This window comes from Sebastes fasciatus, chromosome 3 (assembly GCF_043250625.1).
Source record: "Sebastes fasciatus isolate fSebFas1 chromosome 3, fSebFas1.pri, whole genome shotgun sequence".
NCBI classification, from domain to species: Eukaryota; Metazoa; Chordata; class Actinopteri; order Perciformes; family Sebastidae; genus Sebastes; species Sebastes fasciatus.
The window spans coordinates 3,028,855-3,317,212 of record NC_133797.1 but is presented as its reverse complement, the minus strand read 5'-3'; the positions used below and the strand labels follow the sequence as shown (position 1 = coordinate 3,317,212).

The following is a 288,358-nucleotide window of genomic DNA, read 5'->3' as shown; positions in this document are numbered from 1 at the left end:
TCTAATAATAAATATATTCTTACATTTGCATAAAGCAGCATATTAGCTTACTCCCATGTTGATAAGAGGATTAAATACTTGACACATCTCCCTTTAAGGTACATTTTGAACAGATAAAAAATGTGATTAATTGTGATTGAATATTTTGATCGATTGACAGCCTTATTTTTAATAAATGGTTGATGATTTTTTGGGGAATTCAAACTTGTATTTCGGTGTTTGTCTAATCATGTTTGGGTGTCCACATACTTTGGGCCATATTTTTTGTGATAGTCTTTTTTTTATTGAGAAGGAAATCTCTTTTGTAACTTTCAAATTGACCCACTGTCTCTTTCACATTTTTTTTCACTCTCTCTCTCTCTCTCTCTCTGTCTCACACACACACCTTCGACTCCAGAAAGTGTGTCAAAGGCCGTGGGGTTGTGCTTTTATAACGCTCTATTTGGATTGATCTGTGGTAAGGCCATAAAGACCAGGGCCTTCTCTCTCTCTCTCTCTCCTCCTCCCAGACCTCAATACATTAGCCAGCTAATAAGCTGCACTACATCAGCGCGTGGCCCACTGAGGACCACTGGGATGGGCTCGTTTGTCCCTGTCAGCACACTGCGACTGGTCAGCAGGGATGTGTGTGTGCCTATAATAAAGAGAACGTGGGGAGTTTTTTGTGAGTTTTTATTTTTTTTGTCTGCCTTTTAATTATTTATTTCAGCTCAGTTAGACTGTTTTTGTGCCAAATGGTTAGTTTTAGTTTAGGTGTCATTTAATTTCAAATTATAGTTTATATTTTTGTTAGCAATTTTTAAAGGTACGTGCTTTAGTAGTTGTCTCTTTGTAGGACACTGATTTATATTCTTTTCAAACCCTTTTTTATTTTGCTTTTGTATGTAATCTATCATATGTAATGTATTGTCTCTTATCTGGTTTAATTGATTGATTGATTGATCGATCAATTGATGAATATATTCCTCAACAAATAAACAAGCAACAACAAAAGTTGGGACAACTTCTGTTTCGTAAAATTCATTCTTGTTTTATGCGGCACGTAAATTTAAAAACAATCTATTACTACTTTTATTCATAAAAAGAGTTTTCATTTAATTTCATTTAAATCAAGTCTTGTTAATATTTGGATGTATTCAGTTGACAAACATGCTAAATGCTAAACTGGACATTTAGTGTCACAACCTCTTCTACATCCATGGTCTGTGGTCTACTGGACCCTCTTCTACATCCATGGTCTGTGGTCTACTGGACCCTCTTCTACATCCATGGTCTGTGGTCTATTAGACCCTCTTCTACATCCATGATCTGTGGTCTATTGGACCCTCTTCTACATCCATGATCTGTGGTCTATTGGACCCTCTTCTACAGCCATGGTCTGTGGTCTATTGGACCCTGTTCTACATCCATGGTCTGTGGTCTCTTGGACCCTCTTCTATAGCCATGGTTTGTGGTCTATTGGACCCTCTTCTACATCCATGGTCTGTGGTCTATTGGACTCCATTTTGGATCCTTGACATGAAGAAATTGTTCTCAAAATCTGTGTGCTGGATTTTTTTTAACGTCTATTTATGTCCATCGCTCACTGTATGCTCATCAAAAAAAGTTTAATAAATAAGTAAGTAAGTAAGTAAATAGTTATAATAGTATGCATATTTATAATATTTTTTTATTGTTCAACACAGGCCATTTCGGTACAGACATTAAATATGACAATAGAATAGAAGTAATTTTGTTTTACGTTTGTACGGCGCTTTGTAGGCGGACGTTTTACTGGCGCTTGCAGTCCAAAATGGCGGCGGCGTAGTTCTGCTCCTGGCTGCTGACGTTGAAATGGAACAAATAATTGACTTTTACTTCTCAGCAATATATGTTCTTTGCCCCCGGTTTGTTATGCATGTTTTGTCTCAAAATGTGTAGTCTTCTGATGACATCATCAGGGGTATTTTTAAGAAAGCTCCCCAAGACCCACAGATAGACATTACAAAGCCATTTTTACAGGCTGCGGAGGACTCCTCATGACGAGGAGACTACTCTTTATGTGTATAATCGGCGGATTGCCCGTTTAAACTTAACCTACCATGGTAAGGTACAGTACATGAGGACTTTGAGAGTGTGTATGTTAGTAATTCTAATGTTTTGGAAGGTGTGAACGTGTGACAGAGCCCAAAATGAGACACTGGGTCCATTATATTTAACCGAATGGTTCCATTCAACCAGATATTCCCATGTGAAGTGACAACATCCTTCAGTTGGAAGATCCAAGTTTAACCTCAGTGTCAGTGAGTATCCACTATGCTTAAGCATCCTTGAGCAAGACTGCAAGTTTCGAGCTGACCTCTGACCTCCCTTTGGAGACTGCAAGCAAAAAGAAAATAACTTCCCTATAGAGATCAATAAGGAATTGTCTATAATTGCTGCCATTAAAGGGGTTTCTGTTGCCTTAAACGAGTGGGGATTTAGGGATTCTATCTTGGGGGATCCAGAACTGGTCGTACAGCGAGAAGATGGATCGTCCGCCATCATCAGTGAATTCACCATTTGGGGATCTATTGATCTTTACCTGGACTCCCTCGTGTCTCCAGCTACAGTGTGTCTCCTGCGCTTCAACTCCTCAGAGAAACGTCTCTTTCCTGCCGCCCTCCTCCTCTCCTCCTCTCCATTCACCCCCCACGAGATCCTCCTGTCCCTCTTCTCCTCCTCCTCTAATGACTTGGATCTGAGTTCAGTGTGTGTGGATTTATGGTTTCCGTATGTGTGTGTGTGTGTGTGTGTGTGTGTGTGTGTGTGTGTGTGTGTGTGTGTGTGTGTGTGTGTGTGTGTGTGTGTGTGTCAGAGGAGAGAGGAGATAGAGCATGCAGAAGGACAGAAACATGCAGCAGTTGGCATGCAGAGATAAAACAGAAAGGCACACAGTGATTAGCATGCACATAACATATTCATAATCATCCATTTACCCAAATATTTAGTTCAAAAAGGAGATGACTGTATGTGGATTAAAACCGGATGGAGTGACTGAAATCCAGTGAAAGTGAACATATGAGCGATAGCTAATGAGGACTGACCTGAGTCGTCCCCCGGGTCGTTCTGATTGGATAGACATGTAGCTGGTGCTACTGAGGCGGGAGGCACTGCTGGCACGGGAGAGGGCCGACGCATCGCTCATATCGCTGTCCGACGATCTGGCCGACATGTTGTCGCTGCTACGCCTCTGTTCTGCGTACATCTACGGGCAGAGAGGAAGGGGTCGGGGGGTGGCAGAGAAATGATGATTATGTGCACATTGAGGATAGAAAAATAGACATACAGTATATATCAGGGGTTCTCAGACGTTTAGGGGCCAGGGACCACTCACAGGGGAGAACATTTTCTAAGGACCCCCTCCTAATCATAACACTGATTAAGCATAATGCTTTCTACCAGCGGTACTCTTAGATACCATCGGAACTATTTGTATTCTGAAACTTCTAAAACCAAATACTTCAGACCTGTTTCATAGTTATTTCAATTTGAATCATGTTAAAATGAGATAATCCTTTATTTAGTCCCACAGCAGGGACATTTGCAATGTTACTGAATGTTAATACCACTGATATACCTTTAAAGGTCCCATATCCTGCTCATCTTCAGGTTCATACTTGTAGTCTGGGTTTCTACTAGAACATGTTTCCATGCTGTAATGTTCAAACAACACATTATTTTTCTCATACTGTCCGTCTGAATATACCTGTATTCATGCTCTATCAGGAACGCTCCATTTTAGTGCATTTCAATGGAATGGCAACGGAATTGCGTTGCTAGGCAACAGCTTGGGTCCATGTTTACTTCCTGTCAGCTGATGTCATTCACATACACTGCAACAGGAAATAAACTGGGACACATTTAGAATGTGTACGTTTAAAACTATGAAATTGTCAAAATATTTTTGACATCACAAATGTACATAAATCCTGACGTCTTGTTTCAAACGCAGTGTCTGAATACGGGCTGTGTGTATTTATCTGTGGATTGAGTGTTTTGATACTTTCACAGTATTTATATATCACCTAAACCTGCTTTATAATATAAAAGACATGAAAATCTCACTTTTTACAATATGGGACCTTTAAACAGAAGGTGATTTTATTCAAATTGCATTTGAACTGAACTTGACAGCATTTATAGTCCACATCTCAAGTAATAGATCTTAAAGCTTTCAGAAAATGAACAGTAGCTAGACTGACATAGTCCTAATAAATCCAGATATTTATAATTACCAGTCTAAAGCTGACTTTCAGTAAGTGCTTCAACTAAAAAATAATGAACTTATTGCTGTGTGTCACGATCATATCAGAGTTTCTATTGGCCCAAAGCTAACATGGGTGGGAGAAATGGACACAATATGTGTGTTTTATTGGTGCAAATGCAAATGCAAAAGCCCCATCTGAACTGTAGATATGCACTTTTTAACGATACATCACAGTTTTATAATTTCTAGCAAATTATTTTGTGGACCCCCTGACAGAGTGCCCCTGGGGTTCCCTGGTCCCCACTTTGAGAATCACTGGTATATATGATTTATCAAGTGCAGGATGGAGGAGGAGGAGGCGATCAGAAGAAAAGAAAACGCAGATGCTGACCTCCCGTTTGGTCTTGAGGTCCGTCTCAGGGTCGTGGGAGGCTGAAGGCCGGTAGGAATGTACTTTCACCTGCACCTGTCGGGCTCGCTCCTCTACTGCGAGGGCTGGAACAAAAAGAGACAATAGTCAAGACAGGACAAAGAGTAAGATGTAAAGAGTATGGACAGGGAGCATCCTGAGCATGCAGGATCTGGTTTCTGACACTAGATGGAGCATGATGAGCACTGATGGCCCTCAAGTGCCCTCATGATGGACGCTTTTAGGTTTACTTAGTTAGGGTCAGGAAAAGATCATGGTTTGGGTTCAAATAAGTATTTGTTATGTAAAAGAACTACATTTGTTACCAGTGCTCGAAGAGGGCCGGTACTCACCGGTACGCAGTACCGGCACATATTCATTTTACTCCTTGGCGTACCATGACTTTTTTTTGCGGCACTTCTCACAAGCTGCTGGTACTCTCCTCCGCCTCTCCATATCAGGTTCTCTGGGAGATTCATAATGGCAATTCATAACGGCGCAGCTCCAGAGTATTTGCGCCACGCCTCATAAGCAGTATGGACATAAAAACTATGTGGTGAGCACCTGGACGAGCAGAAACACGGCACAAGGGGGGGTGACAGCGAGGGTGCCGTAATTCATCAATACATTATTCAAATATGATAAATGGAACATTATTTAAAAGTTTTCTGAATCTGCTCTTTTAGGGCAAACATCTCCAGGAGAAATAAATGTTCAGACGAAGGCTGTGATGTGTGTAAATCATTACCCAATATCTGCTGGTATCTTTTATTCACTGTAGAAATTCAGAATGTGTCTCTGTATAATATATGTAGGAGCATCCTGACTGGGACACTGCTCCTAAAACCTGAATGATACCCTACTATACTGTAGGCTACAGATAACACAGGAAAGCACTATTAACACTAAACACATCACCTTAACCCTATAATGTTCCAGTTGGAATATTATTGGAGTATTATAGGCCTACTATACAAGAGACATAGCCCAAGTATAATAATATAGCAATAAAATCACAGCTGATTATGACTGACACAGTAAAACATGCTTAAAGAAATAATGAATAAATAGGAATAAGTTGAGTCCGTCCAATACACATGCCAACATGAATAGGAGGGTAGCCTACAGGCACTTATTTTTTCCCACTTCAAGCACTGATTGTTATGTAACTGGCGTTACTAAAGTATGTATGTTACGTTAACAAAAGTAGGTAAAATAAGTCAACGTTTCGCACGAGACACAAACAGCGGTCTCCTGGATGAAAGTCCTGTTTTTGTTTGACCCCATTGAATCATCCCTTCCGCCTCTCTATATTACGTCTGTTGCTCTGACTGTCTAATAATGACGTGGATGGGTTTACATTAGAGATAGCTGAAAGCCCGGTGCGTCTATTCCAAGCCCCCCAGGAAGTGCCCCCCCCGGTCGTTGACCCCAACTTTCGTAGTGACCAAACGGCGGTACTGCAACTTCCGCGTCCGTCACGTGATGCATTGGGCCCAAAAATACTTTTTCCCATAGACCTACATTGGGAAAGAGACGTCTGTAACTCAACAGATAATTTTTTTTGAGGTGAATCAACTTCCCAGTACGAACACTCTGATAGCCCTTATTTAAAAAATGCTGTCTTTAAAGTTGTAAAACGCACTTATAGCTGAATCCAGAGTTATATCCCTTCCTCCGTTCATGTGAGTGAGACCCAGACCGAGGCTGGAGCGCAAGCCGTGACGACAGCGTGACGTTAGGACCCCATGCCCAAGTCATGTGACCGAGTGTGCGCTACTCCACCAATCATCTCGGAAGCTACTCCGCCAAGATCAGGGTACTTTTCCAGACGGAAATTCATTCATTGGCGCATTTATAGTCGGGGTCCCGACTCCAATGCTGGATCCAGTTCTCTTAAAACATCCATGGTCTACGCTAAAGGGTGCGTCGGTATCAGACGCCGAGGGGCGCTGACCAAGCGTTGGTAGTTGACGAGTTGGGAGTGAGAACGGGTTGTTCTTCTGGATCGCTTCAGATGTTACTTAGAGCTCACAGCCTCATGAGCAGCAGTTGGTGGATTACTATTTTTTTATCTTTAGTTTTGCGTCTCAGGCTATAGGCCGCCCTACCCTAAACTGATCGGTGGCTGCATACACATAGCATGAAAGACACTACTCAGGAAAAAAGAAAACCTTTTGGCTAATGTTTTGGGGAAAGATTTAATTAAAAAAGAAAAAAGGTTAACAACCAATATGTGTGCTCTCTCCAGCACCAAACAAAAAAGCTGCAGCTCTCCAAATCTCCGGTGACTATGCTATATGCTATAGCTAGCTAGCTAACCACTGTCCCCAAACGGGGCTACTTGCAAGCTAACATTAGCTACCGGAATGTATGCTATTAGCCTGACGAGCTAACCGTAGGTTTCAGCTGAAAATTGCTGGCTTCAATCATATAAATCTGGCTGTAGCACTCGCTCTCTATCTTTCTCTCATATAATTTATATACACGTGTGTCAATTTATATGATTGAAGCCAGCAATCTTCAGCTGCAACATACAGTTAGCCCGTAGGTTAATAGCAAACATTTTATAAGCTAACGTTAGCTTGCAAGTAGCCCCAATCGGGACAGTGGTTGTTAGCTACAGCTTGCTAGCTATAGCGTACTCACCGGGGATTTCGTTGTCTTTAGATGAGAGATGGTGTCAGACTTCAGTCTATTAAAAGTCTTTTCAAAGTCATCTAGTGTACGGTATGGTAGGCATTATGACCATCTTACACTAAACGATCAAGGTCACGGGAGCGCGCCGTAACTCTAGCGAAACTCTCCTGATTTTATTCCGACATTGGAAATATGTCTGCGACAGTGAAATTGCTCGAAAAGTCGTTTGTTGTGAGGTCGACATAAAATGCAATTTCCAGTCACTACGATGTTGTGTGTACGATGTTATGTGCTATATGACCCATCACCCATGACTTTATTGCAACTTGTGAAAATCAAACTTACATCCTTGCGGACGACATACCTTGCTCTATACTGCTGCTTTTTGCAGGGAGCTGAGGCAGCTGCCGGCCCCTGCGACCTGATGAGGGAGTCCCCGTTGGAGAGGAGGGGCTGCCGTGAGGGTGTGTTCTGATAGAGAGGAACATAAAGAGGTAGGAGGAAGAGGTATAAAAACACATTATTATAACTCATCACTAATTGAAGTGAGGCCCAAAACTGAAGCACAGAGACGATAAACTGATGGCCAACATTAAAGGTCAAAGGTCATGTTAGGAGAGGAATGGATCGGAATCATCAGTAAAGGAGCAGGAGAAGTAAAGGACGTGGCACTGAGTGTGTTTACAGACGCACAGTATGCACAGTATCTCAGTATTTCTATATATCCCAGTTACTGTACCATTTATTAACTTTATGGTTCATTCTTGGAATCAACTTTAAAAAAATGTTGGCTTCTTGACTTATGCCATTTACATGTGATACTTGTGCATACAGGCAGTGTGACATTGAGGTAAATCAGCACACAGGGGAGTGGAGGACGTAGGGCCGGCTGTAGCATGCACCTGTCTAGCCGTGGCGAGTTTGGGCAGGACCCAGCCAAGACTGTCTGGCCAAAGGGCCTCAGCGGGCCCCCTCTCCCCCTACTGCCCCTCAGGATAGAGGTGGGCTGGATACGACTGGCATCAGCAAATAAAAAGAAATGAAATTATAAAACCTTATAAATAACAGCAAAATGAAATCAAATGAAAATAAGAACATATGTTACTCATTTTGGGCTCTGAGTGCAATGCTATTTAGACAGAGGTCCATAATGAAAGGAGGGTGCAGACAGCATAGACCAGGCATTATATATATATATATATATATATATATAGTAGTCAGGCCAGCTGTTTCATGTCATCATGACATGACAAATGTCCATTATTGGGGGGAGAAGGTATACCTGAAATCAAATCACAAATATTGGATGGTGACTTGTAGTGTTTATAGCTAATGTGTTTCTGCATGCTGTTGATTTTCATCTAACATTCAAGGCTACGTACTGCACAGGCCGTGATTTAGAAGAAAAAAACAAATCAATGTTCCCGCTTTGACAAGCAGTCACAGACTGCTCCAGAGAGCAGAGAAGAAGAGGTGGTGATGAGAAGAGATTAAATAAGGTCAGTGAATGAGTGAATAAATGAATAAATGAATGAATGAATGGTCTTACCTGTCCCCCTCCAGGCTTTTTTTGCTGCCCCTGTGACAGTTTGGACTTGAAGAATTGCTACACTGCCTGTTTCGGCAAACAGCAACCACAGAGAGAGAGAGAGGAAGAAAAAACAAAGACGATATGGAGAGTGACGACCCACAGAATGGCAAAATTGAGTATTGACTGATGTATTGGGTACGATGTAAAAAGGCTCAATCTGAGACTTTATGGTTTTGTTTTTTTGTGGTTTGTAAAAGCAATATAGCTGCACATTCCGTAAACTCTTTTTTTTTTTTCCACCAGCAACAGTGTTAGAGAAGAGAAAGCACGTTCAAGCCAGAGAAGTGGAGGAAATTGAGAACAGGCGCTCAGCAGAAAGGGCAGGTGCAGGGATTACACAGCCTTAGAGCACAAATATTTACAGGAAAAGACACAAGATCTGTGAAACGCTAACATTTCAGAATGGGCTCACGGCTACAGGATAGGCTTCGAGGGTACAAGCAAGGCAAGCAGAGCGGTATAGCGTAGTGCTTTAAGAGTTGGGGACAGCAGGAGGGGGGCAGGCCTGGTATACCTGTCTTCCTCAGGGGCCACATGTTCTACTAAGATCCTGGGGCTTGGGGGAGTCTTGTGGGGCAAAGAGTTGGAGCACCTATAGAGGGATGGAAGGGTGGGAGGGAGGAGCATCCCAATGTAGGAACACCGGACAGGTTGTTAGTGAGTAAAGGGACAGTCAATGATTTGAAACTATATTTTATGGCATAAGATCAGTCAAATGACTCAGCTTGACTCGACTCATTGTACATTTCATGTCATGTTAGAAATCTGAGCATTACAAGCACTTACTCCACGGAGCAACCCTGTCTCCTAATAATTATGTTCCCATACAACCAAACTGCATTTTCAATTACGTTTTGAGGGGAAACGTATTTTCTCCTGGATTACGGTCACAGTTTTAAACGAGTGGTGAACGTCGAGAATTGAAACAAAACTACTCGGTTCAATCTAGTAAAAGGTCATGGTTTGGGTTCAAATAAGTGTGTTTGTTACGGACTCAACTTAAAGGGACTATTTGTAACTTTCAGAAATGCTTCTTAACAGCGACACCTGTGGCCGTGAAATCAACGAAAGTCAGCGTCGGGCTCGCGCTTGCTCGCTCTAAATATACCTGAACGAGCATCACTCAAAACAGTGAGGCGACACACGTCAGCTAAAACCACAATGTCACTCTATATTTCAGCTGCTTGGCAGTAATGTTAGCTGACCAGACGAAGGTCTCTCCATGAACATGATTTAGATCTGATCCTAGTGTTGTCTTTTCCTGCCTAAGTGCAGGCTGATGCAGCGGGGCTCTGCAGCGTGTCTCCCTGCTCTCTCCTCCCGCAGCCGGAGAGAGCAGAGGAGACACCGGCACCCGGTCGGTAACGAGAGGGTAACGTTACTAGCTAAGGAGCTCCGTCACTTCACAAGACACGGGAAACCTCTGTTGGTCTAGAGGAGCTGCAGCAGTTATTTCTGCACAAACGTCCACTTGTGTGTCACTAGATATTCTCAGAGCTAAACTAACTCTTCTGCAGTGTGTAGTGAGCGCGCGTTCACGTCTAGAGGTGGAGCGAGCTGAGAACGCGCGCGCTCTCTGAGCGAAGGCAGGCAGGCAGAGTTGGAGAGGCAGCGGCCACACGCGAACGCGCATATGTGAGCGCGCATGTGTGACGACCCGCTACATTTATGCGCGTACAAAGTTACAAATAGTCCCTTTAAAGAGGACATAATATAAAAAAGTGAGATTTTCATGTTTTTTTATTGTAACGCAGGCTTAAGTCCTATATAAATACTGTGAAAGTATCAAAACGCTCAATCCACAGGGAAATATACACAGCCCGTATTCAGAAACTCTGAAATTGAAACAAGCTGTCAGAATTTCTGTCCATTTGTGATGTCACAAATATACAATATTTAGACCCTTTACCCAGTTTTAAATGTAAACATTCTAAATGTGTCCCAGTTTATTCCTGGTCACAGTGTATGTGAATGTCATCAACTGACAGGAAGTACACATGGACCCAAGCTGTTGCCTAGCAACGCAATTCTGTCGCAATTCTGTTGCAATTCCATTGAAATGCACTAAAACGGAGCGTTTAAGACAGAGGGTAAATACAGGCATATTCAGGCTGACAGTATGAGGAAAATAAAGTTTTTTTTTAACATTACAGCATGTAAACATGTTCTAGTAGAAACTCAAATTACAAGTATGAACCTGAAAATGAGCATGATATGGGACCTTTAAGTTACATAAGCGGTTTCACGTGGGACACAAACAGCAGTCTCCTGGGTGAAAGTCACGTGTTTGTTTGACTCATTCACCCCGACCTCCTCCTTATGCAGAATTTGATTAGAAACGTATTTGTGGTACGTAAAAAACAAACGTAATCCTTGACAAAGTATGTTTCCCTTGAAACCTAGTTGACAAGGCAGTTTCATTGTATGTGAACTAGGGCTGTCAATCAATATATACAGTATATATGATCGCGATTAATCGCAAATTATTAAAATTTTGTATCTGTTCAAAATGTACCTTAAAGTGAAATTTCTCAAGTATTTAATACTAAAATCTGATTGCTTTATGCAAATGTATGTATATATTTATTATTGGATATCAATTAACAACACAAAACAATGACAGATATTGTCCAGAAACCCTCATAGGTACTGCATTTAGCATAAAAAATATGCTGAAATCATAACATGGCAAACTGCAGCCCAACAGGCAACAACAGCTGTCAGTGTGTCAGTGTGCTGACTTGACTATGACTTGCCCCCAAACTGCATGTGATTATCATAAAGTGGGCATGTCTGTAAAGGGGAGACTCGTGGGTACCCATAGAACCCATTTACATTCACTGATCTTGAGGTTAGAGGTCAAGGGACCCCTTTGAAAATGGCCGTGCCAGGTTTTCCTCGTCAAAATTTCGCGGAACTTTGGAGCGTTATTTCGACAAGCTAGTAAGACACCAATTGGTCCCGATGGATTCTTTAGGTTTTTCTAGTTTCATATGTTGCCGGTATCTTCACTCTAGCTTTAAAACAGAGCCCTTAAACACGGCAAGTTACGTTAATGAGTAAAAGCAATTAGGGGTATTAAAACAAATTTGTTAACGTTGACAGCTGTAATTTGAACATAATTTTTAGGAGACCAGGCTGGTACAAAGGGGTATATATACTGAAACTTAACTTAGATAATGCTGTTTATCTATTAATTTTAAGGAATAATTTGAGACTTTGGCAAATACACTTGAGAGTTGTATGAGATATCAATAGGCAGGAAACGGTTAGGTTAGCTTAGCTTAGCATAAGAAACGAAAAAGGGCTAATCAGACCCAGATCTGTCTTTAGTTAACAAAATCGACCTATCAGCACTTCATAAACTCACAAATGAACACATTATATTAAATTAGTTTAATCCGTACAAATATCGAAGTGTATACATTTTTTTTGTAGCTTTGGACAGAGCCAGGCTAGCTGTTTCCCTCTGTTGCCAGTCTTTGTGCTAAGCTAAGCTAACTGGTTGTTGGCTGCAGCTTGATATTTAACATACAAACATGAGAGTGGTATTCATTTGTTTGCTCTATAACCTGGTCTGTCATTAGCTAGACTGCCTCTGCTAAGCATTCTGTGCAGAACACTATACTGAAATAAAAGATATTTTTAAAAATTCCAAATTCAAACAGCAGGTGGATGTTTTACTATGAATGCAATGGCAAATTCCTTTATGTATGACAGGGGACATATGATATGAACTGGCGTGAAGACATGCAGCATCCTGAACCCCCCAAATGTTGGATGATTCAATCATGCAGTCCAGAAAAACTGATCTCAGCAGAGTCTACGATCACTGGTTCTGTATTCATCTTTCAAATAAAATATCAGATTCTTGTGCAAATTAAATTCACTCGATTCATTCAAAACGTAATGTGTGTTCATGTTCTTTTTATACCTGTCTCTGTCAGGGGAGTGAAAGTTGCTGTCTGGTCTGAGACAAGTGGTGCTGGCACTCCTCACTCTGTCCAACGGCGGCTGCAGGTCGCTGCAATGCCACAACATGGCAGCAGAGAGAGAGAGAGAGAAAGAGAGATGAGAAAGAAATAGAGATGGAAGACGAGATGTACAAGGACAGAGGGTGCGAGCAGAGGTGTCGGGAAGAAGAGATTGTGAATAATGTGAGAGAACAAAAGGGTGATGAGTGGGAGGTAGATGGAAGAAGATGCAGAGGAAGTGAGAAAAAGAAGGATAATGTGAAGTAAAGTTTAGAAAAAGAGGAGATGGAGGGAGAGAGAATAAGGAAGGCCATCAGACAGTGCAGTGTAACATGTAATGGCTCTGATGCTGTATCTCCATTTATCATAGCCAGTCATTCCTCGCGGCCATACACTGTGAGACCGCTCAGATGGAAGGTTGGTGAGTTGCCATGGGAACCAGGTCTAAGTGGGAGAGGGGACTGCTTGTAAGTGTGTGTGCGGGGGTGAATGAGTGAAAGGAAAAGAGGCAGCCAGTGTTCACGTTTACTCGCCGCTACAAACGCTCACAGCTATATGTTTCGCCACGTCACGCTGCACCGTGACAACGGTTCCTTTTCAACAGATGGTTGGCTCCGTGTCATCGCATGACATTGCACATAATGTTTTCAGGCCAAATGCCTCACACGGATGGCAACAAGGGCTTAGGAGTTTGTTTAATGCTCTGCCAGGGCATGCTTAAGCCTCTCCTATGCGTTGTCACCCGGAAAAAGAAGAGGTCCATGGGTGGAGGGGGAGGGCGAGGGCGAGGGCGAGAGCGAGGGAGGAGACGGTGAGTGAAGTGGGTGTGATCTTACCTAACTGTGACCTCGTCAGTGAACCTGAGCACGCGGTGTGTAAGGATGCTACGAGGCATGGTGCAGACCCCTTCCTGCCTGTGGGGCGGCTTGCTCTTTAGGCATGCAGGGAGGGTGGAGCTGTGCGCCAGAGCCCCGCCCACAAGAGGCGGGGGGGGAAAAGACCCGCATGCAAAGGAAGGCAAAAGGAAAACAAAAATGACACATGCAACTGACAGAAATAAGCAGAGACAAGATAAGTGAAGGGGAAGAAGCATGAAACTACGCAGGCTTCTTGCAAATGATAACGAGAGACGAAGAATGCGACACTCACAGTTCAAAGTTCAGTAAGAAGGGAGTATTTTCAGACATTGGATAGCCTTACATTAGAAATGTGGCTACCGCGTGATGCTGGTGTTCACCGGGAACACCACAACGCAGCAAATCACTAAACGAACACATGAGATGAAGTGCATCCTCCTCCTGTCTGTGACCTCAGAAAGAGGAATTCATTATGTAATAGTGTAGAGATAGTTCCTCTTGCCCTCCCTGTGGATTGACCCCACACACATATATGGGGAGATTACATGTAATGCTGGTTATATAACACAATCTACAGATCTAAAGCTGTCGTGGCGGCACGTGGCAAAGGAAACCAAGCTACAGTAGATCTATAACATGTATAGGAGTGCTGTGAGAAGGATTAGAGCAGAACAGAGAGAAAGGGAGGAAACTGCTTGTACAGGAGGTCTGTTATATGACCGGGAATGAGGTAAAATATGACTGATGATTATGTGTTTTTTAATGCTCGTTCCAAGGTATGCATTAACATGCCAGGATCAACATCTGATCAATACGTTAAAGGACTATACTGGTGGTTTTGCATGTTTTAGCCCATTATCTGCAACTCACATATTCTTTACATTATGCTGACCATTTTCAAACCATTCCATACGTTTCTGACTCATTTTTATGGTACTACTTTGTCCTCAATTTCTCTTATTTGTGTATCTGATTAGCTTAAGTTGTTTGTACTTTTATATATCATCTGTATTGTCTATCTGTTAAGCTTCAAGTGCCTGTACTTATTGTATGTCTGTATTGTATTTTTATGTTCAGGACCCCAGGAAGACTAGAGACTAATAGAGAGCCTTAAATAAACAATAAACTAATATCCAGGCAGCCATTACTACGGGGTACTCCAGCAACTTAGTATTACATTTACATAAAGTTAGGGGCACTCGCAAGAGACATTTTTTCTTCTATGTTAAAATCGTTGCAGCAGAGGCTGAGATCTTCTAAACTTTAGTCCACTTCCCATAATGCTACTGCTACTATTTATACAAATAAACATTGTCCAAACACCATGCCCCTAGTTTGTACCTCTGGGTCTGAAATCTGAAGCCAATGTGGAGGTGCTTTAAACTTGCATTCTCTCTAACAGCCAGCAGGGGGCGACTCCACTTCTCTCTTGATTTGTTACCTCAGTAAACATTGTAAACATGAGTTTATGGTCTCAATCACTAGTTTCAAGTCTTCTTCAATACAGCATGATGTTCATTTAGTAAATTATGGTCCCATTTAGAGTCAGATAGACCATAAAGCAGGGGATGCTTTAGGGCGGGGCTACCTTGTGATTGACAGGTCACTACCACGCCGTTCTCCAATCTGGGAGTTGTCTCTTTTCGTTTTACAACTTTAACCCTTTCACAGATGGTGTTTTAAGTTCTTGAAAGTTAATTATAACATTTTGGTCGCCTAAAAATGTCTTATTCAGCGTCCAGTTGTACTTAACTCCACCCTCTCGTGTCACTTCTGGTTGCAAATAACCAAGATGGCGACGGCCAAAATACCAAACTCAAGGCCCAAAATGGCAGTCCACAAACCTATAGGTGACATCACGGTGACTAAATCCACTTCTTATATACATATACATATACATATACATATACATATACATCTATATTATTTACACATCCAGCAGTCACAGAGGCCAGAGGCATTGTGTTTTCGGGTTGTCTGTCCGTCCGTCTGTACGTGCGTACATAGGTCCTGTCCATTCTTGTGAATGCGATATCTCAGGAACGCCTTTAGCGAATTTCTTCATATTTGGCACAAACGTCCACTTGGACTCAAGGATGAACTGATTAGGTTTTGGTAGTCAAAGGTCACTGTGACCTCACAAAACACATTTTTGGCCATAACTCAAGAATTCATATCCTAATTATCAATACAGCATGATGTTCATTTAGTAAATGATGGTCCCATTTAGAGTCAGATAGACCATAAAGCAGGGGATGCTTTAGGGCGTGGCGACCTTGTGATTGTCGCCACGGTGTCGCTACCACGGTGAGATGCTACCACGGTGAGATGCTACCACGGTGAGATGCTACCACGGTGTGACGCTACCACAGTGTGACGCTACCACGGTGTCGCTTCTACCACGGTGAGACGCTACCACGGTGAGACGCTACCACGGTGTGACGCTACCACGGTGTGACGCTACCACGGTGTCGCTACTACCACGGTGTCGCTACCACGGCGTTGCTCAGCATTTGAATGTACTTTAAAACACCCTAAGGAGTCATCTATTAATTTTTTCTGCTGAGTAAATTTTGTTTTAAGCATGTTTTTTCGCCAGTCAAAATTAGCATCCCTATTAATATCACAGTTAAGATAAGATAAGATAAGATGAACCTTTATTAATCCCCGGAGGGAAATTCAGGTGTCAAAGCAGCAACATCAGCAAACAGAGTGAATCACCCCGCCAGGCCTCGCTTTTTCCCAGCTCCACCCCTTCGTCCAAATATGGTCACTTCTGGCTCCAAAAAAAACAACATGACCAAAATGCAGAACTTGAGGCTTTAAAACAGCAGTCCACAAGCCGATGGGTGACGTCACGGTAACCACGTCCACTTCTTATATACAGTCTATGTTTGTAACCCAGGCTTTCTGTTATAAATAATTTGTATTCTCCAAGTCCAAGCCAAGATAACCCTGCTGACATCATTTGGGGTTATTTTCTCAGATGTGACAAAAGCTCCTCTAGAGGCACAGCAGACATTACACTTTATAAGCTCTGTAGTAAATTCAAGTTGACATGAACAATTGCTGGAGTACCCCTTTAAACAAGACTAGTCTGCAGCCATGCTAGCAGTGTTATGAGGCTACTGAGGCAGAGTGGTGCTTTCAGCTAAAGGCTATCGTCAGCAACACGCTAACAATAACAATATTAATATGCTGATGTTTTGCAGGTATAATGTTTACTGTGTTCACCAGCACACTAGTATGCTAATTAGGACTAAAACCGAAGTACAGCTATGGCTGATGGGAATTAGTTTTTGCAGGTTTTTTGGTCATAAACCAAAGTTGGCCAAAGTAAAATCCATCTAATAGCCGTTGAGAGATTTCAACTGTCAACAAATGTCAACTTCATGGTGGAGCTGGAGGAACAGTCAGTAGAATTCATCCTCTGGGAACCATGGGGAACCCGGGAATCATGAATGTCTGTACTAAATGTACTGGAATCCATTTAAATGTTGCTCAGATATTTCAGTCTGGACCAAAGCGGTGGACTGACTGATTGACTGACGAGCCTGACTGGTAAACAGCTGCAGCAGAAAGGCAGTGGTGATCAGTGTGTTTCGATAATGTTTCCTTGTTGTTGCATTCTAGGTCGCTTGACATCCCAGACTTGAGATTCCTTATTAGCTTGCAGGTTTGCTTATTTGACAACATAGCTTATGAACACACTTTATTGGCACTCATCTATCAAAATCCAGATGTCTGCCATCTTGATTACTCCCTTGACTTATCATAAAGTGGGCATGTCTGTAAAGGGGAGACTCGTGGGTACCCATAGAACCCATTTTCATTCACTTATCTTGAGGTCAGAGGTCAAGGTACCCCTTTAAAAATGGCCATAATCGCCAAAATTTAACATAAGTTTGGAGCGTTATTTAACCTCCTTTGCGACATGGTGACATATGACATGGTTGGTACTGATGGATTCATTAGGTTTTCTAGTTTCATATGATGCCAGTATTTTTTGCAAATTACAACGAATTTGCGGTAACGTGTTATTATCGCGTTAACTTTGGCAGCCCTACTAAGAACTTCTTATGTGTTTTGGAGGATGGTCATCAGTGATGTAAAGTATATGTGACTTCTACATTTCTACAGCATGTGAGAGCACCAGTATGGTCCTTTACAGGATAATACATTGCATAATACAGAGGGGAAAAGCAACACATACCATTTAGTCAGCTAAAGCGGCACCATAACAAAGCTACGTGGCACACACGCAGCAAGCACAAGCAGCACAGTGGTCTGGGAGGCACATCATGGGCATTTATTGCATTGAGAGAGATCCCTGCTGCAACTAAATGACCCACCAACTCCACAAATGAGTCTGGGAAAGCTGGACAGGCACAGAGGAGGGTACGCAACACTGCCTTTCACGCTAAACGCTTACCTGTAAATGTCTTTATGGATACCGTTTACTAACAGGGGCATTTTGGGGGGTAGCGTGTTGCTGTATCTACCTATGCCCCTGGGTTGTACGAGTGGAGTTCATGAATCGTAAAGCAAGACAAGAAAACAAAAAGTGGGAAAAAATATACAACTGCTGTGAGTGAACACATCAAATGCAAAAAAAATAAAATATAATAATAAAAGAAATTAATCAAAAGAGCTTTGTCTTCTTTGAGGTCAGCCACTGAGCAGGTCTCTAATCCCCTCACACAGTGATCAGTGTGTCGTGTGTGTTTTTTTGAGACAGTTGTGGTGATAGACAATATTCAGACATGAATTTATGAGTGTGCTACTACTACTTGATCCTGATGTGACACTTTCAATTTTGTGTTCATGCGGTTGCAAAAAAAGCAGACAAACACTCTACAATATCTACAGTCCATTTAGGATAACCAACACTCTGTTTGCTTTGGAAATATCAACATTAAGTGTGTTAAGATGGAATGGTTAAAGTATAGTGAAGATGGAATGATGACAAAAATGACATATTTTATTAAAATAAAGCTGAATGGTGGTTGTTGTCGTTTTGCTTTTTTTTCAGTTTTTTTTTTACCTGTTTGTGTGCAGGCACTCGGCACTCCCGCCTCGGATAGACCTGTGCATCTCCAGGACCTCACTGTCATTGCCATGACGATGGGTGAACAAATGAGAAACAACCCGGGGAAAACACAACAGAAGAGGGATGGCAACTCAGACAGGCAAAGTGAATTTATGAATGAGAGAAACCAGGAAATCATAATTCTGAGATTTCAATTCAGTCTGCATTAATGTTGCAATGACTAGTTTCACACTGTTAGTAGTATTAGTAGTTGGCAATATATCATTACACACATTAATTAACCAAAACGTCCAACCTTTATAGAATAGAACTACATCTTAGCATGTTGAGGCTCCATAAGTACATTTTGGAGCTTTATTTCTGCACGATGAAGACCAGAGCTGCTGTCAAATCACTGCTGAGTGACCCACTAGGAGCACTGATCCAATGTGTGTGCATCTTGTTCTTTAAAGGGATAGTTTGGATTTTTCAAGTGGGATGTATGAGGTAGTTATATCCATACCTACAGTAGATGACGGTCGGCACGCCCCCAGTTTGTAGAAACAGGATAACTGGCAGGACAGGGCGTGCCGACCGCCATCTACTGTAGGTGATACACTGACTCTCATACAACCCCAGTTAAAAAAATGCGAACTATCTCTTTAACATAGTTTTTTACAATTAAAAAGTAAACTAAAACACACTGTCATAACCCCCCCCCCCCCCCCGCCTCCCTTCCCCCACACACACCCGTGATGATCCCCACAGTTCCCAACAACAGGTTACCTGTCCTCAGAGTACTCGTAGTCCGAGTCCCCGGAGCGTTGGTGCTCTAAGTGGGAGTCGTGGTAGCGGGATGGGGAGTGGGAGTGGTGGCGGTTCTGGTGGATCTCATCCAGACTCCTGAAAAAATCAAAAATATCAAGTGAATTTATGTTTTCTATTTAGGTATGATATGAATCTTGGTCCTTGGTTAATGATTCTGATGATTCAATACAGTATGTCCAATTTTGACACAATATGAATGAGAATAAGAATGCAATGTCAACGTGACAATACTGTTGGAATATCATACAGTAGCATACAGGCAACACACCATTACAACTGATCATAAATAACCATAAATTCAGCAACAAATAATTGGTCTTTATGCGGTAGTTCTCTGGTATTCTTCTGTAACAGAAATGTGGTTCCACTGTGCCTTTTTTTGCCACTGTTCATTCACCGTCAGCGAAACTCAGCACTTCCTGCAGAGGTACTTCAATTTAAAAGCATTCCAGTGGCTCAAAGGGCATGATCCCTCCCTTTGTAGGTAGGCTTTTAATTTGAAATATAATAGAAAGTGTTTACTTTCATTGATGGTAGCTTAACATGGAAAGGGGGAGCGATTGGAAATAATTAAAGGGACTGTTTGTAAGAATCAGAAATGTCTTGTTAACAGCGACACCTGTGGCCGTTAAGTCAACGAAAGTCAGCGTCCTGTTGCTCGCGCTTGTGCTCGCTCTACATAGACATGAACGAGCATCGCTCAACACAGTGAGGCGACACACGTCAACTAAAAGCACAATATCACTCTATATTTCAGCTGCTTGGCAGTAATGTTAGCTGACCAGACGAAGGTCTCTCCATGAATCAATGCTGATCCTAGTGTTGGCTTTTCCTGCTTCAGCCTCCCGACCGCGGCCGGAGGGAACAGGGGAGACACCGGCGTTTTGGTCGGACACGATAACGTTTCTCTCTGCGGAGCCCCGTCACTTCACAAGACACGGGAAACCTCTGTTGGTCTGGAGGAGCTGCAGCAGTTATTTCTGCACAAACGTCCACTGTACATTCACTAGATATTCTCAGAGCTAAACTCTTCTGCAGTGTGGAGTGTGCACGCATGAACGTGAGAGTAGAGCGAAAGAGTGAGAACGAGCGTGGTGTGTGAGTGAAGGCAGGCAGAGGAGGAGAGTACAGCAGAGACTCCAGTCCTGGAGACCAAAGCTACGGTCTCCCCCGCGTCCTCCGACCGCGGCCAACACTGTTTAACACGGTTTTGGTGCTTCCATGTAGTTTGTGTTGGAATCTGAGTCTGAACAGCGTAGCCACACGTGAGCGCACATGAGACACCGACCCGCAATGATTTATACGTGTAAGAAGTTACAAACAGTCCCTTTAAGAGGTATAACTGAAGCTAATCATGATAAACCCATTTCTGCACTATACTTACTTCACTTACTATACTTACGACTTACTATACTTACTATACTTACTATACTTCACTAATCAAATGCAGCAGAAGCAACACGTGTGATGTGTGTGATGTTGAGGAAGAAAGAAGGAAAGAAAGAGGTACTGATAGAAAAATTAATTCATCTACATTCTCTCCCGCTTCCATGCATGTACATCAAAGATGCATCCCAACGCATATGGTGACCCCAAATAGCCATGCTGGCTTTAGCCATTTTGGCTAGCTCCAGCTGGCAGAAGGGTTAATAACATCACGCCAACAGCCATAAACAGAAACATGTTTTACCTAATATTGATTTGGCCATAAAGTGGTGAGATTAAAGGCCTAAATAAATACATGTTAACAAGCTGCATCAATTCCATATTAGGGGGACACTGTATTATCAATGACTGATGCATACCACACAATAATCTGATTAAAACGATAGAATGTCAGATGTTTGGACATGTAATCTGGTATGCATAATTGAGACTCTACAGCAATGGCTGCAAACCCATTTTCCTTAAAGCCTCCCCTACTTGTATTTAAAAAAAATTACAAATCCTCAAACAAAATCCTCAATTTGATTAAAGTGATTCAGGGTATTACATGAGTTAGTCTTTATTTATTAAATCAACTTTCTTTAATGAATAGAACTCAAACGGTTTTGTCAACATAAATAAAGTGATGACGTCTTCATGGATTTGCCGAGCGATGATCTTTCTTTTGGTAACGACTTCATTCATTTACTATAATAGTGTAAGAGCCAAAAGAACGTTTTGGTTATTGTGGTTAAATAAATGTAACTTATGCTGCTGTTAGATTGCTGCTAGACGGTTAATACGGGTGAGGGCCTCCCTTTGTGTGCATCAAGAGAGGAGAGCCGCTGTGAAAAATTTTGCTTTTGAAAGGCTTAACGCCAACAAATATGGATTGAATATTTTGTTTGATTTTGCTAAGTATAAAAAAATATAAATCTTTTAAAATGGTTTTATATTCAGACATGGTATGAATTACCTAGGAAGTGTGTTTAAAATCTAGCCCGCGACGGTAGAATTTGACCAATCACAGTCATTTCATAGAGAGAGAGCGTTCCTATTGACTGTGCTCCGGTTGGTGGGCGGTGCTTGGTATTTCGTCGACTGATCTCAAAATGGCTGCCGGGTCACAGACCTTCTCATGTTACAGCTAAACCGTACACTACAAGATGTTTCTGAGAACATCTGAGGAGAGAAATAGGCATTACAGTAACAGAATATTGATTCATATTTGATCAGCGCTGCCTAGTTTGACCATTTGGTCGGAGTTCGCGATTGACAGCCGGCTCTCACGGACGGAAGTTGGACGGCAGACTCTAGATCAGCTCTTAATGCTTGTTTTCCTCCGGTCTGTGAAATCTTGCAAATGCCGTTAGGAGCATCGGAGGACACCTGAGGAAACATGACTTTCTTCAGATTACCTGTCTCATGCACTACTGTCAGGATATAGTGACCGTTTTATAAAAATCACTTTTTTTAATCATATTGCTCCATTGGGGGGGGGCTGGACCCCTGGTTAGGAACCACTGTCTATGAGTATATTCTCTGACACTGAGATCATTAAATAAATACCTGACAAAGCTAAACCCTACTGACTACCTTTTAGACACTGGCTGATGTTGGAGTATAGTCACCAGAGACAACACACACACTCCACTGACAGTTCACCGGGTCATTCATTGGCAGGTGTTGCTGACCTTTGCATGGGCACGTGTGCGGGCCGTGACCGAGCCCTGCAGGAGTCCTCTCTGTGAGGAGACACTGACCGGGAGCGGTGCTGGACGGCCCGTTGCTGCTCAGGCACAGCCAGCGTACTGCCCCGCTCCCTCTCCCTGGAGTTACGCTCTGCACCTACACACACACACAAAACAAAAAGCAGAATTCACACATACACACACACACACACATCCAAACAAAGGTGTTCGTCGATTGATGGAAACACACAGAAACACACACACATCCAGGCGTTAGTTGTGTGTCCTTTGATAAGGATGCACCAGTTGTCAGCATTGTGCTACTGACTACCACTACAGATGCCATTCTCTGACAGACTGTAGAACATCACATCAGGATGTTTTACAGACAAATGACCAGCTAGCAGACAGGTTAGCTAGCCATGTGAGCTAGCCCGAGTAGCTGACTGTTTCTGCCATGTCTCTGTCGGACCTGAGATCGGTCTCAGTTCTTGTTACGACCTGCATGGAGTGCCAGATGAGATGAGAGTTCAGACTTTTAACCCCTCGTGGATTTTAACCACCACTACAGCTACAAATAATAGGTCATATTTAATCCACAAAATAATACAGATTAGGGATGCTAATTTTGAAAATTGTCTTAACCGATAACCGACCCTCGTTAACCGATTATTAACCGTTAAACGAAAGGATTTGTGCCTCACATGCAGCGGTGTACCAACTGCAGGAGCACAACAGATATTGGTTGATGGGAGTCCCCAGTTCACCGTCCGGGAGCGTTAACTTAGCAGCTACGATGCTGCGTGTAGTGTCGCGGACATGCAGCCACTTTCCCAGTAAAAGTCTCCACCGCACATTTAGTTTAGTTTAGCAGGTTGTCAGCTGTGTGTCTGCCCGGCGTAACTTTAGCGAATGGCCAACAAACAGTGTGTTACGTTAGCAGCTCTAGCATTGCCGGAGGCTTCGTGTTTGCCGCCGCGCACGTAGTCTGAGTAACTTTAGTGAGTTTCCAACAGACCGTGTGTGTGTGTTGGTGGTGAGTGTGAGGTTGTTGGTGGCGTTCTAGCTGTGATCGTAGGTGTAGCAGTGTGTGTACACTTTATTTGTCGGTGAATAAATGCTACTAAACTACAACTCCTCCGCTCCGCTCAAGCGAGCCAGAGACCGGAGCCAACTTCCTGTATCCTGCAACTCCGGCTCCGCCTCTTAAGGTGGACCAGCTTTTCTCCTTAAAGTGACGAGACGCTCCTCTGCTCTGAGCCGCTCAGCTTTTGAGGTAATTATTAACATTTCTTTTAACCGTTTTGACCGATAGCGTTAATCGGTTAAAATGCTTAATGTCGGTTAACGGTTAAACGGTTAATTATGGACATCCCTAATACAGATAATACAACAAATGCATGAGATTAATATTTACTGTGCAGTAGGGCTGCATAACATATTTGTCATATCATCTATCATCATATTTATCAGTCGTCGCAATGTCAACTTGTGCTATAAACACATTGTGAAAGACTGCAATATTGCACTTTTTGAGTTAGTTCAAAGAGAGTGTCACTTTAAAATCAGTCTTTTGGTGTCAGTAGTGTTCTGTTCAATATTCAGTTTGTTCAATAAAAACATGTTGGAAATAATTTCCTTTCATTTTTTTAATTCAACAAGCAATTTGTTGTATTTTAGCAGAAAGCAGCAGAAAGGCAGAACTGTGTGTACTTCAATATAGCAATATCGTTATTGCGATTTTCAACGTTATCACATATTTTCCATATATCGTACAGCCCTTATTTACAGAACGTGTATCTGCTTCCTTTTTTTTGTGAAAAGAGGAAAATTAAGCAAATACTGAGGGCAGCAGAGAATGTTGATATTTTTTAAAAGGAAACTCAAACCTACCTTTTTAGTCTGGCTTTTAACTGAGCTTTATATATTTATTTATTGGTCTAATCATTTATTGTATTTTACCTTTTTAGTCTGGCTTTTAACTGAGCTTTATTTATTTATTTATTGGTCTAATTATTTATTGTATAACACCTTTTTAGTCTAGCCTTTAATTGAGGTTTATTCATTTATCTATTCACGTATTCCAGTCTGTTTTGCTTATTGTAATATGTTGGTAGAGTTTTTATTTCCTCACAGTAAATTGACGAGATTTACTGACTTTGTGTTAGTAGAGTGAGTAGATATACTGTACATACATCATAAGATATGAAATAGAGTTGCAAAGTGGGTTAGATGGGCAACATTGACAGAACATACAGTATGTGTTTTTTTTATCAAGAAAGTCAAGGTACAAGCCTGTGTACATAAAAACTACACCTCCCAAGATGCAATTTGGTAAGAAACATCTGTTCCCCAAGCTTAACATTCTGTAATGTCGATCAAGCAGAAGGTGTTTTTTAAAAACTACTAACAAATTCTGCAGCTTAAATGACCTCCCTTTTGGATTCTGGGTCAGTTGTGGATGAAATGAGCAACTACGGTGGGTTTTGTTCTGTATTTTGCAACAGCTCTGATTAACACCCTACGACTGGCTTCTTCTCCGTAGCAACTGTGACTGAGGCTCATTGGTATTGTAGTATTCAGAGCCATTTGCCATGGCTAACTAATGGAAAAACACCATTTCTCAGAAACAAATTTTTTTTATTAAAGTGACAGCCAGAACATAAACCTGCTTTATAGTATTAATACATCATTATATTTTTGTGTTGAGGAGCATTAAAGATATCGTTAAAGAGAAACAGGGAAAAAGGGGGAAAATACAGAACCAACATTTCCTCTCAATTCCCAACTCAACTGTGTATTTATCTGTTTAAAGGATCAGGTGTATCATAAATATATCAATTAAATGTGTCAATTAAATGTATAAATATTAGGACTGTCAAAGTTAACAGTTACCTGTTATGACTTGAGCATATGTTTTATGCTAAATGCAGTACCTTTGAGGGTTTCTGGACGATATTTGTCATTGTTTTGTGTTGTTAATTGATTTACAATAATAAATATATACATATATTTGCATTAAGCAGCAGATTTGCCCACTCTCATATTGATAAGAGTATTAAATACTTGACAAATCTCTCTCTAAGGTACATTTTAAACGGATAAAAAATGTCTGATGAATTTGGAATTAATCATGATTAACTATGGATAATCATGTGATATTTGAATCGACTGACAGCCCTATTACAATCTGAGCTCAGTGTTTGCATGAGAATAAAAATAAGCATAGTGACGTTCAAATAAGAGATCGTGTAACTCTCTCTAACTAACGCTCTCATTTCACTTTCTCATGTGGCAAACCATCTGGCATTTGGAAAATGATCATAAAAGGGTTTGAATATTTAAACCAGGTCCACGTTCATCTGACAGGAAACTAAGCCACGGCAGAAACAGTCAAACAACAAAGCAGTCGTAGTGATTCTACTGGCCAAAAATAACACAAATTCAGCTTCTACTGTACATTTTCAGTGTCCTTTCAGTGAAGTAGAAGAAGCATGCAGGAGAATGGCGGGAAACTCGGTGGAATGGCAGTGAACAAACTGTAGCTCTACAGTCTAACATGCACTCGGTGCTTCGGTGTTTCTACGGCCCAGCAGAAGAGGAGAAACTGCTCACTGCAGCCTCGGTGAAGTACGGTGCGCTGCTGAGCTGCAGCACTAAGAACGGCTGCACGCTACAACACTGCTATTCAAAAATCTGCAGTCCAGTAGCAATATGATGAATTGCAAAAGTTTTGCCTTTTCGCTGATACAGCAAAGATTAATTACTTTAATTTGGGTGCAATTTGTGCTAAAACACACAGCGGAGCCAAAAGGAGGCTGGAAGGTTTGAGAAACAGATGGAGCGAGGGATGCAAAGAAGCCGCTCTCTCACCCAGTGCTGGACGCCTACAGGCTAACACGAGGGAATGCTCAGTAACCATGCCCCCCACCCACCTTTAGTCACTACCATCATACCATCATCAAACTCTGTATCAATGATGCGATGAGACCCTGCACACACATACACAACACACACACATACAGGACAGGGTAAGGTTGAGAGTTGTCAGTCTCCCACACTGAGAGACACAAAAGAGAAAGCTCAGTAAAGGAAAAGGTTAGCGACCACGCACTCAGACGCACTGTAGGTTCACAAAACAGGGATTAAATCAGACATACACTCACACACATACTATATGTAAAAAACACTGTGTAGAACCACACATACTCTGTAGTTTCTTGCTGGGGCTGTCTCCATGGACGTGTCTGCGCGGGAGGTACGGGGACGGCTGGGGCAGAGGTATAGAGGACATGTCGTGTGTTTGGAGTTTATACCAATGAGGAATGTCGTCCAGCAGGGCCGTCTCCAACTCTATCAGGATCTGAGAGAGGACAGAGAGGGGAAAGGGTGGGAGAGGAGGGTGAGTGAGCGAGTTAGAGAAACAGTCGGGTGGATCCACTACAGTCATAGTTATAGTATAGTTATATAGTTTAGTTTAGCAGGTTGTCAGCTGTGTGTCTGCCCGCCATAACTTTAGCAAGTTTCCAACAGACTGTGTGTGTGTGTGTTGGCGGTGAGTTTCGGGTTGTTGGTGGCGTTCTAGCTGTGAACGTAGGTGTAGCAGTGTGTGTACAGTTTATTTGTCGGTGAACAAATGCTACGAAACTACAACTCATCCGCTCCGCTCAAGCGAGCTGGAGCTGTTCTTTTAATACAACCATGGAGAGACCGGAGCCAACTTCCTGTATCCTGCAACTCCGGGTCCGCCTCTTAAGGTGGGCTGTTAAGGTGGACCAGCTTTTCTCCTTAAAGTAACGAGCCACTCCTCTGAGCCGCTCAGCTTTTGAATGAATTATTAACATTTCTTTTAACCGTTTTAACCAATAGCGTTAATCAGTTAAAATGTTTAATATCGGTTAACAGTTAACGGTTAATTATTGACATCCCTAGTGTATTCTAAACTTACATTGTGTGACCGTCATTGTTACCTCTCCCATGGCTATATTGTTAAATCTAGTCAACATCTCAAGGTTTACAACTGTGTCAAATGCACTGGGGAACTGCCTGAAATAAATTTTCTATTTCATGTAAGGGTGAAGTCAGACAAAAGTGACATGGGGTTCTCTGGTGACCTGGAGGATTAAAGGAGCAGTGTGTAGAATTTAGGGGGATCTATTAGCGGACATGGAATATAATATTCATAACTATGTTTTCATTAGTGTATAATCTCCTGATACTGAGAATCGTTGTGTTTTTCAATAGCTTGGAATGAGTCCTTCATATCTACATAGAGAGCGGGTCCTCTTCACAGAGTCCACCATGTTGCTCCTCCATGTTTCTACAGCAGCCCAGAACGGACAAACCAAACTCTGGCTCTAGAGAGAGCCTTTCATGTTTTGATGTTACCTGAAGACCACCGTACACACGCTTGGAAAGGGAGGGCTGAGCGGAGGGGTATTACAATTGGTTGCAATCTGCAACCACACCACTAGATGCCGTTCTCTTTTGAGGGGTGATCATGTAGGCCTAATTGCAACAACAACCTTTTAGTGCATTTCAACGGAAATGTAATGGAATTGCATTGCTAGGCAACAGTTTGGGTCCATGTTTACTTTCTGTCAGCTGATGTCATTCACACACACTGCAATTGGAAATAAACTGGGACACATTTAGAATGTCTACGTTTAAAACCGTGTAATGATCTATATAATTGTATATTTGTGACATCACAAATGGACAGAAATCCTAACGGCTTGTTTCAAACACACAATTTCTGAATACGGGCTGTGTGTATTTCTCCGTATATTGAGTGTTTTGATAGTTTAACAGTATTTTACTTTAGCAGCAACAGCTCAATCTGCAAATGATTGCAGTATACCAACAGTATGTGGAAATAATATGCATCCCACCTCTCCCAGGAATTCACTCTCCTCCTCCTGGACTCTGGGCTGGTCCCACACCGTGATCTCTAGCATGCGTTCTCTGAAGTCCCGCCGGTGAACGTGGGAATATAGGAAGGTCTGGTTCCACTTGGGCTCAGCGCTCTTCTTCACTGTTTTAGTCCGCCGTTTACTCTTATCACTAACAAAGGCATGAGCACACAGTGTTTAGATTATAAGAGGAAAAGCATGTTTCTGAAAATGACTTTAAAAGACAGTATCCCTTTAAAATAATAAGGGTGGACGACATTAAACACATCGAAATTCTTCGTGTTGCAAATGAAAACTATGAGATTAAGCAGATAGATATTCCTCTGATTCTATTCCTTACGGCTGGTATGATGTCAAACAGGTAAGTGACTGATGGACTGTACTTGTGAGATGAACCTACAAAATAAAAAGAAATTAATACAATGACCTTACCTCCTATCAGGCAGGAAGTACATCTTGACATAGGGGTTCCGAGGTCGTCCATCTGGTCGGGGTGGCAGGTCTATGGCTTGAAGGACGTTGACGATCAGCTGATGTCCCACTTTGTCATACCACAGCTTCACCTGTAAAAATGTGTGAAGACCGTTAGCCTCTATACATATCTATATCCATTCACATGAACGACATACCTCTCTCACAGTCCAACACATTCACACTCCCAACTAAGAAGAAAATGAAAATGAAGAAGAAGAAGAAGAAGAGGAGTGTGGGGGCAGCAGTAGCTCAGTCCGTGGGGACTTGGCTTAGGAACTTGAGGGTCGCTGGTTGTATGTATATATGTAAGTATGGTGTGTGGACTGGTAGCTGGAGAAGTGCCAGTTTGCCTCCAGAGCACTGCCGGGTTGCTCTTGAGCAATGCACCAAACATCCTAAATACTGCTGACCCTGCCCTGTGACCCCTCCGAAAATGCATGTCTGTGGCGTGGTATCTAGAACTGCCTTGTGTGAATTTGCCTTGTGTTGATTGACAAATAAAGCTTGTTGTTCTTCTTCTTCTTCTTAAGTAAGTTGCCTTACTAATTTTTGGCAACAAAATTACTTAGATAAGGTTTAGGAAAAGATCATGATTTGGGATCCCAAAGCTTCGAGAAACAGACATGAGTACCGACACCGGAGCAAAGCAATACAGTGCTGTGGACGGGGACGGCAGAAAAATGTTTTTTAGCCACCTAAAAGAAAGGCTCACCTAAAAAAATAAAAATCGATATCCGTTCAAGTGTTCGCTTTATTTAGAATATTTTCACCGCTTTATCTTGCCATCAGACAGCCCGCTCCTGTTCCCATTCGGGGAACTGAACTGAAAGTGAAACTTATCTATGCTCTCTCCAAAGCCAGCGGGCTCAGAGGACAAAAACAGTATAGGTACGTTTCACTTTCAGTTCAGTTCGCCGTCAGAGATTACTCTAAATATAGCGTACACTTTTTAGGTGGGCTTTTCTTTTTAAGTCGTTAAAATAAGTTTTTCCACCGTTGACGCTAGAGGTGTACATGGAGCGTCATAGTTAAACGCGGTGGGGCGACTGACCAAGCTGCCATATCTGATGAGTTTGGGAGTGAGAATGGGTTGCTCAGTCCTGCTCAGATACTCACAGAGAGCTGTCCAGGCAGTACCAGAGGAAGGTCTCGGAGGGTCCCGGGGCTGGTAGGGGACATCACTGATATAGAGGGTCGGTCCATTTTTTGCGACTCAAAGGAACTGGAGCCTGCTGTTATAGAGAACAACAGTTGTTGTAAGAAATCAGAAGAAAAAGCACAATCAAATCCAAAACTTGAAATTAGAGCACACATAAATACACATGTATCTCTCTCCAGAAGCTACTTACAAAAGCAGTAAACAATGGTAATACCATATAAGCTGCACATACAAACACTTACTAGACTCTAGAGGAGGGTGGGATGACTCTGGGATTCTTGGGATGTCCCTGTAAAAAGCGAAAGAGAGTCAGTGAATTCTTCAACTTCAAATGTACAGAATAGAGTGCTGCAGGAATGAGTCCTAAAACCAGGAAATGAGTTCGCATTTTAGCTCTTCTGGTTCCCTCGTCTGGAAGTCAATGGGTTTTTAGTTAGATGCCTGAAATAGGGTCTGTGGTTAACACAAGCTGGAGAGATTTTAACGTTTTGTTCTATGATATAAAATACGTCAGTAAATATCCTACTCATGAATTTTGAAGCTTTTACGTGTCTTAAAAAGGCGGTTGCTAACAAGTGGCTAAATGAGACTACTAAACGTCATCACGCCGACTCGTCCGCCTTTACAGCCTCGTTGTGTATACTCGCGCTCATGCGACCGTAGTGCGTTTATAGCGTAACGTTAGTGTTTTACTTCTGGTGATTGCGTTCACACTTCAAAAATCATAAAGGTGGTGTTGATTTGTGGAGATTATCTTGCTGAACAAAACGTGTAAGTATCATAAATGTGCGTTTGCCACAAATCTTATTTTCTGCAATAATCCATAAAATCCCATTGGCTTTTTGTCGCAGGAACCAGGGCGATGCTAACTTCCTGGTTGGCCTACAGAAATACGCCATCCCTGCACCACTCTATATATACACATCAAGATACTTGCCATGTAAAGACACAGTCAGGACTTTACTGTACATTCATCTTTAGAAAATGAATGAGTGAAAGACTCATGTCAACAAACAGTTGCATGGTAGGAGAAGAGCGAGCAGTCAATCAAATACATGTTTACATGTTAAGCATGTTGGGTAGTAGAGGAAAAAATAACAGCTGGAAAAAGGAATTCATCTCTTGGATCTCAGGATTTCAGGGAAGGCATGAAGGGGAAGGGGCTCCACCCATTAAATCAACACTACTTACTGATATGCTCTATACACTTTTCTCAAGAAGTTTTTGGACATAATTCGGTGGATAGAGCTTTGAGATAAAGGAAGGAGACAGTGTCTGTCAATGCCATCACTCAAGTACTTTAATGACAATTATTACATATTGATGACGTTAATCTTACCCTATAGGTCTTGAAACAACTATTTCCACTTGTGGTTCAGCCTTGGATTCAAGGATAATGTTGTACACTTCTTTCTTAGTTGCTCCCAGCAACGACTTCCCATTCCACTGCAGCACCTCGTCACCTGGAACCAAGATGGCCGACATATACACAATGATGATCCAGCCTGAGGCTCATGTCGCAGTAAATTTGACTAGAAAAAGCCAGGTACTAACAGAGAATTGTACATCTTAAAGTCAAACTTAAAGGTCCCATATCATGCTTTTTTCCAGGTTCATACTTATATTTTGTGTTTCTACTAGAACATGTTTACATACTTTAATGTTCAAAAAAACCTTTATTTTCCTCATATTGTCTGCCTGAATATACCAGTATTTACCCTCTGTCTGAAACGCTCCGTTTTAGTGCATTTCAATGGAATTGCGTTGCTAGGCAACAGTTTGGGTCCATGTTTACTTCCTGTCAGCTGATGTCATTCCCACACACACTGCAATTGGAAATAAACTGCGACACATTTAGAATGTTTCTGTTTAAAACCGTGTAATGATCTATATAATTGTATATTTGTGACATCACAAATGGACAGAAATCCTAACGGCTTGTTTCAAACGCACAATTTCTGAATACGGCTGTGTGTATTTCTTCGTATATTGAGTGTATTGATAGTTTAACAGTATTTATAAAGCACTTAAACCTGCTTTATAATATAAAAGACATGAAAATCTCACTTTTTACAATATGGAACCTTTAATTCTGAATTCTCCTCACTTTTGGCGTGAAGAAAACTGTAGCCTAATGCTAATGCAGCTATTGTGCATGTTTTTCTGTTTTTGGAAATATTTGTGGGAATGAATAGCTTCGAGCCCGAATGGGTGCTTCTTTTCGCGGCGGTTGAGTGACATCTGAAAGCTGACGATGCTATCAACAGCACACTGCTGTCTGGAGAGTGTCATACGTTTTGTAACCTACAAACATTGATACAAGACACTTTTCCCCTTTTCCAACAAGACCATGTCGTGTTGGCTATCAATTGAAAGCAACTTAAGATATATCGCCTTTATAACATTCAACATTATTTCGTATTCGACTCGGAAAGTGCAAGCTAGCAAGCTAGGCTAAGGAGCTTCACTCAGAAAGTGGAGGCTAGTTAGCCTAGCTTGCTAACATTAGCACTGATTCCCACTACATTTTACTCTTCGTTCATGTCATTTCAAAACCTGCTGAGTCATCTGCAGCTCCTCTCTATGCGTCCCATATTACAAAAAGGAGGGTTGTATAGCTAGCGTAAGCTGTCTCTCTTTCATTGGCCTATACATCAGACCGGCACATAGCCTACGGGTACTTCGCAAAAAGTCAAGGCCGCACCCCCTTTTGGGGGAAAGAAAACCAAAGATCTCATAGACTGCTATGCAATTTCACGTGTTTGGATTGTAATTTTGACAAATTAATATGCATTCATCTCTTGTTAAACAAACGTTTGTTTTATACACATGTCTAATAATTATTTTGCGATCTTGCCTGAACATCTGCAATAAATTAAATTAAAGTTGTACAAATCAGTAAGTAACAATCAGTAACAGTGCTCAAATCACAGGTAGCCCTGCTGTAGGACTAAGAAATTGATAACAACAGCTGGCTAACTGCCTTTGTGTCTCTTCGAAAGTTACTATTTTTTTTTATTATTTCTATTACTATTTTTGGTGTCCACCCCCACACAGATATACATTTTAATTTCAGCTTGACTTTAAAAATCTGCCTCTCGATTCAAACATTATCAAACAGGTAAAGTAGGCTACAGTTGCTGCTGCATAGAAACAATATGTCCGCACCTGCTCGTAGGTGTCCCACAACATCTGCAAGGCTGCCTTTCTTGACTTTGGTGATGAAGGCCCCGAGTCTCCCCGTCTCCGTCATCTTCCCTCCTACCACCTGCACACGAAGGAGAGAAAGGAGAATGGATAGGAACAGAGGTTCATGTTAGCAATTCCCTGTTTTCTCTGCAGGATTCAGTAATTATTAGTATTCTACATAACTGTGTCGTGGAATACTCTTCACCTTTCATGATTGTTACCCAGTACTCCACACAGCTTTCACAGGGATTACAAAGCATCACCGTTTCCAGTTTGAACTCATCTAGCACTCAAACTGAAGTTAAAACAAACACTAGGTGTGATCCAGGTGTGAATGTTACTGCTTACTTTTAGGCCGAGGAGGGAGCCGGCCTCGCGGGGCATCGCCGACCTCTTGCTTAGCGTGATGCGTCCAATTAGGTGGTCGCCCTCTTTGGACGGCTGCCATGTAACTGGATGCTACAGGAGAAGTTATGAGGGGAGTGATGAGGCATTGTCATGCAAAGAAGGTAGGGAAAACAGAAATGTCCTTAAACGTTACTGTTTTGATTGATTTTCATTAATGCACTTAAGAATTTGAGTGTGCGTTTGCATGTGAGTTACTGTGAGTAATCCGGGTGGGAGCAGCACATTAATGCCCCGAATGTGTCACGTTTTGCTGAAACTTACATGCCACACTGTAGGATCTAGAGAATGACAGTCCCAGTCCCCTGCACAGAGAAAGAGAAAGAGAAAGAGGAGTTAGTTGGCCTCTGTCAGTACTCAGGAGAAATGTGTCTTTTATGTACAGTAAATGTACATATATTATACTTTACGGTTTCAGTTCCCGGTATGAGAGACTGGGGAAAAGATATGTTTCATATTAAAGGTCCCATTTTGTAAAAAGTGAGATTTTCATGTCATTTATATTAGAAATGTCACAAATATTAAATATTTAGACCATTACACGGTTTTAAACATAAACATTCTAAATGTGTCCCAGTTTATTTCCTCTTGCAGTGTATGTAAATAACATCAGCTGACAGGAAGTAAACATGGACCCAAGCTGTTGCCTAGCAACGCAATTCCATTGAAATACAGGGTAAATACAGGTATATTCAGGCAGACAGTATGAGGAACATACTGTAAACATGTTCTAATACACACACAAAATACAAGTATGAACCTGAAAATGAGCACGATATGGGACCTTTAAACAAATAGATATTTTGACACAGTTTGGGGCAGTGTTGTCAGGGCCTCCCTTTGTCAATGTCTTCCCATCCTTCTTATACATCCTTCCCTGATCCATCAGGGCTGGAGCTGGTATTTGGATCTCCACACTTTTACAGAAAAATACTCAACTGGACATTATGCTTCATGAAATGCTATGTATGATAAATGCTGCCATTGACTTGATATTAACCCCCTGAGACCCAGACCGACTTTACTGTCTTTCAGAGGCTGTAGCAGATTCAGTTTATGGCATTCATCAATCCTAGCTTCTCAGGAAAGAGGTTACATCACTTCTCAATCACTGCCAAAGACATCAAGAGCTCCCAGCAAGCATGCTGATGCTGCAGGAACCAATGCACGGGCATCGATCGCAGGGACGTCCCACACCAATACACATGGACGTACTGAGGAGAGATGCTGGACAGTGCTGGCTTTCCGATAGTTGTATTATCACTCTTTCCATCCACCACTATTGGTTTTGTGTTATCAGCCCTACTTGTATTAGTTATTACAGCTGCTAGACTGCTATTGTGGCTGCTTCTATATATCTCTCTCTCTATCTCTCTCTCTCTCACTCTCTCTCTATCTATCTATCCCCCCCAGCCGGTCTCGGCAGATGGCCGCCCGCCCTGCGCCCGGTTCTGCTCCAGGTTTCTTCCCAGTAATCGGGGAGTTTTTCCTGGCCACAGTGCGCTTGATTGATCCTGTTGGGTCTCTAAACTATGGTGTACGGTCATAGACCTGCTCTACATATAAAGCGTCTTGAGATAACTTCTGTTGTGATTTGACGCTATACAAAAATAAATTGATTTGATTTGATTTGATAACGCTCCAAGTTAGGGTCAATTTTGGGGAGGAAAAACTGGCATGGCCCATTTCAAAGGGGTCCCTTGACCTCTGACCTCCAGATATGTGAATGTAAATGGGTTCTATAGGTACCCACGAGTCTCCCCTTTACAGACATGCCCACTTTATGATAATCACATGCAGTTTTATGCATACAGTATAAATGTGTTATTTTCACCTATTGTAAAATGGTGTATTTCTATATTTCTGCATACTGGGGTCCCTAAACAGTCTTGGAATTACATAAATTGGATGTTGATGTTAGTCCCCATAGTAGCCATTTCATTGTAGTGAGACCATTTTTTAAAATTTGACCTCACTGTATAAAATGACCTGTGGTGACCTCTAGGATAATCACAGCCTCATGAAACTTTACAGCCACAAACTACAGACCTAGAGCATTCAGAGGATGGATGGATCAAACTAGAGACCTAGAGCATTCAGAGGATGGATGGATCAAACTAGAGACCTAGAGCATTCAGAGGATGGATGGATCAAACTAGAGACCTAGAGCATTCAGAGGATGGATGGATCAAACTACAGACCTAGAGCATTCAGAGGATGGATGGATCAAACTAGAGAACTAGAGCATTCAGAGGATGGATGGATCAAACTAGAGAACTAGAGCATTCAGAGGATGGATGGATCAAACTAGAGACCTAGAGCATTCAGAGGATGGATGGCTTTCCTAGCTAGATTGACAATAAGGGGGTTTCTGAGCAGTTGCGAGAACTGAGGGAGACCCTAGCTTTGGTCTCCAGGGCCGGAGTCTCTGCTGTACTCTGCTCCTCTGCTTGCCTTCACTCACACATCGCGCTCGTTCTCGCTATTTCGCTCCACTCTCACGTGCATGCGTGCACACTCCACACTGCAGAAGAGTTAGTTGAGCTCTGAGAATATCTAGTGAAAGTGGACAAAGTGGACGTTTGTGCAGAAATAACTGCTGCAGCTCCTCCAGACCAACAGAGGTTTCCTGTGTCGTGTTTCTTGAAGTGACTAGGCTCCGGAGCGAGTGACGTTATCGAAACTCCGATATCTCCCCTGTTCTCTCCGGCCGCGGTCGGGAGGCTGAGGCAGGAAAAGCCAACACTAGGATCAGCATTGATTCATGGAGAGACCTTCGTCTGGTTAGCTAACATTACTGCCAAGCAGCTGAAATATAGAGTGATATTGTGGTTTTAGCTGACGTGTGTCGCCTCACTGAAGGGCGAGCGTAAGCAACAGGACGCTGACTTTCGTTGACTTAATGGCCACAGGTGTCACTGTTAACAAGCAATTTCTGATTCTTACAAACAGTCCCTTTAAATAGAAAGAAAAAGAATCACAGAGATATAAATGTTATAAGATAGTGGTAGTGAGAAAAGCTGGCAAAAATGTCATCACTGAACCAGAGCAAAAAAAAAAGCTTCATTCATAATCAAACTGATTCACTGTGCCGGCCTGTCCAAAACTCCTGCCTGAGCCCGGCCAGGGACAAAGATACCAGTGACTGTCAGAGTATCCCAGCTCTCATTAACACGGACAGATGGTCGGCTCGAGTAGAAGAACAACTCACTGGCCCAGCGCCAGACCAGAGAAGCCTGCGAGATTTATGGCCACTTTTCCACCACAGGAATAAAACAACAGAAAGAGGGCTTCAGATGGGGATTTAAAAGACTTTGAGGAGCTTCAGTTTCAAGGTTTAAAGTCAAGGAAATGTTCGAGCCCGGCACAGAGCGAGATGAATGAGTCAATGGAAGTTTCTGGCAAAAGAGAGCAGGAGGGGATGGAACTTTCTGGAAAAAAATATGCATCACATGCACTGCTGTTTGTCAAAAAACATTTTAGTAATATTTAATGAGAATCAAATGAAAGAATGACTGCTCTGGAAATCAGAAAATCAGAAAAAAAAGTCTGAGTAGACATGACTCCAGTGCTGCTAATCTGAAATCTGAAAGTCCACGGAGAATGCTTGAGAGAGGATAAATGCTGACTCCACAGTTTGAACTGCTGAGTCGGGGTTTTTGGTTTTGGAGAGTGAACACGCTGGGCAGATTCCAAAATCTAGGCTGCTCTTCTAACTGATGCTACATCAAAGCATCAGCTCTTTGCAGGTATTAACGTAGTATTGTTCTTGATAAACAGTGTGTGTGTGTTTGTGTTTGTGTGTGTGTGTGTGTGTGTTTGTGCGCGTGTGTGTGTGTGTATCATAGAGCCTGTCCTCCTCTTTCGCTCCATCTGCATTTTTACAAGCTCAACAAAATCCCTCCAACATGATATATAAAAAATCTCTACATCACATGATCTTGAACTCCCATCAACCTGTTTCACGCTCGCTCCACCACATGGTCTCAGCAAGTATACCCACAGAACAGCATGTGCTAATTTGGTGTCATTATTTTGTACATCTTTAGTGTCATTTAACACAATTTACCAATTAAGTTTGGTTTATTTCAACCATGTGTGGTATATTCAACCTTATATCCTATCCACCTTATTCTTGGGGGCGTTACTGTAGAAATGACTAACTTCCGGTGAGGTGGCGGCAGTAGCATTGCGCTAGTTAGTCCAATAGGCTAACCACCAACTTCTTTTGAAAAGTAATTCACCTTCATTTTACAAAATCCTGCTTTATTTTTAACAGATATTTAACTAACTTTGAATTAGCATTTTCTAAAATATCCTTGCGGAGCTGTGGTACGGTGTTCTCTACATTTTACGCCCTTCAGCGCCACGCCAGGCACCACTCCTCTGTGGTTGAGAGCCAGACAAGCTTGTTTGTGTGCTCATTCTCCGGGGGAAATCAGTGCGCACCATTGATGTTAAAAATGCCACTTTCAAAGCATTTATTCAACAAAGGGTAATATATTTAACAACTTGTGATAGCATAATATTAATTTCATACAGACTACAGTACTGTGAGAAGCATAAATTAAGTTGAAATGTACATTTTCGCTGCTCTACTCATCTCCCCTCTCAAGCCGCTGTGGGCGCATGTTGCGCACCTCACAAACTGACTGAAATCTCACAGGAACAAATGGTGGAGGTCTCTGATTGGTCGGGAATGAAAGAGGGGGAAGTGAGGATGACATGCACATAAATGTTATGCACGATCTGGAAGTATTTATTCAGCGATCGGCGAAAAAATTTCATCTGTCCGGAACATAGTTAGTGTACAGAGTTAGTGTACGTTAGTTGGGCTATAAAGAGCAGCGGAGGAGAGACGTCGGATCCTTTAAAGGACCGACAGCAGAGCCAGGAGAACATCAGGTATGAGTTCATGTGTAGGGAGGACACAGCATTGTAGCGTTGGTTTAATGACAGACAGTTACTTTGACCATTTTCTGTACAGTTTGAAATGTAAGGAGTGCAGGGCAGCATTAGACTACAAATAGTTTAAGTACGGTTATCTGTGTAGAAAAAAACTAAACCGTGTTACAGTGGAAGTCCTGATCTGCCTCAGAGCTTCACCGTCTGTAGCAACAGAGTCAATAACGTAGCTAAATATGCTAGTGTAGGTTATCTGAGGCCGCTTCTTCTGGTCGTCCTCCATCCCTCCATAGTAGAAGGCAGAGCTATGATCACATTATCCTGTTTGAGCTGTGATAGGTGGTGTTCACACATGTTTTACTAGATTTATTAATACAATCACTCTAGGAGAGACGAATAGTGTAGCATCAACATAGAAAATGATTCAGTGACACGACACGACGGAAGTTACGGACAGAATTCACGCAAGGCATCATGGGGGCTAGGAATAAGGTGGATATGATGACCTTACCCTGACTATCAGACTAAAGTCCGTTTCACACATGCAGTCCATCCCTGAAATGTTCAGGAACATTTCCTGCATGGGCTCATGTGTGAGTGGGAGCAGGGATTGTTATTCAGGGAAATCTGTGCCGCCAATTTCCCACCTCAAGACCTCGTAACATTTCAGGACGAGCCCATAAAGGGTTACGTCCGTATGATGCATAGGCGCCGGAATAGGGAGGGACAACGACAACCCCCCCCCCACTTTCAGGTGTTATGGTCATAAAGTGGTATCATACAAGCCTGGGGATGGCGTAGCATGTTGGACCTTTATCCAATCCCAATCAACAATTGTGTTACCTAATCTAAATGAAATCAAGGTGATCTTATATCTAGGGATGCACCGATACTACTTTTTTCAGACTGAGTACAAGTACAAGTACTTACATTTGGGTACTCGCCGATACCGAGTACCGATACGAGTATTTCTCTGTGCCAAAAGACCCTCCGCGACCGGCTCTAGGTTGGCTTGGAAAGGCTCGGGGCGAAGGTGCTTCCTGGGGCCGTGGCCAAAGTGTCACCGGGGCAGACTGTCCTGAGTGCGCCCACATAAAAGGCGCCAGGGGGTCTGCGGCGATGTCTGCAACCCACCTGAAACACGGACCAAGGAGTCTAACGCATGCGCGAGTCAGAGGGTGCAAGCAAAACCCTGTAGCGCAATGAAAGTGAGGGCCGGCGCGCGCCAGCTGAGATGGGATCCCAGCCCCGATGGCTTCCTTTTTTGACTTCACATTTGCACTGATGCTCTACACTTTTGAAAAGACAGACGACAAATTCTCCAAAAAGTCAACAGGCCATGTTACAACATAGACAACTATACAGACATACTGCCTTGTGATTGAGCAGTGACTCGGTTCTCTCAACTGTAAAAGAAAAACTCCTTCCACATCACCGCTAATGCTCTCTGCACCAGCACATACAGTACAGTACAACAAGTTCATATATTCATGTTCATTCTCTGGGCACCTTTAAAGTAATTCTGGTAAATGTAGGAATATCTCATACACACATTCACAAACACACACACACTACACACAATAGTGGCTAAAGTGCACTGGGACGCAGTGTCATCCCAACAGCAGAATTCCTCTTCCATTTCCTCGGCACCATTATCACCTTGGTGTTCTTCTTTACACCAAGGAAGTAACCCAATTATATTGAATCACTCTCTGCTTCCATTTGACTTCAAACAGAGTCAAACCTGCTGCGTCATTAAAGCCACGGTGTCGGAGATGCACTCGTATATCCGGCGGGATGCAGTTTATTGGGCAGAATGGGAAACTACGATGCAAACACTGTTTACAATAATCCTGCTAAGAGGATTTTTGGTACATGTACATAACTGTTTCTGCATGAAAATGACATAACAACATCCTCTTATACATCATGTCTGCTTTGCTGAAGCTTTTAATCCGAGCTATGTGCACGCATATCCTTAATGCTTGTGCTCTGCATTAAACTTGTGTATTTTTTTTCTTGTCAAATATAGTTGACAGAATGTTTCACAGGTCTACATAAATCCATAATCCTCATTATGTTATGTAATGTCACACATATGAGTTACTATAGGTTGTTTTCAAGAAAACAAGAATTACCACCTTGCGGTTGTATGCCTCCGCCAACCAGTTTACATCCATTACATCCATCCAAATGTCATCACTTTTATCATTATCCTATTTTATACTATAGAAATGTGTGTGAAATTGTCATAATTAGGATATGAATTCTTGAGTTATGGCCAAAAATGTGTTTTGTGAGGTCACAGTGACCTTTGACTACCAAAACCTAATCAGTTCATCCTTGAGTCCAAGTGGACGTTTGTGCCAAATATGAAGAAATTCGCTAAAGGCGTTCCTGAGATATCGCATTCACAAGAATGGACAGGACCTATGTATGCACGTACAGACGGACGGACAGACAACCCGAAAACACAATGCCTCTGGCCTCTATGACTGCTGGATGTGTAAATAATAGATGTATGTGTATATGTATATGTATATGTATATGTATATAAGAAGTGGATTTAGTCACCGTGATGTCACCCATAGGTTTGTGGACTGCCATTTTAGGCCTTGAGTTTGGTATTTTGGCCGTCGACATCTTGGTTATTTGCAACCAGAAGTGACACGAGAGGGTGGAGTTAAGTACAACTGAACGCTGAATAAGACATTTTTAGGCGACCAAAATGTTATAATTAACTTTCATGAACTTAAAACACCATCTGTGAAAGGGTTAAAGTTGTAAAACGAAAAGAGACAACTCCCAGATTGGAGAACGGCGTGGTAGTGACCTGTCAATCACAAGGTAGCCCCGCCCTAAAGCATCCCCTGCTTTATGGTCTATCTGACTCTAAATGGGACCATAATTTACTAAATGAACATCATGCTGTATTGAAGAATACTTCAAACTAGTGATTGAGATCATAAACTCATGTTTACAATGTTTACTGAGGTAATAAATCAAGAGAGAAGTAGGCTCATTTTCTCATAGACTTCTATACAATCAGACTTCTTTTAGCAACCAGAGGAGTCGCCCCCTGCTGGCTGTTAGAAAGAATGCAGGTTTAAGGCACTTCAGCATTGGCGTCACTTTTCAGAACTGAAAAGTAAAGTAAAGGTAAATAAGCCACAGTTTCCTAACAAGCTCGTCATATCAACTTGAAAGGTCATATGTTAATAGCCAAGTTTCCAAATTCAGCATTAATTTTAAACAAATTTCCAGAAAACTCCACTACTGTTGAATATTAGGAGTTGGGCGCACTGAGATAAACAATTGGTGGCACTGATTCTCGAGTCTGGTGAAGCAGAAGAGGGCATATTGAGATTAAGTAATAAGTAAGATTAAGAGCCATTCAAAGAATGGGAAACAATGTGGAAAATGTGACGAACATGATGGCATTTATATTGGTTTCATGTATTAATTTGAGGAGGGTTGCAGTCTAACACAGATGCCTATCCTTTAATAGTGAGGCCCTCACACTTTAATTACGAGGCACTTTAATAGCAGGCGCATAACATGAGGTTGTTCATCACATCTCATAAACCCGCAGTAACACCCAGGCCATATTTTGACACCAGAGCCCCTCGCCAACACTGTCACAGCTAGACTTAATGTAATGTAATCAACTGACACCAACCCCAACGCAACAACGCAATGAAATGTCATTTCTTCTAAAAACAGAAAAAGAACACTTGACCCTGTGTCACCACCTCCCTTAACCTAATGCATCTATGTCAGGAAACATACTGCACATTATCCGGCAAAACTTGCTTCATGCCAATGATGAGAGTAGATCGCCATTTTGACTTTTAGCTGTCGCTATCTTGATTTTAGGCCGACGCCATCTTGTTTTTTTGCAACCAGAAGTGAGATGAGAGGGTGGAGTTAAGTACAACCAAATGGTGAAAAAGACATTTTTATATGACCAAAATGCTACAATTAACTTTCATGAACTGAAAACACACTGTGTAAGGGATAAAGTTGTTAGACGAAAACATCGACAACTCCAGACCGGACAACGCCGTGGTAGCAACTAGGGATGTTAATAATTAACCCTTTAACCGTTAACCGACATTAAGAATTTTAACAGATTAACGCTATCGGTTAAACGGTTAAAAGAAATATTGAAAAATAGTTAAAAAGCTGAATAAAACTCAGAGGAATGGCTTGTCACTTAAAGGAGAATATCTGGTCCTCCTTAACAGCCCACCTTAAGTGAGTCCAAACCAGAGTTACAGATACAGGAAGTTGGTTCAGGTCTTGAGGAGTTGTAGCATTTAGTCACACACTAATTAGTTCACACACTACTACAGCTACGTTCACAGCTGTAACGCCACCGACAATCCCCCACTCCCCACCTCCGCACACACACACGGTCTGTCAGACGCTTGCTAACCGTAGACCGGCAGACCGTATGTGTGTGACAACGGCAAACACGAAGCCAACAGCAATGCTACAGCTGTGAAAGTAGCACAAACACACACGGCCTGTTGGACACTCAGTAACGTTACACCCGGTTGACAGAGTAGCCGGGCAGACACACCGCTGACAACCTCACAGTTTAACTAAATAATGCGGTGGAGACTTGCTGGTACACTACGCGCAGCATCGTGGTTACTAACTCTCCCAGACGGGTGAACCGGGGACCCAGTTGTCTGTTTGGCACTATACACTGCAGTTGGTGATGAAGAATGGATGTAACATGTTTGTCCATCGGCTTTTCTTTGCAGCTGGGCGACTTGTTAGGCGCTAAAAATAGCACCGCTGCATGCGACGCACTAATCTTGACGGTTAATAATCGGTTAATTGTTAGCATAGTAGCAACCTGTCAATCGCAATGCAACAACATTCAATGAAATGTCATTTCTTCTAAAAACAGAAACGGAACACTTGTCCCTGTGTCACCACCTCACTTAACCTAATGCATTTATGTCAGGAAACATACTGCACATTATCCGGCAAAAAACTTGCTTCATGCCACTGATGAGAGTAAAAGGAGACATCCTGTTTTGAGGCCCAGCTAGCTAAAGAGTGTTTAAAACAGCTAATAATCCCAATCCACACCATCTACCCATTACCAGTCCCTGAGTTATAGTAATCTGGATTAAAACATCTGGAACAGGCCCCTTCTGTGACCGGTGAGAGAGATAAGCTGATAGAGCTACAGCTAACTCTACCTACTGCCTCTTGAACTTAGACGCTCTCCCGTGGCTTATAGCGCAGCCTAGCATCGCTTCTCTAACAGCTGCAAAATGCATAGGTATCGAGAGGCCGGCGGTTACCAGCATGCGGCGTGCAACCGCAGCCGGGCTTGATTTTAGCTGGTGGTCCACGGTTGGCTGGTGCAGCTGGTTGTTTGCGAAGCATTACATAGCATGCGAGCCACTGACCTAATTCCACAAATCTGCTGGCCTAAATCACAGGGACTCTCCAAATAAATGAGAGCTGTCCTGGGAGCAGCAGGGTTTAGCCACAGCACAGAGGTGTAGATGACACACAGGGATAGTAATTCACTGTATGATGGGTGGGCGCTTCATCCTATCACTTATCGTATAGTTTTACAGTCCGAAATTAGAATGTGCTGGTATTAGAGTAATCTTCCGAGCCAAAATATCTCTCTGTTTTTTTTTTTTGCACATTATCGTAATTCTACTACCGAGGCTATTTTAGATGCTAGGGCTCGGAAAATATGGCCGTGAACAGGAAAGACGCTGCGGTGGAAAAGAGCTTTATCATAGCATTCTTATTTTACATAGCTGTTTTAGGAGAATCGAATCTTTGCAACCATCTTTCACCTGAATAACAATTCTTTCCTAAGTTGAATGTTTATGATCATTCAATTGGGATCTTTCTATCTCTCAGAGTATTTAGCTGCAGGTCAATTAGCAGCTACAATTAGCCATCAAACCTGTGACTCTAATCCTGCCCACACTACACTGGGTGTACAGCTGTAGGTGATACAGGCGAGATCTGATAGTGCTTCTGATGAGAATACAAAATGTGCACAGATCAGAAATTTAGGGTTCGTTATGATTCAGGTGGACAGAATGAGGATTGTGTGTGCAGATTAAGGACGAGCACGTGAGTTAGGTGAGAGAAACAGCAGTGCATTATATAATGACTATAGCTAACTATAGGGAACCGTGTCTAATGTAAGGAAATGGATGGCAGCAGACAGTGCAAGGTATGCAAGTGCGGACAGATTTAGCTTCGTAAGCTAGTGGACCGAGCACATCTGTCTGACTGACCTTTCTCGCTGACGCTTTCCATGTCCACGTCCTCACAGCTGGTGTACTCGGGCGTGGAGCCGCCTTCCTCCTCTGAGCTGCTGATGGACATCTGCCTCTTGTTGACTCCGCGCTTGCTCTTGTATGACCGTGGAGGGGGCGGCCGCAAAGACTCCGACTGGTCCGAGCTCTGAGAGTCCTTCCTCAGCAGGTTATCCCCACCCTTGTCCCTTGGGGTCCGTGTTGTACCGGGCTCTAGGCGGCCTTTGTTCGGGCCCCAATCTGGAGGCACCGGTCCCCCAGGTTGGGGTCCTGATCTCACTCCACCCCCTGCAGGTGGAGCTCCCCCTCCAACCCCCACGGTCCTATCCACAGAGTAAGCTCGGTGGTTCTCCAAGAGGGCCTTGTGGTCTCCCTCCCCACCTCCACCCCTCCTGGCCAGACGGTTTTCAGGCACCTCCCCTCCTCCACCTCCCCCGTCACCAGGGCCCAGTCCGACCTCATTGATCGCCAGATCGCTGTGTCGTCGCTCGTGGCGGACCTTGGACACCTTAGCATGCATTCGCATCTCCTGCTCCTCCTTCTGTGGTTTCACTGGGTATCGTGCAAGGTTGGGATCGCTACGGTAACGATTCTGGAACTCCTCCTCACGGCGCTGGCGCTCCCTCTGCTCCTCATCCTCCGGGCGTCTCCGGTGTGTTTCTGAACGACCCAAGTTCCCTTCCCCGTCCTCGTAGTCCTGAGAATGGATCTTCTCCAGCCTCCGTCCGTCTCCTAAGCGTCTCTCTCCTCTTTCCCCGGGAACCACTCGCTCATCCAGGGATGACTGAGATGGCAGCTTCCCAGCAGGTCTCCGGCCGCTACCACGCCCCAAGCCTCCCTTACCATTTTGTTCATGGAGGGAAACTGGCCTTTTCCTACGTGAGAAGAAGAATCATTATACCAATGTTTCATACAGTCTACAGACAGACATAAACACAGGTGCATCTTTTCAGGTATTTGTAAAATGAAAAAAAAAGCTGAGAAGAGTTTTTTTGTACAGAAATATCCTGTGATAAGAACATTTCTTTCTACATGAGCAAAACCTTGGTCACATTTATACGAACAGATTAAACCCCTAAAACCCGCGGGATCATGGGAGTTCTTTTCAGTGGCCGTAGCAGATATGAAACTAGAAAACCTAAGGAATCCACTGGTACCAACCATGTCATGCTAGCTTCTCGGGAAAGAGGCTAAATAACACTCAAAGTTAGGCTAAATTTCGGCGAGGGCTCCCTTGACCTCTGACCTCCAGAAATGTGAATGAAAATGGGTTCTATGGGTACCCACGAGTCTCCCCTTTACAGACATGCCCACTTTATGATAATCACATGCAGTATAAATGTGTTATTTTCGCCTATTCTAAAAATGATGTGTTTTATTTTATATTTCTGCATACTGGGGTCCCTAAACAGTAGAATTACATAATTTGTGTATCACTGTAAAGCTGAGACTCTTGTGGATCCAATGAGCTCAATTGCATTTATATGTGATGATTTTAGTCCCCAAAGTAACCATGTCACTGTAGTGAGACCATTTTTTTTAATTTGACCTCACTGTATAAAATGACCTGTGGTGACCTCTAGGATAATCACAGCCTCATGAAACTTTACAGCCACAAACTAGAGACCTAGAGCATTCAGAGGATGGATGGATCAAACTAGAGACCTAGAGCATTCAGAGGATGGATAGATCAAACTAGAGACCTAGAGCATTCAGAGGATGGATAGATCAAACTAGAGACCTAGAGCATTCAGAGGATGGATGGCTTTCCTAGCTACATTAACAATAAGGGGGTTTCTGAGCAGTTTCTAGAACAGAAGTGCTCGCCATCCAATCGCCGAAAAATGCAATCCTTGCAGAAATCTCCAAATGTCAAAAGTTTTTGATCCCAAATCACAGCATGGCTTTTTCTATGGCTTTCCTCAAGGTCTTGGTGTCTTAATGTGGTATTTTGGAGGGATTATTGATCATTTTTATCAATTCTCGAATTGTAAAAAAAAAATTCAATTTAGCACCAAATCTGTGTAACAAATGGTATCAACCTGAACATTTCTGCAAGAACTCATGAGACATAAAGATCATGGGAGTGACCATCATACACCGATCAGCCATAACATTAAGACATGGCATGGGCACCCTGACCGGTCTGCGGCTACGCAGCCCCATACGCAACAAACTGCCATGCACTGTGTGTTCTGACGCCTTTCTATCGGAACCAGCATTAACTTTTTCAGCAGTTTGAGCTCCAGTAGCTCTTCTATTGGATGGGACAACACGGGCCAGCCTTCACTCCCCATGTGCATCAATGAGCCTCGGGTCTGACCCTGTTGCCGGTTGCCATCATAACGAGATAATACATTTTATTCACTTCATCTGTCAGTGGTCATAATGTTATGACTGATCAGTGTATACTTCCATCATAATGTTCTAAGACCTTATACACTTTTACAATTTCTTTTAATTCATTCATTCATTCGTGTTTATCAACCATGTTTTCTAAAATTATTCTTCAGGTTCCCAGCTTTCAAATGATGTACACTTCTATGTGACATTTACTATTGACCTGCTATCTCCCCCTAAAGACCCCCTGTACCCCTCTAAAAAAGACAAAAACGGGTCTATTGTGTGCCTCAGCGGTTTAAAACTTCTACTAACCATCAACTCTTACCTAACTCACCCACTGGATGAAAAAAAAGGGATTGAATCAAAGACCTCTCAAGACTAAAACCTGTGACCTAGCTTCTCCACTGGTTAAGCTGGAACAAACACAGATCTATTCTTCTTTTTTTAACCCAGGGATTAAAAAAACAACAGCAGCTTTAGACAGCAAGCAGTCCGAGCTTTCTGGGTTTTGAGAAAAAATATGGTTCCCATTGTCTAATTCTCCAATTCCAATCATGTTAATGAAAAAAAGGTACGGGTTGAACATGTAAATCATCCTCTAGTGCAGGGGTCAGCAACCTTTACTATCAAATGAGCCATTTTAGCCACAAAAAAAAAAGAAAAAATCTGTCTGGAGCCGCAAAATATTTGAGCATTGTGATGAAGGTAACACAGCTTATAGTTTAAGTATATAGTATATAAGTCTAATGCAGTGAAGGCCAAAGTGAAAATGTACTACAGAGTATTAAGGCCACGTTGAGGGAAAACAAATCTGAGATTTCGAGAATAAAGTCATAATATTACGAGAAAAAAGTCGTAATATTACGAGAATAAAGTCATAACTTTATGAGAAAAAAGTCATAATATAACAAGAATAAAGTCATAACTTTACAAGAAAAAAGTCGTAATATCACGAGAATAAAGTCAGAACTTTACGAGAAAAAAAGTTATAATATAGCGAGAATAAAGTCATAACATTATTAGAAAAAAAAGTCGTAATATAACTTGAATAAAGTCATAACCTTACGAGAAAAAAGTGGTAATATTACAAGAATAAAGTCATAACTTTACGAGAAAACAAATCGTAACATAACAAGAATAAAATCATAACTTTGCGAGAAAAAAGTTGTAATATTACGAGAATAAAGTCATGACTACGAGAAAAAAAGTCGAAATTTAAAAAGAATAAAGTCATAACTTCACGAGAAAAAAAGTCGTAATATAAAATGAATAAGGTCATAACTTTTATGAGAAAAAAAGTCATAATATAACAAGAATAAAGTCATAACTTTACGAGAAACAAAAGTAGTAATATAACGAGAATAAAGTCATAACCTTAGAGAAAAGAAATTGTAATATAACGGGAATAAAATTATAACTTTGCGAGAAAAAAATGGTAATAATACAAGAATAAAGTCATAACTTTATGAGAAAAAAAGAAAATAACACGTAAAATTACTACTTTATAATATCCATCCATCCATCTTCAACCGCTTATCCGGGATCGGGTCGCGGGGGGAACAGCTCCAGCAGGGGACCCCAAACTTCCCTTTCCCTTTCTCTGACTGGGGGATCCCGAGGCGTTCCCAGGCCAGAGTAGAGATATAATCTCTCCACCTAGTCCTGGGTCTTCCCGGTGGTCTCCTCCCAGCTGGTCGTGCCTGGAACACCTCCCAAGGGAGGCGCCCAGGAGGCATCCGTGCTAGATGCCCGAACCACCTCAACTGGCTCCTTTCGACGCAAAGGAGCAAGGACTCTACTCCGAGTCCCTCACGGATGACTGAGCTTCTTACCCTATCTCTAAGGGAGACGCCAGCCACCCTCCTGAGGAAACCCATTTCGGCCGCTTGCACCCGCGACCTCGTTCTTTCGGTCATGACCCAACCCTCATGACCATAGGTGAGAGTAGGAAGATTGAACGGTAGATCGAGAGCTTTGCCTTCCGGCTCAGCTCTCTTTTCGTCACAACGGTGCGGTAAAGCGAATGCAATACCGCCCCTGCTGCTCCGATTCTCCGACCAATCTCACGTTCCATCGTCCCCTCACTCGCGAACAAGACCCCGAAAACTCCTTCACTTGGGGTAAGGACTCATTCCCTACCCGGAGTAGGCAAACCACCGGTTTCCTGCTGCGAACCGATCCAGTGAGTGCTGGAGGTCGCAGACCGATGATGCCAACAGGACCACATCATCTGCAAAAAGCAGCGATGAGATCCTCAGCACACCGATCTGCAAACCCTCCTCCACCCGACTACGCCTCGATATCCTGTCCATGAATATCACGAACAGGATTGGTGACAAAGCGCAGCCCTGACTGAGGCCAACCCCCACCGGAAACGAGTCTGACTTATTGCCGAGGATCCGAACACAGCTCTCGCTTTGGGCGTACAGGGATTGGATGGCCCTGAGAAGTGCCCCCCTCACCCCATACTCCCGCAGCACCCCCCACAGTATCTCCCGGGGGACCCGGTCATATGCCTTCTCCAAGTCCACAAAACACATGTAGACTGGATGGGCATACTCCCAGGCCCCCTCCAGGATCCTTGCGAGAGTGAAAAGCTGGTCCGTTGTTCCACGGCCAGGACGGAATCCGCATTGTTCCTCTTCGATCTGAGGTTCGACTATCGGCCGAACCCTCCTTTCCAGCACCTTGGAGTAGACTTTACCAGGGAGGCTGAGCAGTGTGATACCCCTGTAATTGGCACACACTCTCTGGTCCCCCTTTTTGAAAAGGGGAACCACCACCCCGGTCTGCCACTCCTTAGGCACTGTCACCGACTTCCACGCGGTGTTGAAGAGACGTGTCATCCAAGACAGCCCCTCCCCACCCAGAGCCTTCAGCATTTCTGGGCGGATCTCATCAACCCCCGGGGCTTTGCCACTGTGGAGTTGTTTGACTACCTCAGTGACTTCCACCAGGGTAATTGATGATGGTCCCCCATCAGCTTCCAGCTCTGCCTCTACCATAGAGGGCGTATTGGTCGGATTCAGAAGTTCCTCAAAGTGCTCCTTCCACCGCCCGATTACCTCCTCAGTTGAGGTCAACAGTGTCCCATCCTTACTGTACACAGCTTGGATGGTTCCCCGTTTCCCCCTCCTAAGGTGCCGGATGGTTTTCCAGAAGCACTTTGGTGCCGACCGAAAGTCCTTCTCCATGGCTGCTCCGAACTCCTCCCACACCCGCTGCTTTGCCTCCGTCACGGCAGTGGCTGCTGCTCTTCGGGCCCGTCGGTACCCTGCAACTGCCTCCGGAGACCTCCGAGATAACATATCCCGGAAGGCCTCCTTCTTCAGTCGGACGGCTTCCCTGACCACCGGTGTCCACCACGGTGTTCGAGGGTTGCCGCCCCTTGAGGCACCTAAGACCTTAAAACCACAGCTCACCGCCGCAGCTTCAGCAATGGAAGCTTTGAACATCGTCCACTCGGGTTCAATGCCCCCAACCTCCACAGGGATGCCAGAAAAGCTCCACCGGAGGTGTGAGTTGAAGATCTCTTGGACAGGGGCCTCCTCCAGACGTTCCCAGTTCACCCTCACTACGCGTTTGGGCTTACCAGGTCTGTCCAGAGTCTTCCCCCACCCTCTGACCCAACTCACCACCAGATGGTGATCAGTTGACAGCTCCGCCCCTCTCTTCACCCGAGTGTCCAAAACATGCGGCCTCAGATCAGATGATACGATTACAAAATCGATCATCGACCTTCGGCCTAGGGTGCTCTGGTACCACGTACACTTATGAGCATCCTTATGTTCGAACATGGTGTTCGTTATGGACAATCCATGACTAGCACAGAAGTCCAACAACAAACGACCACTCGGGTTTAGATCAGGGAGGCCGTTCCTCCCAATCACGCCACTCCAGGTGTCTCCATCGTTGCCCACGTGCGCGTTGAAGTCTCCCAGGAGAACTATGGAGTCCCCTACTGGAGCCCCATACAGGACTCCATTCAGGGTCTCCAAGAAGGCCGAATACTCCGAACTGCTGTTTGGTGCATACGCACAAACAACAGTCAGAGTTTTCCCCCCCATAACCCGAAGGCGTAGGGAGGCGACCCTCTCGTCCACCGGGGTAAACTCCAACGTAGCGGCACTCAGCCGGGGATTTGTGAGTATCCCCACACCCGCCCGGCGCCTCACACCATGGGCAACTCCAGAGAAGAATAGAGTCCAACCCCTATCCAAGAGTACGGTTCCAGAACCGAGGCTGTGCGTAGAGGTAAGCCCTACCAGATCCAACTGATAGCGCTCCACCTCCCGCACAAGCTCCGGCTCCTTCCCCCACAGAGAGGTGACGTTCCACGTCCCCAGAGCCAGCCTCTGCCGCCCGGGTCCAGTCCGTCGAGGTCCCTGGCCTTCACTGCCACCCGTGTGGCAGCGCACCCGACCCAAGCGGTTCTTCCCGCAGGTGGTGAGCCCACAGGATGGAGAGGAGGGGGGTGCCACGTTCCTTTTTCGGGGTATCCCCGGCCGGGCTCCGTGGCAAGCCCGGCCACCAGACGCTCGTTGACGGGCCCTCCGTCTGGGCCTGGCTCCAGACGTGGGCCCCGGGCTTCCTCCGGGCCGGGTAACTCCTCCTCTGCCTCGTGTCGTCATTGGGTTTTTTGTGAACCATTCTTAGTCCGGCCCCTCACCTAAGACCAATTTGCCATGGGAGACCCTACCAGGAGCACGAGGCTCCAGACAACACAGCCCTCAGGGTCATAGGGACACACAAACCTCTCCACCACGTTAAGGTGATGGTTCCCGGAGAGGCTTTATAATATTATGACTTTATTCTCGAAATCTCAGATTTATTTTTTTTCCTCAATATGGCCCTCATACTTACCGCTGTACCATAGACCTCCAACAATGATTAATAAAAATGAAAATGTAAACGAAAAAAAGTTATTCATTTCCACTAATTTTTTTAAAAATCCACAGGGAGCCACTGGAGAGGGGCTCCGGAGCCGCAGGTTGCTTACCCCTGCTCTAGTGTCAGCTACTGCAGCATAAAGAGGAAATATACCACAGACGTTGTGTTCAGTGTGTGTATCATAATGCCTTACTTTTCTCTAGGTGGTTCACTTTGGGAGCGGGAACCTGGCATGTTGTCGGCACCCTTGGCAGCAGTTACACCAGCGGGCGGCTGTGTCCCGTCCGGCTGTGTCCCGTTGGCGTTGGTGCTGGAGGGCGGGGCTTGGGACCTGGAGCGGAGTAGCTTCCTGTCCCGTTGGGCCTCACCTCCAGTGGCTGGGTTGTTCAAGGAGCTGCCCAGGCTCCCAGGCCGCTCCCCTGACCCCGAAAACCATTCTCCTGATTTGGTGAGAATCTCCTGCTGTTTACGGCAGAGGTTGCATACCCACATTACCTACAAGGGGTTGAAAGGACAAACATGTTTGCATGCTGGATTCGGTAGCATTACAGGAGAACATTAAATAAATGGAATACCTAACCAAAAAAGTGGTTAGGCATGCCTGTGACTAGAGTTGTTCCGATACCGATACCAGTGTCAGAAATGCTTCCGAGACCGCCCCAAATTTGGTTTTAGCGAGTACGCCAGTTTATGCACCAACTCGATACCATAACTTATTAAACCAGAAAAAAATCAACTTGTTTAACTGTAAATCAGTTCTTCCTTACTGCTCCAAAACAGTGTGCTGTCTCCCTGGATGTATCATGGCTGCCTCTGGCAACTACTGTTTTACGCCTGGGACACACAGGGAACGTCAGGAGCGCGTGGCGTCTGCGTGGCGTGGTTGCTGCGTGATTCACGCATCGGGTGTTCACACCAGCTGCGTTTCAGATGCTTGTCTGCTGCTGCAGCTGCTGTTGTCAGACCTTTCTTTCTACATAGAGTTTGCCTTTTAATGGCCATTTCATTTCATTATAAATATAATTTATATTTATTTTAGACAGAGAAAGGTTAAGAAACGTGTGATAATTTATGAATAATAGTAATAATCGACAATTGAAATTCCGAACTATATTCATTCATGGAGCTCTCCAAGTCACTGCATGTTCTACAACACTGTCCGACACACATTTCAGAATAAAAGCCACGGGTCAACAAATGAAGGAATTCTATCCTCAGAAAAAATGCTTGAGGGCTTTTATTTTGAAATGAAAGCAGGAAGTGTTGATTTAAAAATAAGTCTTTACTTTTTTTCATCTCCGTAACATATTCTGAAACTGTAGTAATCTTGCTGGTATGATGTCAATATACAGTCAATAGATCACCTTCATTGTCCGTGACATATTCTACAGATGTGACGTGCGTGAAACGTGGTGAGACGTTCCTGGTGTGTTTCGAGCTTTAGAGCAGCATAAAAGAACTGATTGCAGCTAGTTTGTCAGGTAACGATAGCAAACAACAGCAGAGCGGTGCTAGTGGAAGTAGTAGTAGTAGTAGTGGTAGTCAGAGCGAGGAAAATGTCAGCAATGTGGCAATATTCCACAGTGGAAAATCCAACAAGTAGAACGTTGATATGTCCAGTATGTAAGGCTTCCGTTTAGAAGGGTGGCAGCACCCTAGTAGGGTGGGGGTTGTGAATGTGGGGAAGGAAAAAACAGTATCGGAACATCTCTACCTGTGACACAAAAATCTGCACAAACCACACAACACAGATTAATTTTATTGAACATATATATCATCGCACCAAACAATTACAGCATTGTTAACTTCATGTGAGCAGATTCAAGTTCTCCTAGACGTTAAAACGTCTTGTGCCCATCAACTTTCACCGTCACCTTTTACAGCGTCTTTTAGCTCACATGAATGTCAGTAAGCCACCTTTAAAGATCCCATATCGTGCTCATTTTCAGGTTCATACTTGTATTTTGTGTTTCTACTAAAACATGTTTACATGCTGTTATGTTCAAAAAATCCTTTACTTTCCTCATACTGTCTGCCTGAAGATACCTGTATTTACCCTCTGTCTGAAACACTCCGTTTTAGTGCATTTCAAGGGAATTGCAACAGAATTGCATTGCTAGGCAACAGTTTGGGTCCATGTTTACTTCCTGTCAGCTGATGTTATTTACATACACTGCAACAGGAAATAAACTGGGACACATTTAGAATGTTTATCTTTTAAACCGTGTAATGGTCTAAATATTGTATATTTGTGACATCACAAATAGACAGAAATCCTAACGGCTTGTTTCAAATGCACAATGTCTGAATACGGGCTGTGTGTGTTTCTCCGTATATTGAGCGTTTGATAGTCGATATTGATATTGATAGTTTAACAGTATTTATATAGCATTTAAACCTGCTTTATAATATAAAAGACATGAAAATCTAATTTTTTACAATATGGCACCTTTAAAAAAACGATATTCCTCCACATGCTTTCCTTTCCTTCCTTCGCTACAGCTAATCAAATATTAGAGAGCACTCAGACATGACAGACTGTGCTGTTTCAACATATCCATTATCTGTGAACACAGTGGAAGCTATTGTAAGTTCTGTACTGCTATTTAGAAAAACTGCAGAACCTCCCGAAGAGCTCAAGTTTCTCCTGCCCTGTGGTTGTATTGCTGTGAATCTTATGACTCTTATTGCATTGTAACCCATTAATAAAATGCATTATTTTTTTAGATCGCTCATGTTGGTGATTTAATAAAAACAATACACTTTACAGGGCTACAAAGAATACTGTAACATGGTAGAGGAGGAAGGGGAAATGAATTACTCTATATATGTATTGTTTTCATCCAAAAGGAGAATGAGTAAAGCCGTTCTAGTCGGTGCATCATCTTTGCACATGCAGGTATTTTCTGTTATTTAGACTCTAAAAATGCACCATAAGACTGATTTGCACAGCCAAGATAACATTCGATTGCTCTAAATCAAACCCTATAGACAACATCGAATACTCACACGTAGCCATGGCTACTGAATATCACCTCACTCCGACAGCACAAAAACAGGATTTATCTCCCTCCGCATTTATAATCCCAACGGTTTATTTTTCAGAGAACAAATCCAAAGTAAAGAGGAAACGCAGTCATCCCTTGTATTCCACTGCAGAACCTTGGCACAGGTTGAAAACAAAAAACGCCTCAGGGACCTCCGGGAACCCCAAAATGTTACTCCTTGACGGCCGCTGGTGTGGACTGTTAGCAGTCAGTTTAGCAGTTAGCAGTTAGCCTTCAGCGCGCCAAAGCACATTCATCATGGCCTGATTGAATCCTAGTTGGCGCATGTCCAGACTAATCTAAAGTAAATCAGCTGCCCGCACGGCCCACAGCTGTCGGGCAGCCGCCCAGCCACACACTACTCTCTCTCTCTGTCTTTCTCCACCTCTTTACCTCAGATGAGGGGCCACAGATTAGCAGTGGCCAATAATCCGTTCAGCCCCTCACCATTATTCAACTCCTCATCAGATGACAATACCAGCTCACGATTCACAACGTCTAACCCTCTCCTCCATCATCCCCCCGAGGGCAAACCTACACAGGTTAGAGATTAAGCCCAGAATCCCCCCCCCCCCTCTTCCTTCTTTCCCAGTGCATGATGGGATATTAGATACTTTATGTAGGCTACATTCAAATGTACAGAAACAACAATTGTCATACTCGCCAACATTGAGACTTCAAAAATAGGGAGGATTTCAAAATGAAAGAGGAGGTCTGGGGGTCCTCTATCAGAAAAATGTGAGTTTCAGAGACTGTTTCCTGCATTTTGGTGACTTTTAAAGGGAATAAAGATGGCAAAAAAAATATTAACTCTTGCAACAGCATTTTTAATCTTCAATTCTTTGAATTCTCAGGAAAGAAAACAGAATAATTCACCCCTCTGGCGTGAACGTGTATGAGTCTCTGGCATAAACTAATATTCATCAGTTTTTATTGGTTCATTCATTCATTTTTTGCCGTTGCTTGAGTATTTCTTCTCCCTCTCTCACTCACTGAAGGTCCTTTCAGACACAACGCGACAACGGCACCACTGCGCTCTGACACCCATTATTTCCTATTTCAAAGTGGACGTTTTAATAACGCAAATTTGTTTTAAAGCCACTCATTTCTTTAACACATTAACGCAACTTGCGATTGTTAAGGTTGTAGCGGGCTCAGATTTAAAGCTAGAGTGAAGATACTGGTATCACATGAAACTATAAAAAATCCATCGGTACCAACCATGTCATACCAGCTTGTCGCGAAGGAGGTTAAATAACGCTCCAAAGTTACGCTAATTCTTTGACGAGGAAAAACTGTCACGGCCATCTTCAAAGGGGTCCCTTGACCTCTGACCTCCAGATATGTGAATGTAAATGGGTTCTATGGGTACCCACGAGTCTCCCCTTTACAGACATGCCCACTTTATGATAATCACATGCAGTTTTGGGGGCAAGTCATAGTCAAGTCAGCACACTGACACACTGACAGCTGTTGTTGCCTGTTGGGCTGCAGTTTGCCATGTTATGATTTGAGCATATTGTTTTATGCTAAATGCAGTACCTGTGAGGGTTTCTGGACAATATCTGTCATTGTTTTGTGTTGTTAATTGATTTCCAATAATAAATATATACATACATTTGCATAAAGCAGCATATTTGCCCACTCCCATGTTGATAAGAGTATTAAATACTTGACAAATCTCCCTTTAAGGTACATTTTGAACAGATAAAAAATGTTGGATTAATTTGTGATTAATCGCGATTAAATATTTTAATCGATTGATAGCCCTAATTTTCAGCGGTTCAATCAGCACCCGGGCGGGCTGTGAGTAGATCTATAGGTTGCTTTGCTTCTCGCTTCCAACGAAGAAGAGTAAATGCCCTAATCCATGAGCTTAATCCCTGAATGAGAGCATCATATAGAAAAACACACATCATGGGACGAATGTGTTCTCAAACGGAAGAGAGACATTAAAAACACATCTCATCTTCTAATGGCACGCCTCCATGTGTTTGTTATGTGCTAGATGGGGGGGAGGGTAAACAATAAAGAAGTTATAGAACACACACGCACAGACACACACACACACACACACACACACGCACAGGATATAATACATATAATCCTTCACTGGAGTGATTGTGCTCTGGATAGCCTGAAAGATATTGTAGGGGGAATTAATTGTGTGTGAATGTGTGTGTGTGTGTGTGTGTGTGTGTGGGAATGTCAGTGTGCGTGTGTGTGTTTATGTCCATAAGATGCAAAAAGCCCCAACCTGTAGTGTGTGTGTGTGACACATGTATTTGTAGTAGTGCTTGCTGCCGGACCAGCCGAAGCGTGATGTCGGACCCTCGGCTAACCCGACCAATCGGCTCGCTGCATCCACAGGCAGCCCACTCTATAGTGTCACCCTGAGTTCATCTCTTCACTGTGGAGCGCGATGTGCTGTGGGATGATGTGTCTGCGTGTGTGTGGGTATGTGTACAGTATGTATATGTAGAACATTTCTGAAACCTTCTTGCCTAGAAGAGCGTGGCGTGGGCGACTGCCTGTAGGCGAGATATGTGTGTGTGTGTGTGTGTGTGTGTGTGTGTGTGTGTGGAGAATAAGCAGTGCCATCTCGCTCATGTAATAATGTCAACCTCCTTCTGCCTAAAAAATGTGCTTCTCCATGGTAACCAAATCACGGAGAGCCAGTGAGAGAAAGGGGGGACAAGTGTGTGTGTGTGTGTGTGTGTGTGTGTGTGCGTGTGTGTGTGTGCCTGTAAAACTGAGAAAGAGAGAAACAGAGAGAGTGCGTCAGGACTGAAGGATAATAACAGCAGAGAAAACAAAACAAAAAAACCTGCACGAATGCCATTTAGACTGTCTCGAGTTACCATTGTGTTTGCTTTCTGATATGAATCTGAGGATGGATTTCCTCTCCTTCCCTTTCCTCACCTTATTTCCTTTTCTCTCCCTTCCTTTCCTTGCCATTTATTTCCTTTCCTTCCCATTATTTTCTCTCCTTTCATTCCGCTACTCTCCTTTATTCCTTTCAATTCCTTTTATTTCTGTCAAAGTTAACGTGACAATAACGTGTTAACGTAAATTTGTTTTTTAATTTCTTTAACGTAAATTGATCTTTCGGAGGTTGTAGCGGGCTCTAGAGTGAAGCTCTGATACTGGCATCATTTGAAACTAGAAAACCTAATGAATCCATCGGTTCAAACCATGACATACAAGCTTGTCATGAAGGAGGTTAATTAATGCTCCAAACTTATGCTAAATTTTGGCGAGGAAAAAACTGTCATGGCCATTTTCAAAGGGGTCCCTTGACCTCTGACCTCCAGATCAGTGAATGTAAATGGGTTCTATGGGTACCCACGAGTCTCCCCTTTACAGACATGCCCACTTTATGATAATCACATTCAGTTTGGGGCAAGTCATAGTCAAGTCAGCACTCTGACACACTGACAGCTGTTGTTGCCTGTTGGGCTGCAGTTTGCCATGTTATGAATTGAGCATATTTTTTTTATGCTAAATGTATAATAAATGGATAATATTTGTCATTGTTTTGGGTTGTTAATTGATTTCCAATAATAAATATATACATACATTTACATAAAGCAGCATATTTGCCCAACTCCCATGTTGATAAGAGAATTAAATACATGACACAAATAAAAAAATGTGTGATTAATTTGTGATTAATCCAGATTAACTATTTGAATCAATTGACAGCCCTAGTTCCTTTCCTGTCCTTTGTTCCTGTCCTTTTGTTTCTTATCATTTCCTCCTCTCCCTTCCATTTCCTTTTTCTCTATACTCCATTCATTTCCTTTCATCTCTCCTCACCCTCTAGCTCAGCTGACACACCTGGCTGACTTGACAAATGAAGACACCACACACCTGTCACTCATGCTTCTCTATCCCACACTCCCTTCCCTTCATCTCCCGCCCCCCCGGCGCTGCTCCATCCATCTGCTGACAAAATGGTGAAGGCGTGTGTCTGCAGCTCTGCCAACAGCGGCAGCATTCAACAGCAGCTCGCGACGAGAACAGCATTCATTTAGGCCCCGAATTGTGTGAACATCAGCTTTTCCTTAAATGGGCAGAATAAATGGGAGCCTTGGGGGTGGGGAGGGGTGTGTTTGGCTTTCAGTCAGCGTGTGCAGTGACCCTGCCCTCAACACACACACACACACACACACACACACACACACACGACAGAATGACATATGAGGCAGTGCTGGGTGTAAACTGCCATCGTTCAGGGAATGGTAAATCCTGAATGGTGGGAAGAAAGACGACCGCAAAAGACATAATGCTCCATTTCCCCTAATAAGGTAGTAGATCAACTCTACGAGCAGGCCAAAAGCATTCAGCGGTGAGAAAGGCTGAAAGGAGAGCAGAGCTCAAGATCGCGGAGAAGACTCTCTCTTGCTGCCCTCAGTGCTCTACATTACCCAACAAGTCCTTCAAATTGAACAACAAATACTGTACGTATTTGTACGTATTCTGCCCTCTGAAGTGACACACATCTGACGCCCCTATGGAGAGGCGAAGTCCTGCCCCTTCCTGTGGACCACCATGGGACCTGATTTCGGAAAAAATATATACGGTAGTCGACGGTGCCGTGAATCACAATTTCTTTACTTGCAAAATGATCTTTAAACTGGCAAACATCATATATGTGATTCATGACGCAATTTAAACAGGATCAAAAAAGTCTTTGTCTCTTGCTGTTGACTAGCGTACATATTCATATCGACATAAGGTCCCATAGAGAGCCAAAGTCCCGTCCCGTGGACCCTCGGGAACCTTATTTTGCAAAAAAAATGAACGGTAGTCAACGGAGGGAGACAAATACTTTTTTTTTTAATTGTGCCATGAATCAAGTCAAGTCAATTTTATTTGGTAGCCCAAAATCACAAATCACAAATTTGCCTCGGGGGGCTTTACAATCTCTACAGGATACGACACCCTCTATCCTTTACAGTACGACCCTCTCATCAGATAAGGAAAAACATAACCAAAAAAAAACTTTTTAACAGCGAAAAAAAAACTCAGGAAGAGCAACAGAGGAGGGATCCCCCTTCCAGGATAGACAGTCTTGCAATAGATGTGTACAGAGTAACAACATAATGAAAATACAACATAGACAATCCATATGACAAAAAAGAATACATATAATGTGAACATATGTGAGAAGGTGGATCAGAGGTAGAGTCAGAGCAACACGACCTCCTCTCCACGGCAAACAGATAGAGCCAGAGCAACATGACCTCCTCTCCACACCAAACAAATAGAGCCCGAGCAACACGACCTCCTCTCCACGCCAAACAGATAGAGCCAGAGCAACACAACCTCCTCTCCACGCCAGACAGGTAGAGCCTGAGCAACACGACCTCCTCTCCACGCCAAACAGATAGAGCCAGAGCAACACAAGCTCCTCTCTACACAAGATAGGTAGAGCCAGAGCATTATGACCTCCTTTCCACGCCAAACAGATAGTGCCTGAGCAACATGACTTCCTCTCCATGCTAGATAGGTAGAGCCAGAGCAACACGACCTCCTCTCCATGCCAAACCGATAGAGCCAGAGCAACACAAGCTCCTCTCCATGCCAGATAGGTAGAGTCAGAGCAACACAACCTCCTCTCCACGCCAGACAGGTAGAGCCTGAGCAACACGACCTCCTCTCCACGCCAAACAGATAGAGCCAGAGCAACACAAGCTCCTCTCTACACAAGATAGGTAGAGCCAGAGCATTATGACCTCCTTTCCACGCCAAACAGATAGTGCCTGAGCAACATGACTTCCTCTCCATGCTAGATAGGTAGAGCCAGAGCAACACGACCTCCTCTCCATGCCAAACCGATAGAGCCAGAGCAACACAAGCTCCTCTCCATGCCAGATAGGTAGAGTCAGAGCAACACAACCTCCTCTCCACGCCAGACAGGTAGAGCCTGAGCAACACGACCTCCTCTCCACGCCAAACAGATAGAGCCAGAGCAACACAAGCTCCTCTCTACACAAGATAGGTAGAGCCAGAGCATTATGACCTCTTTTCCACGCCAAACGGATAGTGCCCGAGCAACATGACTTCCTCTCCATGCTAGATAGGTAGAGCCAGAGCAACACGACTTCCTCTCCATGCCAAATCGATAGAGCCAGAGCAACACAAGCTCCTCTCCATGCCAGATAGGTAGAGTTAGAGCAACACAACCTCCTCTCGATGCCAAACAGATAGTGCCCGAGCAACACAACCTCCTCTCCACGCTAGATAGGTAGAGCCAGAGCAACATGACCTCCTCTCCACGCTAGATAGGTAGAGCCCAAGCAACACGACCTCCTCTCCACACCAAACAGATAGAGCCAGAGCAACACAAGCTCCTCTCCACGCCAGATAGGTAGCCAGAGCAACACGACCTCCTCTCCATGCCAAATAGATAGTGCCCGAGCAACACGACCTCCTCTCCTAGCTAGATAGGTAGAGCCAGATCAACATGACCTCCTCTCCACGCTAGATAGGTAGAGCCAGAGAAACACGACCTCCTCTCCATGCCAGAAAGGTAGAGTCAGAGCAACACAACCTCCTCTCACATATGATGTTTGTCAATTTAAAATATAATTTGGCAAGTCAAGACTGTCTCCTCAAAACGGCATCTGCCGCTTTCCGTTAATTTATCTCCAGGAAGAAGAGACGGTAAAGAAGGGAGCAAACGGGAGAGACAGTCAGTGTGTTGTTTCGTATAATCCACTGCGTTGATTGCACCCAATCACTGCACACACAAATGCTGTTGTGAAAGAGCGTCCGGTGCTGGTGGACGGTGCAACACCGAAACGTCCCAAAACTGCATTTCAAACGGGTTTCATCTAAACCAGGTTGAAAATAGAAGCACTCTGGTTGCCATGGCACTGAATTACGTCTGACTATTGGCCACACCCCCATTCTCTGTTTGAGAAAGAACGTTAACCAAAAAACAGGAAGTAAAACTGTCTGGAGGGGGGCTTTAACAGCTAAACAGTACACTACAAGATGTTTCTGAAAACATTTTACGTGAGAAATAGGCATTACAGTTACAGAATATTGACTCATATTTGAGCAGCGCTGCCTAGTTTGACCATTTCGTCAGTTTGAGTTCAGGAACGCTCTCTCTCTGAAATGACCTGTGATTGGCCAAAGTCTCGCGTCACTAGATTTTTTTAAAAGGGTAAGAGAGTGATACCAGTTAAAAGGAGATGCTTTAGAATGGACGGATGAAGGGAACAAAGAGTGTTACAGAGGCTACTACAGATACAGTGGTGTATGAGAAGAGAGGAGTGGCGTGTGAGGAGGAGGAGGAGGAGGAGGAAAGAGCAGCGGGTTAGTCATCTAGTACTGAGAAACATGATTGAGATTACGCAGTGCATCCTCCCTTCCGGATAAAAGTGCAGTGTCAGCTTGATGCAGTAAGCTAGCAAAACTCAATATGGCTGTATAGGTGTAAATGTGAACGCACGTCTCTGTGTGTTGTGTGTTTCTGGTAAACTGTCGGCCATAAACTAATTATAACCACTCAGGGTACCAAATACTTACAAATAAAACGGCTGCAACCAGACTACTAAAACCCCCAAAGTAAACATGTACGTCATATATGAAAAATAATCTCAAAATACTTAGCACTAAGCTATAATGTGTGTTTCTAGTACTGTATGTATACTGTATTTTTGTCAAACTATAAAAGGGGTTCAGCACTGGGTTGCACCAGCTACAGTATGCGTGAGTTCAAACAAATCCTAGTTTTAACGTAGGTTAACTTAAGTCAGAGTTTATGAGCTACTAAGATTTTAATGTTGCATCAGCTGAAATAGTTACAAGGTAGGCTTAAGTTACGAGTTAAATCTTACACCTAGCCCCTAGTAGGTGTAAAGTCCTCCATAAAATATGAATAAAAAAACAAGACTTTCGCCCGGGAGACCGGTGTTCGTGTCCCATTTGAAACAAGAAGCCAAAGTTGATTTATTTGTCATGTAACTTCCGTACTTAAATTACAGCACCTCCAGTGTTATTTAAACCCAAACTGCGATCTTATCCTAAACCTAACTGAGTAGTTTAGTTAACTAAGGCTAACCAAGTTAATCCAGTCCTAAACCTAACTGAGTAGTTTAGTTAACTAAGGCTAACCAAGTCAATCCAGTCCTAAACCTAACTGAGTAGTTTAGTTGACTAAGCCTAACCAAGTCAATCCAGTTCTAAACCTAACTGAGTAGTTTAGTTGACTAAGCCTAACCAAGTCGATCTCTTCCTAAACCTAACTGAGTAGTTTTATTTTTAAAAGACTGGAGCAGAAATTGACATGTGTCACGTGTTGCTGGACATTCGTAGGAAAAAGCATGAAAATATTTTGTTGAAAATCGTGCTGAGCGTCATGAAAAGAATTCACATCTATATATACAAATCAAATAGATTACATTTTGTGACTATTTCACGAACTGCCGTGAGACTGTGTTGGTAATTCAGAGGGGATGCTACCTGGTCAAGAACAGGCTTTCAGGATCTCAAGCATTTCCTGAGAGGATTACTGAACATGAAAGCAGCAAGACAACGCAGTGAAATTGGGCAAACGTGGCTACCCGAATTGACAGTGCATACAAATTGAGCAGTATAACAGCAAGTTAAGGAGAACAGGTGTGTTCCCAGGTGGATTCTCCCGTGTTATGCCCGGCTCAGACTACGCGATATCAGCCCGATTATAGCCCGACGCGGCCGTCGTAGGGGATGGGGAACGATAAATGAGTGTCGTGTGCGAAAATCGATCCTCTTATCTCGTGTAGTGTGTCATAGCACACGACAACCGACGCCACGTCTGGGACGCCCCACGACACCCCGAGGAAAAGTCTAGCCTGTCAGAATTTTTCGTTTTGACACGCCTATTGTGACATCTCCAACAACGTGTTCCTTTGCGTTGACCGATCAGGTGCTCTCTCCAGCGCGCAGTCGCAGTCAGGTCACTTGGTAATAAACAAACATGGAGAAAAGGAGGAGGGATGCCGAGTTTGCTGCTGTCAGGTGGGACAACCAAACTGACTGAAGTATGGACAGCCCATACCGTCCTCTCTGTGCCACCCAGGAGCACATCCACAACCCTTTTTTCTTTCTTTTCTTTTTCTTTTCGCAACACCAGACCGCCAGCATCACACACAACGCTTCTGTCGCCATGATTGACAGTTGCTTCAACCCCCTCCCCGATGACGTCTGAACTCGCGCATGATCGTGGAATACGACGTGCCGTGATTGGTCGTGGTCAAACGTGTAGTCTTGCCTGTCACCTGACCAAGACACTGCAAGAGTTTACAGTGCTGTGATTGTTAGATCTGACATGGTGACCATAATCAAAGACAAAAATATCGTATAGTCTGATCCCGGCATTAAACTGTCATTTTCTGGTTTTGTGTGTAGTTGCACCACCATATTTTCCCCCTAAAAATGCAACTGCCTACAGGTGTATATCATAAGCAGCATATCAAAAGCCTGTATGAAGGACATGAGTCAACTTTTCCCTTTTCTATTCAGACTTATTTGCTGCCTTATCTGGATGCATAAGCACAGTCACACAATGAATCCTCTCTCTGACAATTCAAGGGCTCAGAGACATCCCAAACTAAAATTCACTGCCATTCTCTTCACCGTTCCTGACTTTGACAGGGCTCAGCAGTAACAACACTTTGGTGACATATTGCAGCGACCAAGCATTGAGGGGGAAGTGGACAAAGTGGAACATATACTATCTGGGCCCCTCCCGTCTCCCCATGGCAAGGCTGGTCTGGTCTCAAACACACAGGCAGGGAAAAGCATGCACAGGCATGAGTGTGCATTCATTACGCATTCAGATAAATGGTCTGTAGGTAGTGCTTTCTTATACGCATGCCATCTGAAATGCCAATCTCCCCGTCCCCCATTTTTGTCAAGGATTTGAACCAGTATCCGTTGGGCCCCCCCGTTCAGCACAGCCATGCCTACAGCCATAGGAAGAGGGGTCAGGATGGGTCAGAAGGGTCAGACGTCCTATATTATTATGGCTCATGCTCGCTCTGCCCGCCAGTTGATTTTCAGGGTCTGCATTCATTCTCAGAATTAGAGTACTGATGCAGGATCACCAGCCAGCTGCCCTGGGACCGCTTAACCGCAATGATCTGTGAGGCGAAAAACTGATAGTGGGGTCTGAATTCCTGTTCTGATACTGTGAATGAGCACAGACCCGAGTGTGAAGGGGAGACAATAGTAGTGACCCATGCAGCAAAATCCATCACCCAGCAGGCCTTACCCTGTCCTTCACTATGAGACACTTTGCAAGGGGAGGAGACAGACAACGGACACAGAGTTAGTCAGGGTTTACACTGGGGAGAAAATCCTCTGAGGACACAATAGCTCCACCCCACAAAGTACAGTTAATGCTCTGAGAAATCAAAGTTAACAAAAAACCATGACCTATCAGGGACTCGCTCTGTTCAGTTAAGTCAGTAATCCATAAGTGGATTTGTACACACACACTGGCTCCGTTCCAATCCGATAGCTCGCTCTCTTGCATCTGATATTGTTGGTTTTCAACCCTTTTTTTTCTTTCAGCTGGGAAATTGTAGGTCTGGCCAATATGGAAGAAACTAAAATTAGAAATATTCTCCATCACCGTTCCGGGGTATAGAAGTCAACATGCTGTAAAACAGACAAGAGAGATCTCAACTCCAGATTTGAACACAGCCAGCATTTTTTTTTAACCTTCAGTTGGCACAAACATCACATTCACAGCACAGAGAGAGAACACCAAAAAAAAAAGATGCTAACCACTTTGTCCTCCTTTGTGGCATGCAGTCCAGGTAGCAGTGAGTAGTGAGAGAAGTGACGGTGGAAGTCAGGAAAGGAGAAAGAAAGAATGAAAGAACATAAAAGATATAAGAAATAGAGGTGCAGAGAGGGTGAATTTGTGAAATGGGATATTGGACAGATTGTAGGAAAAGGAAAAAAAGGGGGAAAAGAGGGGAAAAGAGGACGTGGTGCAAACATTTGTTAATAACATTCTGCAGAATTGATACTTCATATTCAGTGAGAGAGTGTGAGGCGGTGGAGACAACAGTATGTGGATGTATGTGACCACTGACATGTTAGACTGTTAGCGACATGCATGACCCAGCTCGGCATGACCTTCATGACCTGTGACAGCATCAGGATGTGTCACAGTTCCTCAGCACGAAGAGGAAACTGGGACACCAGAAGCCACACGGAGCACATTCTTCCCCTAAACCTCTGTCTATATACACTCCCATAGAAATCTGTCCAGGTCTTTTTAAAATATAAATTAAATAAATAATAGTAATTATCATTTGATCCTCTTTGTTTTGACCTCAGGATATAAACTAATTAGTTCACGGAGGTTGTTGTTTTTACTTACTTCTTAATGAATGCTGTGAATGAATGTAAATACAGTGTGATGAATTAATACATTTATTATTTCCAATCCCTTTTTAATAATATAGTATGTTCATTATAATGTCAAGCAGGGGCAAAGCGCTGTGGCCTAATCGGTGTTTGGATGGCATTTGCACAGCATGTAGCTGGGATGCCTTCTGCAGGGCACTGTGCAGCACTACACAGCTCTGTCATTAGGAACTGATGAATTATTACAGTAAGCTGCTTAGAAACAAATAAGAGTGTATTGCCTAATATTTCTATCCCAAAATTTTGCGATTTTAAAAAATCCCTAAAGTGCTATATTTATATAATGATTTGTAACATGTCATGATAATTGATATTGAAGTGTCTTTCAAAACTTCATTATTTTCACTAAGTCTTTCATTGGAGTTCAGTCTATTCCAAATAAGGCTCTGTATGATTTCTGAGTTTGTGTTCAGAGCTTGTGGTTGCAATGTGGTCCCTTTCTAAACCTGTGAAAAACTTGTGATTTGTAACTATAGTTGTTGTGCACCGACCCAATATCACGCCAAAGCGTGTAACTGACCCGCCGGTCCACCAGAGGAAAGTGTGTCAGTGTCAAGTTTTGCCTCACAGAGACGTAAATATTACACATCTGTATTAACGTGCAGTACCAGCAGGGGGCAACAAAGCCACTCACTTAGGATTAGGCAACAAAACCCCTTAGTTAGGTTAAGGGAAAACGTCATGGTTGGGCTTAAAATAAGTACGTAAACTAAGTAAAACACGTTCGGAAATAACGTAACGTCAGTACGGAAAACACGCGACAAACATCACGTTACGTTTTAAAGGGACAGTATGTAAGTTTTTACACATATAAACGTTTTTTAATCGTTTTTTATTGCCAATGTGTGAACAGGTTGTAACCTAAGAAATGACACCTTCCGCTACTTTCTGTGTTTCCTCTATCAGCGTGTAGATGCTTTTAATGTGAAGAATGCGGGATGTTTTTTTCTGGGAAAATGTGACGTGATGTGACGTCATGCGCACTTGCGAGTACCTTTATTTTCAGCCAAAGGCCAACAAACGACCAGCCCCCACCACAACTCAGACTCCAACACAAACTCCACAGAAGCACGAAACAATGTGAAGCCCGTCTTGCAAAACAAGAATGTGACCGATGTCGGGGGGTTGAAAGATATAGTGATATTGTGGTTTTAGCTGCTAATATTGCTAATGTTAATCAACATGATGCCTGTCAATCACGTTCAGTCTCGTGTGTGTCGCCTCACTGTTTTGACCGATGCTCGCGAGCACAGGCACGAGCAACAGGACGCTGACTGACGTTGACTTAACGGATACAAGTGTCACTGTTAACAAGCTATTTCTGATTCTTCTACTTCGAGCCCCTTTAAAAGGCAAACTGCTAACTAGAGGAAAACACAGTGCGCTGCTGATGTGGGCTAGATGAGCACACTGTAGGCAGGAGAAGGTTTTTATGTAATGAAACAGAGCTCACCCTTTCCTAACCCTGTTATTCTGCTTGGCCGGCCTGGACGACCCGGGACAGAGGCAAGCACCGCCGAGACCAAAAGAGTTTCACTTCTGATGCATCCCTCCCACACAAATTATACACACACACACACACACACACACACACACACACACAACCTTGCACAAACGTACACAGAAAAGAAACGAAAGACAATTTTGTGTTCTCTTATCCCTTATAAGCAAGTGTAGAAATTCAGATCTGTTTTGGTTGCAGTGATGCAATAAATCATGCATGTAACTTTGATAAATAAAGTAGTTGCATTATCAGAAATCCTTGTAATAGGCTTTGATAAGTGTTGAAAGTAAACATACCATATGATTGAAATATTCTCTTACATTGTAATTCAATGTGAAACATAATTTTCACTATTTATAGTTACGTCCCCATGCAGGAGATAACAATGGAATTTAAGGGCGTTTTCCCACCTGTAGTTTGTTTGCTCTGGTCTGAATCAGGGACCAAATTGTTACAATGTTGCATGTTGCCTCGAGTTTGGTTTGTGTTCACACTGCAGCATTTACAAGCGGACCAAAAGTTTGGTGTGCAAAGAAACTGCTCTCTAATTGGTCAGAATTTCCATGCTGGAAAACTCCCGGAAGTAAACAAAAGAGAGCAGACTTCCAGAACGCAACAATGGAGGGACAACTACGAGGCTTGATCTTGGCTGTGGTCATCTTTTTTTTACCTCGTAACAATTTTTCACTCAAGGCAAGGATTTCAGTTTGTCGCGGTTGTGACTGGAAAACAATGTAGTGATGCACTGGAGTCGCTGAAGGCGCATATCAAGACGGACGGAGGAGGAGGCGTGCATTAACCCTCCTAAACTGTCACATGCTCATCGGCCGAAAATATTTTCAAAGATCCATCAGGTGTGCCCGTGGTCTTCAACACAGCCTGACGTTACACCTGTTTAGTACTGATGCGAATAGCGAAGGCAAGCGTAGGCTCTTTTGTAGTAATGATGTCTGGTGTCTGGTGTTGACGTGCACAGCACTGCTCACTACCGGAGCCGGTTTAAAGGTAATGAAAGGTATTGAATATGTTTTGTATTTGGTATAAACCCAGTTAATTTGACTGGACACACACATATCCATTGATTCATTGATTCATTATGTCAAAGTGGCAGACAAAAACACACTCACACATACACAAAAAAAAATCCAGTAAGACAGTAAATCTACTAGGCATATATTATTACACATGAAACAATGATTAACAGCAGAAGGTATTTTTCCGTAATCCTGCTGACAAACCTCCTTGTCGGAGGTAATGAATATACATTACATCTGCACTAAATCTCCCTTTCTTTTGAATGTGTTCAATTATTTAGGCCCCTGAAATAAATTCAAATTCCATATTAAAGGTCCCATATCATGCTCATTTTCAGGTTCATACTTGTATTTTTGGTTTCTACTAGAACATGTTTACATACTTTAATATTTAAAAAACACTTTATTTTCCTCATACTGTCTGCTTGAATATACCTGTATTTACCCCGTTTGAAAGGCTCCGTTTTAGTGCATTTCAAAGGAATTGCAATGGAATTATGTTGCTAGGCAACAGCTTGGGTCCATGTTTACTTCCTGTTAGCTGATGTCATTCACATACACTGCAACGGCAAATAAAACAGGACACATTTAGAATGTTTATGTTTAAAACTGTGAAATGGTCTTAATACTGTAGCTTTGTGACATCACAAAATGACAAAAATCCTAACGGCTTGTTTCAAACGCACAGTTTCTGAATACGGGCTGTGTGTATTTCTCTGTGGATTAAGAGTTTCGATACTTTCACAGTATTTATATATCACTTAAACCTGCTTTATAATATAAAAGACATAAATGTCACTTTTTATAATATGGGACCTTTAAAACACTTTATTATATAAAAAGGCCATATTGATTGATGTCATTTTGAGCACAAATTTTCCCCTTCAAATAAATCCTTTATTTTATTTGTTTTATTTATAGATTGCATTTGCATCATGCTATAGTCTCATCCCTGTATTTCCATGGAACAGCCTGTCTGCTGTGAGAGTAATATTAATGGCTTTACCAACAGGGATACTATCTTTATCCCTGTTCTCGTTGGTCTTTGAGTTCTACATACGTGTGGTGCCAGTGTGAGTTCAGGCCCAGCTGGGCTAGGCGGATCCTGAACAGATTGGGGACCAGCAGGCCAAGGATGGAGGGTCCATTGTGAGGTAACGTACCCAGGGAGGAGGTCCTCTCTCTTGGGTTGGAGCCCATAAAATGCTTGAATGGAATGTTTGGTTCATGCATGGACGACGCACTGATCCAACCTGGATCAAATGTATGGTTATAATTTGGTGATACGGTGTGGGTCTTTGTTTTATGATAGTGTGGCCTATAGAGCCTGTACCTAGAGGGAGCACTGCTCAGTGGATTCAGTGGATTGTGGGTTTAAATTAACATCATGCTTTGTTAGTTTGTTTTTCTTTTTAGGCATGCTATGTTTCCCAGAGAGGAAAGCCTACTGACTTTGGTGACTTTTAATCAAGTGCCACCAGCAGGTCAAACTGTTGACTTATCCAGTGACATATCTCTACAACATGGGTGTGTTGGACATTCATGTTTCCCATGGGATGATCTTAAATAACTTGGGTGATTTCTTAATTTTCCTTTTGCACCAAACCTTTGGTTTATGACCAAATACATGCAAAATGAATGACATTCCCATCAGTACTTTGTGTTTAAAGCTAATGAGCAAATCTTAGCTTGCTTACCTGCTAAACTAAAACTATTACCACTGTAAACATTATCCACTCAACATCAGAATGTTAGCATTTTCATTGTGAGCATGTTAGCTTGCTGACGTTAGCATTGAGCTCAGAGCAGCACTGTGCGTGAGTAGAGCTTCACAGCACCGGTAGCATGGCTGTGGACTCTTGTTAACTGTCTCTGCCACGCATGACTCTGTTATTTAATGAGCAGTACAGAATAATCAAACACTTACTGCCTGTTGGGTTAAATGATGGCTCAACTGTCTGTCTGTATCGTCCGTATGTTCCAAAACTCATATTTTCATAAATATGACACGGTAGAGTATGCAGTTTCCTTTTTGTCACTAGCGAGGTAAGATGTTTACATTTGCCATTTTAAACCACTGTCAACACACTGGCCATAGTTACCATCAAAAAAGTAAAAAAAAAAACTAATCTTGCGAGCAAGTAGCTGTGTTATGTTTTTTAATATTTTGGCTAAAAGAAAAAAAAAATCTCTATATTAATACATACTGTATAAGTTTGGAAAAGGGCTGTCAATCGATTAAAATATGTAATGGCGATTAATCGCAAATTAGTCGCACATTTTTATCTGTTCAGAATGTATCTTAAAGGGAGATTTGTCAGGTATTTAATACTCTTATCAAATTGGGAGTGGGGTAATATACTGCTTTATGCAAATATATGTATAATTAGCAACACAATATGAAGACAAATATTGTCCAGAAACCCTCGCAGGTACTGCATTTAGTATAAAGAAATATGCTCAAATCATAACATGGCAAACTGCAGCCCAACAGGCAACAACAGCTGTCAGTGTGTCAGTGTGCTGACTTGATTATGACTTGCCCCAAACTGCATGTGATTATCATAAAGTGGGCATGTCTGTAAAGAGGAGACTCGTGGGTACCCATAGAACCCATTTACATTCACTGATCTGGAGGTCAGAGGTCAAGGGACCCCTTTGAAAATAGCCATACCAGTTTTTCCTTGCCAAGTTTGGAGCGTTATTCAGTACTCCTTACCGACAAGCTAAAACTGAGCCCGCTACAACCGAAAAATCGCAAGTTGAGTTAAAGCTGAAGTAGGCGAGATTGGAGAAAATATGATTAAAAAAGTTATTTTTATAAAACGTTCACTATATCGTGACAGTAATACATGAGACAGGTAACCTGAAAAAAATCATGTTAGTCCGTGTCCTCCGGTGCACCTAACGGCATCTACAAGATTTCACAGACCGGAGGAAAACAAGCAGTCAGAGCTGATCTGGATCAGCTGTGCAGCTGCTGTCTATGAGAGTCGGCTGTCAATCACTACGACCAGCGGTCAAACTAGGCAACGCTGATCAAATATAAATCAATATTCTGTTACTGCAATGTCTATTTCTCTCCTCAGATGTTTCCAGAAACATCTTGTAGTGTACTGTTTAGCTGTAAAATGAGAACGTTTGTGACCCGGCAGCCATGTTGAGATCAGTTGAGGGAATACCAAGCACCACTCACATGACCAGAGCACAGCCATTAGGAACGCTCTCTCTCTCTGAAATGACCTGTGATTGGTCAAAGTCTCCCGTCACGGGCTAGATTTTCTAAAGCCTGAAAACAGAGCCATGAGGAGGAGCAGAAGTCTAGTTTTCTCTCAGAACACTTGAATTGCAATATGCTGAAAGGTTATTATGGAATTTTTGCCCATTGATGCCAAAAAATTGTTACCTAATGAAGCTTTAATGCGTTAAAACAAAGTTATTATCGCGTTAACTTTGACAGCCCTGGTTTGGAACAAACTGAGCAGAGAGCAAAAAGGACAACGATGTAAGCATTGTTAGAGACGTTTTTTGTCTATTTCTATATTTTTTGGGACATTTTGCTGTGAAACTGGGACGCTACTGGAATCCATTATAACCTAACTACAGATGCCGTCCTTCACTACAAACCTATCTGGACCGTGTGCCTCTCTTTTTCTCTCTTTGTTTCTTAAGAAGGTCAGCCCTGTCAATGTTCGACATGCTTGCTTGATGGCTGCGGTGCAGTCACAGGAGACACAGGACAACACAGATGCTGTTACGTTCAAGTGAGCTAAGGTGCTTCGATTCATAACCATTCCACAACACTTCAGCCTCAGACTTGAAATGAGCCCCTATGAGTGGTTGCCAAGCCATTCTTCCAATACACTTTGGTCTCATCAAAGTGTGACCAGGAAGTAACAAAGCAGACAGTAACAAACACAGAAGCAGAAGGAACAACTGTACATCAGCTACAGCAGGAATGAGGTGAGTGTGAGATGGAGACAGGGAAAGGCGGAAGAAGACACGGGTCAGGTTTCTCACATTGTTGGAGCGCAGAGAGACCCGCCCTCCACAGCGAGCGCAGAATTTGGTCTGGCAGTAGGAGCAGAGGTGGCCGCAGCCGTCGGCAAACTTGGTCTTGCGGCAGATACCGCAGGTGGGCGCGTCGTCCTTCAGCTGGGTCTGCTGACGCCGCGTCTCCGCCCCGATGCGACGCACCTCCTGTTTGTAGCTCTCAAACTGCTGGTGCAGTGTTCTGAGAGGAGACAAAAGTTGAAGATTGCTCATTAGTGGCACATCATGCATTCACAAAACTTTTTGTACTTGATGAACTTTACCCCTCCAGCGCTGTTCAGACAGAACCTTCCTGTCTCAATATCCTTACATTCATAAAAACAAAAACAGAGAAGGCCATGGTGGAATTTCTGAATAACTGAATAATTTTTAAAATAAATAAATCTAACAGGAACAAAAGCGATGCACATGTTTGAGAACAACATTTCAGTTCCAGCGAAATAACTGGCAATTAGAGCACCACTTGAAAGGTGCCTTTCAAAAAAAATCATACGCGCAATTAAATGAAACTTCAGTTCAGTTTTGCTCTCTGTGGCTCACAGCCCCCCCACCCCATCCCCTGCTTCCTGGGATGCCTATGATGGAAATAACCCGAGTGTGAATTGCAAATCAGGCCATGTGAAAACACCCACAATGTTGTCTCAACAGAACTGTCAAAGGAATAGTGCATTAGCATACCATGGCTCTCATATAGGGGACCCAGACAGGCACTTTAATTACCTCGCTGAGTGAGAGAGATAGAGAGGAAGGAGATGGCTTCATTCACAGCTTTGCAGCCAATTTGCCTATTTGTGGAAGCAGACAAACTTTAGTTAAGCCTCTGGCAGCACGCTGACTTTACGGTCGTGTCTGCGAGTTATTTGTCGAAAAGAAATTCATCAAGACAATGCAGTGCTCTGGCATTCACACTTTTGCACTTCTGCTGAGGTAAAAATGAGAAATTCGTACTAAAAAATACCCTAAAAAGAAAGTTGAATAAGTGGAAGGCCCACTGGTTAGCAGGCCACTGAACGCCTCCTGCACACTGATTAAACCTACAGTAGGCAGAATACTTTTGGCATCATTGGACAAAAATTCCATAATAACCTTTCAGCATATTTTAATTCAAGTGTTCTGAGAGATAACTAGACTTCTGCTCCTCCTCATGGCTCTGTTTTCAGGCTTTAGAAAATCTAGCCCGTGACTGGAGACTTTGGCCAATCACAGGTCATTTCATTGAGAGAGCGTTCCTATTGGCTGTTCATTCAATGGAGGCAGCTGTCAATCACTCGCGAACTCCGATCAATAGAATAAGAATATTGAATATAAAAGAATATTGATTCATATTTGACATATTTTTGATATATTCATGTTTGACCGTTTGATCAGAGTTTGTGAGTGATTCACAGCTGCTCAGACACGGCAGACTCCAGATCAGCTCTGATTGGTTGTTTTCCTCCGGTCTGTGAAATCTTGCAGATGCCATTAGGAGCACCGGAGGACACCGGAGGACACCGGAGGACACCAGAGGACAACGGAGGAACACGATTGTTTTCAGATTACCTGTCTAATGCACTACTGACAGGATATAGTGACCGTTTTATAAAAAATAACTTTTTTTAATCACATTTGTTCTATATCTACCCACTGCAGCTTTAATGTTTCGCTGAGAAAATCTGCAAAATTCCTAAAGTTTAGCAGTTGATTCATATATGATTAATCATTATCTTAAATCGCATGTTCCAAAATCCCAAACTAACATTCTAATACCCTTTTTTTGTCTCACCATCAGTCCAAAAAACCCAAAGACATTTGCTTTACACTGATATTAAACTAGAGCACCTGGATCTATTGAAAGCAGACATGTCCTCCCGTCTATAGTGCTCAGCTGCTGGGGAGGAAACATGAAGAAAGCATGACCCCTGATCTGTTGTCAGACGCTTTTGGTGGCGGAAAAAATCAAACGGATAACGGTCCTCCACCATGATCCATCAAAAGTCCAGGAACGATACTGCGTCTTTACAGAATACTTTAAAGTTGGGGGGAAAAAAAGTCTGTCTTGAAAAACAAGCTGTCTAAACATGCAATTCCCACAAAGTCTGGAGTCTCACTGAAAAAAAATCAGTCACATGTTGCCAAACAGAAACTTTCCAAGTCCAGGAAATGAGTTGACAGAAGCCAAATGTACATTCCTCTTCACTAGTGCCTTGTCTCTGTGTAGTGCTAGAGCAGAGACAGCAGACTGCCACCATACAGAGCTGGAACAGGGAGGGGACTGGCGGACTGGGACATATTTGGCCAATCAGCTGACTTTGTGACGTGGAATGTAGAATGAATTGTGGGAAAAAAATGTAATCGTGATTAATATTAACTGGAAAAATACACACTGATGTCAAGGTTAGAAAAAATAAATGTCTCGGCTGATACTTTGAATATTATCACGTCATATTAATTTTTCTCAAATATTTGGTATGTAATGTTTAAGTTCAAATGCTGAAGTTTTGTAATGCCTGAAGGGGACTTTATAAGTAAGGGATAATACGGCAAACCGGTCATTGTTGTGAAAGAATCCCCGCGGAGGGGTGGACTCTCATCGCCCTGAAGGGATTTCTTTCACAACAATGACACGGCTACTTACTAGAAAAAATCAATAATTAAAGGTCCTATATTGTAAAAAGTGAGATTTTCATGTCTTTTATATTATAAAGCAGGTCTAAGTGCTTTATAAATACTGTTAAACTATCAAAACGCTCTATATAAGGAGAAATACACACAGCTCGTATTCAGAAATTGGGCGCTTGAAACAAGCCGTTAGGATTTCTGTCCATTTGTGATGTCACAAATATACAATATTTAGACCATTACACGGTTTTAAACATAAACATTCTAAATGTGTCCCAGTTTATTTCCTGTTGCAGTGTATGTGAATAACATCAGCTGACAGGAAGTAAACATGGACCCAAACTGTTGTCTAGCAACGCAATTCCATTGAAATGCACTGAAACGGAGCGAGGGTGAATACAGGTATATTCAGGAAGACAGTATGAGAAAAATAATGGGTTTTTTTTAACATTAGAGCATTAAACATGTTCTAATGGAAACACAAAATACAAGTATGAACTTCAAAATAAGAACGATATGGGTTACGGTCCGCCAGAGTCCGGCATCAGAACTGCGCCCATTGCAACGGTCTGCTATACATAGCAACGTTCTGCAATACATAGCAACGGTCTGCTATAGAGAAATTACAGACCGTAGAACGCCAGAATCGAGTATTCAATACAGCCGTGTAATAACCAGCCGTAATAACCTAGGGGCTCAACATCAAAGCATCTGAGCTGTCTATAATGCAGATTTAGCATAAGTTAACATAAGGAAGATCATCACTGTAGCATGAGAGCAACATTTTATACCATTACACTAGGGCTGTCAATCAATTAAAATATTCAATTGCGATTAATCGTGATTGTCTATAGTTAATCGCGATTAATCTCAAATTAATCGCATATTTTTTATCTGTTCAAAATGTACCTTAAAGGGAGATTTGTCAAGTATTTAATACTCTTATCAACATGAGAGTGGACAAATATGCGGCTTTATGCAAATGTATGTATATATTTATTATTGGAAATCAATTAACAACACAAAACAATGAGAGATATTGTCCAGAAACCCTCACAGGTACTGCATTTAGCATAAAAATATGCTCAAATCATAACATGGCAAACTGCAGCCCAACAGGCAACAACAGCTGTCAGTGTGTCAGTGTGCTGACTTGACTATGACTTGCCCCCAAACTGCATGTGATTATCATAAAGTGGGCCTGTCTGTAAAGGGGAGATTCGTGGGTACACATAGAACCCATTTACATTCACATATCTGGAGTCAGAGGTCAAGGGACCCCTTTGAAAATGGCCATGCCAGGTTTTCCTCACCAAAATTGAGCTTTTTCTAAATAAAGTTTTGAATGTTATTTAGCCTCCTTCGCGACAAGCTAGTATTACGTTGTTTCCTTAATTTTTCTAGTTTCATATAATGCCTTAATCGCAAGTTGCGTTAATGCATTGAAGAAATTAGTGGCGTTAAAACAAATTTGCGTTAATGTGTTCGTATTGCCTTTGACAGCCCTACATTACACCCGTTCTGATCTCTTTGTTTTGGCTGTTCTTCACTGAGGAAGGTGAAGCTTTGAACAGATAATACTGTGATAAAGCATCCATTAGAATCCTGAATAACTGTATTTCTCCAGACAGACACAGATAAAGGTTGCAAGAGAATCTGAATTACATGTTTTATGTTTTCACTCAGAAAAGGCTTCAAGTAGGCTTTGCTTAAGCTAATAGTCATAAATAACCGGAGTTGACACAAACCTCACTACGTACTTAATTCAAATGGAAAAACAACACGACATCGCCACGGCAGCAACGTCATAAACATGACCTTTGACCCCAAGAAGCTATCTATCCTGCCAGTGGGTGTCCAGAGGGCTGAGCCAAGGCCCAGGCACCATGGGAACAGCTGTCAGAAACAGAGGGTGCACAGCCGGTTGTCATGGTAACATGGTGGCGTCAAGCACTGGGTGTCAGCGGGTGTCAGTGCACCAGCTGTTCCTGTTCTTAGAGCCACGGGTTTCATGCAGTATTTCTACCACTTCCACACATTCAGCAGACATGCACTGTTGAAGCTGCACGAGGTGACTTTTTGAATATGAAGGTGTTCTCAACCTAAATCCCAAAGATGCTCTGCAGCAGTGAGTCGGGTCTCAGCATCTTTGACAGAAAATGATCTGGATTTTAATGTCGGGTCTGGAAAAGTTCCTGTCCATTTGTGATGATGAAAAAAAATATCTCTTAAATGTTAACAAGTTAGAGCCATTCAGTGAAAACCGGACCACACAACGTTAGATCTTCTCATATAACTTTAAAAAATACTTGCATGATTGCTGCATAAACCATCCCACAACTCTTAACTACCAATATGGAAGCCTATTGTGGCTTTAAACCTGTATTAAAGTCCCATATCGTGCTCATTTTCAGGTTCATATTTGTATTTTGTGTTTCTAATAGAACATGTTTACATGCTTTAATGTTAAAAAAAAATCTTTATTTTCTTCATACTGTGCGTCTGAATATACCTGTATTCACCCTCTGTTTGAAACGCTCCGTTTTAGTGCATTTCAATGGAATTGCAACGGAATTGCAACAGAATTGCGTTGCCTGGCAACAGTCTGGGTCCATGTTTACTTCCTGTCAGCTGATATTATTCACATACACCGCAACAGGAAATAAACTGGGACACATTTAGAATGTTTACGTTTAAAACCGTGTAATGGTTTAAATGTTGTATATTTGTGACATCACAAATGGACAGAAATCCTAACGGCTTGTTTCAAACGCACAATTTCTGAATACGGGCTGTGTGTATTTCTCTGTATATTGAGCGCTTCGATACTTTCACAGTATTTATAAAGCACTTAAACCTGCTTTATAATGTAAAAGACATGAAAATCTCACTTTTTACAATATGGGACCTTTAATGTATGTGTTGCTCACCTGGGGGCAGCCCAACAAGCTGAAAACAAGCGTTACAAACCACTGAAAACAACAGTATACAGCTACAGTATTCACCAAACATGTGCAATCTCTCTCACACATACTGTTCACACACCAGCCAACATTTTAAATTCACACCCTATTAATAGACAATGTGACAGACAAGATTCATGCCGTCTGAGTCAGCACACAGTTCCCATATCCAATCATAATTTCTGCCTAAATGCATATCAGGAACACTACCTCTATGTTAATCTTAACCTTGACTAAGCAGGAGCTACATGAGTGAGCTACATCCATATGGTTGAAAACGTAATCTCTGTGAAGACACAGGGAAAGACGTCCTCTCAGGTAAGGACATACTGTCTGTGTTCACTCTACTGTGTCTTCATCGATTACAGGCCTGAGCCTGCTGCCTCCCAAGGGGTCAGTCACCATGCCTGGGATCACAGGGGGGTGAAGGAGCATTAAAATATTTTTTATATAAGTGGAGGTTTCTTCAGTCAGCCTGAGAATATTTGCATTGCTAGGGACTTGCCTAGAGAATTTCACAACACTACTAACAGGACTCAAAACCGAGTATCTGTCTGGACCGTGTACGGCCAGTCTGTGAATTTGTGGCTAAATTGTTATACAAATAGTCAGTGGTCATGTCTATAATGTTAAATCCAGCGGTACATGTCCACCAGGTCCGGCGAGGACACTAGAGGACGGGCTGCTCCACTCAACTGGCCATTTCAAGTGGTGACGTACCCCTTGTTGAATGTACCTGATTGGTCCCTGGTTTTCTGCTCGCCGTTTCAAACAGGAAACAACATGGCAGCCGGCTCGTAAACTTTCTGTTATTCCGTCTAAACAATCCACCAAAATCTATCTAGAAACAGACTATGCCACTGCTGAATCCGGTTTCATTGTGGAACTGCATCGCCTAGTTGGACAGCTTGGTCCGTGAGCCGTCACTCACTCAGTGACAGACTTTTGCGTTTGTAGGGCTGGTCCTCTGCGGTCCAGCCAAAAACAGGTTAATGTCGTTTCTTAATATTTGTTTTCTCCCCATAATTAAAGGGACTGTTTGTAACTTCTTACACGTATAAATCATTGCGGGTCGCTGTCGCATGCCTGCTCGCGTGTGGCTATGCTGTTCAGACTCAGACTCCAACACAAACTACACGGAAGCACCAAAACCTCTTGGTTGTATCTCGTGAAGCCCGTCTGTTAAACAGTGTTGGCCGCGGTCCGAGGACGCGGAGGAGTCACTAGCTTTGGTCTCCAGGGTCGGAGTCTCTGCTGTACTCTGCTACTCTGCCTAACTGCCTGTCTTCACTCACACACCGCGCTCATTCTCATTCTTTCGCTCCACTCTCACGTGCATGTACGCACACTACACACTGCAGAAGAGTTAGTTTAGCTCTGAGAATATCTAGTGACAGTGGACGTTTGTGCAGAAATAAATGCTGCAGCTCCTCCAGACCAAGTGAAGTGACGGGGCTCCGCAGCGAGAAACGTTATCGTCTCCGACCCAAACTCAGGTCTCTCCCCTGTTCCCTCCGGCCGCGGTCGGGAGGCTGAGACAGGAAAAGCACTAGGACAGGTAACATTACTGCCAAGCAGGTGAAATATAGAGTGATATTGTGGTTTTAGTTGATGTGTGTCGCCTAACTGTTTTGAGCGATGCTCATTCATGTCTATGTAGAGCGAGCACAAGCGCGAACAACAGGACGCTGACTTTCATTGACTTAACAACCACAGGTGTCGCTGTTAACAAGCAATTTCAGATTCTTACAAACAGTCCCTTTAGCAATGGGTTAAATTACTGTAATATGAAAGGGGTTGCTCATAGTGACAAACCCACAGGAAATGATCACCCAACCCTGCATTTCACCGTAGCTCTATTTAGCCTTTAATCCTGTTTTAGCTCATTGTATTTCCTAGTTCGCAACTCAGCTGTTTCTAACTTCAGAGGCAGCTGTTTTCAGTCAAAAGGTTCTGAAAACCCACTGTATGCCACCTGCCCAGCACCAACAGACAGACACAGTTAGCAACTTAGCCGAAGACCATAGTGAAGCATTTAGCGGCTAAAGCGCCAGATAATTTTTCTCAGGAGTTTGTGGAGATAGATAACTTTCAATAACTTTCAAATCCTCCACAGCCCTAAGTGTATCGTCTGTATTTAACACATTATGCTGTATAATAGGAAATGAGACACTGTGGCTTTGTTAGTAGCCAGCCTGTAGCTACTATCTCTCAACCTCCAACCGACAGTAAGCTAACCCCTGAGCTAACTGAGATAACCTGGGCTAACTGGGCAGAAACTCAAACAAACACCCAACTCCACACAAAACCCAGGTGATTTCTGGATGTACTGGTTGCTAGCTATAATAGAGTGCTCCAGGGATGAGGTATTTTTGTAGGCCAACCAGGAAGTTAGCATCGCCCTGGGTTCCCTCGACAAAAAGCCAATGGGATGTTTCCATTGGGTTTTGGATAATAGCAGAAAATAAGCTCTGTGGCAAACACATGTTTATTTTACTTAGGCCTATAAGTATTTTTCAGCAAGATAATCTCCACAAATGAATAACACTTTTATGATTTTTTAGGTGTAAATGCAGTCGCCAGAATTAAAAAGCTAACGTTAGGCTATAAACAAACTACACTACGGAGAGTATACACAACGAGGCTGTAAAGGAGGATGAGTTGGCGGGATGACGTTTAGTAGTCTCATTTTGCCACTTGTTAGCAACCGCCTTTTTTAAGACACATAAAGGCTTCAAAATTCACAAGTGGGATATTTATTGACGTATTTTATGCCGTAGAACAAAATGTTAAAATCTTTTAAGCTTGTGTTAACCACAGACCTTATTTCAGACATCTAATTAAACACCCATTCAACAAAACCCATAGACTTCCAGACGAGGGAACTGGAAGTGCTAAAATGCTAACTCATTTCCGGGTTTTAGGACTCATTCCTGTAGCACTCTATTCCATCCATAAGTAACACAATGAAAACAATTCATGAATATTTTGGTCATCGATACATTTTCTGTAATAACCATCTAAAAGCAAAAAATCTTGGACAAAATCTTATTAAATGTTGGTCCGTGGTGTAATTTGTGTCAGTTTAGGGGTCCTTGACGTGACGTCCTGAACCTATTGGCTCTACTGTAATGTGTTACTGTCTAACACTGTTAGCATGTAGCCGTGCTAGACAGTGACCAGGGGGGGTCCAAGTGGTGTGAACCGGCTGAACTGCGGCTGTCTCCTCTCTCTAGTTCAACGCCATGGGCCAGCAGGGACAGCTAAAGAGCCAGATGTGGGTTATTCCTGCTTAGGCCTTGTCAAAACAAGTGTGCAAATGAGAACGCATTTACATACACTCACACACTCACACACACACATAGGCAAATATAAACAATGACACAGACAGAAAACCCACATATACACATGTATGGCTTTGCCTTCGCCTTGGGCCTCGCATCCAGCTCAGCATGTCCAAGGACTCCCTCTCTCTCTCCCTTTCCCTCTCTTGTTCTCTTTATCTCTCCCTCTCGTGTCTCCAGTCTCTTCACCAGTCATTGGTGTGGAGTTGTTAATTAGCACCGCTATGAATACATTGCCCAAGGATGGGGAAGGTAGAAGGGAAAGCTGTGTTTGTGTATGTGTGGAAGGCAGTACTATTTCTGTCTCATCAGCTGATTCCTGGTGACGCCTCGTAGAAGACTCTTCCTCAGTCGGAGGGAACACAAGAAGTTCAGCCACTTTCAGACACGACGCAGAAGCGGCACTACTGCGCACTGAAACCCATTATTTTCAACAGCTCGTTCCACCCCACCACGGCTGCGCCGAGCAAAGTGCTCAAAGTTTGCGCTGTGAAGAATACCCGCTTGGCCAATAAACACGAGGCAGCCAGCCAGGCACAGAGGGCAAAATGGAGGAAAAAAATAATATTGTGTGTCTGAATTTCTTGAACTGTACAACACAAGTCTGTGCTCATATCGAGACCTCGGGAGGAAAGCCCTGTCTTGGAAGCACGTTTTCAATGACGTAGGCATATCAGCTGTGCTAGCGCATGTTTCTTAGTATGGGGAAATTGCATCTTTGCTGCCGGCAACAACAAAATGACTTTGTATGTAGGCCCATGCTGCGTTCCAGTCAGAACCAGAGGTCAGAATTCTCAGTTGAAATTTCCAACTTCTGACCTCCAAGTGTTCCAGGTGCATGACGCCAAACATAAACAAAAAACACTGCTGACCGTGACAGAATGATGTTTCTTTGGCAAGTGTACACACAAGTGAACTCTCAGCAGTGCAGCCTCTGAAACAGAGGAGGAAAAACGATGCACGAGGTAACAGACGCCATAATGCATTTTATTTTACAGCACTTTTATACTTGGAAAAGTATCATCAGTTGGTGACCCGGGAGCCATGTTGAGATCAGGTTAAGATGGCTTGAAGGAGCGCCAAGTACTGGTCAGATGACCGGACCACAGCCAATAGGAATGCTCTCTCTCTGAAATGACCTGTGATTAGTCAAAGTCTCCCGTCACGGGCTAGATGTTCTAAAGCCTGAAAACAGAGCCATGAGGAGGAGCAGAAGTCTAGTTTTCTCTCAGAACACTTGAATTACAATATGCTGAAAGGTTATTATGGAATTCTTGCCCAATGATGCCAAAAATATACTGCCTACTGCCACTTTAACACCAGAAGGGCTGTTACTTAGGTAAGAAAGATACGTGGCAAATAAATCAACTTGTGGTCTCACACAAGACACGAACACCGGTCCTGTGTTTTTTCCTGCTGACCATCACAAAAAAAATTTGAAATTAGTGTCTATGTACACGAATCAATACATTAAATTTCCCCTGGGGAACTCCCTCAAGGACCCCTAGTTGAGAACCACTGTCCTAAACTTTGACAGACCTGCGGTGCAGAGTTAAGGTTTCTAAACTATGATTGGACAATCACTGTTCAGGCCAGGGGCAGGGTTTAGCAAACAGTCAATTGACACCAATGGTTGTAACAACACAAACTGGCATTTTTCAGAGGTTTGGAGCTTTTAGTTGAAAGAACAAAACAAGCATGCTGGATCAATAGTCCCAGCACTCCATGACAGCACAATTGAGGGCGTTGAAGGAAAAAACGTCTCTGCTGCTTCTGATAGAGCTAGAGACCGGGAAGACGACAGACATGTTGACACACGCTGTGAGGGGGCAAGGAAAGGAGGAGTCAGGGGTGGAGGCAGAATGATCATAAGAGGTGAATGAAAGGGAGCGGGCCCATAGGGAGAAGACACCGCGGGGTTAAAAAAAAAAAAAGGAAACAGGAAGACAGGAGGAACAGGTGATTTATACACAATCCCAGAAGTCTACCCATCTCAGAGAGAGAGATGGGTAGACAAACGGTTGTCTGCAGGGAGGAGGGGGAGATGGAAGGAGAACAAGTGGAAAAGCAAAGGATGAACAAAGAGAGCCAAGACGGAAACAAGCGTGGGCCAGAGACCAGCGGAGGAGAGAAGCCGATGCATCCGGAGCGACTCTATAAATACCACTTGAGAAGAGGAGTGGATGATGGAAAGAGGATGGAGACAGGATGATGGAAAGAGGAAGGGGAGGAAGAAGAGGAGGAGAAGAGAAAGGAAAATAATAGATAGATCTGCTCAGGAACAGTTTATAAAGGCAGGAACATTAGTAAATTATTGGAGATGAAGAATACATTCCTGCTGGAGTGTGTGAAATGGAAAGAAAAGGAGGAAGAAGGGAAAGAGAGAGCAACAGATGGGTGCTTAACCAAATGCAAACATCTTCTTTGTTTTCTTGTTTGCCTGCCGTGATGTTATCCATGACGACTTTTACACATTTGGCTCCCTCCACTGTCAAAAGGCTATAAAATAGCACTAACGTCATAACGCTAGCAGAAATAAAGCACCCAGATGGCCGGTGTGTATCTATCTATAGGGCAGCAATTTCTCAAACAATCTGGTCAATCCTCCCTGGCTTGATAGGGTTTGATTCCCAGCTGTCATTCTTTCCAGGATCCAATGTCGCAGCCACATCTGACTGCTGCAGTCACATCCACCTGCTGGTTTAGTACATAGCTTCAGGGGAGCAGCGATAAGAAATCTAACCTGCTGTGTTCACTATCGTAGGAATCTAGACTTTATGGTGTCTAGAAGCTAGACTTCATGAAGTTCTGGGAGTAAAGTAACCCTTTTACCACCTAACAATCCCTTATTATACCTCCAGAACAACAGCCATATGCTACAAAATATTAAGAGTCATTGAGATTGACAGTAATAAATTCTTGTCGTGACTTGGCCGCGACACATGACAGACTACACGTCGGTCCCCTGTTCCGACAATACACACTCTCCCGGCACCGCCGTCTTAATATACGGCCTTACCGGGGCTCAAGCCCCCCCGGGGCCGACCATGTAAAGGGGCCCACGAGGCTCCAGGGGAAAAAGGTCAAAATATAATTCACAGGGAGAAGCGAAAGCGGGCGCACAACGGGATGTTCCATGCGCAAAGACGCAACGGCGGTTGTGTTTTTTACTCCGACTCAACCTAGATTGAATATCCTACTGCTAGCTCCGGCAGCAGTTGAAGGTCCGATGACATCCATCTGCATAATAAGTAGCCATGTGCTTCTGCTTATAGCTGTGTGCGTCTAGACTTTCTGTTGGGACGTCGTGAGGCGTCCCAGACGCAGCGTCGGTTGAGTGCACTATGACACACTACACAAGATAAAACAATCGATTGTCGTACACAACGCTCATTTATCGTTCAAGATCCTCTACGACGGCCGCGTCGGGCTATAATCGGGCTGATATCGTGTAGTCTGAAATGGGCATAAAAGTCTTTTGTTTGTTTGACCCATCCACGCCACCTCCCGCCCGCCCTGAACGGACTCTCATGCTATTAATACTACGCCACTTGCTCCGACCATTGAATAACGCCGCAGGTGGGTTTACATTGGAGTTAGTTGAGAGCCCGGTTCGTCACATACTGTTGCTGAAGAGCGCCTCTGTGCGTTGATTTCGGATCCTGAGGGGCACTTAACAAACGGTGGTATTTGACGAGTTGGGAGTGAGAACGGGTCGCCCGGTTTGGGGGTTTGAAAATACAGTCACAGCATGGTCACCCTTTGTGCATCACACTATTTATATTTCCATGGAATTCCAAATAACCTATTGGACATCTGTACAGAGAATGGGATCTTGACCAGGATTTAAAACAAATCAATGTAGGTTTCAAAATCGTCCGCACAACATGCATTTGTAATGATCGAGTCACTGACTGGTCTGTGCGGCTGAAGAGGTTAAATGAACAGACTTGATGTTGATGTCTTGTGTCAGATCAGTTCTGTCCTTCACTGAACAGACCGAGTCCTTCAGCTCCGTAGCTTTAGCCCGTCTTCAGCCTATAGCATCAGGCTACGCAGCCCCTCCCATAGCCAGTGCTTAGATGTTGATAACTCTTTATTGATGTTGTGAGTGTTTTACCAGTATTTGTGGAGCGGAGTGCTTTTTTGGCATGGACTCCTCCGTGTGTGTCTATCACTCTATCTCTCTCCTCCTACTATATTTATTTTTCGTTCTTTTCCATTTATATCCCTCTAACTCTTCCTCCATTTCCTTTATTTCTTTTCCTCTCATACCTCATACGTCTTATCTCATATCTTCGATTCTGTACATTGGATTCCACTCTGTCAAAGCCATGTAATAGATAAAACATGTTAAATGGATGTCATTTATATAGCGCCTTTCTAGTCTTCCGACCACTCAAAGCGCTTTACGCTACATGTCAACATTCACACACATTCTTACACTGATGGCAGACGCTGCCATGCAAGGTCTAATCTAAATACTCATTCACACCCCGATGGCTCAGCCTTCGCGAGCAGTTTGGAGTTAAGTATCTTGCCCAAGGACACTTCAACACGCGGACTGGAGGAGCCGGGGGTCAAACCGCCTATGTTACGATTAGTGGACAAACCGCTCTACCTCAGGGCCACGGCTGCCCTGTAGTCCCTCTTCCACATCACCATATATATACAACTCACTTTGCACTGTCCTCTTCTGTTCCTTTCTCTCTTAAATACCGAGACACATAAACACAAAGCCTCTGACCACACACAGCCTGCTGGGTGACGTAAGCCGTGAGTCTAGTTGTAGAGTAGTTGCGGAGTAATCATGTGCGACCTCTAATCCCCTCACTCTATCCCAGAAGCCTCGGCAAGCAGCCCACTCCTCCTCCGTTGCCCCCGTCCTTTTTCTTCTTCAGTTAATTTTTCAGCACTTCCCACCAACCTCCACAAAAAAGTGAGCTACGAATACAAAGAATTGTTGTGCTGGATTTATATTGTTGTGTGAGTTCCACTGCTAGCATTGTTGGAAATTGATTAAAAGAGTCAAATTGAAGGCTTTTAGGAGAACACAGCTGCTGTCACTATGAGCAACCAGGAGGCATTGGACTGAGAGTCAACAGTTCTGTTTGTGATGCCGACTGAATGATGTTTACTTTATAGTCATTAGGTTGCCCTAGCTAGAGCAACTAACGTTATATTTCAGCACCTAGACAGTGTCTTCAAAGAGTATAGAAGCAAAGAGATGAAACTCCCATGCTTTTTTGACAACAGCCGCTAGATGGCGCCGCGGTAGCGCTGCCGCCATTTTGGACTGAAAACACCAAAGAGTCTGTGACCATGGATGTATAAAGAGACGTCTGTAAATCAGAGGATAATTGTGTTTTTGAGGTAAATCAACTTCCCAGTAGGAACACTTAAATAGCCCTCATTTAAACCATTATGTCCTAAAAGTTGTAAAGTGAACCAACAGCTGAATCCAGAGTTATTTTCCTCGGCATAATGAACGTGCATCAGACCCACGGGACTGCACCGCCGGTTCTGCCGGCTTCCTGCTAGCTGTATGAGGCTGCAATAATGGATATATTGGCTGTAATTCATCACTTCTAATACACCCATGGGCTGTACGCTGTCAGCCTGTACCGTGGTGGATGTATTAACGTCTCTGTTCCCAAACAACCGGCTATCGGCCAGTAGCTAGTATTGCTAGTAGCATGACATCAACAGAATTTAATGGAGTTGTAGGCTATTTACTGACAAGGAGGGCAAAAGCACAGGACACAACCTCTTCTACATCCATGGTGTGTGGTCTATTGGACTCTCTTCTGCATCCATGGTCTGTGGTACTCTTCTACATCCATGGTCTGTGGTCTATTGGACCCTCTTCTACATCCATGGTCTGTAGTCTGTTGGACCCTCTTCTACATCCATGGTCTGTGGTACTCTTCTACATCCATGGTCTGTGGTCTATTGGACCCTCTTCTACATCCATGGTCTGTGGTCTACTGGACCCTCTTCTACATCCATGGTCTGTGGTCTATTGGACCCTCTTCTACATCCATGGTCTGTGGTCTACTGGACCCTCTTCTACATCCATGGTCTGTGGTCTACTGGACCCTCTTCTACATCCATGGTCTGTGGTCTATTGGACCCTCTTCTACATCCATGGTCTGTGGTCTATTGGACCCTCTTCTACATCCATGGTCTGTGGTCTACTGGACCTTCTTCTACATCCATGGTCTGTGGTCTATTGGACCCTCTTCTAAATCCATGGTCTGTGGTCTACTGGACCCTCTTCTACATCCATGGTCTGGTCTATTGGACCCTCTTCTACATCCATGGTCTGTGGTCTATTGGACCCTCTTCTACATCCATGGTCTGTGGTCTACTGGACCCTCTTCTACATCCATGGTCTGTGGTCTACTGGACCCTCTTCTACATCCATGGTCTGTGGTCTATTGGACCCTCTTCTACATCCATGGTCTGTGGTCTATTGGACCCTCTTCTAAATCCATGGTCTGTGGTCTATTGGACCCTCTCCTACATCCATGGTCTGTGGTCTACTGGACCCTCTTCTACATCCATGGTCTGTGGTCTATTGGACCCTCTTCTACATCCATGGTCTGGTCTATTGGACCCTCTTCTACATCCATGGTCTGTGGTCTATTGGACCCTCTTCTACATCCATGGTCTGTGGTCTACTGGACCCTCTTCTACATCCATGGTCTGTGGTCTACTGGACCCTCTTCTACATCCATGGTCTGTGGTCTATTGGACCCTCTTCTACATCCATGGTCTGTGGTCTATTGGACCCTCTTCTAAATCCATGGTCTGTGGTCTATTGGACCCTCTCCTACATCCATGGTCTGTGGTCTACTGGACCCTCTTCTACATCCATGGTCTGTGGTCTATTGGACCCTCTTCTAAATCCATGGTCTGTGGTCTACTGGACCCTCTTCTACATCCATGGTCTGTGGTCTATTGGACCCTCTTCTAAATCCATGGTCTGTGGTCTATTGGACCCTCTTCTACATCCATGGTCTGTGGTCTACTGGACCCTCTTCTACATCCATGGTCTGTGGTCTATTGGACCCTCTTCTAAATCCATGGTCTGTGGTCTACTGGACCCTCTTCTACATCCATGGTCTGTGGTCTATTGGACCCTCTTCTAAATCCATGGTCTGTGGTCTATTGGACCCTCTTCTAAATCCATGGTCTGTGGTCTATTGGACCCTCTTCTAAATCCATGGTCTGTGGTCTATTGGACCCTCTTCTACATCCATGGTCTGTGGTCTACTGGACCCTCTTCTACATCCATGGTCTGTGGTCTATTGGACCCTCTTCTAAATCCATGGTCTGTGGTCTACTGGACCCTCTTCTACATCCATGGTCTGTGGTCTATTGGACCCTCTTCTAAATCCATGGTCTGTGGTCTATTAGACCCTCTTCTACATCAATGGTCTGTGGTCTACTGGACCCTCTTCTACATCCATGGTCTGTGGTCTACTGGACCCTCTTCTACATCCATGGTCTGTGGTCTATTGGACCCTCTTCTAAATCCATGGTCTGTGGTCTATTGGACCCTCTTCTAAATCCATGGTCTGTGGTCTATTGGACCCTCTTCTAAATCCATGGTCTGTGGTCTATTGGACCCTCTTCTACATCCATGGTCTGTGGTCTATTGGACCCTCTTCTAAATCCATGGTCTGTGGTCTATTGGACCCTCTTCTAAATCCATGGTCTGTGGTCTATTGGACTCCATTCTGGATCCTTGACATGAAAAAGATTGAGATTATTCTCAAAATCTGTGTGCTGTATTAATTTTAACTTTTTTTTTAACCATTTATGTCCATCGATCACTTTATGCTCCTCTGGGAAGCAGCCGGGCTAAAAAGTTTAATAAATAAATAAGTAAGTGAATAGTGATGCATATTTATAATATTCCTATTCCTATATTCCTATTCCTATTCAACACAGGCCATTTCAGTAAAGACATTAATTATATATGACAATATAATAGAAATTATTTATTTATTTTATATTTATTCATTTTAATTTTGTATGGCTCTTTGTAGGCGGAGGTTTTACTGGCGTGGTAGTCGTTTTCAGTCCAAAATGGCGGAAGCGTAGCTCTGCTGCTGGGCGCTGACGAACGGCTTTCTTCACTTCTTACCAATATATGTTTTTTGATGTGTCTTAGCCCACTAACGTTGTTAGCAACGCTAGCTAAGCAGTGTTAACTTAAATGACGTTACTTGTTTCACCATGTTAGGCTAACGCGAGGCAGCTGAGAACTGCTACTAGAACCCTACTAGACATCGTTGTCAAAAGTAACGTTACATAGGAGGTAACGGTAAAAGTAATTGTACACCTCTTAGGACAGATTGCATTCAAACGTGCACGTATTGTAGGAAGACGCCACTGCACGGCATGATATCATACGCTATAAGGTACTATATGTGTAATAATGGTTCAGATGCTGATATTATATCATATTTTCTATCAAAAAGATGAAAGCTGCTCATCGACTAGGGAGCCAGAACACTAAAGCAGGGTTCAGTATTCTTCGGGCTTCTCTATTTGAGGAACCCAAACAGCCTGGCGGTGTTTGTATTGAGCTTTCTGAGAGAGCTGTGGTAGGAAACATGGTCCACATGAAGCAGCAGTTACTTTACAGGTGTGTCACAATCCCTCTCTTACTCACACACAGCACAATATTTTAGACACTATTCAACTCTTCATGACATATTATTTAACGTGATCCAAATAAGCATAGAGATATTTTTGACTGGTGTTACCTGAGGGTACAAATTTGAGTTTCATACAATGTTGTATCACTTCCTCTGACCACAAACACAGACAGAGATGGAAGGAGAGAGGGAGAGAGATGTAGAGAGCCTGGTCAGCCCGAGTAGAATGCATTTTCATTAAACTTTAATGCCGGGGAGGTCTGAGAGCACTAAAGAGGCTACTCACCGAGGCTCGCTCACGTCTCTCACTCTCTATACACTCGCTCAGAGTCCCACCCAGACACACCAACTCTTCCCAGCCTCTGTGAGTGAGAAAGGCCATGTCCTGGTTCTCTGTGACATATGTCTCTGCTGCTGAAGCTAATGATTAACCAAATCAGGACAGCTGTATAAACACACGAACGCAAGGCTGTTTCCCTAACTGCACAAGATAGTAAAAGACCAAAGATAGCACTGAGGTTTAAAGGGGCTAAATTCTATGTCCAGAGCATTAAAGCTGGAGTAGGCAAGTTGGAGCAAATTATGATTAAAAAAAGTTATTTTTATAAAACAGTCACTCTGTAAGGGATAATGTACAGCGAGCCGGTCATTGTTGTGAAAGAATCCCCGACAGGGCAATGCTGCACCCCGACGCGAAGCAGAGGCGTCTCTCATCAACCTGAAGGGGATTCTTTCACAACAATGACCCGCTAGCTGTACATTATCCCACTTATCACACAGCTACTTACTGAAGAAATCACTCATTTGAATCATAAACGGTCTGCCAGAGTCCGACATCAGAACTGCGCCCATAGCAACGACCTGTTATACATAGAAACGGTCTGCTATAAAGAAATAGCAGACCGCAGAATGCTGTGATTGACCAATCAGAATCGAGTATTCAACAACGCCATGTAATAAATATTTATACAGGGACCCCAGTATGCAGGCATATTCAAATACATGCATACAATACAATACAATACATGTTAATATCGGTGGAAATAACATTTATACTGCATAAAAAAAAACTGCATGGTTTTTGCCCCAAACTGCATGTGATTATCATAAAATGGGCATGTCTGTAAAGGGGAGACCAAGCCCATAGAAAGAGCACCGGTTGTTGATCCCAATTTTCGTAGTAGCCAAACGGCGTAACTACAACTTCCGTGTCCGTCACGTGATGCCATTGGGCTCAAAAAGACTTTTTCCCATAAACTCACATTGGGAAAGAGACGTCTGTAACTCAGATAAAAAATTTTTGAGGTAAATCAACTTCCCAGTATGAACACTTTAATAGTCCTTATTTAAATCATTAGGTCCTAAAAGTTGTCAAATGCACTGGTAGTCAAATCCAGAGTTATTTGTCTTCCTCCGTTCATGTGAGTGAGACCAAGACCGTGACAACAGCGCAAGCCGTGACAACAGCGCAAGCCGTGACAACAGCGCAAGCCGTGACGACGGCATGACATTGGGACCCCGTGACCGAGCGGACGCTACTGCGCATGTTCTATGGGCCCAATGGATGTGGAAGGTCCGGGTACTTTTCCAGACGGAAGTCGAGCCATTTTGCCATAATGCGCCACTGACCAGCTTTCATAGGAATGAACAGGGCCACACCTCCAGCGCTGTATCCAGTTCTCTTTATACATCCATGCATAGAACCCATTTTCATTCACATATCTTGAGGTCAAAGGTCAAGGGATCCCTTTGAAAATGGCCATGCCAGTTTTTTCCTTGCCAAAATTTGGCGCAACTTTGTAGCATTATTTATCCTCCTTCCCGACAGGCTAGTATGACATGGTTGATACCAATAGATTCCTTAGGCTTTCATATGATACCAGTGTCTTTGTCAGAGTGTTAAGGGGTTAGAGTTTTAATACAAATTGCATACTTTCATTTCCATGGGTGCTGAGATTTCTGGGTTTTTTCATCTCTCTTTCTGGCCCACATTTAAAGCAAGAGTGTACCCATGCATGCATGCATACACACCCACACCCACAAGTGCGCATGCATGCTGAGGTATACCCAAAACAGCTACAGTGAGTTTTTTTTCTTCTTTCTTTTTTTTTGAGATTTCATTTGACAACAAAAAACTGAGAAGCAAACACAAGATGCAGCTTTTTGAGACATGCAGCAAAGATGATAGGTGTGTAGACAAAGTCACAACAACACGCACACACACTGATGTCGCACAAACATAAATCATGTACACACAGCGCCCCCCCCCACCCCCCCACCCCCCCCCCCACCACCACCACCACCACCTCCCTCCTCCCCCCACACACACACACACACACCGGCTTCCATTCCTCCAGGTGTTGCAGACACACCCGACTGCTTTTGAGTTCTTTTAATTAAGAGCAAAGTGTGAAGATTCACGGAGCACAAGGATTCGCACTCTCTCCAGCTGTCTGGAAAAAGAGTGGAGGCTTGCAGGCTGCAAAGCAACAGGACAAACTGTACAGTGACAGAGGCATTCTGTCTTTGCAAGAGCGGTACAGTTTGTCATGCTTTGCAGCCTTGCAAGCTTTCATCTTTCACAGACGCTGAGAGAGACGCACACCATTGGTGTGTGCATTTGTGCTCTCTCATAAGACTAGCAGTCTGTCTCAACTACTGCATAGAAGCTGTGTGTGTGTGTGTGTGTGTGTGTGTGTGTGTGTTTGTGTGCCGAGTGCGGGGTATGTGTGGATTTTGAGTGTGTGAGAAAGAGTGCTTGTATGAGTGCATGTGTTCACCTATGTAAAATAGGAATGCTTTCTCATTTACATTAAAATTACATCAAATTCTTACACACACATTCACGCACACACAGATCTGCATTTCACACTGTAATTAGTGGAATTCAACAGTGGGCCAAAACTGAAAGAGGTTAACAAGAAAAAAAAGAGGTTCAGCACATCAACAGCAGCCAGTGAACTGAATATTTAAATATTTCAGGAACTGCTTCCAAGTGTGTGCTATTTTCAGACCTGATCCATAATTCAACATTAGCATTTTTCTTGCAGAAACCTTAAAACTCTTGCGTCTGTCAGGAAAATGTTTCTCTTTATCTCAGCTGAAAGTACCAAATCGGGCTTAGTTGGAATCTTTCTTTTTTTTTCACTCTAGAGACAAAATTTGGTGATTTGACATGATGCTAGCTGCTACTGTTTTAGCTAGCCACTGTGCAAACAAGTGAAAACTGTGCTAGCATGAAGAATGATATCTATTTTAAACAGGATAGGAAGATACATAACTACACAAAAGTGAGTGATATTGTATGAAACAAGATTAGACACAATAGACAGTTTGAGGCTGGTAAAAACAGATCTGCTACAACAGTAATAAGCATTAGTCAAGATTCTGCCTGAAATGTTATTTGAAGAGTTAACTTTTGCTGCTGTGGTACCATTTTGTTTGAGAAAACTGTTGAAACTCTCTGGCTCAAACAGTTCCACCCTGCTATGAATTAAACATGGTAAAATTCAAAATTCAGAGCATTAATATGGTCAACTATTTGCTATGTACAGATATAGAGGAGTAATGTCTACCTGAGCAGAGAATGAAGTTGCTCTCCCTCTGTGTGTGTTGTAATCAGAGCTTCCCTGTGCTTTGTTTACATAGCTAGCTAGCTATCTAGCTATGCTAATGGCCGCCCCTCTGCCCTGCTCTCATATGGCGGTTACCGCTGACAACGCCATCCCGACCCATGCCATCGCCACAGAAGCGTAATTCCCACCCTCCGGTAACACTACAGCAGGATAGCACCGTTAGCTCTGTCAGCACTGTCGCCATTGTTTGCACTGTTTGTGCTGTTAGCACCGTTAGCTGCACCGTTAACCAGCGTGGACAACTTTTTATTTGCAGAATCACCCTTCATTTTAGATGACCTATATCTTTATGCAATACATTTATAGTGCACACCATACTAGATAAAGACAAATTTTTTCGGTACTTTTTTTTCTAAAATTACAGTAACCAGACGTCCCGGTTTTTCCGGGACAGTCCTGTTTTTTTGGGGGACAGTCCCGGTTTCAAGCTGACGTGTCCCGAGTCCCGACACATATGTGTAAAACACTCAAATGTCCCGGTTTTTAACAGTCATTAACAAATTGCCCGGTTTTCACTACAATTAAAATAATAATATTATACTTCCATAGACGTTTATCATGTTCCACTCATTAATTAATTTGTGCGCATGAGATAACTATACAGAGAGCCAGCACAGCACACCACTGCAGTCTCTATAGAGAGTGATGTTGCGGTCAAGCCAACATTACGCACAGACGCAACAGATATCCGCTGGTTACTTTAAGTGTAGTTTTGATCCACAGAACCCCCCGTGCTTATGTGCGCATCAAACGTGTCGTTTTGATTAATTATTCTACACAGTTCCTTCTGTACATCAACAGGCATTTCGCTCCTCTTATAACTCCCACAGGACCGGCCGTTCAGTCTTTCACCCAGTGTCTCCATCCTGGACGAAATGTCGTCTGAGCTCCACAATTATAATTATAATAGCCTGAGACAAAACAAGTTGAAAAATGAAAAATAATGTACGTAGTCCGAGACAACAATACGTTTCCTCTGAGGGAAACTCTCTACAGGAGGCAAAGGATCCTGTTGAAGAGGAACAGCAGAGCTACGGCACAAGATCATTAAACTGTTCTGATTCAAAATAAATAAATAGTAAAAATAAATTAAATGCATTATGTTATTCTTTTAATAATGTGTCCTGCTACTGTGTACTGCGTTTACAGTTCCCAATGGTTCTACGAGCACAGAGGCAAAGGAAACCTGTCCAAGCTGCTTTGATTAATACAAAAATGTATTAAATAAATTATATGTTGTGGTTCTTCAATAATGAGTCCTGCTCCGTCGTGTCTAGTTTTATCATCTAGTTTCACATGCAACTACACATAAAAGACACTTGTATTTGATTTAAAGATGATGATGCTTCAGGACCGGGTGTTCCTTCGTCGTTGAGACAGTACGGGGTGGACTAACGTGTTATTAGCATGTTCACCTCACACACACTCCACACAGATCGATGTCCACTTTGTCTCGATGTGCGGAGGGCTCTTTACTTGCCATTGATTGACGGAGGGAGAGGAGCTGCCAGGCCTGTGCCGGAGAAAGGAATAATTATTGAGCTGATGTGAGAGGATAAACCGTGGCTCATCTTGGCTTAGTGGACACCTATACAGTAGAGGAGAGATGCTGCTGATACACTGCATGTCCTGCTCACTGAGCCAGGCAGCTGACAGGAGCTGTGCTCCCTCCTGAGACCAAGTTACTCTCATTTCTTTTATTGCTTCAAATTCTGGAAGGACTCACACACAGGACAGTGGTTTGTGCCAGCAACAATCAATAGATCAATCAGATCTAACTTTGAAAAAAACATCAGACCGGTCCGGGTTTCAGTCAGTGAAACTACCGAGTTGGTCAGATCATGTTCACATTTCCAGCATTGTATGAGTGATATAGAGGCGGAAATTACTTTGTTGATTTAAATCAAAGACTCGTAGTCACTGACTATGTAGTTCTCATTCCCAGGGCATCAAATACCGACGCTTTGTCACGGCCATCAGTTTTCGATACCACCACCTGCTGGTGTGGAAAAGTTATTTCATCTCACACAGGCACAGAACGTATGTGGTTGTTGGCCGTCGGCTGTAGTCTGTGTTCGAGTGCAACTTTTTGGCCGAGACAAAGGCGACGTTAAGCGACTCAACGGGTGGCCTTCGCCATTGCTAGTTCTTTGGTGTCGGCTTGGTGTGTCCCCAGCTTTAAGTTTCACTTTCATTTTACAATCAGCTGATCATTTGCGTGGTAGTGTCTAGAAGGGAACCCGCAAGTTGGGGAAATTCTCGCAAGATGGTTAAAGGGACTGTTTGTAAGAATCAGAAATTGCTTGTTAACAGCGACACCTGTGGCCGTTAAGTCAACGAAAGTCAGCGTCCTGTTGCTCGCGCTTGTGCTCGCTCTATATAGACATGAACGAGCATCACTCAAAACAGTAAGGTGACACACGTCAGCTAAAACCACAATATCACTCTATATTTCAGCTGCTTGGCAGTAATGTTAGCTGACCAGACTAAGGTTTCTCCATTAATCAGTGCTGATCCTAGTGTTGGCTTTTCCTGCCTCAGCCTCCCGACCGCGGCCGGAGGGAACAGAGGAGACACCGGAGTTTTGGTCGGAGACGATAACGTTTCTCTCTGCGAAGCCCCTTCACTTCACAAGACACGGGAAACCTCTGTTGGTCTGGAGGAGCTGCAGCAGTTATTTCTGCACAAACGTCCACTGAACATTCACTAGATATTCTCAGAGCTAAACTAACTCTTCTGCAGTGTGTAGTGTGCGCGCATGCACGTGAGAGTGGAGCGAGAACGAGCGCGGTGTGTGAGTGAAGGCAAGCAGGCAGAGAAGCAGAGTACAGCAGAGACTCCGGCCCTGGAGACCAAAGCTACAAGTCTGAGTCTGAACAGCGTAGCCACACGCGAGCATGCATGGGACATCGACCCGCAATGATTTATACGTGTAAGAAGTTACAAACAGTCCCTTTAAAGAAAATGTTTTATAGTTAAAATTTAAGGACATTATTTTTTAAAGATATCTGTAACAATATACATTTTAAAATAAAAGACTTAACTATAAAAGGTCATCTGTGCTATTTATTGAATGTCTAAAAGATGTAGATTAAACAGCTAAACTAAAACCTGGTGAAAATAAGTTGAAAAGTGAAAGTTTAGTAGATGTCTAAATTCATATAATATACGTTTATTGACCGTCTAATAAACATCTATGTAATCGTTGAAAAGACACTGAAACAACTTCTACTAGACTTTCACTTTTCAACCTTGAATAGCCGTAATCTAGACTAAACGTCTGCAGACAAACAGATGTATAATATACATCTATTAAATGTATTTTCAACATCAAATTGCTCAGTTGGCTATATTGTCCATGTTTGATAGATATCTGGCTCAATTCAGTTCAATTCAGCTTCAAACAACGCCCAAAGACAGTTGGTTCTGTGGTTAATGAACACATCGACACTGAAACTCGAAGGGCAAAGACTAAATGCACCATCACGCAATGTTAACGAAAAGTGAAAAAATTAATTGGTGTATCCGCCCTGTGATATTTTTTGAAGCTGTTTCTTTCTTCCTCTTTTTTTGGCCACTTACAGTATGGATAGCAAACCACGCTGACATATTATCATCTTATAATGTTGTTATAGCGAATGTGTCAGCAAACAGTTGCGTATTTACACATCCATTAGATACGGAACCTTTAGCTCTGTTTGGTCCACAAACGCTTGAGAACTCTTTAGACTCTTTAAATGCTCCACTATGTTCACTAGATAGTCGCTAACTTTGTCTGTCTGCCATTCGGTGCTGGGCAGGTAGTGTACTGTGGGTTTATAGAGATTTATTTTTTGCCTGAATGAATGATAACAGTAAAATTGTGGGCCTTAAAGCTGAAGTAAGCAGGATTGGAGCAAATATGATGAATGATATGAAAAGTTATTTTTATAAAACGGTCACTATATCCTGACAGTAGTGCATGAGACAGGTAATCTGAAAAAAATCAAGTTCCTCTGTGTCCTCCGGTGCTCCTAACGGCATCTGCAGGATTTCATAGACCGGAGAAAACAACCAATCAGAGCCGATCTGGAGTCTGCCGTCCAGCTGCCGTCTATGAGAGCCAGCTGTCAATCACTACGACCAGCGGTCAAACTACGCAGCACTGATTAAATATGAATCAATATTCTGTTACTGTAATGTCTATTTCTCTCCTCACATGTTTTCAGAAACATCTTGTAGTGTACTGTTTAGCTGTAAAATGAGACCCGGCAGCCATGTTGAGATTAGTTGAGGAAATACTAAGCACCGCTCATATGACCGGGGCACAGCCAATAGGAACGCTCTCTCTCTCTGAAATGACCTGTGATTGGTCAAAGTCTCCCGTCACAGGCTAGATTTTCTAGAGCCTGAAAACAGAGCCATGAGGAGCAGAAGTTTAGTTTTCTCTCAGAACACTTGAATTACAATGTGCTGAAAGGTTATTATGGAATTTTTGCCCAATGATGCCAAAAACATAGTTGCCTAACCATCTAGCGGTGTGGTTACAGATTGCAACCAACTGAATACCCCTCCGCTCACTCCTCCCTTTCCAAGACTGCGGTAACGTGAGCCGCCGAGTGCAAAACCGTGGTAATGCCGTTCGCCCCGCTCAGAGGTCATCCTTACCATAATAACATTGCTCAGGAGCAACGGAACCACGGTTTTACTCTCTGCGGCTCACGTTACCCCAGTTTCACAGGCGTGTCGGAGAACTATGGTGGCCTTCAGGTAACGTAAAAACACGAAAAGCCAGAGTTTGGTTTGTCCGTTCTGGGCAACACGGCAGAGTAACATGGTGGACTCCGTGAAGAGGACCCGCTCCCTATGTAGATATGAAAGGCTCATTCTAAGCAAACGAAAACTATTCTTTTATTGATAATTATTGACATAATTATCAATATTATATTATATTTCTGCTAATAGATCCCCCCGAAATGTTACACACTGTACCTCTAAAAACCAAAACAATGTACTATAGGATGCTAATACTGTCAGGTTTACTGAGATTAACAGGCTTGGACCCAAACACAGATAAGGATGAGGAGGCAGTAGGTAGAGCGCAAAAAATTGAATAACAGAAAAACTCAGGTAACAAGAATACAGCTGGTCCGGCAGACAGGAAACAAAAGTCAAACGTCAAAGCAAAGGCAATAAAACACTGGAAAAACTTTCTCAAAGGTGAAACTCAACACATGAGGAGCGACGACGACCTGTCAAAGAAACAGGGGACACACAGACTAAATCCACCAGGAGAGCAGGGTGATTGAACGCAGGTGGAACAAATCAGGGCGGGGCAGACAATCACAAAAGGCGGGGAAACAAACAAAGGCAGGAAGTAAAACCAGGACACAAGAGGAGTGAATTTATCAAAATAAAACAGGAAACAAACTACGATAAAAACCCAGGACCATGACAAATACGCTCCATACAGCTGAGAGGAACTTCAGAGTCAAGTGATAATTCACAGGGTTTAGCTGGAAAAAATGAGAAAGTTTGTGACCTGGCAGCCAGGATGAGATCAAGTTGAGGAAATACCAAGCACCGCCCACCAGCCGGAGCAAACTTTCTAATTTTACAGCTAAACAGTAAACTACAAGATGTTTCTGACAACATTTTACGCGAGAAATAGGCATTACAGTAACAGACTATTGATTCATATTTGATCAGCGCTGCCTAGTTTGACCATTTGATCAGAGTTTGCAAATGACTGACAGCTGCCTCCGTTGAATGAATAGCCAATAGGAACGCTCTCTCTCTGAAATGACCTGTGATTGGTAGGGGTGTGACGATTCACTCAGCTCACGATACGATACAAATACACGATATTGGGTTCACGATCTCGATACGATATAATAACAATAATTTTAACAAAACTTGAACGATGAAAAGATAGCCTTTTATTCAAAAGACATAAAATGCAAAACAATGCTGTTGTTTGCCTTATAGTTACATTTTTTATGGTATCGGTCCTGTCCTGTCCTCTGTCCTCCTGTCCTCTGTCCTCCATCAGTCAGTATCAATCCTTCCTCCTGTCCTCTGTCCTCCATCAGTCAGTAACAGTCCTTCCTCCTGTCCTCTGTCCTCCATCAGTCAGTATCAATCCTTCCCCCTGTCCTCTGTCCTCCATCAGTCAGTAACAGTCCTTCCTCCTGTCCTCTGTCCTCCATCAGTCTGTATCAGTCCTTCCCCCTGTCCCCTGTCCTCCATCAGTCAGTAACAGTCCTTCCTCCTGTCCTCTGCTGATGTCACTCACTGCTGCAGGTAACCAGCTGATCAGTTTACCAGTAAGATACATGACAAACTAACCCAACAGTTGGACTACACAGCCTACTGCCAGCTTTAGTTTCAGTCACAACTCAACTAAATAACTAACACGTGTTGACAGTTAGCTGTTAGCCGCCGAGCTAACGCTCTCTGCTTGAGTAAACAGCGGCGGAGGATGAGAGACTGCAGACAAAGCAGATTGAAGCGTTGCCTTCCTTCATGTTTAACCGTTTCATCGTGTTTATGCTTGTTGAACAGGTGTAATAACGTATCTTGGCTTTACACTTTCAAAGTTTTATTGCATTTACTAACAGCAACGGGCATAGCGTCAACTCGTCTCCACCGCGGCCTCTCTGATCAGCTGTTCACTGACTGCCCTGTGTGTGTTGATGTGTGTGGGCCTATGAAAGGAGGCTGGGTCACGGGCGGACATGGCTCTGGGGGTATGATGACACATGCTCAGTGTAACTGAAGATGCGGCCGTGCGTTGTGATTGGTTCAATTTCAGCGAGGGCAGACCAGATTTTACTATGCATGTGTTGTACTCTAAAGATATGACGCGTACTCAGCCTCCTTCTATAGGCCTTGAACAGCAGCAGGAAGAGGCTGCAGCTTTGCCTTAGCCCCGGAGCCCGTATGTACGCAGTACCTATTATGCCTTGATATCAGTTTTTTGTCTCGACGACGCATATCGTCACGTTTTTATATTGCGATATTTCGTGGCATAATATTTCGTCACACCCCTAGTGATTGGTCAAAGTCTCCCGTCAATCAATATTATGTTACTGTAATGCCTATTTCTCTCCTCAAATGTTTTCAGAAACATCTTGTAGTGTACTGTTTAGCTGTAAAATGAGAAAGTTTGTGATCCGGCATCCATGTTGAGATCAATTGAGGAAATACCAAGCACCGCCCACCAGCCGTAGCACAGCCAATAGGAACGCTCTCTCTCTCTGAAATGACCTGTGATTTGCCAAAGTCTCTCTTGCATGGGCTAGATTTTCTAAAGCCTGAAAACAGAGCCATGAGGAGGAGCAGAAGTCTAGTTTTCTCTCAGAACACTTGAATTAAAATATGCTGAAAGGTTATTATGGGATTTTTGCCCAATGATGCCAAAAACATTCTGCCTACTAACCATCATTTCAAATCCCACATCAAAAACAGAAGTCAAGCTGTTTCTCCATTGAAAGACTACTCTTGACCTTGGCCACCAGTTGACCTCTTGGTGGACAGTAGCAGCCATATCAGACAGTGGGCGGGAGGGGGCCTTCGCTGCCCTCTATATGCACCCTGTAGCCTGCAGCCTCAGGGAGCCCTGCTAAAGAGATTAGCATTGTGTGTGTGTGTGTGGGACCCCTTACAGAAGCCCTTCCCACTCTTTCTGTCTCCCCCTTTTTCTCTCTCTTTCCACCACTCTAATCCTTAAAACCTCTAAATCCTCCCTCCTGTCCCTCCTTCTGTGCCCTAGGTCCTGATTTCTTCTTCTGTCCATCTGGTGTGAAGGAACAAACACCAGCCAAACGGCACCTTGTATTGTGCCACGGATCAGAAAAGTATTAAAGACTCTGATATATGTTACTAAAAATAATACAGAAGCCAGATATGAGTTCCAGTAAATTCGATGAGTACTATTACTAACAGTGTTTCCTTGTACTTCAGCTCTGCCTCCATTAACCACACCCGCCACTCCAACCTTAAGGCCCTGTGTGTGTGTGTGTGTGTGTGTGTGTGTGTGTGTGTGTGTGTGTGTGTGTGTGTGTGTGTGCGTCCACCCCCGTCTGAAATGTCTACAACCTCTCTTGCTGAGCACATCAATATTTTACACATCATTTCTATATTTACATTTTGGAAACCTCAAAAGCTCCCAGGGGGTGGACGGGAACTTGGATTGTTGGGTTGCAGAGAAAAGATTTCCTGTTGTGCTCGGAGGAGGATTTTAACGTCACAGCATCAGAGAGGTCGGTCACTGCTGCGTTCAGCATTTCGCTCACTCCCCACAGCATGACAGCTCCCCCCTCCACTAACATCCTCTGGATTAGGAAGTCAATGGAGGTTTAGCAAGTCAATCGAGGGAGTCTCTGAAAGTCTATAGTGTATTAGACACGGACAAAGTGTTCGTTAGCGCTGTGAATCAGTGAAGGAGAGGCCAGGTGCTGACTCCTCCAGCAAATGATTAGCCCAGAACCAGGTGTTCTGGCTCAGCAACAGATCAGGACACTTCAGTTTTTTTCTCATGACAGATAAAGTCCAGTATCAGTATAACCTTATCACTGCCAGCTGCTCGGGTCTCAGGCGACGCTGCCAGCAGATTGGACAGTGCTGACCAGGTGAACAGTCTTGACGTAAGGTACAGAATGTTCTTTCGGAGGTGAGTTTTTTCACTGCTGGGGGGGGGGGGGAGCATCGCTGGCTGTTTTTTATGTCCAGTCTTCCAATGAAGATGAATTTCTTCTAGAAGTTTCATAGATCGGGAGATTGCTTTGAATTAAATTGCTTACAAGAAATATGGTGCCAAACAACATATTTTTGGCTGCATAGCAAAATGATACAGAAATGAATGAGGTTAATTATACACATTTCCTGGTATTTTTAGTGGCCTTTCTGGAATTTAGCCAGATAATCAGACTGAATTGCTATTTCATTTCACTTCATATACTCAGCCTTAGATTTCTGTTCAACACAGAAGCAAAGAACGTATGTTACTAAGGAGTGAAAATCAATTGATTGTTCCATTGCAACGTCAGCGCCCAGCAACAGAGTTATGTCTCCGCCATTTTGGACTGAAAGCGACTACCGGATGCCAGTAAAACGTCCGCCTACAGAGTGCTGTACAAAAGTAAAACAAAGTTATTTCTATTCTATTGTCATAATTAATGTCTCTACCGAAATGGCCTGTGTTGAACGATAGAAATGATTATAAATACGCATACTATTATAACTATTTACTTACTTACTTATTTATTTATTAAACTTTTTTGCCCGGTTGCTTCCCAGAGGAGCATACAGTGAGCGATGGACATTTATAGACGTTAAAAAAAAATCCAGCATTTTGAGAGCAATCTATTCATGTCAAGGATCCAGAATGGAGTCCAATAGACCACAGACCATGGATGTAAAAGAGGGTCCAGTAGACCACAGACCATGGGTGTAGAAGAGGGTCCACAAGACCACAGACCATGGATGTAGAAGAGGGTCCACAAGACCACAGACCATGGATGTAGAAGAGGGTCCAACAGACCACAAACCATGGATGTAGAAGAGGGTCCAACAGACCACAGACCATGGATGTAGAAGAGGTTGTATCCTGGTCTTTTGCCCTGCGTCTTAGTAAATAGCCAACAACTCCTAAAATTCCGTTGATGTCATGCTACTAGCAATACTAGCTACTGGCCGATAGCCGGTTGTTTGGGAACAGAGACGTTAATACATCCACCACGGTACAGGCTGACAGCGTACAGCCCATGGGTGTATTAGAAGATAATAAAAGTGATGAATTACAGCCAATATATCCATTATTACAGCCGCATACAGCTAGCAGGAAGCTGGCTGAACCAGATATGTTATATGAGCGCGCAGGACGGTGCAGTCCCGTGGGTCTGATGCACATTCATTATGCTGAGGAAAATAACTCTGGATTTAGTGAATTTTACAACTTTTAAGACCTAATGATTTAAATGAGGGCTATTTAAGTGTTCCTACTGTGAGGTTGATTTACCTAAAAAAAATGATCCTCTGATTTACAGACGTCTCTTTATACATCCATGGTCACAGACTCGTTGGCATTTTCAGTCCAAAAAGCACTGTTGCGAAAAAGCATCCGAATTTTGTCTCTTTGCTTCTATAATCTTTGATAGAGGCTGGGGTAGCGGTTGCTAGGAGCAGTTGGCATTTTCGCAGTTGGTGAACGCCCCGTAGGGAGGAGGGTGGGCCGGATGGGTGGGTGGGTCAAAAAACACAGGACTTTCAGCCAGGAGACCGGCATTTGTGTCCCGTGTGACACCACGAGTCAAAGCTGAATTTATTTATTTTTTTACCCGTAACTTCCGTACTTAAATTACAGCACTTCCGGAGTTATTTAAACCCAAACCGCGATCTTTTCCTAAGCCTAAGTAGTTTTATTTTGAAAAGACTGGAGCGGAAATTGACACGTACGCCACGTGTTGCTGGACATTTGTAGAAAAAAGCACGAAAAACACGTTGTTGAACGTCGTGCTGAGAAAATAAAGGGAAATTTGAGTCTATGTACAAGAATCAAATAGATTAAATTTCGTGATTTTTTTGCGAACTGCTGTGAGAGTGTGTTGCATCATCACATGAAGGTGTCCAAAATCAAACAAAATGGCCAAACTGTATCTAATTTCCTTCCCTCTTCTTCTATTGTCCCTACTTAGTAAATATTAGGGATGCACCGATACCGATACCAGTATCGGGTATCGGGTCCCATACTGTGCTCATGTACTCATACTCATACTCGCAAAACGGATCCGATATCACTTTACAGCAGTGTGACGTTAACCTCTCGTCACCATCTTTCAGGTCCTCACGCTCCACCTCCCCGACAGTGCGGGCGAGACGGGCCGGTGGTGCGACCACAGAGAAGTACTCGTATCGGTACTTGGTATCGGTGAGTACCCAAATGTAAGTACTTGTACTCGTACTCGGTCTGAAAAAAGTGGTATTGGTGCATCCCTAGTAAATATCATTACTGCTTCACTACTGCTCACTAAACTTCATCTGCATATTTCTATAAAACCCTATTTTCTCCTTTGTCCATGGTGTCCATGGTGTGCTGATCCCATCACTGGTTAGCCAGATGATGAAGCCATTATTGACTGAACCTGAACCTGTACCTCATGGAACATTAAATACATCACTTCCTCTCCCGATGCAGCTCTCACCCAGCTTCCCTTTAGGCTGCAGTCAGGAAATGAAAACAGCCATTAAGAGTCGGAGCAAGCCAGAGTGCAATGGGACCCTGCTGCACGCCTGCTACGGCAGCATGATGAAGCCGGAGACAGGGCCCTCACATGTTCCGGAGCAGGTGTTGGATCTGGTGTTGCCACTGCTTGTGGTGGAGACCCCTGAGGCATTAAACTGCAACGTAACCGACCCTTTGTATGAGGCAGCTGTAGCACACCCAGCCCTCCTGACAAACACTGTAATGTCTCTCTAACAGAACAGACAGTGAGTTTAAAGTGACCTATAGCTGTATCCTCTGTCATTTTCCCATGATGCTCCTTCAGTGGCTCACAGCTCATAGCCTCCATAGCATCCTTCTGCTTATTTCTACACCTCTGATTCTTAGTATTTGGCGATTGATCGCCATTTGATCAAAATGCAGAAGGTTTTCAAAGGTGCTACAATAATATATCCTGTCTCTTTTTCTCATCTGTATCGTGTCCGGTTCGGGGCTGCTATAAGATTCCCAACCACACCCCATCTTCCCTCTCCTCTCCGCCGAGGGGGAGCACACAATGACCGTACCGCCGCCTCACCGGCTCACCGCCGGCCATCTGTCGGGCTGGTGAAACGGTTTGTGTCGCTGCAGGCCTGCGAGCTATCATGTCATTGTTGTTCCCATTATTGTCAAGGCGATCTCTCGCTCTCGCTCTCGCTCTCTCTCTCTCTCTCTCTCTCTCTCTCCCGCACACACACACACACACACACACACACACACAGGCAGATTCACTCCGCGGTTGCAAAAAAATTGTACAGTGCTAAAGCCACTCCAGCCTGCGCGAGAGGTGTGCGTAAAAGAGTGGAATCAGAGCTCTGTTGGATGTGTGAGCTGAGGGGGGGGGGGGTGCAGCAGTCTCCATTGATGAAAACCAGGAGGTGAAAGATGGATGATGCTATGAATCACCCCCTCCCTCCCCCCCTCCACCTCCACCGTCACACCCCATCTCCCCCCCTCCCCTCCCCGGCCCTATCTACACCTGGAACACGTTTGACCCTGTTTCGGGTCATCTCCATTGACTCTGACTGTATTTATTGTTTTAATTGACGGATCGATTCCAGCAGCATCGATGCTCTCTGGCTGCCGGCTCCATCTCTGGTTCTCTGCTGATGCTCACTTGTTTTAGGAGCCCAGTCTGAGCTCTCACTGCTCTGCTCTGCCTTTATGTTGCTACATGTTTGGAAGCATACACCACAGACCTCTGAAACGGAGCTACAGTACCAGCGCATCGCCACCGGCTGGCCTGCTGGTTCCTGGCTGTGATGTGATGTGATGTGCTGGCTGTGTGGTGTTGAACCATTACGGACAGCTCGGATGTCCTTCTCTGCGCTATACGCGTTACAACTTCCACAGAAAAGGGAAAAAGAAATGTTGCCCCTTACTTTAGCATGGCTTGTTCTTTATCCTCCTCCTCCTTCTGCCGAGCCATCACACCCATGATGATCTTCCTCTCCTCCTCGGTGAGATGGCTGAGGTCCGGCAGATCCGGCATGGCTGGCGGCGCGGTGGGGGGGCGAGGGCCACCCTGGGGCCCCACCGAGGCGGACATCTTCTCCACCACCACCACACCTCCTCCTCCTTCTCCTCCTCCTCGGCGAGTCGTTTCGGCTGACAGCTTTCCCGGAGCGTTTCCGAGCCACACCTCACGACGCGGTCCGCGGGCAGAGCGGCGGCAGCGGCAACAGCAGCGGCAGCTCTGGAGAAGAGTGCGAGGAGCTGCTCATGGTCGCAGGCAGCCTCGGTTGTGCTTTTGTTTGTCCTCTCTGGGTGTTTCTTCTTCTCCCACCACGCTCCTCTCTTCTCCTCGTCGTCGTTCCCCCCCACCACCCCCCGCCGGCCCGCCTCTGCCCTCCACCACCCGGACTCACGGAGAGCCCATCTCCGGTTCTATCACACCGGGAGTTGAGTCGAGCTGAGGGGGGCCTGGATCAGTCGGGCTGGGCTGCTGTGGTGCCGTCGACAAGCTGGAGCTGGATGGTAGGATGGTAGGGCGGCATAGGCGGAGTCCGTGCTGCTGCTCTCTCTCTTTCTCTCTCTCTCTCTCTCTCTCTCTCTCTCTCTCTCACTCTCTCAGTCAATGGGAATGCAGCCCTCGTCGTTCCTCTCTGGGTTTTTTTGCGGAGGCGCGCTTACTCATGTGAGGATGGGGTCCTCACCATCATCACATGCAAACACAGCCTTTACTGTGGCTACACACACACACTTGAAGCTGTCCGTCCTCTAGGTTCTAGCCACTGGTCCATTTCAGCACCATGGACAGCAGCTCCTCTCTACAGCACCACGCACCACACACACACACACACACACACACACACACACACACACACACACACACACACATACATCTGGGTGTCTTTCTTTGGTTTTCCAGCTCTTCGAGCATCTGCAATCTTTTCAATGCATCCAACCAGAGTACAGGTAATCAGTTAATCCTCCATTTGGCACAACCCCGTTGCAGCTACAGCACATATAATAGCACAAGTCATGATCATTTTATTTTTGCAAATGTTTTTTTTCTCAATGCATTTTGCTTATGCCGCTTCAATAAACTCTTTGCTTATCACTTTTATTATATATTTTGTTATATATAATTAATATATGTTTAGACTAAGTCTATGTGTCTGTTCTGGCTGCAAGACAGACTTTCTCCCGGTTAAAGTTAAAACTGAAAAGTGTGTTTTGTGCCATAATAAAAAAAAGTATCTTATGTTATGCTACTTTATGTTGCACATTAATCAATATCAATGTTGGCAATGTAATGTTAGCCAAAAGGCAAGTTCTCTGTTTGTCCCTTTATCTTATCTGATATTCTCTTCTATTTATTTCTTTTCTTTCTGATAGGTTACCTCATTACTATTTTTTTCACACTGTGTGCCTTTTATTTATGTTATATTTTATTTATTTGAATATTATTATTTATGTGTTTATCAAATCCTACAGGGATAATGCATTGATCTGATGTCGTCCCTTTATCTTATCTTATTTTTTTCTATTTTTTTCTTAAAGTTTAACTCATTACTTTTTACTTTAATTCCACAATCACATATATATATATATATAGATAGATATAGATATAGATATGGTAATAATAATAATAATAATTATTATTATTATTATGTTAATATAATTATATATATATATATATAATACATATTATTATGTTAATATAATTATATATATATATAATACATATTATTATATTAATATATATATATATGTATATATATATAATACATATTATTATATTAATATATATATATATAATACATATTATTATATTAATATATATATATATATATATATATGAGAAGAAGAAGAAGAAGAAGGTATAGGTGTAGAGAGGAACTTTGGAGAAGTGTTTGTACTGTTGTCAGCTGATCTCAGAGAGGCTCCTGTCCAATAATAGCCTCAGTCAGAGTTGTGCTACTACAGCCCCCCCACTCCTCTCGGCTCGTTGTGCATTCACATCCAGACTCTCAGGTTCAACCGATCCGGAGCTGGCACCGGTTTCTCCCGGATGACGTAATGCCGGGTGAGATTGTGAGTCCATCCAGCAGATGGCATTAACCATTAACCCGTCTGCTGCTGCTGCCACCCAGCCTCCGTCACGTGACGTCACCGAGGAGGTGACTGTACCGCGGTGACGTCAACTTCCCGTGGTGCAGAATTTTGTCATCATTTCGTGTCGTGACTGGAGACCACCGGCTCCGAGTGACACAGTCGTGCCACAGCAGAAGAGCAGATCTTTGCTGCAGACTGCAGACTATAAATAAACCCTGAGAGGAGGACACAGAGTTCTGCTTCACTGGCTCTTTTCTTTACACTACAGGATGTGTTCAATCAGCTCCGTCAGCTCTAATAATGCCTACTATACTACTACTATATAGGACAACAGGCAGGCACCATGGTGAAATAGGAAATGCTATAGGTTAATGCATGAGAGGTGTTATGAAAGTGACTGGTTTTGACTGGTTTTAATGCAGCTGACGGGGGTGAAACCTCATGTTTCAAAACTTTCCCCACATCCATGTGTCTCCACAGTGAATGACAATGTCCTGCATGGACTTGAGTCAGACCAGCCCGTGATTTGTCATATAGCCGTTTCAGTGGGAAATAATTCACAGAAACACCTTGAAAGGCTGCAAATGAGTAGAGACTGTATTCCTCCCCGTGAGGGGAAAAAGAAAAAAGACAGATTTACCTTCAGCACAAATAGCCCACATTCTGAGTGCTGTCTCATTCTCTCAGAGGATACTGAGGAAATACAACAAATGCTCCTTGTTGTGCAAAACAAGGATGTAGGAAATAAATAAGAAGTGATGATTGTTAGTGCAGGTAGTTTTTGGTGAGAGAGCTCCTTGCTGGATATCTGTAGCTATGAAGCCCTCTATTAAAATCTACTTTAATGTTAATATCACACTGAAGTAAAAAGCTTTTTTGATTCAAACTGTTTTTTCAAACTTTCGTGGAATACTAAGCAAAGTTACTTTTTGGGGGAAAAAAACGATCAAATTGCAGGTTAACAGCATTCTCTGCAGAGCGAGGTAAAGTTAATTTACTATATTGTTAAAGTTAACACTTTTATAACGAATTAACACAAATTTGTTATAACGGCACTAATTTCTTTAACGCATCAATGTAATCGATCTTTCGGAGGTTGCAGCGGGCTCAGTTTTAAAGCTAGGCCAGGGGTCAGCAACCTTTACTATCAAAAGAGCCATTTTAGGCAAAAAAAAGGAAAAAATCTGTCTGGAGCCGCAAAACATTTGAGCATTGTGATGAAGGTAGTACAGTTTATAGTCTAAGTATATAGTATATAAATCTAATGCAGTGAGGGCCAAATGTGCAAATGTACTACGGAGTATTAGGGCCACATTGAAGGAAAAAACATCTGGGATTTACATAAAAAAGTAATATTACAAGAATAAAGTCATAACTTTACGAGAAAAGAAGAAAATAACACATAAAATTACTACTTTATAATATTATGACTTTATTCTCATAGTACTACGTCTTTTTCTCTTAAACTTCTGACTTTATTCTTGAAATCTCAGATTTTTTTTTTTTTCCTCAATGTGGCCCTAATACTACATTGTACCATAGAACTACAACAATGATAAATAAAAATGTAAACAAAAACAGTTATTCATTCCATTTTTTTAAATCCACTGGGAGCCACTGGAGAGGGGCTGAAGAGCCGCATGTGGCTCCGTAGCCGCTGGTTGCTGACCCCTGAGCTAGATCATGTCATACTAGCTTGTCATGAAGGAGGTTAAATAACGCTCCAAACTTACGCAAAATGTTCCTCCAGATATGTGAATGTAAATGGGTTCTATGGGTACCCACGAGTCTCCCCTTTACAGACATGCCCACTTTATGATAATCACATGCAGTTTGGGGCACGTCATAGTCAAGTCAGCACACTGACACACTGACAGCTGTTGTTGCCTGTTGGGCTGCAGTTTGCCATGTTATGATTTGAGCATATTTCTTTATACTAAATGCAGTACCTGTGAGAGTACAAAAAATGAATTCCATGCATTTATATCAGAAGTTCAAAAGCACCTGAATCTTGAATACTGTCACCAATACTTAATGTGAAATGATTCTCTGCTGTCTCTGACTATTAGAACTAGTTTCTATAATATTCAGTAACAATAGAAAATCTTTACATTCTGATCAGGAGGTAACTACACTGAAACAGGTGGTCATCTCCACAACCAAGACTTAAATAAAGTGAACATACCGACATCTAGTGGACAGATGAAAACACTGCATGCACATGGAGATAATAGAAACCTCTTCAGAACTGAGGAGTTGTTAAAGCTGAAGTGGGTAAAAATGCAGCAAATATGATTTAAAAAGGTTATTTTTATAAAACGGTCACTATATCCTGACAGTAGTGCATGAGACAGGTAATCTGAAAAAATGTTCCTCTGTGTCCTCCAGTGCTCCTAACGGCATTTGCAAGATTTCACAGACCGGAGGACCAGTCAGAGCTGATCTGAGGTCTGCTGTAGTCTATGAGAGCCGGCTCAGATCAAACGGTCAAACTAGGCAGAGCTGATCAAATATGAATCAATATTCTGTTACAGTAATGCCTATTTCTCTCCTCACATGTTTTCAGAAACATCTTGTAGTGCACGGTTTAGCTGTAAAATGAGAAAGTTTGTGACCCGGGAGCCATGTTGAGATCAGTTGAGGAAATACCAAGCACCGCCCACCAGCCGGAGCGCAGCCAATAGGAACACTCTCTCTCTGAAATGACCTGTGATTGGTCTAGAGAGATTTTCTAAAGCCTGAAAACAGAGCCATGAGGAGGAGCAGAAGTCTAGTTTTCTCTCAGAACACTTGAACTACAATATGCTGAAAGGTTATTATGGAATTTTTGCCCAATGATGCCAAAAACATTCTGCCTACTGAAGCTTTAAAGCTTTGGTTCATCAGTAGCCATTGTTGCCACAGGTGACAAATGGCAGGATGATGCTAAATGCTACAACATAGTGCAATAGTAGTCATAAAGTCTGCACACTGGTTCAGTGATGTCTGTTACAGAGCAATATCTAGCTTAAGTTTGCTAACATTAGCTAACATTTAGCAACCAAAAGCTTATGGTCATAGATAGCCTACCAGACCAAGTAAGGGACCTGTGTGAAAATTATTCAGATGGGAAGGGGGCTGAACTTTATGTTTGACTTTTTAAAAAGAAAAACCATCCCCAGGTTTATTAATATTTGGTCTGGATCCTGCTTGACATTGAAAAAAAAGTGCCCCTAACTAGCTTCTAGCTTCTTTAGACCGCTCCACACACAAGGCATGTTTTTCATGTAACTATTTTTATGTAACTCTTTTTTTTTTTAAATGGTGAAATATAATATACATTTGGGAAATGGAAAAAACTAAAAACTCTACGCTCCTTTTAGCAAAACAAAAAACTCTTCCCCTTTCCTAGTTCCGCTTTCTTCTAATAATTTAACAGTCCTGTATTCTTCTAAGTCTCAAATATTAATCGTTATTGCAAGATGGCACCGTGCTAGGTGGCAACCTGTTGCAGCAGCTCTCTCGGTGTGTGTTTCAATTTTTTGTCTTTTTTGTCATTTTATTTTTCGTGTTTTTCCAACTATTTGTTTCAGTGACAAAAATTGTATCTTGCACACTTTGTTCGCTGCACACTATTGTATGTTATTTATTCGGTTATTGTTATTCTATGTTCATATTTTATATTATCTAAGATACTTGTAGTAGTCTAGTATATATATATATATTATATAATATATACAGTATATTTACTGTGTATTTGCTGTTATGGTCCTAATTTGGGACCAATAATGTACATCTATCTATCTAAGTGTCAATTGAGATCATAAATTATAGCCTACTGTTCCAATTGTAAATATTCCTTTGAGTAAATTCAGCCATTGCAGCAAAGCCAACGATTCATAGAAAAGTGTTTAAGAGAGTATTACACAGAAAGATGTGGAACTAACTCTCACTGTGGGCTTTTAGACATATTTGCACAGAGCAGGAAGGTAAACAGATAATACTCTTCAAGTGTATTGGAACCACCTTATTAGCTTTTTTGTTATCCTCTATGAACAGAAATATAATCTCTACTTTTTTATAGCTTTTATATGTTTGGTGCAACAGGAGATGAATTAAGTGGAAAGCAGATATTTATTCTCTGCATAAAATTAAAAAAAAAATATGCAAAGATCCCTCTCATAGGTTTCCCACAAGGTTTATGGGAAGTGTGGTCTTAATTTATTGAAATACTACACATCACAGAGGCTGACAATAATTAGGACAATGGTCTTAATTTCTTTATGGCAATTGTACTCGGGCAACATTTAATTGACAGCAATATTTCACATAACATAAAATGCACAAATATTTTCTATTACCTTTCACACTGACACTTACCTCTCCCCCAAAATAAAAAATATACAAATTAGATCTTTTATCACTCCATGTATCCATTCAACCCAATGGCCAGAGAAGCAATGGCCTCAATTTTGCAAAAGAGCGTTTCCTTTGTGGGGCTCACACTGCCATCTAATGTGTACATTTGGTATTCCAGGAGTCAGGTTAGAGCAGTGGTTCCCAAACGTTTTCTCATCAAGGACCCCTAAACTGACACAAATTAGACCCCATTTGATAAGATTTTGTCCCAGGGTCCCCTGACAGGATTTTTTGCTTTTAGATGTTTTATTACAGAAAGTGTTTGAAACCCATGACATAAATATTCATACATTTGGTTATTGTGTAACTTATGAATGAAATTAAAGTGAAAATAAATTATTCCCCTTTTTGCTGGGGACCCCCTGGAACTCCTTTAAGGACCCCTGGGGGGTTCCCAGACCCCACTTTGAAAGTCACCGGGTTAGAGGACAGTCAGTGTAGTTGTTGTCAGTGGGTATTGAATAAATGGGGTGATACAGTATAAAACTAAGAAAGCACAGTATATAGTCTGGTTCTTTCTAATGCTTATACATTCTTCTTAGACATTTTATTGGTTTTGCTTATTTTTACATCAGAATAAATATTTTCTGACAATAAATCCAAATGTCAACTCAAATATTTGGAGAGAGAAATATACCCGATGGATTTCCGACCTGGGTGAAATAATAACAAAACATTTTCCTGGCTAATTTTAGTAGACTTCAGATGGGTGTGAGAAACAGGCAAGATAGAGCTAATTTCTTTTCTTCTAATGTATCATTTGACCCAGATCTGTTGGGATCCAGTCTCTCTACTTGGTGATAACCTCTGTGTCCACATCTTCAGAGCGGGACACCACTCTTCCATCAACAATCTCCTCGATCACCACCCTCGTCCTCTGGGTTATGACCGGTTTAGCTGCAGACAAAATCAAAACAAAGTTTAATTTGTGGTACATATACATTTTGTGGTCCATTTTTTTACAAGCAAAGAGCAAAAAAATACAGAGGTGATGTGAACTTACCTTTTTCTATGACTAGATTTCCCCTAGAAGACAGACAAAAAGTTACAATTAATACGATAAGATTATACAGTTGTTGAAAGAAAAGTTGGACATTTTGGGAATTAGCCTTGTTCCCTTTTCTTAATGAGATCTAGATGAGAAGACCGACACCCCCCTTATTTCTGTATGCCTGATATGATGCTTAGCTTGAGACAACACAGGTAAGAAATGCCTACCAGCCCCTCTAAAGCTCACTAATTAACACCTTTTAATAATAGGTTATTTAGTGAGCTTTAAATGTGCTGGATTTTGTCACCTTTGGACAGAGCCAGGCTAGCCAGTCTTTATGCTAAGCTAAGCTAACTGTCTCTGAGCTGTAAATACAAATATGAGGGTCTTACTCTCAATAAGGGGTATTTAATATGCCTGTCTTACTCGAGTCCCGCTACAGTTAAATCATGCATCATGCAAGTTGGACTTTTTGTGACAAACGTATCACTTACTCCTCTCCATCCAGCAGTCTTCTGTACTCGGCGATCTCCATCTCCAGCCTGGTCTTGATATCGAGCAGCACCTGGTATTCAGTGGCCTGCCTCTCGATGTCCCCCCTCATGTTTTTGAGATCCTCCTCCAGGTTGTTGACCGTGGACTGGAGCTGGCTCATCTGCTGGGAGTAGCGGCACTCGGTCTCTCCCAGCAGGTCCTCCAAGTTAGCTTTCTGCATGGGAGAAAAACACACACAAGGAGATAAGAGAGTTTACTGAGCGCCAATTACTTGTTTTCTAACCCCTCTTACCACTTAAGTTGCCTCAGGCGGGGAAAAAAAGTGGTTACAGACAGGTTACAGACAGGTTTACTGACTTACTGTCTATCTATAGTGTGTACAGTCAGACATGTTGTAAAATAGGCTACTGTGGTATGCACACGTCAGAGATGACAGACTTGATGTTGAGCAACGCAACAGGTCAAAGAGATTGACGTTGTATTGTGGGTAAAAGTGATGTGCATGAAATGTGTATTGCAGTATATGAATTACCAGGCTGAGCTGGGACCGCAGCTCAATCTGCAGGGCGTCCAGGGTCCTCTTGAGCTCATTGATCTCAGTTCGGGAGGTCTGGAGGGTCTCTGTGCTGGATGCCACCTGCTTGTTCAGTTCGTCAAACTGGAAGACATGAAATTGGACACGAAAATTGTCAAAACGCTATTTTGATATTTAGGACACGCCTTCGGTTAAATGCAGGAATGAGATGAGATGATATGAACATAATATATAGTCTCGTTCCCCTCACCTTGCCCTGGTGCCACGCCTCCATTTCGCGGCGGTTCTTGTCAGCGATGCCCTCATACTGACTTCTGATCTCTTGCATGGTCCTGGACATGTCAGCCTGAGGCTTGGCGTCCACCTCCACGTTGACACAGCTGGCAGAAACTTGGCCACGCATGGCCGCCATCTCCTACAGGCGGCACAACAGAGTCAAAGGTCAGGTTGAGGTCAAAGATAAAACACATGAAGCTTATGTTAGCAAGCGTTAGCAAACTTTAAATGGATAGTGTGATTGATATTACTAAGTCACTTCTCTAACTTTATCACTCTTTTTACTTGACCTGCTGTTTCACTACATTTTAGAATTTACCATTCTGTAGATTCCGCTTATGGCCACCAGTGGCTGCTGTTCAGCAAATGTTACAATGCAATGCAATATCAATGCAAAGGTGCTCTAAATTATTAACCCTGATTAGATGTATCTATGTATCTTTCACATTGATGATCATTTAGAAGAGCTTTTTTTAGCATCTAACATCTGAGACGTCTTGTTATCAGCGCCTTGGTACACAACCTGAAGGCACAGAAGACAATCCAAACCAGTTTTACCTGTTGTTTGTAATGGCAAAAGATAACATTGGGAGGCAAATATTTGACTAACCGTCTCAAGACAAACTATTTTAATTTTGCTTTTACCCTCTGCTCTCAAACTAGGAGGAATGGATCACTCATATTTCCTTAAATAAACTATCTTCACTCTGAACAAGATTCATGTTTTGTTATGTAGATCAGAGGATTAGACGTCTGAGCTCACTGGTGTGATGGTGTGATGCTATTCCGAACACTCACCTCTTCGTGGTTCTTCTTCAGGTAGACCAGCTCCTCCTTCAGGCCCTCCACCTGCATCTCCAGCTCGGACCGGGCCATGGTTAGGTCATCCAGAACCTTGCGCAGTCCGCCGATGTCCGCCTCCACCGACATGCGCAGTGCCATCTCGTTCTCAAACCTGTCCAGAAAAAAGGCACAGAGGTTCACGTTGCTGCACCCTCCCAATTGGTTGTTAACACCAACAACAAAAAAAAGACAAGATGAAGCTCCAACAAAACCAGTTCAACCAGTTGTGCCACTCCGTTGACCGTTACACCTCTGTGACAATATGTCCACATAGCCTGGAACTACTGAACAAACACGGTGTCGTGTTAAAAAATGCTGCAGGTTATTGCATCTGTCATGTTCCAGCCATCTGGCATTATAAACCATAGTAACGCTAATTAGGTTCTGATAACTTTAACCTTTTCCACTCACTTGATTCTGAAATCCTCTGCTGCCAGTCTGGCGTTGTCAATCTGCAGCATCAGCCTGGCATTGTCCTGTGTGGCAACACTGATCTAAAAAAGAAAAGAAGAGAAGCATTGTCAGTAGTTTCTCATCCACATATGCTGTAATACAACTGCAAAAGGTGTGTCAGCAATTCATTATCTAAAGTAGATTGAGGGCTGGCAGGGTTTTGTTGATCAGAGAAATTGTTTTCTTTACGCCTGACTTACATTCCCCTGTAATTGCTTTAAATGTGGATGGCATTTTACAATGATCACATTCGCTCATTACGTGTTAAAGGTCAGGAATAATTAGCTTTGGTTAATTAGCTTTGTTCTTTCTGACATCCAGTATGTCATATACTGTATGTTGTCCTGATATTTTATAATAACTGAGAATCATACTGGTGACTAGAATTTAATATGAGTCAACATACAGTAAGTTAACTCATTATGGTGAGAAAATATGAAATAAGAAATAAAATATTTTCTCTAAGGGGCTTTTATTCTAATCTGAGTCATCTGAGAATGAAGCTAAAACATATTTCAAATGAGGAAATTATTCATCATTATTGTGTGGTTGTTTAAGAGTAGTAGTATAATTATAACTAGTGTAAAGGTTTTGTTATTATTTAAGATTAGTTGAATCGAGAAACAACATATTAATTACAACAATGGTTTGGTGGTCTGTTTGGAGATGGAGAAAAGCACTAAACATCATTATTATTTATAGGTTATGGTTATGGTTATGGTATTAACATAATGTTACAGTAGTAGTAGCAGGAGGCAGCCTACCTTTCTGCGCAGGTCGTTGATGATGGCCTCGTACTTGCTGTAGTCCCTGACGGTGGGGGTCTGCTTCTCGTACCACTCCCGGATCTGAAGCTCCAGCTTGGCGTTGGCGGACTCCAGAGAGCGCACCTTGTCCAGGTAGTTGGCCAGACGGTCGTTGAGGTTCTGCATGGTGAACTTCTCGTTGCCCGACACAGCGAAATTGTTCCCGGCGAGTCCACCTCCGCCGCCTCCCATAGCAGATGCCAGGTCAAAGCCGGCTCCTAAGCTGTTGGAGGCGTAGGACACCCGGACACTTTGACCTCCTGCACCGCCATACACGCTCCGCGAGGAGCGCTTCGTCATGGGCAGAGAGGACATGGAAGAGGAGGAAAACCCGGAGCGATACATGTTCATGGAGACTGGTCTTCTGACTCAGGTGCAGCGTTCACTGAATTTTGTCAAAGCTCACTGGAGGAGACGGAGGAGGAGATGGTGCTGAGGTGGCCTGGAGGAGCGTTTTATAGCTTCCTCCCTGCAGGTGGGAGCGGCCACAGGTGCATACTGGGAAAGATGCTGCTACACAGGTGTGTCCACACAGGGCGTGGTGGGTTGGCATTCAGCTTACCTGCCCGATCTATAACGGCTGTCAGGACTCACAGGCGTGGGAGCTATTGTTCATTCAACTTGTCACTTTGAATTACACCAACTAAATCTGATCCTTTAATCTCACGTGGAAATATTGGATTAAGAAACTTTTGTATTTACTATTAAATCGCCTACCACGAACTAATCATAGATTATAAAGTTATTAGTGATGTATGTGATGAATCACACCAGCCCTACGACAAATCGGGCCAGGGGCGTAAAGTGGGGGGCAATAGCCACTTCCTCCCCCCCTTCTTCCAGCACCCTTTGAACTCAGACTTCATTTTTGATCTCAAATACACACCTGTAGAGTTTTGTGACACCAAATCAGGCCCAGGGTCCTGCCTCCAACATATCCAGTATCCACTTCTCTTTATACACACATGGCTATAGAGAGGTGAAGTCCCGCCCCTTCCGGTGGACCACAGTGGGACCTTATTTCGGAAAAAATTAAGAAATGTAGTCAACGGAGAGAGATAAATATTTTTTTGATCCCGTTTGAATTGCTCCATGAATCACACAGATGATGTTTGTCAGTTTAAAAGATAATTTTGCAAGTCAAGAAAGTCTCAGTTTGTAGTGAAACTGTTGAAGTATCAGACTGTGAAAATACGTAATTAGGAAGACGACACGTAAGTGACGTCTCTCTCTGAAGCTACGATGCCTGTGTGTTTCCTACTGGGATGAACTCACACCACCAACAGGTCTGATCCTTCTTTCTCTTCCCGGCTGATAAAAAGAGTTGCTGGATAAAACCGTAGGCGCAGTTTGAACTTTAAAAAAAAATAAATCTAGAGAGAATGTGATGTATACAACGCAGAGAGGTCTAGTGTATTGGGATGCGTGTAGCTTAGGGATGTCCATAATTAACCGTTATCCGACATTAAGCATTTTAACCGATTAACGCTATCGGTTAAAACGGTTAAAACACATGTTAATAATTAACTCAAAAGCTGAGTGGCTCAGAGGAGCGTCTCGTCACTTTAAGGAGAAAAGCTGGTCCACCTTAACATCCCACCTTAAGAGGCGGAGTTGCAGGATACAGGAAGTCGGCTCCGGTCTCTTGCTCGCTTGAGCGGAGCGGAGGAGTTGTAGTTTCGTAGCATTTATTCACTGAGAAATAAAGTGTACACACACTGCTACACCTACGATCACAGCTAGAACGCCACCAACAACCTCACACTCACCACCAACACACACACGGTCTGTTGGAAACTCACTAAAGTTACACAGACTACGTGTGCGACGGCGAACACGAAGCCTCCGGTAATGTTAGAGCTGCTAACGTAGCACAAATACACACAGTTTGTTGGCCACTCAGTAAAGTTAATCCGGGCAGACACACAGCTGACAACCTGCTACACTAAACTAAATGTGCGGTGGAGACTTTTACTGGGAAAGTGGCTGCATGTCCGTGACACTACACGCAGCATCGTAGCTGCTAAGTTAACGCTCCCGGACGGTGAACTGGGGACTCCCGTCAACCAATATCTGTTGTGCTCCTGCAGCTGGTACGAGGCACAAATCTTGTCGATTAACGGTTAATAATCGGTTAACGAGGGTCAGTTATCGGTGTAGAACATTTTTAAAAATGAGCATCCCTAGTGAAGCTACATATAAGCGTAGGTGAAAAAATCTGTTTGATTGCATTGTTTTCTACTGGAATGTCCGACTCCTAACTGGCCGCGAGCGACGAAGCGCTGCACAGCACAACGATTTGAGCTGAACTTTTGTCAGACGCCCTTTTTCTATTTATTCCTGTCGCTCGCTTTAAAAGCGCCGCAACGGATGAGGATCGGCTGATTGGTGAAGCTGATATGATACCTGTTAGCTGTAATGTATATCATTCCAGTAAATATCACAATATGAAACCTGTGTTTTCTGTTTAAAAAACAGAAACGTCAGAAGACGGCGAGTGTACTCGCCCATCTTTAAAGTGGTTACGTGTCCGGTCTGATCTTGATCACACAGCTGATGGTACGTGGTTTGTTTACATGGTGTAACAGAAGTGCATATTTAACAGAGAGTGTCCGATGTTATGAGGCTAAATAAAAAGACCACAAATCTTTCTTCTTATGTTGTTGGTCACTTATTCTGTCAAGAAGACACATCAAGGCCGATATTATTCATCATTATAATAAATTATAAGTTCTGCGTTATTATAAAAAAAAATATAAGATACATTTCTAGGGGGTTCAGTGAACCTATAGATAAAACACATCAGGGAAGACGTTTCATTAGTGTTTAGTCGTAGCTAAGTTAGCTAGTGTGTATTGTGAGTGACGAGAGATGTATTTCACTGAGCGGTTTCACACAAAACTAAATGATACCACTTTCTGTGCAGACTTTTTGTGTGTAGCTGGCTTGCCGGATTTGACTTGAAATATTATCAAATGGAATTTACGACGAGCGCGTCTCCTTGTCGTTAACATGTAACGTTATGTTTACTTTACACTCGATTAGCATGGAATCAGCTGCTTAGCAGTCAAACGTTAGGGTAATATTAATAACTGTGTTATAAAGTTAATGTTACTAAAAGTTACCTTTAAGCTAAGTTAGCGTCGCTAACATTAAAACAACGTCTGTTTAGCTAACAGGTCAATGCTGTGGAGCTAGCAATCAGCAATAACGTTGGTTGGGAACTCGGCTGGTAGCTAACGGTAAAGTTAGCTAGTTCACTAACTTTTTGTAATTTTAGTTGACCCACATATGTAAAAAAAATATATATCTCTTATTTACTCTATACTTATGTGTGGAAAGTGGTGCCATCCTCCCTGGTCTCTTTGCTCCTTTTGGTAAAGTAGGTGAACAGTTGATAACCAGTGGCTGCCCATAGGCTGCGATTGGAAACAATGCCCAGGTAAGATGGCGGACGATTATCCCATAAGTTATGACCTAATGTCGCATCTACTGTTTTATATCTGTGGAGGAGCTAAGTACAACCAAGCGCTGAATAAGACATTTTTAGGCAACCAAAATGTTACAATTAACTTTCCTGAACTAAAAACACACTGTGAAAGAGTTAAAGTTGTAAGATGAAAACACAGACAACACCCAGACCAGACAACGCCGTGGTAGCGACCTGTCAATCACAAGGTACCTGTCAACCATAATTTACTAAATGAACCTCATGCCGTATGCTATTGAAGAACACTTGAAACTAGTGATTGAGACCATAAACTCCTGTTTACAATGTTTACTGAGGTAATAAATCAAGTGCAACCAGACGAGACGCTCCGTGCTGGCTATTAGAAAGAATGCTAGTTTAAGGCACTTCCACATTGGCTTCACTTTTCAGACCCGGAGGTTGCTGTTTGTTTGGGGACCATGAATATCTGTACAAAATGCATTGGCAATATGATCAGTAGTTGTTGAGCTATTTCAGTCTGGGCCAAAGTGGTGGACCGACCGACTGACCGACTGACCAACATTGTCATCCCTGGAGCCTCAGAGCTCGTAAAAAAGTTGTTGTGAAAGGGCTGACCATTTAAACAGTGGACTACTAAGCAAATGTTAGCCTACTGAGCAAATGTTAGCTCAACAAATGTTTGCCAACTTAGCAAATGCTAGCCTCCTCGAAAAAGTATTTTAATAATAATTTAAATTTGAACCCTGTGAGCTATGTATCCTCTTTTACATTGTTTGACTTGGAAAAAAAGGAATGCATACATTAATTCTTTACTCACACATTCAAACATGCTGTATATATTCTCCACTTGCATGTAAAACGGTTTACACAACATGACCATGTGCTGCCTAGGGGCTTAAAGACTGGCCATGTAGCCTTTTTGTTTGGATTAAAATGACATGATCTTATTAGGTGTTGGCAAAATTCTCAGAGATCACATATTCAATCAAAACCACAGGGAGATGTGTTCTTCTATGTCTTGCAGAGCAGCTACTCTGAGCTTTTCTCATGCAGTACAGTGGCCTTGTGTACAATGGGTTTTTAAGATGGCCTTCCTGATAGCAAATCCATGTTTTCATTCATTCGCAATCACTTGTTGTGTGTTGACCGAAATGTGTTAAAGCTAAAGTCAAATGTCAGAACAGTACCGCTGATATTTGAGAACGCCTCTTCTCATATCAAAATAATGTGCAGTATCTCTCTTGTGTGCTATAATGAAATATTTAAACCCCTGATGAGACTTTCCTTTTCTTTTCAGCTCAAAATGCACTTTCTAACTAAACTCTTAACAAGGATTTGACTAAAAACATGAATAGTTTCCGTGCTTCTTCCGCAATCCCCTGTTACAGAAAGACAGAGGTCTACAATCCTTCTACAGATAATAAGCGTTTCATGCCATGTTGTGGTTTGATGATATCCAGGCAGCACTGTGTTGGCCTGTCTGTCAGCATGTTTTAATTCAAGGGACCTCAATTTGCAACAGGTGTATCACAGCAGCTATTCACAAAAACACAACAATGTTATCTGATTCCCCAGTGACAGATGCCCAAGACTGGGATGTACCAATACAGTACCAGTGATAGCGATACCAATAGACTTTATTTGATACCTTTTATCTTTTTTCACTTAATTCAATACCCATCATGAGTTGCATAAAATGTCACCACCACCAGCGCATTTATTTTTATCTGACGCCACAGGCGTGTAGTATAGTCATACTTTCGAACATTTTGGTGGCATCCCGCGCTCGACTTCACCACACCACAGACTGTATGAGTTGTAGCTGCTGCAGTAGTGGGCCAATCACACATCACAGTAAATTGAAGAAGGCTTGCGGTGATTGGCTGCGAGCAAAACCATAAATAGTCATTTTTTTCTAGATCTGGTTAAAAAAAAAAGGATCGTTTGCAGGTATCGTTTGACTGGAGAAGTGTCTATACTACTTGGTACTGGGTTATTGCGGCCGATACCTTGAAGGTATCGAGTACCGATACCCAGCCCTAACTGGGATCCAGGATGACTGACAATACAACAGTGTTTCGGTCAGTGGGCAGCTCCGGGGTCTGAGAAGTGAAGCCAATGCTGAAGTGCCTTAAACTTGCATTCTTTCTAACAGCCAGCAGGGGGCGACTCCTCTGGTTTCAAAAAGAAGTCTGGTCTATGAGGAAATGAGCCTACTTCTCACTTGATTTATGACCTCAGTAAACATTGTGAACATGAGTTTATGGTCTCAATCACTAGTTTCAAGTCTTTTTCAATACAGCATTATGTTCATTTAGTAAATTATGGTCCCATTTATAGTCAAATAGACCATAAAGCAGGGGATGCTTTATGGCGTGGCTACCTTGTGATTGACAGGTCGCTACCACGGCGTTGTCTTGTCTTGGAGTTGTCTGTTTTTTCGTCTTACAACTATAATTCTTTCACAGTGTGTTTTTAGTTCAGGAAAGTTAATTATAACCTTTTTGGTCACCTAAAAATGTCTTATTCAGCGTTCGGTTGTACTTAGCTCCACCCTCTCGTGTCACTTCTGGTTGCAAAAGACCAACATGGCGACGGCCAAAAACCAAGATGGCGACGGCCAAAACGTCGAACTCGAGGCTCCAAATCCGTAGTCCACAAACCAATGGGTGACGTCAGGGTGACTAAGTCTACTTCTTATACACAGTCTATGGGTTTGATGTTTGATTTCACATTACACTCAAAATGTTAAGAATCCCTCCCTTTCTGTCTGATACCAAGCTTGTAATGCCTACTGTGAAAAAAAACATGTTTTTAAGGTAAAAATTGATCTTGGCAGTAATAGTGGTATATTCCTGAATAAACAGGCCAACTATGAAGACCATATTATTCTACTTCCCATAGAAGCTGCCAAGCGGCCTTGTTTCAAATTCCGACAATCACTCTGAAACTGAATTGGCTCCAATTCCCATAAATCCCGTCCATATATCATTTAAATGATTTGTAATTACCAGTGTGAATATTGTGACATGTATCAATTAAAAGAGACAGGCAGGTGTCATAGAAGTAGTTGATGGGTGGATGAGCGGTTGCGGCTCTTTAATCAGGTGTTCTTTAGCTGCTTGTTTTTTTTCTTTTGCCAACTTTCTATTTGTGTGTGAGTAATTTAGAACACCACCAGTAAACCAGTCTTCCAAGGCAATGTTCACTCTGATGTAATAACAGTATTGAGCCAGCTTTCTCTCTAAGTATTTCTTAAGAACAGAGAAAAGCTCTGTAAATGCCCCGTAAGGCAAACAGAAAAGTCATCAGATATATAACAAATTTCCCCAGCAACACAGAGGCTTAAACTAATAGGAGTTTAAGATTAAAATGACAAAGACGATGAGTGTTAGACCAACACAAGATTTTAAACTATGGTGAGACTGTGTGATGAAACTAGTGTTCAACACAGGAGCTTAAAGCTGCTATATCAATATTTTCATATTAACAATGAATCAAATGACTACATGTAATTTGAGGGGGGTCGCTTGTAGTGCCTAACCCACATAGAATTACTGCACAGCTATTTTTACCCTTTATACCCCTCCTTTGGTGACTGTCCAAATTGCACCAAACTTCGGCGCTGAACATCCTTGGGTCCCCCCGCAATACACTCGCCAGGTGTGAAGTAGATCGGATGGACACCTCTCGAGATGTGTGAAGGACACACATTCATAGAGATGGGCTTTATAGTTCGATTTAGAGGTGAAAAATGAAAGATGAATTCAACAAGTTCAATGAACCCTGTGTCCTTACACTGTAATGTCAGACCTAAATTACTCAACTACGGGGAATATTTTCTTTGCTCATTTGGTTCATTCAAACAATATTTGATAATAAAAATGAATAACTCCTTTACTAATTCAACTATAGCTATAGAATAAGATCTCATACGTCATATCGTAAAAAAATCTGAATGCCTTGTTAGTGACATGGCGTTCTGACGTGGTAATTTGGTTTCATCACTTTGTCACGCTATCCCGCGCCTGCCGATTACAGATCAAACAAAGACGAGTCACTTTACCTAATCACCTTACCAGACATACCCACACCCCAACCACCAGACTCTCTGCTGACCCCACTAATCGCCGGGATAACATCAGTCAACACAAGTGCACGGCCCTGACTTGTTCGGCTGTTTGAAATATTTGCCCATCCTTGTTCTACATAACACTAAATGACAGCTAAGTGTGGCACTCCTATTGTAATTGTTTTGTGAAGCGAAAAAGTATGGTGTAACCCTGAGTTGTCGTAAATGTCAAACAGATTATGACAAGGATAATTGTTTTTCCAAGACATGTCGTGGTACTTCTTTTTAATGCAAACATTTCATGATACTGACTTCGATGTAATTGTCTTAGAGTTCCCTAAGGCTCTTAACCATAACCTCTTGTTGACACAAAATGGGTTTAATTTATTCTTTCTCACCTTAGGGGGTATAGGCAAACTTTGTTTTTCTTCTTTCTTTTTTTTCTCGCTGTGGCTCATTATTGGATGAGAACCAGATGGCACAAAGCAGCAAAAATTATGGCCGTTAATGACAAACTGTTTTCTAATGAATTCTGCGTGTTGTAATTTTCAACCGACTTTCCCAGTCAGTGAGTCAGGAGCCACCCTGCCTGGTTCATGCATGTGTGTCAGAAGAATCAAGCCGTTCCCTTCAGTTTCCGTCATTGTATATTGTAAAACACCTTCAAAGGTATTTCTTTCATGCCGCGTTTGTCTTCTAGACTATAAACTATGAAATGTATGGAATGATGTGCGTCTGGTAGTCTACTTAGACGGCAACCACTAATAACCCGCTGGCATTGAAGTCTGAGGTGTGGAGGGTTTGGTTGATACAATTAAAAGGGGAGAATTTCTTGGCTTAAAATGTGTACATTCTGGTTCTGATAAGCTAAGATAACAACGGGCCCACTGGTTCTATGAGTGTGTCTGTAGAGTTGTGGCTCAGGTACAAGTGATGAACAGCTCTTATCAGATTAAGTATCAAGGTTAATTTATTGTCATGCACAATAAATACAGGAAATGCAGCTGTAGTCCCTTTATGCTACACAAGAAAAACTAAATCAGTGGTGCTTTCCTGAAGTGCATTTTTGAATTTGTATCAGGAGGAATGTAAACAGCAGCAACAAAAACACCTGGGAAATTCTCTGGGCAGATAATATAGCCAGCATCTTAAAGGTCCCATATTGTAAAAAGTGAGTTTTTCCTGTCTTTTATATTATAAAGCAGATTTAAGTGCGATATAAATACTGTTAAACGTAAACATTCTTAACGTGTCCCAGTTTATTTTCTGTTGCAGTGTATGTGAATGACATCAGCTGACAGGAAGTAAACATGGACCTAAACTGTTGCCTAGCGACGCAATTCCATTGCAATCCCTTGAAATGTACTTAAATGGAGTGTTTCAGACAGTGGTAAGTACAGGTATATTCAGGCAGACAGTATGAGGAAAATAAAGTTGTTGTTTTTTAAATTACAGCATGTAAACATGTTCTAGTAGAAACACAAAATACAAGTATGAACCTGAAAATGAGCACAATATGGGTCCTTTAAATTCTGTTGATGTCATGCTACCAGCACTACTAGCTACTGGCCGATAGCCGGTTGTTTGGGAACAGAGACGTTAATACATCCACCACGGTACAGGCTTACAGCATACAGCTGGTGTATTAGAAGATAAAAAAAGTGATTAATTACAGCCAATATATCCATTATTACAGCCGCGTACAGCTAGCAGGAAGCTTTCAAAATAGCTAATGGTAAGTAGTCAATTAGTTAAAGGTCCCATATCATGCTCATTTTGAGGTTCATACTTGTATTTTGTGTTTCTACTCGAACATGTTTACATGCTGTAATGAAAAAACTTTATTTTCCTCATACTGTCTGCCTGAATATACCTGTATTTACCCTCTGTCTGAAATGCTCCGTTTTAGTGCATTTCAACGGAATTGTGTTGCTAGGCAACAGCTTGTGTCCATGTTTACTTCCTGTCAGCTGATGTTATTCATATGCACTGCAACAGGAAATAAACTGGGGACACATTTAGAATGTTTATGTTTAAAACCGTGTAATGGTCTAAATATTGTATATTTGTGACATCACCAATGGACAGAAATCCTGACGGCTTGTTTCAAACGCACAATTTCTGAAAACGAGTTGTGTGTATTCCTCAGTATATTGAGCATTTTGATAGTTTAACAGTATCTCACTTTTTACAATATGGGACTTTCAAGTCCTTTCTTTTAGCATGACTTCATTTTTTTACTGTTTACATCTTGTATACATTTAAATAGTTATGTTATTATGTCGCAAATTTGAATTTGACGTGAGATCTAGTGACTACTTGAGTAGACATTACGATTGAAAATGGTTGGCAACAGTGAGCTAGCCGTTAACTTTGTCTGTCCAGGCAGATAGCATACAGTGGGTTTATCATAGCTTTTTTGCTTCAAACAAATTAGGCTGATGAGAGCTGAGAGACTGAACCAAAATGGCAGAGTTGAGGGCCAGAAAACCAAAACAATGAGATGCTAAAACTGAGCCAACGGAAACAGTAGAGTTGGATTTCCTGTGGGTTTGTCACTACGAGCGACTTTTCCTTTTCCCTTTCACATTTGAGTAGTTGGTACAATGATTACAATGCTTCTTTTCAGTAGAAGCATAGATCACGAGTGCTTGAATGACTTGACAGGCATGTGGGTCACAGGTGTGACATGGTATTGTTAAGACCTACTGTTATTGCAGTCTTTTATAATACCTTTACACAGAAAGTAAAAGCACATGAAATATGCTTTAGCTGAACATAGCGTATAGTCTAGTAAAGAGTTTATGTGGGGATAATCCTTTCTGCGGTTTTGGATTTAAACCACAATACCTTCCACGCCAGAACTCAAGAGGTTTGCGTAATGATATCATGTACAGACAAAAACCTCCTGGCCTGGAGGTTGTTTTATAATTGTTATAGAGAACGGATCAAAGTGTAAAACGGATGTATCTTTTTTTTGTCTGTCAAACCCCTAAAAGGGTCCTTGTACAGAGAATGAGGGATCACATCAGAAAACGATCAAAGAGCTCCTAAGCGCCCACCCTTGCGGGGAAACAGAGGCAGAGGAATGTAAAGTCACAGAGGTCAGGTACATGAGGGAGCTTATAAAACTGTTCCGTGTTAAACTCGTAATCTGAGGCTGACTTGTTCTGTTCTCATCCTCCTGTAGGTAGTGTCCACCTCTGAAGCCTCCACCTCTGCTCCTGAAATTTGACTAACAAGTCACTACCTGCTTTTTCCCTGCAGTTACGTCATTCCCCTGGCCAAACACTCCTGCGAATATCGTGCGACAGAGAGAGATTTCTTGGATCGTCATGGGAGCAGCATGACAAAAAACAGGCTTGGTGGCATTACCTGTTTGCAGTCACAGCATCATTTGTCCCACACACTGAGAACAGAGCTACCTGCAACGCCCTGGCAGGTGCTGTTTTTCCAGGATTTTAACAAACAACATTATTAGTCATCGTCATCATCATCCCTGGTCTCTTGTCAACAGCCTTCCTAAGAGGGTGTGGGAGTGTGATGACGGTAAGTGTCCCAGCCGTCCTGTCTGGTATGGTTTGGTTAGTCAAAGTGCTTTTTGTGTGTGTGTGTGTGTGTGTGTGTGTGTGTGTGTGTGTGTGTGTGTGTGTGTGTGTGTGTGTGTGTGTGTGATAAAAGTCAAGGTTTACATACTTTAATGTTTAAAAAAACCTTTATTTTCCTCATACTGTCTGCTTGAATATACCTGTATTTACCCTCTGTCTGAAACGCTCCGTTTATCTACATTTCAATGGAATTGCAACGGAATTGCGTTGCTAGGCAACAGCTTGGGTCCATGTTAACTTCCTGTCAGCTGATGTCATTTACATACACTGCAACTGGAAATAAACTGGGACATATTTAGAATGTTTCTGTTTAAAACCGTGTAATGGTCTAAATATTGTATATTTGTGACATCACAAATGGACAGATATCCTGACGGCTTGTTTCAAACGCACAATTTCTAAATACGGGCTGTGTGTATTTCTCCGTATATTGAGCTTTTTGATAGTTTAACAGTATTTATATAGCACTTAAACCTGCTTTATAATATAAAAGACATGAAAATCTCACTTTTTACGATATGGGACCTTTAACATTTTTCTCTCCTCCCACACATTCACTGTGCTATAGTGTACATTTTCTCCCTCAATCAGAGGTGAAAACCACAACCCTGACAAACTGTCAACAAAACCACATGAGACAGTCAGCAGGCCGCTCGTCCTCCATCCATTCTCCACGTAAAGAATAAAAGTCTAGACAGAGACAATGTTTGTAGTTTTGTGGTTGTAGCAGACGGAAGTGCATGATCAGGTCTGTATTAATAATCCCCACATCCTCTTAGCAAGGCAGGTTTGTTTGCCATCTCTAAGTCATCTGAGCAGCAAATCCTCAGATACAGCAAAAATCTGTAGTGGCTCCTTGAAGATAAATTAGGCACACAGAAACACATTAGATAAGAAACATGTAAGATTCTCCAATAGTGAAACCCTGTATCAAGTACATTTAGATTCAGTTGAAAGCTAGGCTTGGTAATGTTCTTCAAAACATTTTGTTATATTTGTTGAAATTCTCATTGCATCCCAACAGCAATCAATAAATCAAATGCTCTGACAAAAGAAAAAAGAAAAAACAATTCAGTATCTGTGGCTGTCACAGGACTGTAATAAGTCCGCTCGACAGCTGTGAAAACTAACAACAGCCATGTTCGTTGTTCATAGTGATCATTTTGGGGGAGTGTCTTTGGAGGGAGGCCTGAAGGGACGGACTGTCAGTGTTGCCGACTTGGCGACTTTCTCTCTAGATTTAGAGAGTTCTGGAGCTATAGCTGCTAGCTACTTTCAATGCAAAAGAGTTGGCAACACTGGACTGGGTTTTTGCGTTGGATCGTTTTTAAATATTCTTGCTAGTTTTTCAACATTAACAACCCTAGCTTTAACCGTACCTTTCACACTTTGTAATGCGATCAAACCGTTAAAGTGAGGCTTTGTAAATTTTGAGAGAAAAACATATTGTATTTTTCTCCAAACATAATCAAAAGCTGAAAGCATAAGCAATACTACACAATATTGTTAAATTTTATGCTTTTATTTTTTGTTCTGCTTCAGTTTGTCTAGTAAGACCAGTAGCATACACAGTATGGTGGCTAATGTTAGCAAACTTCTAATGAAGATAGCTGTGACGCTGACAATACAGAGTTATTTTACTGACTTTACGACTCATTTCCCTAGTGTTAAGGCCCACTAGCTGAAACTGTGCACCAGTAAATCCACACAAATCTTTTGTGACGAGTTCAACTTCGGTGAACCATAGCTTTGTGCCGTTAGAAAACCTTCTTGCCAGTGACCTCTTGAGGTAGCCGAAGGATCCAAAATGGAGGAAGCTTTTATAGGAGTCACTGAGGCGCTGGGCAGCTTTGGGGATTGACGCTTCTGAGATCCATGTTTCCCTCTAGGGGCTCCAAGCCCTAGATATCTCGGGTAAATAGACAGGCAAGTTCCCAGGAAAGGGAACTGCTCAAAGTCCACGATGTCCGGATCTGAAAGGAGGCGAACTGGCTTGGGGGTCAGGAGCAGACAGGAAGCTAGCCGATTGGGCTGCTAGCTGGATGCTAGCGGGCCGAGGTGCAGACTGGAAAGTGCAGACAGGACGGGCTCTGGAACGGCCTGGCATGGTGGTAAAAATGGCCAAAGACACACTGGGTTTCTTCTCACGAAGCCTTGGAGTCTGGCGGACGCTTTGAGGACCTGCGGGGCCAGTCGGGTACCCAGGAAGGGGTTAGGGGCTGGTGCAGGCTCAGAACGGGCTGGCTGCAGACTAGGAAATCTGAGCCTAATTGACTGAGTGGCAGGTTGGTTATGAGCAGTCCGGAGTGCTGGCTTGGAGACGACAGGAGAGTCAACTGATCAGGTTTGCAGGAAACTGTTGAGCCTCTTGCGAACAACATCAAGGTGAGGAACGAAATGACTCACCCATGGCTACTCCTTGAAATATTGCTGCTGAAGAGAGAGATCTTGTCGAGGAAGGGATTCCGCTCTCGTGAGTGAGTGGAAATGGGAGTCCGATCAAACTCCATAACCGTTTGTGAAAAAAGGCTTTGCTCTGGTGGGTCCATATTTGGACAGTTCGTACTGTCACGTTTGAAGCAGGCAGGTGGACCCAAATGCAGAGAGGACAGACAGACTGGTGCAGTTCATTGGTTTATTACATATAAGGCTTACAGGCAAGGCCGGTTAACATCAGGCGGGTAGTTACCAAACAGGTAGCCGGTAACAAAACTCCAAATAGCAGTGTTGACGACGACGAGTTGACAAAGAACAAAGGAACTGGGCTGGTATATGGAGTGAATGACTGATTGGGCAAGTGAGAACCGGTGATCAGGAGATCAAGTGAGTGCAGGTCTAATGAGGGACAGGTGAAACTAAGCGGGGCGGGGCAGACATCCAAAACTGGCGGGAAAACAAGAAGGGTCTGGCTGCGACCCCTAGCACCTCACGCCTCGCCCACCTCACACCCGGTGGGCCTTGCGTGAGGTGCTACTGAGGTGCTACCAGCCACAGCTGGACTATATTGATGAAAACACAAGAAGGTAGGAAGTGAAGTGATCTGAAACGAGAGGTGAGTAACAAAATAAAACAGGAAACACTAAACATGAATGAATGAATGAATGAATGAAACAAGGAAAAACATGAAGCAGGGCAGATTATGACACATTCAACGTAATTATACCACAACCCTAGATTAACCAAACACACATTTTATCATAACACTTAAAATATTTTCAGCACAGTATTGATGTGTGAGGCGATGCTATCCGCTGGTTGTACAAGATAGCTCTGACTGTAAACATTGTATCCAAGGAAATATTGAAGTGCACATTCTAGTATTTAGAAGGTGCAACCTTTGACCATAGACTGTATAGAAGAAGTGGACGTAGTCGCCGTGACGTCATCCCTTGGTTTGTGGACTGCCTTTTTGAAGCCTTGAGTTCGGCATTTTGGTCGTCGCCATCTTGGTTTTTGGCAGTCGCCAGCTTCTATGGGAAGTAGAATAATATGGTCTTCATAGTTGGCCTGTTTATCCAGGAGTATACTACTATTGCTGCTAGGGATGTCCATAATTAACCGATTAACCGTTTAACCGTTAACCGACATTAAGCATTTTAACCGCATAACGCTATCGGTTTAAACGGTTAAAAGAAATGTTAATAATTAACTCAAAAGCTGAGTGGCTCAGAGGAGCGGCTCGTCACTTTAAGGAGAAAAGCTGGTCCACCTTAACAGCCCACCTTAAGAAGCGGAGCCAGAGTTGCAGGATACAGGAAGTTGGCTCCGGTCTCTGACTCGCTTGAGCGGAGCGGAGGAGTTGTAGTTTCGTAGCATTTATTCACCGACAAATAAACTGTCCACACACTGCTACACCTACGTTCACAGCTAGAACACCACCAACAACCTCACACTCACCACCAACACACACACACGGTCTGTTGGTAACTTGCTAAAGTTACACAGACTACGTGTGCGGCGGCGAACACGAAGCCTGCGGCAATGCTAGAGCTGCTAACGTAACAAATACACACACTTTGTTGGACACTCGCTAAAGTTATGCCGGGCAGACAAAATATGTCCATTCTGTCCATTTGTGATGTCACAACTATACAGTTATATAGATCACTACACGGTTTTAAACATAAACATTCTAAATGTGTCCCAGTTTATTTTTTGTTGCAGTGTATGTAAATAACATCAGCTGACAGGAAGTAAACATGGACCCAAGCTGTTGCCTAGCAACGCAATTCCATTGCAATTCCATTGCAATTCCGTTGAAATTAGCTAAAACGGAGTGTTTCAGACAGAGTAAATACAGGTATATTCGGGCAGACAGTACGAGGAAAATAAAAGATTTTTTGAACATTACAGCATGTAAACATGTTCTATTAGAAACACAAAATACACATATGTACCTGAAAATGAGCATGATATGGGACCTTTAAGGCACTTCAGCATTGGCTTCACTCCTCAGACCCCGGAGTTGCCCACTGCCTTTGACCCAGACAGACTCAAACACTCAGCTATTCTAAAATCAGCCAAGACTTCTATTGAGCAAGAAGTAACTCTGCACAAAGTGTGCATTACTTCACTTCAGAGCTGTGTATAGGGACACATTGATTATAGAACATGTACAGATAACCTCTTATTAAAGCACCACTCAAATACACACGTGCGCTCACACAGGTCCTGTCACTGTGTCTCCCTGAACATTCCCTCCACAGCTTGTGTCGCTGCCTGTTTGAAAGCGGCTCGGTAATCCTGGATCAGAGAGTACAAAGGGCCCCAGAGTGCTGGTGATGTAAGCACTGTGTCCAGTGCTTACCCCACTGCTCTCCCTTCTCCCACATGCTGCCTGGGGGGTGAGGTGGGACAGGGACGAACATCCCCGTCGTGGGTGAACCTGAAGACTACAGACTGACTGGTGATACTGGCAGGCTAACAGCAGTCTGTGTGCTCTGTCTCAGGGGTCTGCTGCTGATGACCTGGGACACAGTGGGAAGGAGAGAGTGTTGACCAGATCGCTGTACAGGAATGTGGCTAAGCTGTGGGGAGTGGTGGATCAGCCCAGTGTGACCAGGAGCACAAACTGAGGAACGTTTAACTACACTTACTGTGCTTTGTTCGTGGAAGGCCACGTTGCCATAAGTGAGTATCACTGGGTAAACATTTACCTAGTTCACGCCTCTGGCAGCTTGTGATCTGAAATGGGTGGTGATGTTTGCTGTTATAAACTTTGCATGACTGTGTATGCATTCTGCAAGAAACAGATGTCTGTCAATCGCGTGCTATCTGAATATTTCGGCCATCACAGGCACTATCGGCTGTGTCATTTCATGGAAATGTCAGCGTCTCGTTGTGTGTGCCTGTAAACGTTTTTGGTGTGCGCTCTCTAAGGCCTCCATGGACATGCTGCAGGACTCCAGTCACACCATGTGGGGTCTGAACGCCCGCTTGAAGGGCTTCCTGGAGCAGGTTAACAGGCTGCAGGAGACCAACCAGCGGCTGGAGGCTCAGATAGGCGACTGGGTCATCAGAAGCACCTCACGCTCCCGGGACTGGTCCCAGCAGGAACAGAATGTCAAGGAGCTCCGTGTCCAGGTCAGGACTCTGTTTGTTTGTACAGATTTTTAGCCATCAGGTCATCATTTGAAACATCACTTGGACTGTTAAAAAGTGTTGAAATTTTCACCCGCTGTTTTGCCAGACGAAGTTATGACAGTGTTGCAGATTTGATACAGTGCTATTTACACACAGGTGTAATGAGTATGCTCAGATTATGCTCCATTACATCAGCTCAAGGCCATGTTGGCTGGCAGACAGCAGGAGCAGGTGTGAGAGACTAGTGTTGCTGACTACTGCATGCAACAAGACTGGGTAAAGCGGCTTTCATTGATTAAAACAACTGTGTAACAACACTCATAATGTTGTTGTTGGAACGTGATCCAAGAGCTGACAGTGTATGGTGGCTAAACGTGGGTTCTTGGCTATGACAGTTGTAAATGGCTGTTGATTATTGATGAGTCTCATGTTTTTACTCCAGCTGGTCAGGAGAATCAGCAAACCCCTTTTTCTGCTTCAAAACCAGCTGAATAATGAAACTCATTTGTCATCAAGCTAAAAGAAACATGTCTTAGTTCTGTAAGAAATTCTGGAGAAACACTGTTTTGAGCCGAGAGCAATGAAATGCTTATTTGTGATGTTTAAAAATACTGTATATCAGTACTTTGAAGGATCTTTATTTTTAAAAAGCACTCAAAGTGTATATACTGTACCTGCATGAGGTGAGAGGTAACTCGTAACAAACTTGTTGCAGAGGATTAGAAGCAGATATGTGTGTCATTACGCCTGAGTCACAGCCAGAGACAAGCCGGTTGTCACACGAAAGAATGAGGAACTCTTTATTTTAATCAGACAAGAGAGACCAGGAAATAAAGTAAAGATAATGTCTTTTTGCATTTCAAACATTAAATCCACACCCAGCACCACTCCCAGATCCCCAGGATGTGTCTTAATCAAACCTAAAAAGAAAATGCAGATATCACTCATAAGAGAAATGGTAGACATATTAGCACTCTTATAGCCAAGTTGTCTCAGACAAATTTTATTTCCTACACTGAAGAGTCTTTTAAAACAACCGATTAGACTGTTGTCAGGCTATTAAATAGGTGTTATAAGCCCCGTAGATGTGGGTCAATAGGGGCCTACTACACCCACTAGTAGGTTTTATCATCTATTCATATGGCAGATCAGCGAAAGAAGGAATAAAAGAACACAACAGTGACCTTTAGTAATATGTAATAAATATATTTAGTAATGTAATATGCGGGATAATGTACAGCTAGCGGGTCATTGTTGTGAAAGAAACCCCGACAGGGCGATGCCACATGGTCTTGCATCGCTTTGCGTCGGGGTGCGGCATCGCCCTGTCGGGGTTTCTTTCACAACAATGACCCGCTAGCTGTACATTGTCCTTTATTTATTTGTTTGAGGAAGACCTACACCCACTAGAGCTTAGATGTCCCACATTGGCCAGCGTCCCACATTACGGCAACTCACCCTATGTGATGATAAAGTCTTGACAGAAAGTCTTTAGGGCTTCGACTCTACAGGGAGCAAGATGAATCTCCTCATGGAGTCCAGACAGCAGCAAGATGATTTGCTAACAATGTAGGTGTGTCACTGCTCTATTGTGGATAGATGTAACCAACTGATATCACGACTGACAGCAGGTATTTAGGAGTGAGCATGCGTGAGAGGAGTGAATGGCAGGATGTATGACTACAGGCCTAAGTATGCAAATGAATAGTCTTCCTGACTGAAATTCATTAGTTCAGAGGCCATTCCACTTTTATAGACCAATAACCCTAACCGGTGTGGTGAGCTCACATGACTCGACGTGATGGTTTTTAACTGCTTCCTTGTGTTAACCTCACTTTCTGCATGAGTAATCGTTACTAACAGACATTTGAATGACTCGTGTTTCTCGTCGCGTACGGCGTCACCCAGCTCGTCTCCAAAGCTTGGCTGGCTGACGTTCCCATGACGATGACAGGCACCAGAGCAAACTCTGCTAGTTTCATTGTTCAGAGATCCAGGGAGTGCTTTCATGTCAACATTACGGGATTACTTTGCTATTTATCTTCTCAAGAGCCGCTTTATATTATCGTATTTACAGCACAGACTGATGCTAGTAAGACATTAATTAGAGATCTTATCAGTGTGCTGATTCACTCATCTAGGGCTCAAAAATAGGGGCAGTGTAATGAAACATCTATATAATGATGAGTGTATGCTTATGATTTAAATGTTATGGAATATTCCATGTTATCTTAAGCTTCCCTCCGACATGGGCGTGTCTTGTTCTGAAAGTGTCATGTGTGCACTCATAAGAAAACAAAGGGAAGTAAGGGTGTGTTAACATCTCTTGTGTGTGTGTGTGTGTGTGTGTGTGTGTGTGTGTGTGTGTGTGTGTGTGTGTGTGTGTGATAAAAGTCAAGGAGCCTCCTTTTTGTACTTGGATTCCTCCACTGGAACTTAAGAATCCTGTTATTTACACAGCCTTTTAGCCTAAACAGTGAGAATTCAATGAAACTGAAAAGAATTGTACTTTTTTGGCCATTTTTACACAGGCAGTTTAGCCACTGCTAATGCTAAACACATAAATACAGTCATATGTTGGCTGTGTTGAAGATATTGGCTTTATTCCATGTAAAATATAATTTATATACAGTATGTACATACTGAGATATGAACACTGATTTGTTTTGAATGTTACTTGTTACATTTTCCACTTTGGTTTCCCCAACAATTCAAATTGTAATTGCCATCTTATTATGCTATAAACCACACGATTTATTACTACTGACTAGGGCTGTTAATCGATGAAAAGATTGAATCGCGATTAATCGCAGGATTTTCTATAGTTAATTGTTAATAATCGCAAATTAATCACACATTTTTCAAAATATACCTTAAAGGGAGATTTGTCAAGTATTTCATATCAAAATGGGAGTGGGCAAATGTGCTGCTTTATGCAAATGTTTATATATATTTATTATTGGAAATCAATTAACAACACAAAACAATGACAAATATTATCCAGAAATCCTCACAGATACTGCATTTAGCATAAAAAATATGCTCAAATCATAACATGGCAAACTGCAGCCCAACAGGCAACAACAGCTGTCAGTGTGTCAGTGTGCTGACTTGACTATGACTTGCCCCAAACTGCATGTGATTATCATAACGTGGGCATGTCTGTAAAGGGGAGACTCGTGGGTACCCATAGAACCCATTTTCATCCACATATCTGGAGGTCAGAGGTCAAGGGACCCCTTTGAAATTGGCCATGCCAGTTTTTCCTCGCTAAAATTAAGTGCAAGTTTGGAGCGTTATTTAGCCTCCTTCATGACGAGCTTGTATGACATGGTTTCATATGATACCAGGATCTTCAGTCTACCTTTATAAGCCCGCTACATCCTCCGAAAGATCGATTGCATTAATGCGTTAAAGAAATTAGTGGTGTTAAAACGCATTAATTTTAACAGCCCTACTAACTGTTACTTCAACTTGATTCTTTTATGAAAGATAAACAATTTGATTGAATGAAAATCTTGTGTATTCTTGATTGTGATTCCCCTTTTTCAAAAATATCTCAGCTAACTTGATTTTAATACAAAAGTTGTGGTTTGTGAAACACCTTTGAGCCATCATAGCTGTCTAGTGAGCGGAAGCATTTAGCGAGACTCAGTTTTCCCTGTTCAGATCAGATGAGGTTTAATGACGGAGTAATCCAATTAAACTTGTAGAGGGAGTCTCTGTATGTATGTTTGTCCATCGATTTTCTCGACCGCCGTTCATCCGATCGTCTTCACACTTGGCGGGTGTATTGCTCAGTACCCAAGGACGTGCAGCGTCAAGTGTGAGCTTTTGAGATCTACGGGACATATTTATTAGTAGTGCATTACGCACACACTGTGTAGTGTATTGAGAGGACTGAAGAAGAAGCAGAAGACAGTTTGCCTAAACCTAAAGAAATTGTAGTTTTTATGTCTTAACCTAAAGGAGTTGTAGTTTTGCCGAAACCTGTTTATTTGCCTAAACCTAAAGAAGTTGTAGTTTTGTTGCCTAAACCTTAAGTTCAAGTTTTGTTGCCTAAACCTAAAGTTGTAGCTTTGTTGCCTAAACTTAAAGTTGTAGTTTTGTTGCCTATAAAGAAGTTGTAGTTTTGCAACAGGGGGCCCCTATTAACTGTTACACCGCCGAAGAGCATGCTGGGTACAGCTCCCTTTCCGTTGATGTTCATTTGAGCTTTTGAACCCAAATGACGTGTATACTCTAGCATTGCTTGGGGATGCAACTATGTCATGGCGGGTGTATTGCTCAAGGAAGCTCAGTGTCGAGGGTGAAGAAGGGTGAAGACCTAGCAAACGGACCGAACGGGCCCGTTCTGAACGGGCACTGCACTAGTTCAAGATAAAAAAGGAAACCAAAAATTATGAATAACACTAAACAAATTTGTTGTGTAGCTAGCTCAAAGTTTTGATCCTCATTATATAAAGCGTGCAGGTTTTTTTTTTTATCAGTCTTACTGTGATTGGATTTGAAAATTCTAAACAGGAAATGTACTTTTGCCAATCACAGGTCATTTCAGAGAGAGAGAGAGCGTTCCTCGCAAACTCCGATCAAATAATCAAACTAGGCAGTAGGCAAAATGTTTCCAGATACATCTTGTATTGTACTGTTGAGCTGTAAAATGAGAAAGTTTGCTCCGGCTGGTGGGCGGTGCTTGGTATTTCCTCAACTGATCTCAACATGGCTGCTGAGTCTCAACTTTCTCATTTTACAGCTAAACAGTACACTACAAGATGATTCTGAAAACATTTGAGGAGAGAAATAGTCATTACAATAACAGAAAATTGATTCATATGTGATCAGCGCTGCCTAGTTTGACCGTTTGATCGGAGTTTGCGAGTGATTGACAGCTGCTCAGAGACGGCAGACTCCAGATCAGCTCTGATTGCTTGTTTTCTTCCGGTCTGTGAAATCTTGCAAATGCCGTTATAGGAGCACCGGAGGACACCGGAGGAACATGATTTTTTTTCATATTACCTGTCTCATGCACTTCTGTCAGGATAAAGTGACCGTTTTATAAAAATAACTTTTTAAATTATATTTGCTCCATTCTTGCCTACTGCTGCTTTAATTTATTATGTAGAGTTTAACACATAGGTGGCAGGAAAAAAATAACGCAGTTATAATAAGAAGGAACATGCTGTTTGAAATCAGTATCACAGTATCTGCATGCAGGACACACAGTTCAATGTATCAGTTATTGCTCATAAAATCATTTCATATTCAAAACCAAACAAAGTCTTTCACTTTTATGTTGTAGACCTCAGCCCAGACCACCTTCACCAACTTACATTTTCATAGAAAAAGCTGTAGAATTGTGTATTGTTTTGTACTGTTCTTGATCTAATCTTATGTTATTGTGTTTTTTTGTTGTTTTTGTCAGGTTGGTGACCTGCTGATGGAGAATGCCCAGCTGGCGTTACAGTCTGACAGCATGAAGTCCAGAGCTGCTACCATCCAGGCCAGGTCAGCTGTACTGTAGCTCCTCTCCCTCAATCAGTACAGCCTAGGGCTTATTGATAAGTATACCACGCATGATATCGCATCCCATAAGCACTCGTTCACACAGTTTATGTCCAAAGTGATCTGGTACAAAGGAGGAAAATACTGCTTTTTTTGTATGTTAATAGGTAACATAGGAGAAAATGTGGTATTATTATTACTGGCCTGTAAAAGCATCACAATATACGAAGCATAGGTGTAGAATAAACTACCAAACTCTTGCTGTTTTCATCCTGCCGCAATGCTTTTCCACTCGTCTGTTATCTAACTCAGGCCAGTTCCCGCTCCTGTGAGCCAACCTGCATACAAATCCAGGCCGGGCTTTGTGCCGCGTCGGCACTTTCACTTATGTATTGATGCAGAGTGACACCGAGCCCCCCCCCCCATCACCCTCAACATACACACACCATCCCTCCATGCTGTCTGTCAGCCATTAACCCCTGAAGGACAGTGACGACACGCTGCAGCTTGAAATAAACACACCTGTTCTATTTATAGCTCCACCTGATGTGTCTCCTGACTAGCCGAGTGTGACTGTGAGACTCTGGACTCTGTTAATGACACACTTTAATGATGTCAAGGTCTTTTTTCATCCTATGTACTTGTAGCTGTGATTTCTGCAACACCCTCCTTCACTGTCATGCACCAAAATGGGATCTTTCAGCTAAAAGCACAATCTTCAACCCCTTATTGGATACTCACTAGCTATCGTTAGAAACCCCCTTTTAAAGGTCCCACATCGTGCTAATTTTCAGGTTCATACTTGTAATTTGTGTTTCTACTAGAACATGTTTACATGCTGTAATGTTAAAAAAAAACTTTATTTTCCTCATACTGTCTGCCCGAATATACCTGTATTCACCCTCTGTCTGAAACGCTCCGTTTTAGTGCATTTCAAAAGAATTGCAACGGAAATTGTGTTGCTAGGCAACAGTTTGGGTCCATGTTTACTTCCTGTCAGCTGATGTCATTCACATACACTGCAACAGGAAACAAACTGGGACACATTTAGAATGTTTATGTTTAAAACCGTCAAATGGTCTAAATATTGTATATTTGTGACATCACAAATGGACAGAAATCCTGGCGGCTTGTTTCAAACGCACAATTTCTGAATACGGGCTGTGTGTATTTCTCCGTATATTGAGCAATTTGATAATTTAACAGTATTTATATAGCACTTAAACCTGCTTTATAATATAAAAGACATGAAAATCGCACTTTTTACAATATGGGACCTTTAAATGAAGTTAAACTAGGGCTGGGCAATATGGAGAAAATCAAATATCCCAATATTTTATGTATATATATATACATTTAACACCTCAATATCGATCTTGCGATGATATTATAGGGTTGACTACTGGGGTTTTTGCAAAATATTTACACAATGAGATTTTTGATAAATAATACGTGGGTAAAGGCAAATAATAGAACAGCTGGAATAGTCTGGTAAGTTCAGAAAATAACATTACTTTACTGTAATGCAGCCTTTAAAACCAGGAAACACTTATGCCATATTACGATATCCAAAATGTAAAACGATATCTAGTCTCATATCAGGATGTTGATATAATATTGATATATTGCCCAGCCCTAAGTTAAACTGGATATTTGGCAAGACTAAGGAATGTGTCAATACGTCTAAGCAGAAATAAAAACTTTCCACCTGACTTTGATCTGTTGCACTCTGTTTGAACCTTCACACCCTTTCTTCCCTGTGTTTATATGAGGTTTTTATGGAATTGATGTGTGTTAAATGATTAACAATAAACACAGAATGGGGCTAAATGAATAAACTTGGCTGTTGACATCCCATCGTAGGTGTGAGACGGAGGAGAAGAACACCAGGCATCTGGAGCAACAGGTGTCTCTGCTCAGGGAGTCAAAGAGGAAGGCGGATCAGAGCAGCACGACGCTGCAGGCAGACCTTCGCCGCTCCGTGACAGACCTGCAGGAGATGCACCACGAGTTTGAGGTCACTAAATGTGCTGCTTGCAATTTCATCTTTTTCTTTCTTTCTTTCCAACTCCAAAACTCTGTCTGCCTCTTTCACTGTGCACTGTGCGAGCCGGAGGGTGGGCGCTACACTTCGGCGATCCCGACCGACGGCGTCATTATAGCTGTAACCACTGTATGGGCGCAGTGTAGGCGCGGTGCGGGCGCGGTGATTAGCTAGCCAGTGGGGCACACGGAATTGCACTAAAAAGGCACGCACGACCAGCTCGGCTATGTTAACAAAACACAGAGAGGCTCGGATTACAACCATAAATGGTATCAAATATGGATGTAGTCTCTGTGACATCATCCGTAGGTTTCTGAAGAGCAAAAGTGAAGCTCAAAGTGGGCAGTTCCGGCCGTCGCCAGCTAGTGCTTTTCCTGCCTCAGCCTCCCGACCGTGGCGGGAGGGAACAGGGGAGACACCGGAGTTTTGGTCGGAGACGATAACGTTTCTCTCTGCGGAGCCCCGTCACTTCACAAGACACGGGAAACCTCTTTTGGTCTGGAGGAGCTGCAGCAGTTATTTCTGCACAAACGTCCACTGTACATTCACTAGATATTCTCAGAGCTAAACTAACTCTTCTGCAGTGTGTACTGTGCGCGCATGCACGTGAGGTGGAGCGGTGTGTGAGTGAAGGCAAGCAGGCAGATGAGCAGAGTACAGCAGAGACTCCGGTCCTGGAGACCAAAGCTACGGTCTCCCCCGCATCCTCCGACCGCGGCCAACACTGTTTAACAGACGGGCTTCACTAGATACAACCAAGAGGTTTTGGTGCTTCACTGGAGTTTGTGTTGGAGTCTGAGTCTGAACAGCGTAGCCACACGCGAGCGCACATGGGACACCGACCCAGATTGATTTATACGTGTAAGAAGTTACAAACAGTCCCTTTAAGTACAGCCTTTCGGAGCCTCTAGTGTGGCTGTTGACTCTTAGTCTTGCTACAGTCCTTTTTGAAAATGCAATGTTATGTGATCAGCTGATTGACCAGAAGCTAGAAGATCTGTGAGGATCTGTTTCGCCAGCCTGATATTGGTACTAAATTTGAGAATGAGGGAAAAGAGTTTGGAGATGCTGACCCTGACCAGGACAACTGGTTCTAAAAGAGAAGAGGAGGTGAAATGATAAACAGTGGTAGCATACTGTATTTACATGTGTAATTACCTATCTTTGTTATTACAAGTAAAGTTATAAGTAGCCCTGTTTCACTTTCACTTCCAACCCCGACATTATAGTCCAGTCGTGTGTGTGTGTGTGCACATTTGATTCCTGAGAGCTACGTTTCACAGCATCTAACGATTCCTCGTCTCTTTACTCTGACCTCATCCCCCCGCTCTTCCTCCTTTCCTACCTCCTCCACTTCATTTTCTCATTCCTGCTGACTAATGCTTCCCTCCCTCACTTCAAGTGTCTTTTCTTGCACACACACACACACACACATATGCACACATGTAGGGCTCAATAATCTCCTTTTGTCTCTTGCCTCTGCATTGCGTGGACTGTCTCACTCTCTAACCCCCCCACCCCCTCCCCACACACACACACACACACATCATCATCACTCTTGCCCTCCTTTGCATTCATTCACCTCTTCATCCACAAACATCTCCCTCTTTGTCTTGTTTTTCTCTTCTCACTCTTTACATCATTCACTCTCTTCTCACCCTTTCTCTCTGTCTCTCTCTGTCTCTCTATCTCTCTTCCCCTCCCTCCCCCTCTTGCTCCATCTGGTTGGTTGTTTGCAGGCAGCCCGGGCTCTGCAGCTGCAGCGGGTCGGCTCCTGCGATGCTCTGTTAGCGACGGCCGCAGCAGCAGCAGCAGCAGCAGGAGGAGGGGAGGAGGAGGATGGCACAGGGATGGAGCTCACCCAGCTCCTTGACCGAATCAGAGCGGCGCAGTGCAACCAGGCCAGACTTCCCGGCCTGGGCGAGAGACACCTCGGCCTGCTGGGTGCTGTGTCAAATCCACTTCCAGGCCCGGTCGGGCCCACTCGCTCTGGAGCAGCAGCAGCAGCATCCAGAACACACGGAGGAGTTCTCAGTGAGGTACGCATCTACTCCTACATCTTCACTTATCTTTCTATGCCTCTCTCATGTTGTCCTGGCCCACTGCCAGCCAGACACACCCTCAAGACCAACTCCAGGCTGTCCCAGAGGCAAGGCTGAGTGATGTTTATGCTTGGCTGGAGTTCAATGGTTAGCAGAGTGTTTGACTGTGGTGAAAGGCTGTAGGGTTAGGACTCACCATGCCTCTCTGCCTGTGTGTGTGTGTGTGTGTATGTGTGTATTTACCTTCTTGTGTATGTTTTTGCCTGATTGTTTCCTCACTCACTTCACCATTTTACTGGCACACACAATTACAGTATTGTGTTACAACAGCAGTTACTACTCTGAGTGAATGATCTTCGTTAAATATTCATGAGACAACCTGAGCATTCTCACGTATCTTGCAGATTTTCATCCGTTATCCAGTAATAGATTTTTTTTCATTTCAACGTAGGAGCTTTTCTGCTGTTGTTTTAGCCTGTAACTGTCCACCTTTCTGTTATTACGGGAAAAAGCGCAGTCTGGGGTGCTTTTTATGATCCCGGTGTTCCTGTGCCACGGCACAATGACTTTGATCTGACAGCAACAATAAAGTGCCTTCACCAAGAGGCTGCAAGCTACCGGAAGGTTTTATGTTGTTTACATCAGACCTCCTCTGTCTGCTACACAATGCTGCAGTCAAAAGCCTGCATGATGTCCATAATCATCATGGGTGACAGTAATATTGAAAAGAATGTCTTTCTGAGAAAAAGTGTTATACTGGCTATATTAACACAGGGGTTCTCAACCTTTTTGGGGCCAGGGACCCCTTAAAGGGGAGAACATTTTCCAAGGAACCCTTTATAATTCTAACACCGATTATGCTTACTAACATTTGTACTCTTAGTTTTCATTGGATCTATTTGTATTCTAAAACTTTTCTACCTAAATACTTCAGACCTGTTTGATAGTGATAAACAGAAACACATTTCAATTTGATTCGACCACTTTGTTTTGCCCTGATATTCTGGGTGCTTTGTAATCGGATGTCGCTTTAGTTTGGCCGGCTTCGTGGCTTTCTAGCTAGCTAGCTGGCTAATAAGCAGCAGCAGGAACGGTTCGTTGCTTCCTGAGGGAAGTGACAGATTCATGACAGATTGACGTGATGTGTCACAATCATATCAGAGTTTCTATTGGCCCAAAGCTAACGTGGGTGGGAGTAATGGACACAATATGCTTGTTTTATTGGTGCAAATGGTCCCCATCTGTAGATATGTACCTTTTTAATGATACAGCACAATCTTATAATTTATAGCAAATTATTTCGCTGACCCCCTGACAGAGTGCCACGGACCCCACTTTGAGAATCACTGTATTAACATGCAATCAGCTGGATATTAAACAGGCAAAACCTGCACTTCCTGAGAAGAGTTGCATTGTTTCCTTCATGAGTTGGCAAAGTTGGAATGCAAAACCCTGATGCAAGGCAAGGCAAGGTTTATTTACATAGCAGCAACAATGCAATTCAAAGTGCTCTACATAAAACATGAAAAGCATTGTGACAAAGTGCAAAAGAAATACACCACAAAGGATTCAACTACAATTAAAAACAGCCAGTAAAGAGCCAAGAGAATAAAAAAGGAGTTCAAATATAATGAGACTAAAAGAATAAAAGTGAATAATTATTTGATTTAATAAAAGGCAGCGGCAAAAGGAAAAGTCTTCAGCCTTGATTTAAAAGAAGTGAGAGTTGCTGCAGACCTGCAGTTTTTCTGGGAGTTTGTTCCAGATATATAGGGCATAAAAACTGAACGCTGCTTCTCCAGGTTTAGTTTTGCAGGCACCAACGCTACCAAAATGACATTACATCCATCATTATATTCCTGTATAAGTTTAAAGGTTTCATGTGGAGTTTTTTGGACCCAAACAAAAGTGATGTGTAAACACATTGTGTGCATCCTTCAATGTGTTGAATGCATTTCCTTCCTCATAAAACATTTGCAAAGCTGATTTGTTTGCATTCTTTACATCCACGTTTGCCAGCTTGTAGACTTCTTCCCTTTTGCCCTCGTTGGTGCATTGCTGTGTTTCTCAGCATGTTACCGATGCCTGTCAATCAGGTGAACTGTGTGAAACCACTGGCAGGACTGTATGTTACGTTGTGCATACTGCGCCTGAAGCATGTGCACATTACAAACAAAACAGGGGCCCACTGGTATAAACAGATCTATAGCACCACTGCTGGTCAAAATCTCCACAGAGTACCTTTAAATTTGCTCAGTTAGAATCTCTTTAATGGTTTATGATAGAAACTTAAAATTAGTAACAATATGTACAGATGTAGAGACACCAGTGATCTGTCAAAAGAAAAAAAACAATTAAGTACAATTTAAAGTTGATGTCATTTGTCATTTACATACATTGCAACTGGAAATAAACTGGGACACATTTAGAATGTTTACGTTTAAAGCTGAGTAATGGTCTAAATATTGTAGTTTGTGACATCACAAATGGACAGAAATCCTAACAGCTTGTTTCAAAGGCACCATTTCTGAATACGGGCTGTGTGTATTTCTCTGTGGATTGAGCGTTTTGATACTTTAACAGAATTTATACAGCACTTAAACCTGCTTTATAATATAAAAGACATGAAAATCTCACTTCTTACAATATGGGACCTTTAAAGATACACTGTGACAGGATCCATTCTGAATAATGAATACTTTAACTTTTGATACTTCTTTAATGCTAATACCTCTGTATTTTTTATATAAGTAAAACTTTGAATGCAGAACTTTTACATTGTGGTGTTGCTACTTTATAGGTGAGTTTAAGTTTAAAGTATCTCTTCTATCACTGCCTGAGAAAACAGATGGAATTATAATGCCCATGCCTTTGACATCCAACTTTATGCAACATAAGGAATCTTGTTGGCCAGTGTTATCAGTAATGAAGAGCTGATGTAGGATAATCTTGGCCTAAATTTGCTTGTCATATCATTTTCCGATTAATCAAAATATACTTTATGCATTGAAACAGAAAATGCGAATCGTTGGAGTAATATATTAAGCAGGGAATAGCTTACATAGCTTGAGTCAATCTTCTTCTGTTTTTACTGTCAAAATATTGTCATAACTTCACCGCTTCACTGCATTTGAACGGGGCGAGGACAGAGGGTGCGAAGCTCCTAACAGCTGTACAGTGTACACACGGCTTGTACAGCTGTGTGAACACGCAGGCCTAGGTGTCTGCTCCGCTGTATGTTTACCGAAACTGAAACACACACTACCAACAGCACCACCTGTGGCTGCTTCACCTCTGACTGTCCCCGTGCCAATGGGACAGAACTGTAACTCACAAGGTGTGTGTCTGTGCGTTAGCTGGTTGTACTGTACGTGCTTCTCATCAGGCCGTTTATCTATCAGTTCCAAGAATCCACATATCATCAGCTGCTGCACGTGAACACATTCAGTACACATTGATTTGGGCTAGAAAGACAGTTCCTCCATATTATCCCATGCTGTTGAAGTTAAAATGAGTGAGAGTGTGTGTGGTTGGGTGTATTTGGATGAGCTGGGGGCAGTGGTGGTGGTGTTGGGGTTCTCGTACCTCTTTTAATGTCTGATCCATGTCGCCTCACCCCAGGAAGAGGCAGCGTGGACGCAGGTGAGCCTCGGCGGCGCTGCCCTGAGGGAGGCCCGGGCCGAGCTAGCTGAGGCCAGGAGGCAGTGGCACTCTCTGCAGGTGGAGATTGAGACCCTACATGCCTTGGTAAGAAAACACACATCATTACGTATCACCGCGGCCAACTCCCCGACTATCACACTGACAACACTTCTTCCATGGCAAGTGGCAGAGTGTGTGTGTGTGTAGATTTTGTAGAAATGATAAGATTATAAGTTAAGAAAAACTGAATATTTACATATTAGAAGCATATAATACAGCATGAAACCATTAAAGGAGCTAAATTTGAAATTCAGCGCGTTAATCTAGCAGCTAACAACTATTGTCTATGTGCAATATAATCACTGTGCAATAGAATTTTTCCACTTGTGCAGTTTTGTTAATAGTCTGCTTATTGTCAATACTGTATATACTGTTCCTATTTTTTTATTTCCTTATATTTAAATTGTTCATATTTTGTTTCACTTTTGTTTTGCTTTTTTTTCCTGTGTTGGCTGATGCTTCTTGTTTTTTGCACTATCCCCTTTGCTGCTGTACACTGCAAATTCCCCCACTGTGGGACTAATAAAGGAATATCTTATCTTATCTTGTCTCTCCTAAAGATATAGAGGAGTAATGTCTACCTGAGCAGAGAATGAAGTCACTCTTCCTCTGTGTGTGTTGTAATCTGAGCTTGTCTGTGCTTTGTTTGCGTAGCCTGTCCAGCCGTGAATGCATTTTACATATGTGAGTCCCAGTGTGTGTCCCACGCTGACTAGCTAATCGCTGCCACTCTGCACTGCGCTCATATAGCAGTGATAACGGCGTCTTCTAAAGATGATCTTTCCAGATATTCCTGTGGGGTGAAGTATGTTAAGAGTGTTTTTTTACAACCCCCGATCAGCTCGGAAGTCCTGCACCGATTTCAAATCGTAAATATTAAACGTTCAATATTTACGATGGGATATCCTGTTGTGTGTGGGGAACCCCGAGGACAGAAGACGACGCAGTCACGTGGGAAAGAACGATAGCCAATTGAGAACCAAGCCGACTGAAGTGGAAGGACAATCACCGCCGTCATGGCAGCTGCGGCTAACACATGAGCTAATGCTAAACGTGAAGCATAAAGTAGTAGTAAGACGGAGCTCAGAAATGGAGGACCAACTTGTCGATTTGGGGCAAAAACACAAGTGTCTATTTAACATGTCTCCATGACTTCATCCATCCATCCTTTTTGGATGTACAAAGTAAAAACTAACATCGCTAATTCTTCATCTCCGTCGTCCCCCATGTTTGTTCACGTTTGATCATGAGAGATTTTGCGAGATTTCCCCTTTTTTTTAATTCGGGACTCTTGTTGTTCATGAATGAATCTGTTAGTATGTGGTGTGCTGTTTTGGCCAAACCGTTGCTCTCCACACACTACAGGATCAAAACTGTTAACATAACATAGCATGTCGTTATGTGTGGGCTCTCACATTTTCAAAACCTGTTAAGTTTTGAAAAATCTTTTAGTGTGGGCCAGCTGCTAGCTTTTAGCTGCTAGCTGCTAGCTTTTAGCTTTTAGCTGCTAGCTGCGGTTGTGTCTAGAAAGGAAGCCACAATTTGGGAAACTCTCACGAGATGGTTAAGGTTAGGGTAGGTTGTCGGGCAGCGCCTCTCTGAACAGTTTTTGCACGTTTGCGCAATTTGCGGGATACCTTCTAGACACTAGCCGGCTAAGCTGGCGCCATGTTGAGAGCGGTGTGGAGGAAATCCGTCAATCATAAATATGCTCTAAATTTCCAAAGCTTTTCATAAGATTTTAACTTTCAATCACTCCTGGTTCCTATTGATTCCTTGATTTACTATTTACTACCGTATGAAAATAATCTACAGAGACTTGAAACAAGATGAAACAAAACAAGATTTATTTATTTATTTATTTATTTATTTACTTACTTACTTACTTACTTACTTACTTATTTATTACCTCCGCCAAGGCCGAAGTCCTAAGAAGGAGGTTATGTTTTCACCGGCGTTGGTTTGTTGGTTTATTTGTTTGTTGGTTTGTCTGTTAACAGGATTACTCCAAAAGTCTGCGATGGATTTGAATTAATATTTTTGGAAGGGTGGGGTGTGGCACAATGAACAATCCATTAGATTTTGGTGGCGATCTGGATCATGATCCGGCTTCGGGAATTTTTTTAATAACTCCGTTCAGCCCGTGCATTAACAGCACAGGCTTTAAGACATGCGCAGTGTAACTGATGACGCGTTCATGACGCGACATACAGCTCATCTCAACATAAACAAAAACACATGTGGATGATGGCGCAAGCTGAACGGCGAGGGGGATGGGCAGGGAAGTACATGAAACCTGTCTTGGCGGGGTCTGCGCTTTCCGAGTGCACTTCTAGTTTATTTATTTATTGCTGGAGTTGGGTAGGACTGCAGTTGTGAGAGCAGGTACTGGAAAATAGCCTGCGATAATGTTTATGCAATTGGTGATCAGTTAAAATATGTAAAATCACCAGTACGGGCGCCTGGGTTAGCTCAGTTGTTAGAGCGGGCGTCCATGTATTAAGGCTTGGTCCTGACCGCGGCGGCCCGGGTTCGAATCCGGCCTGTGGCCCTTTCCGCATCCACTCTCTCTCTCCCCCCTTTCAAGACTCTATCCACTGTCCTGTCATAAAAAAAATGGAAAATGCCCCCCAAAAAAAAAAAAAAAATCACCAGTACGGTCTGTTAAAGGTGCAGTGTGTAGGATTTAGTGGCATCTAGCAGTGTGGTTGCAGATTGTGTAACCAACTGAATAACTGTCCGCTCACGCCTCCTTTTCCAAGACTGCTGTAACGTGAGCCGCCGAGTGCAAAACCGTGGTGACACCGTTCCCCCTCGCTCAGAGGACATCCATACCATAATAACACTACTTTAGGAGCAACGGAAGAAGCTGGCTGTACCACGATTTTGCTCTCTGTGGCTCGCATTTCCACAGTTTCACAAGCGTGTCGGAGAACTACGGTGGTCTTCAGGTCACGTAAAAGGTGAAAGTCTCTCTCTAGAGCCAGAGTTTGGTTTGTCCGTTCTGGGCTACTGTAGAAACATGGCAGAGCAACATGGCGGACTCTGTGAAGAGGACCCGTTCCAAGGGCTCATTCTAAGCTAACGAAAACACAACAATTCTTAGTTTCAGGTGATTATATACTAATGAAAACATAGTTATGAATACTATAGAACATTTCACAGTTGTAAACATAAACATTCCAAATGTGTCCCAGTTTATTTCCTGTTGCAGTGTATGTGAATGACATAAGCTGACAGGAAGTAAACATGGACCTAAGCTGTTGGCTAGTAACGCAATTCCGTTGCAATTCCCTTGAAATGCACTAAAACGGAGCGCGTAAATACAGGTATATTCAGGCAGACAGTATGAGGAAAATACAGGTTGATACCATTACCATTTTTGATAATAAATCCCCCCGAAATGCTACACACAGGCCCTTTAAAATTGATAATGTAATAACTGCATATAATGTGATTTAAAATATGATAAAAAAGAGTTAAGCGTCTAGCGCAATGTTAGTGGTTCTGTGAGGCTGTACTTAGCCACAGCTGTGCTTTTAGCTTAATGCCAACATATTGTAAGTATGCTAAAAACATGGCTTTATACACCTAAAACCATGGCAGTGTCCTTGTGGCTCAATCTGGGTTCAACTCTCAGCAGTAGGGCCTAGGGCTAACTATTAGACCATTTACAGTTGAAACGTAATTTGTTTCTACGTGCTTCTTTAGAGTCAAGGATAACTGTGTAGTCATTATCCTAATAACTCCTTGCTTTTCAGGAGAAAGGCCTGGAGAGCTCCCTGCAGAGCACCCAGCATCTGTACTCCAGCCAGCTGCAGGATCTTTCCCAGGTGATCACCGGGCTGGAGAGCGAGCTGGAGCAGGTGAGGAGCGGCCTGGCAACCCAACGCCAGCGCCACAGCCAGCTGCTCAACACCAAGATGAGGCTGGAGCGGGAGATCGGCACTTACCGACGTCTGCTGGAGCGCGAAGAGGGCAGGTGAGAGCAAGAGGCGGAGAAAGGAATGGGGACGTTAGAGGAAGCAGGAAGGAATCACTCAGTGGGAATTTTGTGGTTTCAGTGTGAACCAGGAAACTAATAGATACTTTGTAGTTGAAAAGGTTTTTCCCAGAACACTGGAGCAGCTTCATATTCACAAACTGAAAATATACATAATTATATAGCAAGTCTGCATCTAAAAATCTGACTCTACACACACCCTGACATGAATATGACAGAAACTGCTCCACTTAAAGGGACTGCTTGTAACTTCTTACACGTATAAATCATTGCGGGTCGGTGTCCCATGCGCGCTTGCGTGTGGCTACGCTGTTCAGACAAGACTCCAACACAAACTACACGGGAGCACCAAAACCTCTTGGTTGTATCTAGTGAAGCCCGTCTGTTAAACAGTGTTGGCCGCGGTCGGAGGACTCGGGGGAGACCGTAGCTTTGGTCTCCAGGGCCGAAGTCTCTGCTGTACTCTGCTCCTCTGCCTGCCTTCACTCACACGCTACGCTCCTTCTCGCTCTTTCGCTCCACTCTCACGTGCATGTGAGCACACTACACACTGCAGAAGAGTTAGTTTAGCTCTGAGAATATCTAGTGAATGTGCAGTGGACATTTGTGCAGAAATAACTGCTGCAGCTCCTCCAGACCAACAGAGGTTTCCCGTGTCTTGTGAAGTGACGGGGCTCCGCAGAGAGAAACGTTATCGTCTCCGACCAAAACTCCAGTGTCTCCCCTGTTCCCTCCGGCCGCGGTCGGGAGGTTGAGGCAGGAAAAGCCAACACTAGGATCAGAATTGATTCATGGAGAGACCTTCGTCTGGTCAGCTAACATTACTGCCAAGCAGCTGAAATATAGAGTGATATTGTGCTTTTAGCTGACGTGTGTCTCCTCACTGCTTTGAGCGATGCTCGTTCATGTCTATGTAGAGCGAGCACAAGCGCGAACAACAGGACGCTGACTTTCATTGACTTAACGGCCACAGGTGTCGCTGTTAACAAGACATTTCTGATTCTTACAAATAGTCCCTTTAAAATAAACTATTTTCTTAGTTGTTCCTTTATGTGGCTTTCAAACAGATAATTTCATGTGCTGGCATTTTCAGAAGATTCTGTTAGGGATTATGTAGAATCTCTCTGTATAGAAACTGAAAATCCACAATATGAATTGCAGGTTGAGACATACAGAGGCTGTAGAGTACAGCCAAGTGAAATAGTGACATGTAACAACAGCGATTGGAAATTGACCACAAATTCTAGTAATTTTATAAAAAGTACAAATGATGAGTGAAGATGACAACCTTTCTACCAGTGATTCAGAGCCTAACATGCAGCTCTGTCTTGAATCAGACAAGATGTCTTTGTCTGGTCTCATAACTTATTCCCTGCCAGCGTCAATCTGTTTTATTAGGAAATATTCTATTCTTTTGGCACGGCCTGTAATTATCATAGACATCTCGCATCCAGCTCCTTTGCAATTTAACACCTTGGCTGCATCAAACATGTGATTGTCATTTTATAGTTTGAGGAAAGTAATTTGCTTTTATGACTCTTGGTGGTTACAGACAGACTGGAGTGCTTCCTTCCACGTTTCTTTAGATGCTTTTCATTCGGGATATGACTTTGACTGATGTCACTGACGCAAGGGGAGACAGGACGTGGCATCTGAAATTTGCATTGTTTGTTCATATTTGGGAAGGGTGGCGACTTGAGTGGGCAGCAAGTACAGGCACAAAGGGCTGTGTGACCAAAACAAAAAGAGACGAGGGCAACCTCATACAGTGAAAACGACTCTCTCTCACTGAAGCATCTGCACACATAAAAGCTCAAAGGTTTGTGAGTTGGGAATGTCTGCAAATGAACCAAATGAAAGGCACAAAAGATACTGCTGAAAGGTCAGTGCACAATACTTTTATATAATCTTTTAACCATCCAGAGTCTTGTTCCGGCTGTGCAAAGAGAGCTCATATGTGAGAAGGAGAGAAGGAGGTAGAGAAGGAATAGAGGAGGGATGGATGAGAAGACCATTCGCAAAAGTCTGTCACTGAGTGACTGAGTGATTGAGTGATGAAGTTACACGATTGATCGGTCGAGTGTTGGAGTTTCCTCAGTGGCCGTGGCTCTTTCGTCCTTTATGCAAATTAACCCTTCCAGCTCACGAAACTTGGACCAAGCTGTGAAACTTGGACCAAGCTGTGAAACTAGACGATCTGGGGTGGCCTGACAACCGGTTTAAAATAAAAATAAAAAAAATGAAATGGGAAGGAGGAGGGGAAAGATAGGGGAAGAAAAAGAAAAAAAAATCCCTCTCCCAACACTGAACCCTCTCTCTCCTGTCAGGTCTGGGGGCTGTTCAGAATGGGCAGAAGGGGGACAGTAGACCCCTCTGACAGCCAGCCCCCTCCAAATACAAATAAAGAACAATTTATAAAGACAAAATATTATAACATACCACTGTCAGACCATGAGATACTATAAAACACCCCTGACACCAAAAATATTCATCCCTCCACCCCCTCTCTCTCTTTCCCGCCCTTTTCTTTCTCCTCTTTAAATACAAACAAACAAACACCCTACACCCCCCCCCCCCACCACACACACACTGCATACATGCAAACGCACACAACTGTACACACACACACACTAAACCTTACACAACAGACTGCCCTGCACTGTCAGTAACACCCCCCCCCCCTCCCTCCACCAACAGCCCTTATTCATTTCTCTCATTTTGTTCGTTTTGTTAGAATCACCCTGTCCCATTAATTCTGTCATGTCTCCCGATGTATTTTATTTATTCATTTTTCTCTTTTGTTTTGTTTCTGTTTGTCTTGTCAAATTTCACCTGTTTTGTTTTGCTTCACTAAGTAAAAGAAAGAAAGAAAAAAAACGACACGATCTAGTTCTAAACTGAAACCAGATTCAGCAGGGGCGTCGCCTATTTCTCACTTACAATGTTTTCAGAAGTAGATTTTGGTGGATTGTTTAGACGGAATAACAGAAAGTTTACCAGCAGGCCACCATGTTGTTTCCTGTTTGAACTGCGAGCAGAAAACCAGGGACCAATCAGGTGCATTCCACTTCACCGCTTGAACGGACATGTGGAGCAGCACGCCCCCTAGTGTCCACGCCGGACCTGGTGGACATATACCGCTGGATTTAACAATATAGACGTGACGACTGACAATTTGTGTAACACTTTAGCCACAAATTCACAGACTGAACGAACACGGGCCAGACAGATACTCCGAGTCTTGTTCACTTACACTCTTTCAGTTATCATCAAGGAGGTTAGCAATGAAGACAACTTCAATATATACCCAGCACACTGCAACACACAGATGTGATGGTATATTTTGTCCTCCTCTTCTCTGAATATTTCTGAAATCTAGGTCTGTCCGAATATTGTTTTCCCCCGCACGAACGTTCCACACGGGTGTGCGAGCATTCATAAGAACCGACAAAATCATTTTTAAAAAATTTGCAATCTGACGAAAATCCGTGCTTAGTGTGAAACAGCTTTAACTCTCTGCAAAGAAAGTGAATAAGCGTATTTTCCCCAAACATCCAACTGTCCCTTTAATCAAGCAATTAAAATGTAATCATGCACACATACAATCCACATGCCTTTTGGTTGTCATTACTCTCCACTCTGCCTGCAGGTACATGGGCCGAAATGGGCAACCAATGAGTCTGCGGCCCTGGAGGTCTTCCACGGAGGAGTCCAAAGAGAACAGGCTAGAGAACGGCTTCAGTGACCCTGCTGTTACTCCGGACGAACCAAAGTCTGAGCCCCTGCCTGAAATACCTCCACTCCTCCCAGCAGACAGTGGGCTAAAGAGAAGCATACTGCGTAGACAGCAAAGCCTTGTGATACTCACAGGTAACACACACACACACACACACACACACACATTCTCTTAATACAGTCATATCTTGTTATGATTTATCAGTAATGTCTTCTCACAGAGCCAGAAAAAGATAAAGACTTGCCACTCTCCACTGTGAAGACTCAGGAGATTCTTCAGGGCAATGTGGTGCGGGAGAGTGCTGTGGGTCACGGCACCATTGAGTAAGTATTGATCTTTTTGCCCCCCCATTGACCTGTAGTCAGCACCTTTGGTTCAGTCTGACGTGTAGGCATTTTTCGAGTAGTGAGCACTAACAGCATCACCGCCGAGGGCACGGTTATGCATTACCCAGATACAGTAAATGCCTTTCTGACTACGAAACAACATAGTTTCTTGCTTGCTTTAATGTCCTGAAGCCTTCACACCTCTCAGGCTTTCACTCAGTGAGTAATTAACGACTCAATCATCCACGTCATCCCCAGTCTGGCGACGTCTGGTCCAGCAGACTAGATGTACAGGCTCCCAAAGGAATTACCATTACACGTCGAACAAGTTACGAGTTATAAAACGTTTAGTCGGCTGCACAGGTTCCCATGAGTAATTCATCATGGTGCTGCATGGGAACTTTCCTCCTCTAATGGTTTGTGTTTGATGTGGAGATACCGCATGCCTGTTGCGAAGTCTTCAGGGCGTGGCACCTGTTATTGTTACACCAGACATGGGCGGAATTCTTTGGTCATGCTTCAAGTGTTACCAGACACATGCAGACACATCAAGTGTTACCACACACACACACACACACGCACACAAACATGTTATTTGGCATGTATAACGGCCAAAGAGAGCTACACACGTAAACAGTCACTTTGTTTGTGAGCAGCAGATCACAGTATAAGTCACTCTGTCACTTGATTGATACTTTACTAATATCAAGAGATTTCATTCATTAAATAAATAAATAAATAATAATAATAATAATACAAAATAAATAAATAAACAAAAAATAGAAATAAACAAATAACAACAATAATAATTATAATAATAATACTTCAGATCATTAAAAATAAACAAAATACAAAAGATCAGTGAGTGAAGGGGCGACTACGAAAAAGAATAGAAACAATGGAAGATATAATATTCATGGTAGAAAATGAATAGATGATTAGAAATAATGATAAAAAAAACTAAAATAATAATAAAAAGATGTATATTGTTGTTGTTGTTTATTATTGTTGTTAATTGATTTCCAGGAATAAATATATACATACATTTGCATAAAGCAGCATATTTGTTCACTCCCATGTTGATAAGACTATTAAATACTTGATAAATCTCCCTTTAAGGTACATTTTATGAGACAGATAAAAAAATGTGTGATTAATTTGCGATGAATCACAGTGAACTATGGAGAATCATGCGATTAATATCGATTTAAAAAATGAATCGTAATTAATCGCATGATTGTCCATTGACAGCCCTAAAATAAAGATATCATATTATTATTTTTCAGTCATTTTGAATTTAGTTTGGTGAAAATGGCAAAGGTCTCAGGTCCTGATCCTCAGTGAGTCTATTCAGTTCCAGACTGATTGCATGTTGTTACAAAGGGAGTGCACATCATGTTATATAGCTGTCATACCTGGTCACAATAAGGCAGCTGAAGTGTTCTCCCTTGCTGCCCTCTGGTGTTACTGTGCAACCAGTTGTATCGTGCATAAATGAATGAATGAAAGGATTTTTATTTCATTTATTTTTTTGTCCTACTGTACCATTGAAATAGCCCATCCCACATGGGATTACATGACACACAATAATACTATACATAAACACATTGACTTCCGGCAGTTGACATCCACTTTCAAAAGGAAAGACAAATAATTTCTTCATACCGCATACTATAAATGTTGCTGAACAAAACATGTTGGACTCATAAACAGAATAGAGACCTCAAACATAAAAAAACAACCACCTCTTGCATTCAAACCATTTTTATTCTTAGTGTCCATGCATTGTCTAACCTCTTTCCTATCAGGACAGAGAAGATTGACAAGGTGATAAAGCAGTGGGAGGGCTCCTTCTTCAGAGGGAATCCCAAGCTGCGGAAGAAGTCGGTGTCGCTGCGCTTCGACCTGCACATGGCTGCGGCCGACGAGGGGTGTGCCCAGACCAAACAGGACAGCCTCCCCGACGTGGAGGTGCGTCTGATCATGAAGAGATCTCGCAGCATCCCGGCTATCACTCAGTGACTCTTACCGGTTCGCCAGAGTCAAGTTTGAGGTTACACTGGTGATGTTACAGAATATAACAGCTGTGTCATTGACTTTTGGGATATTATACCAACCATTATCATCATGCTTAATATGTATTTTCAAAATCACAACATTTTATTGACCTTTGCATCACAACTGATGACTGATTCTCTCATCAAATCTGGATTCCCGCAGGATAAACATTACCCATCAGGCTTCTGTGCTGATCTAATGGGGCCATTTTTATAGTGTCAGAAAACCATCATCAAATATATCAGACCTACATCCATCACCTTACAGAGGATAACAGTTTGATCTGTAAACATATTTCTTCATCTTCACTCTAGATGAAGAAGAAGTGTCTCTCAGTACTGTCATTGTTTCAGTATGAGGGTCACTGGACAAGAGATTATGGCAATCATATGACTCTGCTTAACTACAGCATTTAATTAACACACAACATACAGGAGGCTGAGTGCACAGATAGATGGAGATAGATGGAGATAGATGGAGGCGAGTCACAGATAACTATGAGCTGCTGTGAACTATGTAAAGGTGGATTTCTTTTGTATTTTTTCTTTAAGAGACTGTGTGGAAATTATTGGGGGCGGGGGGGGGCAGAAAAGGATTATTTTTTTTTTTATTAGTAATTGAATGTTATCCCTCTAGTTAGCACTTAATTTGTCACTTTCCAATAACAGCTCCCACCTTCACTTTATTCTGCATCTAAACAGAAAGCAGCACTACAGTAAAGTAGAATGTGTAAAAAAAAAAATCTTACACAATCTTAAATTCTTTGTGCACTTTTTCTTATTAATAGCGAAAATAATTGTAACAATTCAATAGAGCTATATTACTTTAATATTTTGTGGGCAGGGTGTTGCAAGGGTCCAGTGAAAATATTAATAATTCTGAAGAAGGTCGTGCTTATTTAAAAAAAAAAATCCCCCCCATTCCCACCCTATTAATTTCCCTACAGTCCCTAAATGCTTGCACTGCACACACACACACACACAGCACTTAGAAGAACATCAGCACTGAGAGATATCCAGGTTGTGTGCACTTTGAGGGTATTTCGTCGATGCAGTTCATTCTCTTTGTGGAGAAAAAAAATCTTGCAACTCAGCTGATAATGTAGCTATATTTCATGATGCATTATCGCAAAAAAAACTAAAAAAAACAGCTCACTGTGATGTTAACAGCAGTGAGGCTCTCAACACTCACCGTGTGTCTCACAGAATTTAGATTCCCTGTCTTAACCAGAGGAGGGCAGTATTTGTAAATAGTTAACACTGCAGTGTATCTTCAATGCTCAACTCGGGTTGTGTATCTGTTACACCTTAGGTTAAGAGTTTTTATGCAAAATTTTGAGTTGGCACCAAAGATGTTAAAAATAAGAAAAAGGATCATTGTGCATTGTATTTGGGTGCCTCAGAATATATATTCTATTTAAAGATATTATCTATGCAGTTCTGTGCTTGGTTTTGCTTTGCTTCATGAAGCACACTTCATTTGGGGAGCTCTGTAACTTCAGAATGAAGCGTTATGCTTTTATCTAACAATTTATCATTTAAAATAAAATAAAAAAATGTGCAGACTGTTGTGTTTTCTGACCGACATTTATCATCACGATCTTAGTTTGATTTACTAGAAGACACAAAGCGATTAACCGCAATGTGTTCCTTTATGTTCACTTTGATGATGAGGTAAAGGAAAAGATAAAGCTGTTTTTCACACTTTCACACGTGCCGTCTCTCTCTCTCTCTCTCTCACGCACATGCACAAAGTGTAACAGTTCAACGTGTTTATTTTTCATAACAATTTGAAAAAACAATATGAATATACAGAGAAGAAATTGTTTACAGTGCAGTATAATAAATACATTCTGAACTATACAACTAGGGTATATATGCAAAGTTTCTGCTTTGAAATGAAAGGACATGACAATATTCAGTCAGTTCTTCTAGTCTATTACTAACAGAACCTTCAAAATCCCTCATCGCTATATTTAAAAGGATCGGCTAGTGCAGATTTACACCTCAGTTTACATCTGAATCATTCTAAATTAAGAAATAAGACAATCAAGTGCTTTACCATGCCCTAAGCTCTATGTCAGGTGTTGATTTCTAACACCTAACATTTTACATTGAAATTCTTTTTCATATTCATATATTAAGTATTACAAAAATATTGTTGAGTTTGTTTTAACATTTTTACAAACTGGTTAGAAATTATTTTTAACAGTAGCAGCGTGCCATTTAATTACAATCATATGTTCCTCGTCTGTTATGTTCTTGCTTGACAGCTGTTCAGTCTTGTATATCTTCATATATGCCGAAGTTACACCCGTCTTTTCAATATGACTTTAATCATGTGACCTCAAGGTATGAGTCTGGGTCGTCCTATAAGCACTTCTAAAGCAGATTTTGCTGCTGTTGTAATCCGGCAGATGCCGTAACTTGTCCAGTTTAACAATAGCAGTAGAGACTTACGATGACCACCATACTGGACAGGTTACTTGAGAAAAGTACAGTATAAGACAGACAGTGTAGGTAGGGGCATAAGAGCCCTTGCTGTATCATGTTATCATAGTCCCTCATAGTGTGTCTATGGCTTGGCTATGGCAGCCTGAATAACCTCGATGACTTTGTCGCAAGGCTGCAGGGGGTCATATTCTGCAAAGACGTGGCATACATTCTCCATGCCAGCCTCAATACCTTTCGCCACGAAGCCAAACATCCTGTTGGGACAAAGAAACAATAGATTAGATATAGATTTAATTAGTACAAAATTGAAGTTCAAAAAGAAGTGTTTTTAAATAGATGTATACATGATATGCATTACAGGTGAGCCTGAAACCTGGGAGGCTTTACTATGTATCCTCCCATGAGCAATATGTAGACTTTACAGTTAAATACAAAACACCATTCTGATTTTGTAAGCGATTAAAGTTCTAAATTACCTTGCACCAAAACTGCAACCTCTCATCCACCTGCAAGAGTAAAAAAGACAAAGTTTAAAATTAAAGAATGTGGTCTACTTTAATATTCTTGGTTAACATGAATGGAGCGTGTATCATTCTCAAAATGAATCCCTTTGATCTCATAACTTGTTACTGTATACTCACAGTCGATTGTCTGGATCTTCACCGCCGTAGCTGAGCAGGTGAGCAGGATAATGGCGTCTGAAGAAGAGCCTGTGAAGAAATGGCCGTTAGAAATGATCACGTCTTAACAAAATGTTGCACACAAACCACCGGGATTTCGTTGTGTACTGTGAGTAAAATCTCAGCCGCAGGATGACAGGATGTGTTTGTTCTTACTTCCTGTTAATATCTGTCAGCGTAACACCCTTCAGAGACGCCTTCAGGTTGACTATGGTTGGTGTGAAGGAACCCGGGGCCTTCTCAAATGTTGAGGACACCGCCTTCTTCACTGCACAAGGGCCCGTCAGCGTCTCAGTGGGGACAGCATTCAGGTAGATGAAATTGCAAGCTTTGTAAAAGGCAAACATTGAAATAGTTGATTAGAAATAGAGGTTGAAGGCACATGCACATCATTAAACATGTAGGGTAGTAAATTGAATCAAGTGAAGCTCAACCAAACTGTTGGTCAATTAACCTTTTTTCACTCTCATAGGTAAAATAGACATAAATAGCTCATATTAAATGGACTGTTTGTAAGAATCAGAAATGCTTGTTAACAGCGACACCTGTGGCCGTTAAGTCAACGAAAGTCAGCGTCGGCCTCATGCTTGTGCTCGCTCTACATAGACATGAACGAGCATCGGTCAAAACAGTGAGGCAACACACGTCAGCTAAAACCACAATATCACTCTATATTTCAGCTGCTTGGCAGTAATGTTAGCTGACCAGACGAAGGTCTCTCCATGAATCACTGCTGATCCTAGTGTTGGCTTCTCCTGCTTCAGCCTCCCGACCACGGTCGGAGGAAACAGGGAAGACACCGGCACCCGGTCGGAGACGATAACGTTTCTCTCTGTAGAGCCCCGTCAATTCACAAGACACGGAAAACCTCTGTTGGTCTGGAGGAGTTGCTGCATTTGTTTCTGCACAAACGTCCACTCACTCACTAGATATTCTCAGAGCTACGAAGTCTTCTGCAGTGTGGAGTGTGCACGCATTCACGTGAGTTGGAGCGAGCTGAGTGAAGGCAAGCAGGCAGGCAGAGGAGCAGAGTACAGCAGAGACTTCGGTCCTGGAGACCAAAGCTACGGTCTCCCCCGCGTCCTCCGACCGCGGCCAACACTGTTTAACAGACGGGCTTCACTAGATACAACCAAGAGGTTTTGGTGATTCCGTGTAGTTTGTGTTGGAGTCTGAGTCTGAACAGCGTAGCCACACGCAAGCACGCACATATGCGACCGCGCGCATGGTACACCGACCCGGATGATTTATACGTGTAAGAAGTTACAAACAGTCCCTTTAAATATGATTTGGCCCAAATTTATAGCATATTTATGCTGAAAGGAAACACAGTAACCTTCGACTCAAGCTGTCTTTTCTCAATGCAGTTCCAATGTACAGGTCTATTCTTATCTTATTCACAGCCAGTGTTTTAACTCATCATCATCACAGGTACAGCAGCACAGGTGTAAATAATGCCTCTAATTAGCTATAGCTCCGTTCCACTCAAGAGTCAAACACTCTATTATCACTGGCACAGCTAAATGAAACGCACACTTCCCTGTGCTAGTCCTGCTATGATAAGTCAACATGTCTGTGATGAGGGTCAATTAACGTTAGCTACCGTTAGCTACCCCTCTGAGGTTGTTGTTGTTGACTGGTCCAGAAAGCCAGCAAGGTGAAAACAGTGGTGAGAGTGAAACCTCCAGTCACCTGTCCTTAATCTATTTCCTCATTGTATTAGCTTCAAGACGACCTTACTTCAATTGACTTGTTATACTAAAGTGTAGCCAGCTCTCAGTGAGGACTTTGTGAGGACTTTGTGAGGAGTTGTAGAGTTCTAAAGCTAGCCGTTAGCTAATTAGCCTTCAACATTTAAACTAATTAGCTGACGTTAGCTAGCTAGCTAACTTAACCTCAGTTAGATATAGGTTCATTTAATGTAGTTTAACGCCTTAAATGCAAATGTCTCAAATGTTCATGATCCTGTTCCTTCTATAACCCCTCAGCCCTCTGACAGTAGTCATTGAGTCATTGATTCCATGGTTCTGCTGCTCCTTGCTGCTTTCTGCTCCTAGTGAAGTGTCACTTTATAAGCATTGCTTTAAGATAAGTGCTGGTAAACTTACACGCTGATAATGTAAACAATTCAGGTTTATATTCTTTATTATTGTTATTTTGTCCCACCTGTTTTACTCTTGTCCTCTGATGCTGGTTTGTAACTCGCTCTGTCTCCTGCTGCGCCCACATCTGTGGAGGCAAAGAACAGATCAGGTTTTCATTTCTCTCTCTCTCACTCTCTCACACACTGACACACACACACACACACACACACACACACACACACACACACAGATTAATGGCCTACCTTGGGAGTGGAGCAGTAATTTGCAGGGCAAAGCGTAGGCAGAAATAGTGTGCTGGTAGACCAGGGCAGAGAGACTACCTGCAAAGATAACAAGATCAGAGCTTTGGTTAAGTACAAGTAGCCTACTGCTGAGAAATTCACTGTCTTATTCTGACAAAATATCAGACAAAAATTAAAAAATGTAATTGACATTAAAGTTTAAATGACGAGATGGAGATTTTATGATCATTAGTGCAGTATAGTGGTACGGTTTGCTGTAGGGTTTTCTTGATGTGGATATTAATTTAGCTTTTTAAATGTATCTTAAAGGGGCTGGATGGAAGAATCAGAAATTGCTTGTTAACAGTGACACCTGTGGCCGTTAAGTCAACGACAGTCAGCGTCCTGTTGCTCGCGCTCGCACTACGTAGACACGAGCGAGCATCGGTCATAACAGTGAGACGACACATATGAGATTGAATGGGATTGACAGGCATCACGTTGATTAACGTTAGCAACATTAGCCAGCTAGTACATTGAACTGTTTGCTGTGGTAATTTGACTACTACAAAAGAAAATGGCGATTGTTGTTAGTTGTTATGGTGACAACGGAACCCACATCAATGTGGCCGTAAAGTGTGAGGTCGCAGCTCTCCAAGAAGAGAACGGACGCAGCTCCCAGGGACAGCCAGCTGGCTGGCTAGTTAGCCAGTTAGCTAGTTAGTTTGTCCCCAAGCGGAGGAACTGCTTAGACCCGGCACTGCCGCTGGCGGAACCAACCCAAGAGCTAACCAGCCAGCTGTCCGCTCCACCATGCTCCAATGCCACACTGCTTACAGAAAACGAGCCGAACAAAGTTGTCAGTCATCTGCCGACAGCGAGGTGCTTTCCTCCGCTGTGACATGACGTGTGGATGAAGCATGAAGTTATTCAATTTGACTCATTGACTTTTTCTATGTGCCTCGTAACATTACAACTCCACCGCTCATTTAGTCGTTGTTACTGCAAATCCACACCTCAGTGAGTCCACGACTTACCGCAAGTTGGTTTAGTTTATGCAGAAGTCAACGGTTGCTATGGCAACGGTACACATAAAAATGTCTGCCGCTCTGACCATCCTGCTACGTCGATTTGAATGGGAATGTCCGTTCCACTCCTATATTCTATTTCTAAGGTCCCTCCATGAATCGAAGGCCCGGCCGATGTTGATCCTAGTTTCCCCCCCGACGTTGCTCACTGCTCTTGTGCCAGACGGACTTCACTAGATATAACTTTGTTTTTTTTGTTCTTCCGTGGAGTTTGTGTTGGAGTCCGAGTGGTGGTGGGAGCTGGTCGTTTGTTGGCGTTAGCGGGCTCCATATCTAACTGAACGTTAGCTGAAAATAAAGGTACTCCCAAGCGCGCATGACGTTCCATCCGTTGGATTTTCCCGGAAAAAACGGCCAGCATTCTTCACATTAAAAGCAGTCTACAGACTGAAAGAGGAAATACAGAAATTCGCGGAAGGTCTCATTTCTTAGGTTAGGTTACAACCTGTTCACACATTGGCAATAATAAAAAAAAAAAAAAAACGATTAAAGAAACATTTATACGTGTAAAAATGTACACACACACAGTCTCTTTAATGCAATGGCCCACTCCAGGATCAATCTAGTTTTTAAAATCTTCATATTTTTGTCATGATATAAACACCGTAAGTGATATTGAAAGTAAGGTTGCAAGTTACTGTGTGGGTGTTTTACAGAGCCATCACAGCTACAGTCAGGATTCTTTGGAAGCAGATATGAAAGCCACAATACACCTTGATAACTGCTCTGTGGGTGTGAGAACACACCCTGTGGACTCACACTGAATCCCGAGCAAGAGCCACCCACTGCTGCCCGCCCACATCTTACAGTAAGAGGCCACACATCGCTGACTCAGTTCTGGTCATCATCATCATCAGCCAGACCAGGATGTGTGCTCATATTAAGGCGAGTGAATTTTAGAAGTGAGTTAAGAGGGAATCTCTTCTAGATCATGTGGTCTTGTTGTTGACCTTTACTTACCAAAGTATGGTTCCTGAGAAGAGCCTTTGATGCGTACACCCTTAGGTGATGATTCAATAAGGAAGTGTCTGACAACATCTGGACTGCTCTCTCCTGTTTTAATGAAAGGACAAATAAAGAATAAATAATGTAGTCAGTGGAGTTAATGTAAAAGTGATGGCACTGGCAGTTATTTCATATGGCTCATGACAGATTCCATTTTTTTTATTGATTTATATATATTATTTTTACTTTATATATCTGTAGTGTCCTGTGCCACATAATGCCCAGCCCATATGGACTTACAAGACACTAGACAACAACAAACGCCGAGATGATCACACAGCCAATCATAATGTACAGATCCACAAATTATAAAGAGAAGATTTCAAGAGATAAAGTTTCATAACAGGAATGTCCTATAATAGGATACCCTGTAACCTATTATAAAGGATACAGGGTGCTCTGTCTTAGCTGCTACGCATTTACTAAGAATCTCACCATAACAAAACCTCGTTAAAAAGCCAACTTGACATATTACCCTCAGATCACCAAAATAAATCAGGATTCTTTGACTGAATTTTTTTCAAAATAGCTGACTTCTGTCAGTTGCGGTACACGGGGCATTGAATTACAAAATGGAAACAACACCAAGATCACTTAAACACTGCTCTTCAGGAATGCCTTTATGTCTCTCAACTCCATCTGCCAGGATAAGGTAGCACATAAGGAGACATAAGATCTCCTTTCTTATGTCTCATATCATCTTGTTTGACTATATTTATTCTACACTGCAAATTGTTCCCCAAAATAACACTGATGTCGGAAAGAGAAACATTTACATCCCTGGACCAAGGTTTTGAGTCTGAACACTGAAATGGTCTCAGTGCCCAACACAGTCACATGTCTTTCATATCCTGCATTCCGAAAAAAGAATGTTTAAAAAATACAAATCTGCAAATGGAGTATAGGCCTCAAAATTGTTTCGTGAGTGAGGTCCATTTTTTCCCTCTTTGATTGCTTACAGTGCCGTAAACAGCTGGTTTTCTCTTGTGTTTACACAGCGTATACTGTGGGTGGAAAACATAACAGCACTGTCTCCTGCCTCGCCACAGATAGCTGGATGTCATCAGACATGCCCAGTCACATCAGCAGAGTTGGGTAAGTGATTCCCCGTGCCTTCCAGGTCTCTGCTATAGACACATGACGACAGCGGCACTGTGAGTTCTCATTCTCTCTGTGATTGTGGTAGCTGTGGCATTCATGACCTTCTCTTTCCTGTATCCGACCAAACACTGCTATGACTTTTATAAAAGCACGTGATTTAAAAGGAGTCATAAGGTCAGGTCGCAGCACTGACTAGTGAATGTTTACCTGGGTAGGCGGTAGCGATGGAGTTGGTGTCCGTTTGGTCCACCTTCATAGCCAGACCGAAACTGCCTCTGTAGGAGGTGCTGTCTCTCACCACAAATGCTCCTGCTTCCTTGTCCTTTACCAGGGCATCAGCTAGAATGAATGAAACATCACAGAAAATGCTTAGAGACAGTTGCAAATGTGTGTTTATTACTACGGTATCTATACTGCAAAAGAATCCTACATCCCTGAAGAAAAAAACACTAGATCCTGCAAGATAACTTCAGAGCTTGAGTAAAGCTATAATGTCTTCATATTTCTGGAGTGGTGTCGAGATTCTCACCTTCTGCTCTGTTAATATGTGGACGGAACCAGAACTTTGAAGTATCCATGACAAACTTCATTGAGGGCTGGCTGCCATTAAAACGGGCTTGGAAACCTTGGAAACAACCAATATGACAGTGGGGGTCAAATACTGTTGAACACATTGTAGCTGCAAGAAAAATAGACTACCATGACTAAATGCGACTCACCATGAGGAGAAACTGGCTTTGGGTTGGACACATTAAGCATGGTTTGTATCAAGTCAACCTCTGGTCCAGGAGACGGGATGTGCATATCTGGCTCTGGTACACCGTTGACTAACAGTACAGGAATATCGCTCAAAGACCTAGAGAGCAAAGTTGGACTGCTCTGCGCTCCTTTGCCGTGAAGCTCCTGATGTCCTCGTCTAAACAGCGGGGGCTTGTCTGGGCTGTGCACGTTATCAAACGGCGACATTCTGGACCTGTCACTGAAGGAGCCCGGACTGAAGGAGTCGGACGTGTGAGTGAGGATGGACTCTGGAGAGTCGATGTCTTCGCTGGTCAGGGACAGGTTGCTATGCAGGGGAGGAAGAAGATATATTGCAAATGTACAGATCAATACAGATGAATACACCCTCCTTTAATTTGTAACACTACAATGAAATGTTGTATCTGGGAATATGGTCATTTTCCAGTTTGGAGCTGTTATTACTGCCATGAAACTTTTGTTTGACTGCAAAATCACAAACAAGTCCACTAAGTCACGTAGTAAAGAGGGGTTCTCAAACTTTTCCATGCCAAAGCCCCCCAAATAGCATTAGCTCATGGCCCCCTTTTGCAAGATGTCTTTAAAACCCATTGACAAAACTACAGCAAAAAAAAAAGAAAAGAAAGAAAATTCTGAATATATTTCCTTACTTTGATTAATGCAATAATAACTGCATTTGTATTTCAAATCTTGAATCAGTCCATTAGATTCAGTATTTCTGTTTTCCATTTGAAGCATTATTTGCCAGTTTAGTTTATTTGTTTGTTTGTGTCTGTCCGTGAATCTCACTGTGTGTTAGTGTCTGCTCATCAGGTCTTCTCCTTCTCAACATTTTTTGGCGAGTTAGCACTAGATAGCAAGGAAGCTAGCTAGCTAGATTTCATCAGCAGAGCAGCTTCATGGAAGTCGCAGACCGTTACAGGTCAACACTGACAGCTTATGATGTGATGGATGTTGTTTTGATTGGCAGGCAATTAGAAAGATGGGCATGGAAAATAAGATTTCGATATGTTATATATTAGAAATTATATTTTCTGATAATAATAATAATAATTGTATGAATTTGATTTTAGTTTTGAAAAAATAATATTTTTTAGAATTTTCCCTCATCTTCTTTCCAATTTGCTGAGACCCCAATCACTTGCCTTGTAACCTGGCCCTGGTCAGCCTCTTAATACGGTACAGTTAAGGTTTTGAAGAATGTATACAAGTGACCGCATGTAAAAAGATGCATATTCTAGACTTGTTTAAAGGCGGTCCGCGCTTCGATTGTGAGTTTTACCTGCCGAGGATGTAGCTGGTGTCTGAGCATGTTGACATGGAGAGGAGCGAGACGGTGCTGTTTCTGTTGGACAAGCGCAGGCCTCCTTGGGAAGAGGTGACATCGGACTTCGATGAGTGATTCCGTCGGGGTACACTTCCACACGGCAGCGGAGGCAGGGAGGATGTCGGGGAGCTGGAGAACACCAGCGTGCCATGGGGACTGCAGCTGACACTGCTTTGTGTGGGGATGGGTATGCTGGGTGACACACATTGGACCACGGTGGGCAGGAAGCAGGGAGGACATCCTCGAGGGACCAACGTGCAGTGGGAGACATCTTCATCTGAGTCGTCTGAGATTGGAGAGGAAAAGTGTTAAAAAAAAAAAACACTGAAAAAGGATGATGGAATGTCTGAATGTGAAGCTGACGTACTCAGTGGAAAAACCCTGCGTGTTACTTGATAAATGATCATTTCTCAGATTTCATGCTTTGGTTTTCTGTTACACAAGGGCTTGGCCTCCGTATGCAAACACATAGTTGCCAAGTCTCCTGATAAAGACATTCATATTTCTCATGCAGGTACTTGCTTGCACAGCTCAGGCTGTTCCTTCCAAACTAAATGCTTTGAATAGTGCATTTCTGCCATTGCGATGAGACAAAATCACCTAGAGAAGTCCCAACTTGTTCTTGGGCTCTTGAGAATCTGCCTGCCTCACTGTGTTGACGGGAATTGAGTGAGTTTATGTCCTCAGGAATACACTGTAGCCTGTGGCCAGTGTGTGACAGGTGGCGTCTGCAACCAAAGTTACATAATGACTTATGTGGAAACAGAAACAGCAAAATGTGTCCGAGAACTAGAGGCAGGTGGCACTGTGGTGAGTGTTGTTTCAAGGGGAAACGCTGTATTTTTGCAACAATAGGAAAGAAGCACTCATCAACACAGTGCATGAATTTTCTCTTTTACTGTTTTGACGGATTAAATGAACCTTGCTTTGTCTGATTTCTCATCACTGTTTTCTTGATTTCCTTCAAACTTCTTTATCTCTACAACCAGGGTTGGAAATTAGCACCAGCCAAATGCTGGTAAAATATGCAAGCGGCTGCTATAGATCTGCTTCACTCACCAGCCAAAAAAACAATGGTAATCTATTGAGTGGCTGGTAGATTTTGTAATCCACCAGCCACAGTTGCAGGTGGACAATTTTTTTAAATTTCCAACACTGCCACAACACATAGCACTCTGCTTCATAAACGTACGACCAAACATCTTTCGAGAAAAGACGAGCAACAGGAAATCCATTTATATTCGTTGACTCTTGTGCACACTTTCTGATCAGAGCAGGTCTGAGTGAAGAGACCGCCGTACAAACCTCGCATGCGTCTACTTCAGTGAGCTTCTCTGTGTCTGTAGCCTAACGTGTGCAGGGTGTGGCACTAGTCTTGGCAGTAATGCCGGAACAGCTGAAGTGGTGCAATTACCCCATGATTAAACAAATTAAAAAAGGAGGGTACATTTCCAAAGTCCCAGGCTATGTGTACTATCTGTTCTATAAGGGTGACTGTGGTTTTACTGCGCTCTGCGTCAAACCTCTGCAGGCTGGAGGCTGTCATTTGTTGCACTTTGTTTGGCCTTGTTGATGTGTTAAAAAAAGAGTTTGAATAGTGTTGAAACAAAGGAAAGAGGCTTCACAGTTATGCTGTACCTGTAGGAGGGCTGATGCACAAGGGACTTTTGTTGACCTCAATGGGTTCAAATGTTGGATCCAGTTCCAGGATGAGCTGGTTGAGATTATCCAGGGAAACATCAAGATCTGGGCTGCCGGGCTCCGTGAGAGTGGGATGCTGATTGACTGTCTCCTGCGCCGCCGAGTCCAGGCGGATAGTTTGGCCGACTCTCAGAACGTGATTGGGTATCATTTGGGACATGCCTTTAGCTGTAGGCATCATGTTAGGAGAGCTCACAGTCTTCTGGGACAACTAGAGACAGAGATACAATGGAGAGAGATCAGTTACACTTACAGTCTTCACTGGAAGGACAGCCTTTTGTCCTCTTTGTAAAACAGACCCATAATCAGTTTTTTTCCCCAGATACTCATATTCATAGAACATTTAGCGCATTTTTGGCCACTAGACATAAACACATATCTCAAGTTTTTCATTGTTACCTTCTGTGATTAAAATTAAAATTAATGGCATTTGCATTTTCACAGCGCTGAAGGAAAACAACCAATCAGAGCCGAGGAGTCTCTAGCGCAGCTGTCAATCACTGCTCGCCAATTGCGCCTCAATGCACGGGCTTAGGAGGGGTTGAAGCTCACGAGACACAAGCTTCTAAAAATGCGGCTGGACGGGGTGGGGTGAGAACGAGGGCGCTGTAATGTATCGATACAATGTTCACGTCCTGCAAAATCAGTAACGTTACATAATATCGGCGGTGAGAGCGAATCATCTAGCAGTCGTTCTGTTAGAATGGCGGACGGAACTGTGTGTTGCCATGATAAACAATGATAAATAAATGTTAGGTAGATAGTGAATAAGTACCAGAAGACTGTTGCTGCCTGTGTTATAAATGTTCATTTTCTATACACTGTGTATCCATAACATGTGAGTGTTTTTCGCGGTATCCCATCGACCGTACGCACCGCTGTCATCGTCATCAGTTTATCGGCTACAAGCATTGGAAAATAAATCAATAACACAACAACAGTAGCTAGTCACATAGTCCTACTCATCACGTTATGTTTTGAACACACCTGATACACCTGATGCAACTCAGAAGCCCCTTACTGATGGATCAGAGCTGAGTATCTGCTGGTTCAGGTGTGTTAGAACAGAGAGCTGGAAAATGGGCAGGTACGGGGGGGGGTCTGGAGGTTTGGAGCTGGGAACCCAGTGTCTAGGCTATAGGCTACAATAAATATAATGAGGGAAACATTATTTTTAAAAAAATTCGGAATCTGCGTTATTGATTTACAGAATATGATTTTACATGACAAACGTTGCCAGAAGAATTAAATGTTCAGACAAAGGCTGTGATATGTTTAAATAATATAATATTTATTATAGCAAGTTTTGTTTTTAAGCTTTTTGGGTGTTATCTATAGTAATAATAATGGTCCAAAATGATGGAAAATTACATAGTTTTTGGTAAAAAACTGTCAGATTTTTTGGGGGGGAGGTCCCCCCAAACCCCCACCCCACATTTTTGCTGGTTCTTTGCCTGTGACGTTTGCCTTGTTTTAACTGAAAAGACTGATCTCGCTGTTTTGCCGCTGTGGCACAAAGGCCTATTTGGCTCAATAACCTGGCTTTGTCTTGACTTATTGTCGACGTATTGTCTTATAACGATGAGTTTCATATTCTGTTTACTGATCAGGAGGTTGCCGTGGCTTATTGTGAGGGGAGGGGAAGGCCTCCAAAACATCTGTAGGCTCGGGGCCTCAAGTAATATTAAGGCGACCCTGCTGCTCGCGAAACTCGTGAACTCCGGTCAAATTGCAAAACTCGGCAGCGCTGATCAAATGTGAGTCAATATTCTGTTACTGTAATGCCTATTTCTCTCCTCAAACATCCTGTAGTGTACTGTTTAGCTGTAAAATGAGAAAGTTTGTGACCCGGCTGCTGTGCTGAAAACAGTCGAGGCAAAACCAAGCACATATTTTTTCACACATCACCGGTCTCATGCACTACTATCAGGATATAGTGACCGTTTTATAAAAATATCATTATCAAATCAAATATTTGAAATGTATTTGCATATGCAGCCGCCAGATTTTTAATAAGAAATGTTCTTCAATAGATGATATAACTAAAGTTTTTTTTCTTTGCAATCACACAGTGTTGTTTTATATTTGGTTAGCTCATTCGCTGGACTAAAGCAATAAATAACTTGAAGTTAGTGAAGAAAATAAACAGTGCGTGTCACACAGTGCATAAGTGTGAACCTATAAGGCTTCCCACGCGTCTCCTCAATCCAGCCATAAAACCACTGGATGAATAATGGGTGGGCTGAGTAAATGGCTTACTTCAATGCTGATATCAGCATGAATAGCTGCTCAGGAAGGGTGTGTCATATGAGGGATGATCAGATCACACTGTGTCTCCCTCTCCGTGTTTCAGACAAGGAGTGGTGCTCAGTGAGTCACCCAGGTGACTGGTGGTTACCGGGACTACACTAGTGTTTTCCTACAACATTTTTGAAGTAGTCTACAGACAAAGCTCTGCTTTATTATCTTGGAAAATTTAGATCATTCAGAATGTTTTTTTGTAACTTTTGAGAAGCACCCACTCAGTTTCACAAAGCCTCACCGTGGTCAATAACATAGAAATACAATTTACATATGAGCTGAAATGCAACTTTGAACAAGTTATTGAGCAGTTTTTCATCTTAGGAAATGAAAGCTTACATGTTTGCTTTAACGTAGCTTTTTATATCCCTGATGAGACCTGCTGCAATAATAATAATAATAATAATAATAATAATAAAAAACACAGTTTAAAGACTACATTAATAATGGAGCAATCCAAGCATTATTGGTATAGGCTATATGTTCAAAACTGCTGACACATTGACAAATCATGCATATTTTACTGCAACTTATTATACTGTACATCTAAAGTTCAGGTAAAGAAAGGTCGTCTTACCTTATTTTCTTCTGGTCAAGATTCGACGGTTGTAATGGTGGTTTCCTCTCAGACTCTTCACTGTTTTACTTTGATATTTCATGTGTTGCATGCTTTTATTAATGATATCCCAACCCTTTTACCAGTGAGCCTATCAGCAGTGAGGATCACTAGTCCCTGCAGCTCCAGCTGATGATGTCATCTCAGCGGTGTAAAGTTTATGGCTGGAGGGGTGATTTTTTTTTTTTGGCAACACAGGGCTATGACTTAAACTGTTCTAAAGAAAGCGTATTGTAGCGTGTTGTACAGTAAGTGATGACTTTATAAACAGTTCTGATAAAGCGTGTCAGTCTGCTGTAGGTGTTTCTGCTTCCCCTTAACCGTAAAGGTGATCTCTGGATTTATGATGAAATGTAGTGTGTCAAAGACTGTAGAAAGTAAAGACTGAGCGTAGTTAGAGAATAGCTTGCTTAATCAAATAATTCAATTCAATTCAATTCAATTCAATTTATTTTTATATAGCATCAAATCATTACAGAAGTTATCTCAAGACGCTTTTTATATAGAGCAGGTCTTAGACCGTACGCTATAGTTTAGAGACCCAACAAGAGATCCCACCAAGAGCATTACAATGTGCTGTGGCCAGGAAAAACTCCCTAGTAGAAACCTAGAGCAGAACCGGGCTCTGGGTGGGAGGCCAGCTGCCTCGACCGGTTGGGTTTAGAGAGAGAGAGAAAGAGAGATAGAAAAGAGACGGGGAGAGAGAGGGGAAGAGATGTACAGAAACCACAATAATAGCACAGCAGCTGTAAGAACTAATACAAGTAAGACTAATAACAAAATCAATAGCAGTGGATGTAAAAGAGTGACAATACAACTATCTGAATTAATAGCTGTAATAATAATAGAAATATAACTAATAATAATAATAATAAAAAGGCTGATAATGACGGTAGTAGTGGGTGTCAGGCAGGCAGCAGATGCGGCAGCAGATGCAACCACGATCCAGGTGTAACCGCGATCCAGGTGCAACCACGATCCAGGTGTAACCCCGATCCAGGTGCAACCGCGATCCAGGTGTAACCGCGATCCAGGTGTAACCGCGATCCAGGTGCAACCGCGATCCAGGTGCAACCCCGATCCAGGTGCAACCCCGATCCAGGTGCAACCCCGATCCAGGTGCAACCGCGATCCAGGTGTAACCCTGATCCAGGTGTAATTGAGGATCCCGAAGTAACATTTTCCATTTCTTTTCTTTGAAGCAAACGTAAGCCTGTTTCTACTTTTAAAATAATATACCTCCCTTTATTTCCGCACACTTAGTGAATGATTGGGGACATTTTTAATATCTTTCGTCCATAAAATATGAACACAGTCAGAACTTCTGTCGTACCGCACAGCTCCTTAGCTTGTTCTGCTTGATAAATGTGTGTGTTTCTCTGAGTACTAGCTGATAATGTTCACGTTCATCCCACCAAAACATTACTTATTATTGTGATGATATCCCTTTTTTTTTCTGTTGAGCAATCTTGAACTACATCACTATGAAATTGCTTCAGAAAAAGTTGGCTGCAGGGAGCCTGGTGACTGGAAACTAACAATTATGTCTGGCATAGTTCAGTCAGCCGAATAGCACAGAGGCAGCTCTCCCAAGGTGTGTCTCCCATGACTCAGTTCCTCAAGGCTCAGTTCTTGTACCATTATAGGTTGGGGTACATTATCTGTGGCTCTGTCCTTTTGATATTGTAATGCTAACAGTACTTGACTATAAATGTTTACATTAGTATATTGCTGGAATCAGTCTATGAATTACTGAAAGCTTTCTTCAATCTCAACCAAACTGACAGACTTCAGAAATGATTTGCCACCACTTTGGTTTCCTGGCTATTAAAAGATGCCTTTATGAACCAAAGTTATTATGCCCGGCTGAGCTTTTACATATTCAGTCATTTTCAGGTAAGATGTATTTAAAAATCATATCCTTCTCGCAGTTGTGCCAAAATCCATACTTTGTATTTTAGCCTGTTTTAATATATTTTAAATGACAGTAATTAATCAGAGCAGGCTTCTACCGAACTTACCACGACTACACCAGCACCTCACCTCACTGCTGCAGAGTGTGACGTGCTGCGTAAAGATGCAAATTTATATTTTAAATCAAGAAACTAACTCAAATACAATTTCTGCAAAGTTCTGCTGGGAGATTACAATCTTAAACTCAATAATTCCTCTGGTCTGCACTTCCCAGTAGCCTGCTGTCTCTCAGTCATATTTAAGATTTAATCTGAAATTCTTCTCATCACATATAAGCCTTACATAATCAGGCTGCATCTTACATTTGTGACTTGCTGCTTCATTAAGCTCTCGGGTCCTTTTGAGTAATGTCTCCTGGCTATTAAGCACATTGGACATAGACTCAAGGTGACCATGTTGATGATGTCCTGGCTCTCAGGTTTTAAAATAGTTTCCTCACAGGGGTTTATGTCAGAAAAAAACAATATATCTTTGGTGTATTTTTATCCTCCTTAACCAATAGTGAACTATACGCTTGCTTGGTTACTTGCCTAGTTCCTCAAATTATACAGCGTATGGCTGTAGCAGTCTAGGAAAGTCAAAGTTGTGACTTGATCACAACTCTATAACTTGCTTTTCTTTTTACTTCTACTGTAAGTTTAATGTGAATATTGTGTATTGTAAGTTGTTTAAATCAACTTTAATTATTGCAGTATTCTAATGCTGCTAATGCTGTTCAGTGAATTTAATCTTATTTAATCATCTTACAATATTGCAAATAGCACAAAATACAGAAAAGAGACGGTGGTTTGTTCAGTTAGTTTAATGTACATGATTTGCTCCGATTTAAAAGCACCATAGAATTTTTTTTTTTTATTAACCGTGAATTTCTTGAAATACTGTACAGTGTAGCCAATACAAAAAAATAACCACAGCTTTGTTTGGTCTTAACTGACGAGAATAAACACTAAGAAAGAGACAAAAACAACAAAACTCCACAAGATTGTCACTGATATGATAAACTCTGCTATGTACATGGAACACATATATATTTTTTGATTTGAGACTTGTATCCTGATGTTTAACAGTCCGCTGTGTGATCTGCAGGTGTGAATAGGCGGTTGTCCGTTCCGAAACAGCTTTAAGGAGAGAATGTGGTGGTGGTCTCAGTGTCAGTGGCCGCGGAGCTCCTCCTCCTGCCGCAGGTATACTTGAAGAACCTCTCCTGGCTCATGCAACCCAAGTCCTTCAGGAGCTTCAGGAGGTCATTGCGAAACTTCACACCGATAAAGGCGTAGACGAAGGGGTTCAGGCAGCACCTCAGGAAGGCCACGCACTGGGTGACATCGGTGGCGTAGAGGATAATGTTGTCGTAGCTGCAGTCTATGCTTCCTCCTTTTGCTGTGACAACTGTGGCCCAAAATAAGACCAGATTATAAGGCACTTGGCAGACCAGGAAGACAGCTGCCACCGCGAGGATCACCTTGATGGCCTTATTGCGTTCAAAGCCACGAGCCTGGCAAAGTTTGTGGACAATGCCGCTGTAACAGACGCTCATGACCAGGAGCGGGAGGGCAAAAGCCAAAACAATCTGGCTCGCCTGGATGCTGACGCGGAGTTTGTCAGAATTGCTGGAGTAAGGGGTGCAGGTGCGGTTATTGATCGTGGTGTACTTCATTTCCGGTATGGAGAAGATCAGTGCCATCACCCAGATGGCGGCCGATGACACCTTGCTGAGAAACACTGCTTGGGAGCGGTAGCGGTGAGCGGAGACGGCCTTGGCGATGACAAAGTAGCGTTCCACACTGATGAAAGAGAGGATGAACATGCTGCTGTAGAAGCTGACCTTGTAAATGGTGTGCATGGCTTTACACACCACCACGCCCAGCACCCATTCTGTCATGGAGTTGGCGGCCCAAAAGGGGAGCGACAGAGCGAAGAGCAGGTCTGCGAAGGACAGGTTGAGCAGGTACACATCCGTCATGGTCTTGAGACGCTTGAAGTAGAAGAAGGTGAGGATGACCAGTAGGTTCCCTGCCAGCCCCAGGAAGCAGATGATGGAGTAGAAGGTAGGTATGAACCATTCGCGGAACTGGCGGTTGGAATCTTTCTCACAGAGCTCAGTATAGTCATCATAATCAAAACTGGAGTTGTTGTAGTCCGGGGAGTACATGTAGGTGGAGTTATAGTCCGGGTCGATAATGATGGTTATATTCTCATCATGTTGAGACAAGCAACACTGTAATCAAAGACAGATTAATTGATCAGATAAGTGAAGTAAAGCAAGCAACTATTGCATATATTAATCTGAAAAAAACAGCTTTTCAACCACTTCCTCAGAGGAAATGGTGTGTGTGTGTGGGTGGGGGGGGGGGGGGGGGGGGGGGGGGGGGTTGTGGTTAGTTACCTGCTGCCTGCTGTTTTCACCTCTAAGTGGATACAATTTGCTACATTGCTACAAAGTTTTGTTAACATCTTGTAATCTTTCATGTTTACCACTGTAATAAGTGGTGCTGCACTTGTGTTTTATTCTTACCTTAAAATTCATCAACCATATCAGCACCGCTGGCAGAAGGTTCGGGAGATCTGAGAAACAAACGGAGTGAATTTTTAGAAGAACAAGCACTGTACTAGTATGATTGCCAATATCTTTACAGTAATAAGCATAGCTCTGTGTAGACGATCATTATGTGTAATGTTAGAGAGTGATAGAACAATCAGTTAAAGGGGGACTACAATCGCATAACGTTAAGGGACTCGTTAGAGAATGATTTCCAAAAGGGTCAAAACTGAAGCAACGAAAGGCCGAAATATCCTGAATTTTGCTCCCTAGTATGAGTTAAACTCCAAAAATGCTGGATCCTACACTTCCCACAATTCAAGCAATAGCATCTTTTCATTAGACCCTATACCTGCCAGGGCTATTCAATGAAGGCTGAGACACGGTCTGTGCATCATATCATTGGGGTCCAACACATGCGCAGTAAAATCTGGTCTGCACTTGCCGAAAGGCTCAGTAGCTGGCACACGATCATAGGACATGACCTGGGGTTGTGTCAAATAAAGGGAAGGTGTCAATAGTAGCCTACTTCATGGTTGAGAATTACAATTCTGCAATTATTGAATAAAGATCTTTAATGAAACACCATAAAACAATGTTTTCTATTTCAAAACCTTCTGTTGTATGTCAGCCGCCATCCATTCGAGGGTACCCAGAAAGTTCTGTCAGGCCGAGCACACCCAAAGAGCACCTGAGCGGACACCATCCCTTTATTTCTAGTGCCGTCTGCTGTAACCCTCCAACATCGCAACTCCAGTTACATTGCCCATAGCTCCCAATGGGGTCAGTGTGTTAACAGGTTAGAGCAGCCATGCTCTCTTCTAGAGAATAGAGGTCTCGCCTATTTTTTACGCGAGCCGCGCACATTTCACAGCAACAACAGACAGTGAAAGTGATCTATTGACTGTATATTGACATCATACCAGCAAGATTACTACAGTTTCAATGTCTATCTGTACAATATGTTACGGAGATGAAAAAAAAGTAAAGACTTATTTTTAAATCAACACTTCCTGCTTTCATTTCAAAATAAAAGCCCTCAAGCGTTTTTTCTGTGGACAGAATTCCTTCATTTGTTAACACGAGGCTTTTATTCTTTTATTGTAGAACATGCAATGACTTGGAGAGCTCCATGAATGAATATAGTACGGAGTTTTAATTGTTGATTATTACTATTATTTACAAATTACCACACGTTTCTTAACCTTTCTCTGTCTAAAATAAATATATATATATATTTATAATGAAATGAAATGGCTATTATGAAAGGCAAACTCTATGTTAAAAGAAAGGGCTGACAGCAGCAGACAAGCAGCTGACACGAAGCTGAAACGCAGCTGGTGTGAACACCCGACGCGTGAATCTCACAGCCACCACACCATGCAGCCGCCACACCACGCAGTCGCCACGCGCTCCTGACGTTCCCTGTGTGTTTCGAGCGTCAGACTTCACATAGCTCTTCCAGAGCCACAGAGCACATTGTCCAACTGTTTTCACAGACTAGTCTAGACTAGACTGGAGTTCCCCTTTTAAATTATATTTTTTGTTTTGAATGTGTTTTCAGATACTGGTGACATTGCCGTGCTTATTGTTAGACGTAAGAGGCTTCCTGTGATAATGTGGTTTTTAGTCAGTTGTTTAGTTCCGTATTTTTATTAAAGCTCATAGTAGTTGTTAGTTATACAGTGCCAGCCATTGACACTGTTATGTAAGTTGCGATTTATTACACAATACAGACTGGACCAATAGTCAGGTAACTTGATATTAATAAAACTCCTATTTGTGCGTTTTTACAGAATGAATGTCACTAATTGCTGTTTTGCAAATGAGATGAGACAGAAATCTGTTTAAAGTAATTGTTTATTTAATTTCTAATAATTGTATGTTGGCAGTGACATTGGTTGGCAGATTTGGGCTACTCTAAAACTAATGTTGGCTGATAAATGACTACAGACGTACAGTTCTAACTGATTAAGACATACATGAAGTTAACCTCGCAAACATGTCTGTGTTGCCGCGTGGTGTGCAGACACCGGCGTGTATCTTTCAATCAGTCTGCACTTTAAAAAAAGCAACGATTACAGAAGCTGAAACAGTTCTAGTATTGACACCACTTTCAATCATTTTACACATTGCCATGTTAAATGTAGTTGACTGAACAGGTAATATACTATTATCACTGCTAGACACAATAACTAACACTGATTAAAACATGTATACAGCCTGATATTTTTACATACTTTTTATTGTTACTTGAGGTTATCTTTTTAAATACAATCATTTTGATGGTTTTTTTTCATATGCATTCATTCACATTCTTTTAACTATCTTAGTTAAACTCTGATAAGGTACTCACCGCTGACACAAGTCATGTTGGCTGAGAATAGTACGCTGCAGGTAAAGCAACTACACACAGATGAGCAGAACATCTGATGGTGGTTTCCCTTTTGTTGAAATGAAAAAAACAACTGCCTCACCGAAACTTTTTTCTCGTCAGCCCCCAAGTATCATGTGAGAAAACCACAGACTCCAACTCAAATGTGAACAAAAAAAAGGTTTATATTTTTTCAATTATTAAGATAAGATATTCCTTTGTTAGTCACTCAGTGGGGAAATGGGCATTGTACAACAGCAAAAAACATATAGTGCAAAAAACAAGAAGCATTAGCTAACACAGTAAAAAAAAAAAAAAAAGCAAAACAGAAGTGAAAAAAATATGAACAATTTAAATAGAAGAAAATATAAAAATAGGAACAGTATACAGTATTGACAATAAACAGACAGATTGGTACTACAATGAACTGTTTATTTAAATATGGAGATCGGATCAGTTCAAACTAAAATGGTGTCTATCATTGAAATAATATGGTGACTGACCACTGTGTCTCGAATGATGGAACAAGAACCACTTCCTGGTTCGTAGCTTCAAAGTCTGTGTTTTGAGAGGCAGAGTTACAAATATACTAAAATACAAAAATACCTACTATAACACAATATTTGGGTAAAATCAATTCTTAAAGACAAAGAAAAATCATTCACAAGTCTGTTTGAGTTATTCGTGAAGTTTGGTGAATTTGGTGGGTTTTCAGTTATTTAATATGACAAGCAACAACTCATGTTTCCATGAAAGGAAATACCTGAGAAGCAGCAGGGGGCTGAGGTGTAAAGCATTATCTGAATCTCATGCAAATTAGTTATTTCAGGGAAAACCAGTCGCTTTCTGTCAAATAGTGAAACTATGATTGCTCAAAGCCACACGCTGCAGTCTGATGCTTATCTGACAGCGTTCAGCAACCATTTTCCATCATATTATTATAATTATTGGTATATTTTAGCATCTGCCTTACTTATTGCCTGACCTGTCTTGCTTATAACACTTTTTTTTAATACCCCATTTTTCAAACATTTTTCAAACTTCATAACCCCAGTTAATAACCCAGCGTTTTTTCACATTAAACTCTGAAATTACAGTTGAGTTGGACCAAAGCACACTTGGTGATTGTTGGAAAGAGTAATGAGGACGGTTTAGGTGAGTTTTATTTTGTTTCTGTCCAGTTTGTATGAAGTGTTTTATGATTCTAGTTTTCTTAGGGGCTGATCACATCAAGACATGTTGCTACAGGTGCGGCCAAAACAACGCCTGTGGAGCAGGGCTGCGTGCACAACCGGGTGATCAAATGTGATTAATGGAAAAATGTGGTATTTTTGTATCATTGTACATGCAGTGTACAGTATTGTGGAGACGGAGTCTCACCTCATCTATCCCTGTACATAGTCAGAGCAGGCTCAGGTCCAGGGAATGGCTTGTGTGCCACAGGCCCGTCCACACCTGGTTCTTGGCTTCATTATTTTTTGAATTGCTGTATTTTTATCATTGTACATGCAGTGTACAGTATTGTGGGACAGTACTGCTGCCCAGGTGACAAGGCCTTGCAAAACTACTCCAAGATCTGCACAGACTTCTGCACACCTGTATCTCTGCGGTTGTGGTTTTCTAGCTTTCACTTGAGGCAGTGCTAACCACATGGTACAAAACGTGGCAAGTTGCAATGCATTTCATGCATTCAAACTACAGCACTATGAAATCTGATCGTAACACCATCTTATAGGAGGCTGAAACCTTAGAAAACATCACACATAAAGGTCATATCTCCTGTCAGGTCTAACTCACTCCTTTTAATGCTGAATTTTGTTACAAGGACAACAGAAATCTCGGGAGGATTGCTAGTTCTGAATTGAAAACAGGAAATCAGAACAATTCCCTCTCATCTTACCCACTTCCCTTACCTACACTGTGCAAAGAACAAACAGCTATGTGCAAGCACAGCACACTGTATGCAACAAAGAATGTTTGATACGAGCCCTCTGCATACCTGTTTACAGCCCACTTGTTTCTGATCATTTATGCACCATGTGTGCTTACAGTAATGTATTTTTAAGTATACTGTTAAAAGCACTTGTATACATTTTGTATGATGCATGTTTGTACTGTAAATGTACATTCATATGTATTTAAACTAAAAGATGACTAACCTTGCATCAAATGTTTTTTGAAAACAATTCAATTGAGAACTTGTTCAGGGTAGAAAAGTTTATTGGTATAAATATGCAAAAGGAAATTCATTTTAAGACTGCATGTTTATGACTGTTCTTCAAGCTGTTTCACGACATGAAAATCCATGTTTAAGCAAACCTCGTTACACCGTGTACACAATTACGGTACATTTAAAAGTTTTCTGCTGAAAATTGCGATATAGATCATAACACAGAAATGTTCTAAGCGTACTGCTTTTGATTTGATTGACAGCTAGCAAACTTCAGAACACTGGTGGTCAAGCATTGTACAGCATTGATGATCATGTGATATTTTCATGGAGAGACTTGGGACAACCGATACACAAGTATAATAAAAATGCTGATAATAAATAACAAAAATAACCACTACTGACTACAAACTCCTGAGACAATACTGTCACTGTAATACTGATACAGATAGTAAACAAGGAGGTGGTCGCCCAGCTCCGCTCTTTACAAGTATGCCAACTTATTTTTTAAAAATTGCATCATGCAAAAATAACAATAAAAGCAACAAGGACACTACAATGCAAAGGACAAAGTTCAATATAACACTAAATGATGTTTGTTTCATGTGACAGCTTTTTTCATATAGCCAGTCTTAATTAGCGGCGATCTGGGGTCTGCCAGACATAGTGCTAGAGATATGTATCAATGTGTGCTGAACAGGGCTTGTTTGGGGTCCTCCACATGGCAGTGAGGCCTGTGGAGGAAATGTAGTGCTTTCACCTGGGCAGCCATTGATTTTAGACAGGACCATCGCTTTGTCGGTTCCAAGTGTTTTTACATTTTTCATTTCTATATTTTTCAGCGCACGTCTGTGAGCCTTGGGGTTTTCAAACTCAACTAACGCATCATCTTTGCCTCAGGCGTGTTAAACATTGAGCCCATCTGAACGTTCTTCATGTGCTTCGACAAACTGAGATGATGCTGTGCAATATTATGTTATCAGAGAGTGATATCGATATATTTATTTAGTTCCCAGACAGTGAACTGTGCTGGACTCAGTGGGCTGCTCTTGCCCTGCTGGGCCCCTCTGATGGCTCACTAGTCGGGGCGTCTTCTGTCTGAGCAGAGGTGGTCTCTGAGCCTGTGTTACTGTCGCTGGTTCCCTCCTCCATGGCTCCCTCGGGGACGCTCTCCTTGTCCTCTGACGCCCCTTCCTCACTGCCTGGATGAGCCTTAAGCTCCTCTGAGGCTTTCGGCTTCCCTGAGTCAAAGAAGAATAAATTACACGGTGTTAAAAAACACAAGCGCCAGATTAGCACCAAAGCCATAAAGTAAAGGCCAGCAAGGCTCACCTGGTGTATCTACGGTGTTGGATTCCTTGTCCTCGCCTTCTTTGTTGCTACTTTCACTTAGAGAATTTTGCTGGGACTTGTTGCCATGTGTTGCACAAATGTGTTTTTCTTCCTCTGCTAAGACACAGGAGGGGGCATCCCTTGCACCTCTGTCTCCCGCATCCTTCTCACGTTCTGCCATCCGTTTGCGGGCTGCCTCTTCTGCTGCAGCGATCTCTGCAGAGATCTTCTCCATGTCCACTTCCACCTTCATACAGCACAGCTTTTAAAGTACAGGAAGGGGGGGATTTAATGTAGAAAAGTGAAAACAATTGCTGCACTCTTGATCATGCTCTACGTGCTCATTAGAACAATATTTTTTTCACCTTACAAAGGTGTTCAAGTATTCAGTATTGGTTGAACATGCATGTGCAGGTTGGACACAAAGTAACAAGTTACTTAATGCAACTGAATGAGTTCTGTTCATAACTACAACAAGGGTCATGTTTGAAAATGCTACTTGTCAGTGAAAGTCAGTGTAAGAAGCTCTGTGAAGGATAAATGGCGCCGCCTGTTGTGAACAGCGGACAGTGCATTCAACTGCAGAGTGCTGCATCTCATTTCAGAACAAAAAGTTATCATGGAGGCAACAAATTGTAAACGATCACAGCAGCAGCTGGTGGCTGCGAGGCGGCGGACGCAGACTGGCGCACAACCAGAGCTTGCACATTGTATAGTAAAACATGCAAAAGAAAGCTTTGTGTGTGAGTAAGCGATAACCGAGCTCGATGTAAAAGATGCAGTACCCTTTTGAGCTCGTTTGTGAACGACTCCGTGGCTTCGATGAATTTTCTTTTCTTGTCCTGGTGGCGGTCTTCAATCTGAAGCAACTCTGCCTCCAACTTTCTCTGTGACACAACACAACACAACACAACACAGGCAGCACATGGTTATTACATTATTAACCCATAAAAAAACAAATACACCAACATTTTTAAACGTGGGAAAAACCTGCTACAAATAGTTGATAGACACCTTTCCCGTTGCCGAGTTGGTAAACAGTAGAAAGCAGCCTGAGGGTAAAATGGTCTTCTTTTATATCTGTTTACTTATTCTGTCTCTTCAAACTCAGCGCAGACTAATTTGGAACGATGTTTGAGCGCTTCTTTGACGAAGACGGATGTAATTTGTGGCTTGATTGAAGCCACGGCGGAAATCAGTGTGTCCACCTGGGTGTGGTGTCCGTGGGCTGCTGCTCCCAGCTTTCAAACCGGAAACAATATGGAGGCTCGTTTGGAAACTTTCTTTTCTTATTTCACGAAAACAGTTCATTGAAATGTGTTTCTGAAAACATTTGAGGCGAGAAATAAGCCGTGCAGTTGCTGAATCTGCCTTTATTTTGGATCGACAATGTTTACTTTAAAAGATTCTCTGGAGTTTTGAGAGGCGGCGAGTCGCGTCGGACGCCCGTGATTTGCATAAAGTAGACTAGACCTCAGCTTAATGCAAATGAGGAACGGCCGCCGTGACGCTCCGTCTCTCAAATCGCGCCGCCACACTACCAGAATGCATTGCGCGGCTGCTTACATAGACAATGAATGAGAAGCGTGGAAAGGACGGATCCTGTGGACGCGTACCATCAGCCCGTGGACGGTTTGAGGCCGGTAACGGCCCCCGTCGCGCTGTCTGCCCGGGGAATTCAACTGGGCGGGTTAGGGATGGCTGCTCGGTGTGGGAGGATCCCCCCGCCGGGCGCATTTCGTCCGAGGCGTTTGGTCGGCTTGGAAAGGCTCGGGGTGAGGGTGGCTTGTGGCTTCGCGGCCGCGAGCTTTACAGCGCCCCCCCGCCCGGACAAAGTGTTTGCTTTTGTGGTCCTGTTAGTCTCAAAGACATTCGTGGCTCTGGTAGTCCATACTCTGACACTTTCTCTTTTTTAATTTTTTTTAAAAGACTATTAGTTTACAAAAAAGAATCAATATACGTAGGACATGGGACGGATTACAATCATAAAAATACAATACAAAACAAAAACAGTGATGAAAAGGCCTATAGTGAGGCTTGAACCCACGACACTGACAATTTATGTCTCATGCTCTATCGACTGAGCTAGCCGACATATCCTTTCAAAAACCCGGTTTGTGAAGACGGGTCGGGTCGTCTTAAGGATGGCTCCACTGCGTCATCAAGCCATGGTTTCAGCCCCGCCTAAAAAATCCTGAACACAAAACTGGCGAAAAACAGTTTAACGGTCTTACTCCACAATCCAGTACTCCAATGTTCACAGCCTTTGCAACATGTTTTCAGTCATTAGTTTCCAACATTTATAATGTGGTTAGAAACAAAACTCTGAATTTCCTTCACACGGCCTTTAAGACGAAAGAAAAGTTCTGTTATGTGAAGATCATACCTGGTGTACCATCAAAGACTGGACCTGGCGTTTGAGGACCTGCATGCGAGCAGTGGTAACAACTGAGCGTACATCTGGGACTACGCTCTCACTGAGGATCTCGCTGATCAGACGGTGGTTGCGTTGGAAACGAGCTGCAGCCGAGTGCTTTGTAGAAAACCCGTCGTCGTAATCTGAAGACATAAAAAAAACATCCGAGTTGTTACGATTATCTTAGAAAATAGATTTTCATACACCTGACAAAAGGCAAAGAGAAGAGATATGTTACAAAGACTGTCACCATCCACGAGTATGAGAGGCTTCGGCAAACTACGGCACACATGCTGCAAAACAAAATGATGCAAATACTTCTGTATCAAGACACTATAAACATGAGGGGGATATTGCTCAATATTTATACACAGTTAGAGTTAAGTATAGGTCATTGTTAGGCGAATGAGACAGGCAGTTAATTATAACTCAGTGGACAGTTTCAAGATGTAGTCTGCAATTTTCATTTGTCAGAAAAAGTTCTTCTTTGTCTTAAATGTATACTCCATTGCTATTTAAATACAGGATGATGGTGCAAGAAAGTAAAGACATTTAAGACAATAATCATACCTAGTTACTTTTTAGAAGAATTAAGTCCAGATGGATTCAAATAGGATCTTTTTATTATGTTTTTTTGCAAATTTATTCACAATAAAATGCAGAACTACAGTACTTTTAGAACCATCTTTGACAGTGATGTACAACTTCAGATCTGCCTACATTTGTGTTCATTTTAGTGAAAATATATTTGACAATCCCCTGCCGTTCTCCTTTGTTCAGGCTTTATTAGGATGTATGGAGAGAACTGTATCTGTATACAGCTGTTCTGAAGTCAGTTAAGATATTTTCAATAGAACAGAAAAAGACCCAATCAACGAGAACATTGTATGCAAAACAGATCTTTTTTTGCAAAACAAAAATAAAATTTGTGCCACTTTTCAGCACTCGTTCTTTAAATGTCCCATATTGTAGAAAGTGAGATTTCCATGTCTTTTATATTATAAAGCAGGTTTAAGTGATATATAAATACTGTGAAAGTATCAAAACACTCAATCCATGGAGAAATACCCACAGCCCATATTCAGAAACTGTGCGTTTGAAACAAGCCGTTAGGATTTCTGTCCATTTGTGATGTCACAAATCTACAATATTTAAATTATTTCACAGTTTTAAACGTTAACATACTAAATGTGTCCCAGTTTATTTCCTGTTGCAGTGTATGTGAATGACATCAGCTGACAGGATGTAAACAAGGACCCAGACTTGTTTCCTAGCAACGCAGTTCCGTTGAAATGTGCTAAAACGGAGTGTTTCAGACAGAGCATGAATACAGGTATATTCAGGCAGACAGTATGAGGAAAATAATGTGTTTTTTGAGCAATAAAGCATGTAAACTTGTTCTAGTAGAAACCCAAAATACAAACATGAACCTGAAAATGAGCATGATATGTCCCCTTTAAATGATAGCTTCGAAAATAAGGTTATGAATAATGTGAACGCTAGCATTAGCTGAGTCAACGTTAGCTGTGCTAAGTTTGGAAATAACTGAAGTCCGGTTGTAGGTATACTCCCGTGTTCTGCGAGGTCAAATTACTGTTTTTGTCAATGGCTTTGAAAAGAGCGATATAACAGCTTCAGTTACCTGTCGGAAAGAACAGTCTGACGGCGAGGTAAAGCGTCTGTTGGACGGGAGCAGCAGAAAAACTTATTTTAGCCACCTAAAAAAATCAATATCAGGTTAAGAATACGCTATATTTAGAATATTTTCACCGCTTTACTTCGCCATCAGACCGCCATTTTCAACGGGGGAACTGAAGCTGTTAATCGCTCTCTTCAAAGCCACCAGACTCCTTTTACAAAAACGGTCTTTTTACCTCGCAGAACAGGAGAGTTGCTGGTCTACTGCTGCGTCGATCGGTTTCTTTGTTATTGTGTGACTTTCAGATCTGAACTAACGTGACGTCCACAGCAGCACATAGCTTTGCATTCCGTGCCGGTACGCCTGTCTGCTTCTCCAAACCGGGAGCGTGCCGACCGCCATCTAAGTTACATTAGGTAATACCCTGACTATGCATAAGGATATATGTACATCTATGTAGCAACGTCATCATGCAGAAACCTATGTCAGGTCACATGGAAAAATGTTTTTAAATAGGCTTAGGAAAATAGCATTTTGTCACTAAAACATAAATACTATGACCAGATTTGAATACACAAGGAAGACCATTGGGAAGCTACAGAATGATATAAAAACCTAATAATAATAATAATGGACCTGGCTCTTAATTGATATTTTATTGCACAGCAATTAATTGATTGATATTAAATTGGATTTTTAAAGATTAACAGACCAAATGATTAAACCTTATCCTTCTATTATTGGATTTTAAAAATCTGTTGACTGGTACTGTTTTTTAAAAAACGGTAGCTGGTTTCACAAATACATTAAACAGTACAGTTTTTAGAAATTATGTCATTCTTTTCTCACTCTGCATATCTATTTACCAATTGGTTCCCCTTTTTATATTTCCAATTGCCAACACTGTTCAACACTATCATATACGAGACACTCCTTTTTGGCTTTGTTGTGGCAAAACTTTGCTAAACCTCTGTGTGATGCAACGAGAGCTCTCATCAGCTGAACTCATGGAACTTTCCAGAGAGCCGAAATGAATCTCGTCTGCCATGTTGAAAGTTTCAAAGGTGCTCACGTAGTTGGGCTAACACCACAACAGGAAACAGCCAAGTAATACATTCTTATGGTAGCGTGTCAGAATTAAATTCAGTAGAACTCCGTCTCACTAATGAGCAGAACTGGTATTTTTTCCCACATTTTTCAACAACACTAAGCACTCTGCGTGATTCATTTTGTTTCGGGTTATTTTACAATACAGATTTTAAGTGAAATATGGCACCTCCTGAATGCCAAATACTGTCCAGATTATATTACACCCATGACCAGCTTTCAACATATATAGTACATTTAGTATTGCTAGTAAGTTCTACTGCTGAAAACAACCACCATACGGACTTCTGACAACAGCGTACGATAGAGCCATCCTTTGCTTTTGATTTGATGTGTCTAACAGGCCCGTTATCTCTGAGCTGTTTTAATGCTGTTCAGAACAGATCAGGACTAACCGGTATACGGCAGCAGCTTAGGGTCGAATTTCTTTAAGACTGTATTTATTAATAAAGCACAATCTCTGAGTATGCAGGCACCCGGAGAGCTAAATCTTATTTAATCATTGACGTACGTGCAGTCTGTTGGGAACATAACCCACTGGGACACCAGCTCTGACGTTTTTATGGTCTGGGGTGTTTCTAAATAGCAGTTGGTTTTATCTGTAGTTTTCCTGTACATCATTATCTTCTACTGTAACCCAGCCTCATTTCCTTGAGGTGGGTGTAACTCAAACGTCTTCTTCTGGCTTGTGTATCTAACGTGTGTGTGTGTGTGTGTGTGTGTGTGTGTGTGTGTGTGTGTGTGTGTGTGTGTGTCAGTCTTTAAAACAACAGACAAAAGAATGTAAATTTTGCAATTATGTCTAAACCAATGCCAAGAATACCTACAAAATGTAAACCGTTGTGCAAAACAAAGACACATTTTCTTCCATTTTGCAGCTTAAAAAAGCAGAAATGGCATTTCTGGGAGGGGGAGATAACACAGTCTCTGGGTGTGCAGACTGGCAACTCTGTGTGGTCGTGCTACAGTAATTACAGCTCTGTCACAGTGCTCTAAACCTTGGGAGACAAAGCATTTAGCCGAGTGGCCTTACCATCTGGATCCTCCGCTGGCTGAATGCTCATGTAAGGCTCGCCCTTGTCCAGTCTGGACTGCCTCTGGCGGCTCTCCTCTTCCAGAGCTGCCTCGGCCCTGCTTTTTGCAGTGACGTAGGCCAGGTAGGCTGGCGAGTTGTGGTAGGCCTTCATGCTCTCATTATACTCAATCTACGGCGGAAAAGATGACAGGGAATGACGAGGAAACAGAGATGGAGAGCAGACACAACGTGGGCCCTCGTTTCTATCAACTACGACAAGATAAGGAAAGAGGTTTACTCAAGACTGTTAGAAAGGAAGGAATGATGACAAGAGGGACCCACAACTGTTGGAGACACATCTACTGGTCACCCATCAGAAACAACCCCGTAAACACCCCTTTGTAAAACAACCAACCTTCTCTGCTTCGTAGTCATTCAAATAATCCTGTTTCTCCTCATCAGTGAGGTCCCTCCACATGCCACCGATTATCTTCCCAATTTCCCATAGCTTCAGATCAGGATTGGAGGCTTTTACTTGATCCCAAACCTGGTGATGAGAACCAGACACGGGTGTGGGGTTGGGTTGGGTTGGAGGGGCTATAAGTGGTTATCTCTTTGCAAAGAGGTCACAAACCAGAGGAGGCCGTGTGCTTTAAGCTCCATCTCCAAGGTGATACATCCCACTATGTGACGTGGACAGTCCTAGCTTAATTTGGATTTCACACCTACCTCGATAAACAACTATAGAGAGCCGAAGTCCCGCCCCTTCTGCTGGACCCCGTGGGACCATATTTCGCGAAAAATATGAACGGTAGTCAACGGAGAGAGAAATAATTTTTTGATCCCGTCATGAATCACACATAAGATGTTTGTCAATTTAAAAGATCATTTCGCAAGTCAAGAAAGTCTCAGTTTGAGGTAGTATCATTTAGTTTTGTGTACGTCACCAACACTAGCTAGCTAGCTAACATAGCTATGACCACGCACAAATGTAACGTTATCTTCCCTGATGTGTTTTATCCAGCGACTCCTGAGGCCTGTACTACGAAGCGAGTTCAACCCAGGGTAACAAACGAGATCACGCTAAACGGTCCTACGACGCCGGTTATCAACTCGGTAAATCAACCCAGGGTTTCTCAGTCTGGTTACGAGCGCGCTCACATGAACCACATGTGACCAATCACAGACATGGGCAAGTCTACGGTCAGCAGAGCAGCAGATTTTACAAAGGAAGAGCATACTTTAACAGACAAATATGAAGAAGCTAAACACATAATCCAGACTAAAAGTAACTCAGTTGAAGCTGCCAAATGCAGGAAGGACAGCTGGCAAAAGAAAAACATTGCCGATGTATAAACGTGTAAATTTGCAGATTTATTAATTTAATGGAATACTTAAAAGTCAGATATAGTCGTGTAGATGGGGCAGTGATATTATAAACAGCCTTTAGAAGAGTAATGGATTAATAGACTACACTTTATTATATCCTTTGACAAAGTTGTGGCGTGTGTGAGTATTTCAGTCTTCTTTCAGCTGTCTCTGGCGGTGTGAAACGGACTTGGGAGCAAGTAAAAAAATAAATATAAAAACATAATTCAAAGCGGTTATCACCCACAGCATACAGCCAGCTGTCCTTCCTGCATTTGTCAGTTTAAACTGTGTTATTTTTAGTCTGGATTATGACTGTAACTTCTTCGTATTTGTGTAATATTGACATATGATCCGCGCATCGAGCTCTGATTGGTCAGTAGGGGGTTCTTTTATACGAGTTGATCTCTTATCTGGAACATAACCTGCTCTGGAGCAGGTTAGTTGTTCAGCATAAGTTACCATGGCGATTTACCCCGGTAAGAAGTGTTCGACCTTCGTAGGACGGAAAACCCTGAAGGGTTAACCCTGAAGTTACCTCGCTAACCGCAAATCCTGCTTCATAGTACAGGCCTGGGGTCTCATTTATAACCGTTGCGTACGCACAAAACGGGGCCGGAAATGTGCGTACGGCACTTCCCATGCAATAGTTGTGATCTATAAAAACAAACTTGACGGGAGAATGTGCGCACCGGTACGGAAACTTTGACCCGTGCGTACGCACATTATGGAGGCACCGAGGCAGGGGAAACTGGAGACTCAGATGAATTGAAGCCAGACTGTAGACATTAAATCTCATTATACGTATAATGATGCCTCTCACATTTAACGTCACTTCATACTTATATCCACTTTATCATAAACATTTAAAACAGCAGTGTTCTTTGTGCTAGTGATCCATAACTATTCCATAAGCACCTTACAAACGTAAAAGATCAACTCAAAACTCAAAGCAAATTCCGCTCAATATCTCATCAGCGCTGTCTCACCATCACGTTCCCTCCACCTCCAGAGCTCAGAGGAGATCGGGCCGGACTACCGCCACTTGCAGTCAGCTGTGGAGCAGCTGTTGAAATCATCATCATCGGTTGTAGAAATCCAAGATTATATCAATTAGCATTAAAGAATGGCAGAACAGAGTGCCAATAGTTTTAATAATATCGTCTAATAGAGTGCAGATATCACCAAGTACCATATTAATTTCCATAAAGTTGTTGTGTAAAATCGCTGCAGTGATGACATGACTTATTAATTTATTAGATAGGGACAGATACAGTATAAATAGACAAAATGAAAACAGCTATCCGATGCAACTATCAGACTGTCTCCAGTGCGCCACCGCGGTGCGCCACTCTGCCTCCTCCAGTCACCTCCACCCGGCACATCTTCACCAGTCACCTCCACCCAGCACATCTTCACCAGTATGGATTGTGTAAATTAACAAAGTGTGTAAATGAAGCCAGTGACAGCTCTCACTCAATCGTTTCTCTCCATATCCTCATTATCATCATCAGTCCTAATCATAATGCAGGACAAGTTCACCATATAACTTAAATAAATAAATAAATAGTGTACACCTGTCAAACTTCCTTTTTTCTAATAATATCCAGGTGGGGGATATTACTGACTGTCTTGATCACTTTAAGTGAATGGATCAGTCTGATTGCTGTAAAGATATAAACACAGCGGTGAGACTCGGAACATGCTGCATGGTGCTGGTGGATATACCGGCACTGTGAGGACTATGTGACGTGAATGAAAGAATGAGGAGGGAACGAGTCTTCAGAGACCTCCTCACCTACAAACAGCTTCATCTGTGTGTCAGAAAAACTCCTTTTCTTGGTCTTCCTCTCGGGAGTCGCCGTGATTCACCGTAAGGACCCACTGATCAACAACAGGCTCATTCACATGCAGAAACATTCATGAGGTGCTTTGCATCGACCATTTATGGTTGAAAGTGGGCATGTAGTGGGCGGAATATGAGGCGGATCCACATGCGCACATTTCCAGGTGGACTGTGATCTATAAAGGGAACATGTGTGCGTACGCACAGTTTTATAAGTCAGATTTTTTTTTGGCACACGCCATTTTCGGCTTTTGTGCGCACGTACATTTTTAGTATGGATCCTACGCACTGTTTTATAAATAAGACCCCTGATCTTTTTATCAGTTGGGAAGCAAACGAACAAGTAAGACCCGTTGCAGGTGTGAGTTCATCCCAGTAGGAAACACACAGGCATCGTAGCTTCAGAGAGAGAGACGTCACTTCCGCGACTTTTGGGTGTCTCGTCTTTCTAATTACGTATTTTCACAGTCTGATACTTCAACAGTTTTACGACAAACTGAGACTTTCTTGACTTGCAAAATTATCTTTTAAATTCATCTTTGTGATTCATGGCACAATTCAAACAGGGTCCAAAAAAATATTTGTCTCTCTCCGTTGACTACCTTTCATATTTTTTCCAAAATAAGGTCCCATGGCGGTCCACCGGAAGGGGCGAGACTTCGCCTCTATTAGTGTCTGAAACAAAATGTACATCTTACTTACTCTGAGCTGATAGAATATCTTCAAAGTAAAACATCCCTGTCTTCCAACAGAGCACATGATGTTGCAAAAGGCGGCATTACACACTGTGTACTTACCTTACGACTATATCTCATATATGGCATCAATGGCTTATCAGGTGGCTTGGGCGGCTTTGGGATATTTATTCCAGGGGAATTCTGGTAAAGAAAGAAAAAGATTCACCTTAAGGCACGGATGCTGTGGAGTTATCAGGCAACCATTTAAACACTAACACACTGACCTAGGCTGAGTACAGCTTATGAAACTACGTGCAGGTGCATGGTCGTGTAATTTGACATAAAACTATCCGAAAAATGAGAACCCAATACAAGATGCATCAAAGTCATTTCTTATCACTTCAATTAACTTGATTTAATTAATGACAGTTTGAGGCCATACACAAGTCAGGAACCCCACAGAGTACAATGGAATAGCGCTGACTGTGAAAGAAAAATACAAAAATCTCACTTAAGCTGAGATTTGCCCATAATGCTATTATCAGAGTCAGCCAACCACAGCTTGCATGCAGCGACTAAATTACTGCTCAGCAGCCAGAGCCATGCAGCGAGTCTGTAATACCATGGCAACACTGATGGCATGGGTTACTTTACATGGCTGTCAGAAATGCAGACTTTGAAAGGCAGGTGGTATTTGAATACACACAGATGGACTCTTAGCCAGCCTGCACTGTGATGAAGACAGCAGAGGGAGTTCAGAGAGACACGCATTTCAGATTCTTCCTCGGTAGTAGACTGAGTTCGCATACTGACTATTCTGCAGCATCTGCTCTTTGAACAGAGGAAATGCAAAAATATATCTAATCTCATTCGCTCTGAACAAAGCAAAGGTCGATCTTGTGAAAAGCTCCAATGTTATTGATGCTCGCAGATGTTTCTGCAGTGTCTTCCTTTGACTAAGCAAACTGACTGTTCAGTGTTGTGTTAAACTAGCTGTTGCAGATTATAATTTCTCCACTTGGGTCTGCATGACATTTTTGGACACCTTGTTTACGATATGTTAATATTCATACCGTTACCCGACTGTTGCTGCTTTGGCTCCCTCCCAGTCTGTAGTTGTTGTAGGCCAGATGGCTGTATGGGTTGTACCCCACAAACCCGGTAGTGTTGGCCGTTTGCTGATAGAAATAAATGAGACAGAAACATGAATGAGAAATGACATAAAAGAAGGAGGGAGGGGGGGAAACCCAAGATAAAATAATATTAAAGAAACCAATGAAAGAAGCTGGTAAAATGCAAAACAAAGAAACTTGCAGTCATGCTGAGGCTATAAAGAAATAATCTTTTCAGAAGCAGTGGTGTATCAGCACATCAGTCTGTCACTAACAGAGGTTGTGGATTCAACAAACAAAAAAAGCTGATCTCTTTGAAAAATATATTTTAAAGCATTTACTAAAATGAAGTCTCCAAACAGCAACATCAGCTTAACTTGGGATAGCCAGATAATATTTGGTGTTACACTTAGTTATGAACTCTTACTGTTGTAGGGGCGGGGGGAGGGGGAGGGGCATGGGTTGGTCTCTCTGTTGTGAAAGAAAAGGTCCAAATGAAACATCAGCATCAGTCCAGTGAAACAGCACATTATTTACAATTCTCCAACTTCATTCTTAACTAACCCTCCAGTGATTTATTTCTAATATAAAAATAAAACCATCAACAACAAATTAGACCTCAATCAATTCTCTGTTAATCATTACTACACTTTTGACATTTAAGTGTTATGATTGCATCACTTAACATGGATTTATGGAAACAGCAGGTCTGATGTATTTGAGATTTTAATATATGATATATCACCTACAAAGAGCTTCATATCACAACCAGCTAAAAACACTCCAGGAATCCTTACTTGACATGTCTGCAGTGAGGAGCAGGTATCAGTCTATTCCACTCATTGACTCTGTAAGAAACACATGTTAGAGCAGGACAGCATGGAACTGCTATAGATGAGATGAACTGGGAGGACAGGCTGGTTCATACATGGCACCAAACAAAGAGATGCCAGTGGATGCCAGTGGCTACCAGTGGCTACCAGTGGCTAGGCTACCAGTGGCTACCAGTGGCTAGGCTACCAGTGGCTACCAGTGGCTAGGCTACCAGTGGCTACCAGTGGCTAGGCTACCAGTGGCTACGCTACCAGTGGCTACCAGTGGCTAGGCTACCAGTGGCTACCAGTGGCTAGGCTACCAGTGGCTACCAGTGGCTAGGCTACCAGTGGCTACCAGTGGCTACCAGTGGCTACAGACGAGCTTAAGTTAGCTCCATGTCACTATGAACAGTGAGGAGTGTTGGATAGAACCTGCAGGCCATTTCATGTTAGCAGAAGACATGGTTATCAGTGACAGCGTTACTCTGTTTTAGGACGCACGAAATAACAAAGAAGTTGTGACTATGGTGACTATGTGGACATGGTGACATGGTGACGTGGTGACATGGTGAACTAGCCCTGGTCTGGTAGCTAGCTGGACTGACGCTCATCTGACTGCTAGCAAGCTAACGTTAGCATGTATCCATGCTAGCTAGCAGCTAGTGATGTAGCTACTGTAAAGTGTTGTTTCTCCTTAGCTAGGTTAGCTAGTCTGCAGCAGCAGACGCCAGCAGCACATCGAGCATTGGAGCATACATTAGTTGGCGTGCGTGATTTCATCTGTAGTTGTATAACAGATATTCGTCACTATGTCGTTAGCTCGGCTCATCATCAGCTTCATGAACGCTAGCTTGGTCTGGTTACGGAGCTGAGCTAACGTCAGCTAGCTACATGAGAAGGAACATGACATCTCTGACAGATCACTAGCATGCAACGTCAAGTCAGACCAACACATCTAGAGATCTACGGGTTCCCATAGATTCTGATGGTGACAAGCATGTATGTATGTATGTATAGCCTACTGAAGTGATGGCCAGAACACTCACCCTAAAACCTTTAGTCCCCACCACAGTGGTGGCTTTGACAGGGAAGGCTAACCCACCTAGCTCCTAGATACAGTCCCCACAATAAACCAATGAAACGGGGTCCACTCGGAAGATTCCTGCAGAATCTTCCAGAATTGCACCCCCCACCCTCTCCTCATTCCAGCTGTGCCTTGCCTCGATGCTGATGCTCATCGCCCTCAGCTGTCACTGCTGCAGCTCTCACAGTATTCATATGACAGCAGAAACATCTGTCTCCATTCAGAGAAAAGACCAGGTAACATTACAGAAACAGGATTTCACCCACATAGCTTTATTTCTAAGGTGCAGATGTGCATCATCATAAGACTTGTCAGAAAAATACTGTAGCATAATAATCCTGAGTTGGAAAGAAGCAAAAAGCTGATCATTGTTATCTTGACTGCAAAATACATCACATGTCAAAAAATGTGCCATGTCAGTGCAGATGCTCTGTACAGTTTACACCCATTTTTTTCTACAAGGTAATAGTCTCAGGCTATATAATATTTTTATATTTATTCATTATGTCTAAATATTACATCATGGAGGCTTCACAGGCCACTAAGCTTTTGAGAAAATCAAGGTTGCCCTATTCACTGCTCCCTTGTTGTGAGAACTGAAATACTTTGCATTCTTGTTCACATTGTTTGAGAGCCGCCCAGGTCAATAGTTGTAATAGTGTGTTCCCTAAAGATAACAATCCAAAGCCTGTAGGATTTAGCCTACATCTCTGTCCATTCAACCTGATTAGTGCTTGTTTTGGATTTGTTAATTGATTGTGTTCATTGTGACCCCGTTTCTGTCTGTTTACACTGCACACTTAAGAGCTTATTTTATTTCTGCTTGACCTGCATCCTGTATAATATGCATGCAGACACTGTTGTGATCTCACCTGCAGGTGTGGTTCTTTTCATTCACCAGGCAATGACCAGAAAGCTGTGCAGATGGGACGGGGGAGCGGATTCCACACGAGGCGCGGGCTGGACCTTGTTTAGCGTCGGACACCTGTGATGGAGTACATCTGGAGGTAGGGTGGAGGTCACATGCCTCCTGTATGCTACTGTGCAGGTTAAACACGGGCACTCGCACAGGGCCTCCCAGGCACAGCTGTGGGATTGTGGATGCCCAGGGGGCAGAACAGGGCCTGTGACATTTTGAATCAATCAAGGGAAAACCCATAAAGCTGTTCTTGTAATGCAGCATCAGATCCAGTTCTTAAGCCTGTAGAGCTCCCCAAAATAGACTCAGGCAGTGGAACTAAGCAGACTTGAAAGTTTACTCTGGTGGTGGATGGTGGAGGTATTTTTAGAAGCTGCAGCAGTCAGATTATTATGATGTATCATTCCAGAGGTATTCATTGGACAAATGCCTGGAGTATTATCATCAACCTGTCTATCAAACCAGCATTCACCATATGCTCAGGGAAACATACGGGACATTGTCCTGCTGACTTGGTTGGTCTCATAAATTCCTAAAAGTCCAATGAAAATGTTTCATTTTCTGCCTCTGGCTTTGAGGCAACAATTTCACCTTTGATGAAAGAAACCGTCAGACTGATAAGCTCAGAAGTAGTCTCACACGTGTCGATCATTGTAAACTTTGTTTTGAAGTACGCCCAGTTCACTATGTAGTCAAGCACCTGCAACCTTTTATCTAAAGGTTTGTTTCCTGTTTGATTTTTGCACAGTATCTGCAGTATAGCTGCTTTGCTGATTTGGAATTCAAAGATGGACAATGGTGTACTTCACTTACCTAACAAATCACATGTAAGCATTTAGAAATAGTCACGCCATTGCTTCCTCTAACAACACTACTGCTACCATTGCTGCTGGGTTTTTGAAGAAGATACCAACATTTGAGAGGTAAAAAAATGGAATAACAAAATATCCTCATATTTTTTTTTTTACATAAACATTACACAAACCAACATTTTGATCTCATTAAGATATTCAAGACATTTTGTGACCAAAATGTTTAGCTGAACGTTTAACAGTTGAAAAATGAATCTTATCAAACACTTAACCCAAACAGCAAATATATAGTACGTTTTATACATTGCACTGTGGCTTTTAAATTAGTGTCAGTAATAACTTAATACAAAAAAATAAAATAAGACTCAAATACCTAAAAAAGAAACTCTGAAACTCAGAACTATGACAAACTATAGTGAATGATAAATATTAGATTAAAGGGCCATGCTGCACCGCCATGTTTCAACAGTAGACCAGAATGGACAAACCAGTCTCTGTTAACTTTTCCTGCTTGGGCCAGAGTCGATAACATTACTCACTGCCATTGTCGCCGCCGCCGCCGCTGCCGCGCTCTCTCATTTCCTTCACCACTCACTTCCCACGTACACACTGTACGCACTGGCACTGCTCCAGATAGCTCTAGAGAGCGCCATTTGCCTTAGATAGATAGAATAGCCTGTCACCAGTGACAAATTCATCTTTATTTCCTAGTTAGTTCTTAATTATCTGTATTTTTTTGTATTTTGTCTATGTGATACAAGCTACTGTATTGGAAAACGTTTTCCGACCTTTATTTATGTCAGTACGACATTGGTCAAAACTGCCATTTCAAAACTATCTTTGAAAATATAGTCACAGCATGGCATTTCCTCACTTTCTGCATCATATTGGCCAGCATATAGTATATGCTGGTACCAATACATCAGGGATAAGCTAAAATCGTCCAATACTACTACGAATATTACTACTGCTATTAATTATGACAGCAACATCAACCAAATTGTGGTTTCTAAAGTGTTTTAATTGATGTATTACAATGCGTACATTTTCATCAGGTAAACATTTACAATGTAACTGATCATTTCATTGGTTGAAACTCTACATTTCAGTTCTTTGATCACTTCAGTGTTTTAGTATAACGGTCCTGTTCTGGACAAGATATACAAGACCTTAGCTGTTTCCAACCCCAGTCCATTTGGATGCATGCAAACATTACTTCATCTCTTCTACACATTAATACATAATATCAAAGGCAAACAGGAACAGTCTATTCTTGAGAAATGCAATTACAGTTCAGTACAGCAAGGTTAGAGTTCAAGCAACGTACTATAGCTTAAATATACAGTTTATGTAGTTAGAAGGCCTTTACAAAGTCAAAGCCAAAACCATTTGCCATCCCTCTCAAAAAGATTACAATTAACAAAGAAATGTGTTTAGTAACACTTCATTAGCTGATGAATGATAAGATAGGATTTTGCTGTGTGCATGCAGTTCACTAAATGATTATCGACGTCTCCAGATACTTTGCTTGTAGTCTTTGGAACGAGTTTTAGGATATTTGGTTTTGACAGTTTTAAGCTGCAGCAGTGATTCTCCACCCATACCATCTTCTGTCTATCTGGGTTTTGGTGAACTACCTTTGGATACGTTTCTTTCTTAAGTGACAAGCAAAAGTGGTCATCAGGTGGCAATACACTGTTTCCAGCAAATTGTGTATGTAGTGTTGTTAGCACCGGGAACCAAAAGCATTGGCTTCTGACTGACTGATATTATGTTTGACAGAATAACTAGGCCAAAACAGAGACAGGAAAATAAGTTAACTAAGATCATTTTTATTTGAATACTATATTATGTCTAACCAAAATTGGATGTGAAAATATTGAAAAGTCATTGTAAATTCTTTTATTCCAATTTCATAGTTTTGTAGCAAACTGATAGAAGACACTTAAAACACACCCTCCAAGTTTTTAAGTGTTCTAATATTAGAAGGATTATTTTCCAGAATTTCACTCACACACCTTCAGGAGGCACTGAAGACACTTCAGAGGAATCCTCAGTCTGATGATAAAGGACGACATTTTTCAGATTAATTTGGCCCATATCAACCATTCAACTGGAGGAGAGCAACTACTTTTCACACCGGAAGGTTACATGTTTTACTACTTTGCACAATAACCGAATGAGAGACACACCAAAATTAGAGGATTTTACTTTTCTCAGACTAGCTATTTAAGAAAATAGTTAGACCCAATTCAATATGGAAAAATGTGCAAAAATGCATACTTTTAAAGGGACTGTTTGTAACTTCTTACACGTATAAATCATTGCAAACTACACGGAAGCACCAAAACCGCAAAAGTTCTATCTAGTGAAACCCGTCTGTTAAACAGTGTTGGCCGCGGTCGGAGGACGCGGGGGAGACCGTAGCTTTGGTCTCCAGGACCGGAGTCTCTGCTGTACTCTGCTCCTCTGCTCCTCTGCTCCTCTGCCTGCTTGCCTTCACTCACACACCGCGCTCGTTCTCGCTCTTTCGCTCCACTCTCACGTGCATGTGAGCACACTCCACACTGCAGAAGAGTTAGTTTAGCTCTGAGAATATCTAGTGAATGTTCAGTGGACTTTTGTGCAGAAATAAATGCTGCAGCTCCTCCAGACCAACAGAGGTTTCCCGTGTCTTGTGAAGTGACGGGGCTCCGCAGAGAGAAACATTATCGTCTCCGACCAAAACTCCGGCGTCTCCCCTGTTCCCTTCGGCCGCGGTCGGGAGGCTGAGGCAGGAAAAGCCAACACTAGGATCAGCATTGATTCATGGAGAGACCTTCGTCTGGTCAGCTAACATTACTGCCAAGCAGCTGAAATATAGAGTGATATTGTGCTTTTAGCTGACGTTTGTCGCCTCACTGTTTTGAGCGATGCTCGTTCATGTCTATGTAGAGCGAGTGCGAGCACGAGCAACAGAACGCTGACTTTCGTTGACTTAACGGCCACAGGTGGCGCTGTTAACAAGCAATTTCTGATTCTTACAAACAGTCCCTTTAATAATAATGACAGTAATTGTTTTCATGGCACTTTTTAATTTCTGTGTGGAGCTGAATGGTCCTCCCTCCAGTGGGTTGTGCTCTAATAGTCCTACTGTATTTACAGTAAGACTTACCTGATGTTGAGGTCAAATCAGAGTGTGGAGACATAGAAAAAAGCCCCAAATCCTTTGTGTGGCAGTAGCTGTGAATATCTGTCTTGTCGTTATAAACTTTTTATTTATTAATTTTTTCTTTTCAACATATCTGATGTTACTGCACTGTAATGTCAACACAGTCTCACGGCAGTTCGTAAAACAGTCATGAAATTGTATCTATTTGATTCATGTACATAGACGACCTGTTTTTTCGTGACGCTCAGCACGACTTTCAACAACGTATTTTTCATGCGTTTTCCTACAAATGTCCAGCAACGCGTGATGCACGTGTCAATTTCCACTCCAGTCATTTCAAAATAAAACTACTTAGTTAGGTTCAGGAATAGATTGACCCGGTTAGGCTTAGGCAACAAAACTTCTTAGTTAGCGTTATGAAAAGATCGCGGTTTGGGTTAAAATAACTCTGGAAGTGCCGTAACTTAAGTACGGAAGTTACGTGACAAATACATCAACTTTGACTTGTGGTTTCACACGGGACACGAACATCGGTCTCCTGGGCGAAAGTCCTGTGTTTTTTGACCCAACCCATCGACCCTGACCTCCTCCCTATACGGCGTTCACTGCTCTCTGTACTTCCCAGTTCACAATTACGTGGATCACACAAATTGATTTTGTGCTGACCATCACGAAAAAAATGTGAAATTCGTGTCTATGTACACAAATCAATACATTACATTTCATGACTATTTCGCGAACTGCGGTGCGACCGGGCTGGTAATCTACACACCAACGATTTGTTACGTTGACATTTATGCTGCTGTGTGGAGACAGCAACACTAATAATGACCGTCCATCTACACAAGGTGAATTTGTGCTTGAGTCAATAATAACCAAAGTCTCCCATGGAACAGATAGAGCAGGCTGTCCATATCTGGTGGTGACAAACACCAGCATAAACCTGCTACTCTGCCCTGAACTCATAATGCGCACCACCAGTACAATCAAATTGCTTTAAGAATATTACCAGTCTTGCCTACTGTATCTAACATATTTGATGAGTAGCTATGTCACCTGCACTAGTATTACACTCCTTTAACTATTAGTGTGATGCCCTGCAGACAATATGAGAACTGAAAACTAGCGTTGACAGATTAACAGGAAATTCTGGTTTCCACATAATCATTAAGCTATCTTTACGGCTACACCTCCTCCATTCAAAGCTTCATGTTAGCTGGGAGTTGCTATGCTGCCAGGAGCTTAGTCATTAAAACTTATTACACTCTGCTTGTATATTTAAGACACATCACTGGCCAATGAAACAATCGGCCAGTTAGCTGCAGCGCCAATGTGGGATGTTACTTTTATATTTTAGCAATAACATTGAAAACACACATTGAAAGCGGCCTTCACCAATAGCTAGTGCAGATGGTCACACATTTAGTCGATCCTCACACTTGCTGATGCTAATTACTCCACATCCTGAAAATCCCAGTCGTCTGTTCCAATCCTAAACAATGCCCAAAAAAGTGCAGAAGCCATTTTTCTTTTGTATTTTGGCACAATCAGTATATAGCACCACCAAAGTTCTGCCAAGCAGTCTGCTTGGAGAGAAATCCTGTATGTTGAAGCATATTCATAAAAACATGAAAGTCACACTGGCATTTTAGCACCAGCTGGAGAAATAAGATTATCCTATCAGCAGTGTACAGAGTTTTTCCTGCCCCGCTATGCTGGCAGTCCCTCTGGACCGCGATGCTAGAGAGAGCTCTTCGGCGAAGAGAGGAAGCAGAGTTAGCCACGGGGGCGATGGAGCAAATCTATTCTGGCCTTTCAGAGATACAGTTGTTCAAACTAATCTCACTTTCCACTTTTGTGAAAAGCTATGGCTTATCATTTGGTAACGAAGGCAGGGGATTGTTGCATTCTTTTGTTTCCCGTTTCTTTTTTCAGCTGTGCTCATCCCATGATTTATTGCTACTCTTGTGTCGTCGCTGAACTAGACTTTGTGTTTGCAATCACATTTTGTGCTTTGTTTTGACCTTCTTACCAGATGGGTGGTTTTACGACATTAAGGACAGTAGAATAAGAGCCACATGTTACAACTAATTACACAAATTGTGTGAAAAACTAGTACACGAATCCTTTAATTGATAATCTATCTGGATTGTCCTGATGCAGTAATTCCAACTGATCTAGTACTCCAGAGAGAATAAAACAAATGCTAACAGCTCCTGTTGTATCTCAGGTCTGATTATCTGGTGGGGTTGATGCATTTTCTGACTTTTCAAGAATATTCTACTGAAGTTAGACTCGAGAAAACAACACATTTCGCTCTCTAACAAAGATCACAATTACAACTGTTCTCTGTGGAAGTTTTTTTTTCTGCCACCTGTAACTTTAAAGCGCATGTGTCTAAAGACTATCAGTCTTTAGTTCACATAGTAGAAACAATACACAACAAGTGCTCAAAAGACTCAGAGATCACATACTCTCACACACAGAAACAAAATAGCAAAAGAACTCAATTCAATGGTTTCCTTTTTGTTGCGCAGGCTCAAGTACCGTTGGCCTCAGGTGAAACGAGGCTTTAGAGCGAAGTCCTTTCCTCGTGTAGTTCTACTAATAAGCACCAGTAGAATTCAACTGGTCCTGCACCCCCACTGCCACTCCCACTCCTCAATCCCTCAGGGTAGCAGTCATTAACTGGTGGCAGTCTAGATCCCCTCGCAGCTCCAGTGGGCCCGGCAGCCTCATGCCCGTCTTCTGATCCACACACCAGCACTTTCCCCGCTGGCCGTCACGTGCAGGATGACACTGTGGCCAGAGAAGATATATAGAATATTCTAGTTACATATAACAAATTCTTCAACTACAGGTTCAAATATTAAAGCTGATCTGTTTATATGTTATTATTTATTACACGGCTGTGTTGAATACTTGATTCTGATTGGTCAATCACAGCGTTTTAAGGACTGTTATTTCTTTATAGCAGACCGTTGCTATGTATAGCAGACCGTTGCTATGTGTAGCAGACTGTTGCTATGTATAACAGACCGTTGCTATGTATAACAGACCGTTGCTATGTATAGCAGACCGTTGCTATGTATAACAGACCGTTGCTATGTATAGCAGACCGTTGATATGTATAGCAGACCGCTGCTATGCATAGCAGACCGTTGCTATGGGCGTAGTACTGATGTCGGACTCTGGCGGACCGTTTTTGTGTCAAAATATAGATTTTTTTCAGTAAATAGCCGTGTAATAAGCGGGATAATGTACAGCTAGCGGGTCGTTGTTGTGAAAAGAAACCCCTTCAGGGCGATGAGAGACGCCTCCGCTTCGCGTCGGGGTGCAGGTGCGGCATCGCCCTGTCGAGGATTCTTTCACAACAATGACCGGCTCGCTGTACATTATCCCTTACTTATTAACTAGGGCTGTCACAAGATTAAAATATTTAATTGTGATTATCACAAATTAATCAAACATCTTTTATCTGGTCAAAATGTACCTTAAGGACAAATATGCTACTTTATGCAAATGTATGTATATATTTTAGGGCTGTCCCGAATAAAGTTTTTTGGGCTTCGAAGCCTCGGTGAGAAATATTAGAAGGTAATTGAAGCTTTGGGACAGTGCCGCTGCCGCACTACTGTACACACAAGCACCGATACACATAACAAACAGCGATATCCCTCTGAAAATAACTCATAATAATTCATTTTGAATATGAATAATGAAAAATATGAAATTTAAAAATAACTAAAAATGAAGCTTTCGAATACTGATTTCGAGGTCAATTACCATGACAATAGTCAAAGCTTCGAAGCAATTGGGTAAGCCCTAATATATTTATTATTTGAAATCAATTAACAACATAAAACATAGACAAGATAACATAAGATATTCCTTTGTTAGTCCCACAGTGGCATCATATGAAATTAAAAAACCTAATGAATCCATCGGTACCAACCATGTCATACTAGCTGGTCGTGAAGAAGGCTAAATAATGCTCCAAACTTGTGCTAAATTTTGGCGAAGAAAAAACTGTCACGGCCATTTTCAAAGGCGTCCCTTGACCTCTGACCTCCAGATATGTGAATGTAAATGGGTTCTATGGGTACCCACGAGTCTCCCCTTTACAGACATGCCCACTTTATGATAATCACATGCAGTTTGGGGCAAGTCATAGTCAAGTCAGCACACTGACAGCTGTTGTTGCCTGTTGGGCTGCAGTTTGCCATGTTATGATTTGAGCATATTTTTTATGCTAAATGCAGTACCTGTGAGGGTTTCTGGACAATATCTGTCACTATTTTGTGTTGTTAATTGATTTACAATAATATACAGTATATACATATATATACATTTGCATAAAGCAGCATATTTGCCAACATGTTGAAAAGAGTATTACATACTTGACAAATCTCCTTGTAAGGTACATTTTGAACAGATAAAAAATGTGTGATTAATTTGCGATTAATCGTGATTAAATATTTTAATTGATTGACAGCCCTTATATATTTATTATTGGAAATCAATGAACAAAAGCATCACATAGCATCACACCGGAAAAGGGGCGAATATTTGCGTTAACTTTGAAATTATTAAAACATAATGAATTATTAAACATTAACAATGGATTAAAGTACCAAGTGTAATGTGAAAGTTGTTGCTCATAATGATAAACCCACAGACACTTATCACGCGACTCTGCAGTTCCCCCTAAGCTTCACTGGGCTTTATAGCATTTTTTTTAATTAATATTTTGGTTTTACTGCTCACCACTTTACGGTTTTGGTTCGCTCTCGCCGTTCTCATCAGCATATTTAAAATAAAAGCCCAGTACATGTCTGTCTGTCTGTCCAGCACCAACGTTGGCGACTAGCTGGTGAACACAGTGCAGCATTTGACAACCAAAGAGATATTTCCCTCAGCAGTTGGTGGAGAGCAAAACTGAGCTAAAATAGAGTGAATATCGGCCACGTGAACACAAACACGACTCCCATTGAATGCTAATGTCGCTCCGTCTCTGCTGGATGTGTAAAAAGTAGGGATGCTAATTTTGAAAAAATTTCTTAACCGATAACCGACCCTCGTTAACCGATTATTAACCGATAACCGGTGTACCAGCTGCAGGAGCACAACAGATATTGGTTGACGGGAGTGCCGCCCCCAAGAATCAATTAATGCAGGTTTTTATCAAACTGAGCACTAGGTAAGAGGTTACGGACTAGTTTGTTTATCTTGAAAGAGCAGTCAGTGCTCTGTTGGCGGGGCCATAATCCTCTAAGATGACATCAGACCTGCAGCTTTTAAGCTTTTAAAGATGTTTTCATTGTTTTCTGCATAAATGGTCAGAGTTTCTGCAGTGAGTTACAGTTTCAAAAAAGCCCCCAAGACCAGTTAACAATCTGAGAGCAACCCTGCCATGAAATGACTGCCAGTTGTCCCTCATGACCTGTGCTTTACTTCCCAATAGGGTTTATCACAGTGCAGTTTTAGTTAAACAGTAAACAGATGCCTGTGAATCTGAGCAGACAGAGATACTTTAACCATGTTACACAATCAACAGAACGCAAACTCTTGATGGCCGGTGCCTCAGCAGAGCTTTCCTTTTATCACTCACTCTGCGTCTGCTGCTTTGATTGCATATACAAGTCACAGCAGTCTTATCTGTGTTTTCATGTTCTCTGATTCACTCACTCTTATCTGCATAGTTGCCCAATCTTGCAAAGGTGGAGTAACAAAAAAGCAACTGCATCCAAAAGCTAATTGCATCCATCACAGCAATAAAGTGATTATTGTTAACGGTTTAGTGGAAACCATTTTACACACATACTCAACTCTTGATTCCTGAAAGAGAAATCACTTTTCATGTGAGCTTAGAAAAATAAGGATTTGGCATTACCAACGGCAGTCTGCTTGGAAACACTTTTGTGTTGATCTTGAACTAGTAAGAGACAATATTTCATCGGCTGCAGGCCTGTTTTGTGTTTTGGCCCGCAGATCGCTGATGCGGTTTGAAAGGAACTGTTTGAAGTATTAAGATAGGCATTTTTATTTGTATTGGCTTAATAATAGAGATTTACAGTTCACCAGTACACACGGCCAAATAGCGGTCTGCTCAGTAACTCAGTAAAGCTCATAACGAGCGTGTGCTTGAAATCACAGACCTGTTTGGCGTGGAAATCTCCGTTCTTGTCACAGTTGGGTATGGGGATCGTGAAGAGATCATCATGTGTGCGGCTATTTGACGCCAACCTGTCCAGCGCTCTCTGTAGCTCAGCACGACATGGAGCCTGCGGGAGAAATCAGTTTTCATTTGATGTTTATACACATCAGGAGAGTTCCAGATGTAGATATGTGTAGACATTTGCAATGGTGCAAGAAAAACTGCTGTGTATAAAGGAATGCCAAATTATTAGAGATGCCCCGATCATGTTTTTTGGCACCAATACGATTGCAGATCGTCGATGAGCCGTATCAGCCGATACATGGCCGAAACCAATCAGGTTTTTTTTTTTGTTTTGTTTTGTTATGGCAGCTGGTATACAAGGCTCCAGACTGTTCACCATCACCTCCCGAAAAATAATTTCAACCGTGCCGAAGTCAGTGTAAACTGTCAAAAATTCTAAATGTTATTACTCTGTTATTGTCATATATACTGGATAATAGCAAAAAATTGCACAATTCAAATGATTCTGAAAAAAATTATTGTACATTGACTTAAATATTTGCTATGATTGAAATAACTCATGGCATTAGTAGTTTTAATTATATATTATAAGCTGCTTATGTTAGTGTTCAGAAGTTAAACAGGTCAAAAGTCTCTCTCTGATATCTATATTGCAGTGAAAACATCTCCTTCAAACAACTTTATTTATTCAAGTTTCTCAAAAAAAACCTGAATTTTACAACATTACATTTGAACACAACATGATAACGTTAGAATTTGCTTTCGCCCTAATACTCATTTTGACTGAATATACCTTGAATGCATCTTAATATAACTCAATGGGACCTCCACTGTCGTTGCTGCACTGCCCACCAGCTGCTAACAGCTAACGTCAACTTGCTCTCCTCCTACCAATTATCTGTCTCACACACCTGTCTCCACGCCGCCGACATGTTTTGTTTTGTTTTAGTAGTGTGTCGCGCCTGAGCAACCGCATGCTGCAACTGGCAACTAGAAAGCATTGATGCCGATCTCCCGATTGCATATTTTACTGAATATCGGCTGACAGTCGGCAGTCGATCAATTGGGGCATCCCTCCAAATTATTATCTCTGGTTTTCAGAAGAAAATAATGAGAATGTTTACTGTAGGTAAAATCTAAAAATCAACCACCGTAAATTAAAGCTGCAGTTGGTAACTTTTATAAAAATAACTTTTTATCATATTTGCTCAAACTGTCACTATATCCTAACAGTAGCACATGAGACAGATAATCTGTGATAAATAGTGCTCCTAATGACATTTGCAAGATTCCACCGCGCCCGAAGGAAAACTACCAATGTCACTGTCAAACTAGTGAACTGTGAAAGAAACCCCTTCAGGGCATTGAGAGACCCCTCCGCTTCGCACCGCAGCATCATCCTGTCGGGGATTCTTTCACAACAATGACCGGCTCGTTGTACATTATCCCTTAGTTACGTAACAAACTTACCTATTTGAACCCAAACCATGATCTTTTCCTAAACCTAACCTAAGTAGTTTTGTTGCCTAAAGCTATCACAGGACAAACACAGGACTTTCATCGAGGAGACCACTGTCCATGTCTTGTGTGAAACCAAAACTTAATGTTGACTTATTTTAAGTTACGTAACTTACTTATGTAACGTACTTAATTTACGGGACGTATGTAACATAGTTGCGTCACGTACATGACGTAGTTAACATACGTTAAAAAGGGTGCTCTCGCGCGTTTTTCAGATCATGTGATCAGCATAAATATGTTTATTATTTTGAATTGTGATTTTGTTGCAAATTCACTTGTTTTGGTTGGGGGGGAATGTTTAGACAGAGGTATATAATTTATATGTAAAATATGCCTAGGTTAAAGGGACTATAAATATCTTCTATGATGAAGAATGTTGTTAATTGTTATTTTTCTATGTAAGTAATACGCCCAGGGGAGGGGCTATTGGTTTAAAAAGGGGGTCATCTTGGCCAGCTGAAGTCAGTCTGATCTTGAAGTGGTTACAGAGAAGGTAATACTCAGGAAGGTAACATATAGATTGCATTTTTGGATTGTTTTTGCCTGTTCTGAAAGAGAAGCATGGAGTTAATGAGGAACTCGATTTTCAGTACTATTTTATGTTTTGTACAGAGCTTATTTTCAATTTTTTCACTTTTTGTAAATATTAAGCACTAATTGCACTTTGGGAGGCCGGCATAATAAAAGGGATTAATACAAAGTTTTCCGACTACGCCAGTGTTTTTCATGTTGTACGGAGTTTTGAAATAGAACCCCGCGACAGTCGGCTGCATTGAATTCACAAGCCAACTAATGACGATGTGAATGCATCATTCTGACAGATTTCTGAATCAATCGGCACAGGCAATACCCGCGAAGTCTTTAAAAATTCTAAATGTGGGAGACTGTGGCATCGCTGTGCATTTAGACATTTCTGTGTTAAATGAAAGTACTAGAGTGTGGTAAAAACCAGCCTGTTACTGATTAATGGGGATGTTATGATCATGCTTTTGCCAATGTTTAAACAGCAAATTGCATGTTGATGTCAATGTGCACCTGTACTTTGTTTCGCAAGACCGCAATTAAATTTTATGGTCTGTAAATAACTAATTTCTCATTTACAACCTGACTGTTACGCTTGTGGCTTTGGAGCTGTAAAGCCTTAATGTAAAACACCTGCTGAGGGCTGAGGCATGTGCTGCAGAGGGGGATTGCCTGTGTTTGTCGTTTTCCGTGAAACTGATAAAGATGTCAAAAGATCGTTTCTCTCACCAGCGCCGCCTTGGTCTCCTCCCTGGCGGTGTTGCTTCTCTGATTTGTGGATTTTGGAGGGTGTCGGGCCAGGGTCTTCTGTATGCAGCGCTTGTCCTGTGGACTGCACCGGATATTGCTGTTGTTCGGGTGTTCAGGGATGATCTCATCCTGCCTCTCCATTGCTAAAGGACAAGGAAAAATCCTTCAGTTCAACAACAAAAAGGACATTGCACTGTCATGGACTATTACATAAACAGTTTGTCAAAAACATTTGCAGGGCTTTTGTTGTAGGATTGTCAGTGCAACATATGACATTTTAAAGGTCCCATATCGTGCTCATTTTCATGTTCATACTTGTAGTTTGTGTTTCTACTAGAACATGTTTACATGCTGTAATGTTAAAAACAAAACTTAATTTTCCTCATAATGTCTGCCTGAATATACCTGTATTTACTCTTTGTCTTAAACGCTCCGTTTTCCGTTTTAGTGCTTTTCAACGGAATTGCGTTGCCAGGCAACAGTTTGGGTCCATGTTTACTTCCTGTCAGCTGATGTTTTTTAAATACTGTACACTGCAACAGGAAGTAAACTGGGACACATTTAGAATGTTTATGTTTAAAATTGTTTAATGATTTAAAAATTGTATATTTGTGACATCACAAATGGACAGAAATCCTAATGGCTTGTTTCAAACACACAATTTCTTAATATGGGCTGTGTGTATTTCTCTGTATAGTGAGTGTTTTGAAAGTTTAACAGTATTTATATAGCACTTAAACCTGCTTTATAATATAAAAGACATGAAAATCTCCCTTTTTACAATATGGGACCTTTAATGATATGAGCATACTTAAGGGCAACATCCATTTATTTAATTATTCACTTTGGTGTCAGATATAGAGCGGGAGCTGTTCTACCTTTCCCCCTTGTCCTTCTACATAACATCCCATACAGCTGAACATGGTGAGATGTAGGCTAAAAATGAGGCCAGGTTAACCTCAAGGACACAGATCCGTGTTCCCGCTCTGGGAGGTAATCTCTACTTCGGTTCTCGCCCTGGTACTCAACTGCTGCACCGCGGCCATGCCACGAGCTCTGAGGCTTTTTTAAACGATGCCACCCCTGTTCTGCCACCCCCTCTGTACATTGTGGTCTGTGCCACATTCACCTTCGCATCCCTATGATCCTGCAGTTCTGCGGCCCTGCAGGCAGCCAGCTGCTTCCTCAGGAAATGCCCCCCCCCCCCTCCCTCTTCATCCTCCACCCCTCCACAACAACCTCAGTCTGTGCCAGATGGAGGTTGTTAGAAGGTATTTGCACTGTCACAAGTGGGCACAACTGTGTGTGAGCTGGTTGGGCGGCTGGGGGGCACAAGATGGGCAAAATGAGGGATAAAGGGTATGCGTGCCTTTCTGCGTGCACATGCATGCTGCTTTTCACCTGTGGCTTGTAAGACTTGGCAGAGTTTATGCTTTCTGCTCATAACCCATGGCATTTTACAGATTGGCACCAGAATCAAAGCACTGCGGTTTCACCATTTTGAAGCTGTTCTCCTGCTCTGATCATTGAACCAGATCTGAGCTCTGGTTAATATCTAAGGCCACTGCCAGGCATTCACTTAATTGCTGTTGGCAAAGAGACAATGAAGGTGGCTCAGTAGCCTCCTTAATCTTGTGCAATGTGCAGCCTTTTCTCAGGTCTACAATGCACGAAGGCTCACACACACACACAATCAAAACCAGTACGAACTTTTCTTTGCACTAGCCAGTTCTGGCCCCGCTGCATTCAGGATATAGATCCTGTTTTTTTCTCACAACTTGGCGACAACAGTTGGACGGTGACCGTGTTTCTCTAAACTTCATAGACAGTCTTCTTGCTTGGCTTGGCTTCTCTGGGGGGGGGGAGGGAAGTGTCTCTTGACTGTTTGTATTTTTAGTCTTGTTGCTGTTAAGGCATGCTCATCAGCACTTTCTTCCACAAGAGCCAACAGGGTTTCAGCTGTTTCCTTTGTTCCAAGTTGTTCTTTCTCCTCTTTTGCCAGTTCACACTTTTCCGATTCCACACTCTTTCGCAGGGCGAGCCAAAGTGATTTAGAAGTGGGTCAGGGGTGGCATGTCCTGTTTGCTACCACTGCTGTTTTGTACAGAGGAAGTCGCCACTTCTCTCTGTGGTTTTATTTGATTTGGATCAGCAGCATATAATTCCTGCAGTGCATTATCAGCCCCAGAGCCAACACATCGCAGTGCATTGCCAGTCACAGGTGCACAGCAAAGATAAAGAAAGATCTTGAGCAAACACATAATCATTGCTCGCTCTATCTAGTTAAATATTTGTTGTCATATATCCGCACTTGCAAATGTATTTGTCACGCTGGCCACCAGGTGTGTGAGCATCATTCATGATGGGATAGAGAGAGCAGATGAACACATTTTCCTTCCATCACTTTACAAGTTCATCGCAGTTACTGTACATAATTTAATCTAAATTATGTTCAAGTTCATGCCACGTCTTCTGTTTATATATTTGTCTTCTCTTTGCTGTCCGCAGAACAATGACATATGGAACTAAAGGGGTCGTCAGATTTCAAATTCCACTGTTTGTGGCCATAAAGCTGAACTTGTAAACCTCAGAGACAAATATCCTCCTTAAATAAATATTTAGCTACGCTCAGCGAGATTGGCAGAGTACTTTCCAATGGTTTATACTTCCACTAGCTTAGATGTTGGATCTAAGCCAAAAGAGAGTCCACTATGTCAGACATTTGTACAAAAACCTTGAGATGCACCCTTTTAAAAAATAACAACTTAATTTGTGCTCTGTTTAATAAAAATACACCGAGAATAGTTACAGGGCGCTCATGAAGTGAGGTAGGTAGGTAACGTAAAGGATTACTATAAAAGAAGATCCTTTTTTTGCTGAACTCTAGTGGTTTAACTTCTCATTTTGCCGCAGTGATGTAGGAATGTACTTCAAGGCGTGTCGGTCCGCCCTGACATCACTGTTGGGTGTTCTTACAGGTGCAACTGGTGAAGTTATAGGTAGGGCTGTACCAAATGTCCTTTTTTACATTCTATTGAGGTTTTCAAATGAGGCTTTGACTGTCTGTCATCATATTTTATGATGTCATCACCCTAAAAAAAAGGAACAAATTTGATTTTGTGTTATTGTGGTTATATAAATGTAATTTATGGTGCTGTTAGTTGGCTGCTAGACCGCCCCCGTTAATACAAACCATGCTTCCCTTTGTGTGCGACAAGCCAGAGAGCAAATGTTTTTGAAAGGCTCAATGCCAACAAATATGGACTGAAGCAGATTATCTTTTCAATATTTTGACTTTTGGACATTACAATGCTCTGGAGTTATTGGAAATGTTTAGCCACCACTGGAATATAATTTTTACTAAGGCTATCAATCAATTCAAATATTTAATCTTGATTAATCGCAAATGAATCACACATTTTTTTATCTGTTCAAAATGTACCTTAAAAGGAGATTTGTCAGGTATTTAATACTCTTATTAATATGGGAGTGGACAAATATGCTGCTTTATGCAAATGTATGTATATATTTATTATTGTAAATCAATTAACAACACAAAACAATGACAGATATTGTCCAGAAACCCTCACAGGTACTGCATTTAGCATAAAAAATGTGTGTCAGTGTACTGACTTGACTTGCCCCAAACTGCATGTGATTATCATAAACTGGGCATATCTGTAAAGGGGAGACTCGTGGGTACCCATAGAACCCATTTTCATTCACATATCTGGAGGTCAGTGGACAAGGGACCCCTTTGAAAATGGCCATGCCAGTTTTTCCTCGCCAAAAGTTAGCATAAGTTTGGAGCGTTATTTAGCCTCCTTTGCGACAAGCTAGTATGACATGGTTGCTATCAATGGATTCTTTAGGTTTAGTCCTAGTTCGATATGATGCCAGTATTTTCACTCTAGCCCGCTACACCTAAAAATCGTAAGTTGCGAAAATGTGTTAAAGAAATTAGTGGCATTAAAACGAAGTAAGGGTACAGCGAGCCGGTCATTGTTGTGAAAGATTCCCCAACAAGGCGATGCTGACGCGAAGCGGAGGCGTCTCTCATCGCCCTGAAGGGGATTCTTTCACAACAATGACCGTTTGAATGACCGTTTGAAACAAGCTGTCAGGATCTCTGTCCATTTGTGATGTCACAAATATACAATATTTAGATCATTACACGGTTTTAAACATAAACATACTAAATGTGTCCCAGTTTATTTCCTGTTGCAGTGCATGTGAATGACATCAGCTGACAGGAAGTAAACATGGACCCAAGCCCCTGCCAAGCAACGCAATTCCATTGAAATGTGCTAAAACGGAGCGTTTCAGACAGAGGGTGAATACAGGTATATTCAGGCAGACAGTATGAGGAAAATAAAGGTTTTTTTTACATTACAGCATGTAAACATGTTCTAGTATAAACACAAATACAAGTATTAACCTGAAAATGAGCACGATATTGGACCTTTAAGTGCAATGGAGAGCTACTGCTCAGTGCATTACTGAGGCCTTTGCCTTAGCCACGGTCATTCCTGTTCTGCCGCCTTATTCATTTATATTTTACAAACATTGGGATTAGTCGGATTTTAACAAAATATCTTGCCTAGAGTGGCTTAAAGTGTGAATTTCGCAGAAAACATTGTGTGTCGTATTGTGGTTCTCCACTAGATAGAATAGATTATACTATATTGACAGCAACTAATCTCCTGAAAAATTAATACTCTTTGGGGAGAGAACCCCTCCAAAAATGTTGCTTAACACATTGATAAGTGTTTTTTTCAACAGTGTCTGGCAGCGACCTCAAAAGCCAACTAGGCGTACAACCAAAAAACTGTTCGGTTCAGTCAACACGGGATCCTGGTTTCCAGGTAGAAGCTTTCTTTGAATCAGTTAATCATCAGAGTTGATGTCTAGTGCAGTTGGTTCAGAACGTTGTTAAAGACTACCAGCATGTGCTGTGAGAAGGCCAGTGGAAATTTTGAAATAGTGTCTTTTGTCAAAGGAAAGATAGAAAGTTAAATCCGCACTGAATCACAAAGACGACCTTTGTGAAAAAGTAAGGCTGCTGCTACACTGTCTGATGCTGCTTTGGCCACTTCCAATTCAACTGATGTTAAAGCAGACATCCAGAGGTATGACACGTCTGAGTCTGAATCCAAAGAGAGCAGAGCAGCAGCAGTTTGCTGTCCTGTTTGATTTAGTCTTTATTTACCCTTTAAGGAGCAGAAAATCATTAGGAGCAACCCATCTGAAAGGATTCAAAGATGCATACTTTCAATCCTAAATTGCAATAATCTCACAGGTTTTATAGATTATATTTAGGAGAATATTCTGTTGAACTTTGCCGCTGTAGAACGAAGTTCACAGAAACTGAAGCCACAACATAAAACCACATTCAGCTTAGCAGTTTGTGAACTCTCTCTAATAAGACAGATATAACGCACGCACACACACACACACACACACACACACACAAAGGTTTGGATCAGAGAGAAAAAAATATGAATAAAGGATAGAGCAGAAACTCTTCCAGATGGATCATCATCAGAATAAACATTCTTCAATCTTTTGGATCAAAACATTGTGCTGCATGATGAAAATAAAACATGTTTTGGGGGAACTTTAGTGCAATGTGAGGTTTTCCCCACATTCACTGCCTCCTCTGAGATTCACATGTTTCTTCTGTTTTCAGGAAGCAATCCTATTTTACAATCTAGATGTCACTTATGTAACAACAGAACTGAACTGAGTTATTATAGTCATCTTTAGCCTCCATAGGCTGGACTCCATCACTACTTGTTTTGTAGATTGATTTTTGCAAGCAGATAAACTCAGTGAGCCATCCGTCACTTGTTGATGCACCGATACTACTACTACATGTGATGAATAGATCTATGAATAGAGAGAAAGCTGCAGCTGCACTGAATTAGGTCAAACTATTTTGAGTTACATCATTAACTTAACTTTGAGTAGATTTCTCATATTTCAATATATGTACAGAATCAGGATGTTGAGTGGAATTATTAATACTACATCATTTCTATCGGCCAGTGAAGGGGCACACTACCTGCAACATCAGTAACAAATTAGGGCTGTCAATCGATTAAAATATTTAATCACGATTAATCGCATGATAGTCCAGAGTTAATCGCGATTCATTTTTTTATCTGTTCAAAATGTACCTTAAAGGGAGATTTGTGTTTTTAGTATTTAATAGTCTTATCAACATGGGAGTGGGTAAATATGCTGTTTTATGCAAATGTATGTATATATTTATTACTGGAAATAAATTAACAACACAAAATAATGACAAATATTGTCCAGAAACCCTCACAGGTACTGCATTTAGCATAAAACAATGTGCTCAAATCATAACATGGCAAACTGCAGCCCAACAGGCAACAACAGCTGTCAGTGTGTCAGTGTGCTGACTTGACTATGACTTGCCCCAAAAACTGCATGTGATTATCATAAAGTGGGCATGTCTGTAAAGGGGAGACTTGTGAGTACCCACAGAACTAGGGATGTCCATAATTAACCGTTAACCGACATTAAGCATTTTAACCGATTAACGCTATCGGTTAAAACGGTTAAAAGAAATGTTAATAATTAACTCAAAAGCTGAGCGGCTCAGAGGAACGGCTCGTCACTTTAAGGAGAAAAGCTGGTCCACCTTAACAGCCCACCTTAAGAGGTGAAGCCGGAGTTGCAGGATACAGGAAGTCGGCTCCGGTCTCTGGCTCGCTTGAGCGGAGCGGAGGAGTTGTAGTTTCGTAGCATTTATTCACCGACAAATAAACTGTACACACACTGCTACACCTACGATCACAGCTAGAACGCCACCAACAACCTCACACTCACCTCCAACACACACACACGGTCTGTTGGAAACTCACTAAAGTTACGCAGACTACGTGTGCGGCGGCGACCACGAAGCCTCCGGCAATGTTAGAGCTGCTAACGTAGCACAAACACACACACTGTTTGACACTCACTAAAGTTCCGCCGGGCAGACACACAGCTGACAACCTGCTAAACTAAACTAAATGTGCGGTGGAGACTTTTACTGGGAAAGTGTCTGCATGTCCGCGACACTACACACAGCATCGTAGCTGCTGAGTTAACGCTCCCGGACGGTGAACTGGGGACTCCCTGTGTTCCTGCAGCTGGTACACCACTGCTTGCGGGGCACAAATCTTGTCGGTTAACAGTTAATAATCGGTTAACGAGGGTCGGTTATCGGTTAAGAACATTTTTCAAAATGAACATCCCAGTTTTCATTCACATATCCTGAGGTCAGAGGTCAAGGGACCCCTTTGAAAATGGCCATGCCAGCTTTTCCTCACCAAAATTTAGTGTAAGTTTGGAGCGTTATTTAACCTCCTTCTCTAATAAAAGAATATTTTTATTTTATCTTCTCGACAAGCTAGTATGACATGGTTCATATGATGCCAGTATCTTCACTTTAGCTTTAAAACTGAGCCCGCTACAACCTAAATATTGCAGGTTGCGTTAAAGAAATTAGTGGCGTTAAAACTGATTTTCATTAACGCGTTATTATCATGTTAACTTTGACAGCCCTATAACAAATACAATATTTCATCTTGGTGAAAGGCGTGAATTAACAGTAATGAACATTACTCAGAAGAAACACCTCATTAATAAAAAATCTGCATTCATCAAGATATTGACATTGCTGCATTGTTTTTATTGCTGAATTAATAGGTTCACGTATGAAATCTCAGCTCTCGAGGATCGGCCGTCTTCCTCAGATTAGGCCTGTTTCACGGCAATGTCGGACTGTTTATGTATCTCTCAGCTCCAACACTAGAAGGGGGCTAATCACATTTACTCCAGCTGTACAAATGTGCTGCACAACCCAAAGAAAGCAAATACACAACATTAAGGGGACATCTGCTGAAAAAGGTTTTTTTTTGGGGGGGGGGGAATCCTCATATAGCACCCTGAAAATACACCCACATCTTTAACACAACTCCCAAAACGTGCCGAGGAGTCCTCGCTCGTAGGAGGAAGGAAAATCTAGGTTAGGCATGCTGCTTTCATAAAGACCCGCGTGCGTCACAGCAAATCGGGGCGTAGTTGGACAGAGTCCGGCTCCATCGACAGCTTCATTCATGCAACTCCTTCGGTGCCTGTAGGTGTAAGACTTTTCATATCTGACATCTGTATCGGTTTGTAAATAAGATCCGTTTCACTGTCAGAGGGAAGCGTTTGAATACGACACCAGGCAGACTCAGCAGGAATGCGGGAACAGACGCCAACGCACGCATGATGATTTATTCTAAGTATTAAGATAGAGAGGGTTTCTAAGAATGGGATATTAAGATGCACTAAAGCTGTATTAGACCGTGACACAAGATGCAGGGTAATGCTTGTTGTTGCTATGGAAATTGGGTTCAAGAATAGCCTTAGTTGGTCCATTTTTGAGAGAAATGCACTGTTTTGAACCAAAGAAAATGGACCGTAACTCTTGCAAGCCTGATAAATGAATTACCTTTACTTAGCTCCTTCTTTCACTGGTAGTAAGCAGTAAATCAAATGAAAATGAAGTGGCAATCATGAGGCAGCACAAATCTTCACGATACAAGTGTTCTTTTGCAGTATGCAGATGCAGAGAAGGCTGAACACCCTAAATTCCCTTCAGTCTGCCTCTACTAGTCCTTTTCATTAGGAATTCTCTCGCTTTTTAAAAACCCTCTTCTATTTTTATCTAGCATGTTCACTGTTGCTAGGAGTGGGGCAGTGTCAGACATGTATTCAGGAGATGCACCCCCTTGTTTAATAATGCATAAGTACGGTGAATGCGCCACAAAGGAAATCTCCTGCTTGTGACTGGAGTTGCTCCTCGCCTCTCCCCCCACGCCTTTTCTGATTGTCTCTTCGCTGCCACGGTTTACATAGAACATTCTTATACAGCGGATCTGAGCTGCTGCCCAGAAGAATTGATTTACAGTGTGATTTATTGGGCAGAGCTTCCCCGCTTTGTTATGACAGACTCCAGGGGTGAGAAGGAGTGTGGAGGCAAACAGAACTCAGCACTCAGATTACAGAACACCCAAAAACAAAACTTATGAACTTTCCAAAAAAAAAATCTTCCATCTACTGCCGCCCCGCCCCGGAGAAAGGACCTGAGACTCCCCCCCCCCCCACCCTCTACAGTGCGCTATAACTCAGTTCCGGGCCGGCCGATCGGACAACGCAAGGCATCAAAGAGCAGAACATTTTTCAGGATAAACTGGTGTGGACGGACAGAGCCGAGCCAAGCCGAGACAGCCCTCTCAAACAGCTTTCTGATTCCATTTAGTCATGCTATGTGCCGGCCTAACCTATGCTGGCCCTGCACAGAGAGCAGAAGGCTCTCATTTCAGCTCTGGCAGCAAGAGTGCCGATGAGCTCATCCTCATGAAGGAGCTGGACGCGGTGGGCGATGCGCTCGAAGGCTTGTTAGGGGGGGTGGGGGGGGTGCACCCAGGGCCAGGGGAAACAGATGCTGCAATGAAGATGAGAGTCCTGGGAGTTCTATATTGGCTAAGTTCATCCAAATCTTTGGTGTTCTGGCGCTAGCAGATAGCCTATACTGCCATTACCAGTAACTGTCTGGGAGCTCAGTGGAAGCAACGGCGGAACAGCTAGTTGATCATGTGGAACAAATGAAAGAACCACCTTTGTCTGCGACACATTATAACAATTGTCTCATATGGCATAATGGAAATCAACACCACTCCCTTTGCGGAGAGCAGAGCGAGACAAACAGCGGAGACCGTTTCACCAGTAGAAAGAAGTTCACGTCGAAGCAGTGAACTGGAACTGGGTCTGCAGATAAGCTGTCCAGTGTTAGACATCCCACTGTGTGAAAGTGGAAACAGACTTTTCTTCTTTGCAAAAAAGGAATGCAACAACAAAGAGGAGAATGAGAAGCTGTACCAAAAGAGTGTGATAGAGACATTGACAGATGAAGAAGAGTTAGACATCTGCAGCAGCAGCAGCAGCAGGAGGAGGAGGAGGAGGAGGAGGAGGAGGAGGAGGAGGAGGAGGAGGAGGAGGAGGAAGAGGAAGAGGAAGAGGAAGAGGAAGAGGAGGAGGAGGAGGAGGAGGAGGAGGAGGAGGAGGAGGAGGAGGAGGAGGAGGAGGAGGAGGAATGGGGGCGTCCATGAAAGAGCACCAAGTGAATTACTGATTGCAGAGAGCTCTAATAGCCCCAGGCTGGCCACACTCCATTACAGTCATTTCATACAGCAGCTTTTATTACCTCCTCCCATTACAAATACACACACACACACACACTCAGACTCTCACATTCCCAGTACCACCACAATGCATTTCATTTCACTGCTTGCACTGCACGACTACCTGCAGGATCCCAGTTTAACGTTGGCATGATGAGGTAATTGCACAGCCAAGGGTTGCTGGGATATGTAACTATCTGCATTAACCAAATGCACGGTTCTTTCGCTGAAACAGGTAACTAACTTGCAGTCATACAGATGCATGCAGCAGACGCACACAGTAGAAAAAAGTCCTCATGCACACTAACATGCACACACACGCCCACCTCAGCCATCACCACAGCGCTCTGCTCTCTGAAGCCTGCTCTGCGTCTTAACATCAGGGCCCCTTTCACAGCGAGCGGCCGCAGGACAGCAGAGGGACTGTGTGCGCTCTCCCATCAGGCCATGCGTGAGGAGCTGGTGTGTGTCCACGCTCTGGTTCAGGGCTTAGCCGAGATTAGGGGTAAACAAGCAGGACATTGTCACACACCCCCACCCCCCAACTCTGACCCTGCCCGGCTCAGGTAAGGCCCAGGGAGCGGAGACAGAAAATATTCTGGTCTGCTCGGCCATGGGTCCACAGAGACGTCGGTCCAGGTTTGGAGAGACCTGGTCAGCTGTTCAGTGCTTCACACTATGAGAGCATCTTGACTTAGACATCTGTAGATACCAAAGGTGGTGTAAATGCTTTGGTGCTGTGAGCCTGATTGTAATTTACAAAAAGGAAGAAGAAGAAGTGCCCAGTGTAAAGAAGTTCAACAAAGACTCTGAGTCCTTCACTCTCACCTGAGTTCTCCTCCACCTCTCTCTCATCAGTGCACACCCCCTGGCCGTGCATCAGCGAGTGCAGTGGCCTCTCCACGCCACGCGGCGGGTAGCAGCGGAGGCCCGTGCCACATCGGGGCGAGTAGACGCCACAGTGCGCCCCTTTTGCCAGGGCGCAGGTGGGGCAGCAGCCGCAGCCGGGCTCCCGCACCGTCTCCTCACAGCCGTCCGGCAGACGGCAGCTGGCCAGCCTCTCCTCGGAGCACAGCGGGCAACGGATGGCCTGGTCCGACAAGCACAGTGCCACCAGCGACAGGGCACCGAATGCCCAAAGGCCCCAGCAGGACGGAGCTACTGCCACACCACTTCCACGCACCATGGCAGCCCCCGGCACCTGCACGCAAATCCTTTGCCCTCGTGTATGCTCCCCTTTGGCTTCCCTCTCCTCTGAGTGTTGTGCAGCTTTTGATCACTTTCTACTTCAACAGCAGATTTTTAGAGCAACAAGAGAGGCTGGAGAGGAACGCTTTGTCCAGGATGGTCTTTGATATTTTCAGCTGGTTAGTGTTTCAATTGCAGGGACACAATGCCTCTGCTGTATTGCCTCTCCGTTCCTCTGATTCAATTTCACAGCGCAGAAATTGGAGCCTGCTCGTGATCTGCTCGGCCGGCGAATGTAGTGGTGATAAGAACTAGTTTTTTTTGTTGTGTTGGAATGAACAGTTGCAGGAAGGATATCCACCACTGTGTTCAGGTGAGTCTTGCTCTCTCTTCGAGTTTGAGTCCAGAGGCTCGCCCCGCACCGCTAACGAAACACCCCAAAAAAATCTGGTCTACAAGTGTCCAAATGCAAAGCAGGTCATCGAAAGGCAGCGTTTTAAGTAACAGCTGCAGTTTCCTCCTCTTGCCGGTGTGCAGTGTAAAGGACTCGCTCCTGAGAATGGCTCAACACGAGTGGCTCTCCTTGGACTTTATACTGGTCCATGGACACGCCTCTTTTCTACAGTGAGAGAGGAGCTGGAAAGCACAGCAGAGAAAAGCCAGGCTAAAGCTCTCTCTCTCTCTCTGTCTCCCTCTGTCTTACTCTCTAGCTCTCCTACTCAGACACACAAGCTTGTATACACTCTCCCTCACTTGTCCTTTCTCAATCCTGAGTGCACGCAGAGAGAGAAAAAAACAGCTGAATCGCCGTCTCAGTTGTTCACACACTGATTACACTTAGTTTTCTCTCCCCCACTCTCCTGCTGTTATTCTTCTCACTCATACATGTCTGACATGTGACAATTACTGGGATATATTCATTTGCATTAATGAAACATTTGAGTTTGTAAAAAAAAAAAAAAAAATACATCAGTGCTGTTCCACTTTAATCAACCCCAAATGCCCAACACACACACACACACACACACACACACACACACACACACACACGTGTGTGCCTCTGGGGTCGAGAACATTGTTCAAACAACAAAGCGACCTCATGCCTGCTCCCTCAGCAAGGTCTCAGTGTGTTTGTGTGTGTGTGTTTGCGTACGTGTGCGTCCAGTGGTCAGTCCAGTCTTTGCTGTTGCCCCCCCACCCCATTATGTTGGTGCCCAGATCTCTCTCTCTCTTGCTACTAACTGGAGTGGGCAGCTATAAAAGGCAAATGGACAGTCTCACCCCCCTCCCTTGCTGCCGCCCTGCCCCCACCGGTCCTTAAAAAAGCCTCCCACCAGTGGGATCGCAGGATAACTTTTAACAACGCTGCAAACCGGCACAGTTTATTATACACGTGTGCGTTTCCGATCATGAAAGAGTCTGTAAATCAGCATGTTACTTTGTTCTCGTTTGCCCGTGTGTGCAGATATGCCCTGCACCCAGCCTTTAAGGTTTGGAATCATGGCTTTTATTGGTAGACATCTCTCTCTCTCTCTCTCTCTCTCTCTCTCTCTCTCTCTCTCTCTCTCTCTCTCTCTCTCTCTCTCTCTCTCTCTCTCTCTCTCTCTCTCTCTCTCTCTCTCTCTGTGTTCCTTTGCCTCCGTTTTGCCATGGAAACCCAGCATGTATTGTAATGCCTTTGTGAGTGTGCTTTCTTTCAGCTTTTTTTTTTTCTTTTCCGGCTGGTAGCTGGTTGCCATAGGCGGACCATGGGCCGCAGCCAAGCCTTACAAGGCCGTGCACCACTCAGGTGGGTGCTGCACTGTGTGTTTGTTAGTTTCAGATTCCTCATCTCGTCCCTGCTTGGCGAACGGTCAGGAATTAGTCCCAAGATATCAACGGCCCTCGCTGGGATTTAGCCACTTTCAAATACTTGAAAGAAAAACTACATCTGGTCAGCCTCAAGTAAATAGCTTGACTGACTGTAACAACAATGTACTAAAGCAGTAAGTAGTTAGAGGAGCGGCTCTCTGGTCCTGGAGCTCACAAGAGCTGCTTTCATTATGTGTCATTTATGAGGTGTTTTACTGTGTGTGTGTGTGTGTGTGTGTTAAGGATTTATTATTGTCATTACAATACAGGATTGTACAGAAGAGGATTAGAGCCACATGTGAAAACTTTACTTGAGTTGGGAGAATAGACTTTAAAGTCAGATTCAGGATGGTTACTCAGTAGGTGTTTGCTGTTTGCCAGTGAGCGTCTGTAGTTTCATATTTCACCAACAATATTTGTGTTTGGTAAGTCTTTGTAACAGACTAAAGCCAGGTTTATGCTCGCCATGGTTGCCCCCAGTTTTCGTACCACTCGGTCGAGTACCTCTGAATTTCTGTAACTAGGCGCCCGCTGCACATGTGAGGCTATTCAGACATGACCGTCTCAATAAGATAAAAGCAAATCACTCAAATTAAGAAAAGATAATGAATCAGAAAGACGGACAATTTCTTTTAAATGCTTTAAAAGCAGGAGATCTTAGAAATCAACATAGTAAATATTTTGCCGGCTGAATCAAATTGTTTACACCTCTGTTTCATTATAATACATTTTGATCTGTTGACTCCTTTCTGTACAGGGATTGTATAAAGGTGATAAAGTTGCCAAGGCGCCACCTTCTGGGGGGCGCTGGTCGCCCCCTAAAAAAAAAAGAATTCTGCATTGAGGTAACAAATGATCAAATAAATAAAAAGAAATACACTCTTCGCCCCTGTATCTCTCTTTCTCACACTTATCATCTGCATGGCCGCACAAAAGTGTAAATTGTAGTGAAACTTTTAAGTCAACAATATCAGGGACCAATCTTATATATATATATATATATATATATATATATATATATATATATATTATAATAATACAGTTATTTTTTGAAAATAAAAATCTTGTGTGTTGCGGTTTACGGGGCTAGGGTTAGGGTTCTGGGGTGTAACGCTAACCCTAGAGCTCCTGAATTTTGCCTAGGGCAGGGGTCAGCAACCTTTACGATCAAAAGAGACATTTTAGGCACAAAAAAAAATCTGTCTGGAGCCGCAAAACATGTGATCATTGTGATGAAGGTAACACAGTTTATAGTCTAAGAATATAGTATATAAGTCTAATGCAGTGAGGGCCAAAGAGACAATGTACTACAGAGTATTAGGGCCACATCATAAAGTCATAACTTTACGAGAAAAAAGTCGTAATATTACGAGAATAAATTCATAACTATAGGAGAAAAAAAGAAAATAACATGTAGCATACTTTATAATATTATGACTTCATTCTCATAATACTACGACTTTTTTTCTCGTAATATTATGACTTCATTCTCCAAATCTCAGATTTATTTTTTATCCTCAATGTGGCCCTAATAGTCCGTCATACCGTCGTACCATAGACCTACAACAATGACAAATGAAAAAGTAAACAAAAAAACAGTTATTCATTTCCACTCATTTTTTAAAAAATCCACAGCGAGCCACTGGAGAGCGGCTAAAGAGCCCCTCTTTAGGGGCCCCGATGTGGCTCCGGAGCCGCAGGTTGCTGACCCCTGGCCTAGGTCACCAAAAGGGCTAGAGGCCCTGATGACATATGAGTCTACAGTTATTCACAATTCCTCCCCGGCATTGAGGAGTTTGGTTTATGGCGTTTTGCCATCAACACTTCAGAACACTGCGATGAACAGCGCGTTGAGCATAAACACCTAAGTGCGTGCTCGTAGCTTGCGCGCCATCTGTGGAGGCGAAGAGGAAAGACAAAGCTTAACAGTTTTACGCCTGTATTAGACAGCCAGAGTAGAGAGAGAGAGATGACATGAAATGAGGGGAAAGACAGATGGGGAAGGACATGCAACAGAAGGCCCTGACCAGACACAAACAGGGACAAAGCTGCTCAGGTTTGGTGCCTTAAAGGTCCCATATTGTAAAAAGGTGAGATTTTCATGTCTTTTATATTATAAAGCAGGTTTAAGTGCTTTGTAAATACTGTGAAAGTATCAAAACGCTCAATCCATGGAGAAATACACACAGCCCGTATTCAAAAACTGCGCCTTTGAAACAATCTGTCAGGATTTCTGTCATTTTGTGATGTCACAAATATACAATTTATAGACCATTTCACAGTTTTAAATGTAAACATTTTCGGTTTGGAGTGTATGTGACTGACATCAACTGATAGGAAGTAAACATGGACCCAATCTGTTGCCTAGCAACATAATTCCGTCACAATTCCGATGAAATGCACTAAAATGGAGCATTTCAGACAGAGTAAATGCAGGTATATTCAGGCAGACAGTATGAGGAAAATAAAGGTTTTGTGAACATTAAAGCATGTAAACCTGTTCTAGTAGAAACCCAAAATACAAGTATGAACCTGAAAATGAACACAATATGGGACCTTTAACCCCGAGCCACCAGGGCAGCCCATAATCCAATACTCAATAGCTCAGATAGTGTTGTGTTACTTTGCTATTTGTAGGCAGTTTTTTAGCCACTAGTTCCTCAGTTGATTTATTTTCCCCTTATAATGAATGCCTACAGTTTAAGATGTGGCCGTAGTTAAGAAGATTTTTGTACATGCCATTATCAAGTTACACTCATTTGGCAGATGTTAGTCCATTAAACTCAACAGGAACAAGAGCTGGAGGTCATTAACAATTGGACATGCAACCCACCCAAATAAATAACTAAAAGTTAGTGCTGTCAAAGTTAACGAGATAATTAACGCAAATTCTTTTAAACGCCACATATTTCTTTAACGCATTAACGCAACTCGTGATTTTTAGATTGTTGCGGGCAGTTTCAAAGCTCGAGTGAAGATACTGGCATCATGAAACTAAACAACATGAGGAATCCATCGGTACCAACCACGTCATCAAAGGAGGTTAAATAACGCTCCAAACTTGCACTAAATTTTAGTGAGGAAAAACTCATGTCCATTTTCACAGGAGTCCTTTGACCTCTGACCTCCAGATCAGTGAATGTAAATGGGTTCTATGGGTACCCACGAGTCTCCCCTTTACAGACATGCCCACTTTATGATAATCACATGCAGTTTGGGGCAAGTCATAGTCAAGTCAGCACACTGACACACTGACAGCTGTTGTTGCCTGTTGGGCTGCAGTTTGCCATGTTATGATTTGAGCATATTGTTTTATGCTAAATGCAGTACCTGTGAGGGTTTCTGGACAACATCTGTCATTGTTTTGTGTTGATAATTGATTTATAATAATAAATATATACATACATTTACATAAAGCAGCATATTTGTCCACTCCCATGTTGATAAGAGTATTAGATACTTGTCAAATCATCCTTTAAGGTACATTTTGAACAGATAAAAAAATGAATCGCGATTAACTCTGGACAATCATGCGATTAATCGTGATTAAATATTTGAATCAATTGACAGCCCTAATTTGTTACTGATGTTCCAGGTAGTGTGCTCCTTCACCCCTCATTGACAGCTCTACAAAAATGTGTTCAAAGAGCTACAGTACAGGCTACAGTGCTCAGGGTTTATTTAAATGTTGTACAGGCTTGTATTATTGATTGGGGGAGAGAAAAGTTGGAATGAAAAAGTAGCTTTCTAGTTTGGCCACAAGATGGTGTGACAGCTCTTGAAATGGAAACAAGACATGAACCATGTGGACCGCCTGAATCGATATAAAAAAAAAACATAATCAGGTCTTTGTTTCACTCATAGACGTATAGTGTTATAGACTCTACATGTTGAGCTTCATTGAAGGAATATTTCTGTTATGATCATGGACCTTGTAAGAAGGAGTAATCTAAACCATCGGTGGTGCTGTTCTGCTGAGTAAAACATGCTTCTCTCTTTGTTGCTCGACCTTGTTCAAAATAAGTTCCTGTTCCTTTAAGGGTTCTCTCCAAAAATTCACCGTAGTGACGTTGCTTATATTCCATATTCAGAGAATGTCCAGTGGAGTGTGGAATCTCCTACTGCGAGAGCAGTCTCCTCCGGGTGCTGAGCAAAAAGCAGGTCAGATCATTTCATCTTTACTCACACTTACTGGCATCTTCCAATCAAACCCAAAAAAGTACATTGGAATTAATTGTAACATGTAGACATGTGCTTCTCAATTTCATTTTGACTGTGAGAAAGTTTGTTATTGCTGTATTTTCCTCCCTGAATGTGATGTAAGAGTAGTTACAGCTGTCTAAATGATGAAAACTTTCAACCATACGCTTTTATTTTTTTTACTCTTGTCATGTAAATTGTAAAAGTATTCATACTCTGTGGATTTTTATTAGTTCACTGAAAGCTGATACAGGGGTTCTAAAGTGGCTCTTAAACAGTACACACCTAGATCTTTTATTTCCAAGTTCATTTTCAAACTTTGGCTACAAGTGTTACATGGAGTCTCAGTGGCTGTTGGCGATGAAAGCGTTTTTACACTCACTCCTATGCACAGACCCGGCAGGAAGTACATGTGCAGTGAACATCACTTCTTTCTCATAAGGCTAAATGTAGCGACATGGTCGAGCAGTCAACCGTGGGCTTCTTTCTACCCCCTTTTTTATTTTTATAAACTTCTTTTTATGCTGTCCAACCAACAGGAACAGTGAGATGCAAGTGTTGCTTCTATTTCTTCACAGGCTTTGTAGAAATAGTAAGGGGAGGCTTTTAATAGTGTCAAGAACATAAGCGTCGATTTGTAAAAAAAAAAATCTTGAATGTATGCAACAAACACCATTTTTATAGTGTTAAATGTTCTGTCTTTATTGCTCTGAAACACCATGACCTGATTAGACGTATGTGGATTCCAAACTATCTCTCATTAATACATGTTGTAATTTCTCTCCACAGAACATTTGGTCATCATGAACACAGACAAAGATCCTGAAGTTACTAGCCCAGAGGGGTCCGGGATGGGTGAGTATCTGATTCCTTGTCTTTAGTGTGAGAGTGTACGTGATCAGGCTGCTACATTTCCACCATCCTGCCTACCACACTGCCTCAGCGCACATGACTGTAGAGTATTGATGAAAGCTGAAGCTGTATATGCGCAGGCTGCTGCAGTTGACAGCAGACAATAAAGTTGTCTTTGTCCCCGTGTGAAGAAGTGTTCCTGCACATTTATTGTCGGCGACAGGATTTTTAATCTTCCATTATTCTAACAGAGAACTGTAGTTTACTGGTGTGAAGTTCTCCTAATGAAACAAAATGTGACACAAAGTTCTTTTGTGTCACTTCTCAGACGTTTGCAGTGATGTTGCAGATGTGAAGCCGCAGGAGGAGGAAGAAGAGAGGGAAGATAATTCATTCAGTGAGAATGGAATGCAGTGTGATGAAGGTGGTGTGACAGGTCCACGTATGTACACACACACACACACACACACACACACACACACACACACTTGACATCTTTACATTGTGCTTTGCATTTTAGCCATCAAGCTCACACCGTTCAGCATCTTACAATGACTTTTTTTACATTACAAACAGTTGGAAGAAGTGTGAGGGACGCTGCTACAAACCCTGAGATTTAATACAGTGAAACGAAAGGGATCATGAGGGTCTTGTAGTTATCCCGGGGGTATAGTTTAAGGTGTCTCCTGCTCTGGTGCTCATCACAACGTTTCATTCAGTGCAAAGTAACGAGCAAATCATTCTCAGAATTTGATTTAATCTGCTTTCAACACTGTTAGGATGGAGTTAGAGCAATAACAGGAGTGCCAGGTCAATCCCCAGTCCCAGCACATCTTAATTCTGTAATGTGATATGTTAAGATTCGGGCTGTCAAGCGATTCAAATATTTAATCGTGATTAATCGCAAATTAATTGCACATTATTTATCTGTTCAAAATGTACCTTAAAGGGAGATTACCAAGTATTTAATACTCTTATCAACATGGGAGTGGGAAAATATGCTGCTTTATGCAAATGTATTTATATATTTATTATTGAAAATCAATCAACAACACAAAACAATGACAGATATTGTCCAGAAACCCTCACAGGTACTGCATTCAGCATAAGAAAATATGCTCAAATCATAACATGGCAAACTGCAGCCCAACAGGCAACAACAGCTGTCAGTGTGTCAGTGTGCTGACTTGACTATGACTTGCCCCAAACTGCATGTGATTATCATAAAGTGGACATGTCAGTAAAGGGGAGACTCGTGGGTACCCATAGAACCCATTTACATTCACATATCTGGAGGTCAGAGGTCAAGGGACCCCTTTGAAAATGGCCATGCCAGTTTTTCCTCACCAAAATTTAGTGTAAGTTTGGAGCGTTATTTAACCTCCTTCATGACAAGCTAGTATGACATGGTCAGTACCAATGATTTCTTTAGGTTTTCTAGTTTCATATAATGTCAGTATCTTCACTCTAGTTTTAAAAACGTTGAGCCCGCTACAACCTCAAAAAGATTGATCGCGTTAATGCGTTAAAGAAATTAGTGGGGTTAAAACAAATTTGCGTTAACACGTTATTATCGCGTTAACTTTGACAGCACTCATTTTTTGTGATTGTGGTTAAATAAATTGTAAGTTATGGTGCTGTTAGATTGCTGCTAGACTGCCCCGTTAATACAGACCGTGCCTCCCTTTGTGTGTGGCGTGCAGGAGAGCAAACAGCTTTTTGACTGCAGTGAAAATGGTTTTTTTGAAAGGCTAAACACCAACAAATATGGGTTGAAGCAGAATATTCCGTTAGATAAAAACATGTTGTGAAGTTTGGAAATGATTACATCTATCTTTTTTCAATAACTGTCGACTTTTGGACTTTACAACGCTCCGAAGTAATTGGAAATATTTGGATCACACGAGTCAGAAACAACCCTACACAGCCGCCACTGGAATGTAATTCTGCAAGTATAGTCAACATTTAGCCTAACTTTGGAGCGTTTTTTAGCATCCTTTGCAACTAACTAGTATGACCTGGTTGGTACCGATGGATGCCTCAGGTTTTCTATGAGTCCAGTATTGTTTGCGTTAATGCTTTAAAGAAATTAGTGGCATTAAAACAAATTTGCGTTAGCGCGTTATTATCGCGTTGACTTTGACAACCCTAGTTCAGGTTGTCAGATATTATTGGTATTTCTTAAAACAGGAACATTTGTCACATTTCTTAACTGTGACCACCTTGTTTCACATACAATATTTTGAGTGTAGTAATGTTTTCACTCAGACCTGTGGTCTTAGTCTCTTAGTTGTCACAAATAGAGAACATGTTGTTACAGGCAGCTCTCCTATTTATTTCTGACTGCCACCCATCTACCCTGCTGGGTGCATTTCCTAAAGCCCTGCTCTGCGTCTGAGGCGCAGCCTGCGGTTCACTGCTCTGAGACCCTGGACTCTATATCGGGCCTCTCGAGGGCTCTGTGCGTGCAAAGTTTCCATAGCACCTCTGAGCGCTTTCCACAATACAAGGCGCCGCTCTTCAGCTCATCACCAGTCGCCGCCAAGACCACAGTGTGGTTTCTGGATGATACTAAATGCGTTGACACTTAGCAAAGAGGCTAGGTGAGAGGTCCTGCAAACCGGGCCTCAGGACTCGGCGCGTTAACAGTTGTAAAGTGTTGAGAAATTCACACACAGTTGGGTAGATCCTGTATGGTGTGGAAGTTTGGGCTACAGTGGGTAAGAAAAGTTAAAATGGTTGTGAAAAAATAACAGGAAAAACTTGCATATGGTAGAAATGAAGTAGAATTAGTGCTCTGATGGCTGATGGAGGACCTTTGGTGCAGATTAATGTTGGATTGGTTTCAGCATCTGTGATACAGGCAATAAGCAATCAATGTGAAATCTCTTTTTAAAAGCAGATGAGGAATCGATGTTGTCTGTGTGAGGCGCCGGCTGCGTCTCTCTCCTGCCCTGGTTCTAGTTTCTCTCTGCATTCAGAGGAAATGCCTTCCCCTTATCTCCAGCACACATCTTCTGAATCTCTTTGTGACACTATGCATCGGCCCAAATTAAGCTACCCACACTGTGGAGATGTGCTAGTACTAATATGAAACTATCAGCTATAAATACAAATGTAGAAGTGAAGATGTGACAGTGTTTTACATTCTGGTTGGAGTGGAGTCTCATCAAGCTTATTTAGATCCTTATTTGGAAGTGAGAACAAGCATCAACTGTTGTGTATGGACTATACATCACTACATATATCTTTTTTTTTACAATGTGTTTCACTTCATGTGCGTTAACATCAAATCTATTCTTTGATTCTCCCTCGCGTAGATGTGATAAAGACAGAGGCGGAGGAGATGGAAGACGACGAGCAGCACCCCGAGGCTGAAAAAGAAAGAGAGATTGTGCTCAAAGAGGAAGCGGAGGGGGCCAGCGAGGACGGGACGGAGGAAGGATTCGACGAGGAGAGGACAGAGGAGGACGAAGACGAGGAGAGGGACGGGGAGGGGGACGAAGAGGGAGACGCCCTGAATGAGCCACAGGACCTGTCGCTGGTGGACTACTCGCGTTACGACAGCGCGGCCCTGCCAGACACCCACGCAGCAGAGGCGGCGGCTGGTGAAGAAGAAGGGACCTACGTGCCTGGAACGGTGGCCCCCCGCATCCAGACGACAGGCAAGCTCAACTGTGACATCTGTGGCCTGTCCTGCGTCAGCATCAACGTACTGCTGGTGCACAAGCGCAGCCACACGGGTAAAGCACAGGAACACAGCCTAAGCACCTGACCTCAAACACAACAGTTGCGCAATCATCACTGCGTCGATAGCATTGGGAGATAGCACCTCGCGCTGACTAGGTCAAGTTGTTGACGCACGTGGCCTAACCAGCGCTACAGCAACAGCAAGAGGTTGTGAAATATCCTCCATTGTTCAAATATGAAGCACATTGCAATAACTTGATTTGTGAACAGATAGGTCAACACATCATAGAACATCTACAGTCATTATTTTGCCCCGAATGATGCAATTCCTGTCACAACTCACTTGTGTAAACGGTGCATGCTTCGAGCAAAGTTACACTCTGGAAATTAATGTTCACCTGGTAGACATGAAGCACAGTTTCTGTCACGGTCACCTTATTGTCTTTCCACACGTAGTAATTTTTGTCACTGCCAGCCACATGTGCACACATCATCTGTTAATAGGCAACTCCACTGATCTTTTTACTGACGCGTGGAGCTGACTAGTAGAATAATGCCGCCTTCAGATGGAACCCATGAGGCTGTGTTTTCGACAGGGGAAGTCAAGTGCACAATATGCTTGGCACTTGTGCGGTTTGAGTCGTGAGAACATTTGTTTCTAGGTTTCTGACAATCAGAGTGAGATGTCGCCTTGTTCCCTTTTCAAAGATGGTGAATGATTCTGTGTTTTTTTTGCAATTCACTGTGATACTAGGGACAAGAGAAGGGTTGACAACAGAGCTGTCAAAGTTAACGCGATAATAACACGTTAACGGAAAATTCTTTTAACGCCACTAATTTCTTTAACGCATTAACGCCATCGATCCTTCGAGGGATGTAGTGGGCTCAGTTTTTTTACAGCTAGAGTGAAGATACTGACATTATATAAAACTAGACAAAACCTGGTGAATCCATCGGTACCAACCAGGTCATACTAGCTTGTCGCAAAGGGGTCCCTTGACCTCTGACCTCCAGATATGTGAATGTAAATGGGTTCTATGGGTACCCATGAGTCTCCCCTTTACAGACATGTCCACTTTATGATAATCTCATGCAGTTTGGGGCAAGTCATAGTCAAGTCAGCACACTGACACACTGACAGCTGTTGTTGCCTGTTGGGCTGCAGTTTGCCATGTTATGATTTGAGCATATTTTTTATGTTAAATGCAGTACCTGTGAGGGTTTCTGGATCAATATCTGTCATTGTTTTGTGTTGTTCATTGGTTTCCAATAATATATATATATATATGTATATGTATATATATATATACATATACATATATATATATTTACATAAAGCAGCATATTTGCATATTTATATTAAGAGTATTAAATACTTTACAAATCTGCCTTTAAGGTACATTTTGAACGGATAAAAAATGTGTGATTAATCATGATTAAATATTTTAATTGATTGACAGCCCTAATATCACAGGTACTGCATTTAGCATAAAAAATATGCTCAAATCATAACATGGCAAACTGCAGCCCAACAGGCAACAACAGCTGTCAGTGTGTCAGTGTGCTGACTTGACTATGACTTGCCCCAAACTGCATGAGATTATCATAAAGTGGACATGTCTGTAAAGGGGAGACTCGTGGGTACCCATAGAAGTCACATATCTGGAGGTCAGAGGTCAAGGGACCCCTTTGAAAATGGCCATGACAGTTTTTCCTCGCCAAAATTTAGCATAAGTTTGGAGCGTTATTTAACCTCCTTCACAACAAGCTAGTATGACATGGTTGGTACCGATGGATTCTTTAGGTTTTCTAGTTTCATATGATACCACTGTGGGACTAATAAAGGAATATCTTATCTTATGCCAGTATCTTCTCTCTAGCTTTAAAACTGAGCCCGCTACAACCTAAAAATTGCAAGTTGCGTCAATGCGTTAAAGACATTAGTGGCGTTAAAACAAATTTGCATTAACGCGTTATTATCGTGTTAACTTTGACGGCCTAAAATAAAATGCACAATTGCTTTTCATGGTGCGTGTTTTTTTTTTTCCTCACTCAGGTGAGAGGCCATTCCAGTGCAGTCAGTGCGGCGCCTCCTTCACCCAGAAGGGAAACCTGCTGCGCCACATCAAACTGCACTCCGGGGAGAAGCCCTTCAAATGCCCCATGTGCAGCTACGCCTGCCGTCGACGCGACGCTCTGAGTGGCCACCTGCGCACCCACTCTGGTACCAGCCAGCCACATACTCGCTCACATGCACTGATACTGTACGCACCTGTGTACAGTATCATGTCGGTCGGTTTCTCACTCCCTCGTGTTGGTTTCTCACTCCTTTTGAATCTGAGCGCATGAGGTCTGCTGCTGAGCCTGCGTTGCTTTTCCAGTAACAACCCGCCATGCGCCTCTCATACGGTTACACACATCACATATGGCATCTTACTCATTTACCTCTGGAAACTTACTCATTCACTTTCAGTTCACGTGTTTTACCTGCAGACAGTTTCTTAATGTGCACATCATCAGTTTTGTGTGAAACCACGTACTTAAGGCAATAATACTGGCTGTACCATTTAGATGGTGTTGATGTTTCATGTGTTGGTGATTAACTGAAACTTCTGTTCACAGTGGAGAAACCCTTCAAGTGCAACCACTGCAGTCGCAGCTACAAGCAGAGAAGCTCTCTGGAGGAGCACAGAGAGAGGTGCCATGTGTACATTCAGAACAAAGGTCCCACTGAGAGAGGTGAGCAGACAGCACACACACTCTGACAGTCGCTCCATCACCAACGTCTCTGAAACTCCAACACGTCTTCACACACTTCACACATGCACGTAGAACTGTCGATGTAATCCGACCGCTGCACCATCTACATAAACTCATTTGCACATTATGGAGCACACGATAATGTGCTGTTATTGCTAGCAGATCCTGTTTTTATAGGCTCATTAAATTAATGAGCTTATGGCTGTTACCCCATCATTACAGCTAAATAGGTTATGGCTGCTGTGGTGTGGAGGCACAGCGTATGAAGACCGCTTCTAACGTTTGGAGCGGCAAAGGGGAAGCCAAATATGTAGGGCAAATGTTTCAGCCCAGCCACTCGACACACGCACACACACACACACAAACATACACCCTCTATGTTTTAGTTATTAAAGCTTTATTTAACCAGAGAAAATCCATTAGATTAGGGAAAGATTAGGGCTCTCAATTAATCATATGATTGTTCATAGTTAATCATGATTAATTCATCGCACATTTTGTATCTGTTCAAAATGTACCTTAAAGGGAGATTTATCAAGTATGTAATACTCTTATCAACATGGGAGTGGGAAAATATGCTGCTTTATGCAAATGTATGTACATATTTATTATTGGAAATCAATTAACAACACAAAACAATGACAGATATTGTCCAGAAACCCTCACAGGTACTGCATTTAGCATAAAACAATATGCTCAAATCATAACATGGCAAACTGCAGCCCAACAGGCAACAACAGCTGTCAGTGTGTCAGTGTGCTGACTTGACTATGACTTGCCCCAAACTGCATGTGATTATCATAAAGTGGGCATGTCTGTAAAGGGGAGACTCGTGGGTACCCATAGAACCCATTTACATTCACATATCTGGAGGTCAGAGGTCAAGGCACCCCTTTGAAAATGTGGTCTTAAGATTAAGTGTAAGTTATTTAACCTCCTTCGCGACAAGCTAGTATGACACGGTTGGTACCAATGGATTCTCAGGTTTTCTAGCTTCATATGATACCAGTTCACTTTACCTTTAAAACTGAGCCCGCTACATCCTCCGAAAGATCGATTGCGTTAATGCATTATTATTGCGTTAACTTTGACAGCCCTAATTGAGATTAAATCTCTTTTGCGATGGCAATCTGGCCAAGAAGGCAATAAAGTTAAACATCGTCAATTCCATACATACAATAAAACAAAAACAAAACATAACAGAGTAAAAACTGAAGTCCACGCATCACCAGAAGAGGTTAAATAGACACTATGTATTTAACCTCCCCCCCCCAAAAAATGCCTTTACATACTGACAGGACAGTTGCACGGTTGCAACACACAGACAATGCTGTGCTTCTGTGGTCACCAAATGTCGTAAGTTTATGCCTGATAGTGCCGCGGCGGTGAGGAAGTACATCCTCATCCTGTGGTCTCCTCTCCTGCACTGGTGGAGTCAAAAACCCACCAGGAAGTGAGGTCAAAGGAGTTTCTGATCTCAAATTAATATCTCGTTCCTCCCAGTGTGACTCAGCTTCAAGCAGCTGGTGTGTTTTGCAAGGTTTTTTTCACTTCACTTTATAACCTTGAAAGCTTCGACAGGTGGACAGTTGCAGCTCAGCACGCTGCCTTTACTTGTGATACCGCTTTGATCGAGAAGACGTCTTTGTTTCCTCGTTGCACTTACTCCCTCGCTCTCTTGCTGTCAAGCAGAAGACGGCCAGACACCCAGGACTCAGATGGGCACTGAGCGTGCTCTGCTGCTCGACAGGCTCGCCAGCAACGTAGCCAAACGGAAGAGCTCCATGCCGCAGAAGTTCACCGGTAAGAGCAGCTGAACACAGACACACATGGGCTGAGTAGAGGCACTGACCTTAGCAGATGATGCTGTAATTTCACTAAATCACTTTAGATTTAAACAAAAACATTAGGATTGCCTGCATATTTTTTAGTTTGTCTGATGTTTATCTATTTAATTGATAATTGCTAATTTTTATCTGTTGATGCCCGACTGTTTACTGACTTCTTTATTTTGTGCCGCTATGATACACTGCTGCCTTTTTGAAATGTTTACATCGTTTGAGCTTTTTGCTGTGCCTTTATGCTGTTACAGAATTCATGTTTTTGTAGGTGATTCCAAGTTGTCTGTCTAAGCTACTGTGTGTTTGTCTGTGCTGGCCTCCATCTCTTACCAAACAGGAATTGAGGGCAGAGCACCTGCCTCATACCTGCAAACACCACAGAGTGGCTCCACTGTCCTAAATTCTCTGCGAGAAATGTGTCATAGGTGGGTATTGGTAACCATGCATGGTTCAATAAATGGATTCATGAAAAAAACGAGACACGTGCACTTGAAACGTCTCCACTCAATTACTCACTTTGCATGTTTTGATTCAAAATCCGGTACTATGAGTGATGAATGATCAAAAGATAGGAGTTTCAGTAAATGGCTGACTTTAGGGGCGTTCACACACACACACACACACACACACACAACGATTTTCGATAGTTGGCTCCCAGCTTTCGGGTTCAGCCTAACACTAGGTAGTAGTTTCGCAATCAAGCCTCAAGCCGCTCGCAAAACGAGTGTGTATTGGCGAAAAAAAAAACTCCTACATCTCTCGATCAGGTTGACAAATGAAGTGAGATCTTTCAATATGACAACCACAGGGGGAAAAGAGAAGTAATGTCTGCGACCGCAGAGAGAGAGAGAACAGGCGGGAGGCGAGAAACGTGAGCAGGTGCCTCTCTGTCTATACTTCTGTGGTGCAGCTGCACCAGAGGCCTCCGTCTGCGTCGTCTGCTTCCTCTCAGCCCTCTGTCCTCTCATGCCTCCGAGCTCAACTGCTGGCTTTAAAGCTTCTTCTGTCCTGTGAACCTGGCGTGTTCCACTTTTCCTTTGCGGTGCCCCGAGGGGGTGCACATTTTTCTCATTGCCTCTAATCAACACCAAAGTGACGACCCCTCAGAGCCCTGTAAGGAGCTCTATTAGATCTCTTTCCATCTGTAAGCAATAAGTGTTTGAACTGCCGCTTGCTGCCTGTGGTATTTCTCTGGTCGTGCTGTTGGATGAAGTCTTGAGTGCTCTTTCTTCTCGTGCCGCCGGTCTAGGCGACAACGGCGTCTGCCTGGACCTGAGCTTTAACAGGGAGTTGGTCTATCGAACTGACGTCAAGGAGCCTCCGCCGGGCTCCCCGGGGCCCGACACCCACCATCAGCAACAACCCATCCCCGCAGGGCCAGACGGCAACCCAGCTCCCTCCCGCAGGCCCTACCCCATCCAGCTGAGCCGCAGCGACATCGGCCCCATGGGCCTCACCAACGGCCACAAGATGGCCATGCCGCTCCTGGGCCTCCCTCACGCCACCCCGCCACCCCTCGGCATGGACTCATTCCACGCCGACGGCTCCCAGATGTCCCAGCCCGTCATGTACACCTTAGGGCACCTGCTGGGGGGGCTGAACCATCAGAACGGCATCCCTCACCCGCACGCCCAGCCCGTCCCCTTGTCGCCGCTTGAGGCCTTACGGGTGGTGCGAGCCGACGGGGAGGGCGGAGCGGTGCCCGGGGCGGTGTACCCCTGCGGGCACTGCAGGGTGATCTTCCTGGACTACGTCATGTTCACCATCCACATGGGGTGCCACGGCTTCCGTGACCCGCTCGAGTGCAACGTGTGCGGCCACCGCAGTCGGGACCGTTACGAGTTCTCTTCCCACATAGCCCGCGGCGAGCACCGCCTAGAACTGAAGTAGCTTTCATTCATGCAGACGTTCATGCTTACACACACACACATACATACACACACACACACAGACAGATAACACTGTATGGGAACACACACACAGATTTACTCATATAAGTAGCTGGTAGTATCAGAAATGAAAGCATGAAGTAGCAGCTATGCCACTCTCTGTCTGTCTTTTATACGTGTGTGTGAGTGTGTGTGTGTGTGTGTCTGTGTGTGTGTGTGTGTGTGTGCATGTGTGTGCGTGCGTGTGTGTGTGTGTGTGTGTGTGTGTGTGTGTGTGTGTGTGTGTGTGTGTGTGTGTGTGTGTGTGTAAGAGAGAGAGAGATTGAGAGAGACGTTATAGGAGTGTGACGGGTGTCGGAGTGTTCTTAGTCATACTGTACTCATCTGAAAAGATGGCCTGTAAAGTGTCTATGCGGGAGTAATTCTACTTCCTTTCATACGTCACATTTGTTCTTAATGACTCCTGCTGTAGCCACTGCTTATATCATGTAGCCCATATGCCATATATACATTCAAATGTTCAACAAAGTAGCAAAAATGTATGCATTTATTGTTTATCTGCTGTTGTTCTTTTCCCTGTTATTTGTGTAAAGGTGTAAAAATAAAAAGATAGACCTGCACCTTGTTGAGAGAAGTTTATCTTCTCTTAAAAACACATTTGCCAATTCAAGACTGCAGAAAAAAAACAGTCCTATTATCTAGAAGGTCACATGTCTCCCTTTCAGGCTGTGGTTTGAGAGAAGTGCAGTTCACGGCTTCAAAAGACATCACTTCGCTCTGCACCATGTGTTGGTTTCTCACTCCTGAATATTATACACTCAAACAAAGTTAGAGAGGGCTCACAGTTTTGCAGAGACGTTTTTGTCACACGAAATAGAGGTTTATATATATGACTTAGAAAGCACAAATAAGTAGGACAGAGGTGATGGTAGGTCTAAATGAATTGTAAAGTGCTGTTAAAAACAGATTTCTCTGAAAGCATATTAAAGCTGTTATGTTACATTAAATCAGGAATAAAGAGGATGAGCCTCTGCCAGGGTCGGCTTAAAGCTGCAGTAGGCAACAATTTTTGGGCATCATTGGGCAAAAATTCCATAATAACCTTTCAGCATATTGTAATTCAAGTGTTCTGAGAGAAAACTAGACTTCTGCATCTCCTCTTGGCTCTGTTTTCAGGCTTTAAAAAATCCCAATCACAGGTCATTTCAGAGAGAGAGAGAGAGAGCGTTCCTATTGGCTCTGCCCCGGCTGGTGGGCGGTGCTTGGTATTTCCTCAACAGATCTCAACATGGCTGCCAGGTCACAAACTTTCTCGTTTTACAGCTAAACAGTACCAACCGTGTTTCTGAAAACATCTGAGGAGAGAAATAGACATCACAGTAACAGAATATTGATTCATATTTGATCAGTGCTGCCTAGTTTGACTGTTGATCAGAGTTCGCCAGTGATTGACAGCCGGCTCTCAGACGGAAGCTGGACGGCAGACTCCAGATCAGCTCTGATTGGTTGTTTTCCTCTGGTCTGTGAAATCATGCAGATGTCGTTCGGAGCACCATGCACTACTGTCAGGATATAGTGATTGTTTTATAAAAATATATTTTTTAAAATCATATTTGCTCCAATTCTACCCACTGCAGCTTTAAGGCATAGGCCATATAGGAGGTCACCTAGGGTGCCACCTTTGGGGGGGGGCGCTGGTCACCCTCTAAAAAACAAAGAAAAAATAATAAATAAAAAAATACTGGTGGCGCCCTTCCTTATTTTTTACATTGAGGTAACAAATGAACAAATACTGAAATAAATAAATACACTTTTCAACCCTGAAACACTTTTTCATCTGCCCTTCATCAGCACTTGTTTGGTAATAAAAGTGTAAATTGTATTGAAACTGACTAAACACTTTTAAGCCAACAATATCAGGGACCAGCTGTATATTTATATTATAATAAATACAGTTATCTATGAAAATAAAAATCTTAATTTTTTGTCTTAAAACCATTGTGATGTCTGATGTGTGTTGCGGTTTATGAGGCTAGGGTTAGGGTTCTGGGGGGTTGAACCCTAACCCTAAGGGCGGCACCCAATTCCAAATTTTGCATACAGGTCTAGAGCCGGCCCTGGCCTCTGCAGTATCTAACATTGGTATGATCTGAAAATAATCAAATGAGCGAAAAATGTCAAATGACACTTCTCTTTGATATGGGATTGTCTCCTACTTTCATCACAGGATTTAGACGTCACCGTTTCTTCCCCCGGATGCTGAGGAAATGAAGGTCGGTGGATCATTAGTCTCTTAACACCAGTGTCCATCTGCTGGGGAAAGTATGGTACTGCATGACAGTGAATGATGTGTTTTCCTTACACAGTATCGCTCCACAGCAGTATAGGTCCCAAAGTGGTTTCAACGGGGGCCTTTAAAAATGACACAGGGGGTCCCTAACTAAACGAAGAATAGCTCCATACATTTATTCTTTCTTTAACATGCTCAATGAGAGAATGTGCAAAAATGATTTTAATCAACAGTTTCACTCTTCCCACTAACTCTCACTTCACCCACAGAATAGATGGTAATCAGTAACATCTGCCAGTAAAACTCCACATGTGGGAATTTATCTGTGTGAGGGCAAAGTTTGGTTTCAAATTGAGGGTCTGTGCTCACTTTTGATATGACAAACTTTAAGACCCTCTGCTGACAGCGAAATCTTCTGAGTGTGTCTACTGTGTGTGTGCATGTGAACGTGGATGCACTTCGCCCACATGTCAACGCAGGGACTCGGTCACGCCTTGCTGCCTTCAGACCAGAACAGGGTGTTAGCTTTATCCAGCTGCCGCCACGCTATCTGTCCTCTCCATCAGCGCCAGTTCCCTTTTCTCTCTCTGGGCTTGAAGAGAAGTGACACTTGTGTGAGGCAAACTGTCATGACAGCTTCCAGTCCATACGTCTGATTAAAAAGCCCAGTCATCCATTTAAAAAAAACAAGCGGGGTGCTTCTCTTTTTCCAATTACAAGAGGTTGACTTCAGGGTAGTTTTCTTCTGAGTAGTTAGTTGAGTAAAAGGGCAGAAGTGTGAGGCTAAGTTGGAAATCAGGGTAGTTTGTGGTCATGTAGGAGGATAAAAAAACAGCTTAAGGACTCATAGAGAATATTTTGACACATCCTCTCTGAACATGAAAGAACCATTTAGGGAAAAGGGAATGGGTCGGACTGGCGTCTAGAAAGCCCTGCTTCTGCCCAAACTGTGTGTGTCTGAAGTCCCATTTCCACCATAAAAGCAGCCTGCCAGACTGAGTTTACTCAGCCAGTCGAGACAGGAGTCATAAAGAAACAATGACGCAAGTCCAGCAAAATGAGAGGCTTCTGGTGACATCTGCTGACTGAATTGTAGCAGTCAACTTGACAGCCCAAAAAAATCTGAATGAAATCCACGCTGATGTATTTTAACTGGAATAACAACACGCTGTACGCTGACCTCGAGAGCAACCAAGGAATCAAATCAAGTCATGAAATCTCAGTAAGGGTCAGTCGGACAAACTGGAATTTGAAAATTATATCCAAATGGGTGGACTATGATCTTGAAAAAGTACAAAATGCAAGTCTCCTTCAAAAATAATACAAGGCACACTGTAGAGTTTGAACAAAATGAAAATGTCTTTATTTTACATGACAATAATTGTTTAAAATAACCAACGCGTCGCGACCGACATAGGTCTTCATCAGGGTCATTGTCATATCTATTTGATTTTTATTTATTTATTTATTATTTTGGCTGCAACTACAGTAGAGAGATTTTAGTCTACGAGTAGAGAAAGAATACAAGACAAATGCAGACAACTGTGTATCATTTAAAGCTGCAGCGGGTAGAAATGGAGCAAATATGATTAAGAAAAGTATTTTTTATAAAACGGTCACTATATCCTGACAGTAGTGCATGAGACAGGTAATCTGAAAACAATCATGTTCCTCTGTGTCCTCCAGTGTCCTCCGGTGCAGGCATGTGCAAGATTTCACAGACCGGAGGAAAACAAGCAGTCAGAGCTGATCTGGAGTCTGCCGTCTCTGAGCACCTTTCAATCACTCACGAACGGTCAAACTAGGCATCCATCCATCCATCTTCAACCGCTTATCTGGGGTTGGGTCGCGGGGGCAACAGCTCCAGCAGGGGACCCCAAACTTCCCTTTCAAACTAGGCAGCGCTGATCAAATATGAATCAATATTCTGTTACTGTAATGTCTATTTCACTTCTCAAATGTTTTCAGAGACATCTTGTAGTGTACTGTTTAGCTGTAAAATGAGAAAGTTTGTGAGCCGGCTGCCATGTTGAGATCTGCTGAGGAAATACCAAACACCGCCCACCAGCTGGAGCACAGCCAATAAGAACGCTCTCTCTCTCTGAAATGACCTGTGATTGGTCAAAGTCTCCCACCACGGGCTAGATTTTCTAAAGCCTGAAAACAGAGCCATGAGGAGCAGAAGTCTAGTTTTCTCTCAGAACACTTGAATTACAATATGCTGAAAGGTTATTATGGGATTTTAGCCCGATGATGCCAGAAAAATCCTGCCTACTGCAGGTTTAAACCTTACACCAAGAGGGAATGAATCCGAATAAAGTCAAATGAAATGTTGAGGCAGTAATATAAACAGGTGTATCATTCACACTGGATGTTTTCCATCTCAGGACACTGGATGGTGAAATAGCTTGTAACTGCTGTTCTGCAGACATCCTGAAGATGGCGCTGTTGAAACAGAATTGCTAGACAGAGAGCAGCCAGCGGTTTTTACAGATTGATCCACATGTTTTTACTAAATCTCATTAATAAAACTGTTCCACAGACCAGCAGCCCTTAGGTGCACTAACCTCACATCGATAAGAATGATAACATTAATGTGAGAGAGTGAGAACAGGCGGTGTAGACGGGCTCCGTGTTCACACTGATAACAATAACTTGCTACCTTTGCTGTGACTTCTTGTGAACCACAGGAGCAGGTCTGAGCATGCGCACTGCATCGCTTCTATGGGGACGGGGAGGACATCACGGAAAAACCGGAGAGGAGGCAGCAGCAGCACGAACACACCACCACGCCGAGATTTCTCTCTCCGCGGCGCCAAAAGTGCGCCACGAAAGCGGCCCACGACTATGCCCGGTGCGGCGGTGAAGTGCGGGACGACCACTTGACAGGCCTGGGCGAGGTCTGAGCCGTTACCGGGAGGGCAAACACATTTCTTCGTATGGGAGCAGCATGCGGGAAATGGTTGGAGGTTGCTGCGTGTGTTCAGACGAGCGAGGCTGGGCTGAGAACCCCCTGGTTTACTGTGATGGACACGGCTGCAGCGTCGCCGTCCACCAAGGTAACATTAGCCGCCGCTAGCGCGTCATTACCGGGCTGCTGTGACGGCGAGAGCCGGCGGCTGGAGGCAGCCAGAGGCAGCCAGAGGTGCTGCTGTAGGTCGGTAGGTTTCTAGGTCTACTAGGTCTGCCGCTGTCTACGTGCGAGTGTGTGTGTGTGTGTGGGAGGGGTAGGTAGGCGTGCTGTTTGTTGTTTCCTCTCCGCACACATGATTAAACACACAGGGCCGAGCGGAGTGTGACACCGAGCCTGGATGGCGCCTTGATGCCACTTCAGGTCCGTGTGTGTGTGGTTGTGTGTGTATGTGTGTGTGTGTGTCTGGCCCGGTTGGATCCACGACACACTGCAAGAGGCGTGTTTTTGCGACAAAACAGCCCCTGCGAGGCCCGCCGGTTTGGACATTATGTTACCTTGTGTCCACTCGCGTTGTTGCTGTAATGAGACAACACGGACAGAGGAGAACTTCTAGGATCATTATATCTCTGATCTGATGATCAGCCCCGTTACTGATTGTTGGAGCAACTCTGGGAGGCTGCTGGAGGTTTCTGCCTGGCTGACTTCATCTGCTCTCCTCTGATCCTGACTTTGTCACTTAAAGTCAGCGAAAGTGCTCTAAAATGTAATAAAGAAAGATTAGTGAGAAGCTGACACAACAGGTTGAGCTGAGAGGTGTCAATCTTTAAAGTTCCAAGTGGATTAAAAATGCCTTCTTTTGTTTTTCTCAAATATTATCTGACCAAGATGACAGCAGCACTTAAAGCTTAAGTAGGCAGAATGTTTTTGGCATCATTGGGCAGAGATCCCGTAATAACCTTTCAGCATATTGTAATTCAAGTATTCTGAGAGAAAACTAGACCTCTGCTCCTCCTCATGGCTCTGTTTTCAGACTTTAGAAAATCTAGCCTGAGATGAGAGACTTTGACCAATCACAGGTCATTTCAGAGAGAGAGAGAGAGAGCGTTCCCATTGGCTGTTCATTCAACGGAGGCAGCTGTCAATCACTCGCGAATTCCGATCAAACGGTCAAATTAAATAGAAATAGTCATTACAGTAACAGAATATTGATTCGTATTTGATCAGCGCTGCCTAGTTTGACCGTTTGATCAGAGTTAGCGAGTGATTGACAGCTGCTCAGAGACGGCAGACTCCAGATCAGCTCTGATTGGTTGTTTTCCAACCAGACACCAGAAGAACATGATTTTTTTCAGATTACCTGTCTCATGTACTACTGTCAGCATATAGTATAAAAATTACTTTTTTTTAATCATATTTGCTCCATTTCTACCCACCGCAGCTTTAACATTACTGACACCACTATAAGAGATCAGGGTAAAATATGTTGCGTAGAAAATGGTGAAGATAAGAATGTGAAAGAGACTAGATGACAGCAGCACATAATACAGTATGTAACATGTATATGCATTATAATCATTTATTACACAGCTGTGTTGAATACTTGATTCTGATTGGTCAATCATAGCGTTCTGCGGTTTGTAATTTCTTTATAGCAGACTGTTGCTATGTATAGCAGACCGTTGCTAAGTATAACAGACCGTTGCTATGTATAACAGACCGTTGCTATGGGCGCAGCTCTGATGTCGGACTCTGGCGGTCCGTTTTTGTGTCAAAATATAGATTTTGTAAGTAGCTGTGTAATAAGCGGGATAATGTACAGCTAGCGGGTCGTTGTTGTGAAAGAATTGTGTCTTTGTTGTCTTCCACAACAATGACCGTCTCGCTGTACATTATCCCTTACATGTGTAGGAAAATCGCTGAGGACCATGTATCAAAAAATAGCAGCCTATCCTTAACCTGTTGTGTGTGTGTGTGTGTGTGTGTGTGTGTGTGTGTGTGTGTCCGTGTGTCCGTGTGTGTGTGTGTGTGTGTGTGTGTGTGTGTCCGTCCGTCCGTCCGTCCGTCCATCCCAGCATGTTATGGCATCGTCCAGGTTCCCACCGGTCCGTGGTTCTGTCGGAAGTGTGAATCACAGGAGAGGGCGGCACGCGTGGTGAGTATGGCCAACACACAGCGTGACACAACACACTCATCCACCCATCCGGATTAATGCCACGCTCACAACAAGCTCTGCTCTCCCCCGTCCTTCCTCAGAGGTGTGAGCTGTGTCCCCACAAAGATGGTGCCCTCAAGAGGACAGACAGTGGAGGTAAATCTCACCCTCTGTCCATCTCACTCCTGCTGTTTCTCTCAGTTACAAAATAGTTAAATCCATTTCATTCATAATGAACCTCATCATGTCACTGATCCACTGCCAATCTGTCCGTCAGGTTGGGCCCACGTTGTGTGCGCACTCTACATCCCCGAGGTGCAATTTGCCAACGTCCTCACTATGGAGCCCATCATCCTGCAGTACGTCCCGCATGACAGATACATCAAGGTACTGACACACCACCTGTAACACATTGTGAAGTGAACAACTGTTAAGCCCGGGACACACAGGGAACGTCAGGAGCGTGTGGCGGCTGCGTTACCTGTTGTTTTTTATTTCGGCGTCCGTGTTAACAGGTTAGAGCAGCCCGTCTCACGCGGGCAGTGCTCAGCTGCGTCTCTTCTAGAGAATAGAGGTCTCGCCTATTTTTGACGCGTGACGCGCGCGGTTCACAGCAACAACAGACAGTGAAAGTGATCTATTGACTGTATATTAACATCATACCAGCAAGATTGGTACAGTTTTGATGTCTATCTGTAGAATACTGTATGTTACGGACATGAAAAAAAGTAAAGACTTATTTTTAAATCAACACTTCCTGCTTTCATTTCAAAATAAAAGCCCTCAAGCATTTTCTCTGTGGACAGAATTCCTTCATTTGTTAACACGGGGCTTTTATTCTGAAATATGTGCAGGACATTGATGTGGAACATGCAGTGACTTGGAGAGCTCCATGAATTAATAGAGTGCAGGGTTTAAATCAACACTTCCTGCTTTCATTTCAAAATAAAGGCCCTCAAACCTTTTTTTCTGTGGACAGAATTCCTTCATTTGTTCACACGAGGCTTTTATTCTGAAATACTGTATGTGCTGGACAGTGTTGTAGAACATGCAGTGATTTGGAGAGCTCCATGATAGTACCGGGTTGTAATTGTGGATTATTACTATCATTTACAAATACACACACACACACATGTTTCTTAACCCTTCTCTGTTGAAGATAAATATAAATGACATTTATAATGATATGAAATTGCCATTATGAAAGACAAACTCTATGTAGAAAGAAAGAGCTTACAATAGCAGCTGCAGCAGCAGAAACATAGCAGAGACGCAGCTGAAATGCAGCTGGCGTGAACATCCGACAAGTGAATCACGCATCCGCCACGCGCTCCTGACGTTCCCAGTGTGGATCAGGCGTTGGTCTGCTGCACTTCATCAGGTTGCAGAGCTCTGTCTCAAAACTTAAATTAAAGGGGCTGGATGTAAGAATCAGAAATAGCTTGTTAACAGCGACACCTGTGGCCGTTAAGTCAACGACAGTCAGCGTCCTGTTGCTCGCGCTTGTGCTCGCACTACGTAGACGCGAGCGAGCATCGCTGACTGAACGTGATTGACAGGCATCATGTTGATTAACGTTAGCAACATTAGCAGCTAAAAGCACAATATCACTCTATATTTCACATGCTGAGCAGTAATGTTAGCTGACCAAATGAAGGGCGCTCCATGAATTGAAGGTCCGGCTGATGTTGATCGTTTAAAAAACGTTTATACGTGTAACGTTGATATCAACATGACGTGCTGATATGAAGAGCATCATTCTTTTCATCCTGGAGTGGCTGAAACACACATAAAAACATTCTTTATCAGAGATGATAAGGCACCAAGGGTCGGGTATCAAACATCAATATTTTCCAACCAAGTGTATGTCTGTAGCATAAGTTTTGAAAAGCGTCACATATTAAAAATTGCGTCAAATGATTGGTCAGGTTCATATTACCTACCTACCCGTACCTGTTGTCTCTTTCATTATTTTTATGCAATGTTCTTGTAAGGTTGTTTGTGTTTGGACAACTTGGAAATCTTATGCATTGTAATTTTGTACCTTGTGACTTTTCTTTAGCATATGTTTAGAAGTAAGGTATTGGGGGAAAGTATAGTTTTGGTATCTGTACTCAAGCTCAGGTATTACATGGGCTCTTGTATTTCAAACAGTGAGGTGCCCAGCCCCATTGGTTTCACACAACTAATTCAAGAGCATTACAACAAACCTTTGTAGCTGTAAATTCTTCACTTAAAGTTCAATTGGAACTATAATTGAAAACATCAGCTTTGGTGACAGCCACTAAATAAAAACCCCGAGCAGGGCCTTTGTTTTAGGAAAACACTTTTTTCATCAGCGTCAACAATCCCACAGAGAGAAATCCATCATAAAAGAAAAAAGCATTTGCAATTTCTCCGCCAGCGACAGTAGCTTCAACAAACCATGATGCAACGCAGCTTTAAGACATCTGGGAAACAGCACAACTCTTGTTTCTCCCTTAAAGGGAAAAACTGTTTAGCTCCACCACATCACCATCGCTCTCTCCACCTACACATCCCGTACAAGCCCAGAGTTGAATGTGGCAAGGTCGCGCCTGCTCTCTGGAGGCTGTTACAAGTCATTCTGGGAAACGTGGGAGATTTCCAGCTTAAGTAGAAAATGGATGAATCAGGTCGAGGGAACAACAAAAAAAAGTACATTTACCACAGTTCATCACAAAATACACTAGGGCTGCACCGAATGAAATTTTTTTACATTCAAAGCTTCTATTGAGGTTCTCAAATGAAACTTTGAATGTCTGTTGTCATATTTTATGGCATCAACACCCTAAAAAAACAGAAATTATTTAATTTTTCGTAGGACTGTTAAACGAATTAAAATATTTAATCGTGATTAATGGATGATTGTCCATAATTAATTGTGATTAATCGTAAATTAATTGAACCTTTTGTATCTGTTATAAAATGTACCTTAAAGGATGACTTGTCAAGTATTTAATACTCTTATCAACATGGGAGTGGGAAAATATGCTGCTTTATGCAAATGTTTTTATATATTTATATATATATATATATACATATATATATATATATATATTTATTATTGTAAATCAATCAACAACACAAAACAATGACAGATATTGTCCAGAAACCCTCACAGGTACTGCATTTAGTATAAAACAATATGCTCAAATCATAACATGGCAAACTGCAGCCCAACAGGCAACAACAGCTGTCAGTGTGTCAGTGTGCTGACTTCACTATGACTTGCCCCCAAACTGTATGTGATTATCATAAAGTGGGCATGTCTGTAAAGGGGAGACTCGTGGGTACCCATAGAACCCATTTACATTCACATATCTGGAGGTCAGAGGTCAAGGAACCCCTTTGAAAATGGCCATGCCAGCTTTTCCTAGCGAAAATTTAGTGTAAGTTTGGAGCGTTATTTAACCTCCTTCATGATAAGCTAGTATGACATGGTTGGTACCGATGGATTCTTTAGGTTTTCTAGTTTCATATAATGTCAGTATCTTCACTGTAGTTTTAAAAACGTTGAGCCCGCTACAACCTCAAAAAGATTGAATGCGTTAAAGAAATTAGTGGGGTTAAAACAAATTTGCATTAACACGTAATTATCGCGTTAACTTTGACAGCACTCATTTTGTGTTATTGTGGTTAAATAAATTGTAAGTTATGCTGCTAGACCGCCCCGTTAATACAGACTGTGCCTCCCTTTGTGTGTGGCGTGCAGGAGAGCAAACAGCTTTTTGACTGATAAAAACATGTTGTGAATTTTTGAAATGATTACATCATTTTTCAATAACTGTTGACTTTTGAACTTTAAAATGCTCCGAAATAATTGGAAATGTTTGGATCACACGAGTCAGAAACAACCCCACACAGTCGCCACTAAAATCTAATTCTACAAGTAGTATAGTACTGATGATATTAGTGGAGCCTGATCTGTATCTGCAACTGTGCAGAAATACCGAGTTTAAACCGAATGAATAGACATGGAAAGGAGCCCAGAGGGGAGGGGGGGGTTTAGACGGAGCTCCTGAGGCGATGCTACTTTCAAATTATGCTAGCTTTCCAACATCGTCAACCCTCTCTTTAACGTTATGAATGAAGCTTCGGACTATATGGTACAGCCATAAAATGTGTGCTGAAGTGATTAGTTTAAAGTCAATTATCATGCAAAATGCCAAACTGTCACTGGTAGCAGCTTCTTCAGTTAAAACTTGTTAATATCATCAAGAACTGAATGGGTTTGGGTTCTGGTCTGCAGAAGATGTCACCTTGGGCTCTGGGATTTTTTTACATTTTATAGATAAAATGTTTAATTAATTGATAAAAAAAAAAATCCGATAATGAAAATAATCATTAGTTTAGTAGTACAAAGCATCATGAATTGATAATATCCAACAGGGAAGTATCTTCAAGTCTGTTCCTGTATAATAGATGGAACACTGGCTAATGACTAGTTGACATAATGAAAGAGTTCCATGCTGCATACTGACTGACAGAACACAACGACAGCGGGACCTCACACAGAGTCCTGACATGCAAAGTAAGGCCACTTATGGAAAACAGACCGAACATATCCTTCATCACATAAACAGTCGTGCTTACACGTTCAGAGGGGCTTCTGAAGTATTCCGCTAACGTCTATTTATTTCACTTTTTAAAGCAAACCATTTAACCACAAACTAGTTTTCAGGCCATTCAAGCTTTATCACACGTCTGCTGCTGTAACTTTATCCATTTGTACCTTTTTTTCTTGTCTGTGTAGTCTTTGATAGTTGGCAGACTGTGTATAGCAGAAGTAGTGCGTGCCAGTGTGTCCAGCATGCACTAGAGCACGCCTTTTCAGAGCAATGAATGCACATTACAAAGAAATCAATATTTGACGCATGGACTCATTAGACTGAGCAGCCAGTGGCTGACGTGCAGTGTGTGTGTGTGTGTGCGTGTGCGTGTGTGTGTGTCTCTGTGTGCATGCCTGCATATAAATGTACACATGTGAGTGTTTGAGTGCCTGGTTTCATATTACTGTGTCAGCTACAGTAAATTGCATGCAGCTTTCCCCGTCGGAGCCATTCATCCAGATTATGCCGCCTGCATTCCTAGACAGCGTTACAATGGACAGTGAAAACTTGAGAAGCCACTCTTCCTTTTTACACGCTTTGGTGTGTAGTTATGTCTCCGGCCTTTCATTACATAGCCGACATCCTCTGAGGGGAACAGGGAGCAGAGTGAGGATGTGGGGAGCAGAGGAAAGACAGAGGAAAAGGGGAGAGAAAAGGCAGAACAGGGGAGGGCCGAAGCGAAAAGGTAAAGAGCCCGCTGTTCCTTTGTCCTGCACCTGTTGCTAGGCCTCTTCTGCCCCCCCACCAGCAGTCTGCCCCGCTCGCTGGGGAGAAGCTAAGGACGAAGTACAAAAGCTCCGTGCGTGCGTTTGTCTGCGATCACATGTGAATGCTTACATGTATTTTGCGTGCACATTTACATGTCGGTGAAGACTGATGCCGCCGTGGCGTAGGAGGCCAGGATTCCAGCCTTGAGCTCTAAAATCAATTATTTCCAAAATCTGGGCTACACATGATGAATTTTTCAATGCGAGTGCCCCACAGTTTATCATGAAACCATTCTTCACCTATTCTATAAGGAAACAGAAGGAAATGATGAGGAATATTTATGAAAAAAGATGGGAAATGCATTTTAGGTGTTAGTAGCATCCGGATACAAAAAACTCAAAGCTCTCTTTTGAAAACAAATACCAGCCACAAGCTCTTGAGTGATTTTTTTTCCACAACATTCCCAAACATCTGGTCAACAGTTTTGCTGTGCAAAGCGGCGAGCACGGAGCAAACGGTCTCCTGTTTGAAAGCTGCATCTGTTGTCTTGATATGCAAAACATCCTAATCTTTTACAGTATGGCTGTGGCTGGACTCAAACTAAGGAGCGTTTAACTTCCCAATCACAATGGTTCTCTTCTCTAATGTTTGAGTTTGCCCTGTCAACACTTAAAGTGCTTCAAAACGTTACTCAGCTTTCCACATTAATCAGCATTTTTTTTTAACCAGCAAGGGCTTTGTTTCTGTTTATCTACAGGGCAACGTAGCACCTGTTAATAATACTAATAACTTGATGTGTCTCTCTCCCTTCATCTCCTATTCTCTCCATCTCTGCTGCTTCACCAGACCTGCTATATCTGTGAGGACCACGGGAGGGAGAGCAAGGCTGCCTGCGGAGCCTGCATGACCTGCAACAGACAGGGCTGCAGACAAGCTTTCCATGTCACCTGGTGAGTCCTAAAGCTGTGTGTGTGTGTGTGTGTGTGTGTGTGTGTGTGTGTATTGTTGAATGGAAATGTGTTGTCCACATGTATGGTGATTATTTATTCAAAGACTTCCAGCGAGAAATAACTAAGATGTTGATGGTGATGAAAGAGCTGCAGCAAAGATCTAGCAGAAATACTTTCTGAAATGAATAGTTAACATTGTTAAATCTGGCGCCCCATGTACCAAGGCTCAGTCCTTACCGCAGCGGCCCGGGGTTCGACTCTGACCCTTTGCTGCCTGTCATCCCCTCTCTCTCCCCCTTTAATAACTATCTCTGTGACTATCTAATAAAGGCAGAAAAAAACAAAAATAATCTTTAAAATAAAAAAGCTAAAGACCACTTAAAGCTACGACGAGAAACTTTAATTTTGTGTTGATTTCGGCGGGCCCTATGGACAAAAGTGATAGTGTTTCCGAGCACCAGAGTCCCTTTAGAAAACCTCTCATTTCAGTGCAGTAGGGTCTGACAGTCTGCCCTGCGCAGTCCTGGTTCTGGTTCTCCTGTGCCTCCCCTCCCTCAAGCAGGCCCAGCAATACGGCCTGGGCCTCCAGCAGCCTGGTGTCGGTGTTGGCAGCGAGGCGAAGCCCTGCTCCTGGCCGGAGGAAGACCTGTCAGTTGCGGAGCCCTCCACCCCCCACGCTGGAGCTCCAACTGCAGGTCGAAGGCGGCAACGAAGCCGGATCTGGGTCTGTCCGCGCTGGGCCGGTTGCTACCGGAGGCCCCGCTGGAGTCTAACGAAATTATGCAGATTCACCAGAAACTCCAGCTCAGATTCTGCGCTGAATCCGGCCCAATTGCACTGGTGACAAGCATTAAGAATGACAATATAGAAATAGCCAATCTTCTTGCTGATGGTCTCGTTTTACCGGTATGGAGGTCATATAGAGGCATCAGTATTAAACTGAGACTGTTCATAACCCGTTAAAAGTTCCTCACAGTAACTTTAAGAATCACATTGACTTATGAACGTATCGACAAATGATCTGTTTTTTGTGCATGTAAAAGGTCTGCAAAGTTACAAAGTCTACGCCAAAGGGAGTTACTCTCCCCCACAGAAACACTGCTCCTGAAACGCCTCACTTGAAGTCCTGCCTTTTCTTCCGTAACGTGGTGATGTCACCAAGTAACACATTTGCATAACGGCTAGTTTGGCACGCCCTAAAACAAAAGCTAGTTAGAGTGGAGCTGGAGCGGAGTCCGAAGAGTTTGGCCAACTGACCAATCAGAGCAGACTGTGCTTTTTGGCAAGGGGGGGGGCCAGGGGGGCAGGAGCTCAGACAGAGCGAGAAAAGAGGTGCTGCACAGCTGGTATGAGAAAACTAAAGTGTTTTTTGAGCATTAAAGTGTTCTAGTAGAAGTATGCACCTGAAAGTTAGCATAATAAGTCCTCTTTATAAGTTGTTAAAACAAATACCCAAGCAGGACGATGTGCCATAACCAAGGTATAACATTTTTTTGGAACAATTGTCGAGCTGTAATCCGATTTTAGATACACATGATTGATTTTACTTGTTGACTGATGCAATTAGTCAATTAGTCACCCATCTTCAGAGTGAAAGGTGTGTTACAGTCCACAGTTGGCCTCAAAATGCTGATATGCATTTCCCATAGCTGTATTTGTTTCACTGTCTACACTACATTTCCCAGAGTACCTCCCTATCTATTTACAGTTTTAGTCCTTTGCTTTGTGCCTGTGAAAGCTGCAACTGATTCCTATCACAATGCAGAAGTTGACAACTCAAGCCTAAAATCAAGCCTGGAAGATTGTAGGGCACAGATTTCTGATTTCTGTGCGTGTGCGCGTGTGCGTGTGCGTGTGCGCGTGTGCGTGTGCATGTGTGTGTCTGTCTGACCCTATGACACCCTGTGTTCAGTGCTCAGATGGCAGGTCTGCTGTGTGAGGAGGAAGGCCCCGAAGCTGACAACGTGAAATATTGTGGCTACTGCAAGCACCACTACAACAAGTTGGTAAGATGGACAACAGTCTAGAGGATGCAAACCAATATTCCTGACATTTAAGTATTAAAATGTCATCTTAAACTCCACATTGATGAAACTGGTAGCAGCTACAAGCATCAGAGATGAATGTCCTTACCCAGAATCCTCCCTTAAATGCACTGTGTGAAGTGTTAACAGTAAACATAATGTTAAACTTATTACCACCTCCTCAAACGTGTAGTTTATTCGTACCTTTGATTCTCAGTATCCTCAGTTGCACATTTTTTATCTGTTCAAAATGTACCTTAAAGGGAGATTTGTCAAGTATTTAATACTCTTATCAACATGGGAGTGGACAAATATGCTGCTTTATGGAAATGTATGTATATATTTATGATTGGAAATCAATTAACGACACAAAACAATGACAAATATTGTCCAGAAACCCTCACAGCTACTGCATTTAGCATAAATAATATGCTCAAATAGTAACATGACAAACAAATTAGTGTTGATGCGTTATTACGGTGTTAACTTTGACAGCCATAACTGATCAAACTGAGTTGGCATCTTGTGTTTTATTATTCAGTCTGGCTTGTGACTGACGTATCCACCCGTCATTTTTATTTGACACAGAAGTTAAGGTAGTTGTTGCTAGGATCATTCAACCAGAGAGCGTTCAGAAAGGAGACGGTGCGCTTTACAGTCATTTCCTGTATCTGTGTCACATGGGCTTCACCACTGCCTCTCCCCTTTAGGATATTAGCGGCAGGTCCAGAGTCTGTTCACTCTATAGAACTCTATTCACATATTATCACTGATTCTTTCGCACCATAGTCACCAAATGCACATCGATATCATGACGGGGAAAGGAAAGTCATTTTCTGTGAATGAAAAACCGACAGCGCACGGGGAAAGCACCTGTGGGTGGATCCGCCCTCGTCAACCGGATTTATAGGGCCTGAAACTCTCCTCTTCACCGCAGCGCCGGCAGCTCAGACCGGTGCCCGTCTCCCTCCACGCCGTCACCGGGTGAAAGAGAGGAGAGAGGAGTCCAGTGCGGCGTTCGTCTGCATGCAGGCCATGGATGCGTGCTCACGCTGCAGAGGGCAGAGTTTGCGCATGTCTGGAGAGTGAACCGGAGGAACGTTTAACATTTCTTTACCAATAAAAGTGCTAAAAAACACTTTCATATAACGTTTGTCGTCCTTAAATACAAGGTGCAAATCCTTAGTATCGATACAATCGTTTTTTTGCGTTTCAAAACGATTTTATATCGATATACGTCTCCCGTGAAGGACAACTTGCAGAGTACCTATCGATGTACTTGGATCGTAGGAATATAAATTGATACATCGATGTAGTAGATGAATTGTTACACCCCTACTACACAGACACCTCTTCTCTCTGTTGGTGCAGAGGGGGGGGATGACATGCAGCAAAGGGCCACAGGTCGGATTCGAACCCCGGGCCGATGTGGTAAGGACTCAGCCTTTTCGCTGTGTGAATATCTAATGTTAGCAAAAGAAGATCTAACTACATTAGACAACCCCATTCAGGAGACCGGAGGTGTATATATATGTATATGTTTAGTCCATTTCATTCATGCTTTACCACATTTTTCTGGCTCTGGCACAAGAAGACGACACAAGAACACGCGCTTAAGTCCTGGTTGTCGGTAGAGATGTTCTGATACGATTTTATACAGATTGTGATACCTGAACTTACCGATCCGATACCAGCGTGATATAAAACAATATATAGTTATTATTATTATTATAATAATTATTATTATTATTATTATTATTTAACAGCTGTTGACCTACTACTGACCATGTATGGATGTGATATGATTACTATCTCTGTTGTATGGCCTGTCTCAGGTTAAACCCTCTATAAAACATGAACAAATACAGAGAATGAATGTAATAGAACTTTCTTTTGTTATTCAGTTTGTCAGTTACAAAGAACATAAATAAATGAAGCTAGGAATAAATAACAATTCCGTATTATCTTAGCTGTCTCCTCAGTGGACATCCTGGGTGTCCCCCCCCCCCCCCTACTAGGGTGCTGCCACCCCTCCAAACAGAAGCCTTACATACTGGACATATCGCCGTATTACTTGTTGGATTTTCCACTGTGGAATATTGCCACATGGCTGACATTTTCCTCGCTCTGACCACCGTTACACTCTCCACTAGCACCGCTCTGCTGTTGTTTGCTGTCGTTTTTTGTCACAAACTAGCTGCAATCAGTTCTTCTTCGCTGCTCTAAAACAGTAGTTTCAGCCATGATCCCTCCAGGGCGACAGCACAGTGAAGGCTACTGTTTTGGAGCGATGAAGAAGAACTGATTTACAGTTCAACAAGTTGATTAGGTATTGGTATCTGAACAACTGTAGTTGTCGGTTGGGGAAACAGAAATCAATGAGATAACCCCAGACCTGTTTACTTACTGAGATTTAGCGCTGAGGGCTGTCTTAGTCTAGCACCGACACTAGAAGCTTGACTGCTCCTGCCTATCTAAAGGCGCACATCATAAAATGAGCTTTGGTTTCCATTTTGATTGCACCTTTAAGCATTATTTGAAAATCACCCCCCCCCCCCTCACAGCTTTTAAGGTTTTATTTAACACTCACTTTTTCCTTTGGTTTTCTACAGCAGAAGAAGTTGCGCTCCAGTGAAAATACAAGTACCTCCTTCACTCATCCCAGGGGACGCTCAAGCTCTCCACCACTAGACAAACATCACCACCACAGACAGAGGAAGGTAAGCACTGCTGTTCACGGGTGTAACTGTCAGTGCTGGGTAATGTACCAAAAGGTTGCCATTGAATACCTGCTCAGATTTGTAGTCGTGTTTACATATTCCTTGATCAGAAAGCTTCTGACTTAAATGAGACATTTGCCAATTTTCAACAGCTCTACTGAGGCAGTTCTTGTCTGTGTGCTTGTGTTTAAACAACATTTACCATTTGAGAACTTTGGCTTCGTCTGTTAAAGCAGTCTTTCCCAAAGACTGGGTTGGGACAAAGCCCCCGAGGAAGATCGCCGGGCTTTGAAGCAAATTTGACAGTAGTGGCCAAACAGTGGAATTACAAGTTCCGTGTCCGTCACGTGATGCCATTGGGGCCAAAAATACTTTTTCCCATGGACTTACATTGAGAAAGAGACGTCTGTAACTCAGCGGATAATTTTTTTTTTATTTAGGTGAATCAACTAGCCCAGTTTAAACACTCTAATAGTCCTTATTTAAATCACAAGGTCCTAAAAGTTGTAAAACGCACTAATAGCTGAAACCAGAGTTATTTCTCTTCCTCCGTTCATGTGAAGACCGAGGGCTGGGAGGAGGAGTTAAAGGAAACGAAGATCCGGGTCATTTTAAACTCGGAAGTCAAGCTTTATTTGTTTCATGCACCACTGAGCAACTTTCATAAGAATGAACCGGGCCCCGCCCCCGCCCCCAACGCTGGATCCAGTTCTCTTCATACAGCCATGCGGTCCACAGACCCATTTATTTGGTCTCATTTATAAACTATTTAACATGTGTATGTGTTTTCAATAAGTCATGCGTAAAACAAAGTTGTGATTTATCAAACGTATATCTCTACAACATGGCTGGTTTACCTATTCAAGAGAATATAAGGTGATGCAGAAATGGCAGTATAAATGGTCACAAATGTTCATTTATGCACAAATTCTGCTCTTCTCACAATTTCTAAATAATTTATTGATAAGACCTATTGTGAATTTGGTCGCAGTGGTTTGTCATTTTTACAAAGTGGGTCCCCGGAAAAAAACTTTGAGAAACACTGTGTTAAAGGAACAGTGTGTAGCATTTTGAGTGATCTACTGTATTAGCAGAAATTGAATATAATATTCATTTCTATGTTTTCATCAGTGTATAATCACCTGAAACTGAGAATCGTTGTGTTTTCGTTAGCTTGGAGTCCTCCATGTTGCTCCGCCATGTTTCTACAGTAGCCCAGAATGGACAAACCAAACTCTGGCTCTAGAGAGAGACTTTCACGTTTTACATTGAAGTGGCAGCTTGAATTTGGAAGGCCGCGTAGGTTCTACACGCTTGGAAAGGGGAAGGGGGTATTCAGTTGGTTGCAATCTGCAACCTCACCACTAGATACTGCTATATCCTACACACTGGTCCTTTAAAGGGGAAAAAACAGGTTTTGTGGTTTTAAATTTCAAGGTATTTAAAATAGAGATTTGGTATTGGTACTAGGGCTGTCAATTGATTCAAATATTTAACCAAATTAATCGCATGATTGTCCACAGTTAATTGCGATTAATCTCAAATTAATCACTAGGGATGCACCGATACCGATACCAGTATCGGGTCCGATACTGTGCTCATGTACTCGTACTCGCAAAATGCCTCCGATACAACGGCACCGATACCATTTTACGGCAGCGTGACATTAACCTCTCGTCACCATCTTTCGGGTCCTCATGCTCCACCTGCCCGACGGTGCGGGCGAGACGGGCCGGTGGATCCTTACCCCGCTGTGTCGGGATCCGGCCCTCACTTTCATTGCGCCACGGGGTTTTTCTCGCACCCTCTGACTCACGCGCGTGTGTTAGACTCCTTGGTCCGTATTTCAAGACGGGTCGGGTGGGTCGCCACAGACCCCTGGCACCTTTTACGCGGGTCGCAGAACGACGCGGTTGACAGTCGCACCGGGAACAGGTGAGGTCCGGGCGGGGAGCGCTGTAAAGCTGCGGCCGCGAGCCACCTTCACTCCGAGCCTTTCCAAGCCGACCTAGAGCCGGTTGCGGCGCAAAGCCTCGAATGCGGGACTCCCCAGCCTGCCATGTGTCGCTCACACCCTCCAGCTGGCTGTTAACGAGGGTCTTTTGGCACAGAGAAGTACTCGTATCGGTACTCGGTATCGGCGAGTACCCAAATGTAAGTCTACTCGGTCTGAAAAAAGTGGTATCGGTGCATCCATATTAATCACTTAGTACTCAGTGGACAAATATGCTGCGTTATGCAAATGTATGTATATATTTATTACTGGAAATAAATTAACAACACAAAATAATGATGGATATTGTCCAGAAACCCTCACAGGTACTGCATTTAGCATAAAACAATATGCTCCAATCATGACATGGCAAACTGCAGCCCAACAGGCAACAACAGCTGTCAGTGTGTCAGTGTGCTGACTTGACTATGACTTGCCCCAAACTGCATGTGATTATCATAAAGTGGGCATGTCTGTAAAGGGGAGACTCGTGGGTACCCATAGAACCCATTTACATTCACTAATCTGGAGGTCAGAGGTCAAGGGACCCCTTTGAAAATGGCCTGTTTTTCCTCACCAAAATTTAATGCAAGTTTGGAGCGTTATTTAGCCTCCTTCCCGACAAGCTAGTATGACATGGTTGGTACCGATGGATTCCTTGTGTTTTTTAGTTTCATATGATGCCAGTCAGGGTTGGAAATTAGCACCAACCACCAGTCAAATGCTGGTAAAATATGCAAGTGGCTGATAGATTTGCTTCACTCACCAGCCAAAAAAACAATGGTAATCTATTGAGTGGCTGCTAGATTTTGGAATCCACCAGCCACAGTGGCAGGTGGACAAAAAAGTTAATTTCCAACACTGATACCAGTATCTTCACTTTAGCTTTAAAGCCCACTACAACCTAAAAATCGCAAGTTGCTTTGAAGAAATTAGTGGCGTTAAAATTAATTTGCATTAAAGGGACTATTTGTAACTTTCAGAAATGCTTCTTAACAGCGACACCTGTGGCCGTGAAATCAACGAAAGTCAGCGTCGGGCTCGCGCTTGCTCGCTCTCAATATACCTGAACGAGCATCACTCAAAACAGTGAGGCGACACAAGTCAGCTAAAACCACAATATCACTCTATATTTCAGCTGCTTGGCAGTAATGTTAGCTGACCAGACGAAGGTCTCTCCATGAACATGATTTAGATCTGATCCTAGTGTTGGCTTTTCCTGCCTAAGTGCAGGCTGAGGCAGCGGGGCTCTGCAGCGTGTCTCCTCTGCGGAAACGAGAAGACAACGTAAATCCCTGTAGAGCTCCGTCACTTCACAAGACACGGGAAACCTCTGTTGGTCTGGAGGAGCTGCAGCATTTATTTCTGCACAAACGTCCACTGAACGTCCACATTCACTAGATATTCTCAGAGCTACTAACTCTTCTGCAGTGTTTAGTGAGCGTGCATGCACGTCTAGAGGTGGAGCGAGACAGCGAGAACGCGCGCGGTGTCAGTGAAGGCAGGCAGAGGAGTGGGGACTTCAGACGAGCGCGCATGTGTCCCGACCCGGTACATTTATACGCTTACAAAGTTACAAACAGTCCCTTTAACACATCATTATCGCTTTAACTTTGACAGCCCTAGTTGGTGCCAAAATGGCATCATATTGGCACAAGTATAAAAACATTTCATCCCTTGTAATTGTGTGTGTGCATGCTTGTTTGTGTCTTTGTGTGTGTGGTGTGTGTGGTTAGTGCATGCTTCGTAGGACCTGGTTTGACTCTTAACATACCTGAGCCCTGTGTATTCCTGTCTGTTCAGAGTCATAAGGACAAGATGCGGCAAAAAGAGCGCCACAAGAAGTCCTCTGACAGCCTGGGCTCTTCAGTGACGACCAGCAGTATAGAAAAGGTATGAAGAGCCAACCCGCAGGATGACTTGTGGCACGCTGGACACACTTTGACAAGCAGTCAGACTAATGTTATTATGACACCTGTGTGTTTTGGCACAGATATCCTCCAGTCACCACAGCAGCAGCAAGGACAGCGAGGGAAAGCCCAAGAAGCTGAGCTCACACAGTCACGGCCATCGCAGCAAGAAGACGGGAAGCACCGGCAAGAGCTGCTCCTCGTCCTCCTGTTCCTCCAGTCCATTCAACACAGGTACCATGAGAAGAGGGAAACAGGAGCCAGGGTGAAATGTTGACAAGGTGACATAAAGACTGTTAATAACAGTGAGTTTAATTGAGTTTCGACTTTGTGTTTCTCGTGGAGGTGGCTCCCTGTCTTCCGTTCAGGATTTCCATCAGTTCTCATCATCCTCCCGCCTGGAGCGGGACCACGACCAGGGGGGTGACGACCACAGCGGCGAGGAGCGTAAGGAGCGCCACAGGAGGCCAGCGGTCCAGGAGGAGGAGCACAAAGAGGACGATGAAAAGGAGGAGGACAAAGACGACGAGGAGGAGGAGGAGGAGGAGGAGGAGGACAGTAAATACCACAAGCCACCAGCTTTGACCCCTGCTGATGGCCCACTGGCAGGGTCACAGGGTCACGACAGGTCGGAGGGCAACTCCAGCCCTTTCGAGAACAAGGTCACTATCTCCACCTTTGGGTCCATCATGCGCATCACCTCTTCGACGGGGCTGGGCAGCAGTAGCAAGATCCGGAAGATCTCCTCCTCCGGGGACTACAAGCACTCCAAGTCTCTTTGTAAGCCGTCTCAACTGAACACGCCGCCCATCCTGGAGGAGGCGGCCCTGGAGGACAAAGCCACGCCTCCGCCGCTGCCCAGGGAGAGGAGGCACCGGGGCAACAAGAAGAGCAGCCACGGTCCGGGGCGGCCACGGGGCAGCAAGAACCGAGAGAGGAGGGAGGAGGAGCACCACCACCACCATCACCACACAGCGCCTCCTCCTCCTCCTCCTCCTCCTCCTCCTCCTCCTCCTCCTCCTCCTCATCTTCCTCCTCCAGCCTTAACCTCCTCGCTCTACCCGAGCACGTCCTCCATCCCCCACCCCGCCTTCCCCTCCACGCTGCCTCCCACCGCCGTCTCCTCTTCCTCTTCTTCCTCTTCTTTCTCCTCCTCCTCTGCCTGCAGTTTTTCCACAAGCCGCGGCAACTCTCTGCTCAGCTCCGGTGAGTCTCAGTGAGTGGGTGTGTGTGTGGTAGCCCTCTAGCTTCCTGTGTGTGTGTGTTAGTGCGTGTGTGTGAGAGTAACACTTTGGTGTGTTCATTTTGCAGCTCGATTCTAAAAGTGTTGAAATGTTTCCATTACACATGTGTCATGTCAGCACCACAGCAGCAGCTTATCTGTATCTCACGACCTCAGACTGTTTCATGATAAGCCATTGGATACTGATACTGTCACTGTTCTTCATACACAGGCTTTTAAAATCCAGAATATTGTCCTAGATAGTGGTTTGTGTGTGTGTGCTGCACACGAGTGCTAGATTTCCTGCCCTACTTACAGATTGATCCTCTCGTGAACACCAACGCCCGGGCGCCATGTGTTGTTGTGTTTTGGGGCCTTACAACTTCTGAGATGAAAATAGTAATAAATATCTTATCTCTCCGATCCCCTCAGGTATCTATTCCAGTCTCAAGGACCCGCTAACACTGGGCGGGGGTATCTGCAGTACCCCTCTCTCCCTGGGCGGGGGCATGTGTAGCACCCCTCTCTCCTCAGGACTCCTCACATCCCACGTCTCCTCGCTCTCACTTCCATCAGTCAACATTGTCTCAAACACACAGGTATGTCAGAGAGAGAGAAGGTTTAAGGTCACTGTAGATCAGTCAGCATGAAGGGTCTCAGGTTGAATTACAGTGCTGCAGGGATGATGTATTTTTGTAGGCCAAACAGGAAGTTAGCATCGCCCTGGTTCCCTCAACAAAAAGCCAACGGGATTTTTCCATTGGATTCTGGATTATTGCAGAAAATCAGCTCTGTGGCAAACACACATTTATGATACTTACACGTTTTGTTCAGCAAGATAATCCCCACAAATGAACACCACTTTATGGTTTTTGAAGCGTGAATGCAATCACCAGAAGTGACAAGCTAACGCTAGGCTATAAACCAACTACACCACGGTCACATGACTTCTCGTCACCACCACTAAGTTAAAGTTGGAATAGTGTCAAGTGTGATGACGTTTAGTAGTCTCATTTAGCCACTTGTTAGCAACCAGCTTTTTACCTCCGCCAAGGCCGAAGGTCATGTTTTCACCGGCGTTGGTTTTATGGTTTGTCTGTTAGCAGGATTACTCCAAAAGTCTGCGATGTATTTAAATTAAATTTTGTGGAGGGGTGGGGTGTGGGACAATGAACAATCCAATAGATTTTGGTGGCAATTCGGATCATTATCTGGATTCAGGAATTCTTTTAAGAGTTCCGATCAGCCTGAGCATTAAGACCACAGGGTATAACACATGCGCAGTGTGACTGATGACGCGTTGATGACGCGTGACCTCGCCTCCTTCTGAGAGCAGAGAGATACGTGTGTGGATGTGTGTGCGGGAGCTGCTGGCCGTCCGCGGTGAAAAAGAAAAAAGCGGTAGATGACGGGATGAGAGACAACGTAGTGTAACCGCCGGTACGTTACACGGAAACACACCGTGGTAATAACAAGCCGACCACCTCAACATACCACCAGCAGTGAGCTGTGATCTGTTTTTAAAGTCAGGCACCTTGGCGGAGGTCTGCGCTCTCCGAGTGCCATTCTAGTATTTCACATGCAGTTCTCTTGTGCATTCAAGGCTCATTTTCAAGGTTTTTACAATTGTGCATGTGTCATTAGAAAATAAAATAAAAGGCACAAAGGTTCAGCTGCCTTTTTTAAGACATGTAAAAGCTTCAAAATCTACAATTGGGGTATTTACTGATGTATTTTTATGTCATAGTATCGAACTAAAAACCCACTGACTTCCAGACGAGTGAACCGGAAGTGCTAAAATGCTAACTCATTTCCGGGTTTTAGGACTCATTCCTGCAGCACTCTATGCTCTGCACTCTTATCAGTACCATGTCTGTTCTTTATCCCTGTATCAATAGCATTACATGATTATAGAGCTGAATAAATTAGCCAATGAATCTATTGGCCGATAAACAGAAAAATAATCTGCAACTATTTTTACAATCAATAAATCTTTTCAGTTATTTTGCAAGCAAAAACATTTGCAGCTTGTGCAGCAAGTGTTCGTCATATGTGATCGTAAACTATATTTCTTCAGGGTTTGGACTGTTAGATGGATCAATTAAGCAATATGAAGACATGTCCTTAGGCCCTAGGAAATTATAATGGGCATTTTTTACAGTTTTCTGACTTTATCTATTATTTGATTAATATTATTATTATTAATAATTATTAGTATTTTCTTTGTACAAACAAAACAATTCAATAAACCAAGAAAATAATCAGCAGATTAATCAATAATTGAAATAATTGTTAGTTGCAAACAACAATTACATACGACATGATTACATGTAGTGCTGAAACCGTTAGTCAAATAATCAGTCAAATCAATCGACAGACAATCAATCACAGTTCTGATAATTGAGTCTTTCATGAAGCAAAAATACTCTTTTTGGGGGGGGAATTCTTTTTATTTGTTTTTTCCCAACATAGCATAACTAACAAAACACAACACCGGTGCCATAATACAAAAAAATGATATCTTACATTTAACATTTAATATGTACATACATATACACACATACACATCGCTTCCCTATTTTTCAAATACTTTTATTAGTTAGTTAGAATTAAAAGTAATAAGTACTACAGTAATATAATTCATGGTAGTAAGATAGAAACCTTAAATACATTAATTAATTAATTAATTAATTAAATAAATGTAGAAAGAAAGAAAAAAATGCTCTCTTCACAGACCGGACCATTCTGATGAACACGATATCTCAGGAACGCCTGGAGGGAATTTTTTCCAATTTGTTTTTGGCCATAACTCATGAATTCTTATGCTATTTATGACAATTTCAAAGAAATACAGGATACAGATACAGGATAAAAATGATGAAGTGTTGACATTTTGGACTGACATGGATGCAAACTGCAACATGACTGGTTGGTTGGTGGAAGGATACAACCACGAGGCGATAATTCAAGTTTTTGTCAGTGATCAGCAACAACATTGATTTTGATGCATTGCATCAAACAGTGCAGTGCTCCATATTAATACAGCAGCAATGCCCCTAGTGGAAACAGGAGGAAATGGCTCAATCTGGTGGAAAATAGTAAAAACTAAAATGTTGAAGCCAGGGCTCTAGATCGAAGGCCTGATATAATGGAATGAACATTTTGGTGCTGTAATGGCCGAAGGATCAAACATCGTGGTTTTAATGGGTTTCAATGGGGACATTTTTGTCCTTAAAGATGCACTAGGCAGAATGTTTTTGCCCATAATAACCTTTCAGCATATTGTAATTCAAGTGTTCTGAGAGAAAACTAGACTTCTGCTCCTCATGGCTCTGTTTTCAGGCTTTAGAACATCTAGCCTGTGACGAGAGACTTTGACCAATCACAGGTCATTTCAGAGAGAGAGCGTTCCTATTGGCTGTGCTCCGGTCATGTTCCTTTGTTCCTTCACCAGATTTCACAATGGCAGCGGCGTCACAAACTTTCTCACTGTACAGCTAAACAGTACACTACAAGACGATTCTGAAAACATTTGAGGAGAGAAATAGACATTAACGTAATAGAATAGTGATTCATATTTGATCAGCGCTGCCTAGTTTGACCGCTTGATCGGAATTCGCAAGTGATTGACAGCCGGCTCTCGTAGACAGCAGCTTGACAGCAGACCTCAGATCAGCTCTTACTGCTTGTTTTCCTCCGGTCTGTGAAATCTTGCAGATGCCGTTAGGAGCACCGGAGGACACAGAGGAACATGATTTTTTTCAGGTTACCTGTTTCATGTACTACTGTCACGATATAGTGACCGTTATATAAATATTCATATTCATCATAATCATAATCATATTTGCTCTAATCTTGCATACTTCAGCTTTAAAGGTCTGAGTGTCTGTATTTTTGGCTACACTGTTTATTATAGATTTACTATAGGCGCTGAGGTTGAACTGAAAAAAACTCACACCATTGCCAAAACGTATTCCATATGCGTTACCACAGCCCAAATGATCTCAAAATTCAAAAGCCCCAAATCTAAAGGTGATGAAGGGATCCGTCCTAGACCCTGTCAACATTAAACTACTTGAAAAGAGTAGGTGGGCTAGTCATGCTTTATGATGATGCCGATCCCCCCCACAGAAGTCTCTGAGGGCCAAGCTAGGCGGCAGGGTCCACTCATGCGAGGCATTTTTTTTACTAGCATCTTTTCCAGATTTCAGTGTCATCCAGATGTTGATGTTGACTGTCTCGTAGGTCCATCCATGTTCCAGCACCTCCTATAGCCTGACCTCAACTCAGCCGTTCGCCAGCTGTCTCTCCACAGCCCCGACACTGCCGCCACTACTGACCCAAGCCCAGACCTCACTGCCAGGTGAGAGTTCAGACATCAATCATCAGGATGTATTTGCATTTGTTGAGAAGCTGAAGCTAGTTTCAGATGGTAAATGGTAAATGGACTTGGACTTATATAGCGCTTTTCTAGTCTTCCGACCACTCAAAGCGCTTTACACTACATGTCAGCATTCACCCATTCACCCACACATTCATACACTGATGGCAGAGGCTACTAAGGTCCAACTTTGCCCATCAGGATTTAATCTAAATACTCATTCACACACCGATGGCTATGCCTCCGGGAGCAATTTGGGGTTAAGTGTCTTGCTCAAGGACACATCGACATGTGACCCGGAGCAGCCGGGGATCGAACCACCGACCTTCCAATTGGTGGACAACCTGCTCTACCCTCTGAGCCACAGCCGCCCCAGATAAGCTTCTACATGAAAGCCTCTTCTGACGCAGATCTTCTTCCCTCCTACGTTAAATCTCTTCATATTGCACCACCTTTTATTAAAAAGAAGTACCAGTAACGTTGATGACTCTTTGTCCCCGTTCTCAGAGTCCGACCTCGATGACTGTCGCTTCCCGTGTCAGGGGAACTCACCGAGAGAGAGTCTTTCTTCACAGTACGTCTCATTTCGTCTTTATTGGTATTTTTTATGTTAAATCTTGGACACTAGATGATTTTACGCTCCTCCAGGGCTGCTGAAAATGAGTGAGCATGTAGTAAAACACAAACGTCTCTTTCATCCATCAAATGAAACATCATGTGGATAAAGTTTCCCTGTACTGCAGCTGTAGTCAGATCATCTATTTCCGTAACCATCAACAGGAAGCAAGAGGGAAATAGCAGCAGCTTAACTATCAAAGTGACTGCGTGGAGTAGAAAATACATGCTAACCACAGCCACAGGGTCGGGTTGGTAGTTTCACAGCTCGGCTGCAGCGATGACTTCTTACTTCTTCCTGACTCCTTTTCTTCTCCTCCACACCCAGGTCTCCTATGAGCTGTCTTCCTCTTCTGTTTGACCAGAGGGACGGGTTGGGTGGAGGAGTCCGAGCCCGTCCTGAGAACGTCCCTCCGGCCAGCGCCCACATTGAGCTCCTGCTGGAGAAGCATGGCAACGGAGAGATGGGAGTTAACAGTGAGTGAAACATACACCAGTGGTTCCCACGTGGTTTTAAGAAACAACAGAAGGTCATAAGATGATTGATTTTTTGGTCAAACACCGGATGCTTTCACTTTCTCAGGTCTTCTAAGAATCCTTTAAATTTAAACAACCTGAAAAGGAGAAATCACCTCACAGCCAGAGGTCACACTAAGCTTGGATGAGGCCTCACAAGTACCTTCATTTAAAGGGATAGTTCGGGTGTTTTGAAGTGGGGTTGTATGTAGGTGTATTACTTAGAGTGGATGATGGTTGGTGCGCCCCCAGCATGGAGAAACCGACAGGAGCACCAGAGCAAAGCAATACAGTGCTGTGGACGGGGACAGGGACGGCAGAAAAACTTATTTTAGCCACTTGAAAGAAAGGCTCACCTAAAAAAATATAAATTGATATCCGTTTAAGTGTTCGCTATATTTAGAATATTTTCACAGCTTTATCTTGCCATCAGACAGCCCGTTCCTTCTCCTTTCCAACGGGGAACTGAACTGAGCATGGATAAGTACTCCTGTCTGTTTCTCCATGCTCGGGGCGTGCTGACCGTCATCTACTGTAGGTAGGTAATACAGTTACTATGGATAAGTACCTCATACAACCCCACTTCAAAACACCCCAAACTATCCCTTGTACTATCATTTGTAATCTGTACATGATTATGTTCTCTCTGTGAGAACATGACTATTTAGCAGGGCTGTACCGAATAGTTTGAAGCTTCATTCACAACGTTAACATTCAAATGCTGCAGAGCTTCTTTTTTATTTTTTTGCATGTCTATCCATTGTCTTTGAACCCGGTATAGTATTATACTGTTTGTAGTGTGGTGGCTGTGCAGTAGTGATGGGCAGGTCGGGCGGGTTCGGGTAAGCCTACTAGAAAATATCCCAGGTTCAGGATGGCGGTGACAAAGTAGCGTTCCAAGTAAGTTATTAATAACATACACGTGGTTCCCATGGGTCCTTGAAATCCTTGAAAGTTTGAGGGGAAAAAATCAAGGCCGTGAAAGTAATTGACATGGGTCATTGAAAGTGATTGAATTAATATATTTTGTGCAAGAATATAAATTGAAGTTCTTTTGGTGTTTTTTTTACTTAAAGGGACTGTTTGTAACTTTCAGAAATGCTTGTTAACAGAAACACCTGTGGCCGTTAAGTCAATGAAAGTCAGCGTCGGGCTCGCGCTTGCTCGTTCTACATAGTAATGAACGAGCATCGCTCAAAACAGTGAGGAGACACACGTCAGCTAAAATCACAATATCACTCTATATTTCAGCTGCTTGGCAGTAATGTTAGCTGACCAGACGAAGGTCTCTCCATGAATCAATGCTGATCCTAGTGTTGGCTTTTCCTCCCTCAGCCTCCCGACCGCGGTCGGAGGGAACAGGGGAGACACCGAAGTTTTAGTCGGAGACGATAACGTTTCTCTCTGCAGAGCCCCGTCACTTCACAAGACACGGGAAACCTCTGTTGGTCTGGAGGAGCTGCAGCAGTTATTTCTGCACAAACGTCCACTGAACATTCACTAGATATTCTCAGAGCTAAACTAACTCTTCTGCAGTGTGGAGTGTGAGGGCATGCACGTGAGAGTAAAGCGAAAGAGTGAGAACGAGCGTGGTGTGTGAGAGAAGGCAGGCAGGCAGTGGAGCAGAGTACAGCAGAGGCTCCGGCCCTGGCGACCAAAGCTACGGTCTCCCCCGCGTCCTCGGACCGCGGCCAACACTGTTTAACAGACGGGCTTCACTAGATACAACCAAGAGGTTTTGGTGCTTCCGTGTAGTTTGTGTTGGAGTCTGAGTCTGATCAGCGTAGCCACACGCGAGCACGCATGGGACACCGACCTGGATTGATTTATACGTGTAAGAAGTTACAAACAGTCCCTTTAAAAAAAAAAAAAAAGTAATTTAATCTGATGAATCACTTTACTCAAATTTAGAATAAAAAAAAAATGTTTAGGGTGATGACATCATAAAATATGACAACAGACATTCGAAGCTTCATTCGAAAACCTCAATAGAAACTTTGAATGTAAAGAAAAAGGCATTTAGTACAGCCCTACTATTAGAGATGATGAATGTGCGCTTAGGGACAGAAAAAATAGCACAGCAAGAGATAGCATGCTGCTGCGACGATATTAAAAGCAGCTCCTCCAGCTTTGTTTCTCATGTTTCTTCTCTACATTGAGTTTCTGCCGTGCTCTCTCCTGAACCAGGTTTCTCACTGCCTCTTTCTCTGACTCACTTTAACTCTGGGGACATCATCAGCTGACTCGCTTTCTAACCTATTCTTTGTTCCTTTTTCTTTCTCCACCCAGGGCTGTCACACTCCTTTTATTTTGCCTCATACTTCTTTCACTCTTTATTTTTTCTACCATTACCATTGTCTTTCTGTCTTACCTTTATTGCCTCTCCTAAACTCTGACTTGGACCCTTCTTTCTTCCCCAGCCCCCTAATATCTCTTCACTATGTATACGTGTAGGCTCCCATCCTCTGTAAACAGAAAAGCCCCGCAGTCTCCACCTTAAATATATCTCTCTGTGCCCCAGGGAGAGCTCACTTCAGACTAATGAGCGTTAACTGCTGTTCCACTCTGCAGACATGAGAGAGAAGCGTGTTTGTTCTCCCGGTCTGTGATGCAGGGCACGCTGCGCCTCGACCACTCCATAGAAAATCAATTAGAAAGCATTTAGAGGATGGGCTTGAATTCCTAGTTGAGAGCTGATGGCGCTGCTGTAAAGTAAAGTCCAGGACTCACCACACTAATGCCAGCACTTTATTCCAGATTAAAGTGTAATTTGTCAATTGTACATCTTTGACAGTCTTTTATAGAATAATGTGATGTTTGTTTCAGAACTATTTTATTTAGGGTAGTTATAACAGTATTTTTAAAATGAACTCCAGAAGCAGCGACCGTAAAACCTCGTCCACACTGGGAACGTCAAGAGCGTGTGGCGGCTGCGTTACCTGTTGTTTTTTATTTAACAGGTAACACAGCAGCAGCAGGCAGTGAAAGTGATCTATTGACTGTATATTAACATCATACCAGCAACATTACTACAGTTTACATGTTTATATCTGTAAAAAATGTTACGGAGATGAAAAAAAATAAAAAGACTAATTTTAAAATCAACACTTCCTGCTTTCATTTCAAAATAAAAGCCCTCAAGTATTTTTTTTTCTGTGGACAGAATTCCTTCATTTGTTAACACGAGGCTTTTATTCTGAAATATGTGCCGGACAGTGTTCTAGAACATGCAGTGACTTGGAGGGCTCCATGAATGAATATAGTACGGAGTTTTAATTGTGGATTATTACTATTATTTACAAATGACCACACGTTTCTTAACCTTTCTCTGTCTAAAATAAATATAAATGAGATTTATAATGAAATGAAATGGCCATTATGAAAGGCAAACTATGTAGAAAGAAAGGGCTGACAGCAGCAGACATGCAGCTGAAACACAGCTGGTGTGAACACCCGACGCATGAATCACGCAGCCGCCACGCAGCCGCCACGCACCCCTGACATTCCCAGTGCGGACAAAGCGTCAGTGGGTAATAATGTTGTTGTATTGAACCTGCCAACCTTTAACGCAGCGTTCATTTTTATATATATTTATATATTTGGCTAGTATAGATTGACAAACCACCTACAGTAGATCTCGTCACACCCCCACTTTGGAGAAGCAGACAGGAGTACCAGCACGGGAGCAAAGCAATGTACTGCAATGTACAGAAAAACAGATCTTAGACACCGAAAAGAAAGGCCCACCTAAAAAAATCTACATCAGTGTACACTATATTTAGAATATTTTCACCACTCTTGCCATCAGACAGCCCTTTCCTATGGGATACTGAACCGAAACTGAAACTTATCTATGCTCTCTTCAAAGCCACCAGACTCTGTTGACAAAAACAGTATAGATACGTTTCACTTTCAGGTCAGTTCCCCAATAAGAAAATGTTGTAAATATAGCGTACACTTAAACTGATATAGATCTTTTTTTAGGTTGGCCAGTTCCTTTAGTTTGTACATTAAAAAGAGTTGGTGAATCTGAACGAACCCTCTAAAACACAGAAGTTGCACAAAAACACAAACAAACTAACCGATGGAGGCAGCGGTAGACCAGCAAACTTCTGTGTTCTGCGAGGTAAAATGACTGCTTTTGTCAAAGGAGTCTGGTGGCTTTAAAGAGAGCATTGAAAACGGCTTCAGTTCCCCGTCAGAAAGGGCTGTCTGACAGCAAGATAAAGGGGGGAAAATGTTCTAAATACAGCGTACACTTAAACTGATGTAGATTTTTGTTTAGGTGGCTAAAATCTGTTTTCCTGCTGCCCCCGCCCACAGCAGTACATTGCTTTGGTTCTGTTTGGTCTGTTTCTCCAAACTGGGGGGTGTGCCGACCGCCATCTACTGTAGGTAATACACTGACTATGGAGAAGTACCTCATACAACCCCACTTCAAAAAATCCAAACTATCCCTTAAAGTGGATATTTCATAATGTGCCAGTGTGGTAACAGAATTATTCCAGTCATCACTACCGGTTAAAATCTGCTATACAATACATTTCAAAATACATTTGTGTCAATATGATTCATAGATGCATCATGTATAGACGAGTAAGTATAGTAGAGTTTAAATCCTGATGGCTGTATCTATTTATTTGTTGTTTTTTAAACTGTGACAGCATCTCACACTGCTACATGTAGTAGTCGTAGTCCAACTCATTTCTTCTCTGCATCACATCCCACCCCAAAATCCAGTGAAATAATGGAAGCTGAGATGCCGTTTCTGTGTGATGACCCATCTATCCTCCCTGCCTCTTGTAGTTGTGGAGATGCTCCAGTCGCTCCACTCCCTGCAGCAGGAGAACCAGCGCCTCCAGGATCAGATCCTCAGCCTGACGGCCAAGAAGGAGCGGCTGCAGCTGCTCAACACGGAGCTGGCCATTTCTTTCCCTCCACACATGCATTCTGCCCACGGCTCCATGCACACCTCTGCCCAGATTCACTTCCTGTCATCCAGCCAAGGTCAGACTCTTCATCTCGTCTACGCACTTTCATATCGACACCTTCAGACTCGCAACAGTCCACCTGCATGAAGCATTTTAAACCGATCAGTGCATTACCGTCAGGTGACAGTAAACTCATTAGACCATAGGTGAGATGATCGATAGCACCTGTCTCACACCGTGTACTGTTAGTTTTATCTTTCTTTCCACTGACAAAACAACTTCCTGTAAACTCAAAGTGGTAGTTCCTGCTTGTCCTTTCTGCACCTGGGAATCAGCACCTCTCTCCTGGTTTTGTTAAGTAAAGCACCATCCCTCAGTGCCATAAATCAATGCTGCAGATTTCCCATGAAATCATGCCTGGCAGCACAAAATGTATTAAAGCTGAAGTAGGCGATGTTGGAGCAAATATGATTTAAAAAAGTTATTTTTATAAAACGGTCGCTATATTGTGACAGTAGTTCATGAAACAGGTAACATGAAAAAAATCATGTTGCTCTGTGTCCTCCGGTGCTCTTAACGGCATCTACAAGATTTCACAGACCGGAGGAAAACAAGCAGTCAGAGCTGATCTGAGGTCCGCTGTCCATCTGCTGCTGTTTTCAGAATCATCTTGTAGTGTACTGTTTAGCTGTAAAATGAGAAAGTTTGTGACGCCGCCGCCATTGTTGAATCTGTTGAAGGAACGCCACGTTCCAGTCACATGACCGGAGCACAGCCAATAGGAACGCTCTCTCTCTGAAATGACCTGTGATTGGTCAAAGTCTCCCGTCACGGGGCTAGATTTTCTAAAGCCTGAAAACAGAGCCATGAGGAGGAGAAGTCTAGTTATCTCTCAGAACACTTGAATTACAATATGCTGAAAGGTTATTATGGAATTTTTGTCCAATGATGCGAAAAACATACTGCCTACTGCAGCTTTAATACATGCTCAAAGTGCAGTGTAGAGGCTGCAGGTTATTATGACAATTGCTACGTAGTACATAAGCAGATATGATACGAACAGAAAATACAATGATTTGTTGATGTGTAAATGCTATATGTAGGGCATTTTAACATCAGTGATAACCACGGTGGTTAGTGTAAACCTTTGATTTTGTAGTTTTCATCCTATCTTTGTGCCTCTCTTCTCCTTAGACCCCCTGAGCACCAATAAGAGTCCCCTGTCCAAAAGCTGCTTCCTGAATGACACCTCTTTTGTTACCTCGTCTGAGGTGAGAACGTGTAGACCATCTCCTACCTTTAACACACCGTACAAAACAGAACCGGGTCAAACAATTACATTTCTGCCTTTTATACCTCTTTGTAACAGAGATGTTCCGATGCCATTTTTTCCTTCCCGATTCCGATACCTGAACTTGCGGTATCAACCGATACCGAGTACTGATCCGACACCATGATTTAAAAATATACACCGATCAGCCATAACATTAGGACTACTGACAGGTGAGGTGAATAACATGGATTATCTGGTTACCATGGTACCTGGCAGTGGGGGGGATATATTAGACAGCAAGTGAACATTTTGAACTTTGAACTTTGTGTTGGAAGCAGAATAAATGGGCCAGCGTAAGGATGTGAGCGACTTTGACGAGGGCCAAATAGTGCTCTCTACACGACTGGGTCAGAGCATCTCCAGAACTGCAGCTCTTGTGGGATGTTCCCGGTCTACAGTAGTCAGGACCTACCAAAAGTGATCGAGGAAGGAAAACCGGTAAACCGGCGACAGGGTCAGACCCGAAGCTCATAGATGCACGTGGGGAGCGAAGGCTGGCCCGTGTTGTCTGATCCAATAGAAGAGCTACTGGAGCTCAAACTGCTGGAAAAGTTAATGCTGATTCTGATAGAAAGGTGTCAGAACACACAGTGAGGAGCAGTTTGTTGCGTATGGGGACCGGTCAGTGTGCTCATGCTGACCTAATGTTATGGCTGATTGGGGTATATTGGAGGAGATATTGTATATTGGAGCGGTGAAGAAGAATTGATTTCCGTTTAAACAAGCTGAGGTTAATAAATCATGGTATCGGATCGGTGCATAGACTTATACACATTTACCCTGACTGCGTGCTTGAGTAGGGCTGGGTATCCTTCATTCGATCCATCGTGTGAATGGAAGCTGTGTGTGTGCTCCACTGGCCAGTTAGACGCTGCCGCTTTGCAAAGAACACCTGCAGTGATTCATTGGCTGCAAGCAAAACCACACAGAATGCAGGTATCGTCTGACTGGAGAAGTTTTGATACTACTTGGTACTGAGTTATTTCACAGTGTACAGATACCCAGCCCTAAAACTACAGTGCACTGAATACACATCAAAGGCAAGCTGAGAGCCAAATAGCTCAAATGATTTTCCGTGTGTTCGTTCCAGGAGCTCCACTCTGGTAGTCCGTCCCGCAGTAGCTCCTCCCTCTCCTTCCAGAGCACTCCTCCTCCTCAACAGAGCCCCGCCTCCTTCGGCCAGCCCCTGCTGAACGGCCTGGCTCGAGGTCTGAGCGACGGCGGCTTGGGGACCATCGGTCAGCCCGTGGTGGGCGGGCTCATGTCGTCCCTGGCAGGAAGTCCTCAGCTGAATATGAACGGCATGCTGGGCAGTCTGAACGGCGTGATCCAGTCTCCCGCGCAGAACGCCCCTCAGCCCACACTCCCCGCTTTGCGCCCCCAGCCTCCACCGCTCAACCCCCAGGCACTGGCACAGGGCTTCCAGCTTCCCAAGAGTGTGAGCCCGTATGTACCCAGAATGTCTTCATCATCAGCTGAACAATAAATCCACTTTAAAATGAAATGTCAGGGATGAGTCTGAAAGAGCTCGGACTGATCAGCCTGAGTGTTGCGTAGTCTGGTGTGTAACGTGGCTGTGTGTGTCGTTGCTTGTGTTCCAGGTCTTCTCTCCTGTCGGAGCAGCAGAAGCAGCTTCTTCTCGAGCAGCAGCAGCAACAGCAGCAGCAGCTCCAGCAGTTCCTCACCTCACAGAACTTCACTCCCGTAATGACTCACACTTTATCCTACCCTCATCTGTATGTTCACAATGTACATTTTCTCATAGGATCTCCAAGATTTCTTTCTTTTGATCACAACACGATACATTGGTGATTTAGAGCAGTGTTTCCCAAACCTCTTTTTTTCTGGGGACACACTTTTTAAAAATGACAAACCATCCCAACCCAATTCACAACCAGGGATGCACCGATACCACTTTATTTCAGACCGAGTACAAGTACAAGTACTTAAATTTGGGTACTCGCCGATACCGAGTACCGATACGAGTACTTCTCTATGCCCAAAGACCCTCGTTAACAGCCAGCTGGAGGGTGTGAGCGACACACGGCAGGCTGGGGAGTCCCGCATACGAGGCGGTGCGCCGCAAAAAGGCTCCGAGGAAAGGCTCGGAGCGAAGGTGGCGCACCAGGGTGAATCTCGCCGCACCGTGACGGGGCTCCCTGCTCCCGGTGCGACTGTCAACCGTGTCGTGCCGCGGCCCACATAAAAGCGCCAGGGGTCTGTGGTGTTGTCAGAGGGTGCAAGCAAAACCCCGTGGCGCATTGAAAGTGAGGGCCGGCGCGCGCTGACTGAGGTGGGATCCCGGCTCAGCGGGGCCGGCGCGCGCTGACTGAGGTGGGATCCCGGCTCAGCGGAGTCGGCGCACCACCGGCCCGTCTCGCCCGCACAGTCGGGGAGGTGGAGCATGAAGACCCGAAAGATGGTGACGAGAGGTAAACGTCGCACTGCTGTAAAGTGGTATCGGTGGCATTGTATCGGAGCCGTTTTGCGAGTACGAGTACATGAGCACAGTATCGGAACCGATACCCGATACTGGTATCGGTATTGGTGCATCCCTATTCACAACAGGCCGTTTCCACATCTGCTTATATTATCTTGAATAGGTTAACCAGCCATGTCGAAGAGATATACGTTTGATAAATCAAAACTTTGTTTTATGCATCTTAATGAAAACACATACACACACGCACACGCACACGCACACACACACACACACACACACACACACACACATACACATACTTTATAAATAAGCCCAAATGAATACATTCAGGCAGAGTTAACAGGCTCTCATTTTTGTCCTCTCATCAGTAAAACAAACAGAATGTAAACCAGCCTTTCATAGATTTAGTGTTCAGTGCTCCCTCATGTGGCTCAAAGGTGAACTGCACATATAAATCTTAAATAAATGACGATGGAAGAAATTCAGCAAATATATTTGGCGACCCTAATATAATCTCCTGCGACCCACCCGTGGGTCCCGAGCCAGTCTATGGGAATGACGGATTTATAATATTTTGGCCATATGGAGTGCTGCAGAGATGACATTTTTTGTAGGCCAACCCGACAAACAAACGTTCATCATACTTAAACCATTTGTTCAGCAAGATCATCTCCACAAATAAACACCACTTTTATGATTTTTGAAGTGTAAATGCAATCGGCAGAAGTAAACGCTAACGTTAGGCTATAAACCAACTACACCACGGACACATGACTTCACCACCACTAAGCTAACGGTGGACTGGTGTTCAGCGTGATGACGTTTAGTAGTCTCATTTAGATACTTGTTAGCAACCAGCTTTATTAAGACACATAGAAGACAAAACTCACAAGTGGGATATTTACTGACATATTTTATATCGTAGAACAAAACGTTAAAATCTCATCAGCTTGTGTTACCTTAGTTCAGGCATCTAACTAAAAACCGACTTCCAGATGAAGGAACCAGAAGTGCTAAAATGCTAACTCATTTCTGGGTTTTAGGACTCACTCCTGCAGCACTCTATTGTGGCCATATTTGATTACATACTACACGGGAAGAAAAAATGGCGGTAGGCGGATTTTGTTACCTTTGGACAGAGCCAGGCTAGCTGTTTTCCCTTCTTTCCATATGCTAAGCTAACTGTATACCGGCTCTAGCTTCATATTTAACATAGAGAGTTGTATTGATCTTCTCATCTAATGATCAGCAAGAGAGCGATTCAGTGTATTTCCCAAAATGTCAAACAGGCATTCTCTATGTAAGAATCAGAAATGCTTGTTAACAGAAACACCTGTGGCCGTTAAGTCAATGAAAGTCAGCGTCGGGCTCGCGCTTGTGCTCGCTCTACATAGACATGAACGAGCATCGCTCAAAACAGTGAGGAGACACATGTCAGCTAAAATCACAATATCACTCTATATTTCAGCTGCTTGGCAGTAATGTTAGCTGACCAGACGAAGGTCTCTCCATGAATCACTGCTGATCCTAGTGTTGGCTTTTGACGTTTGTGCAGAAATAACTGCTGCAGCTCCTCCAGACCAACAGAGGTTTTCCGTGTCTTGTGGAGTGACAGACCTCCGCAGCGAGTAACTTGTCATCTCCACCCGCAGCTGGAGGGAGACACCGGCACCCGGTCGGTAACGAGACGACAACGTGCGGAGCCCCGTCACTTCACAAGACACGGGAAACCTCTGTTGGTCTGGAGGAGCTGCAGCAGTTATTTCTGCACAAACGTCCACAGCTAAACTAACTCTTCTGCAGTGTGGAGTGAGCGCGTGTTCACGTCTAGAGGTGGAGGGAGAACGCGCGCTCTGTCTGAGTGAAGGCAAGCAGGCAGAAGATGAGAGTACAGCGGCCACACGCGAGCGCGCATATGTGAGCGCGCATGTGTGCTGACCCGGTACATTTATACACTTAAAAAGTTACAAACAGTCCCTTTAAAGGGACTCTATGTAAGAATCAGAAATTGCTTGTTAACAGCGACACCTGTGGCCGTTAAGTCAACGAAAGTCAGCGTCCTGGTGCTCGCTCTACATAGACAGGAACAAGAATCAGTCAAAGCAGTGAGGCGACACACGTCAGCTAAAAGCACAATACCACTCTATATTTCAGCTGCTTGGCAGTAATGTTGACCAAAGCTACGGTCTCCTCTGTGTCTTCTGTCCACGGTCGGGGGGGGGCGAAGAAGGAAGAGTTGACACTGTTTAACAGACGGGCTTCACTAGATGTAACTTTGCAGTTTTGGTGCTTCCGTGTAGTTTGTGTTGGAGTCTTGTCTGAACAGCATAGACACACGCGCATGGGACACCGACCCGCAATGATTTATAACTGTAAGAAGTTACAAACAATCCCTTTAAGAAGCATAATGCTTGAATATTAACTACACAAAAGAGTAAGATGTGAAATATTGTCCATTCATAGCAGTTCCACTTTAAATATTACTAATGGGGCAACAATCTACAGCAGCTTGTTGTTAACTAGTCAGTTATGAGTCACTGTGTGTCTCCTTTTCAACAACAGGAAACCAGCCACACCATGAGAGTTCCTATTTGACTTGCAAACTGGTGGAAGTGTGGTGCAGCTCGGAGTCAATCACTGTGGACATCTGGTGGATGTAGAACGACGTAGGGTTTATTTGTGATCGTGTTCTGGTACATTTAAGACTAGGGACGGGTATCGATAGGATTTTGTCAATACTACTACTCTAATAGATACTCCTTATTGGTTCGGTTCTTTATTGATACTCTTATCAGTTCTTTTTCATAACTAAACAATAGCTTTTTAATACACTATTTTAAAAAAGAATAAATTCAGTACTTATTTATATTTTGAATATAACTAAATGAGCAGCAACAGTAATGTTTACAAAAGCAAAGTCACTACATAAACTCATTCATATCTCACTGGAAACAAATCTAAAATAAATGTAATAATATTCCTGAGTGAAGATTATAAAGAATGAAGAACACAGACATCAGTCAGTATCAGTCCTTCCTCTTGTCCTCTGTCCTCTGTCCTCTGTCCTCTGTCCTCTGTCTTCTGTCCTCTGTCCTCTGTCCTCTGTCCTCTGTCCTCTGTCCTCTGTCCTCCTTCCTCTGCTGATGTGAATCCCTGCCTGCAGGTACCCCTGGTAGAGGGAGGGGGGGCTGCTTTGTCTCAGCCACCATCTAAGTTTCCTAGAATTTGAAGAAACGTGGCCAACTGAGCTAAACACTTTGACTACATACAGACTGCTTTTGTTCTAGCTTGTTTGTAACAATGTGCTATCAGCTGAGCTAGTGCGCTGTGCCTGTGTAAACACAGCAGCAGTGGGTGAGAGACAGCGGACAGAGCAGATTGAAATATCTCTTATCTAGACGTTCACATCATGTTCATGCTTGTTGAACGGGTGTATTGATAAAGTTTTGGCTTTTTATTTGCTCCGCGTGTGCGTGTGCGTGTGCGTGTGTGTGTGGAGGAGCTCAGATAACAGAGGAGATGCGTGTTGCAGAATGATAATAAATTACACCAAAATGTTAAAGAGTGCTGATAAAAGAACCGCTAACATCAGAGCTTATCAATACTCCGGTCTTTAATCATTTAGCACCGGTGCCCGTTTAATACCGGGTTTCGGTAGACATCCCTTTTCAAGACACCAGCGCCAATACCAACTTAACATTTCCACTTTCAGTGTAGAAATAATTGAGCAGGGAACAACACAGTTGACCCAAGGAAAGTTGACCCTGTTCAGCTGCTCTCAGAGCAGAGCTGTGGGCCAGTTAGAGTCGGTCTCCCATCAACATGAAACACGTCGGGAAGAAGAAACACCTGAAAGGCTGATTTTTAGTAGTTAACATTACTTAAAGCTGAAGTGGGCAAGATTAGAGCAAATATGATTAAGAAAAGTTTTTTTTACAAAACAGTCGCTATATCCTGACAATAGTACATGAAACAGGTAACCTGAAAAAAATCATGTCCCTCTGTGTCCTCCCGTGTCCTCCCATGTCCTCCCATGTCCTCCCATGTCCTCCGGTGCTCCTAATGGCATCTACAAGATTTCACAGACTGGAGGAAAACAAGCAGTCAGAGCTGATCTTAGGTCTGCTGTCCAGCTGCCTTCTATGAGAGCCGGCTGTCAATCACTCGCGAATCCTGATCAAATGGTCAAACTAGGCAGCGCTGATCAAATATGAATCAATATTCTGTTACTGTAATGCCTATTTCTCTCCTCACATGTTTTCAGAATCATCTTGTAGTGCACGGTTTAGCTGTAAAATGAGAACGTTTGTGACGCCGCCGCCATTGTTGAATCTGTTGAAGGAACGCCACGTTCCGGTCACATGACCGGAGCACAGCCAATAGGAACGCTCTCTCTCTCTCTGAAATGACCTGTGATTGGTCAAAGTCTCCCGTCAGGGGCTAGATGTTCTAAAGCCTGAAAACAGAGCCATGAGGAGGAGCAGAAGTCTAGTTTTCTCTCAGAACACTTGAATTACAATATGCTGAAAGGTTATTATGGGATTTTTGCCCAATGATGCCCAAAACATTCTGCCTACTGCAGCTTTAAGCATCCAGATGTATTCATGTTAATGTGAAACCTTTCCCAGTTCCCAGGTTTCCTGAATGTTCCCATAAACGGATTTGTCGTCTCCCCCCCCCCCCGTCCACCAGGAGCAGCAGGTGATGGTGTGCCAGATGCTGCAGCAGCAGAGGCAGAGGGAACTGCAGCGCCTCACGCTGACGGGAGCCCTCGCCTCCACCCCGAACTCCCCCCTGATCGCCCAGTCACCCAACCTGCTGTCCTCCGCCACAGCCTCACCCCTGCAGGGCGGCCAGGGAGGCAGCCTCTTTGGCCTGCAGGACAATGCACTTCACAAGCCCGGGGTGAGTAGTACTGCTGCAGGATTTCACATTATGATTCTATCAGGTCACAGTTTTAAACGTGGTGCGTGTGATTGTGTTTTCAGGCTGCAGGAGAGAAGGGCGGAGACAAGAACGGGTGACGTTTTCTTGATTTCACAGGAGCAGCTCAAATGAAGATATGGGGCGCCGCAGCCCGCTTGAAGAACTGAGGTCAACTTACGAGACCTCCGAACGTCTTTCCTTCTCTGTCATCTTTATCCTACACCCTCTTTTATGAATGTATAACAGGATGGACTTTTTTCGTGTTTTTGAAATTCTTTCTATCAGAGGTTCTTCTCATAGGTTTTTGTGTAGGCAGCTTTCAGAGAGCATGAATACAGTGGTCTCTTCTTAAATTGCACTAATTTGTTAGCTAGACCAATGGGGCTGCTTGTGAAGGCAGAGCCAGAGTCCCTGCTCACCCTCCCCTGCGGGTGCTGTGTAGGCTTTTTGGGTCGAAGTGTGAACTTGAGGTTCAGAGCGACTCTTTTCCTGACCGTTCATGATTCCCCTCCTCAGAGTTTCCATTCAGTCGGTGAGAATCACAGACGTCTGCCACTTCTTTGCAACCTCAACTGTCTTCCTTGATATTTTGTCTTCCCTTTGTGTTCACCCCCCCACCCAAATTGTCATCCAGATCTTCTATATGTTGCAGGCACTTATTACGTATAAAGGGTTAAATATGCTGTCATTTCCGACGTGTGGTCAGTGGCACTTCAACATTAAGCTAGTTATTACCTCAGATCTTTCTGCCACCTATTCTCCATTGTTGAAATTTTGTGCTGACTCATTACCGCAATAGCCTTCACTGGATATATAAATACCCACCAAAAATCTTGATGTTAACTCTTAAGGTATTAACTCTTGTAAATGTCAAAATGGCAATGAGCCCACGTGTCCAAAAAATGGCGCCTATCGTCCACTAGAGACCGGCATCAACGGGCCAGATTTTATTCTAAAAAAGTATCACGAGACTTTCTAAAGACTTTTATATCCTCCCAGTTGCTGTCGAGATTAAGCAGACAAAACCAAACATTTGGAAAATGTAAGTAAGAAATGAATTGTTTGACCTAAACAAGTGTGCACTTTGCATGTTAGCAGCTAACAGAGCAAAATGTAGTCATGGACACAGTACCTTTCTAAAGGATGCTCGGTACTTCTAGGCCACTAGGGACTGACAGGTTTTTGATTTATGTGAGTATTTTTGCACTCCTCCTCCTGAAGTGTCACTTTTTTATGTTACTTCCACACATAGGTATTCCTTTCATGTTCACCAACTAGTTGTTCTTTTAGCAATACTGGATAGATGATGCCTTAATGATGCTAGATTTACAGAGGAAACCACGAGCCCGAAGGCTCACTCTCTTGTCGTCTTTCTTTGATAGTGTTTTTTTATCTCGGGGGCACACGGAGGGGTACATTAGTAAAGCACTCTTCCTAAAACCCATTTATACTTTTGATAGCTGACTGATGATTTCAAAAGTCGAAACCGTGTGAATAACCGTATAGTGGTAACTGAAGTGTCAAATCATTTTCTATTGTACTTTTTTTGTGTTCAGATGCAATGTTCTTTAGTTGTTTGTGCTTCAGAGAACTGAGAAACAACAGTGAAGGCTGCACGGCGGCGTCATAGGAGAGATGTAAACTATTATTAAAGTGCCGTCGCAGCAGTGTGTGTGTGAGATGCATAGCGTAGCTGTTATCGGACGGCGAGTTGCCAGTGTGGTTACTGTCGGCCGTCACCGCAGGGCCGTTTGAGCCTAGGTCTAACTTAAGCCAATGTAGAGATAAGCTCGTCTTTCCTTCCACTCCACTTTATCTTAGTGACGGCTCAGTTTTACTAACACGCAGAGTAAGGGATTCTTTTCTCATATTTTATCCTGTGTTCTTTAACAATATTGTCATAGGCAGTTTAAAACTATTTTCTCACTTCTGTTTTGCAATCTTGAACATGATCTCCCATACATGTGATATCTTGAGTGCTAGATTATTTTGTTAGCAGCTAATGTAGACGTCGGAAAGGAACTGAATACTGTAGCAATGACAGAAGGAGAATGTTGATTATGTTGATGAAGACATGAGCCAACAACGCGTTGACATGACTCCGAGTGGGAGGTCTGCAATTTACCAAGTTTTGTCCTTTGGAGTGGCCTCTCAGTCTCAGACACACAACCCTGTTTCCAGGAGGTTGACCGAGGAGCAGTGCGAAGGATTTCTGAAGCGGTTTCTTTCTCATGTTGCACTGGGGCGCTTTGGGCCCAATTGTAAATCGTTTTTTTTTTTAGTACCTTTCAATTTTGTTGGAATACGAGTTGTATACTTTAATATGTTTGTGCAAAAAACACATTCATTCTTTTAAGCTTTGAAGTTTGGGTAACCAAGATAATCCATGTTCTGAATGTCGTACTGTGTATCTTTTATGTATTACAACATTTAAGCACCTGGCTCTGAATGAGGTTTGACGGAGAGCGAGTTACCTATCGGGATATGAATTGCATGAAATGCAGTGACGTCTCTCAGAAGTGTTGCTAAATACCAAGTAATAACTATGCATCATTTGAAATGCATTGTTCCCTGAAATGAAAAAAAAAAGAAATTAAATGAAATGAGCACTGAATTTTAAAAAGGACAAGCATGTTGTCATTGTACAGTGTATTTGTTTGAGAGAATTGATCAAAACAAATTTGACAATATTCAGATTAAAAGCCCTGTAAAGTATTTTGATATTTTTGTGTGTAAAATTAAAAGGACTGATTAAGACAACTTTTTTTTGTCAATAAATGTATTTTACTGAGTTGTTTTACATTTTCTCTCTGGTGTTGAATGACTTTATCTGTTATTAGTTTTTGTGTACTTGAAGAGAAGAAAAAGAGAATGAGTTCATATCTTTTCATACACGACTGACTGACGTAGCGCAGCTCTGTCCCGGCTCGGTTTCAGGTCAACTCAGAGAGATAGAACTCACACAGTCGCTGATATTAGAAGCTAATACTCTGTTACAGCAGTTCAAGAAGTTGACTCTGTCAGACTGAAGACGGTGGTCATGTGTTTATTTGTTTATTTATTTTGCACAATTTAAGACTACACAACATAACAAAACATAAATGAGTGGGGAAAAAAAGTATAAAAACAGATACATGGACAACATGGGGGAAAGCAATTAAATGACCCTTTAAGCGACTTTTGAAACATTTGATAGATGAACAGTTTTTTGATAGATGTGAAAAGCTAGTCCATAATTTGGTTCCCCTAAATCAGGGGTCTGCAACCTGCGGCTCTTTAGCTCCTCTCCAGTGGCTCCCTGTGGATTTTTTAGGTATTAGGGCCACATTGAGGAAAATCTTTTTTTTTTTCGAGAATAAAGTCATAGGTTTACAAGAAAAGAGTTGTAATATTATGAGAATAAAGTCGTAATATTATGAGAATAAAGTCAGAAGTTTACGAGAAAAAAAAGTCTTAATATTATGAGAATAAAGTCAGAAGTTTACGAGAAAAAAAATTCGTAATATGAGAATAAAGTCATAATATTATAAAGTAGTAATTTTACGTGTTATTTTCTTTTTTTCTCATAATATTATGACTTTATTCTGGAAATATCAGATTTGTTTCCGTCAATGTGGCCCTAATACTCCTTAGTACATTTGCTCTTTGGCCCTCACTACATTAGACTTATATACTATATAATTAGACTATAAACTGTGTTACCTTCATCACAATGCTCACATGTTTTGTGGCTCCAGACAGATTTTTTTTTTTTTTTCTTTTTTTTGCCTAAAACGTCTCTTTTGATAGTAAAGGTTGCTGACCCCTGAACTAAATCTGATCAAAAATGTCCTCTACTGGTGAGGAATTTAGGAGGATGAAGATCTAGAGATTGACGGGTTGAGTAAGAATAGACCTGAGAATTAGTTTTAAAACAGGTCTTGAACTGCTCAGGAATATTCCCACCAGAAAGTATCTTATAAATAAAAACACATATTTGAGAAATATTGATATCATAAATAGTAAGAATGTGGAGTTTGACTCTGATTGGTGGATGTGGTTTTAGCTACCATGTGCCTCCAGTGTCTGGGTATCTGGATGTAGGATTTTAAATCTCAAACTTTCTGGTCACATATACAGTGTGTCTGAGCAACTTGTTCCCATCATCATGTTACAATATTTTCCTGAATTCTGTATTAAGAGTATATTCTAGCTCAGTGGTTGCCAACCTATTTTTCTCCCCCCCCTGCTTGTATCTAAGAAATGCTGAGTGAATGAGTTTTTTTTATTAAATCAACGTTCTTTAATTAATATAACTCGTCGACTAAACGCCAACAAATGTGAATTTTTCGTTAGATAAAAACGGAAATTTTGGAAATGATTACATCCATCTTTTTCCAATAAGTTTTGACTCCTGGACTTTAAAACACTCATCTTTTTCTGCATTATTTTAGTTATACATGAGCAAATCTGATTTTGCCAATCTCAGAGCAGACTAATCCTGGGGCACCCCATGTGATCTTTGGCGCCCTCTAAGGGGGGCCCAGTCCCCAGGTTGGAAACCAGCTGTCCCAGCTGTTTTCCAACCAACTGTGGTGTGAACAGAGTTGACAGCAGGCTATACACAATGTGTTTGGTAACACCCTCTAACAAAGTTAATGAGTAGTAACAGCTTTATTAATGGTGAATAATCCCAGAGGCTCTATATCAGTGAGGGCCAGTACTCAAACAAACTTCGGGTTGCCAAGTTATGAAAAATCCTTTTAGCTGGTATGAACCCTTTTAGTACAACTTTCAGATAAGGTTTATAAGTTGTAACTAATTTATTCCTCAATAGTTAATAAAGCATTCACCATGGAGAATGGAACCTGCCAAAATCAAAATAAATTAATAAATATATATATATGACTCAATAAATAAATATGTCATTAAATGTAGCAAAGATAATATAAAAAATATATGTAGCCATTAATTAATAAAAATGTGACATAAATTGATATTTCTGTTTGAATTTGCTCCTTTATTTAGTCATCTTTGTATGAATTCCTTAATTTATTTACTCTTCAGTTTAATTTTTCAACAGACATTTAAAAATAAATCTAAAATACAAAAAAATAAAATAAAGGCAAATATAAATAAAACTAAATGCAAATATAAATAATTACATTTTAAAATTAATACAAATAAATAAATACATAAATAATTTAAAGGGAAAATTAAACAGAATAATATATAAATAAGGGAATAATTAATACAAAGATAAATATAAATAAATAAATAAGCAAATTAAAACCGAAATATCAATTTATGTCACATGTTATCAATTAATCAATGGCAACGTTTATTTTTTATATTTTTGCTACATTTAATAACACATTAATTTATTTACTGGGTCATTTATTTTGGATTTTCGCAGGTTCTGTCCTCCATAGTTCACTAATGATTTGTGACTCATGCGAGAGTGAGAAACCAGTTGTGTTCACAAAGAATGAATTATCAGCATGTATAAGTGCAGATCTTCTTATGAATACCACACCCACTAGTGCAGATAGGATTGTTTATTACTGTGGATGAAGTCAGGAGCATTTTTCAATGTGCCAACAAAAAAAAGCTCTTGGCCCTGACTCGAGCAGTGCTATTGTTTTGAAATCTTTTGCCAGGAATTGGCCCCCGTCTGGCAGCCTATATCTTTCAACTCTCTGTCGACACCCAGAGCTCTATCCTGGATTTCTCCTCAGCATTTAATACAACCCAGCCTTATGTGCTTTTGTCCAAAATGATTAAGTTACAGTTCAACCCAAACCTCATTCATTGGTACAACTCATTTCTTACAAACAGAATACAGCGAGTAAAAGTAAATGACACTTTCTCTTCCTCCATCAGGACTGATGTTGGAGCATGTGAAGGATGCATTAGTTCACCTGTGTTATTTACTTTGTACACTGCTGATTGCACCACCAGTCTGCCCAACCAACTTCTTTTAAAGTACTCTGAGGATTCCACCTTAATTTCTCTGCTGACTGAGAGCGATGACCTCAGTTTGCATCAGTGTAATGTCGACTGGTTAATTGAATGGTGTGACACAAATGCTCTTATCATTAACACTAGTAAGACAGAAGAAATTATTTTGTGCCTTCCTCCTGACTGTCAGCTGCCTCCAGTTACGATTCCCGATGTAGAAATCAAACAGGTCTCTTCATACAGATACCTGATTCCACCATATCATGGACACGTCACATTGA

General features: G+C 42.7%; 9 protein-coding genes across 56 annotated transcripts in view; 3 read left to right on the top strand and 6 right to left on the bottom strand.

The window, feature by feature from the left end:
• LOC141765101 (regulating synaptic membrane exocytosis protein 1-like) overlaps positions 1-108,054 on the bottom strand; it is a 126,687-nt gene extending 18,633 nt beyond the window's left edge. The window contains exons 1-28 of one of the 33 annotated variants that reach the window (XM_074631006.1): positions 107,180-107,886; positions 73,308-73,521; positions 65,581-65,601; positions 52,454-52,755; positions 45,007-45,902; positions 34,076-34,116; positions 33,755-33,865; positions 33,386-33,485; positions 31,557-31,680; positions 30,460-30,506; positions 30,175-30,290; positions 29,017-29,147; positions 28,564-28,735; positions 26,882-27,035; positions 26,608-26,664; positions 22,676-22,829; positions 19,515-19,631; positions 18,744-18,806; positions 18,132-18,209; positions 13,679-13,798; positions 12,803-12,892; positions 9,383-9,460; positions 8,827-8,892; positions 8,180-8,293; positions 7,642-7,748; positions 4,620-4,723; positions 3,066-3,226; positions 2,564-2,719 (exon numbers count right to left, since the gene is read on the bottom strand). In XM_074631006.1, coding sequence (XP_074487107.1) covers positions 2,564-2,719; positions 3,066-3,226; positions 4,620-4,723; positions 7,642-7,748; positions 8,180-8,293; positions 8,827-8,892; positions 9,383-9,460; positions 12,803-12,892; positions 13,679-13,798; positions 18,132-18,209; positions 18,744-18,806; positions 19,515-19,631; positions 22,676-22,829; positions 26,608-26,664; positions 26,882-27,035; positions 28,564-28,735; positions 29,017-29,147; positions 30,175-30,290; positions 30,460-30,506; positions 31,557-31,680; positions 33,386-33,485; positions 33,755-33,865; positions 34,076-34,116; positions 45,007-45,902; positions 52,454-52,755; positions 65,581-65,601; positions 73,308-73,521; positions 107,180-107,346 — 4,061 coding nt within the window. In that variant the 5' untranslated portion in view covers positions 107,347-107,886. Of the gene's footprint in view, positions 1-2,563; positions 2,720-3,065; positions 3,227-3,598; positions 3,723-4,619; positions 4,724-7,641; positions 7,749-8,179; positions 8,294-8,826; positions 8,893-9,382; positions 9,461-12,802; positions 12,893-13,678; positions 13,799-18,131; positions 18,210-18,743; positions 18,807-19,514; positions 19,632-22,675; positions 22,830-26,607; positions 26,665-26,881; positions 27,036-28,563; positions 28,736-29,016; positions 29,148-30,174; positions 30,291-30,459; positions 30,507-31,556; positions 31,681-33,385; positions 33,486-33,754; positions 33,866-34,075; positions 34,117-34,216; positions 34,298-45,006; positions 45,903-52,453; positions 52,756-55,269; positions 55,619-65,580; positions 65,602-66,098; positions 66,111-73,307; positions 73,522-75,161; positions 75,549-107,179 lie in introns of those variants that run through there. The other 32 variants (XM_074631001.1, XM_074630970.1, XM_074631004.1 and 29 more) reach the window with 32 other exon arrangements.
• Positions 108,055-113,535: 5,481 nt separating this feature from the next.
• On the bottom strand, positions 113,536-118,608 carry LOC141763406 (keratin, type I cytoskeletal 19-like). Of its 2 annotated transcripts, XM_074627912.1 has the most exons (8): positions 118,114-118,606; positions 117,308-117,390; positions 116,852-117,008; positions 116,028-116,192; positions 115,775-115,900; positions 115,242-115,456; positions 114,760-114,782; positions 113,536-114,653 (listed from the first exon to the last, which is right to left on the bottom strand). In XM_074627912.1, exons 1-8 carry the CDS (start codon positions 118,504-118,506, stop codon positions 114,547-114,549), a joined length of 1,269 nt encoding a protein of 422 aa, XP_074484013.1. In that variant the 5' UTR covers positions 118,507-118,606; the 3' UTR covers positions 113,536-114,546. The 2 variants fall into 2 exon arrangements, with proteins under 2 accessions (XP_074484013.1, XP_074484014.1); XM_074627913.1 differs by lacking the exon at positions 114,760-114,782 and having other exon boundaries at positions 115,217-115,456; positions 118,114-118,608.
• Positions 118,609-128,535: 9,927 nt separating this feature from the next.
• Positions 128,536-159,847, top strand: krt222 (keratin 222). 4 transcript variants are annotated; one of them, XM_074631089.1, is made up of 13 exons: positions 128,536-128,550; positions 128,678-128,787; positions 128,946-129,227; positions 134,236-134,416; positions 134,666-134,869; positions 140,292-140,374; positions 142,235-142,388; positions 144,155-144,454; positions 148,079-148,204; positions 151,921-152,141; positions 155,812-156,032; positions 156,119-156,221; positions 158,033-159,847. In XM_074631089.1, the coding sequence occupies exons 5-13, from the start codon at positions 134,672-134,674 to the stop codon at positions 158,244-158,246; spliced, it is 1,620 nt and encodes a 539-aa protein (XP_074487190.1). In that variant the 5' UTR covers positions 128,536-128,550; positions 128,678-128,787; positions 128,946-129,227; positions 134,236-134,416; positions 134,666-134,671; the 3' UTR covers positions 158,247-159,847. The 4 variants fall into 4 exon arrangements, with proteins under 4 accessions (XP_074487190.1, XP_074487191.1, XP_074487192.1 ...); XM_074631090.1 differs by lacking the exon at positions 128,536-128,550 and having other exon boundaries at positions 128,668-128,787; XM_074631091.1 differs by lacking the exons at positions 128,536-128,550; positions 128,678-128,787 and having other exon boundaries at positions 128,899-129,227.
• A 176-nt stretch (positions 159,848-160,023) lies between these two features.
• LOC141765124 (tensin-4-like) lies at positions 160,024-173,657 on the bottom strand. Its single transcript, XM_074631085.1, has 13 exons — positions 173,601-173,657; positions 170,660-170,933; positions 168,977-169,307; positions 167,655-168,001; positions 167,465-167,560; positions 167,143-167,274; positions 165,790-165,882; positions 163,763-163,840; positions 163,582-163,644; positions 161,572-161,743; positions 161,377-161,445; positions 161,212-161,241; positions 160,024-160,989 (listed from the first exon to the last, which is right to left on the bottom strand). The coding sequence occupies exons 2-13, from the start codon at positions 170,901-170,903 to the stop codon at positions 160,857-160,859; spliced, it is 1,788 nt and encodes a 595-aa protein (XP_074487186.1). The 5' UTR covers positions 170,904-170,933; positions 173,601-173,657; the 3' UTR covers positions 160,024-160,856.
• A 2,743-nt stretch (positions 173,658-176,400) lies between these two features.
• ccr7 (chemokine (C-C motif) receptor 7) lies at positions 176,401-180,659 on the bottom strand. Of its 2 annotated transcripts, XM_074631122.1 has the most exons (4): positions 180,509-180,605; positions 178,505-178,637; positions 178,129-178,178; positions 176,401-177,831 (listed from the first exon to the last, which is right to left on the bottom strand). In XM_074631122.1, the coding sequence occupies exons 3-4, from the start codon at positions 178,138-178,140 to the stop codon at positions 176,734-176,736; spliced, it is 1,110 nt and encodes a 369-aa protein (XP_074487223.1). In that variant the 5' UTR covers positions 178,141-178,178; positions 178,505-178,637; positions 180,509-180,605; the 3' UTR covers positions 176,401-176,733. The 2 variants fall into 2 exon arrangements, with proteins under 2 accessions (XP_074487223.1, XP_074487221.1); XM_074631120.1 differs by lacking the exon at positions 178,505-178,637 and having other exon boundaries at positions 180,509-180,659.
• A 2,066-nt stretch (positions 180,660-182,725) lies between these two features.
• On the bottom strand, positions 182,726-197,202 carry LOC141765136 (SWI/SNF-related matrix-associated actin-dependent regulator of chromatin subfamily E member 1-like). 5 transcript variants are annotated; one of them, XM_074631109.1, is made up of 11 exons: positions 197,070-197,202; positions 196,006-196,056; positions 195,636-195,679; positions 195,170-195,274; positions 194,217-194,297; positions 190,621-190,752; positions 190,224-190,395; positions 186,415-186,587; positions 184,814-184,915; positions 184,029-184,290; positions 182,726-183,937 (listed from the first exon to the last, which is right to left on the bottom strand). In XM_074631109.1, the coding sequence occupies exons 2-11, from the start codon at positions 196,010-196,012 to the stop codon at positions 183,732-183,734; spliced, it is 1,284 nt and encodes a 427-aa protein (XP_074487210.1). In that variant the 5' UTR covers positions 196,013-196,056; positions 197,070-197,202; the 3' UTR covers positions 182,726-183,731. The 5 variants fall into 5 exon arrangements, with proteins under 5 accessions (XP_074487210.1, XP_074487211.1, XP_074487213.1 ...); XM_074631110.1 differs by having other exon boundaries at positions 195,176-195,274; XM_074631112.1 differs by lacking the exon at positions 190,621-190,752.
• An 830-nt stretch (positions 197,203-198,032) lies between these two features.
• On the top strand, positions 198,033-240,098 carry LOC141765131 (zinc finger protein Aiolos-like). Of its 6 annotated transcripts, XM_074631096.1 has the most exons (9): positions 228,106-228,224; positions 228,338-228,407; positions 229,236-229,301; positions 229,627-229,740; positions 232,619-233,041; positions 235,045-235,212; positions 235,611-235,727; positions 237,441-237,551; positions 238,839-240,098. In XM_074631096.1, the coding sequence occupies exons 2-9, from the start codon at positions 228,341-228,343 to the stop codon at positions 239,477-239,479; spliced, it is 1,707 nt and encodes a 568-aa protein (XP_074487197.1). In that variant the 5' UTR covers positions 228,106-228,224; positions 228,338-228,340; the 3' UTR covers positions 239,480-240,098. The 6 variants fall into 6 exon arrangements, with proteins under 6 accessions (XP_074487201.1, XP_074487197.1, XP_074487198.1 ...); XM_074631100.1 differs by lacking the exons at positions 228,106-228,224; positions 228,338-228,407 and adding an exon at positions 198,033-198,114; XM_074631097.1 differs by lacking the exon at positions 228,106-228,224 and having other exon boundaries at positions 229,627-229,722.
• Positions 199,839-222,967, bottom strand: LOC141765142 (insulin-like growth factor-binding protein 4). Its single transcript, XM_074631127.1, has 4 exons — positions 222,036-222,967; positions 210,943-211,106; positions 208,148-208,273; positions 199,839-204,788 (listed from the first exon to the last, which is right to left on the bottom strand). Exons 1-4 carry the CDS (start codon positions 222,391-222,393, stop codon positions 204,651-204,653), a joined length of 786 nt encoding a protein of 261 aa, XP_074487228.1. The 5' UTR covers positions 222,394-222,967; the 3' UTR covers positions 199,839-204,650.
• A 4,373-nt stretch (positions 240,099-244,471) lies between the features above and the next one.
• Positions 244,472-284,927, top strand: LOC141765109 (protein AF-17-like). Of its 2 annotated transcripts, XM_074631032.1 has the most exons (21): positions 244,479-244,827; positions 246,755-246,834; positions 246,936-246,990; positions 247,112-247,221; positions 253,020-253,123; positions 255,036-255,129; positions 256,519-256,578; positions 257,760-257,867; positions 261,664-261,753; positions 261,854-262,004; positions 262,116-262,976; positions 263,425-263,591; positions 267,238-267,355; positions 267,881-267,947; positions 268,317-268,465; positions 273,311-273,511; positions 274,630-274,706; positions 275,859-276,214; positions 276,370-276,472; positions 281,904-282,116; positions 282,200-284,927. In XM_074631032.1, the coding sequence occupies exons 1-21, from the start codon at positions 244,719-244,721 to the stop codon at positions 282,233-282,235; spliced, it is 3,309 nt and encodes a 1,102-aa protein (XP_074487133.1). In that variant the 5' UTR covers positions 244,479-244,718; the 3' UTR covers positions 282,236-284,927. The 2 variants fall into 2 exon arrangements, with proteins under 2 accessions (XP_074487134.1, XP_074487133.1); XM_074631033.1 differs by lacking the exon at positions 256,519-256,578 and having other exon boundaries at positions 244,472-244,827.
• The last annotated feature ends 3,431 nt before the right edge of the window (positions 284,928-288,358 follow it).

Bases quoted from the DNA above. Each gene is read 5' to 3' on its own strand.
- LOC141765124 (XM_074631085.1), bottom strand. From the start codon at position 170,903: ATGATGCCTACAGCTAAAGGCATGTCCCAAATGATACCCAATCACGTT. The intron at 168,002-168,976 runs GTAAAACTCACA...TCCCCTGCATAG, and splicing joins ACCAGCTACATCCTCGGCAG to CAACCTGTCCCTGACCAGCG. The intron at 163,645-163,762 runs GTAGGCCATTAA...TTGCCTCCACAG, and splicing joins ATTACTGCTCCACTCCCAAG to ATGTGGGCGCAGCAGGAGAC.
- LOC141765109 (XM_074631032.1), top strand. From the start codon at position 244,719: ATGCGGGAAATGGTTGGAGGTTGCTGCGTGTGTTCAGACGAGCGAGGC. The intron at 246,991-247,111 runs GTAAATCTCACC...TCTGTCCGTCAG, and splicing joins CAAGAGGACAGACAGTGGAG to GTTGGGCCCACGTTGTGTGC. The intron at 276,215-276,369 runs GTATGTACCCAG...CTTGTGTTCCAG, and splicing joins CTTCCCAAGAGTGTGAGCCC to GTCTTCTCTCCTGTCGGAGC.
- LOC141765142 (XM_074631127.1), bottom strand. From the start codon at position 222,393: ATGGTGCGTGGAAGTGGTGTGGCAGTAGCTCCGTCCTGCTGGGGCCTT. The intron at 208,274-210,942 runs GTGAGAGAAACG...TTTCTCCCGCAG, and splicing joins AGGAGACCAAGGCGGCGCTG to GCTCCATGTCGTGCTGAGCT. The intron at 204,789-208,147 runs GTCTGTGATTTC...CTCTGGCCACAG, and splicing joins GAGATTTCCACGCCAAACAG to TGTCATCCTGCACGTGACGG.
- krt222 (XM_074631088.1), top strand. From the start codon at position 134,519: ATGCATTCTGCAAGAAACAGATGTCTGTCAATCGCGTGCTATCTGAAT. The intron at 134,870-140,291 runs GTCAGGACTCTG...TGTTTTTGTCAG, and splicing joins TCAAGGAGCTCCGTGTCCAG to GTTGGTGACCTGCTGATGGA. The intron at 140,375-142,234 runs GTCAGCTGTACT...ATCCCATCGTAG, and splicing joins GCTGCTACCATCCAGGCCAG to GTGTGAGACGGAGGAGAAGA.
- LOC141765136 (XM_074631109.1), bottom strand. The intron at 195,275-195,635 runs GTAAGAGTTCAT...TATTTCTATCAG, and splicing joins CTCCCCCCGCCCCTACAACA to CAAACGGCCAACACTACCGG. The intron at 184,916-186,414 runs GTATGATCTTCA...GTTGTGTCACAG, and splicing joins AGTCTTTGATGGTACACCAG to AGAAAGTTGGAGGCAGAGTT.
- LOC141763406 (XM_074627912.1), bottom strand. From the start codon at position 118,506: ATGAACATGTATCGCTCCGGGTTTTCCTCCTCTTCCATGTCCTCTCTG. The intron at 116,193-116,851 runs GTGAGTGTTCGG...TGCCGCCTGTAG, and splicing joins TGAAGAAGAACCACGAAGAG to GAGATGGCGGCCATGCGTGG. The intron at 114,654-114,759 runs GTAAGTTCACAT...TTTTGTCTGCAG, and splicing joins AAATCTAGTCATAGAAAAAG to CTAAACCGGTCATAACCCAG.
- LOC141765131 (XM_074631096.1), top strand. From the start codon at position 228,341: ATGTCCAGTGGAGTGTGGAATCTCCTACTGCGAGAGCAGTCTCCTCCG. The intron at 233,042-235,044 runs GTAAAGCACAGG...TTCCTCACTCAG, and splicing joins GCACAAGCGCAGCCACACGG to GTGAGAGGCCATTCCAGTGC. The intron at 235,213-235,610 runs GTACCAGCCAGC...TTCTGTTCACAG, and splicing joins CCACCTGCGCACCCACTCTG to TGGAGAAACCCTTCAAGTGC.
- ccr7 (XM_074631120.1), bottom strand. From the start codon at position 180,581: ATGTTCTGCTCATCTGTGTGTAGTTGCTTTACCTGCAGCGTACTATTC. The intron at 178,179-180,508 runs GTGAGTACCTTA...TTTGTTTCTCAG, and splicing joins CAACATGACTTGTGTCAGCG to ATCTCCCGAACCTTCTGCCA. The intron at 177,832-178,128 runs GTAAGAATAAAA...CTTTGATTACAG, and splicing joins TATGGTTGATGAATTTTAAG to TGTTGCTTGTCTCAACATGA.